Genomic DNA, 247,260 nt, shown 5'->3' on the forward strand with positions numbered 1-247,260 from the left:
TGGACCATATTCTGTACTTTCCAAACTGCTAATAATAATAATATTGGTATTTGTTAAGCGCTTACTATGTGCAGAGCACTGTTCTAAGCGCTGGGGAGATACTGGGTCATCAGGTTGTCCCACGTGAGGCTCACAGTTAATCCCCATTTTACAGTGCACCGCACCGAGTGGACGCTCAACAAAAGCTACTACTGTGTACTACTACTTTAATACTATTACGTGGGCCAAACCCGGAGAAAATATGAGCAACGGACTCTCGTGCTGCGGCCAGAGGTGGGCTGGAGGCATCCCGGCCAGGCCAGGGATGGGGATTGTCTCTCTTTATTGCTGAATTGTACTTTCCAAGCGTTTACTACAGTGCTCTGCACACAGTGAGCGCTCAATAAATACGATTGAATGAAGGAATGAAAAGGGTCCACCCTCTGGAACCATCCAGGGCCTCTCGTGATGTGAAATCTCATCGCTGTTCGCCCGCCCCGAGCCAAGTTTTCATTCCCGTCGGCACTAGAGACCAAAGCGCCGTAGTCCCTCTGCGTCATTCACGGGGCGGCGGGGCGGCTGGCTGGCTCGGGCCAGATTTAACCGGCTGCCGCGGAGCAGGATGAAAAGGCTCGTTTCTGACGGGGGGCTGGGATCCCCATGACCTCTTAAACAGAGCACGCTTGGAGGGTGGGAGCAAGTCACAGAGCTGCCTTCATTTTACTAGAGAGTGAAGCAGCACTTTGATGGGCTTTTATTAAAATGGAGCCAGAGATACCATTTCTCCCTTACGGAAATGTTCATCTCTAAATGCTCAGGCTCAAGCAATCCCTGCCGATCGAGCTTATCCCCCCTCAAACCCACCACCATTACGGGAAGATCTCGCTCCTCGAACCGTTCACGTTTTCAAGTAAAACACAGAAGAATCAAGTTCCATAGACAAGCCACCTGCCCTGGTCCCCAACTGCCTATTCTATCAATGGAACTGACTGAACGCTGACCATGTGCTGACTATCCACTTCCACGTTATTTATCATTGCTCCAAAGAAAAAGGAACGAGTTCCTTCTTCACCTGAGGTGGACCGTGAGTCCGCATCCCGAGAACTGAGAGGCCCTGCCTGGTACTAACCCTAGTGAGAACTGTCATACAGCATCATAGCCGCCCCAATCCACATCGGGCCGGCTCTAGGGACAAAGGAAAGGGGAGGCTGAGGAGGAAAAGGGGGGAAACCAAGTTAAAAGCGGAAGATGTGAGAAGAGGGAGGCTCGATGGGAAGAAACGGGGAGGACGAGAAAGGATCGGGCCTTCACTAAATCCGCTCCGGCTACGAATATGCAGCTCCGGCCGGTTGGTTCGGAAGGCAGAACGTGCACACCAAGTCGGGGGACAGAGAGAGTAGGCTTACAGTCGAGGACACGGGGAAACCTGGTCCGTTGGGAGATCGGCCTACGGCTCTGCAGAGCAGAGGGGCCGGAGGGGAAGTTTCGGTCGCCTGTCCCACAGAGAGGCCGGTTCTCTCCCTGCCCTTGGAAAAAGTTCCCTTAAAAAGAGTCGCTGTCCTGATTTGGACTGAAAATATCTCTAGAAAAAAAGGTCTGTCAGCATCTTAAAAAATATAGCCTCACTCCTAGGCGAGTGACTCTCCTAGGGAGTGAGGGGAGCGGACACCAACCCCCAGTAAGGTAGCTTTGATGTCAGGGCATGGGAGAGGACCGGCTGAGAAAGAGGGGGTATCTCTGGGAGAGAGGAGAGAATGATGTGGAGACGGAAAAAGAGAGCGTGGGAATGAAAGAGACTACGTCGCCACGCTCATCACAGCAATGGGGACACCGAGAGGTCCCCTTGAGGGCCAGTCCCAGTGTCAATTACAAAACTCCCGTCACCCTGGCCGCCAGAGACCCGGGAGGGTCATCGGAAGAAATGGACAGCGCGGGCCGACCCGCTCGAGGCTGCGGGGTGCGGAAACCCCAACTCGGGCTCCCGACCGGCGGCCGACCGACGAGGGGTCTCTCAAACCGGGCTCCGACCTGGAGTGGGCCCCGGCAGCGACCCCAGACCGACATCAGACCCGCTCCTCGATCTCGGGGAAGACTAGAGTCGCACGATCGATTCTGGGGAGCAAAGGGCTAAGTATCTACAAGCAGGAGTTTGGGGGTGGGCAGGGAAGGGAAGATCATGAGGGTTCGCTCTAGATACTAAGTTAAAACCGTTTCCCCCGAGTGGGAGAGGATTGGGGAGGGGAAGGAAGGCGGGAGGCGGTGATGGGAAGGGAGCGCGGCACCCGGAGGGAGGGAAGGAGGCAGGGCGGCGGGGGGGGGGGGAGGGGGCCGGGGCAGAGGTGGGTGCTCGGCAGTAGGGTGTTCCAGGAGAGAAGGGGCTGGGGGCAAACGGGGATTCTGCCTCTCCGGGCAGGAAACGGTGAGTGGTGGAATCCTGGCTCTTCCACGTCACCTGACGTGGCTCTTCCACGTCACCTGACGGTTCCGGAAACTCAAATGCAAAAATACCTGGCGGCCAAGATGGGGCTTGGCTCCACACCTGCGACGCAAGTGCGGGGAGGGCGGGACCGGGTGGAAGGGTCCAGATGAACACCGCGTCTGACAGACCCACAGACCCGGCCCCCTCCACCCCCCGGCCGACCCTGCCGTCGAGAGCAACTGAGACACCATTTGGGACGATAGTAGATTTTCGGCCTTGTACGGAGAAGCTGACCGGTTGCCGAAGACCGGGGAGAGGCCGGACGGAGCAGCTCTTCCTCCGTGGACCTCTTGACTCCTCAGGAGCGGACCGAGGAGGGAAGGGGAGCAGAGCCGGGGAGATGGCGGAGGGGGAGCCGGTCTATCCTCTGGCACCCGGAGAGGGAGGCGGCGGTTGCGATGGAGAGCGCTGGGGCGGCCTCGTGTGTCTTTTCAGTCGCCGATCCCGCTTGCCGAAACGGGTAGACATGGGTTTCGGGGTCTGCTGCTGCTCCTCGGTCCCTCGCGGGGCCGTCAGATATCCATCTCGAACTGGGCGTCATCCCCTGGGTGAAGGAAAAAAGCCAAACTCAGGTGAGGGCGGAGGGAGCCGGGAGGGAACGACAGAAGAACAAGGCCACAGCCCTGCCGGCCTTAGCCAGACGCTCTCTGGCAGCCGCTCCTGCCTCTGAGGGGCTCTCCCTTCGGGTGCCAGAAAAAATCGATCAGGTTCTCCTTCGGCCGCCGACTAATCTGAGGGATCTCTCCGCTCCAGAAGGAGTAAAAAACAATTCAGAACAAATAAAAATACCCACTTTGCCTGGCGAGGGCTGAACAGTATCTGGCAGCAGTAAGGAAAGGCAGCCAAGCCACCCCATTTTGGGGTGCACTTAGGAAAAATGAGAGGTCGGACAGTTTCCCGGCGGCCACGCGGACTCGCTCCGGGAGCGTTCTCAGTCACCTCGCCCGTCGGCACACTCTTCCGAAGGCGTTGAGCTTTGGCCCTGCTCTGGCCCAACGCCGGCCGTCGAAAAACCGGCTTGGCGTTTGAGGAAGCGGAGTGCGGCCGACGGCCATAGGTGTCACCCAGTTAGGGCCGTGACTTTTCACTCAGGACCGGAGCTCAGGGGGTGGGGGATGTGCCTAATACTACTAATAATAATCGCGGTATCTGTTAAGCGCTTACTACGTGCCAGGCACCGTACTCAATACTGGGATGGATACAAGCAAAGCGGGTTGGATGCAGTTCTTGTCCCACGTGGGCCCGCAGCCTTAATCCCCATTTTACAGATGAGGTAACTGAGGCGCAGAGGAGTTAAGTGATTCGCCCAGGGTCACAGAGCGGACGGGTGGCGGAGTCGGGATTAGGACCCCGGTCCTTCTGACCGGCAGGCCTGTGCTCTACCCACCAGGCCACGCTACTCCTCTACCAACTCCATTATACCGTACTCTCCCTAGTGCTCGGTGAGCGCACGATAAACACCGCAGGTCGGTCGACCGGCGGATTCACTGCCCCTCCGAAGGTACGCTTTTCGGGATTAAAAAGCCGCCTCTGACGTATTTCTGATCTCCAGCAGGCTACGAGGCTGTTCTGGGGTGTTGGTCAGTTGAGAAGCTCGTCTCCCCCCTCCCCCCCCTCCGTCATCTTTCAACCCGTGGGGGTTCCCTTCCTCTTACCCACTGCTGGCTTCCTGTCATGACTGTTCAAGTTGTTTACTTCCACTTTGGGGTCGTCAATCAGGGCGCCGGGACTGGTGACTCCTGGGATATTGGGGAGATGGCAGGGAGGGGTCTGAGCCATGGGAGAACTGCGGCGATCCAACAGGAATTTACGGTCATAGATGATTCTGGTTCCTAAAAAGCAGGATCAAAATGGAAGTGGAGAGACGGCGGGGGGTGGGGGAGCAACACACAAGAACCAACAGAAAACGGGGGCCGCCGCAGCATCGAGCACCGATCAGTGGTCCTTACTGAGCGCTTACCGTGTGCAGAGCACTGTACGAAGCGCTTGGGAGAGTACAATGCAACAGAGTTGGCGGACACCATCCCGGCCCTCGGGGGAGCTTATAATCTAGCAAGAGAGGGGAAGCATCCACGCTCGCTCGGAGCTGCACGAAGAGCTGGACGTGGCCCGGGACTCGAGGAATTTATACATTTAGGAGGGGAGGGGGTGCTACTTCGGTCAGTCAGTCTCGTACAGAGCACGCTTACTGTGTGCAGAGCAATGTACTTAGCGTTTGGGAGAGTTCGTTATAACAATAAAACAGACACATTCCCTGCCCATTACGAGCTCACGGTCTAGGCGGGGAGACGGACATTAATGCGAACACGCAAAAGGTGAAGACGGGCAAATTGGATTAGACACAGTCCCTGTCCCACACGGGGCTCACCGTCTCAACCCCCATTTCATTGATGAAGTAGCAGGCCCAGAGCAGCCAAGTGACTCGCCCAAGGTCACACAGCAGACCAACGGCTGGGATCAGAACCCGGGTCCGTCCGACTCCCGGGCCCGTGCTCTGTCCATCAGGCCACGCCGCTTTTCCTCTACCCAATTCACAGAACCCGGAGAGACTTTTCCGTGAGGGAGGGCACCGCGCTGTCGCTGCCCGGCCCAGCGGAACGCTGGCCCTGGCCCCCGGGTGCAAAGATGACGTGCGAGTTTATTTTTAATGATGCGGGTCACCTGACTAAAGGCAGAGAGCCAAGCTCACGTCCACCCACCGGGGTAAACGAGCTGCTGCACTGCCTCCTTGCCGAAGCCATTCTGACCCGTCCCCAAGTCGCCAGGACCAAAATCCTTCGGCGTCAGCTCCTCCCGGATGCCATGGCATAATGCGCCCGACAGTCGCCGCTGCCCCTCCTTCTAACGCTGCCGCCCAGGGCTCTGGGCGGGAAAAGGGGCACAGAAGGATTCCGAGACGCTCGGGGCAGTCCAATACCAGCCTTTTTTTCATCGTACCGGTTAGGCGCCGACTACGGGTCGAACGCCGGACTGAGTGCAAGCTAATTAGGTCGGACACGGTCCCTGCCCCGCGTGGGGCTTGCGGTCTAAGTAGGAGGAAGAATAGGTAATTACCCCATTTTACAGTTGAGGAACTGAGGCCCAGAGAAGTGACGTGACCTGCCCGAGGTCACGCAGCAAGCAAGTGGCAGAGCCGGGATTAGAACCCAGGCAGGTCCTCCGGTGGCCCTCCACTGCTACAAGTGGCGGGGGGGAGGGGTGTGTTGGGGGAAGATGGAGGGGAGAGCAACAATCTGGAAGCAATGGGAGATGCAGGACCCGGGGCCCAGGGCGGGCTAGAGCCATATATCCCTGGACTTTTTTGTACTGGCTACCAAAGACAGAAGCCAGGGGGCAAAGAAGGCATTTGTCCTTTGAACTGTTCAAAGGCCCCAGGCAAGGCAGTGTGGCCTAATGGAAGGAACCAGAGGACCTGGGTTCTAAATCTGGCTCTGCCAACTGCTCGCTGTGTGATTTGGGGCAAGTCACGCCACTTCTCTGGGCCTCACTTCCCTCAACCGTAAAATGTGGTTAAATATCTCTTCTCCCTATTTAGACCGTGAGCCCAGTGTGGGATGGGGACTGTGTCCGACCTAACCTTTACCTACCCCAGCGCTTAGAACAGTGCTTGATACATACTAAGTGTCTAACAGATACCATTTAAGAAAAAAAAAAAAGCTCTTTGCACCGGCTGTGGGGATACCTCACACGCCTCAGGCCTACGCCACAGTGAGACGGACAGAGTGACCCACTCCAAACGGGTCCCCGTTCCAACCGAATCCATCTGACACGCCCTTCCCAGCAGAAATTCTGCCATTTACCAGTAAAGGGTGGTAAAAGGCCAAACGAACAATATAGTTTGATTACTTTGCACTTCTGGCATGCCGGTGAACTGACCGATCCATCGGTCGACGGTATTTACTGGGGACGAGCAGTGTGGTAGTCCTGGGCCTGAGAAGCAGCACGGCCTAGTAGATAAAGCACAGACCTAGGACTCACAAGACGTGGGTTCTAATCCCAACTCCGCTTCCTTTTTTGGTTTAGTTTTTATGGTATTTCTTAAGCTCTTCCTATATACCAGGCACTAAACTAAGTGCTGGGGTAGGGAACAGCATATCGTGTTGGACGCAGTCTAAGTCTCCATTTTACAGATGAGGTGAATGAGGCACAGAGAGGTCAAGTGACTTGCCCAAGGTCATACAGTGGACAGGTGGCGGAGTCGGGATTAGAGACCGGGTCCTTCTGACTCCCAGGCCTGTGCTCTTATCCGTTAGGCCACGCTGCCTCACTTGACTGCTGTGACACCTGGGGCAAGTCACTTCACTTTCTCTGTGTCTCGGCTACGTCATCTGTAAAGCGTGGAATAAGACCATGAGCTCCTTGCGGAACAGGGACTGCGCTCGCCCTGATTACCTTGTATCCACCACGTGCCTGGCACATTGGAGAAGCAGCGTGGCTCAGTGGAACGAGCATGGGCTTTGGAGTCAGAGGTCATGGGTTCGAATCCCGCCTCTGCCACTTAGCTGTGTGACTGTGGGCAAGCCACTTCACTTCTCGGTGCCTCAGTTACCTCATCTGTCAAATGGGGATTAAGACTGTGAGCCCCACGTGGGACAACCTGATTCCCCTGTGTCTACCCCAGCGCTTAGAACAGTGCTCTGCACAAAGTAAGCGCTTAACAAATATCAACATTATTAAAATATATGGCTTAAAAAAAAAATCAGCCAAGTTTTTGCTTCCCCGCTCTCTTCCCACATGTTCTGAATTTAAGCCCAGGGGACCCGGGGAAGATGAAAACCCAGATAGGTTCAGAGATTTCCCAGGTAAAATTTGGGGAGGGGTTCTTCATGTCCCAGGTTATGAGATCAATCACATTGATTATTCACTTACTATGTGCAGAGCACTGTACTAGAGAAGGAGAAGCAGTGTGGTTGAGTGGAAAGAGCCCGGGCTTGGGAGTCAGAGGTCATGGGTTCGAATCCCGGCTCGGCCACTTGTCAGCTGTGTGACTGTGGGCAAGTCACTTCACTTCTCTGGGCCTCAGTGACCTCATCTGTAAAATGGGGATGAAGACTGTGAGCCCCACGTGGGACAATCTACGCCAGCGCTTAGAACAGTGCTCTGCACATCGTAAGCGCTTAACAAATACCAACATTATTATTATTACTAAGCACTTGGGAGAGTACACAGAAATGGGAGAGATGAAATGAAATGAAAACCCGAGAGATTTTGGTTTGGGTTCTGACTGTTCTGACCGACAGGGTGATGAGACACTGTCAGAAGCTATAAGGTGTGCCTTAATAGTTATAGGCCTGGGAGTGAGAGGACCTGGGTTCTAATCCTGGTTCTGCCTCTAGCCTATTTTGTGTGGCCTTGGGCAGATCACTTCACTTCTCTGTGTTCCTGGTAGATCATCAAACCTTGTTAAGACACTCTCCCCCGTTTAGACTGTGAGCCCGCCATTGGGCAGGGATTGTCTCTATCTCCTGCTGGATTGTCCATTCCAAGCGCTTAGTACAGTGCTCTGCACATAGTAAGCACTCAATAAATACTATTGAATGAATTCCCTCCTTCATCTTGTTGAATGGCTTAAGCTCCCTTTGGAAAAATATACGGACAAGCGGCTCCTGACGGAACACTACAAGAAAACCGAGGGGTGCTGGATCCCCAACCATAAAAACCTCCGGGTGTCCCTGTGCCTTGGCCAGACACAGAACGCCGGGCCAGATCGACTGGACGTCTGGCCAGGAAGCGGCGTTTTTTTCCCCTCGATACCGAGGGTTGGCATTGTGTGTTTTGACCGCTGCAGTGTTAGGGGATGTCAGTCCAACAGAATGAGTCTGCTTGGAAACAGCGCGATGCGGCGGGCGTGGCGGGTGGCACTGGGATGGTGTTGGGATGAGGGCATCACCGCCAGATTTTCCAAGGATGCCAACCCCCACATCGTAGGGGTTGGGAGAGAGAAGCAGTGTGGTTGAGTGGTAGGAGCGTGGGCCTGGGTTCTAATCCTGACTCCGCCCCTTGTCTGCTCTGAGACCCTTGGGCTAGTCGCTTCACTTCTCTGTGCCTCAGTTCCCTCATCTGTAAAACGGGGATTGAGACTGTGAGCCCTATTGGGGGACACAGACTGTGTCCAACCTGATTAGCCTGTATCTACCTCAGCGCCTAGAACAGTGCCTGGCATATAGTAAGCGCTTAACAAATACCACGTATATAGAGGACTGCAGAACTCACACCCATCCCGTGCGCTCTGTTTTTACAAATTCCCTGTCTGCAAGTTCTGCACTGCCCTAACAAACAGTTGCGCCGGCGAGTTCCGACAAGATTTCTCTCACTTCTTGGCAGTCTTGGCGGCGGGGAAGAAGCACCTAGGTATTTCTTTCGCGTGCCTCGCCGCTTTCTGCCGGCGGACCCGGGCTGCGGGTTCTGCTGGGGCCGTGAGAGGCAGGGTGTGAGGGAAGGTGTTTTTCTCAGAAGCCCCACTGGCTTTGAAGGGCTGATCAAATACATTTGGCTTCGACTGTAAATAAGCAGATGACTCAGAAGACGCGCTGGGAGCAGAAAGGACGCCCAGTTTCAGCCACTCTTCTAAAAACCCATCGAGTCCGCTTTCACGCTCCCATGCGCGGTCAGGGAAAGCCCACCTGCCTGCAGGCAAGAGGCAATTCGGTCACCCCACACCCGCTTCGGATTTCCCACCGGCCCGGCCGCCAACCGAAGCCATTCACCGCTCTAATGATGATAATAGTAGCCGCGTGGCCTAGTGGATACAGCCCAGGCCTGGGAGTCAGAGGGTCTGCTGTGTGCCCTTGAGCAAGTCACTTCTCTGGGCCTCAGTTACCTCATCTGCAAAACGGGCATTGAAACTGTGAGCCCCCTGTGGGACAGGGACCGTGTCCAACCTGATCACCTCGAATCTACCCCAGGGCCGAGTACAGTGTCTGGTACATCGGGAGCGGTTACCGAATACCACAGTTATTATTACTTGCTATTCCCTTACTATTTGCCAAGCATTATACTAAACGCTGGGGCAGATACAAGATCCTCAGGTCCGACAGTTCCCAAGCCAGTGGGGTGCCCCGTCTAAGGGGGAGGGAGAACGATTACTGAGTCCTTACTTTACATATGAGGAAACTGAGGCAATTAATGGAGCTCTTCGACACCTGACAGGGCCTGAGCCCTTTGCTGCAATCCCACGGGGCGCCTGATCATACAATCACTGGTATTTACTGAGCGCCGGACTAAAAGCTTGCGAGAAAACAATACGACAGAGGTAGTAGACACCCGCCCTGCCCACAGATAGCTTACAGTCTAGAGGGGAAGAGAGACATTAATATAAATAAATTATAGATTTATACCTAAGTGTTGTGGGGGCTGAAGGAGGACGGTGGTGAATATCGAGTGCTTAAGGGGTAAAAAAAAACCAGAACAGCAGGAATTAGACATCGGTTTTATGGGGAGCGGGGTGGGACAAGCCTGCGTTCCTCAGCTGGATGACCTTTCAACCATGAAATCATTTACGGGAGTCTCAGGGCTAGAACTAGCCACCTGAACTGGACGCATCCAGTGCGCTCTCACCTCCCTCCTGACCCCAGGAAGGAACTGCCTTCTAATTCTAATTTCCCCCAAAGAGTCTCAAGCCAACCAAATCTCTCAGCCAGCATCGAAAGCCTTCGTTGAACGCGGATCGACGCTCTTGCCTGCTCTTTCCACGGGACCCAAATCGGTCTCCGAGATGCGGGGGCAATTGCCGGATGAGGACGGCTTGACGGTAACTCCGCAAGAACTTGCCAGCTCCCGAATTACCAGAGAGGATCATAAAAATATAGTTCTTGGAGCAGGAGCAAAGCGAGAAAAAGGGGATCCCCTTCCTATGTAATTTATTTTATTGTGTGTTTCCCCTGTCGACTGTAAGTTAGAGAAGCAGTGTGGCCCCGTGGATGGATCAGAGGAGCTGGGTTCTAATTCCGGCTCCACCACCTGTCTATTGGGTGAATTTGGGCAAGTCAGTCAATCAACTGTACTGACTGAACGCTTAGTGTGCGTAGAGCACTGTACAGTGGGAGAGTAATAATAATAATAATAATGATGGCATTTCTTAAGAACTTACTATGTGCAGAGCACTGTTCTAAGCGCTGGGGGAGATACAGGGTCATCAGGTTGTCCCCCGTGACGCTCCCAGTTAATCCCCATTTTACAGATGAGGGAACTGAGGCACGGAGAAGTGAAGTGACTTGTCCACAGTCACACAGCTGACAAGTGACAGAGCCGGAATTCGAACCCATGATCTCTGACTCCCAAGCCCGGGCTCTTTCCACTGAGCCACGCTGCTTCTCCAACACAAGACACAACCCAAAAGTACAACACAAGACACGGTCCCTGTCCACAACATGCTTACAGCTTAGACGGGGAGACAGACATAAATAAATTATGGATTTGTACATAAGTACTGTGGGGCTGGGGTGCGGGAGGTGGATAAAGGGAGCAAGTCAGGGTGATGCAGGAGAGGGAGAAAAGGAAATGAGGGTTCAGTCAGGGAAGGCCTCCTGGAGGAGATGTGCCATCAATAAGGTTTTAACGGTGGGAAGAGCAACTGTCCGGCGGATATGAAGGAGGGTTTACCAGACCAGAGGCACGCTGTGAGCTAGAGGTTGGCGGCGAAAGAGACGAGATCTAGGTACAGTGAATAGGTTGGCATTAAAGGAGCGAAGTGAAGCAAGCCACTTAACTTCTCTGTGCCTCAGTTCCCTTGTTTGCAAAATGGGGATTCAATATCTCTTCTCCTTCCTACTTGGACTCTGAGCCCTACTGGGACCTGACTACTATGTAGAGAAGCAGCGTGGCTCAGTGGAAAGAGCACGGGCTTGGGAATCGAGGTCATGAGTTCGAATCCCGGCTCTGCCACTTGGCAGCTGTGTGACTGTGGGCAAGTCACTTCACTTCTCTGCGCCTCAGTTCCCTCATCTGTAAATTGGGATTAACTGTGAGCCTCACGTGGGTCAACCTGATTACCCTGTATCTACCCCAGCGCTTAGAACAGTGCTCTGCACATAGTAAGCGCTTAACAAATACCAACATTATTATTTACCTTAGCACTCAGTTCAGTGTTTGCCACATAGTAAGCACTCTTTAAGCATACAGTAAGCATAGTAACAAATACCGTAATTACTATTATTGTTTTCATGTTCCTTGAGGCTAGAGATCACATCTACCAACTCTGTTGTATTACACATTTAATTTCCCAAGTGCTCAGTACAGTGTTCTGCCCATAGTAAGCGCTCAATAAATGCCATTTATTCATTGACTGACTATATCTAGGTCCCACTCAAAGAAGGAGCGACGAATAGGACACCCAATTAATGACTGGGGACAAGGGAGTTTCTGGAGGGTGCAACTCACGGCTTCAAGGCTACTCAGCGCTTTCCAACTCAGGAAAGAGGGGCGTGCAGGGAGGGAGACGAGGAGAGAGGAGGGAAAGGGACAGTGGCTCTTTCCGGGGAGAGAAGGGAAAGGGATAGTAGCTCTTTCTAGAGAAAAGGGAATGGGATAGTTGGCTTTTTCCAAATAGGTATAGAGGGAGAATCCCTTTTTACTCTAGAACCTTTTCAACGGTCTCAGTGTGGCCTAGTCTAAAGAGCACGGGCCGGAGAGTCAGACAACCTGGGTTCTACTCCCAGCTCTGCCACTTGTCTGCTGTCTGACCTCGGGCAAGTCACTTCTCTGGGCCTCAGGTACCTCATCTGTAAAATGGGGATTACCACTGGGAGCCCCATGTGGGACAGGGACCGCCTCCCCCCCTCCCGATTAGCTTGTATCAGTGTATAGAACAGTGCTTGACGCATAGGAAGCACTTAACAAATACTACTATTATTATTTACTTCTCTGTGCCTCAGTTACCTCAAAAGCAAAGTGAGGATTAGGACTGTGAGCCCCACAGGGGACATGGATTACGCCTGCCTGATTAGGCTTGCATCTTCGGCAGAGCCTGAAACCTAGTAAGCGCTTAGCAAATACCTTTCAAGAAAAGAAAGGAGAAAAGAGGAGAAAAGAAAAGAGGAAAAAAAAAAAAGAAGGGGTCTCCCGCATGAAAGGTTGGTGAACTCGGAACTAGAAATACACTTAGACGCTAAAGGAAGTGCCGAGGCAGAGGTTACGTAACTGGCCAAATCATGGTCAATCCCTGGAAACACAGAGAACTGGCCCTGGGCCAGGGGTGGGCGGAGGCGAGAACTTCTCTTATCAGGCGGCCGCTCCTTGGCAGGGATCTTAAAACAACAAACTGGAGCTTGAATCCCGTACCACTCCATGTCATAAAACATGGGTGTGTTTGTTATGCAGTCCTGCCTGCTGACTTGAGAACTTGGCCAACACCCGTGACAGGTGACAAGGTACAGCCAGTCCTCGCAAAATCCAAAGCAACAGCGCAAGCGGAACATCCACGTTGTGTTTGTTTGGCAGATCAGGTGGCGGCTCTCTGGAACTTGAGGGGCCCACGGGAGTCTCCAAAGGGCTGCTCATGATGATGAAAATAATTGTGGTATTTGTTACGCCCTTACAAGGTGTCTGGCACTGTATTAAGCGCCGGGGTAGATACAAGGTAATCAGGTTGGAAACCGGCCGGGTGCCCCATAGGGCTCTCGGTCTTCATGCCCACTTTAAAGAGGAGAGAACCGAGGCTTAAAGAAGTGAAGTGACTTGCCCAAGGTCACCCAGCACACAAATGGCCGGGCAGGATTAGAACTCAGGTCCTCCCGACTGCCAGACCCGTGCTCCACCCGCTAGGCCACACCGCCTCTCACTAGGCCACGTCTGTCCTCCAGCTCTGCTGTCAGTCTGCCCCCAACCCTCCAGCCTGAGGAAAGAGATCTCATTATTCTTAATCTTGACCTTCCTTTTCATTCATTCAATTGTATTTACTGAGCGCTTTCTGTGGGCAGAGCTCTGTACTAAGCACTTGGAAAAATACAGTAACAAGAAGACACATTCCTTATTCTATTTTGATGGTCTTGATGCCTGACTACTTGTTTGGTTTTATTGCCTGTCTCCCCCCTTCTAGATTGTGAGCCTGTTGTTGGGTAGGGATTGTCTCTGCCGCTGAATTGTCCTTTACAAGCGCTCAGTCCAGTGCTCTGCACACAATAAGCGCTCAATAAATACGACTGAATGAATGAATGACCTTGTATCTACCCCAGTGCTTAGTACAGTGCCTGGCAGCTGCATGGCTCAGTGGAAAGAGCAGGGGCTTGGGAGTCAGAGGTCATGGGTTCAAATCCTGGCTCAGTTGTTTGCCAGCTGTGTGACTTTGGGCAAGTCGCTTACCTTCTCTGTGCCTCAGTTCCCTCACCTGTAAAATGGGGATGAAGACTGTGAGCCCCACGGGGGACAACCTGATCACCTTGTATCCTCTCCAGCGCATAGAACAGTGCTTTGCATATAGTAAGCGCTTAACAAATGCCATCATTATTATTACATAGAAAGCATTTCACAAATACCATTTTAAAAAAATTTAAAAAAATCCCTGCCCATAGGGAGCTTACAGTCTTTAGGGACGATGCCCATTTTGGAGACAGGGAAGGTGAAGCATCAACTCCATGAAAGCCACTTTGTGCCCGGCGCTGGCTGGAAGCTTCCAATCCAGCTCCACCCCTGACCTGCTGAACGACCTAATTTAGCCAGGAAACTTCCCCTGTGGGTGCCTCAGGTTACCCATTTTTAAACTGGGGAGAAAATATGCTTTTTTAAATAATGTTTGCTAAGCACTTACTATGCGCCAGGCACTATTCTAAACACCGGATAGATACAACGCGATCAGGTCCTAGGCGGCCGTAATCCCCATATGACAGATGAGGTACCTGAGGTACCTTGCCCAAGGTCACAGGACGCTAAGTGGCGGAGCCGGGACTAGAACCCAGGTCCTTCCGACTCTATCCACTAGGTCCACTGATCTTCCTTACGCGGGAGGATGAAAGAAACAACAGAATGATTGAATGGCACGGCGCGCCAGAAAACACGGAACTAAGAACGGTTATCTTTAAAGAGTCTCCCAAAAATCTTGAGCAGGAGTAGTCGGAGGAGGCCTAGCCTTGACTGGGAGGGAGTTTCATGCCTAGGAATCACACGTGGAAGGGAGGGAGGGAAGGAGGGAGGGGGGGAGAGAGAGAGAAGATAATGGACACTTCCCTGGAAAGCAGCCTCAGGAATCCATTAGCCTCTGTGGCTAATGCTCCCAATAGTACTGATGGATTAGTGCAAGTAAAAGCTCAGCTGCAAGAGAGAAGAAAGAATACTCCTTCCGGGCAGAGAGGAGGGCAAAACAGCCTCTCTGGAGGTGCAATCAGCATCTGGGTCCCGAGGAAGGGCCCTGGGCACGAGGGAAGAGGAGAGGGAGGGAGGATTTTAGTGAGGAGCGCTTGGGAGCACTATTCCTAGAAGATGAGATGAACGGAATTCCATCCATTTGTTCTCGTACTATAGGCTTTGATCAAAATCACAGAACTGCAGGGTCTGACCCACGGGAGGGCGGGATGTAGAAAGAAAAACAGGGAGACAGCTTGTCCCTAAAGGAAGCCCTTCATAAAACACACTCACACACACTCACAACCCATCCTCCCCCCTTTTCCACCATCACCATACCATACCACACGCTGCAAAATTCTCAAAGAGAAACTCGGGGAACTTCACAGATCCCTAGAGTCAAGCTGCTACAAAATACTTTATTTATATCACCAGTAAAAAATACTAGAGCCAAAACATGCCCCCCACTAAAATCCTAACCACGCCAGAATAGGCCCTACTTTCATACCCACGGGGGCCACGATCAAAGTCCAGATACACTTTTTCTTCTTAATGGTATCTGTTAAGCACTTGCCGTGTGTCGAGCCCTGTTCTAAGCACTGAGGTGGATACAAGTTTATCAGGTTGGACACAGTCCCTGTCCCACACGGGCTCACACTCCGAGTTGGAGGGACGAGGATTTTAATCCCCGTTAAATGTGGCAACTGAAGCAAGGAGAAGTCAAGCGACTAGCCCAAGGTCACCCGGCAAGCAAGCGGCCGGCAGAACGGAGACTAGAACCCAGGTCCTCTGGCTCCCGGGCCCTGCTCTTCCCACTAGACCACACTGCTTCTCTACTTCCCCAACAAATGACTCACTGTGCCCCCTTCTTCTCTCCAGCTGTGCTCACACCCTGCCTTCTGCCTAAAACACTCTCTCACTTCATCTTCTCCGACAGGACTTCCCCAGTTAATTTTAAATCTCCCTAGGTCATAGCTCCTTCCTCCCCTGCTCCAACCGTCTCCAATGGCCAATTCAGCATTTCTGTCCATCCGCTTCTGTGGCTTCAATTCCAGTCTGAGGAGAGGCCCCCTAGACTTCTCTCCAGCCCTGACCTCTCAACTACCCTACGATCCCCGCCCCTCCTCTCGCCTCCACAACACTTCCACTCCAATGCCTTCCATCCCGGGCACCTCCATCTTCGCATGTCTCCAACCGGATCCCTCATCTTCCCTCCTGATTTTCCCACTTCAGGCAATAAATGCACCGCCCTTCCTGCCCCAGAAGCCGACTCCTCGCAGCTTTTCAGTCCTCACACTCCATCCCGAACGGGCCCGTTCTTCCTACAGAACCCCTCCCGGTTCTGCTTCTCCTACCCCGTCCCAAACAGCTACCAGTTCTGCATGAGCTCTGATCACATGGCACCCAGACAACCGTGTCAGCCTCCTCTCTGGCCTCTCTGTCTCCGGTCTCCCCCTTCTCCAGTCTGCCCCAGATCCCGCTGCACGGATCGTCTCCCTGAGGTGTCGCTCGGCTCTCTCTCTGCTCCTGAAAACCCTCGCCTGCCTTTCTGTCTCCCTCCACACCAAACCAAAACACCTCACGATTCGCTTCCACCCAATTCAGCCTACCCGGCCTATCTGACCTCTTCACCCGCTCTCCCACATCCCGCTCTCTTGCTTCCTCCCAAGGAAATTTTTTTTTAAATGGCATTTGTTAAGCACTCATTCCTCTCCCCACATTCAAAGCCTTACTGAAGGTCCATCTCCTCCAAGAGGCCTTCCCTGACTAAGCCCTCCTTTCCTCTTCTCCCACTCCCTTCTGCAATACCCTGACTTCTCCCTTTATTCATCTCTCCACCGCCCCCCCCCCCACCCCGACAAGGTCCCAGTCCCACAGCACTTATGTACATATCTGTAATTTTATTTACTTATATTAATGTCTGTCTCCCCCCCTCTAAACTGTAAGCTCATTGTGGGCAGGGAATGTGTCTGTAACACTGTATTCTCCCTCCAGCGCTTGGTAGAGTGCTCTGCACACAGTAAGCAGTCAATAAATCCCACTGACTGACTCCCACTGTAGCACTTAAGAACTGGCGTGCTACGTAGATGTTTCACATACCCTATTATTATTTAAACACCAAAACATTTCCCCTTTCCTTCCTTCCTCCTGTCTGTAAATGATTTCAGTGTCTGTCTCCCTGGCTAGGTGGTAAGCTTCTTGAGGGCAAGGATCATGTTTACTTACTCCGGCGACACGCCCAAGACCTCAGTATTTAGGAGGTGCCCAATAAAGCGGTTTGTCTGGCGGAATAAATTCCAGAATTTGTTCGAAGCCAGGTCTCCCAAATCCCTCCACAAAAGTTCTAGCCAACAGACTGGAAGCTCCTTGAAGGCAGGGACTGCATCTCTTACAACCCAACGGGCACTCAATAAATGCCGCGGCTGCTGGTGAGGCTGAAACAGAGGAAACCCTCACCTAGTTGAGAAGCGGCGTTGCCTAGGGGTTAGACCATGGACCTGGGAGTCAGAAGGACCTGCATTCTAATCCCAGCTCTGCCCCTTATCTACTGTAGGAACTTGGGCAAATCACTTGATCTCGCTGTGCCTCAGTCACCTCCCCGTAAAATGGGGATTAAGACTGAGAGTCTCGTGTGGGACACGGACTGTGTCCAAACTGATTTACCCCAGCACTTAGTACAGTGCCTGGAACACAATAAGTGCTAAATATCATTTAAAAAATGCCCCAGTTAACGCTTTTTTAGGAAGTCACTGGTCTATAAAGGAATCCCCTCGTTTAGTCTCGCAACAGGCCACTCAAAAATTATTTGGACTCAGAATGGAATTCGAACTTCCTCTTCATTGTGATCATCGCTTGTGTTTCCACTGCAGGTTTCTAATACACTGCAATCGTCTCATACCTGGCATCATGAGGCCAAAAGGTATGATAAAAGGTTCAGCAAATGATAAGAGCAGACTGAGAACAAAAAAACCCAGGAAGCCAACAGTCTGAGTCCCGCATTAGGGATTTTCCAACCTCTTTTTATTGTGGTATTTGTTAAGCGCTTATTGGGTCCCAGACACTGAACTAAGCTCATCAGGTTGGACACTATCGAAGTCCCACCTGGGCCTCATAGTCTTACTCCCTGTTTTATAGATGAGGTAGCTGAGGCCCAGAGAAGTGAAGTCGCTTGCCCAGGGTCACACAGCAGACAAGTGGCGGAGCCGGGATTAAAACGCAGGTTCTTCTGATTCCCGGGCCCGTGTCCTATCCACTGGGTCATGCTGCTTCTCTGTGACCCTCTGACACCTCCAGCTCAACCCACCTGCACAGATCACTGGGGTGTTAAATTATGTTTATAATGAGTATAAGCTTCCACTGCTGAGACATTTGTGCACAGGGATCTATTCGAGCAATCGATGCTATTTATTGAGTGTTTACTGTGTGCAGATCACTGGACTGAGCACTTGGGAGAACACGAGAGATCTGGTAGACAGGATCCCGGCCCACAGGAACTTACGGCATACAGAGGGAGACGACAAGAAAGTAAATCTCAGATGCTTACACTGATTCTTTTGGGGAGGATTTGCTTGCCATCACTTTGCTCAAGGGTGCCAATTTCAAGACCGGAATTACAGTCAATCAATCAATCAATGGTATTTACTGAGCACTTACTGTGTGCAGAGCGTAGTACTGAGCTCTTGGGAGGGTAAAATATAAGAGATTTGGTAGACACGTTCCCTCCCTTCAAAGAGCTTCCAGTCTTGATGGCGGGGCCGACATTAAAATAAATCCCGGACGTGTAAGCGCTGAGGGCCTGAGGGTGGTGTGAGTAAAGCATACAAATCCCAGTACGGAGCACTGTACTAAGTGCTTGGGGGAGTACAGTGTTGGTAGGCACATTCGCTGCCCACAACGAAGCTTACGGTTTAAGTTAGAGAGAGGACTAACCACCCCATTAAGTTTAATGTCAAGAAATCTGGCTTCGGATATACTGAGAAGCGGCCATCACTTCTAGCTGCTCTCCTCCAAACACACGGCGGAAATTCAGAGCAAGCCGTAACGACCGCCTTCACCGTTAGCTTGAGCGGCTTCTGCCCACAGGGTCCCAGGCCAAAGGCAGGCCTGATCTCCCCTTACTCTTCTGCAATAGGAACTCTCCAGAGACATGCAGCCCACCAGGTCACGGGCCATCAGCCCCCCATCTGGAGGATCCAACAGCCCTCTGAGGGACAACTGGCCTAGTGAACAGAGCCTGGGCGTCAGAAGGACCGGGATTCTAATCCTGGCTCCGCCACCTGTCTGCTGTGTGACCTCGGACAGGTCTCTCAACTTCTCTGGGCCTCAGGGGCCTCATCTGAAAAATGGGGATTAAGCCTGGGAGCCCCATGTGGGACGGGAACCGGGTACGACCTAATCGTCCTGCATCTACCCCAGCACTTAGAACGGTGCCTGGCACATGGTAAAGCCCCTAATAGATGCTATAAAAAAATTTTGCTTCATCTGAGAAGCAACTGGAAACTCACTCTTGGGCACGAAATGTCTGGGTCTGATTACTACCATTAGTAGTAATAATAATTATAGTGATATTTGTTATGCACTTATTACGTGCCAAGCACTGTACTAACAGCTGGGGTAAATTCAAGATATTCAGCTTGGACACAATCCTGGTCCACAGGGGACCCGGAGTCTAGATAGGAGGGAGTGGGATTGAATCCCCATTTTACAGAAGAGGAAACCGAGGCACAGAGAAGCCGGGCCGGACCTGTCAGGTGGCCGCCGGCGTCCAGAACCGCTCCGCTCGGCGGCATTTTCCAGATGCTACGGTAAGGATGCTGTCGGTGGTATCAATAATTAACGGCAATAATTGGGTTGGGTGGGAGAAGGAAATGGGCTGATAAAGTGTGCCCCTGTTCCATCCGAGTCCCAGAGCAGCAGCAGATTCAGACCTCACTTCTGTGTGGACATAGGAACGGGCAACAACCGCGCGTGGTCTAGTGGACGGAGCACGGGCCTGGCGGTCAGAGGATCTGGGTTCTAATCCCGGCTCTGCCGACCGTATGCTGTGTGACCTTGGGTGAGGGCTTCCATTTTCCTGCGCCTCCATTCTCCTGTTCTCCCTCCTGCGAGCCCCGTGCGGGACTGTGTCCAACCCAATTAGCTCGGACCTACCTCAGCGCTTAAAACAGTGTCTGACGCAGAGTCAGTGCCTAACAGATGCCATTATTTGTTTTTAAAGTGGGGGTATGGCAATGTCACAGCAAGCCGTGGCCCCTACCCGCCACTGATCGTGCTCCAGCCCGAGCCCAGGAGAGGCACTTCACCAACTGCCTCCTCCTCAGGCATCCGATCACGGCCAGGATCCTCCCGATCGGGCTTCCTAATCGATCCGGCTAGCCTCCTTGCCACTCCCCACCCAAGAGTGCAACTTTTTCCAGTCTCCAAAACAACGCACAGGGGATTCCCTCCTCCACGCTACCACCTTCCGTTGTCCCTCCCCAACCGGAGAGGCCTGTACGTGGGGAAAAGATGGGGCCGGATGCCCTGACTTTTGGGTTGGACAGGTGGGAGGGGACACCTTCTCACAACGGCTCCGGAAAACCGCACCCGAGGGCCAAGGGGTGTAAGTCCGTACCGACTTTCTCCTAGGGACGGGATGAACGGGTCACGGAACTGGGGTCGGATACCCGTCTTCGTCCGCGTGACCCCAGAACTGCATTCTTAATTTTAAATGAGTACTCCATCTACATTATGTATTTATAGGGAGTCGGCCAGCCCGTAAGCTCTTCGAGGGCAGGCAGCGTCTCCCGACCCTGCTGCCTCGTACCCTCCCAAGAGTTCGGCACGGAGTTCGATTAGACCGTGAGCCCGTCTTCGGGCAGGGATCGTCTCTATCTGTTGCCGAATTGTCCATTCCGAGCGCTTAGAACAGTGCTCTGCACATAGTAAGCGCTTAACAAATACCAACAAATACCAGGGGTGATCAGGTTGTCCCACGTGAGGCTCACAGTCTTCATCCCCATTTTACAGATGAGGGAACGGAGGCCCGGAGAAGTGAAGTGACTTGCCCAGAGTCGGCTGACAAGTGGCAGAGCCGGGATTCGAACCCATGACCCCTGACTCCCAGGCCCGTGCTCTTTCCACTGAGCCACGCTGCTTCCCTTCTCTGCACATAGTAGGCGCTCAATAAATACTACTGACTGCACGAATACCCCCCACCGTTGACTTTAGAGCAGTCCGCCGGCTCACCGCCCCGCCTAACTTACCTCTCTGAATTTCCTACTACACCCAAACTGTACACTTCACTCTTCTAGTACCGACTCGCTCACCGTGCCTCGATCTCGTCTATCTCGCCACCAACCCCTTTCCGACACCCTCCCTCTGGCCCGGGACTCCCTCCCCTTCCACGAGTGCCAGCCGGCCGGCCGCTCTCCCCACTTTCAAGCCTCACTGAGGTCACACCTCCTCCAAGAGGCCTTCCCGGATTAAGCCCTCTTTTCCCCGCCTCCCTCTCCCTTACCCTCGCACTTGAATCTCTCCCCTTAAAGCATTTTCATTCGACTGAGCGCTTACTATGTGCAGAGCACTTAATAATGTAATAATGTTGGTATTTGTTAAGCGCTTACTATGTGCCGAGCACTGTTCTAAGCGCTGGGGTAGACACAGGGGAATCAGGTTGTCCCACGTGGGGCTCACAGTCTTCATCCCCATTTTACAGATGAGGGAACTGAGGCACAGAGAAGTGAAGTGACTTGCCCACAGTCACACAGCTGCCAAGGGGCAGAGCCGGGGTTCGAACCCATGACCTCTGACACCAAAGCCCGTGCTCTTTCCAGTGAGCCACGCTATTCACTCCACCCTCACCGCCACAGCGTTTCCTGACACATCTATATATTACTCGTTTATATTAAAGCCTGTCACCTCCTCTAGACTGTAAGCTCCTTGTGGGCAGGAAACCCCGTCTACCGACTCTGCCGTATCCTGACTCCGTTGCCTTGTAAGCAGCGCGGCTCAGTGGAAAGAGCACGGGCTTTGGAGTCAGAGATCCTGGGTTCGAATGCCGGCTCGGCCACTTGTCAGCTGGGTGACTTTGGGCGAGTCACTTCACTTCTCGGTGCCTCAGTGACCTCATCTGTAAAATGGGGATGGAGACTGGGAGCCCCACGTGGGACAACCTGATTCCCCGGTGTCTCCCCCAGCGCTTAGAACGGTGCTCGGCGCATAGTAAGCGCTTCACAAATACCAACATTATTATTACTCTCCCAAACGCTTAGTACAGTGCTCTCCACATAGCAAGTGCTCAATAAATACCATTTGGAGCGAATGCTGGGACAGTGCTCTGCATACCGGTTCTGCCACTTGCCAGCTGTGTGACTCTGGGCAAATCACTTCACTTCCCTCTGCCTCAGTTACCTCATCCATAAAAGGGGGATAAAGCCTGTGAACCCCACGTGGGACAACCTGATCACCTTGTATCCCTCCCAGGGCTTAGAACGGTGCTTGGCGCATAGTAAGCGCTTAACAAATGCCATCATCATTATTATACAGTCAGCACTCAGTAAATGCCACTGACTGGGTAGTCCAACTTTTTTTTTTTTTAATTTTCAATGGTATTCGAGTGCTTACTGTCAAACACCGTTCTAAGCGCTGGGGTAGATAACGAGTAAATTAGGTTGGATATAGTCCCTGTCCCACTTGGGGCTTGCGGTCTAAGGAGGAGGGAGAACAGGAAAACTTACGACTTGCCCAAGGTCTCACAGCAAGCACCTGGCAGAGCAGGGACGAGAACCCGGATCCTCCGACTCCCAGGCCCGTGCTCTTTCCACGAGGCCACGCTGCGTCTCGCTCCCGGTATCTCCGCCTCCTTCGGTCCACCCGTCGAGCCCACTCCTGCCTCCCATCCCGGCTTTGAAAACTGTTTCCCCGCCCCCCGCCCTTCCCCAGCGGCTGCAGGCTCCCCCTCCATCAGCCCCCAAGCTTGATACCATAAAGGAGGCCGGTCTTGTAAAACTGCAAGAGGGGGTAAATTTAGAAGCGTTTTACGTGCGTTCATCTAAACCCGAAAAGCCTGAAGTCGGAAGACTGCCTATAAAACCTACCCTAAGTAAGCAACACCAGAAGCTACGACGATCCTTTGTCAGCTGACCTCATACCGCCCTGAGAACCTCACTTTTTCATTCATTCCCTCAACAGCATTTACTGAGCGCTTTACTATGTGCAGAGCACTGGACTGAGCGCTTGGAATGGACAATTCGGCAACAGATAGAGACCATCCCGGCCCCCAGTGACGGGCTCACACTCTAATCGGGGGAGACAGAGGGACAGAAACCTGGCAACATAATCACGATTAATAGAATCAAGGGGATGGACACCTCATTGACAAAATAAATAGGGTAATAAAAGATATATACAAATGAGCACAGGGCTGAGGGGAGCGGGGAGGAGCGGAGGGGAAGGGGGCTCGGCTGAGGGGAGGTGAAGGGGGGGGGGGGGCGGGGGGAGCAGAGAGGGGAGCAGAGGGAAAAGGGGTAGTTCAGTCTGGGAAGGCCTCTTGGAGGAGGTGAGCTCTCGGTAGGGCTTTAAAGAGGGGAAGAGAGTCATTCAATAGTATTTATCGAGCGCTTACTCCGTGCAGAGCGCTGTACGAAGCGCTTGGAACGGACAAATCGGCGACAGAGTTAGGAGCCGGACACCTTCCCAAGTCACTGACGAAACAGACGCTCGGCCGCGGCCGGTCTGCACCAGAGCCAAGCCAGTAGCCCGAGCTATTTTGCCTAGTTTAGATTCGGCGTGCTTCGGCGTGGCCCACCTGGGATCCAAGTTTACCCGTCCTATTCGTCTGCCTCGAGAAGCTTCCCATTTGGCTGGGGGGGAGGGAGCCGGACGCTAAAATGAATCACAGACAGAAAAGCCGGGCCGGGAGTATAAGGAACGAGAAAACGTACAATACAGAAGTGCCGCGGGGGCTGGGCCGGGGTGAATGACGGAAGGGTTCGACGAGATGTGATTTCAGTCCTCCCCTCGGGCCCCGGACTGAGACGGCCCGGAGCAGCAGCGAGCAATTTCAGAAGACCAGAATTAGTTCCTCTTGCTGTAGAGACACTGCCCGCGGCCACCGGTGCCCAGTGACAGAATGGAGAGGAGGGGATGCAAAAGGCTGGAAGGGAGGAAGCGGCTCTGTCTTCGGTCCTCGCCCCCTGCCAAACAGTTACCATCTACATAACAGAGGAAGACCCATCAGCGGGTCTCACCTCCTCCTCCGCTCCCCATCCTTTCTTCAGTCCTGCCTCCATTTCCCTTCTGGCGGTGAAGCCAAAAGAGGCCCTGGGCTCCTCCTCAGGGCAAGACCCCCCCCAGACGGGGTGTCCGGCAAGATCTCCGACTCTGCTCTGAACGCCATTCTGTAGCGGGGATGGAAATCCTCTGCTCCTCAGCCCCCAGACGGACAGTCTGGCGAATTCCGCTTCCAACTACCCGCGTCGACCGAAGCACCGATCCTTGGCGGAGCCCAGCCGACGGAGGCGAAACGAGCCCGTTCCGCCTCGTCCGCTCTGCTGCGAACGGGCCTGCCCCGGTGGATTATTTAGGGTTCGCTTCAGCGATCCGCGTCCACCCCCCGGAATTTTCGGACCCATGGAGGGCTTCCAGAAGTTCCTGCAGAGGGAAGTCCCTTCCCCGCTCGCTAACTGCTCATTTCCCCTGGAAGGTGGCTCTAGGGGGAAGAGAGATCGAGCCGGGCAATCGGAGGAGGAGGCCAGGAAACCAATCTGTCAGGGGCGGGGTGACCGTAAGCTCCTTTTGAGCAGGCAGTCGGTCAAGTCCTATTTACTGAGTGCTCACTGTGAGCAGAGCACTGAACCAAGCACTTGGGAGAGTATGACACCAAACGGACACGCTCCCTGCCCACAACGAGCTTGAAGTCTAGAGAGACACGGGCGTTATTATGAATGAACTACAGATAGGCACATCGAGAGCTGTGGGGCTGGGAGGGGGGATTGAAGAGAGCAAGTCCGGGCCGCACAGCAGGGCGTGGGAGGAGAGGCAGACAGTCAGGGAAGGCCTCTGGGAGGAGATGTGCCTTCGATAACTCTGTCCAGTGCTCTGCACATAGTAAGCGCCCAGTAAGTACGACTGAATGAATGAATGAGGCTCTGAAGTGGGGGGAAGAGTCATCGTCGGATACGTGCAGGGAGGGAGGTCAGAGGCAGGACACGGGCGAGAGCGCGGCTACCGACTCTGTTGTACTGTACCCTCTCGAGCGCTTAGTCCGGTGCTCCCGTGCACGGTAAGCGCTCGGTAAATACCACTGATTGATTGGGGGGGAGTTTATCAGGGAGGGAAGCAGCGTGGCTCAGTGGAAAGAGCCCGGGCTCGGGAGCCAGGGGTCCTGGGTTCGAATCCTGGCCCCGCCACTCGTCAGCTGTGTGACCGTGGGCAAGTCACTCGTCTTCTCTGTGCCTCGGTTACCTCCTCTGTAAAATGGGGATTAACCGTGAGCCTCAAGTGGGACAACCTGATGACCCTGGCTCTCCCCCAGCGCTTAGAACAGTGCTCTGCACATAGTAAGCGCTTAACAAATACCGACGTTGTTATTTATACTTCAGAAGATGCCCTAGCTGTCTTAAATCAATACGAGACAAAGAATGACCATCTCCTCTTGGAATTTAATAATAATGTCGGTATTTGTTAAGCGCTTACTATGTGCCGAGCACCGTCCTAAGCGCTGGGGTAGACACAGGGGAATCAGGTCGTCCCATGTGGGGCTCACAGTCTTCATCCCCATTTTACAGAGGAGGTCACGGAGGCACCGAGAAGCGAAGTGACTTGCCCAGAGTCACACAGAATTTCTAAAAGTGACGAAGAAGTCTTTACTGGGGATTCAGACCCTGGGCTCCGATGAAACCCAGCAGGAGCCAGAATCTCAGACGAGAGAGAAGAGTGAAGTTTTGGGTTTTTTTTTTTTTTAAATGGTATTTGTTAAGCGCTTATTACGTGCCAGGCTCTGTTCTATGGCCAAGGTAACCAGGTTGGACCCGATCCATATCCCACACAATAATAATAATAATACTGTTGGTATTTGTTAAGCGCTTACTAGGTGCAGAGCACTGTTCTAAGCGCTGGGGGAGACACAGGGGAATCAGGTTGTCCCACGGGGGGCTCCCGGTCTTCATCCCCATTTTACAGAGGAGGGAACCGAGGCCCAGAGAAGTGAAGTGACCCGCCCACAGTCACACAGCTGACAAGTGGCCGAGCTGGGAGTCGAACTCATGACCTCCGATTCCAAAGCCCGGGCTCTTTCCACTGAGCCACGCTGCTTCGTGGCGCTCACAGGGGTAATTCCCATTTAGACGAGGTAACCGAGGCCCAGAGGAGCGAAGCAACTTGCCCGAAGTCAAGAAACAGACAAGTGGGGGAGCCGGAACTAGAACCCAGGACCTTCGCGACGCCCGTGCTCCATCCACTAGGCCGCCCTGCTCTTCCAGGTGTAATGGAAATGCTGCTAGCGGACACACTGCCCTGTCAGAGGTCACGGGTTCGAAACCCGGCTCTGCCACTTGCCAGCTGTGTGACTGTGGGCAAGTCACTTCACTTCTCTGCGCCTCAGTTCCCTCATCTGTAAATTGGGATTAACTGTGAGCCTCACGTGGGACGACCCGACTACCCTGTATCTACCCCGGCGCTCAGAACAGTGCTCGGCACATAGTAAGCGCTTAACAAATACCAACATTATTATTATTATTATTATTATCTGGCCTGGCCCAAGGGACCCCTCGGTCGGGGGGCTCGGGGGCGGTCCCCGCTAACTCAAGTCCCGACCCAACCCTAACCGGGACTAAGAGCAAGTGCGGGGCAAATGACTCCCGGCCTTACGAATCTCCAACAGGCCTCCGGGACCGCGTGGCTCAGTGGAAAGAGCCCGGGCTTGGGCGTCGGAGGACGTGGGTTCTAATCCCGCCTCCGCCACCTGTCTGCCGTGTGACCTCGGGGCAAGTCACGTCACTTCTCCGGGCCTCAGTTACCTCATCTGGGGATTGGAAGCGGGAGCCCCGCGCGGGACCACCTGATTACTCGGCCTCCACCCCAGCGCTTAGAACAGTGCCTGGCACACAGTAAGCGCTTAAGAAATACCACAATTATTATTACAACGGTAAGTGGAGGCAAACAGGTCGGCGGGGCCAACCGCTAGCAAAGCCGGGGTCTCCGCTTGGGAAACTCAGGCCTGGGGGCGGCTAATAAGTCAGTGGTGGCATTTAAGCGCTTACTACGCGCAGAGCACTGTTCGAAGCGCCGGGGGGATACAAGGTGATCGGGTTGTCCCACACGAGGCTCACAGTTTTCCTCCCCATTTTACAGATGAGGTCACCGAGGCCCAGAGAAGCGAAGTGACTCGCCCACAGTCACACAGCTGGCAAGCGGCGGAGCCGGGATTCGAACCCATGACCTCTGACTCCCAAGCCCGGGAGCAACATCATCATCATTATTATTCTCCAGTGGTCGGGGTGAAAGAGATCTGAGGCGCACGCCTAAGTGGGGTGGAAGGAATCACGAAAGCCCCTTGCTTCCGGCTAAACGACAGACGAGTCAAGAAACAAACAGGGATCCAAGCCCGGAGACGACCGAAGAGACGGTGCGATCTGTCAAGCGCTTACTATTCATTCCACAGTATTTATTGAGCGCTTACTATGTGCAGAGCACTGCCCCGAGCGCTTGGAATGCACAAATCGGCAACAGATAGCGACAATCCCTGCCCACTGAGGGGCTCACGGTCTAATCGGGTGCAAAGCACTGTTCTAAGCGCTGGGCGGGGGGATACAAGGTGATCGGGTCGTCCCCCGCGGGGCTCCCCGTCTTCATCCCCCTTTTACAGACGAGGGGGGCACAGAGAAGCGATGCGACTCGCCCAACGTCGCAGAGCTGGCAAGCGGCGGGGCCGGGATTAATAACGTTGGTATCTGTTAAGCGCTCACTAGGTGCCGAGCACCGTTCTAAGCGCTGGGGGAGATACAGGGGAATCAGGTCGTCCCACGTGGGGCTCGCGCGCTTAATCCCCATTTGACAGATGAGGGAACTGAGGCCCAGAGAAGCGAAGTGACTCGCCCGCGGCCACCCAGCTGACGAGCGGCAGAGCCGGCATTCGAACTCATGACCTCTGACTCCGAAGCCCGGGCTCTCTCCGCTGAGCCACGCTGCTTCTCTACGACCTCCGACTCCCAAGCCCGGGCTCTTCCCGCTGAGCCACGCAAAAGCCAGACGCGGGAACGCGTCCTACGAGAGAGCAGGGGAAAAGTTGGATCCGAGCAAAGAGCGCAGTCCGCCTCGCGGCCGGCCGGCCGACCGACCGACCGGTCCCGTTTACCGAGCGCGGGGCACTGTACCGGCCGCTCGGGAGGGCCCCCCGCCCACGACGAGCTCCATTCCCGGGCGAATCTTTCCGGGCAGTCCGGGGACCGTCTTCCAAGACGGTCCTCTCTTAAAAACGAAAACGGCGGGGTTGTTTGAAACCCCTCGCCCACGCCGCGTCTCCCCGCTCCGCACACGGTAAGCGCGGAACAGATACGTTATTCTTCACTGCACGGTATTTATCGAGCGCTTACTTTTCTTGGCGGCCTCCCTGCGGACATTCGGCCCGCCGCCCGCGTCCGGACGGCTCCTCCGCAGTCGTCCGGATGCGCGTTAGCGCTAGGGCGACCGTACGACGGCTTCCGGAAGGGGAAGGGGGCCGCCGATCCCTTCCTCGCGCTCGGGACGTCCGGGTCGGGGCCGGCGACCGCCTGGGCGAGCCCTCTGGGCGGAGAAACCCCCCCCCCCCCCCGCAGCCCCCCGAAGTCACGTCGGCTAGGACCGCAAGCCGGCCGCCGCTCGGGCCCCGGCGCGGAGGGAGCGGGGGAAACGACGGCCGCGCCAAGGGAGCGCTTCCTCGGACCCGCGTCCGGGGGGCCGGCCCCTCGGCCTCGACCCCTTCCCCCTCCCCGCCGGGGCCACGCTCGGTCCTCTCGGGCCCCTGGCCCGGCCCCGTCGTGCCCGTCGGCCCCTCCCGCCCCCGGCTGCGCTTCCCCTTTTCCCTCCGCTCCCCCTTCCCCTCAGCGGAGCCCCCCTCTCCTCGGCCCGGGGCTCGTTTGTCCGTATTTCGGTGAAGGGGGTGTCCCTGATTCTACCTGGCGCGATTAAGTCGTCCCGTTTTCCCAAACCACGCCTGTCGGCCCGTCGGCGGGCGGCGATCGTCCCTAGCCGTTGCCCGGCTGTCCGTTCTGAGCGCTTAGTAGAGTGCTCCGCACATAGTAAGCGCTCAGTAGATACTGTTGAATGGATCTCCTCCGTCCCCCCCGACTTCTCTCCCTCCCCTCGCCGTGAGGCCGGGAAAACCGCACGGAAACGAGGCCGGTTTTCCCGTCCCACCCCTCCGGACCGCCCGGGGGGGGGGGGGGGCGGGGGGGTCCAGACCACCCACGGACCCCAGGGCGGCACCCAAACCCCGCCACCCCCCTCCCCGGGAAACCTCTCAGGCCCAGAGGGGAGGTGGGCAAGGAACAGGTAATGATGATAACGTCGGTATCCGTTAAGCGCTTACTCTGGAGCGAGCAGCGTTCTAAGCGCTGGGGGAGATCCAGGGGCATCGGGTCGCCCCGCGTGAGGCTCGCGGTTTATCCCCATTTTACAGACGAGGGAACCGAGGCCCAGAGAAGTGAAGCGCCTCGCCCACAGTCACGCCGCTGACAAGGGGCAGAGCCGGGATTCGAACCCACGGCCTCTGACTCCAAAAGCCCGGGCTCTTGCCACTGAGCCGCGCCGCTTCTCTCGAGTGGAGCGCTCAGTAAGTACGACGACGAACAGCGGAGGCCCAACGGGCCTCCTCCGGTCCGGCTCGACCCCTCTACGTTGTAAACTGTGCGCGGGGAACGCGGCTTCTCCGTTAGACTCTGATAATGTTGGTATTCGTTCAGCGCTCACTACGCGCTCACTACGCGCACGGCACTGTTCCAAGCGCTGGGGGACACGAGGCGATCAGCTTGTCGCCCGTGGGGCTCACCATCAATCCCCATTTGCCAGATGAGGTCGACGAGGCCCAGAGAAGGGAAGTGACTCGCCCGCCGTCACCCGGCCGACGGGCGGCGGCGCCGGGATCGGAACCCACGACCTCTGACTCCCCAGCCGGGGCTGCCACTGGCCCCAGCGCTTGGTACGGCGCTCTCCTCGCAGTAAGCGCCCAATCAACGCCACCGGTTTGCTGGGCGCGGTCCATCCATTCGGTGGTCTCTACTGAGCGCTCACTAGGTGCAGAGCACCGTACTAGGCGCTTGGAAAGTACCATTCGGCGACAGAGACGCCGCCTTCGCAACAACGGGCTCCGGGCCTGGCGGGACAACACAACACGACAAGACGACGGGCCTCAGTGGCCCACACCCCCCTACCCCTCAACGAGGGGTGTCTATCGAGCGCCGGCCGCGCGCGGGGCACCGTGCCGAGCGCCTGGGAGAGTACAACGGAGCGGAGGCGACGGACGCCGGCCCCGCCCCGGACCTCGGAGTCCAGCGGGTCTGTCTGCTACAGCCCTACACCTCTCTCGGGACCGTCCACGGCGCTCCTCGTCACGGTCTCTCCGGTTCGGGCCGGACGCTGTAGTGAGCGCCGGGGCGGATCCAGGCGAATCGGGTCCCTCCATCCTTTCCGCGGTACTCATCGAGCGCTCGCCGGGCGCGGAGACGATCCCTACCCGACTCCGGGCCCGCCGTCCGGAAGGGGTTGGGCGCGGTCCCCGGCCCGCCGGGGGCGGGTTCGAATCCCGGGCTCTCGGGCGAGTCCCTTCGCTCCTCCGGGCCTCGGTCCCCTCCTCCGCGAAACGGGGCTGAAGACGGCGAACCCCACCCGGGGCGACCCGAAGACCTTCGATCTCCCCCGGCGCTCGGCACACAGCGAGCGCTTCACAGATCCCCGCGCTATCCTTAGTAGAGAGGCAGCGTGGCTCAGTGGAAAGAGCCCGGGCTGGGGCTGGGGGGGTCAGAGGTCGTGGGTTCGAACCCCCGCCCCGGCCGCGGGTCGGCTGTGTGACCTCGGGCGAGTCACCTCCCCGGGCCTCGCTTCCCTCCTCCGGAAAACGGGGCTGAGGATCGCCAGCCCCACGGCGGACGCCCCGATGACCCTCCGTCTCCCCCAGCGCTCAGAACGGTGCCGGGCACACAGTGAGCGCTTCGCAAATGCCGCCGTCATCATCATCATCATCATCATCATTGTTATGATTAATAATAATAATAATAATAAAATGGGGCCGAAGCCCGTGAGCTCCCCGGGGGCCCACCCGCTGACCTTCTATCTCCCCCAACGCTTAGAACGAACGGTCCCGGACACACAGTAAGCGCTTGACGCACAGCAGCCTTACGATCACGATCATCGTGGTACGGTTGACGGAGAGCGTCCCGCCGGCCGTCCCGGGACGTCCGAGGTGTCTCGGGGTATGTCGGGGGGTGTCGGAGGGTACGTCGGGGGGGGGGGGGGGCGTCGAGGTTACGTCGGGGGTATCGGGGGCACGTGGCGGTTGAGGCGGGGGTATCGGGGAGTATCGGGGTACGTCAAGGATGAGTCGGGGCCGTCGGGGGGGTATCGAGGGTGTCGGGGCGGAGTCGGGGGGATCTAGGGGTGTCGGGGGGTGCGTCGGGGTTGAGGCGGGGGTATCGGGGAGTATCGGGGTACGTCAAGGATGAGTCGGGGCCGTCGGGGGGTATCGAGGGTGTCGGGGCGGAGTCGGGGGGATCTAGGGGTGTCGGGGGGTGCGTCCAGGATAGGTCGGGGGTATCGGGGGGTGAGTCGGGGGGTGAGTCGGGGGGTGAGTCGGGGCCATCGAGGGGTATGTCGGGGGGGCGTCGAGGGGGAGGTCGACGAGGGGTATCGGAGGGTAGGTCGGGGTTAAGTCGGGGGTATCTGGGAGCACGGAGGTATGTCGAGGATGAGTCGGGGGTAGCGCGGGGTACGTTGAGGGGGCGTCGAGGGGGTTAGGGGTAAGTCGGGGGTATCTGGGGGTGCGTCGGGGGGGGGGGGGCGGGGGCTGTCGAGGGTAAGTAGAGAAGCAGCGTGGCGCAGTGGAAAGAGCCCGGGCTTTGGAGTCAGGGCTCCTGAGTTCGAATCCCAGCCCCGCCCCTTGTCGGCTGGGTGACCGTGGGCGAGTCACTTCGCTTCTCTGGGCCTCAGTTCCCTCCTCTGTCAAATGGGGATGAAGACCGGGAGCCCCGCGGGGGCCCACCTGATTCCCCTGGGTCTCCCCCAGCGCTCAGAACGGTGCTCGGCACGTAGGGAGCGCTTAACAGGTACCAACGTTATTAGTGTTATTAAGTCGGGGGTATCGGGGAGGTCGGTCGGGGTACGGAGGGGTAGGTCGGGGGGGGGGCAAGTCGGGGAGAGCAGGGGGGTGTCGAGGGGTGGGTCGGGGATCTCGGGGGGCCCGGGGGGGAGGGGGTGCGCGCGTCTCACCTCCGGGCGTGGTGGAGAAGAGGGTGCCCCCGGGCGTGGTGCAGTAGTGGTGAGGTAGCTGTGCGGCGGCGTGGCCCGGGGCCCCGGCCCGCGGGGGGATGGCCCGGCTCCGGCTGGACGCGCCGCCCAGCCCGGGGCCCGGGGGGGAGGCGGGGGCCGGGGTCGCCGGGGGGGACGGGGACGGAGACGGGGACGGCGGGGGAGAGGACGGGGAGCGCGGGGGCGACGACATGGCGGGGAGGGGAGGGAGGGAAGGAAGGAAGGAAGGACGGACGGGGGGGGGGGTCTTTGTCCCGGAGGAGGGAGGGAGCGGGAGGAGGAGGAGGAGGAGGCCGAGGCCGGGCCCGCTGCGCTCGCTCTTCGCCCTCCGCCCTCCGCCCGTCCTCCGGCCCCCGCCCCCGCCGCCTCCCCGACCGCCCCGACCGCCCCGCGCCCGCGGGGACCGGACGTGACGTCGAGGGGCGGGGGGAGGGGGGCGGGGCCCGGTTCGGGGGCGGGGCCTCCGCCTGCCGGAGGGACCCATGGGAAGAGGCGGGGCCGCCGGCGGGAGGGGGGCGCGGGGCCGGGGTTGAGGGGCGGGGCCTCCACGTGTGGGCGGGGCCTCCATCGGCGGCATTGGCCAATAGGGAGGCGGGGGGCCCGAGCGGTGGGCGGGGCCTGGAGGGAGGGGCGGGGCGTCGTCTGGGGGGCGGGACCAATGAGGAGGGGGCGCGAGCGAAGGGCGAGGTGGAGAGGGGCGGGGCCTCCGCGTGTGGGCGGGGCCTCCGTCTGCGGCATTGACCAAGAGGGAGGCGGGGGGCCCGAGCGGTGGGCGGGGCCCGGAGGGAGGGGCGGGGCCCCGTCTGGTGGGATTGACCAATGGGGGGGCGGGCACCCGAGTGGTGGGCGGGGCCTCCACGTGTGGGCGGGGCCTCCATCTGCGGCATTGACCAAGAGGGAGGCGGGGGGCCCGAGCGGTGGGCGGGGCCCGGAGGGAGGGGCGGGGCCCCGTCTGGTGGGATTGACCAATGGGGGGCGGGCACCCGAGTGGTGGGCGGGGCCTCCACGTGTGGGCGGGGCCTCCGTCTGCGGCATTGACCAAGAGGGAGGCGGGGGGCCCGAGCGGTGGGCGGGGCCTGGAGGGAGGGGCGGGGCCCCGTCTGGTGGGATTGACCAATGGGGGGGCGGGCACCCGAGTGGTGGGCGGGGCCTCCACGTGTGGGCGGGGCCTCCGTCTGCGGCATTGACCAAGAGGGAGGCGGGGGGGGGCGCGCGGTGGGCGGGGCCTGGAGGGAGGGGCGGGGCCCCGTCTGGTGGGATTGACCAATGGGGGGCGGGCACCCGAGTGGTGGGCGGGGCCTCCACGTGTGGGCGGGGCCTCCATCTGCGGCATTGACCAAGAGGGAGGCGGGGGGCCGAGCGGTGGGCGGGGCCTGGAGGGAGGGGGCGGGGCCCCGTCTGGAGGGAGGGACCAATGGGGGGGCGGGCACCCGAGTGGTGGGCGGGGGCCTCGACCTATGGGGGCGGTCACGAGGGGCGGGGCCTCGAGGTGTGGGCGGGGCCTTCGCTTCAGGGATTGACCAATGGGGAGGCGGGACCTCGAGCGGTGGGCGGGGCCTGGGGAGGAGGCGGGGCCTCAAGCGAACAACGTGGCCTCGAGGGAGGAGGAATAATAATAATCATTATAATCATAATCATTGCATTTGTTAAGCGCTTACTCTGTGCAGAGCGCTGTTCTAAGCGCTGGGGGGAGGGATACAAGGTGATGAGGCGGGTCCCACGTGGGGCTCACAGTCTTCATCCCCATTTTACAGATGAGGTCACTGAGGCACAGAGAAGAAGAAGAAGAAGAAGAAGAAGAAGAAGAAGAAGAATGGTATTTGTTAAGCGCTATGTGCACAGCACTGTTCTAAGCGCTGGGGAGGATACAAGGTGATCAGGTTGCCCCACGTGGGGCTCACAGTCTTCAGCCCCATTTTACAAATGAGGGAACTGAGGCACAGAGAATAATAATAATAATAAAATAATAATAATAATAATAATGATGGTATTTGTTAAGCGCTATGTGCACAGCACTGTTCTAAGCGCTGGGGAGGATACAAGATCATCAGGTGGGCCCATATTGGGCTCACAGTCTTCATCCCCATTTGACAGATGAGGACACTGAGGTACAGAGAATAATAATAATAAAGTTGGTATTTGTTAAGCGCTCACTATGGGCAGAGCACTGATCTAAGCGCTGGGGGAGGGGGGTACAAGGTGATGAGGGGGGCCCACGTGGGGCTCACAGTCTTCATCCCCGTTTGACAGATGAGGACACTGAGGTACAGAGAATAATAATAATAATAATAAAGTTGGTATTTGTTAAGCGCTTATTATGGGCAGAGCACTGATCTAAGCGCTGGGGGGGGGGGTACAAGGTGATGAGGGGGGCCCACGTGGGGCTCACAGTCTTCATCCCCATTTTCCAGATGAGGACACTGAGGTACGGAGAACTGCCCGTCACGGGGCGGGGATGGTCTCTATCTGCTGCCCAACCGTCCATTCCAAGCGCTCAGTCCAGTGCTCCGCAGAGTAAGCGCTCAATAAATGCGACCGAGTGAATGAATGAAGGGACTTGCCCACAGTCCCACAGGTGACAAGTGGTGGAGGTGGGATTTGAACCCACGACCTCTGACTCCCCGGCCCGGGCTCCTTCCACTGAGCCGGGCCGCTTCTCTCAGTCCCCAGTCCCCTGTGCCCCTCCTAACCTACCTCACCACCCTCCTGCAAGAGAAGCAGCGTGGCTCAGTGGGAAGAGCCCGGGCTGGGGAGTCAGAGGTGGTGGGTTCGAATTCGGCCTCGTGCATTCATTCGACCGTATTTATTGAGCGCTTACTGTGTGCAGAGCACTGGACTAAGCGCTTGGAGCGGACAACTCCGCAGCAGACAGAGACAATCCCTGCCCAGTGACGGACTCACGGTCTGTGCGACGGCGGGCAGGTCGCTTATCTTCTCTGGGCCTCAGTTCCCTCCTCTGTAAAATGGGGTTGAAGACTGGGAGCCTCACGTGGGACGACCTCCTCACCTTGCATCGTCCCCGGCGCTTAGAACAGTGCTCGGCACCTAGCGAGCGCTTAACAAATACCCACTTTCCCATCATTACTTCTCCGAGGTGGCACCTGGCCACCGGGTTGGAGGGAGAAGCAGCGCGGCTCAGTGGAAAGAGCCCGGGCTGGGGAGTCAGAGGTCTTGGGTTCTAATCCCGGCTCCGCCACTTGTCTGCCGTGGGACCTGGGGCAAGTCGCTTCGCTTCTCTGGACCTCGGCGACCTCATCCGTAAATGGGGTTGAAGACCACGAGCCTCAAGTGGGACAACCTCGTATCCTCCCCAGCGCTTAGCACGGTGCTGTGCACAGAGCGCTCGACAAATACCGTTACCGTTATGCTTCTTCTTCTTCTTCTCCGTGCCTCAGTTTCCCTCATCTGTCAAATGGGGATGAAGACCGTGAGCCCCACGTGGGCCAACCTGATCACCTTGTATCCTCCCCAGCGCGTAGAACGGTGCTTGGCACGTGGTAAGCGCTTAACAGATGCCATCGTTATTATTACGCTGTATCTCCCCCAGTGCTTAGAACAGCGCTTGACACAAAGTGAGTGCTTAACAAATACCAACATTCTTCTTCTTCTCCTCTGTGCCTCAGTTACCTCAATCTGTAAAATGGGGATTCAGACCGGGAGCCCCTTGCAGGACAACCTGATCACCTTGTATTCACCCCAGCGCTTCAAATCAGCGCTTGGCATATAGTAAGCACTTCACAAATACCGACATCATCATTATTAATGTTATCAGGAATAACCGCCAGCATGGAGCCCGGCTCTTGGTCGTTTCGAGAAGCAGCGTGGCTCGGCGGAAAGGGCCCGGGCTTGGGGGTCAGAGGTCATGGGTTCGAATCCCGGCTCGGCCACTCGTCAGCTGGGCGACTGGGGGCAGAGTCACTTCACTCCTCGGCGCCTCAGCGACCTCATCTGTCGAAGGGGGACGGAGACCGTGAGCCCCGCGTGGGCCGACCTGATTCCCCGGTGCCTACCCCAGCGCTCAGGACGGTGCTCGGCACCTAGTGAGCGCTTAACCGATACCAACATTATTCTCGTTTCCCTAAACTTTGCGACGGGAGGCCTCCCCTGCCTCTTCCTCTCCGCTCGTGGCATTTGTTCGGCTCTTCTAATGGCGGCGACGGTACTCGTGGTGGTTGTCAAGCGCTCCCCACGGGTCGAGCGCTGTACTAAACGCTGGAGAAGACGCCGGCGAATCAGAGTGGACACGGTCCCCGTCCCACATGGGGCTCACAGTCTTCACGGATACAAGATTTTCAGGTAGGAGGGAGGACGGGTATTGAATGTGGCAGGGGAGGGGACCGAGAGAAGCGAGGTGACCCGTCCAAGGTCACACAGCAGGCCGGCGGCGGAGCCGGGATTAGAACCCAGGTCCTGGCCCAGGCTCCCGCTCTCTCCACCAGGCGACGCGGCGTCACTCACCCCGTATCGGGCACTGCGCTGAGCGCCGGGGTAGACACAGGACGATCCGGTCGGACGCAGTCCCCGTCGCGCCCGGGGCTCGCCGATCTACAGGGAAGAGTCGACGGGTATTTCCCGGAGAAGCGGCGTGGCTCGGTGGAAAGAGCCCGGGCTTGGGAGGCAGAGGTCAGGGGTTCGAATCCCGGCCCTGCCCCTCGGCAGCCGGGCGACGGCGGGCAAGTCACTTCGCTTGGCCGGGCCTCAGTGCCCTCCTCTGGAAAATGGGGATGAAGACTGGGAGCCCCACGGGGGCCAACCTGATGACCCCCGTATCTCCCCCGGCGCTGGGAACTGCACAGAGTAAGCGCTTAACAAATACCGACCTGGTCATTGTCAGCTGTGTGACTGTGGGCGAGTCACTTCGCTTCTCTGGGCCTCAGTGGCCTCATCTGTCAAATGGGGACGAAGACTGGGAGCCTCACGGGGGACAACCATCGATGACCCCCGTATCTCCCCCGGCGCCGAGAACAGTGCTCGGCACATAGTGAGCGCTTAACAAATACCAACGTTAGTCTTGGCAGATGAGGAAACTGCGCGGCTCAGTGGAAAGAACACGGGCTTCGGAGTCAGAGGTCATGAGTTCGAATCCCGGCTCGGCCACTTGTCAGCTGGGTGACTTGGGGCGAGTCACTTCACTTCTCGGTGCCTCAGTGACCTCATCTGTAAAATGAGGATGAAGACCGCGAGCCCCACGTGGGACGACCCGATTCCCCCGTGTCTCCCCCAGCGCTTAGAACGGCGCTCGGCACATAGTGAGCGCTTAACAGATACCAACGTTATTATTATTATTATTGGGAAACTGAGGTTCGGAGACGTTAACTGACTCGGTCACGGCTACAAGCAGATCTGAGCTCTTTCCACGGGCCAATCCATCAATCCATTCATTGATCGGTGGCATTTTTTATGATGAATAATAATAATGATAATAATAATAATAATAAATTGTGGTACTTGTCAAGCGCTTACTGTGTGTGCTTGACAAGCACCACAATTATTATTATTATTATTATTATTATTATAATTCTAAGCGCTGGAGTAGATACAAGAGGAGCAGCGTGGCTCAGTGGAAAGAGCCCGGGCTTGGGAGTCAGAGGTCATGAGTTCGAATCCCACCTCCGCCACCACTTGTCAGCTGGGTGACCGTGGGCAAGTCGCTTCACTTCTCTGGGCCTCAGTGACCTCATCTGGAGAATGGGGATGAAGGCTGTGAGCCTCACGCGGGACGACCCCGTGCCCCTGGATCTCCCCCAGCGCTTAGAACGGCGCTCGGCACGTAGGAAGCGCCTAACGAATACCAACGTGATTATTATTGTTACCAGCTAATCAGGTTGGATACAGTTCCTGTCCCTCCTGGGCTCACCACGCCTTTAACCCTTATTTTGCAGATGAGGAAACCGAGGCACAGAGAAGCTGAGTTCATTCATTCGTTCATAGTCATGCGTCCGTTCATCCGGTCGTGTTCACTGAGCACTTACTGCGGGCGGAGCGCTGTACTAAGCGCTGGGAAAGTACAGATCGGCGACAGAGACGATCCCTACCCGACGGCGGGCTGACGCTGAGCGCTCGCTGCGTGCAGAGCGCTGTGCTAAGCGCTCGGGAGAGTCCGCTCCACCAGGGTTGGTAGACGCGTCCACTGCTTCTCGCTGGCTCTCCCCCAGAGGCCTGTGAGGCAGGGCCAGAGGCTTAGGATAGCGCTTCGCACACAGTACGTGCGCCTTGCTTCTATTTCTCGTGATAACGTTGCCTTAGAGAAGCAGCGGGGCTCAGTGGAAAGAGCCCGGGCTTGGGAGTCGGAGGTCATGGGTTCGAATCCCCCCCCCCCCCGCCCCCGCTCCGCCACTACTCGTCAGCTGGGTGACTGTGGGCAGTCACTTCGCTTCTCTGGGCCTCAGTTCCCTCATCTGGAAAGAAAATGGGGATGAAGACCGGGAGCCCCACGAGGGCCAACCTGATGACCCTGTCTCTCCCCCAGCGCTTAGCACAGTGCTCTGCACGTAGCAGGCGCTTAACAAACACCCACAGCATTATTATTATCATTGTTTTTGTTTTCTTCTGCGTCGCTCCGCCGTCCGTCTCCCCCGATTAGACTGGGAGCCCGTCGTTGGGCAGGGATGCGTGGCTCAGCGGGCTTGGGAGTCAGAGGTCATGGGTTCTGATCCCGGCTCTGCCACTTATCAGCTGTGTGACTGTGGGCAAGTCACTTCTCTGGGCCTCAGTTCCCTCATCTGTAAGAGGGGGATTGACTGGGAGCCCCCCGTGGGCCAACCTGATTGCCTTGTATCTCCCCCAGCGCTTAGCACGGTGCCGGGCACGTTAGTAAGGGCTTAACAAATACCGAAATTATTTTTTACCGTTATTATCATCTGTTGCCGACTTGTCCATTCCAAGCCCTCAGTACAGGGCTCTGCACGCAGTGAGCGCTCAATAAATACTACCGGGGGAATGAAGTAAGTGCTCGACAAATAGGATCGAATGGAACTGGGCGGGGTGGGGCCGGGCAGGGGGAAAGAGTTATGAAATTAGGGTGTCGTGGCCCTGGGCCCACATGACCCCACTGCCTCTAGGCGTGTGTCTCACCGATCCCATACATGTTGTTTTCTTTTATTTCCTTCTCTCATTCTTCCTTCCTTAATCGTCCTCCCGCTGCCCCCATTTTCTCCCTCTCCCCCACCCCATTGTCTCCCTCCCCACCCCAGGGATCCCTTCGTGCCTAAATGACGACTCCTCTCCGGTCGTAAAATCGAGAAGCAGCGTGGCTCCGTGGCAGGAGCCCGGGCTGGGGAGTCGGAGGTCATGGGTTCAAATCCCCGCCCAGCCGCTTGTCGGCTGGGTGACTTCGGGCGAGTCACGTTGCTTCTCTGGGCCTCAGTGACCCCATCTGTCAGATGGGGATGAAGACCGTGAGCCCCAGGTGGGACAACCTGATCGCCTTGTATCCTCCCCGGCGCTCAGAACAGTGCTCGGCCCACAGCGGACGCTTAACAAACGCCATCCCCATCATCATTCTGCTAAACCATCGCCCTGCGGTCGTCTCCAACCCTCGGGGACTTGGGTAGAGTGTCCGGAGCCTTCGACACGAGCTCGGGGGGGGGGGGGGGCTCCTCTGCTTCTGGAGAAGCAGCGCGGCTCCGTGGAAAGAGCCCGGGCTTGGGAGTCGGAGGCGGTGGGTTCGAATCCCGGCTCCGCCGCTTGGCGGCTGGGTGACTCCGGGCGAGTCGCTTCACTCCTCTGGGCCTCGGTTCCCTCCTCTGCGAAATGGGGATGAAGACGGCGAGCCCCACGGGGGACGACCTGATTTACCTTGTGTCTACAACAGGGCTTGGCATATAGTAAGCGCTTCGCAGATGCCATGATAATCATCAGTGTTATCATTCTCCGACCCATCCGAAAACCCCCCTCGTTTGATGGGACCGCGTCACGCCAAATTCAGAGCCTCCCGGTAGCTATTTTTAACGCTGACGAATATTAACGAACGTTCAGAGGAGGGCAAAATCCGGAGACCAAGGCGCTGCAGAGGCCAATTAAGGAGGGGATGAGCAGAGGACGGCTTCTCATCTCCTGACAGAGTGATGATTAAGCGGGGACGATCATCTCGGGTGATTTAGGAATCTTTATGAGCACAGAGGAGAGGGGGAATCGTTTGGGAGGATGAAAGGGACGGCAGCTAAGGGAAACTTAGTGAGATAAAATGAAAGCTGCCAAAGTCTAGAGCAGGCCTGGGGGTTCGCCTGCATCCACTGGATAGTTCGGGCCCAGAAAATACACCTCCGGGCTGCCGTCCCTGGCTATCTCAGGTAGATTCGTTAAAATTGGGGGGGGGGGGGGAGGATAACTGGATCCTTCCAGCTCAAAGGTATTAATGAAGAGCCAGTTTTCTCCCTCCGGAATTTGGCTCTGGTTCATCCGTTCGATCGTATTTACTGAGCGTTCACGACGTGCAGAGCACTGGACTAAGCGCTTGGAATGTATAAATCGGCTCCCGACTGAAACGGCCGTCGGGGAGGGACGGGATCGTCCCGATCCAAGTTTTGGGATCTGCTGAGAGCTCCCTAAATCCCTGCGCCCAGAGCGCTGCCGTCGCAAACAACCGGTGGCGTTTGTTGAGCGGGTATCGAGGAAATACTGAATACCTGCTGAGAAGCAGCGGGGTTTAGTGGCTAGAGGGCGGGAGTCCGAAGGACCCGAGTTCCAATCCCGGCTCTGCCCCAGGTCTGCTGTGTGAAAAGTCGCTTCCCTTCTCCGTGCCTTTAGTTACCTCATCTGTAAAAAATGAGGATTAAGAGTGTGAGCCCCATGTGGAACGGGGGCTGTGTCCAATCTGATTAACTTGTGTCTTCCCCAGCGCTCAGTCCAGTGCCTGGCACATAGCGAGCACTTAACAGACTCCATCATTGTTATTCCGGTCCACATTATTGGTCACTCATTCAAGCGTACGTATTGAGCGCTTACTATGCGCAGAACACCGTACGAAGCGCTTGGAGTGGACAATTCGGCGACGGTTAGAGACCGTCCCGGCCCAGTGAGGGGCTCACGGTCTAAACGGGGGAGACAGACCGCTGAGCAGATGTTGTTATTGTGATAATAATAATGTCGGTATTTGCTAAGCGCTTACCCTGTGCCGAGCACCGTTCTAAGCGCTGGGGGGGAGACAGGGTCATCGGGTCGTCCCACGTGGGGCTCACAGTCGTCATCCCCATTTTACAGATGAGGGAACCGAGGCCCAGAGAAGTAAAAAGTGACTTGCCCACGGTCACACGGCTGACAAGTGGCAGACCCGGGATACACACACATATATATATATATATATATATATATATATACACATATAGAATTACATATCTAATTACAGTTACAATTCTTTTTATTTTTATTGACGACATGTATATATCTATAATTATTTTTATCCCGACGCTATACCGATGCCTGTTTACTTGTTCTGCTGTCTCCCCCCTTGTAGACTGTGAGCCCGTCGTGGGCAGGGATTATCTCTGTTGGTTGCTGAACTGCACTTCCCAAGTGCTGAGTCCGGTGCTCCGCACACAGTCAGCGCACAATAAATACGAATGAGAGAAGGAACGGGGAGGAGGACAAGGCCAAGTGCGGGGAAAGGGGCCAGGTTTGACCTCGGCCGTCTTCCTGGATTTGCCCTGGCCTAGAAACATCCCCTCCCTGGCTTTGGGTTCAGTTCCCCGACCTAAAAAGCGTTTTGTGCCGGGACAGTCTGAGGACAGAGGGGATCCTCTGGACTGGAAGCTCGTCGTGGGCAGGGAACGTGTCTGTCGACCCCGTTGTTAGTTCACGGATTAGTTTAAGCGCTTAGTACGGTGCCCTGCACCCAGTAAGCGCTCCACAGATACAAGCGAACGAATGAATGGACCCTGTTAGAGAAGCGGCGCGGCTCGGTGGCAGGAGCCCGGGCTTGGGAGTCAGAGGTCACGGGCTCGAATCCCGGCTCCGCCACTCGGCAGCTGGGTGACGGTGGGCGAGTCACTTCGCTTCTCTGGGCCTCGGTTCCCTCATCTGGAAAATGGGGATGAAGACCGGGAGCCCCCCGTGGGACAACCTGATTCCCCTGGGTCTCCCCCGGCGCTTAGAACAGCGCTCTGCACAGAGTAAGCGCTTAACAGATAACGACATCATTATTATAATATATATATATATAATTATTTTATATAATTATATTATCGTTAGCTAGCAGCCTGGCTCAGTGGAAAGAGCACGGGCTTTGGAGTCGGAGGTCATGGGTTCAAATCCCGGCTCGGCCCTTTGTCAGCTGTGTGACCCTGGGCGAGTCACTTCGCTTCTCGGTGCCTCGGTTCCCTCATCTGTCAAATGGGGGTGAAGACTGTGAGCCCCACGTGGGACGACCTGATTCCCCTGTGTCTACCCCGGCGCTTAGAACAGTGCTGGGCACGTAGTAAGCGCTTAACGAATACCAACATTAGCATTATTACTTCTCAGCTGGGTGACCTTGGGCGAGTGAGTTAGTTACCTTCACTCAGTTACCTCACCTGTGAAATGGGAGATTGAGACTAGGAGCCCTGTGTGGGACAGGGACGGGCGTCCAACCGGATTTAACTTGTATCTACCCCAGTGCTTAGAACGGTGCTTGGCACGTACTAAGCACTTAACAAGTACCATCATTATTATTTATCATTACAGATAATTACTCTCCTCTGCCCCAAAGCCTTATCGGAGGCCCATCTCCTCCAAGAAGCCTTCCCAGACTAAACCCACCCTTTCCTCATCTCTTCCGTTACATCCCTTCTCCCTTCGCCCTTCCCCCGCCACGCCTAATCCGCACAGTACTTACGGACGTATCTGTAACTGTACCTTCCACGCGCTTAGTACAGTGCTCTGCACATAGTAAGCGCTCAATAAACACCCTTGAATGACTAATGTATCGATTTGTATGCATGTCTCCCTCCCCCCTTCATATGGGAGAAGCAGCGTGGCTCAGCGGCAAGAGCCCGGGCTTTGGAGTCCGAGGGCACGGGTTCGAATCCCGGCCCTGCCGCTTGTCAGCTGTGTGACTGTGGCCAAGTCACTGCACTTCTCTGGGCCTCAGTGACCTCATCTGGAAAATGGGGATGGAGACTGTGAGCCCCACGTGGGACAACCAGATTCCCTTGTGTCTACCCCAGCGCTTAGAACAGTGCTCTGCACGTAGTAAGCGCTTAACAAATACCAACGTTATTATTGTAAGCCCGTTGTGGGCAGGGAATGTGTCTCTCCCAAGCGCTTAGTACAGTGCTCTGTGCACAGTGAACGCTCAATAAATACGATTGAAGGGATGAATGAACGAATGAAAAGGGGGATTAAGACCTTGAGCCCTGTGTAGGACAGGGACTGAGTCCAATCTGATTAACTTGCATCTATCTTAGTACAGGACCTGGCACGTAGTAAGCGCTTAAGAAATATCATTTTTTTAAAAAATTGCCCTGGGAGGAAGCAAGAGAGCTGTTATCCACACTTCCCCAGGGTCCTCGTGGAATTTAATAAACCGGTCTATTAAATAAGAGAAAGGCATCGATTTGCTTTATTTATGCATTCATTAATAATAATAGTCACGGGGAAAATCAGGGGGATCCATAAATACTTTCTCTCAGCAGGTCTTTCTAGCAAAGACCGCCAGGGTCACGGTTATTTCCATCCCTACCCTATGAATGTCTCTGTTTGTTAATGATAATAATGATAATGTTGGTATTTGTTAAGCGCTTACTAGGTGCAGAGCACTGTTCTAAGTGCTGGGGTGGCTACAGGGTGATCAGGTCGTCCCACGTGAGGCTCGCAGTTAATCCCCATTTTACAGATGAGGTAACTGAGGCACAGAGAAGTTAGGTGATTACTATTATTATTCATTCATTCAATAGTATTTATTGAGCACTTACTATGTGCAGAGCACTGTACTAAGCGCTTGCATGGACAATTGGGCCACAGAGAGAGACACTTCCTGCCCACCGAGGGGCTCACAGTCTGATGCTCTTGATGCCTGACTACTTGCTTTGTTTCGTTGCCCGTCTCCCCCTCTTCTAGACTGTGAGGCCGTTGTCGGGTAGGGATCGTCTCTATTTATTGTCGAATTGTACTTCCCAAGCGCTTAGTACAGTGTTCTGCACACAGTAAGCGTTCAAGAAATACGACTGAATGAATGAGGGGTTATAGTATGCTTTCCAAGCGTTGCTGTATTGTACTTTCCAAGCGCTTAGTACGGTGCTTTGCACACGGCAAGCTCTCGATACTAATGACAATTGTGTTATTTGTTAAGCGCTATGTGCCAGGCACCGTACTAAGCGCTGGGGCGGATACAAGCAAATGGGGTTGGATGCAGTCCCTGTCCCACGTGGGGCTCACGGTCTTAATCCCCATTTTGCAATCATTTATTCATTCAATTGTATTTATTGAGGGCTTGCTGTGTGCAGAGCACTGGACTAAGCGCTTGGAAAGTACAATGCAGCAATAAAGAGACACAATCCCTGCCTAACAACGGGCTCAGTCATTCAATCGTATTGAGCGCTTACTGTGTGCGGAGCACTGGACTAAGCGCTTGGATTATACAATTTAGCAACAGAGAGAGAGAGAGACGATCCCTGCCCAACAACGGGCTCAGTCATCCATTCAGTCGTATTTATTGAGCGCTCACTGTGTGCAGAGCACCGTACTAAGCGCTTGGAATGTACAACTCGGCAAACAGGCAATCCCTACCTAATAATGGGCTCATTCACTCATTCAATCGTATTTACTGAGCGCTCACTAGGTGCAGAGCACTGGATTAAGCGCTTGGAACCAGATGGAGACCATCCCTGCCCAATAAAGGGCTCACAGTCTAGAAGGGGGGGGGGGAGGAATAAATGAATTCAATTGGGTTTACTGAGCACTTACTGGGTGCAGAGCACTGTACTAAGCGCTCAATTCGGCAATAATAACAATAATGAGGGTATGTGTTAAGCGCTTACTATGTGCAGAGCACTGGACTGAGCACTTGGAAAGTACAATTCGGCAAGAGATAGAGACAATCCCTATCCAACAACGGGCTCATTCATTCAACCGTGTTTATTGGGCGCTTACTGTGCGCAGAGCACTGTACCAAGTGCTTAGAAAGTACAATTCGGCAACAGAAACCATTCATTCAATTGTATTTTTTTATTGAGTGCTTACTATGTGCAGAGCACTGGACTAAGCGCTTGCGAGAGTCCATTTGGGCAACAGAGAGAGACCATCCCTGCCCCACAATGGGCTCATTCATTCGATCGTATTTATTGAGCGCTTACTGTGTGCGAAGCACTGGACTAAACACTTTGAATGTACAATTCGGCAGAGACAATCCCTACCCAATAATGGGCTCATTCATTCAATTGTACTTATCGAGCGCTTCCTGTGTGCAGGGCACTGTCCTAAGCGCTTGGAAAGTACAATTCGACAGAGACAATCCCTACTCATTCAATAGTATTTACTGAGCGCTGACCTTCCATTCATTCATTCAATAGTATTTATTGAGCACTGACCTTCCATTCATTCATTCAACAGCATTTATTGAGCGTTGACTATTCATTCATTCATTCAATAGTATTTATTGAGCGCTGACCATTCATTCATTCACTCAATAGTATTTATTGAGCGCTGACCATTCGCTCAATAGTATTTATTGAGCGTTGACTATTCATTCAATGGTACTTATTGAGCACTGACCTTTCATTCATTCATTCAATAGTATTTATTGAGCGCTGACCTTTCATTCATTCATTCAATAATATTTATTGAGCGCTCACCATTCATTCACTCGTATTTATTGAGCTCTCACCATTCATTCACTCGATAGTATTTATTGAGCACTGACAATTCATTCATTCAATAGTATTTATTGAGCATTGACTATTCATTCATTTACTCGCATTTATTGAGCGCTGCCCATTCATTCAACAGTATTTATTGAGCGCTGACTATTCGTTCATTCAATAGTATTTATTGAGCGCTGACCATTCGTTCAATAGTATTTATTGAGCACTGACTATTCATTCACTCATTCAATAGTATTTGTTGAGTGCTATGTGCAGAGCACTGTACTAAGCGCTTGGAGTGTCCAATTGGGCGCCAGATAGAGCCCATCCCTGCCCCTCCACGGGCTCGCAGTCTAAACGGTTCTGCCTATGGCCTGATAACAGTTAATAACTGGGGCCCTTGCGAAGTACTTCTTCGTGCGCTGATTGTGCGCAGAGCACTGGGCGAAGCGCTCGGGAAAGTCCAATCGGGCAAGAGAGAGACGACGGGGTCACGGTGCAGAAGGGGGGAGACCAACAACAAAACCCCGTGATTGTCTCTTATCTGTCGCCGAATTGTCCATTCCAAGCGCTTAGCACAGTGCTCTGCACAGAGTCAGCGCTCCATAACTACTATTGAATGAATGAATGAAAACAAAGCGCTGGCCGGTCCTTCCATCGATCATTCATTCAGCCGTTATTTCCTGAGCGCTGACTGTGTGCAGAGCACTGAGCGAAGCGCTCGGGAAAGTCCAATCGGGCAACAGAGAGAGGCGACGGGCTCGCGGTGGAGCAGGGGGGAGACAAAACAACAAAACCCATCAGTGGGCAGGGTTGGTCTCTATCTCTTGCCGAATTCTCCATTCCAAGCGCTTAGTACAGTGCTCTGCACAGTCAGCGCTCCATAACTACTATTCATTCATTCAATAGTATTTATTGAGCGCTTACTATGTGCAGAGCACTGTACTAAGCGCTTGGGATGAACAAGTCGGCAACAGATAGAGAAGGTCCCTGCCGTTTGACGGGCTTACGGTCTAATCGGGGGAGACGGACAGACGAGAACGATGGCGATAAACAGCGTCAAGGGGAAGAACATCTCGTAAAAACCGATGGCAACTAAATAGAATCGAGGCGATGTACAATTCATTAACAAAATAAATAGGGTAACGAAAATATAGACAGTCGAGTGGACGAGTACAGTGCTGTGGGGATGGGAAGGGAGAGGTGGAGGAGCAGAGGGAAAAGGGGAAAGTGAGGCTTTAGCTGCGGAGAGGTAAAGGGGGGATGGCAGAGGGAGTAGAGGGGGAAGAGGAGCTCAGTCTGGGAAGGCCTCTTGGAGGAGGTGATTTTTAAGTAGGGTTTTGAAGAGGGAAAGAGAATCAGTTCGGCGGAGGTGAGGAGGGAGGGCGTTCCGGGACCGCGGGAGGACGTGGTCCGGGGGTCGACGGCGGGACGGGCGAGACCGAGGGACGGCGAGGAGGTGGGCGGCGGAGGAGCGGAGCGTGCGGGGTGGGCGGTAGAAAGAGAGAAGGGAGGAGAGGTAGGAAGGGGCAAGGTGATGGAGAGCCTCGAAGCCCAGAGTGAGGAGTTTTTGTTTGGAGCGGAGGTCGACGGGCAACCACTGGAGTTGTTTAAGAAGGGGAGTGACATGCCCAGATCGTTTCTGCGGGAAGATGAGCCGGGCAGCGGAGTGAAGAATAGACCGGAGCGGGGCGAGAGAGGAGGAAGGGAGGTCGGAGAGAAGGCCGACACGGTAGTCTAGCCGGGATATAACGAGAGCCCGTAACAGTAAGGTAGCCGTCTGGGTGGAGAGGAGAGGGCGGATCTCGGCGATATCGTAGAGGTGAAACCGGCAGGTCTCGGTGACGGATAGGACGTGTGGGGTGAACGAGAGGGACGAGTCGAGGACGACACCGAGATCGCGGGCCCGAGAGACGGGAAGGACGGTCGTGCCGTCCACGGCGATAGAGAAGTCTGGGAGAGGACCGGGTTCGGGAGGGAAGATGAGGAGCTCGGTCTCGCTCACGTCGAGTTTTAGGCGGCGGGCCGACATCCGGGCGGAGACGTCCCGGAGGCGGGAGGAGATGCGAGCCCGAAGGGAGGGGGAGAGGACGGGGGCGGAGATGTAGATCCGCGTGTCATCTGCGTAGAGATGGTAGTCGAAGCCGTGAGAGCGGATGAGTTCACCGAGGGAGTGAGTGTAAATGGAGAACAGAAGAGGGCCGAGAACTGACCCTCGAGGAACTCCGACAGTTGAAGGATGGGAGGGGGAGGAGGCTCCAGCGAAGGAGACCGAGAATGATCGGGCCAGAGAGGTAAGAGGAGAACCGGGAGAGGACGGAGTCCGTGAAGCCGAGGTGAGATAAGGTATGGAGGAGGAGGGGATGGTCGACAGTGTCAAAGGCGGCAGAGAGGTCAAGGAGGATCAGAATGGAGTAGGAGCCATCGGATTTGGCGAGAAGGAGGTCACGGGTGACCTTAGAGAGAGCAGTCTCGGTAGAGCGGAGGGGACGGAAGCCAGATCGGAGGGGGTCCGGGAGAGAATGGGAGTTAAGGAATTCTAAGCAGCGATTGTAGACGACTCGTTCTAGGATTTTGGAAAGGAAGGGTAGCAGGGAGATAGGACGATAACTGGAGGGGGAAGTGGGGTCAAGAGCGGGTTTTTTTAGGATGGGGGAGACGTGGGCATGTTTGAAGGCAGAGGGGAAGGAGCCCTTGGGGAATGACTACTATAACTACTACTACTATTAACTACTATTGAATGAATGAATGAATGTTCTGCACAGTCAGCGCTCCATAAATACTATTGAATGAATGAATGAATGTTCTGCACAGAGTCAGCGCTCCATAATTGCTATTGAATGAAGGAATGAATGTTCTGCACATAGTGCTCCAAAAATACTACTGAATGAATGAATGTTCTGCCCAGAGTCAGCGCTCCATAAGTACTGTTGAATGAATGAATGTTCTGCAGAGTCAGCGCTCAATAAATACTATCGAATGAATGAATGAATGTTCTGCAGAGTCGGCGCTCCATAAATACTATTGAATGAATGAATGTTCTGCACAGAGTCGGCGCTCCGTAACTCCTATTGAATGAATTAACGAATGAATGTTCTGCCCAGAGTCAGCACTCCATAACTATTGAATGAATGAATGTTCTGCAGAGTCGGTGCTCCATAACTCCTACTGAATGAATGAATAAAGGTTCTGCACAGAGTCGGCCTTCCATAACTATTGAATGAATGAATGTTCTGCAGAGTCAGTGCTTCATAACTACTATTGAATGAATGAATGAATGTTCTGCACAGAGTCGGCCTTCCATAACTATTGAATGAATGAATGAATGTTCTGCAGAGTCAGTGCTTCATAACTACTATTGAATGAATGAATGAATGTTCTGCACAGAGTCGGCCTTCCGTAACTACTATTGAATGAATGAATAAAGGTTCTGCACAGAGTCGGCCTTCCATAACTCCTATAGAATGAATGAATGAATGTTTTGCAGAGTCAGTGCTCCATAACTCCTATCGAATGAATGAATGTCCTGCCCAGAGTCGGCGCTCCATAACTCCTCCTGAATGAATGAATGAAAACAAAGCGCCGTCCGGTCCGTCCTTCCTTCCTTCCTTCGTTCCTTCATTGACGCGTTATCTCCTGGGCGAAGCGCTCGGGAAAGTCCAACTGGGCACCAGAGGGAGACCAGCCCCGCCCCCCCCCGGGACAGAAGGGGGGGGGAAGCGGGGGAGGGGCGGTCGGAGGGCCTCAGCGGCGCGGCCCCGCCCAACCCGCTCGGGAACGCGCGCGCGCGCGAGCCCGCGGGCCTGTTCTCTCCCGGGTCCGCACCCGCTTCGCCATTGGCTCCGAGGGGCGGCGCGCGCAGCGAAGACCTGGAGCGCGCGCGCGCCCCCCCCCCACCTGCCCCCCTCCCTCCCTCTCTCCCTCTCTCCCTCCGTCCTTTCGTCCCCGTCCTCGGCGCCGGCAGAGCTGACGGGGGAGAAGCGCCTACCTGCCCGCCCTCCCTCCTTCCCTCCCGCTCCGTAAGTGCAGGCGGGCACGAGCACCGGGGGAGGCGGGGAGACATGCGTGCGCGCGCCCCGCCCCCCCCCCGCCGCGCGCGACCCCTCCCAACCTTCCCCCCCCCCCCCCGGCCCCGCGCGTGCGCCCCAGCCTCCGGCTCCCTCCCTCCGGTCCCCCGTGCGCATGCGCCCCAGCTCTTTTCCCTCCGCGCGTGCGCCCCAGCCCCTGGCTCCCTCCCTCCGGCCCCCGACCCGCGCGCGTTCGCCCGGACCCCCGGCTCCCTTCCTCCGGCCCCCCCGCCGCGCATGCGCCCCAGCCCCTGGCTCCCTCCCTCCGGCCCCCTCCCACCGCGCGTGCGCCCCAGCTCCCTCCCTCCGCCTCGCCGCGCGTGCGCCCTAGCCCCCGGTTCCCTCCCTCCGGCCCCGCCCCGCCCCCCGCGCCTGCGCCCCAGCCCCCGGCTTCCTCCCTCCGGCCCCCCACCCCGCGCTTGCGCCCCAGCTCCCTCCCTCCTTCCCTCCGCGCGTGCGCCGCAGCCCCCGGCTCCCTCCCTCCGGCCCCGCCCCTCCCTCCGCGCGTGCGCCCCAGCCCCCCTCCGGCCCCGCCCCCCGTCCCGCGCGTGCGCCCCACGTCCCGGCTTCTCCCCTGCGACCCCGCCCCCAACCACGCGCGTGCGCAGCCGAAGTTGGGTGCGGGCCGGGCCGCAGCGCCCCCTCCCGGAGAGGGCGGGCAAGTGGAGGGAGCCGCCTGAGCCCGACCCCCTCCCATTGTTATTATTATTATTATTATTATTGGGAAAACGTCGTGGTTTGCAGCGTAATAATACTAATCATGATGGTATTTGTTAAGCGCTTATTATGTGCCAGGCACTGTACTAAGCGCTCGGGTGGATCCAAGAAAATGGGGCTGACAGTCTCAACCTCCATTTGACAGTTGAGGGAAGTGAGGCCCAGTGAAGCGACTTGCCCAAGGTCACACAGCAGACCAGGGGCGGAGCGGGGATTAGAACCCATGACCTTCTGACTCCCAGGCTCTATCCACTAGGCCCTGGATTGAATCCCCATTTTAGATGAGGAAACTGAGGCCCAGTGAAGCGACTTGCCCAAGGTCACACAGCAGACCAGGGGCGGAGCGGGGATTAGAACCCATGACCTTCTGACTCCCAGGCTCTATCCACTAGGCCCTGGATTGAATCCCCATTTTAGATGAGGAAACTGAGGCCCAGTGAAGCGACTTGCCCAAGGTCACACAGCAGACCAGGGGCGGAGCGGGGATTAGAACCCATGACCTTCTGACTCCCAGGCTCTATCCACTAGGCCCTGGATTGAATCCCCATTTTAGATGAGGAAACTGAGGCCCAGTGAAGCGACTTGCCCAGGGTCACACAGCAGACCAGGGGCGGAGCGGGGATTAGAACCCATGTCCTTCTGACTCCCAGGCCTGTGCTCCATCCACTAGGCCTGGAATGAATCCCCATTTTAGATGAGGAAACTGAGACCCAGTGAAATGACTTGCCCAAGGTCACACAGCAGACAAGGGGCGGAGCCGGGATTAGAACCCATGACCTTCTGACTCCCAGGCTCTATCCACTAGGCCCTGGATTGTATCCCCATTTTAGATGAGGAAACCGAGGTCCGGTGAAGCGAATTGCCTGAGGTCACACAGCAGACCAGGGGGCAGAGCCAGAATTAGAACCCATGACCTTCTGACTCCCAGGCTCTATCCACTAGGCCCTGGATTGAATTCCCATTTTTGATGGGGAAACTCAGGCCCAGAGAAGCGAATTGCCCGAGGTCACACAGCAGACAAGGGGGCAGAGCTGGGCTTAGAACCCGTGACCTTCTGACTCCCAGGCTCTATCCACTAGGCCTGGAATGAATCCCCATTTTAGATGAGGAAACTGAGGCCCAGAGAAGCGAATTGCCCAAGGTCACAGAGCAGACCGGGGCGGAGTCGGGATTAGAACCCGTGACCTTCTGACTCCCAGGCCCCGGCTCTATCCACCAGGCCCTGGATTGAATTCCCATTTTTGATGAGGAAACTGAGGCCCAGTGAAGCGACTTGCCCGAGGTCACACAGCAGACAAGGGGCGGAGTCGGGATTAGAACCCATGACCTTCTGACTCCCAGGCCCGGGCTCCATCCACTAGGCCCTGGAATGAATCCCCATTTTTACAGATGAGGAAACTGAGGCCCAGTGAAGCAGATAACTCAAGGTCACACAGCGGACCAGGGGCGGAGGCAGGATTAGAACCCGTGACCTTCAGGATCCCAGGCCCGGGCTCCATCCACCAGGCCATGCCGCTGCTCGTGGCGATCCCCGGCCGTCGGCCCTGCCAGCAGCCTTTCCCGCTGACCCCAAACCATCTGATCCCAAATGGGGAGTCAGCTCCCTTGAGGGTGCACATGCACTGGTGGCGAGGCTCTGGACCGTGAGCTCGTCGTGCGTTCAGTCGTGTTTATTAAACGCTTACTGTGCGCAGTACTTAGTAATAATAAAGTTGGTATTTGTTAAGCACTTACTATGCGCAGAGCACCGTTCTAAGCGCTGGGGGAGATCCCGGGTCATCGGGTTGTCCCACGTCTTCACCCCCATTTTCCAGATGAGGGGACTGAGGCCCAGAGAAGTGAAGCGACTCGCCCACAGTCACCCAGCTGACGAGTGGCAGAGCCGGGATTCGAACCCATGACCTCGGACTCCCGAGCCCGGGCTCTTTCCACCGGGCCAGGCTGCTTCTCTACTCCTCACTGCGCTAAGCACTTGGGAAAGTGCAATGCAACGATAAACAGTGACATGCCCACAGTCAGCTCGCGGTCTAGAGGCGGGGAGAGAGAAATCAAGGGTAGATAATACACTACCGTATATGTCTGTAATTATATTTATTTGTATTGATACCCCCCATAACAGTAATAATAATTATCATACTAAAGTGCTGACTATGGGCAAAGCACTGTTCTAAGCGCTGGGGTAGACATAGGTCAATCACGTCGTCGTGGACAGGGAATGTTGCCCTTTTATTGGACTCTCCCGAGTGCTTAGTACAGTGCTCTGCGCGCAGCGAACGCTTAATAAATATAAGTGAGTGAAGGAATGTGTCTCTCTGTGATTTTCTTGTCCTCTCCCAAACGCTTAGTGCAGTGCTCTGCACGCGATAAACGCTTAATAAATATAATTGAATGAAGGAGTGTGTCTCTCTGTGATTTTATTGTACTCTCCCAAACGCTTAGTACGGTGCTCAGCACACAGTAAGCGCTCAATAAGTACGATTGAACGAACGGATGAATGAATGTCTCGGCTCTGCCTCGGGGTGCCAGCGTCCTCGGGTTCACCCGTTCGGGTGTCCCGAGCCCCGAAGCGGGTGGAGGGTGAGGGGAGGATGACGAAGAAGCAGCGCGGCTCAGTGGAAAGAGCCCGGGCTCGGACGTCAGAGATCGTGGGTTCGAATCCCGGCCCCGCCGCTTGTCAGCCGTGTCACTGTGGGCAAGTCACTTCGCTTCTCTGTGCCTCAGTGACCTCATCTGAAAACGGGGATGAAGACTGCGAGCCTCACGGGGGACAACCCGATGACCCCGGATCTCCCCCAGCGCTTAGTACAGTGCTCCGCACGTCGTGAGCGCTAAACAAATACCGATGTTATCATTATGAAACGCGGCCGGCTTGGGTTTCAGGTGCCACTGGCGTCAGGTTTCCGCTTGGCTACCTCGGGGGCTAAATATAGGGGAAGCGGGGGCCGGGTGGCAGCTGGGACTTGGCCTTGAGGCTCGCTTCGAAGGAGGAGGGCAGAACAGGTCCCTCGGGGCACGATTTGGGACGGAGAAGCATCTGAGAAGCGGCCTGCCCTCCTCAAAGAGCGCCCGCCCGGGAGTCAGGGAACCTGGGCTCTAGTTTTGAGAAGCAGCGTGGCTCAGTGGAAAGAGCCCGGGCTTCGGAGTCGGAGGTCGTGGGTTCGAAGCCCGGCTCCGCCACTCGGCAGCTGGGTGACCGTGGGCGAGTGGCTTCACTTCTCTGGGCCTCAGTTCCCTCATCTGGAAAGTGGGGATTAAGTGTGAGCCTCACGTGGGACAGCCCGATGACCCTGTCTCTCCCCCAGCGCTTAGAACAGTGCTCTGCACATAGTAAGCGCTTACCAAATACCAACATCATTATTATCATTAGTCCCGGCGGGGCCGCTCTCCTGCCGTGTGACCTCGGGCCAGTCCCCCGACTTCCTCGTACCTCAGTTCTCTCATCGGTAAAAAATGTTTAAAAAATGTTCTCCCTCACCCTTAGACTTCCTCCAAGAGGCCTTCCCTGACTAAGCCCTATTTCCCTCTCCCCTCTGCGTCCCCCTTACCCTTGGATTCGTACCTTTTATTCGCCTCGTTCGTTCATTCACTTAATCGTATTTACTGAGCGCTTACCGGGTGCATCTGCTGAGCGCTTGGAAAGCACAATTCGGCAATCCTTAGCCCTCCAGGACTTATGTCTTTGTCTGAAATTTACTTTACTAGCTGTCTCCCCTCTAAGTCCGTGAGCTCCTTGTGGGCAGGGACCGTGTCTACCGACTCGATGGTGTCGTACTCTCTCAAGCGCTTAATACAGTGCTCTCCGTAGAATAGGTGCTCAATAAAAGTGAAGCAGCGCGGCTCGGTGGAAAGAGCCCGGGCTTGGGAGTCAGAGGTCGTGGGTTCTAATCCCGGCTCTGCCACTTGTCAGCTGCGTGACCTTGGGCGAGTCACTTCCCTTCTCTGGGCCTCAGTTCCCTCATCTGGAAAATGGGGATGAAGTCTGTGAGCCCCGCGTGGGACAACCTGATTGCCTTGTATCTACCCCGGCGCTTAGAACAGTGCTCGGCACATAGTAAGCGCTTAACAAACGCCAACATTATCATTAAATACACTCGATTGATTGTGAGCACCGTGTAGGATAGGGACTTGTCCGATATGATTATCCCGTATCTACCCCAGTGCGGAGCGTAGTGCTCGGCACATTCGTTTCTTCATGCTTATTGAGCGCTTACTGTGTGCGGAGCACCGTACTAAGCGCTGGGGAGAGTACAATACGACAGTAAACAGACACGTTCCCTGCCCACAGCGGGCTTACAGTCGAGAGGGGGGAGCGACAGACATCGATACAAATAAATACATTGCAGGTATGTGCCTAAGGGCTGTGGGTCTAGTAAGTGCTTAACAAATAAACCCAGGGTTACTATTATTGTTATTATTGATATTATTCTTATTACATTAATTATGCTCTAATTATTATTAGAGAAGCAGCGTGGCTCAGTGGGAAGAGCCCGGGCTCGGGAGCCAGAGGTCATGGGTTCGAATCCCCCCCCGGCTCTACCACTTAGCTGCGTGACTGTGGGCAAGTCACTTCACTTCTCTGGGCCTCACTGCCCTCATCTGTAAAATGGGGATTAGCTGTGAGCCTCACGTGGGACGACCTGATGACCCTGGATCTCTCCCAGCGCTTAGAACGGTGCTGTGCGTATGGTAAGCGCTTAACAGGCACCAACGTCATTATTATCACAGGACTACGTTTAGGACTTGCAGATCTGCTGCAGGTCGAAGTGGTCAGCCGTGACATATCACCCGACCAGGGCCCCGCGCCCTTGAAGCTGCAGGCCGGGCTCGCTGCACTTTCCCACCCCTTCTCATCATCACCCTGGCATTTCTTCTGCACCCATCCTGCCTCCTCCGGGCCCCCTCGCCCCTGAATAATAATAATAATTACGGTATTTAAGTGTCTGCTATGCGCCAGGTACCGTGCTAAGAGCGGGAACAACTGCGGGTAGCTCCGAGCCAGCTCGGCGGGCCTGGCTCCTGCTGGTCTTGGGGTCCCCTTGTCCGGGTCAGTGGGTGAGAAGAGGAGTGACGGGGCTCGTGCTCCGATTTCAGATTCCGTAGCCCAGACCCAGTGGGAAAGGGAAGGGAGTCCAGGAGGCTGGGGGTCTGGAAGCGTCCTGAGCGATCCCGGCTGTCCCCCTGGATTCAGGATCGTGAACCCCTGCAGGGCGGCTACTGGCTCCCCTTAACTTGGTCCGCTCAGCTCCCGGCCCGGCAGCATGTCCTTATAATAACGTTGGTGTCTGTAAAGCGCTTACTATGTGCAGAGCACCGTTCTAAGCGCTGGGGGAGATACGGGGTCATCCGGTCGTCCCCCGGGAGGCTCACGGTCTTCATCCCCATTTTACAGATGAGGGAACCGAGGTACAGAGAAGTGAAGTGACTCGCCCACTGTCACGCAGCTGCCAAGTACCAAAGCCGGGATTCGAACCCATGATCGCTGACTCTCAAGCCCGGGCTCTCTCCGCCGAGTCACGCTGCTTCCCTTATAATAATAATAATGTTGGTGTTCGTTAAGCGCTTACTATGTGCAGAGCACCGTTGTAAGCGCTGGGGGAGATACGGGGTCATCAGGTCGTCCCACGTGGGGCTCACGGTCTTAATCCCCATTTTACAGATGAGGGAACCGAGGCCCAGAGAAGTGAAGTGACTCGCCCACAGTCACACAGCTGACAGGTGGCAGAGCCGGGAGTCGAACCCATGACCTCTGGCTCCCAAGCCCGGGCTCTCTCCACCGAGTCAGGCTGCTTCCCTTATGAGAAACAGCGGGGAGTCGTGGATGGAGCGCAGGCCTGGGAATCAGAAGATCGCGGATCCTAATCCCAGCTCCGTCGCTCGTCTGCCGTGTGTGTGGCCTTGGGCAAGTCCCAGTTACCCCATCTGTAAAATGGGGATGGAGACCGGGAGCCCCACGCGGGACAGGGACCGCGTCCAACCCGATGTGCTCGTATCCATCCCGGTGCTCGGTAGTGTGATTGGCATCCGGTAAGTGCCTAACAAATACCACAATTATTATTATCGTCCCTCAAGAGGCCCATTATGAGTCACTGGGGGCAGGGAGAGATTCTGGACCAGCTTGAGGGCGTAGGGAGCCCTTAGTCCTCGCTGTCTCAAGCATCTGCTTGGCGAGTTGACTGCCCAGCAGTGGATTTTCGTTTTCCTTCTGGGATGCCGGTCTAGTGCCCACCCCAGCCCTCTCTGCCAAGCCGTAAGTAGTTCCTTCCGCTCCACCCTGGCAGCTCGACCTGCCCGGTCCACTCAGTACAGTGCTTTGCCCCCCCGTAAGTGCTCAATAAGCACGATCGATCGAGTCCCCTGCCCTCGGTTGTAATTGGGCTTTCGGGAGTCCCCCGAGGGCGGAGCCGCCCAGCGGTCCCCGTTTCCTAGAGGGCTCGCCCCAACACCGGGCGTCCGTCGGCTCCCCGCCCCTACCCCAATGCGGTCCGTCCCCCGTTCACGCCCATCCCGCCGTCGACCCCCGGGCCACGTCCTCCCGCTGTCCGGGAACGCCCTCGCTCCTCTCGTCCGCCAAACTGACTCTCTTCCCCTCTTCAAAGCCCTACTGAGAGCTCACCTCCTCCGAGAGGCCTTCCCACGCTGAGCTTCCCCTTTTCCCTCTGCTCCCTCCCCTCAGCTAAGCCCCCTGTCCCTCTGCTCCTCCCCCTCTCCCTTCCCCTCCCCTCAGCACTGTGCTCGTCGTCGTCGGTCTATATTTTTATTACCCTATTCCTTTTGTTAAGGAGGTGTACGTCCCCTTGATTCTATTTATTGCGATCAAGTTTTGTCCGTCTGTCTCCCCCAGTTAGCCCGTAAGCCCGTCAGTGGGCAGGGATCGTCTCTATCTGTTGCCGACTTGTTCATTCCAGACGCTTAGTACAGTGCTTAGTACTTAGTACAGTGGGAAGCAGCGTGGCTCAGTGGAAAGAGCCCGGGCTTCGGAGTCAGAGGTCATGAGTTCGACTCCCTGCTCCGCCACTCGTCAGCTGGGTGACTGTGGGCGAGTCACTTCACTTCTCGGGGCCTCAGTTCCCTCATCTGTAAAATGGGGATTAACCGTGAGCCTCACGTGGGACGACCCGATGACCCTGGATCTCCCCCAGCGCTTAGAACAGTGCTCTGCACATAGTAAGCGCTTAACAAATACCAACATTATTATTATTATTAGTGCTCTGCACAAAGTAAGCGCTCAGTAAATACTATCGAATGAATGAATGAATGAATGGGAGAGCCCAGTGCTGCCACGGCGCCCGGTGCCCCTGGGCCGAGCGTCGGATGGGTGAGTGGGCCACCCTGCCGGGGGCCCGCCCTGATTCGTGACCTAGTGGAGCACGGGCCTGGGAGTCAGAAAGGATTGCCTCTATTTGTACCGAATTGTTCCCGGCGTTTAGTACGGTGCCGCACCCGGGAAGCGTTCACTAAATACGACTGAAGGAATGGGTTCTGATCCCGGCTCCTCCACTTGTCTGCTGCGTGACCTCGGGCGAGTCACTTCACTTCTCTGGGCCCCGGTTTCGTCATCTGTCAAATGGAGATTACGACTGGGAGCCCCACGTGGGACCGGGACCGTGTCCAACCTGATTATATCCGCTCCGGCGCTTAGAAGGGTGCCCGGCGCACAGTAAGTGCTTAACAGACGCCATCGTTATTATTACTCGGGCCGGCCTTCCCCCCGGGGGAAAGGCCCACGCCCCGTCGCCGGTCAGCCGGGCAGGCCTGACCTCACCCCGACTCCATTCTCCGACGCGCCCTCCCACCCGCACGTGCCCGGTGGCTCACCTCCGGCTCGGCCGGCTAATTGAGGGCACGGGCGGCCCTCCCCGGAGCAGACCCGCCCGACCCGGCCCGCCTCCTCCCTTTACACGCTCCCAGAGGTCGCCTCGCAGACGCCAGCTGGCCGGCCCACGCCGCCCGGGTGGTCGGAGCGAACCGTTCCCGCTCGCCGGCCCAGACGTGAGGGGGAATTGGCTGGCGGGGCCCACGGACGGAGGAATCTAGCCGGTCCCGGAGACGGGAGGGTCCCCAGCTCTATCTCTCTCGCTCTGCCCCCCACCCAGGCTCCCGGCTTTGCCCGCCCCTGGGACGTCGGCCCTGCCCCCGCTCCGCGTCGGCCGGCCCGCCCCGCATGCTGAAGAAGATGGGAGAGGCGGTAGCGAGAGTGGCGAGGAAGGTGAACGAGACGGCGGAGAGCGGGTCGGACACGCTGGGTGAGTCCGTCCCCCCGGCGGGGCTCGCGCAGAAGGGCTCCTGCCCGGTGAGGGCCGTGGGCTCCGTCCCCGGGGCCGTCCCTGCTGGCGGCCGTGCCTTTGGGTTTATGTACGGGTGAGCGCGACTCCGTGTTCGTGAATGTGCGCTTCTGTGCGCACCCGTGTCTTTAGATATACGTGTACGTGTGCACGCGCGTGTTGGTCAATGCCTTCGTGTGCGTTGGCATTCACGGATCTGTGCGTTTGAGCAACGGCGTGGCCCAGTGGGTAGAGCGCGGGCTCGGGAGACTGAAGGACCTGGATTCTAATCCCCGCTCCGCCTCTTGTCTGCTGCGTGTCCTTGGGCAAGTCGCTTCACTCCTCTGTGCCTCCGTTGCCTCATCCGTGAAATGGGGATTAAGACCGAGAGCCCAGTGTTGGACGGGGACTGTGTCTAATCTGATTTACTGGCATCTACCCCGGCGCTTAGAACAGAGCTTGGCACAGAGGAAGCGCTTAACAAGAACCATAATAATTGTATAAGTATTTTCACACAGGTTTCTGGGAACGTATCTGTGCACGCACATGTATTTTTGGGACTTTGCGTGTGGATGTCTGTGTGCGCACGCGTGTGCTTTTGTGAATGTTTTTATATGTAGATTTACCTTTCTGTGTATTTATGTATAGGCATATGTGGTGTCTGTTTGTGCAGGTGTAATAATAATAATGATGGCATTTGTTAAGCGCTTACTATGGATGAAGCACCGTTCTAAGCGCTGGGGGGGGGGGGGATACAAGGTGATCAGGTTGTCCCAGGTGGGGCTCCCGGTCTTAATCCCCGTTTTACAGATGAGGTAACTGAGGCACAGAGAAGTGACCCGGCTCGCCCACGGTCACACAGCTCGGCGGGGATTAGAACCCATGACCTCTGACTCCCAAGCCCGGGCTCTTCCCACGGAGCCACGCTGCTTCTCAGCGTGAAAGCGTGTGTGCACCCGTATACTGGTGGTAGGAGGGATTCTCATATCTACAAGCTCTCCTCTCCCGTCCTTCTCCCTTTCCCTCTCCTCTCCTTAACCCGACGTCCCAGACGGGACCCAAGTGTCTCCTCGGCCCCCCTCGGGGGGAAAGCCACGTTTTGACTTGGTCATTTTCATCCAACCTGAGGCCTCCACGTAGGAGGAACGAACGTCTGAGCGGCTGCCAGCCCTCCCGAGTTGAGCGTCTGGTGCTGGCCCGCCTTCCGTCCGCTTCCCTTCTGCGGGGACGTCTCGGGTGGTGCGGCTCAGGGTTGCGAGTCAGCGACCGACTGATTCCCGGTTTACCCTCTCGCAAGAATACGGTTAGAGTCTCCCTGCCGCCGGGGTTTGGGTCTCCTGGGGCCTGTCTTTCTTTCCGGGGCTCCGGACCGGGGCTCTGGATAGAGACGGGTTCGCTGGAGGAGGGTAGATGGATGGAAATCTGTGGTCGAGGTGGCGAAGGGGAGGGATGGGAGGGTAGGGGTGCAGGAGCCAGCGGCAGCAGCCACTTAACCTTTTCTCTGACAGAAAGTTGGATCCGTTAATGTTCACGGCTGGGGTTCTGTGGCAAGGTGCCGGAATGAATCTCTTGGGAAAGGCCTGGCGTTTGGGATCGATGAAACAGTGGTATCTGTTAAGGGTTTACTCCGTGGAGAGCACTGTGCCGAGCGCTTGGGAGAGTACAACAGAAGGGAATTCCTTGCCCGTAACGAACGGACGATCTAGAGGGGGAGACGGACATTAAGGTGGAACGAGGACTTCGGGACCTGGGAGCTCGGTGACTGACTGGGGAGACGGAAGTTGCAGGTGGGAGAATCTGTTTGCCTTCTGTTTCTAAGACTGTTTGCCATTTCCCCAGACAGATTCCACCTTTTCGGCACCCTTCTCTAGTCCTTCCGACCCCTAACCCTGCTCCGAACCCATCTCGGCCGGATTCCTTGGTTTGGGTGGGTGAGTCAGAGACGGCTGGGGGATGAGTTTCGTTCAGAGTCTATGCTGATGTGTCTAATGAGAGATGTGAGATCAGAGAGAGATGCTGAGCGGCTGAGGGACGGAACCGAGAGACCGAGAGAAAAATAATGACGACGATGGTACTTATTAAGCGCTTACTATGGGTCGAGCACTAATCGAAGCGCCGGGGTAGATACAAGCTAAGCAGGTTGGACACAGTCCCTGTCATTCGTTCATTCATTCATTCAGTCATATTTATTGAGCGCTTACTGTGTGCCGAGCACTGTACCGAGTGCTTGGAATGTACAGTTTGGCTGCAGGTAGAGACAATCCCTGCCCCACAGCGGGCTCACAGTCTCAAAGGGGGAGACAGACGACAAAACAGAACCAGTAGTCGGGCGTCGATACCATCAAGATAAATCGATTCGTAGATATCTACACATCATTAATAAATAGAGTAAAAAATAATACCTACAAATATGCACAAGTGCTGTGGGGATGGGAGGGGGCTAGAGGGAGGAAGGGGAATGGGGAGGGGAGGAGGGACGGAGGGGAAGGGACGGCTCAGTCTGGGAAGGCCTCCTGGAGGAGGTGAGCTCTCGGTAGGGCTCTGAAGAGGGGAAGAGAGTTAGTTTGGCGGACGTGAGGAGGGAGGGCGTTCCAAGACAGCGGGAGGACGTGGGCCAGGGGTCGACGGCGGGACGGGCGAGAACGAGGCACCGTGAGGAGGTTCGTTCATTCATTCATTCATTCAATAGTATTTACTGAGCGCTTACTATGTGCAGAGCACTGTACTAAGCGCTTGGAATGAACAAGTCGGCAACAGATAGAGACGGTCCCTGCCGTTTGACGGGCTCACGGTCTAATCGGGGGAGACGGACAGACGAGAACGATGGCGGTAAATAGAGTCGAGGGGAAGAGAGGAGCGGGGCGGGCTGAGCTGGAGAAGAAGGAGAGAAGGGAGGTGAGGCAGGAGGGAGCCAGGTGATGGAGAGCTCTGAAGCCAAGAGTGAGAAGTTTTTGCTTCATGCAAAGGTTGATAGGCAAGCCCTGGAGGCGTTTAAGGAGGGGAGTGACGTGCCCGGCACCTTCCTGAAGAAAGATAATCCGGGCAACCGAGTGCAGTATAGACTGAAGCGGGGAGAGACAGGAGGATGGGAGATCAGAGAGGAGGCTGATGCAATAATCCAGTGGGGATATTGTGAGAGATTGTACCGGCAAGGTAGCAGTGTGGATGGAGAGGAAAGGGCGGATCTTGGCGACCCACTTGGAGCTCACAATCTTAATCCCCATTTTACAGATGAGGTCACTGAGTCACAGAGAAGTGAAGTGACTTGCCCAAGGTCACTGCACTGAGACTGGTGGAGAGAGAAAGAGACGGAAACCAAGAGAAGCAACGGACAACAGAGAGACTGAAGGACACCCAAAGAAGCAGAGAAACCAAGTTAGGCAGAAATACGCGGCGAGACCGAGACCTCAGAAACAGAGACGGAGAGATCCAGAGATGGAGACATAAGCACAAGGCGAAACTGGGAGGGTCTGAGCAGACAGACATTCAGAGAGACCCAAAAGATGAAGCAGAGAAACAGAAACACACGCACACACACTCGTACACACACCAGAGGCGGCCCCTCACTCCATCCGGCCCGGTTGCAAACTCCACGAAGGAAGGTCCTTAACGACTCTATTCCCGTTTACCTTTTCCCCGTCCGTCCATCGCCCAAATTCGAAAGTGCCCAGGACTGTGGGAAGGATTCATTCATTCGATAGTATTTACTGAGCGCTCGCTATGTGCAGAGCACTGTACTAAGCGCTTGGAATGCACAATTCGGCAACAGATGGAGACCGTCCCCGCCCATCGACGGGCTCACGGTCTAATCGGGGGAGACGGACGGACAGAAACAAGACAACTTAATCGGGATAGATAGAATCAAGGGGATGGACACCTCATTAACAAAATAAATAGGGTAATAAAAATATAGACAAATGAGCACAGTGCTGAGGGGAGGGGAAGGGAGAGGAGGAGGAGCAGAGGGAAAGGGGGGAAGGGGGCTTAGCTGAGGGGAGGTGAAGGGGGGCAGAGAGGGAAGGATGTAGGGTGGGGGAAAAATCTGGGGGGAAATCCATAAACACTTTCTCTCCGCAGGCCTTTCTTGCAAAGTCTTTCAGGGTCGTGGTCATGTTGATCTCCTCTCTATGAATATCTCTGTTTATTGTTATATTGTGCTTTCCCGAAGCAAGCACTCAACAATAATAACAACTGTGGTATTTGTTAAGCGCTTACTATGTCCCAGGCACTGTACTGAGCCCTGGGGTGGGTACAAGCAAATCGGGTTGGAAACGGTCCCTGTCCCATGTGGGGCTCACAGTCTTCATCCCCATTGTGCAGAGGAGGGAACTGAGGCACAGAGAAATGAAGTGACTTGCCCAAGGCCACACAGCAGACAAGTGGGGGAGCTGGGATTTAAATACAGTTGAATGAATTCCCACCTCGTGACTTTTAGGCAGAAGGTCTGGCTGACTTCAGCTGCCTCGAGAGATGGTTTCCTTGGTCTTTCCATAAAGCTTTTTTTAATGGTATTTGTTAAGCATTTACTGTGCCAGGCACTGTACTAGGCACTAGGTTAGATACAAACTAGTCCATGTCCCACTTGGGGCTCTCAGTCTTAATCCCCGTTTTAGAGATCAGGTTACTGAGGCACAGAGAAGGTAAGTGATTTGCCCAAGGTCACACAGCGGACAGGTAGCAGAGCCGGGACCAGACCCAGGTCCTTCTGACTCCTAGGCTCGTACTCTATCCATTAGGCCACTTGCCTGCCGTGTGGCTTTGACCAAGTCGCTTAACTTCTCTGTGCCTCAGTTGTCTCAACTGTCAAATGGGGATACAATTTCTGTCTCCCTCCCATTCAGACCGTGAGCCCCCCAGGATATGTTCCGAACGGCCTGATGTAGCTAGTCCAGCGCCTCGTACAGCGCCTGGCCCATAGTAAGTGCTTAATCAACACCACAGTTAGACCACAGTTATTAGGGTGGACTGGTGGCAGAATTGTTTTCATTAAGAGGGGTCCCGTCCACATCTGTCACAGGAGAGTGGCGATCTCTGGTTTAGGAGAATATGGCTCGTTGAATTAATCTAGGTGCCCGACAAATCTCCGAAGTAAAACAGCAGCAGTTACCTGACGGGGATGAAAAGGCGTCCTGCTGCTTTGCCCCAGCGTAATCAGAATTTGCTGGTTAAATTGAAGAAACAAAGACAAAAACCTGCCAGACTGCTGGGACCAGGTAGAGACAGATGGCAGGAGATTTCTCAGGCATCATCTTGGTTTAAATTGTAATAATAATGGAAAGCCACACCACCGGTAAAGAGAGGAGGCTCCCGTGGTTCGAAAGAATCACTCTACCTAATCTCACAGAGCGGAGAAAAAGACTGACAGTAAATTCTTCTCGAGAGGTGGGGGGCTGGATTTGATACCCGGCCATCATCCGTGTTCCCCCTCATCCGTAAAGGGAATCATCTCTAGAGGGAAAAATTGCCAAAGCCTGGGGAAGGAGGGGCGGGGGGCTTCTGTCACATCAACACTATTGCCTACCCTGTGTTTGTCGTCTTGGACATCCGCAGTCATTTTCTACACTACGGTCGATGAAATTTCCCCGACCCCCTCGGCGGGGAGGCAAAAAAGAATCGATAGCTTATATCTGGGCGTCATTAGAAAGACCGACAGCGTGTGTGGGAATCTACGGTGTTTGCCGAGGCTCCGAGAAAAGAGTGCTGCCAGAGAGGATTGCCGACTTTTTGCAGAAATATTGCCGCGTGAATTATCTAGTTGTTGCTTTGAGGCAGTTTTCCTTCTGTTCTCCCGCATGGAGTCGAGCTGTCAATCCCAGCTCCATGCCAGTCTCCTCGGGGGGCAGGAGGGGGGTAGGGGTGAGGGGGTTCCTGAAAGGGTTTGGTGGACTGGGCTCTGAAATTATCAAGGGCCTGGGAGGCAAAGGGCTTGGGTTCTAATCCCGGCTCTGCCTCTTGTCTGTTGTGTCACCTTGGATGAGCCACTGAGCTCTCTCTCTGCCTTATTCATTCATTCATTCATTCATTCATTCATTCATTCATTCATTCAATAGTATTTATCGAGCACTTAGTATGTGCAGAGCACTGTACTAAGCACTTGGAATGTACAGTTCGGCAACAGATAGAGACAATCCCTGCCCAGTGACGGGCTCACAGTCTAATCGGGGAGACGGTCGGACAAAAACAATCGCAATGAATAGGATCAAGGGGATGTACATCTCATTAACAAAATAAATAGGGTAATAAAAAAGCCTTAGTTACCTCAGCAGTAAAGTAGGGATTAAGACAGATAATAGCAGTAATAATAATACTGGTATTTGTTAAGTGCTTACTATGTGTCAAGCTGGGCGTTCTGGGACAGATGTATCCCTGACGTCGCCACAGGTCGGAGATGACTCAAAGGCATAAGACAAGACAATGTGGCATTCGTTCGTTCATTCGGTCGCATTTATTGAGCGCTTACTGTGTGCAGAGCACTGTACTAAGTGCTTGGGAAAGTACAATACAGTAATAAAGAGAGAGAGTCCCCGCCCATAACGCGCTCAGAGTCTAGCAGTGCTCTAAGCGCTCAGATAGATACAAACTAATCAGGTTGGACATAATCCCCTGTCCCACATGGGGCTCACAGTCTTGATCACCAACCAGTGAACCCTACGTGGGGCAGAGATTGTTTCCTATCTGATTATCTTGTACCTACCCCGGTGCTTAGTACCTATTAATATCTGTCTCCCCGTCTAGACTGTAAACTCGTGTCAACCGATTCTGTTATATTGTGCTCTACCAAGTGCTTAGTAGAGTGCTCTGCCCATTGTAAGCACTCAGTAAATACGGGCGATTCAGTGCCTGACACGCAGTAAGCGCTTAACAAATGCTATCGAAAAAAGAATCCCTTTGGAAAACCACCAGGCAAAGGAGAGAAGCAATCTTTTTTTTTTTTTTTTTCCCAGTGCGATTTGTTAAGTGCTTATTCTGTGCCAGGCACTGTTCTAAGGATTGGGGTAGATCCAAGGTAATCAGGTTGGACACAGTCCGTGCCCCTCGTGGGGCTCACGGTATTAATCCCCATTTTACAGATGAGGGAACTGAAGCGCAGAGAAGTTACGTGACTTGCCCAGAGTCATACAGCAGGTGAGTGGCAGGGGCAGGATTAGAACTCATGTCCCCGGCTCCCGACCCCGTGCTCTTTCCACTAGGCCGTGCTGCTTCTCAATCGATCATTATTGATCAATTATATATTATATAGTGTGTAATTATATGTCTATTAGTATTAATAATCATAACAACAATAGTAATAATACTAAAAACCAAGGAACGAGCAGGCTTTTCCCCCACCTTCATAACGTAGCTAAAACCCGCCCTTTCCTCTCCATTGAAACTGCTATCGCATTAATACAGTTACTCATTCTCTCCCTCCTGGATGACTGCATCAGCCTCCTTGCTGACCTTCCAGCCTCCTGTCTCTCCCCACTCCAGTCCTTACTTCTCTCTGCTGCCCCGATCATTTGTCCGCCAAAAAGTTCAGGACATATCACCCCGCTCCTCAAGAAAGTCCAGTGGCTGCCCATCCACCTCCGCATCAAACAGAGACTCCTCACCACTGTTTGCATTCTTGTCCGACTCCCCCCCGGCTCTAGACTGTAAGCTCTTCGTGGGCAGGGAATGTGTCTGTTTATTGTTGTGTTGTACTCTTCCAAGGGTGAGCACTTACTGGGTGCGAAGCACTGCACTAAGCACTTGGGAGAGTACAATATAACGACAAACAGATATATTCCCTGCCCACAGTGAGCACACGGTCTTCTATCTTACCACGCCGGCTCCTGATCCGGGGGGCCGTGGAGGCAGCAGCGGGTTAGCGGTGGGGAGGTGGGAGACTCCCGCGTGCCCTCCCCATCTGGAGGCATAAAGGCAAAAACGTGACCCCTGCTTCTCATCTCTGGGCATTCCTTTCAAAGAACTGGTTGGATTTTTCTCAGAGATTTGCTGCACAAATGCACGGTGACTCCATTGCGTACCCTCCCCATCCCGGGGCACAAAGGCAAAAACGTGACCCCTGCTTCTCAAGTCCGGGCATTCCTTCCAAAGAACTGATTGGATTTTTCTCAGAGATTTGCTGCACAAATGCACGGTGATTCCACTGCGTATCCTGCCCATCTCGGGGCATAAAGGCAAAACCGTGACCCCTGCTTCTCATCTCTGGGCATTCCTTTCAAAGAACTGATTGGATTTTTCTCAGAGATTTGCTGCACAAATGCACAATGATTCCACTGCATATCCTCCCCATCTCGGGGCATAAAGGCAAAACTTGACCCCTGCTTCTCATCTCTGAGCGTTCCTTTCAAGGAACTGGTTGGATTTTTCTCAGAGATTTGCTGCACAAATGCCCAGCGACTCCATTGCTTGTAGGCATAAAAGGTGGCTTGCCATCTATGACGATTCACAGTGGCTCTGCACACAGTAAGCGCTCAGTAAATACGATCGAATGAATTGAATCTATGCCATGCTGCTTCTCAATTGATCGTATTAATCAATAATGTATTATACGGTACATAATTATATAACGATGATAATAAAAACAAGGAGGGAGCAGGCTTTTCCTTGGGTAGTTATAAAGCCTTACTGAAGGCACATTTCCTCCTGGAAGCCTTCCCTGACTGAGTCCTCCTGTCCTCTTTTCCCACTCCCTTCTGCGCCGCCCTTATACTTGCTCCTTTATCCTCTCTCCCTTCCCCACGACACCTATGTATATATCTGTATATATCTAGAATTCATTTAACTGTTTATTTATCCCTTTATCTATATTAATGCCTTTCTCCCCCTCTAGACTGTGAGCTCGTTGTGGGCAGGGAATGTGTTTGATGTTATAATGTACTCTCCCAGTACATTGATTTGTACAGTGATTTGCACGCAATAAGTGCTCAATAAGCATGATTTTTATTATTAATAATAATAAAAATAGTGCAGATAAGGGCTTCTCTGAGAGGTTTGGGTCATCATCCAGCAGATGGTGTCCTTTCTCTGCTGCCTGCTTGGTGAAGGGGAAACCTGCCTTTTCGTCTGTGCAGAGGATGGGGAACCTGGTTGCTGTGGGTAAAACGGTAGTGCTGTCTCCCCGTGGGATCTGATTCTCCCCCATCTCTTTTTTAAATTAATTTTTCTGGTATTTGTTAAGCACTTACCAAGGCCAGGCCTTGGAATGAGCACTGGGGTAGATACAAGGCAATAATAATAATAATAATAATAATAATCATGGTGTTTGTTAAGCACTTACTGTGTGCCAGGCACTGGAATGAGCACTGGAGTAGATACAAGACAATAATAATAATGGTATTAATTAGGTACTTACTATGTGCCAGCCACTGGATTGAACACTGGGGTAGATACAAGGTAATAATAGTAATAATAATAATAATGGTATTTGTTAGGCACTCACTATGTGCTAGGCACTGGATTGAGCACTGGGGTAGATACAAGGTAATAATAATAATAATATTATAATGCTATTAGTTAAGCACTTACTATGTGCCAAGCACTGGATTGAGCACTGGGGTAGATATGAAGTAATGATAATAATTATAATAATATTAAGCACTTACTATGTGCCAGGCACGGCACTAAGTGCCGCGGTGGAGACGAGCAAATTCGGTTGGATGCAGTCCCTGTCCCACGTGGGGCTCACAGTCTCAATCCCCATTTTACAGACAAGGTGACTGAGGCACAGAGAAGGGATGAGACCTGCCCAAGGACTCAAAGCAGACCAGTGGCGGAGCTGGAATCGGAACCCATGACCTTCTGACCCTCGGGCCCGTAATCAAGTTGGACACAGCCCCTGACCCGCATAGGGGGCACAGTCTAAACAACCCCTCTTAGAAAGGGGTCGTTACAAAGGTTTTCCCAGGGGAACGGACCCCATCGATAGGTTCCGACAGAGAAGGAAAAGAAATCTTAAGGTTGTAATGTAGGTTTGCAGACCGACTCAAGACGCTTAGCAGCCTGCAAAGCGGTCTCCAGCCCCCCGTGAAGACCACCGGGGTCCCGACGGCAACGGCGCTGAGGGCGCGGAGACACCCCTGCCCCGACGGGGTGCCGAGTGGATTCAAGATTTATCTTCAAATCTCTGCTTTTTTTAATTGGTTTTTGCTAAGCGCCGTATTAAGCGCCGGGGTGGATCCGAGGATGGACACCGTCCACGTCCCTTTGGGGCTCGCAGTCTTAATCCCCATTTTACTGATGAGGGTCCGGAGAATTGAAGTCACCGGCCGAAGTCACACAGCAGACAAGCGGCGGAGCTGGGATTGGAACCCAGGTCCTTCTGACTCCCAGGTCCGTGCTCCATCCACAAGGGCACAGAGCTTCTCTGTTCTGCCCCGAGTTTGAGTCCTTCGGACTGCGAGCTTAATATTAATCAGATGGACCGGTGGACGAAACCTGGGTCCCGGAAAGAGGAGAACCATCAGGGTGGCCGCTCCGTGACTCTGCCTTGGCACCTCATCTGTAAAATGGGGATTAAGACTGTGAGCCTCACGTGGGACAACCTGATGACCCTGTATCCACCCCGGCGCTTAGAACGGTGCTCGGCACATAGTAAGCGCTTAACAAATACCAACATTAGCCAACCATCGCTTCCGCAGGGCGGGCTGCTTTGGGTCTGAGCGTGGCCTTGTTAGCTTGGGGGTGAGGACTGCAGGGGGGGGGGCCCGAGGGGGTGACGGAATGCCCTGAGATCTTGGCCGTGTGGGAGTGAGGGGATGCGTGATGGAAGTGGGGGAGCCAGGCGGAGGCACGAGGCTGGTCCGCCGGAAGAGGAGAATTCATTCAATCGTATTTATTGAGCGCTTACTAGGTGCAGAGCACTGTACTAAGCGCTTGGAATATACAATACGGCAACAGATAGAGACCATCCCTGCCCGTCGACGGGCTCACGGTCTAATCGGAGAATGGGGATGGGGGGACCAGAGGGTGGTTCTGTGGCTGCTTCCGCGTCTTTCTCCGTAACCGCCACCGTGTCCGACCCCAGGGCTGTTTCTGTGGCCGCCTCGGGTGTTGTTCTGAGACCACTCCCGGGACTGCTTGTCTGACCGCCCTCGGGGTTGGTCCGTGGCCTCTGCGGGGCTTTTTCCGTGATGACTCTCGGGGTTGTTCCGAGTCCGCTTCCGGGACCGTTTCTGTGACCGCTCCCGGGATCAATCCGTGGTCTCCCCGGGGCCGGTTCTGTGACGGCTCCTGGGGCTGTTGTGGATCTGCTCCGGGGGCTGTTTCTGTGATCTTCCAGGACTGTTTCTGTGGTGATTCCCGAGGATGTTTTTGTGGCCGCTCCTGGGCTTGCTCTCTGGCCACCCTTGGCTCTGTTTCTTCGGTCACCCGTGGGGAATCTGTGGCTGCCCCGGGGCTGTTTCCGTCGTGGCCCCCAGGCTGTTCTGACTCTGCTCCTGGGGCTGTTTCTGTGGAAGTTCCCGGAGTTGTTCTGTGGCCTCCCCCAGGGCTGTTTCTTTGGCCACCCCTTGGGCTGTTTCTGTGGCGGCTCCTGGGAGACCCCCCAGGGCCGTTTCTGTGACCCTCTGCGCACCTGGAGCTGTATCTGTGGCCACTCCTGGGGCTGTTCCGAGGCCACCCCGGGACTGTTTCTTTTACCCTCCGTGTGATGATAATTATGGTATCTGTTAAGCGCCTACTATGTGCCGAGCACTGTCCTGAGCGCCGGGGTAGATACGGGATAATCAGATTGTCCCACGTGGGGCTCACAGTTTTTAATCCCCATTTTTGCAGATGAGGTAACTGAAGCACAGAGAATAATAATGTTGGTATTTGTTAAGCGCTTACGATGTGCGGAGCACCGTTCTAAGCGCCGGGGGAGATACAGGGTAATCGAGTCGTACCGCATGACGCGCACAGTCTTAATCCCCATTTTCCAGATGAGGGAACTGAGGCCCAGAGAAGTGAAGTGACTTGCCCACGGTCACCCAGCTGACGAGCGGCGGGGCCGGGATTAGAACCCACAACCTCTGATCGCCGAGCCCGGGCTCTTTCCACCAAGCCACGCCGCTTGCCGTTTCTGTGACCGATTCCGGGGCTTCTTCTGCGGCCGCCCCCGGGGCCGGTCCGAGGCCTCCCTCGGGGCCGCTTCCGGAGCCGCCTCCGAGGTTGTTTCTGTGGCCTCCTCCGATGTCTGCCGCTTGTCAGCTGTGTGACTTCGGGCAAGTCACTGAACTTCTCTGTGCCTCAGTTACCTCCTCTGTAAAATGGGGATGAAGACTGGGAGCCCCACATGGGACAACTTGATTACCCTGCATCTACCCCAGCGCTGAGAACAGTGCTTGGCACATAGTAAGCGCTTAACAAACACCACAGTTAGGATTACTATTTCTGTAGCTGCTCCCGGACCTGTTGTGAGGCCACCCGGAGCTGTTTCCGTGATCCTCTGCGCGCTGTTTCAGTTGCCACTCCTTGACTGGCTCCGAGGCCACCTCCGGGGATGTTTCTGTGCGCCCCCGCCACCCAGGACTGTTTCTGTGGCCCCCCTCTCCAGCTCCTTCTATGGCTACTCCTGAGGCAGCTGCAAAAATCTGTATGGCCTGCTCAGGGGCAAAGGGACCGGGGGATGCCCTCATTTCGGGTAGGGTCTGTTATGCTGTTAACAATAATAATAATAATTACGTTGCCATTTGTTAAGCGCTTACGAGGTGCCGAGCACTGCTCTGAGCACTTGGGGGGGGATATAAGGCAATCGGGTTGTCCCACGTGGGGGGTCACGGTCTTCATCCCCGTTTTCCAGATGAGGGTAACTGAGGCCCAGAGAAGTGAAGTGACTTGCCCAAAGTCGCACAGCTGACAAGCGGCGGAGCGGAGATTAGAACCCAGGACCTCCGACTCCCAAGCCCGTGATCTTTCCACTAAGCCACGCTGCTTCTCCGTTGTTATGTAGTACACTCCCAAATGATTAACACGTGAAGCCGCATGGCCTAGTGGCTAGAGCACGGGCCTGGGAGTCAGAGGTTCATGGTTTCTAAGCCCGGCTCTGCCACTTGTCTGCTGTGTGACCTTGGGCAAGTCACTTCACTTCTCTGGCCCTCAGTTACCTCATCCGGAAAATCGGGGATCGAGATCGTGAGCCCCACGTGGGACAGGGACTGGGTCCAACCCAAGTTGCTTGTATCACCCCAACGCTTAGTTGGGGCACATAGTAGGTGTTTAACAAATATCGTAATTATTACAGTGCTCTGCGCACGGTAAGTGCTCAATAAATACTACTGGCTGACGCCGTCGGGGCCAGGGGGCGGGGAGGGGTGGTGGGCCCGCTCCCATTCCCTCTATTTTTCGCTGCCCCCCGGCTAGGGAAGGGCTCTAGACTTTCTGGCAGAAAGGATGGCGTGGCCTCCCTCCGCTGGCCCCCGACTCATCGCTGCTCGGGTCTGCTGCCGCCTTCCACCTTCCTCCTGCGGCGAGCCCGAGAGCACAGCGTTTCTCGCCGGTCCCCAGCCGAGTCCCAGGGTCAGAGCAGCGTGGTTTAGTGGAAAGAGCCCGGGCTTGGGCGTCGGAGGTCATGGGTTCGAATCCCGGCTCCGCCGCTTGTCAGCTGTGTGACTGTGGGCGAGTCACTTCGCTTCTCTGTGTCTCCGTGACCTCATCTGTAAAATGGGGATTAAAAGTGTGAGCCCCACGTGAGACAACCTGATCGCCTTGTATCCCCCCAGCGCCTAGAACGGTGCTTTGCACATAGCGCTGAACAAATGCCATTATTATTATTATTTATTCATTCATTCCTTTAGTTGTATTTATTGAGCGCTTACCGTGTGCAGAGCACTGTACTAAGCCCTTGGGAAAAACCCAATACACAATAAACAGCGACGTTCCCCGCCCACGGTGAGCACACAGTCTAGAGCGGTGGAGCCAGCTCCAGGGCCTGGTGTAATGGATAGAGCACGGGCCTGGGAGTCAGAAGGTCATGGGTTCTAATCCCGGCTTCGCCACTGGTCTGCTGTGTGACCTTGGGCAGATCACATCTCTGGGTCTCAGTTACCTCATCTGTAAAATGGGGATTGAGCCTGTGAGCCCCACGTGGGACAGGGACTGTGTCCAACCCCATTTGCTTGTTCCGATCCCAACACTTAATACAGTGCCTGGCACGTAGTAAGCGCTTAACAAAAACCACAGTCGTTATCATTACTTTGACCGTGAGCCCATGTCACCCGTCACCGGGGACGGGTTCGTTGGGAATCGGCGCGGCGAGAGAGAGAAAGATGGAGCGAGACCGGGGATGGAAGGCCTGAGTGTATATAAAATTTATTCTGTGGAGCGGATTGAATTGTCTGATTATTTACAAGGAACGAATCGAACTCCCTTTTGGGAGGAATACAGTTATTGGTGGAGTTACAACTTCCCTAATGGGAGGAATATACTCGCATGTTACTCACGTGTGGCAGAGCACCCGGGCCCACCCAGGTGGGATCGACTAACGGTTTGCTTGCACGGGGTGAGGCGGCTACCGCTCGCCCACGTGCCCTCCCCCCACGGGAGAAATCCACTTAGGCGTCAAATCCACCTATGTGCTACTCGCACTTGGTGAGGCGGCTACCTCCCACCCTGTTCACGCCCCCCTCGGGAGGAATCCAATTAAACGTTACGTACCCTTGGCAAAGCGTCGGGCTTCCGGCCCCACGAGCGTTCAGCAGGACGGGACACTCCCCCGTCCCAAGGCTCCTCGCTCGGTGCGGGCAGAGCGGCCTTCTCACGGTCCGGACAGAGGCGACCTGCAGCCGGCCGCTGCAAGTCTCATTCTGTTGCCCAGAAGGTTGTGCTCTTAGGTCACTCCAACCTCCGGCCTCAGTTTCTCCCATCTCCGCCCTCCCCCCTCCTCCATCCCTAATTTGATCGACACGGGGGCGAGGGGCACCTTCCGTTTTCCCGGCTTGGGCTGTCAATCTGGCAGTTTGGGTGGTGTGGGGACGGTCTCCCGCCCTCACTTCCCAGTTCCGCCCGCTGGCTCGGGAGGTCACGAGATAGCATTTGACCTCGAGACGGTCGGTACCCCGGAGTCGCCTCGGGCCGGCCCATTATGGGACGGGGACTGTTCCCGATGCGATTATTTCGTACCTACCCCAGCACTTGGCAGATAGGGCGAATAACAAGTACCGTTAAAAAAACCAAAACCCTTCTGAGGAACCGTCGCGTCCCGGAGACATTCCCTGGCTAATCCCCCTTCCGTCAGTCGATCAACCAATCAGTCGGTCGGCGGTATTTATCGAGCACTTCCTGTGTGCGGAGCACTGTAGTAAGCATTTGGAAGAGGACAATAGTCCCTGCCCACCAGAAGCTTCCAGTCTAGAAACGTGTCCTCTGTTCTGCCGCTTCCTCAGCCACCTCGGGCTTCGTGATTCACCGTGGGCCCCCGTTCTTATTTATCTCTGCAGAGTTTGCCGTTTCCAACCTATTCTTAGATTCTCTTAATTACCGAGTGTCTGTCATCTCCATCTGCTTCTTCATCCCAGCTCCAGAGGGAGGGAAGCGGCGGATGGAGGTCAGAGATTCCGTCTTCGGCTTCTTCGGTCCCTAAAGCAGCTAGTAGAGCACCCAGGCTTGGTTCCGGTGACGTGGTTCCGAATACCGTCGCCGCTGAACAGAGGGTGGCTCGGGGAGAAAGGCTTCCAATTGATCAATCAGTCGGCGGTACTTATCGAGCACTGACTTCAGTTGCCATTGTTTTTACGAGACGTTCTTCCCCTCGACTCTATCTATCGCCGTCGTTCTCGTCCGCCCGTCTCCCCCGATTAGACCGTGAGCCCGTCAGACGGCGGGGACCGTCTCTATCTGTTGCCGACTTGTTCGTTCCAAGCGCTTAGTAGAGTGCTCTGCGCATAGGAAGCGCTCAATAAATACTATTGAATGAATAGGTGCAGAGCACTCTACTCAGCGCTTGGGAGAGTGCAATTCAATAGCAGGCTGACACGTTCTCTGCCCATAATGAACTTGCAGTCTAGAGGACTCCAGTCGGGTGACACGAGAAGCAGCGTGGCCTAGAGGAGCCTGGAAGTCGGAGGACCTGGGTCCGCCGTGTGACCTTGGGCAAATGGATTCTCTGGGCCTCAGTTTCTTCAGCTGCAAAATGAGGACCCAATACCTATTCTCCCTCCCGCTTGAACCGTGAGCCCCATATGGGAAAGGGACTGTGTCCAACGTAGCTTCGAACGGCGCCCAGCGCTTAGAACAACGTTTGGCACGTAGTAGGCGCTTAACGACATCATTAAAAAAAAAGGGGGCAGATGTCGGTTTAGAACGTAGGTCCTCTGACTCCCAGGCCCATGCCCTTTCCGCTTGGCTACACCGCTGCCTGCCAAGGTCTCTTCCCGTGACCTTCGTGGCTCGACAGTCGGCTCCTGCCGTCGGCTGAAGCTTCCCCGGCTGAACAACCGAAGGAATCATTTTATCCAATTTGAGTGCCTGGCACCCACACGTAATTTTGAAATTTAAGTATCGGGAGCAGCGGCAAAAATGCCTGGGAGAATCAAATAGATTATTTTCTAGGCTCTCCGAGGAGATAATTTAGGCTTTAAGAAGAGCTTGTTAAAAGAAAGTGCTGGGTGGATAGGATCTGAAAGCAAAACGGATTCATGATGAACCACAGCCCAATGTTTGATTGTAGCTCAAAACCCCCGTGGGCCACAGATCTGAGGCCCGGGCTCTAAGAGCCGCGAAACTAGCTCACAGCTGCCAAACTAGCTCTCTTCCCTCCTTCAAAGACCTACTGAGTGCTCACCTCCTCCAGGAGGCCTTCCCAGACTGAGCCCCCCTTTCCCTCTGCTCCTCCTCCCCTCCCATCGCCCCGACTCCCTCCCTCTGCTCTACCCCCCTTCCCGTCCCACAACGCTTGTGTATATGTGTACGTAGTTATTATTCTATTCATTTATAAATGATGTGTATATATCTATAATTCTATTTATATTGATATTACTGATGCCGGTCTACTCATTTTTTTGGTCTGTGTCCCCCCTTCTAGACTCTGAGCCCGTTGTTGGGATTATAATAATGTTGGTATTTGTTAAGCGCTTACTATGTGCCGAGCACTGTTCTGAGCGCTGGGGTAGACACAGGGGAATCAGGATGTCCCACGTGGGGCTCACAGTCTTGATCCCCATTTTACAGATGAGGTCACTGAGGCACAGAGAAGTGAAGTGACTCGCCCACGGTCACCCAGCTGACAAGCGGCAGAGCCGGGATTCAAACTCATGACCTCTGTCCGACTCCCAGGCCCGTGCTCTTTCCACTGAGCCACGCTGCTTCTCTCCATTTGTTGCCAAATTGTACTTTCCAAGCGCTTAGTACGGTGCTCTGCACACAGTAGGCGCTCGCTAAATGCGATCGAATGAATGAACGAATGAAGGAAACGATCCAGTTTCCTTGAGAAATGTCGGAATTCACGTCTGTTTCCAAAGCCGGGCTCTGCGATGGAGAGAGAATCATTAGGAGCTAGGGAAAGGAGTGGGGCGAGGTTTTCTAACCAGTCAATTTGAATGGCGGGTTTCGGGTTCAAGGTTCGGGGGGAGGGGGGTCAATAAGGGGCAGAGTCTCCTCAGTGAACGATCCGGTGGGAGTGTGGGGTGGGATGAGGCAGTGATGGGGGGGTCCCTGAGTTGGGAATTGACCTCTTTGAAGCCCTCCTCCCTTCCCATCTGGCCCCGCCCTGGTTTTGATTCAGTCAGCCACTCAGTCATTTGTATCTACTGAGCGCTTACCGAGGGCAGGGCACTGTGCTAAGAACTTGAGAGAGTCCAGTACTCTGCAGCACGGCCCACTGGAAAGAGTCTGGGAGTCCCCTCTAGACTGTGAGCTCACCGTGGCCAGGAATGTGTCCATTTCACAGTCTCATTCGTTCATAATAATAACAATGTTGGTATTTGTTAAGCGCTTACTATGTGCCGAGCACCGTCCTAAGCGCTGGGGTGGACACCGGGGAATCAGGATGTCCCGCGTGGGGCTCACAGTCTTGATCCCCATTTTACAGATGAGGTCACCGAGGCACAGAGAAGCGGAGTGACTCGCCCACAGTCACACAGCTGACAGGCGGCAGAGCCGGGCTTCGAACTCATGACCTCTGACTCCAAAGCCCGGGCTCTTTCCACTGAGCCACGCTGCTTCTCGTTCATTCATTCAATAGTATTTATTAAGCGCTCACTGTGTGCAGAGCACCGTACTAAGCGCTTGGAACGTACAACCGAGCAACAGACGGAGACAATCCCTGCCCAGCGACGGGCTCGCAGTCTAATCGGGGGAGACGGACGGACAAAAACAAGACAACTTAATCGCGATAGATAGAATCAAGGGGATGGACACCTGATCAACAAAATAAATAGGGTAATAAAAATATACCAAGTGCTTAGTACAGTGCTTTGCCCACAGTAAGCACTCGGTAAATACAGATGAATGAATGAATGAGAAGAGAGCTGGGTTCTCATCCCAGACCGTCTGCATTGCCCGGGGCCCGGGGGTGGGGCGGGGAGGGGTTTTGCCCGTTTTCGGAGAGAGTGAGGGGCTGCGTCGCTAAGGATGGAGGTTCACATTTAGCTTTTGGGCGCCTGACGTGTGGGGTGAGGCAGACTCCCCGCTCCTTGCCCCCTGCCTGGAGGTGGGGAGGATTTGGGTGACCTTGGCCCCTCGGGACCTCTACCTTTGAGCCTCAGCAGGTGGAAGGTTCGGGGAAATAGGGTCCAGAGACTCTGGGGCAGCAACCCCTTTAGATGTCCATCTCCCTTCTAGGCCACACAGGGAGAGAAAGCTCGGTGGCCGAGAGGCCTGTGAAGACCGCCTGCTCGCTGTTTAAATTACAGCCGCGCCCTGGCTCCCTCTGTGCCGGGGCAGGGAAGGCTCTTTGGAACTCAGAACCGTGCGATGGAATCGATCGACCGATCAATCAGAGAAGCAGCGTGGCTCAGTGGAAAGAGCCCGGGCTTGGGAGTCAGAGGTCATGAGTACGAAGCCCGGCTCGGCCACTCGTCAGCTGTGTGACTGTGGGCGAGTCACTTCGCTTCTCGGTGCCTCGGTTACCTCATCTGGAAAATGGGGATGAAGAGTGTGAGCCCCACGTGGGACAACCTGATTCCCTTGTGTCTACCCCAGCGCTTAGAACAGTGCTCGGCACATAGTAAGCGCTTAACAAATACCAACGTTATTATTCATTGAGCACTTACTGGGTGCCGAGCACCTCTAGATTGTAAGCTCCTTGTGGGAAGGGAATGTGTCCGTTAATTGTTCTATTGTCCTCTCCCAAGCGCTTAGTACGGCGCTCTGCAGCAGTAAGCGCTCAGTAAATACGACTGAAGGTCGTGGGTTCTAATCCCGGCTCCACCACTTGTCTGCTGTGTGACCTAGGGCAAATCACTTGGCTTCTGAGCCTCAGTTACCCCAGCTGCAAAAAGGGGATCGAGACTGTGAGCGCCGTGTGATGCGGGGATTGTGTCCAACACAGTTTGCTTGTATCCACCCCAGTGCTTGGTACAGTGCCTGGCACGTAGTAAGCGCTTAACCAATACAGAATTCTTCTTATGATCACCAAGGGAGCGGACAGTGCCCCTCTAGTCTATAAGCTCATTATGGGTAGGGAATGTGTCTTTTATCATATTGTCCCCTCCCAAGCATTTAGTACACTGATGCGTGCTCAGTAAATACGACTGAGTGACTTACTACGGGACAACAGAGTTGGCAGATAGGTTCCCTGCCCGTAGCGAGTTTTCGGCCTAGAGGGGTAAATGATCACCTTAAAGTCTGGGGTGTGATGATTCTCATATGGATCGGGACCAGCCCAGAGGGGTCACTCAGTGACTGATACAGTGATCGTCCGATTCTTCGCACCCACCAGATAGATATTTCGGGCCCTTCTAACGCGGGAGCCAATTATTTTCTTGTTTGCCAACCGTGAACCGACTGGGACTCCGTACGTCGCTCCGCCGGCCCTCGATGCATCGCTCGTGGCCAAAAATGGGAGCCGTGGAAGTGGAACAGATAAATAAATCGGGGGCTTGGTTTCAGCGTCAGCCCCAGAGTGCGCTATCTGTACAAAGACCTGGAGTTATTTCTCGGGCTCTTCTCCGCTCAAGACACCGTCACTGACCTCTTGTAATTTCTCTTCTCCAGGCTCTCTCTTACCCGGTGTTTTTTCCCTCTGCTGCTAAGATCAATAGATGCTTCTAGTCTTTCATCGCTCTGAGAATTACTATATTTGTCTTGAAGGATGGATTTCTTTTTTCCGTACACGTGCACACACCCTCCCGCTGCCGTGTCGTCCGTGGCGCCAAGAGCCGGCGGCAGGATTTTCTGGTGGCGAAAGCTACGGAAAGATTTTCTTCCCCGGCGTGTGGCCGTCAGTGTCCAGACGGGCCCTAAATTTGCAGGCTGTCTGTCCAGAGGGGAGTGTTTCTAACTACCCGAGGTGGCAGTTCTTTCCTAAGGGAAGAAATCCAGAGAGGTTAAGCGAGTCCTGTTCACCTGCTCTCCAACAAGCAGGGTAATAATAATAGTGAGAATTGTGGTATTTATTAAGCGCTTACTATGTGCCAGGCGCAGTACTATGCACTGGGGCGGGTACAAGCAAATCGGGTTGGACGCGGACCCTGTGTCCCATGTGGGGCTCCCAATTTCATCCCCATTTTCCAGGTGAGGGAACTGAGGCCCAGAGAAGTGAAGTCACTGTCGACCATCCCCTCCTCCCCCATACCTTATCTCACCTCGGCTTCACGGACTCCGTCCTCTCCCGGTTCTCCTCTCACCTCTCCGGCCGGTCATTCTCGGTCCCCTTCGCCGGCGCCTCCTCCCCCTCCCATCCTTCAACTGTCGGAGTTCCTCGAGGGTCAGTTCTCGGCCCTCTTCCGTTCTCCATCTACACTCGCTCCCTCGCTGAACTCATCCGCTCTCACGGCTTCGACTACCATCTCTACGCAGATGACACGCGGATCTACATCTCCGCCCCCGTCCTCTCCCCCTCCCTTCGGGCTCGCATCTCCTCCCGCCTCCGGGACGTCTCCGCCCGGATGTCGGCCCGCCGCCTAAAACTCGACGTGAGCGAGACCGAGCTCCTCATCTTCCCTCCCGAACCCGGTCCTCTCCCAGACTTCCCTATCGCCGTGGACGGCACGACCGTCCTTCCCGTCTCTCGGGCCCGCGATCTCGGTGTCGTCCTCGACTCGTCTCTCTCGTTCACCCCGCGCGTCCTATCCGTCACCGGGACCTGCCGGTTTCACCTCTACGATATCGCCGAGATCCGCCCTCTCCTCTCCACCCAGACGGCTACCTTACTGCTACGGGCTCTCGTTATATCCCGGCTAGACTACCGTGTCGGCCTTCTCTCTGACCTCCCTTCCCCCTCTCTCGCCCCGCTCCGGTCTATTCTTCACTCCGCCGCCCGGCTCATCTTCCCGCAGAAACGATCCGGGCATGTCACTCCCCTTCTTAAACAACTCCAGTGGTTGCCCGTCGACCTCCGCTCCAAACAAAAACTCCTCACTCTGGGCTTCGAGGCTCTCCGTCACCTCGCCCCTCCCTACCTCTCCTCCCTTCTCTCTTTCCACCGCCCACCCCGCACGCTCCGCTCCTCCGCCGCCCACCTCCTCGCCGTCCCCCGGTCTCGCCCGTCCCGCCGTCGACCCCCGGGCCGCGTCCTCCCGCGTTCCCGGAACGCCCTCCCTCCTCACCTCCGCCAGACTGATTCTCTTCCCCTCTTCGAAACCCTACTTAAAACTCACCTCCTCCGAGAGGCCTTCCCAGACTGAGCTCCCCTTCTCCCTCTACTCCCTCTACCTCCCCCCCTTCACCTCTCCGCAGCTTAACCCTCTTCTCCCCCCATCTCCCTCTGCTCCTCCCCCTCTCCCTTCCCATCCCCTCGGCACCGTACTCGTCCGCTCGACTGTCTATATTTTCATCGCCCTATTTATTCTGTCAACGAGATGTACGTCGCCTCGATTCTATTCAGTCGCCATCGGTTTTTACGAGACGTTCTTCCCCTCGACTCTATCTATCGCCGTCGTTCTCGTCCGTCCGGCTCCCCCTATTAGACCGTGAGCCCGTCAGACGGCGGGGACCGTCTCTATCTGTTGCCGACTTGTTCGTTCCAAGCGCTTAGTACCGTGCTCTGCACATAGTAAGCGCTCAATAAATACTATTGAATGAATGAATGAAGGTCCCACAGCAGACCAGTGGAGAAGCCAAGATTAGAACCCAGGTCTTTCTGACTCTCCGGCCTGTGCTGCGTCCACTAGGCCACGATGAGAGAGGGCTAAATTCTGGTTTTCTGGGGGCTTTGATCTTTCGGCTGTGCATCGGCATCCGGGGAATAGCGAGTTGGGTCTAAGCTGCGTCTCCTTGAAAGAGAAGCGATCCTCGGACAACGGACAACGGGGGGGTGGGGGGCTCAGGCTCCCCGAATTCTCAACCATTAATCAATCCATTGTATTTACTGAGCACTTACGCTGTCCAAAGCAGCGTGGCTCAGCGGAAAGAGCCCGGGCTTTGGACTCAGAGGTCATGGGTCCGAATCCCGGCCCTGCCACTTGTCAGCTGGGTGACCGTGGGCGAGTCGCTTCACTTCTCTGGGCCTCAGTGACCTCATCTGTAAAATGGGGATGAAGACTGTGAGTCCCACGTGGGACAACCCGATTCCCCTCCGCTTAGAACAGTGCTCTGCACATAGTAAGCGCTTAACAAATACCAACATTATTAAAGAACCGTACTGAACACTTGGCAGAGTACAGCGTAGCGGAGTTAGTAGACACGTGTCCAGAGTCGATCGGTCATATTTATTGAGTGCTCACCGGTTACAGAGCACCGTACTAAACGCTGGGGAGAGGACACTTTAAAAGAGTTGATAGGCACGTTCTCTGCCCACAGTCAATCGATCAGTCAGTGGTATTTATTGAGTGCTTACTGTGTGCAGAGCACTGAAGTAAGCGGTTGGGCGAGTGCACTGGAACAGAGTTGGTAGCCGCGGTCTCTGCCCACAGTCGATCGATCACGCATCGGTAGTTATTGAGTGCCTACTGTGTGCAGAGCACTGTAGTAAGCGGTTGGGAGAGTACACTGTGACAGAGTGACAGACAGGGAGTCTGTCCCCTAATGATGATTATAATAACGATGGCATTTATTAAGCGCTTGCTATGTGCAAAGCACCGTTCTACGCGCTGGGGGGGATTCAAGGTGGTGCGGTGGTCCCGCGTGGGGGGTCACAGTCTTCATCCCCGTTTTACAGATGAGGTCACTGAGGCACAGAGAAGTTAAGTTGAGAAGCAGCGTGGCTCAGTGGAAAGAGCCCGGGCTGGGGAGTCAGAGGTCACGGGTTCGAATCCCGGCTCGGCCACTCGTCAGCCGTGTGACTGTGGGCGAGTCACTTCGCTTCTCTGTGCCTCAGTGACCTCATCTGTAAAATGGGGATTAACCGTGAGCCTCACGTGGGACAACCCGATGACCCCGTGTCTACCCCGGCGCTTAGAACAGCGCTCGGCACCTGGTAAGCGCTTAACGAATACCAACATTATTATTAAGTGACTTGCCCAAAGTCACACGGCTGACAGGCGGCTGAGCGGGGATTTGAACCCGTGACCTCTGACTCCCAAGCCCGGTCTCTTTCCGCTGCGCCACGCTGGCGTCACGGGGACTGTGCCTATAGGGTGCATTTAACCTCGTTCCTTACCTCCTCCAGCACTCGCTCCACTAAATCGCTCGGGCGAGTTAATAGTCGAATGGTAAGATCTGGTTATTTAAAGGTTCATCCTGAGCGTAACGCTTTGAGCGTGGTTCTTGCCGGCCGCTTCGACGTTTCAAATGTAAGCGCTGGTGCTTTGTTGAAAGGAAAGGCTCTTGCGTGAGTAAATTTTGAGAACTGCCCGTCTCTGTATTTATAACATTCTCAACAGTATTTAAGCACCTTCCTTGGACAGAGCGATGTGCTGTGGGAACTTGGGGAATTCACAAAAGGAGCAAAATATGTAATCCCTGCCCTCGGGGAGCCAAGAAGAAAGGAGGACCGAGCCATATCTTGGCTGGCTGAAGTCCAAACCTGCGCTTGGCTGGACGGACCGGGAAGGATTAGGTTGCCGTTTGCCGCGTACAACGACGGACACGGTTTTAATTGCTTTCTCTTCATTTTACAATTTCCCAAAGACTCTTCCAGAGGAGCGCTCCACTCTGAGACGCGTTCATCCGCTGTAGTTATCTCTCGGTGCTTTCGAGCTCCGCCGTCTCATCGGCGGTCGGGTTTTGCTAGACCCTGAAAACATTTCCTCTGGCCTCCTGACCACAGGACGACTTCAGCTCACCAAATAAGCAACTGCGTTTGGGTAGCCCGCTGTCATCCGATATCCTCATATGTCCCGCTGTGGCTCACAACACAGTAAATACTTGGAGAGAGGCAGAGAGGCCTAGTGTCATGAGCCCGGACCTGAGAACCAGGGGTCAGGGGTTCGAATCCCGGCGCTGCCACCTGTCAGCTGTGTGACTGTGGGCGAGTCACTTCACTTCTCTGGGCCTCAGTGACCTCATCTGAAAGATGGGGGTGAAGACTGTGAGCCTCACGTGGGCCGACCTGATGACCCCGTATCTACCCCGGCGCTTAGAACAGTGCTCTGCATATAGTAAACGCTTAACAGATACCAACATTATCGTTATTATTATTATCCTTGCTCCGCTACTCATCTGCTCTGTGACCTCGAGCAAGTCACTTCGCTTCTCTGTGCCTCAATTACTTCATCTGTCGAATGGGGATTAAGACTGTGAGCCCTAGGTGGGACATGAACTATGTCCAACCTGATTACCTTCTATCTAGAGAAGCAGCGTGGCTCAGTGGAAAGAGCCCGGGCTTGGGAGTCAGAGGTCATGGGTTCGAATCCCAGCTCGGCCGCTTGTCAGCTGGGTGACTGTGGGCGAGTCACTTCACTTCTCTGTGCCTCAGTGACCTCATCTGTAAAATGGGGATTAACCCTGTGCCTCACGTGGGACGACCCGATGACCCCGTATCTACCCTAGCGCTTAGAGCAGTGCTCTGCACATAGTAAGCGCTTAATAAATACCAGCGTTATTACCCCAGGGCTTAGTACAGTGTTAAAATGATTATGAATCAAATTAATAATGATATGAATGGTCCTATTGTCGAGTTCCTATTAATTAAATGAATAATAACAATGACAACGGTCTGTCAGATATGAAGAGGGAGGGCGTTCTGGGCCAGGGGCAGGGCCCGGGTGAGAGGTCGGCGGCGAGATGGGCGAGATTGAGGCACAGGGAGAAGGTTAATAATAATAATAATGATAACGTTGGTATCTGTTAAGCGCTCACTATGTGCCGAGCACTGTTCTAAGCGCTGGGGTAGACACAGGGGAGTCAGGTCGTCCCACGTGGGGCTCACAGTCTTCACCCCCATTTTACAGATGAGGTCACTGAGGCACAAAGAAGTTAAGCGACTGGCCCAGAGTCACACAGCTGACAAGTGGCCGAGCCGGGATTCGAACCCACGACCTCTGACTCCAAAGCCCGTGCTCTTTCCACTGAGCCACGCTGCTTCTCTTAGAGGAGCGAAGTGTGCGGGCTGGGTCGTAGAAGGAGAGTAGAGAGACAGTGCTTGCTCGGCACATAGTAAGCGCTTAACAAATACCAACGTTATTATTATTATTATTAGAGAGGCGAGGTAGGAGGGGAGGAGGGGATTGACTGCGGAGAAGCAGCGTGGCTCAGTGGAAAGAGCACGGGCTTTGGAGTCAGGGCTCATGAGTTCAAATCCCAGCTCTGCCACTTGTCAGCTGTGTGACTGTGGGCAAGTCACTTAACTTCTCTGTGCCTCAGTTCCCTCATCTGTAAAATGGGGATTAAGACTGTGAGCCCCACGTGGGACAACCTGATTCCCCTTTGTCTACCCCAGCGCTTAGAACAGTGCTCGGCACATAGTAAGCGCTTAACAAATACCAACATTATTATTATTATTATTAAAGCCGATGGTGAGGAGTTTCTGTTTGATGCGGAGGTGGATGGGCAACCGCTGGAGGCTCTGGAGGAATGGGGAAACATAGACCGAATGTTTTTATGAAAACTGATCCGGGCAGCAGAGTGATATATGGATCGGAGTGGGGAGAGACGGGAGGAAGGGAGGTCGCCATGCTGCTTGGTCAGAAGTCCCATTTGAAGGATGAGGTTTTGTCCCTCCAGCTGTCCTAACCTGGTCTGGCAGCCCCCGCCACCCCCCAGATCCATCTCCTCCCTTCGGCGGGCCGGCCTCGCCTTGGTTTGGCTCCTGATGCGGTCCCCGCCTCCCGGTGCCGCCGTAACCCCGACCTTCTCACCTCCGACAGAAAATCACTCTCCCCCCGCCCCATCTTCAAAGCCTTACTGAAGGCCCATCTCCTCCGAGAGGCCTTCCCTGAATGAGCCCTCCTTTCCTCTTCTCGCACTCCTTTCTGCCTCACCCTGACTTGCTCCCTTTAATAGTAATAATAATGATGTTGGTATTTGTTAAGCGCTTACTCCGTGCCGAGCACTGTCCTAAGCGCTGGGGTAGATACAGGGGAATCGGGTTGTCCCGCGTGAGGCTCACGGTTAATCCCCATTTTACAGATGAGGTAACTGAGGCACAGAGAAGCGAAGTGACTCGCCCACAGTCACCCGGCTGACGAGCGGCAGAGCAGGGATTCGAACCCATGACCCCTGACTCCCCAGCCCGGCCTCTTTCCACTGAGCCACGCTGCTTTCTTCATTCCCCCCCTCCCGACCCCACAGAATTTATGTACAAATCTGTAATTTTATTTTATTTCTTTTAACGTCTGTCTCCCCCACTAGACTGTAAGTTCACTGTGGGCAGAGAATGTGTCTGTTACATTGCTAGATCTTTATGAGCGCGTGGTACAGAGCTCTGCACACAGTAAGTGCTCAATAAATAATAATAATAATAATAACTGCGGCGTCCGTCAAGCGCTTACTACGTGCCAGTTGACTGCGCGGAAGGCGGCGGTGATAAACCGCTTCTGCATTTCTACCGAGACAACTGTACGGATCCACTACCGGAACGACTGCAGATGGAGAGCGGGGCGTTCTGGAAGAAATGTGTCCGTGGTGTCGCTGTGGGTCGGAAACGACTCGACAGCGTTAGACGAGACAAAACTATGCCGGGCACTGTACTGAGATCTGTCCCACTTAGGGCTCACAGTCTCCATTTCGCAGACGAGGTGACCGAGGTACAGAGAAGTTAAGTGACTTGCCCAAGGGCACACAGCGGGGATCAGAACCCAGGTCCGCGCTCTATCCATCAGGCCGTGCTGCTCCGTCGACTGACCGATCGACCGTCCTAACCCGGTCCGGACGCCCCTGCCTGACGCGCTCGGGGCCAGACCAAACCCGAGTCGGTTCAGCGCCAGAAACATCCGATGGGTCGGCTGGCACCCGCTCCCGGCTCCGGGAGGGCGTCGAACGACGTTCCGCCAACGGGTTCCTTTTAACTGAGTTTTTTAAGATTAGCGAGAGAGTGTTTGGAAGGAGCCCCGAGCTTCTCGGATAAACGGTGCTTTATTCGTTTGAAACGGGACCGTAATTACCGGTCTAGCCTGCGCTTTTCGGCTTTTCCTTGTGATAATCAAAATCGTTAAATCTCTCTTTATGGGATGTGTTAAGTGCTTACAATGTGTCAAATACCGTTCTAAGCACTAGGGTGAGTACAAGTAGGTAGAACCCAGTCTTTGTCCCACATGGGGCTCACAGGCTAGGTAGGAGGGAGAACGCCTATCCCCATTTTGAGGGAACCGAGGCACAGAGAACTGAAGCCACTCACCCAAGGTCACGCAGCGAGCAGCGGGCCGAGCCGAGATTAGGACCCAGGTCCTTCTCAGTCCCAGGCTCGCGCTCTGTCCGCTAGGCCATGCCGTATGTTGACGGAGGGCCTGCTTCCGAGGTGTTGAAAGTGTCAGGGGCCCAGGGGCTCGTTAATGTCAGGGGCAGGGGCAAACTTCTCACTCTAGGCTTCGAGGCTCTCCGTCCCCTCGCCCCCTCCTACCTCTCCTCCCTCCTCTCTTTCCACCGCCCACCCCGCACGCTCCGCTCCTCCGCCGCCCGCCTCCTCGCCGTCCCCCGGTCTCGCCCGTCCCGCCGTCGACCCCCGGGCCGCGTCCTCCCGCGGTCCCGGAACGCCCTCCCTCCTCACCTCCGCCAGACTGATTCTCTTCCCCTCTTCACAGCCCTACTAGAGCTCGCCTCCTCCGAGAGGCCTTCCCACACTGAGCTCCCCCCTTTGTTCCCTCTGCTCCCTCTACCCCCCCTTCACCTCTCCTCAGCTAAGCCCTCTTTTCCCCCCTTTCCCTCTGCTCCTCCCCCTCTCCCTTCCCCTCCCCTCGGCACCGTACTCGTCCGCTCGACCGTATATATTTTCATCATCCTATTTATTTTGTTAATGAGACGTACGTCACCCTGATTCTATTTATTTGCTCTTGTTTTAATGAGACGTTCGTCCCCTCGATTCTATCTATCGCCATCGTTCTCGTCCGTCCGTCTCCCCCGATTAGACCGTGAGCCCGTCAGAGGGCAGGGACCGTCTCTATCTGTTACCGATTTGTCCATTCCAAGCGCTTAGTACAGTGCTCTGCACATAGTAAGCGCTCAATAAATACTATTGAATGAATGAACGAACCTCATTAATCAATCAATCAATCAATCAATGCTTACCATGTGCAGAGCACTTTTCTAAGCACTTGGGAGAGTCCAATACAACAGAGTTAGCCGACGGGCTCCCCGTCCATAAGGAGCTCACTGCCTAGAGGGGGAGACGGGGTCGCTCGGTTTTTGGGGGCTCAATAATAATAATACTTGCGGTTACTGTTAAGCGCTTACCGTGTGCCAGGCACTGTACAGAGCGCCGAAGTGGGGACAAGTAAATTCACTCGGTCGTATTTATTGAGCGCTTACCGCGTGCAGAGCATTGTACTAAGTGCTTGGAAAGTACAATTCGGCAATAAAGAGACAATCCCTGCCCACACCGTAAATCGGTTTGGACACAGTCCCTGTCCCGCGTGGGGCTCACAGTCTTAATCCCCATTTTGCAGAGTTATAATAATAATAATGTTGATAATAATGTTGGTATTTGTTAAGCGCTTACTATGTGCAGAGCACTGTTCTAAGCGCTGGGGGAGATCCAGGGTGATCAGGTTGCCCCACGTGGGGCTCACAGCCTTCATCCCCATTTTACAGAGGAGGGCGCTGAGGCCCAGAGGAGTGAAGTGACTTGCCCACGGTCACACAGCCGCCAAGGGGCAGAGCCGGGGTTCAAACCCACGACCTCTGACTCCCAAGCCCGGGCTCTTTCCACCGAGCCCCGCTGCCACGAGGCTCACAGTCTCAATCCCCACTTTGCAGGTGAAGGAACTGAGGTGCAGAGAAGCGAAGTTGAATGACCCAGCGGAAAGCAGCCTGGCTTAGTGGAAAGAGCACGGGCTGGGGAGGCAGAGGACGTGGGTTCTAATCCCTGCTCTGCCACTTGTCTGCTGGGAGACCTCGGGCAAGCCTCTTAACTTCTCTGGGCCTCAGTTACCTCGTCTGTAAAATGGGGATTGAGACTGGGAGAAGTGGTGAAGGAACAACCTGATTACCTTGTAGCTACCCCATAAGCACTTAACCGTACCGTGTTTATTATTATTATTATTATGACCTTCTGGCTCCCGGACCCACGCTCTGCCCACTAGGCCATGCTGCTTCTCCTACCTCCTCTTCCCCCCCTCTCATCCCCTTCTCCCCGCTTTCTCCTCTCCCTCACCTCCCCAGCGGGCCCCTAGCCTCCATCCAAGGCCCCTCCCTCAACCCGCGGTCTGGTCCGGACTCGGGCAGCCGCGTACGGCGTTTACCTTCCTCTACCGCGGACGACCCGGCAGACAAAAGGAAGACAATTTAAGCTGTGGGTTTCTGCCTAAGCTGATAAGGCTGGAACATGACATCATTTATTTATGCTTTCCTTTCTGTCTAGCTTGTTAGGTCTTTCCTTATTTGCATTCCTCAGAATCGCCTGCCAAATTCATTAAAATGGCAGGGCCTTTTGGAGGCGTGCATGATAATGATTTAATCCTTTAGAAAATTGCATGGTGTTGGGCAAAACTTTCGCCGTCCTCCCTCCCCCCGACCCCACATTGTTTTTCCAGGTTTCAGTGAGTCGCCGATGGTGGGCTTGGCGGGCATTTCTTGGTCGCTTAAGGTACCGAGTTAACGCACTGTAGGTTCTCTGGCTGGCCTCGATGGCCTCATCGCGGTTGGGGGAGTAAATAGATTTCCCAACAGCCCAATCAGCCTGAGACTCGGTGAATCATTTGCCTGTGCGTGTATAAGAAGTTTGGGGCGGGTGGCAAATCTTCAGGAAAAAAAAGAATAATCCATCTGAATCCGTCACTCAAAGCCACGGTACATATGACGGGGACTGTGTCCGACCCAATTTGTTTCTATCGACCCCAGCGCTTAGTACAGTGCCTGGCGTATAGTAAGGGCTTTATAACTACCGCAGTTATTAATTATTATTATTAGGATGGGGAGGCGGGGAAGGGTGGAGGCCCATCCTCCCCTCCTCTGCCCAGGCCTAGTCTCTGAGGGTTGCCATACTCATTTCCTCCTCCTCCTCCTCCTCTTCTTCCTCCTCCTGCCCTCCATCCTGACTCCCGGAGGGAGCTCCTGAGTCCGAAGGTCATGGGTTCCGATCCCGGTTCCGCCACCTGCCTGCTGTTCGCTGTGTGCTGTGTGACCTTAGGCAAGTCATTTCACTCCTCTGCGCCTCAGTGACCTCAACTGTAAAATGGGGACTGAGACCATTAGCCCCACATTGGGAAGGGACTGTGTCCCACCCCATTTTCTCGTATCCACCCCAGCGCTCGGTACGGTGCCCGGCACGTGGTAAGCGCTTGACGGATACCGTGGTCATCGTGATCGGTCTTCAGTCGATCCGTGTCCTTTACCGAGCGGGTGGGTGACGTCCCGTCTCTGTCCTTGCCCGCAGACTTGGCGGACTGCAATCTGGTGTCCTTCCCCATCGGCCTCTACAAGGTCCTGCGTAACGTCAGCCAGGGCATCCGCCTCGTCACGCTGGCGAACAACGAGCTCAAGTCCCTCACCAGCAAGTTCATCACCACCTTCAGCCAGCTCAGAGGTGGGTTGGGGGGGTGAGACTGGGGCCCTGGGGGGAGGCCTAGCCCGGGGGCGGGGGGCTGGGGGCCTAACCCAGAGGCCAGGGGCTGGACAGGGGGCTGGTAACCTGGTCCAGGGGCTGGGGCCTGACCTAGAAGGGGAGGGGGCCCAGCCTGGGGTCCGGAGACTGGCATGGGAGAATTCATCGGTTCGATCTAGTCCTATTTATTCCTCGCTGACTGAATGTAGACCGCTGTACTAAGAGCCTGGGAGAATACAATATAACAATAGACAGATACGTTCCCTACGCACAAGAAGAAGAAACCCACCTCGCCTGCGGATCTGAGTGCAAGACCAAGGGAAAGAGAGGAGCCGGGTGTGGGAAGGAAGCCGAGGAATAATCGTGGTGGAATTTAAGCGCTTGCTATATAATAATAATAGTAATAATGATGATGATGGTATTTGTTAAACACTTACTAGGTGGCAAGCTTTGTGCTAAGCGCTGGGGTAGATACAGGGTAAGCAAGTCGTCCACGTGGGGCTTACAGTCTTCACCCCCATTTTACAGATGAGGTAACTGAGGCACAGAGAAGTGAAGTGGCTTGCCCGAGGTCACACAGGAGACAAGTGGTGGAACCAGGATTACAAGCCACGGTCTCTGATTCCCAAGCCCGGGGCTCTTTCCACTAAGCCACGCTGCTTCTCTGACACGTGCCAAACACCGTACTAAGCGCCGGAGTAGGCACAAGATGATCAGGTCGGATATGATCCCCGTCCCACATAGAGCCGCCAGACGGAGGGGGAGGGAGAGCAGATATCGAAACCCATTTTACAGATGAGGAAACCGAGACAGAGAGAAGTTATGAGAGAGCAAAAGAGATGGCGGGCTCTGCCGGGACAGTTCTAGAAACCGGCCCATAAATGGCCAAAACGATAAAACGTCCCCGACCATTCCTCTCTCTGCCCTGTCGTGCTGTCGGTCAATCAGTGGTACTTATTGAGAGCTTCGTGTATGCGGAGCACTGTGCTAAGCGCTTGGGCTTGAGCTCAGGAGGTACCCAGTCGACGTTGGCGATACCGATGCGGATCCACAGCTGCTTTTCAGTTTTTGCTATCTAAGGGACTCTCTCCCAAGACGGCTTTTAGAGACCCTACATCCACCCCCAGCCATTTGCGTCCCTTCGCTTGTCTGAATCCCCACAGGAAGCATTTTGTTAATGGACACTCCGGCCCTTTGGAAAGTCACCCTTCACCTCGATCTTTGGAAGATTCTCTGGGGTGATGCTGAGCAAGCTGATTGCTTTCTTTTCTTCCCTCTCACCCTAACGAAATGGTTCCCGAGGCCTTAGCAGGAATGCCTTTCTGATTCCTTGGAGCTCTTCCCCTCTTCCCTTCGCTCTCTACTCCCGTTGATTCCTGGGGCCATTCGTGTTTCATAAAAGACTCCATGGAATCATTTTCTATTCCGGGCGGAGGTTAGAGGTATCGGGTCTTGGCTCTGTACCTCGACCTCATCGGTCCCGCCGCCGACCCCCTGCCCCCGTCCTCCGTCGGCCCTGGAACTCCCTCTTATATCCCCCTTTATATCCGACAGTTCACCCTTCTCCCCGCCTTCAAAGGGCTTCAAAAATCCCATCTCCTCCAACAGGCCTATCCTGACTAAGCCCACATTTCCTCTACCAACCCTCACCTCTGCATCTCCTATGCACTTGACCGTGTAATAGTAATAATATTAATGATTATGGTATTTGTTAAGCACTTACTATGTGCCAAGCGCTATTCTAAGCCCTGAGATAGATGATCTCAGACTGTGAGCTCACTGTGGCCAGGGAAGTGTCTACCAACTCTGTTATATTGCACTCGCCCAAGCAGTCTGCACACAGTAAGCGCTCAATAAATACCGTTGATTAATCGATTGACGTGTGGGAGACGTGCCGGGAGAGAGGCCTCGAAAAGGTCCTTTTTTTTTTTCAAAAACGCCCACTGAGCCCCAGGGTCAGTGGCATCCCATGATCCACAGTGGCAACTCGGTTCCTGTCCTCGAGGTGATCAGGTTGTCCCGCGCAGGGCTCACGGTCTTAATGCCCATTTTATAGATGAGGTAACTGAGGCACACAGACGTGACTTGCCCAAGGTCACGGCAGAAGAGTGGTGGAGCCGGGATGAGAACCCACGTCCTCTGACTCCCACGCCCGTGCTCTTGCTCCTACGCCGTAAGCACTTTGAAACTCACCCCAGCCCCACACCCCTTATGTACATACCCTTATATTCTACTATTTCCCCTATCCATAATTCACTCTAGTGTCTGTCTCCCTCTGTAGACCCTAAGCGCCTTGTCGAAGGGAATCAAGTCTACCGATTCTGCCGGATTGTACTCTCCCGAGCACTTAGTACAGCGTTCTGCACACAGCGAATGCTCAAACGATACCATTGACTGGTGGATTGGTTGAGATATTGGGTTTGCCCCAGTGTTGCAGACAGTTTTCTCCAGTACCTTATTAACGTGATCACTATTCATATTAATGTCTGTCTCCTCCTCTAGACTGTAAGCTCGCTATGGGCGGGGACTGCGTCGTCCAATTCTGTCATTTGGTAAGCCTTAATAAATATGAAAAAAAATAAACATGGACCCATCCGATTGGGATGTGTCTCCTCTAGACCGTGAGCTCACTGTGGCCAGGGAAGTGTCTACCGACTCTGTTATACTGCACTCTCCCAAGCACTCTGCACACAGTAAGCGCTCAGTAAATACCATTGATTAATCGATTGACGTGCGGGAGACGTGCCGGGAGAGAGGCCTCGAAAAAGTCCATTTTTTTTCCAAAATGTCCACCGAGCCCCAGGGTCAGCGGCATCTCATGATCCACAGTGGCAACTCGGTTCCCGTCCTCGAGTAGCCCCAAGGTGCCTGCGGACCTCAATCAATCAATCGATCCATCGTATTTATCGCGCATTTACCGTCTGCGGAACACTGTACTGTTCGCTTGGGAGAGTACACTGTTAACAGACGCATCCCCTACCCGCAACCGAGCTTACGCTTCCTTGAAAGGCCTCCACTTGGCGGGAGTCTTGGTAACTTTTTGGAATCCAGCTGCTCTCTTTGGAAAAATAATTCCTCCCTGTAGTTTTTCTAGAGCTGCCACTGTTTGGGGGAACAGACTTGTCTGGGGAAAAGAAAAGAAGAGAGTAGAGTGGAGAGAAAAGTTGAGATTGTTGCTTTGTTTTCCCGGAGGCCATTTCAGAGCCCCGAACAAACAGGGAGAAACCAAAGCACATGAAAAGCTTGTGCTAGTGGAAAACATGGCCTGGTGGATAAAACAGGGGCCTGGGAGTCAGTAGATCTGGGTTTTGTCCTCATTTGTGCCCCTTGCCCGCTGGGTGACCTTGGGCTGGTCACTTAACTCGTCGGTGCCTCAGCGTCCCCATCTGTAAAATGAGGATTCAATACCCATCTCCCTCCCCCTCAGACCGTTAGCCCCACGTGGGACACGGGCCTTGTCTGATCTGTGTGAGAAGCAGCGTGGCTCAGTGGAAAGAGCACGGGTTGAGGAGGTGGAAGTCATGAGTTCTAATCCCGGCTCTGCGATCTATCAGCTGCGTGGCTTTGGGCAAGTCACTTCACTTCTCGGCGCCTCAGTTCCCTCCTCTGTAAAATGGGGATGAAGACTGTGAGCCTCACGTGAGACAACCTGATTACCCTGCATCTACCCCAGCGTTTAGAACAGTGCTCGGCACATAGTAAGCGCTTAACAAATACCAACGTTATTATTCTAATCTGACAGTATGGATCTTCCCCAGCACATAGCACAGTGCTGGCACATAGTAAGCACTGAGTAAATACCTCTATTATCATCACACTGCTAAATCTGTTGGGAGGCCACGTGTTCTAATCCCTCCTCTGATCCCTTGTTTTCTGGTGATTGTGAGCAACCTCAGAGAGGTCGAAAATGACCACCCCAGGGAACCCAAGCCCTGGGACAGTTTCCGGGTGAATCCTGAGTGGGACCGATTCGAAGCTGGTTCCTGGGGTCAGAGAGGGGAAAGGGGGCCGCTGAAAGAAACCGTGTCTTACCATTTCAAAGAAAACTCTGAGATAGTTGTAGTGTTGTCAATCAACCAACCGATCAACGGTGTTTATTGCGTGCTTACTACGTCCAGAGCACTGTACTAAGCGCTTGGGAGAATACAGTACGACGGAATAAGACACGTCCCCTCATAGTGGTTAAGCGCTTCCTGTGTGCCGAGCGCTGTGTTGAGCCCTGGGGTAGTTACGGGACAATCAGGTCGACACAGTCCTGGTCCTACACGGAGCTTACAGTGTACGGGGCAGGGGAGACCGGCTATTTAATCCCCATTTTTAAATGGTGAGGAAAAAGAGGCTCAGAGAAGTCAGCTGACTTCTCCGAGGTCGCACAGCAGGCGAGTAGTGGCCGTTGTGTTCAGGAAGGCCCTTTAAACCATGAGAAGAGAACGGCAAACTGGCCTTAGCTTCCTAGGAACCAGCAGTCAGGGGATCCCCCCAAACCCTGCCCTGACCTTTCGGGGGAAACGCTGTGGAGGCCGAGGGTGTTCAATCCCCCGGATCGCAATGTGGGTTACAGTTTCCCCATCTGGACTGTGCCTGGGGGGGTCTCTGGAGAGCAAACAGTGCCCGGATAGCAATTTTGAAGCCTGATTATAACGCGTAGGCTGGCACAACGGTGCGCAGTAATCGACTCCCATACTGGCATGATTTTGTGGGAAATTGTGAGGTTGGTCTGTGGGGAAGAAGACAGCAGAGTCAACGGGAGAATCCCAGATCTGCGCCTTTCTTTACGGGAAGGACCTTCACTCCGTGTCCAAGGGACCAAAGAGCAAGGAGGTGAATCGTTCCCAGTCGTTGTCGGTCACCAACACGGCTCCTAAAGCCCGGGGTCACACGGCAGGCAAGTGGCAGAGCCGGGATTAGAACCCAGGTCCAGACACCAACCCCAGGCAGCACAGCACAGGGTCTCGATCGGGTCTCGAACCCGATCGCCCCGCCTCTTTGGCTCAGGGCTACGGCTGGCCGTCCTGGTTTGTTTTTTTTAAAATCTGGTATTTATTAAGCAGTTACTATATATCAGCCGCTGTGCTAAGCGCTGGGGGTAGATACAAGCTAGTAAGGTTAGACGCATTCCGTGTCAGTCAGTCAGTTGTATCTCTTCGGTGCTTACGGTGTGCAGAGCACCGAACTGAGGGCTAGGGAGAGTACAACAATATAACAGACACATTCTCTGCCCCAAATGAGCCAACAGTCTAGAGGGGTGACAGGCATTAATATAAATAAACAAATTACAGATCTGTACGTAAGTGCCGTGGGGCCGGGTGGGGGGGATGAATAAAGGGAGCGAGTCAGGGCGATCCAGAAGGGAGTGGGAGAAGAGAAAAAGAGGACTTAGGAAAGGTCTTTTGGAGGAGATGTGTCTTCAGTAAAACTTTGAAGGCAGGGAAAGACATTGTCCCGCATAGGGTTTACGGTCTTAATCCCCATTTTCCAGCTGAGGTAACTGAGGCCCAGTCAAGGGAAGTGACTTGCCCAAGGCCCCCCAGCGGACAGGTGGCGGAACTGGGATTAGAACCCAGGTCCCTCCGACTCTCAGGCCTGTGCCCGCCACGTCGCTTTAGTCGCCAAGCTTCTGAAAACAGGCTGCTGTGGAGCCGCTACCAGGAGCCTGGCTCGGTGAAAAATGGCAGCCTGGGTCCAGGTGGAGTTTGGCTGAATTCATGGATGTCGGGGTTCGGGATCAGCTCTCTCTCCCAGCCCTTCGAACGGTGCTTGGCACATAGTAAGCGCTTAACAAATACCATCACCGTCACCATCATCTCTCTCTCAATCACTTCTCTTCCCCACAACCTTGTCTCGCTTCCTCTCCCACTACGCCCCAGCCCACACCATTCATTCCTCTCACGCCAATCTGCTCCTTGCGCCTTGATCTCTCCCCGTGGGCCCTTTGCTCACCCCCCTTCTCCTGCCCGGCACTCCCTCTTCCAGTCACACAGTCAGTCGTATTTTTTCATTCAAAAGTATTTATCGAGCGCTTACTATGTGCAGAGCACTGTACTAAGCGCTTGGAACGAACGAGTCGGCAACAGATAGAGACGGTCCCTGCCGTCTGACGGGCTTACGGTCTATTTTCTGAGTGCTTACCATGTGCAGAGCACTGCTTGGGAGAGTACGATATAGCAGACACGTTCCCTGTCCACAGCGAGCTTACAATCTGGAGGGGGAGACAGACATTAATATAAATCAATGAGAGCTAGGGACGAATGAGAGCTAGGGATGAATGATAATGATAATAATGTTGGTATCTGTTAAGCGCTTACTAGGTGCAGAGCACTGTTCTAAGCGCTGGGGGAGACACGGGGTCATCAGGTTGCCCCACGTGAGGCTCACGGTTCATCCCCATTTTACAGATGAGGTAACTGAACCACAGAGAAGTGAAGTGACTCGCCCACAGTCACACAGCTGACAAGTGGCGGAGCCGGGAGTCGAACCCGTGACCCCTGACTCCGAAGCCCGGGCTCTTTCAGAAGAGAGTGGGAGAAGAGGAAAGGAGGGCTTAGTCAGGGAAGGGCTGACATATCTGTCAGTTCGCCACGGTCCCCTCCTTCAAAGCCCTACAGATAATAATAATAAAAATGCTGGTATTTGGTAAGCACTTTCTATATGCCAGGCACTCTACTAAGCGCTGGGGTGGATACAAGCAAATTGTGTTGGACACAATCCCTGTAATAATAATGTTGGTATCTGTTAAGCGCTTACTATGTGCAGAGCACTGTTCTAAGCGCTGCGGGGAGACGCCGGGTAGTCAGGTTGTCCCACGTGAGGCTCCCGGTCTTCATCCCCATTTTCCAGATGAGGTAACTGAGGCACCGAGAAGTGAAGTGACTCGCCCACAGTCACACAGCTGCCGAGTGGCAGAGCCGGGATTCGAACCCATGACCTCTGACTCCCAAGCCCGGGCTCTTTCCACTTAGCCACGCTGTACCACATAGGGCTCACGGTCTCGGCCCCCCTTTTACAGATGAGGTAACTGAGGCACGGAGAAGTGATGTGACTTGCCCGAGGTCACGCAGCAGACCAGGGACGGAGCCGGGATTAGAACCCATGACCTTCGGACTCCCAGGGCCGTGCTCTAGCCACTACGTCATGCTGCTTCTATCATCACATCTCTCCAGGAAGCCTTCCCTGAATAACTTCCCAGCTCCCTGCCCGTTTGCCCTCCCCTCTGCATTGCTTAGGCACTTGAGTCTGTAATATCAAGATGGCTTGAGGGATGCTATTAATGGATAATGGATATTAATATTAATGGATAATGGATGGCTTGAGGGATAATAAGAATAATGTTGGTATTTGCGAAGCAGCGTGGCTCAGTGGAAAGAGTCAGAGGTCATGGGTTCGAATCCCGGCTCTGCCACTCGGCAGCTGCGTGACTGTGGACGAGTCACATCACTTCTCTGGGCCTCATTTACCTCATCTGTAAAATGGGGATGAAGACTGGGAGCTTCAAATGGGACAACCTGATTACCCAGTGTCTACCCTAGCACTTGGAGCAGTGCTCTGCACATAGTAAGCGCTGAACAACATTATTATCATTATTATTATTATTATCCCTCAAGCACTTTGATAGTCCACCCCTGGCCCCACAGCACTTCCATCCCTATCCTTTTACTATGCTCCTGCCCGTACCTGTAATTTATTTTTATGTCTGTCTCCCGCTCTCGGTCCTAAATTCTTTGAGGTCGGGGGTTGTGTGCACTGACTCTGTTGTATTCTCAGAAGCGCTTAGTACGGTCCCAGCCCCACAGCACTTTTGCTCCTATCCTTATACTATGCTCCTGCCTATTAGAGAAGCAGCGTGGCGTAGCGGAAAGAGCATGGGCTTTGGAGTCAGAGATCATGGGTTCGAATCCCAGCTCCGCCACTAGTCGGCTGTGTGACTGCGGGCAAGTCGCTTAACTTCTCTGTGCCTCAGTTACATCATCTGTAAAATGGGGGTTAAGACTGTGAGCCCCACGTGGGACAGCCTGATTCCCTTGTGTCTACCCCAGCCCTCAGAACGGTGCTCTGCACATAGTAAGCGCTTAACAAATACCAACATTATTATTATTAATACCTGTAATTTATTTTCATGTCTGTCTCCCACTCTCGGTCATGAATTCTTTGAGGTCAGGGGTTGCGTGTACTAACTCTGTTGTATTCTCATAGTGCTTAGTACAGTCCCAGGCCCGCTCCCTTCTGCGTAGTCCTGATTTTCTTCCTTTATTCATCACCGCCCCCCAGCCCCACAGCACTTATGTACATATCTATAATTTATTTCTATTAATGTCTGTCTCCCCCTCTAGACTGTAAGTTCATTGTGGGCAGGGAATGTGTCTATCGTTCATTCATTCATTCATTCAGTAGTATTTATTGAGCGCTTACTATTGCAGAGCACTGTACTGAGCGCTTGGAATGGACAAATCGGTAACTCTCCCAAGCGCTTAGTACAGTGCTCTGCACACAGTAGGCACTCAAAAAATACCACTGAGCCGGATGAATGGACACATGATTCGGCTTGCCCACGGTCTTATATTATTCTAAAACAGAACTCCTTATCTTTCCACCCAAAGCCTGTCTTCCCCTAGACCCTACTATCACTGTAATAATAATAATAACGTTGGTATTTGTTAAGCGCTTACTACGTGCCAACCACTGTTCTAAGGTAGATAGAGGGTAATCAGGTCGTCCCACGCAGGGCTCGCAGTCTTCATCCCCGTTTTACAGATGAGGTACCTGAGGTGACTCCCAAGCCCGGGCTCTTTTCACTGAGCCACGCTGCACCGTAGACAACACCGCCATTCTCCCCGTCTCGCAATCACGTAACCGTGGCCTCATCCTCGACTAAACTCTCTCATTCAACCCGTGGAGTCAGTCAGTCACTAAATCCTGTCGGTTCTACCTTCAGAACCTCTCTAGAATCCACCCTTCCCTCTCCACTCCACGCCGATCCAAGCGCTCCTCATTTCCCGTCTTGCTTGACTACAGCGTCGGCCTCCTGCCTCGCTGACCTCTCCGCCTCCTGTCTCTCCCCTCTCCGTTCCGTCCTCCGCTCTGCCGCTCGGATCACTGTTCTAAAAAACCGCTCTATCCGCATCTTCCCACTTCTCAAAACCCTCCGGTGGTCGCCCATCCATCTCCACATCAAACAAAACTCCCGACCATTGATTTTAAAGCATTCGATCGGCTTGCTCCCTCCTACTTGATTTTAGCGATCTCCCACTGTAATCCAACCCACACAGTCTGCTCCTGTAATGACAGCCTAACTCACCGTGCCTCAGGCTCGTCTTCTTTGCCTCCGACCCCTTGCCCGCATCCTCCTTCTGGCTCAGAACTCCCTTTCCCTCCATGTATGACAGTCCACCCCTCCCCAACCTTCAAAACCCTCCTAAAATCACATCTCCTCCAAGAGCCTTCCCAGAATGAGCCCTCATTTCCCTGTTTAAGTCTTCCCTTCTGCATCACCTTGGGGCTGTTCCTCTTAAGCCTCCAGCCCCCAGCATTTGCGTATATATCTATTTATAATTTATATTATAATGTTTTTCTCCCCAGTTGTTGCAGCATGGCTCAGTGGAAAGAGCGTGGGCTTGGGAGGCAGAGGTCATGGGTTCGACTCCCGGCTCCTCCACTTGTCAGCTGTGTGACCGTGGGCGAGTCACTTCGCTTCTCTGGGCCTCAGTTACCTCATCTGTAAAATGGGGATTAACTGTGAGCCTCACGTGGGACGACCTGATGACCCTGTATCTACCCCAGCGCTTAGAACGGCGCTCCGCACACAGTAAGCGCTTAACAAATACCGACATTATTAGTTTCTCATGGGCCGAAATTGTCCGCATCTATTATATTGGACTCGCCCAAGCACTTAATCCAGTGCTCTGCACACAGTAAGCACTCAATAACCACTAGCAGTCGATCGATCGATTATTGGCACCCGAAACACTGCCGGAGAACCTCTCATTCGCTGCGGTGATGGAATTTAGCAGTCATTCCTTTCCTTTCAGCCGGCAGCCAGGCGCGGCTTATGTTTCTGTGTCAGTTGCTGGGGATCGGCACTTGCACTGCTAGTCTGTGAACGACGGCTTTGCGATCAACTGTCTGTGTTCGGACTTGGGCCGGGGAGCGTTTTAGGATGTTTTTGATGAAAATGAAGGCGGTGAAACTCCGGCTCGTCCCGCTTGAAATCCAGTTACAAGCCACCCCGTCTTCCTTGGGGCTCTTTGTAGATTGGCCCTAGTGTTTTGCTGAGCCCTTCCTTCCTTTCCCTCTTCCCTTTCCTTCCTTTCTTCCCTTTCCTTCCTTCCCTTTCCTTCCTTCCTTCCCTTTCCTTCCTTCCTTTCCTTTCTTCCTTCCCTTTCCTTCCTTCCTTCCCTCCCTTCCCTTCCTTTTCCTTTTCCGGCCCCAATATTAAGTGCCTCCTGAGTGAAGTGCACTGGACTGAGTGCTTGGGAAAGTACAACAGAGCAGAGTCCCAGCAGGAGAGAGAGAAAGCACCAACTTCATCCAGACCTAGTGACTTTTCTTCTGTGAACCGGCCCGCGGCCGAGACTGGTTTTCTGTACTTTTTGGCTCCAGCGTCGCTGGCCTAGTGGTTTCTCGGGTGCTTTGTTGTTGTCTTATGCTGTCGAGTCGCATCCGACTCGTAGCGACGCCATGGACGCATCTCTCCCAGAACGCCCCACTTCCATCTGCCATCGTTCTGGGCAGTGGATCCATAGAGTTTTCTTGGTAAAAATCCGGAAGCGGATTACTTCCTCCACGCAGTAAATCTGAGTCTTCGCCCTCTCTCCCGTGCCGCTGCTGCCCAGCACTGGTGAGTCTTGACCTGTAGCAGATTGCCTGCCGCTCTCTAGCCACTGGCCAAGCTAGGAATGGAATGGATAGGCCTCTGCCTGACTCTCCTTCCCATAGTCGAGACCGGTGGAGTACTGGAAACTCTCCGGGTGCGACCCTGAGAGGGGTCTGGAGCTTTAGAAGAAGGAATAAACCTGCTTTCCTTCTCCTCGGAGCCCCGGGAGTTGAGGCCCAACTCCATGGCTCAGAGGGAGCTGCTTGTTCTCACTTTATTCACTCGTTAGAGAAGCAGCGTGGCTCAGTGGAAAGAGCATGGGCTTGGGAGTCGGAGGTCATGAGTTCGAATCCCGGCTCCGCCACTTGTCAGCTGTGTGACTGTGGGCGAGTCGCTTCACTTCTCTGGGCCTCAGTTCCCTCATCTGGAAAATGGGGATTAACCGTGAGCCTCACGTGGGACAACCTGATGACCCTGTATCTCCCCCAGCGCTTAGAACAGTGCTCTGCACGTAGTAAGCGCTTAACAAATACCAACATTATTATTCATTCATTCGATCGTTTTTATTGAGCGCTTACCGTGTGCAAAGCAAAGCACACACTTAGGAGAGTACAATGTAACAATAAACGGACCCATTCCTGCCCACGGTGAGTTCACAGTTTAGAGGGGGAGATAGACCTTAATATAAATAAACAAACGAATAAATGAATGAATGAATAAATAAATAAGTAAATAAATGAATAAATAAGTAACAGATATATACATGTGCTGTGGGGATGGGAGGGAGGATGAGTGAAGGAGCAAATAAGATCAATGCAGAAGGGAATGGGAGAAGAGGAGAGGAGGGCTTCTTGGAGGGGATGTGTCTTCGATAAGGCTTTGAAGTGGGGGAGGGAAATGATCTGATATGAGGAGGGAGGTTTTATTCCCCCCCCCCCCCCCCCCCGCACCTAGTTTACATGCCCTGGGGATCCTGGGATCAATCCATGAATCAATGGCATTCACCGAGGCCTTACTCTGTGCAGAGCACTGTACCGAGCTCTAGGGAGAGTGCAGTAAAGGAAGTAGACGTCATCCCTGCCGCGGAGGAGTTAATAATGTAGCGGACAGTCCGTCTTACAAGCTAGGCATTAGGAAGCCGAATGCTGAGCTTCCAGTAGGAAGGACTGAAGGGTTAAGGTCACCCGTTTCTGATTCCTTCCCCCCACCCCTCCATACTAGAGGTTTTCTGCCTTATCCCCTCCCTTCCCCTCTGTCCTGAACTGGACAAGGGTCTGCCAAGGCTGCCCGCTCTCCACCCGCCCAAGTTTAAATCTAAGCTTCTTTAAATTTCTCCCAAGTTCGCTCCCAATCCCTGGCTCCGGCCCCTTCCAGCTGGCAAGCCGCGATGCCTAGAGGAGCTTGAAATTACCTCCGGCAGTCTGGGCCATCGTACCAGCCATCCCTACATGCCCCACATCCTTCTCCTCCCGCCCCCTGGCCTCTCTCCGTCCTTGGCACCGGAGGACGGGGGCTCAGAGATATTCCCCCCTTCAGCCTGGTGGGAGGTGCTGTCCTTGGCAAGGAGAGCAGGAGAAAGAGGAGCATGGATTGAGAAGCAGCAAGACCTAGTGGATAAAGCACGGGCCTAGGAGTCAGGAGGACCTGAGTTCTAATCCCTGCTCTGCCACCTGATTGCTGAAAGACCTTGGGCAACTCACTTCACTTCTCTGGGCCTCAGTTGCCTCATCTGGAAAATGGGGATTTAACACCTGTTCCCCCACCCCCGAAGACTCAGAGTCCTACGTGGGACAGGAACCGTGTCCAACCTGATTATCGTGTCTCTATCCTAGCACTGAGAGGGCCGGGCTTGGGAGACAGAGGTCGTGGGTTCCAATCCCGGCTCCGCCACCGGTCTGCTGTGTGACCTTGGGCAAGTCATTTAACTTCTCTGCGCCTCAGTTACCTGGTCTGTAAAAATGGGGATTGAAAAAAAATAAAATAAAATTTTAAAATGCGAGCCCCACCTGGGACGATCTGATTACCCTGTAGCTACCCCAGCGCTTAGAACAGTGCTCAGCACATAGTAAGCGCTTAACAAATACCATAATAATAATAATAGTAAGCACTTACCAAGAACCACAGTTATGAATATTATTAGAGATTGAATCCGTGCTTTAGAAGTTGCTCCAGGGACTCCTGGCCCTTTTCTGCAGAGGGGAAGGATGGGGAAACCCCCTCAGCTCAGAAGGACAAGGCCGCCAGTCCCCCCACTCCGGGGATTCTGGTAGATAGGAGAGAGAAGCCCCAGAGAGGCCCCAAAATAGCAATAACATTTGTGGTATTTGTTAAGCGCTTACTAGATGCCAAGCACCGCGCTAAGCACCGGGGTCGCGTTATGAGCAGAGCAAACACACTCCCTGTCCACTAAGTTACCACTCTCCCGGGACCGTGCTCTCCCTACTAGGCCACACTACTTCTCAAAGAGCCATTGCCTCGGGTCTCTAGACCGTTAACTCGTTGTGGGGCGGGGAATGTCACCGTTTATTGTTGTGTTGTACCTTCCCAGGTCCAGTGCTGTGCACACAGCAAGCGCTCAATAAATGCGATTGAGTAATAATAATAACGTTGGTATTTGTTAAGCGCTTACTGTGTGCAGAGCACTGTTCTGAGCGCTGGGGGAGAGACAGAGTAATCAGGTTGTCTCACGTGAGGCTCCCAGTCAATCCCCATTTTACAGATGAGGGAACTGAGGCCCAGAGAAGTGAAGTGACTTGCCCACGGTCGCACAGCTGCCAAGTGGCGGAGCCGGGATTCGAACCCATGACCTCTGGCTCCCAAACCCGGGCTCTTTCCACTGAGCCACGCTGCTTCTCTGCTTGAATGAATGACGGAGGACTCGGGCTGCTCACAGAGCAGACATGGGGCTCTGTGTAGGGCTGATCTGCCTACGGATGGAGGACTGTTACATCCGGACCCCATCCGAGGGCCTGACGGACGGAAGCAGTTAAGGCTTTTTGCTAAAGTGGCATTTCCCATATGAGCCTTGAGGCAGCGGTCAATCGGTCAGTCAGTCGGTCGATCGTATTTATTGAGCACTTACCGTGTGCCAAGCGACGTACTAAGCATTTGGGAGAGTACGATGTAATAATATAATAAGAGAGCTGCAGGATTTACTAAGGGGGAGAGAACTTTGGGGAGGGGAGAAGAGCGGGAGGTGCGTCTTCGCTTGAGAGCCCTGGGAGGGCAAGGAACACGTGGTAAGGAACACATTTTCTTGGGCTTAATGAGTCTTATTATTGTTATTATCATTAACAACAACAATAATAATAACAGTACTCGTTAAGTACTTACTGCTTTGCACACAGTAAAGCTCAGTAAATACAACTGAATGAGGCGAATGAATACGTGCCAAGCACCGTTCCAGGAGCTGGGGTAGATACAAGTCAATCGGTTTGGACGCGGTCCCCGTCCCCCACGAGGCTCGCAGTCTAAGCAGGAGGGAGTAGGGTTGACTTCCCATTTCACAGCTGATGTAACGGAGGCACAAAGAAGCGAAGCGGCTGGCCCGAGGTCCCACAGCGGACACGTGACGGAGCCGGGATTAGAACCCAGGTCCTCCGACTCCCAAGCCCGTGTTCTTGCCACTAGGCCACGCTGTGAAGAACGAGAGCGAGGCCGGCCCCTCTCAGGCCGCCCCTTCAGCCGATCTTCAAGATGGTGCCGAGAACATCGGGAGTGGGTGGAGACGTGCGTCGGGGTCCTTCGTGACGGGGAACGGTCTGCCTCTCCTCGCGCCGCGTCGTCGAGCCCTTCCCTAGCGGACACGCCTCTTCAGTGTTAGAAAATGAGAACTGGACACTCAGTGCTGAAGGTCGTTACAGTCTGTTGTTCCGAACATCTTAAACCGTACGATGGATGTGCGGGTTTCTGGTTGACTTTGAATTCTGACTTGGAATCGACAGTTGTTTCAAATTATGGAGAAAGCAGATGTATGTAGCTCATTAAATATAGCTGTACAGAGAAGAGCAGCTGAGGTTAAATAGGTGAACTTTAAGGAATCCCTTTTGTTATGGACACAACACTGTGCTAATGTTTCTTCCAACTCAAAAGTGGGAAAAGAAGGCCCAGGAGGATTTAGAAAACGGCTGTATAGTGAAACTTAAAGGGGAGCGCTAATTGGTCTTTTCCCCAGCCCTATTAAAATATTACTTCTCGCAACAATATAAGTTTACCGGCGCCCCATTTCAAAAGATGAACAGAACTTGAATGCTAATGTTTCTATATGCAACTTGAATGCTAATATTTCTATATGCTCCGTCTAAAGGAGCTTTTTGTGCTCCTCTTCTTCTGCAGCGTGAGGTGGGTTCTTGCAAAAGCCCACATGAAGGAAAATTTGAATTGTCTGACTCAGTGGGTGCTGAACTGTGCACCGGCAAAGGTGCCCGATCTTTTCTGTTAACACTCGTCTCAGTTTCCAGGCAGGTTGTTGGAAGAATGTTCTCTAATCGTGCTTGCTAGTCATACAGCGAAAGCACGTTATGGCAGAATAATAATAATTGTGATATCTGTTAACAGTGAGAAGCGGCGTGGCCTACTGGAAAGAGCGGGGCCTAGGAGTCAAGATCTGGGTTCTAATTTGTATCGTACTCTCCCAAGCTCTTAGTACGGTGCTCTGCACACAGAAAGCGCTCAATAAATAGAATAAATCCAATCGAATGAATCCAGCCACACAGGGGTCACCTTTAGGGGAAGATGGACCAGCTCAGCTGGAAGGGGGCCTTCAGGGCCAGTGAAACGCAGTCCAGAAAGAGCCACGCACCCGGATTTAGGGTTTCATAAACTAAACTAAACAGGCAGGCCAGGCCAGAGGGGAAAGAGTGGGGGAGTTGGGAGAGCCTCCAAAGGAATTGGCTTCTGTTTCCCTGATCCTTTCTGCTTTCAGCTTTGAAGTGGAAGAAGCTGAGCATGCCTGGGGGGTGTCAGTGTACCGAAAGGAAGTGGAACAGAAGCCTGATAGTCAGCAGGGGCATTGTTATCCAGCACCAAAATCTCCATCCCCCTGACTTGCTCCCTTTGTTCATCCCTCCTCCCAGCCCACGGCCCTTATAATAATAATGTTGGTATTTGTTAAGCGCTTACTATGCGCAGAGCACTGTTCTAAGCGCTGGGGGAGATACAGGGTAATCAGGTCGTCCCACGTGAGGCTCACAGTTAATCCCCATTTTTACAGATGAGGTGACCGAGGCACAGAGAAGTGAAGTGACTTGCCCACGGTCACACAGCTGACAAGGGGCAGCTGACAATTATTTATTCATATTGATGTCCGTCTCCTGCTCTAGACCGCAAGCTCCTTGTAGCCAGGGAATTGTGTCTGTTTATCGTTATGTTGTCCTCTCCCAAGCGCTTAGTACAGTGCCTGGCACATTTCTATCAATCAGTAAATACTCAAGTATTTATTGAGTGCTTACTGTGTGCGGAGCACTATTCGAAGCACTCGGGAGAGTACAACACGAGTCGGCAGACACATTCCCCGCCCACATCGAGCTTTCTGTCTACAGGGGAGGCAGACAGTACTATAAATAAATGAATCACAGTTACGTACCTAAGTGCTGTGGAGCTGGGGGAGGGGGCGGTGAATAAAGGGAGCAAGTCACAGGGATGCGGAAGGGAGTGGAAAAGAGGAATTGAGGGTTTAGTCAAGAAAGGCTTCCTAAAAGAGACGTGCCTTCAATAAGGCTTTGAAGGTAAAATTATCTGTCCCATACGAAGAGGGAGGGTGTTCCAGGCCAGAGGCAGAATGTGGGCAAGAGATTGGGGGCGAGATAGATGAGATCGAGGTACAGAGGAGATAGATGAGAGGAGCTAAGGGTGCGGGCTGGCTTGTAGTAGGAGAGCAGCAAGGCGAGGTAGGAGGGGGCAAGGTGATTGAGCGCTTTAAAGCCGGTGGTGGAGTTTCTGTTTGATGTGGAGATAAATGGGCTACCACTGGAGGTTTTTGAGGCGTGGGGAAACATGGTCTGAATGTTTTCAGAAAAACGATCCGAGCAGCAGAGTGAGGTGTGGTCCGCAAAGGAGAGAGCCAGGAGTCAGGGAGATCAGCGAGGAGGCTGATACGGTGATCAAGGTAGGATAGGATAAACGCTTGGCAGTTTGGATGGAGAGGAAAGGACAGATCTTCGTGATGTCGTGAAGGTTGACCCGACAGCATTGTGTGATAGATTTAATATTTGGGTTGAGAGAGACGAGTCGAGGAGAATCCCGGCTCTGCCACTTGTCAGCTGGGTGACCGTGGGCAAGTCACTTAACATCTCTGTGCCTCAGTCACCTCATCTGTAAAATGGGGATTAAGACTGTGAGCCCCACGTGGGACAACCTGATCGCCCTGTGTCTACCCCAGCGCTTAGAACGGTGCTCTGCACATAGTAAGCGCTTAACAAATACCAACATTATTTAATGCCAAGCGTGTAGGATGGTGTTACAAGAAGGATGATGGTGCCGTCTACAGTGATGGGAAAGTCAGGGGTAGGACCGAGTTTGGAGGGGAAGATAAGGAGCTCTGTTTTGGACAAATTAAGTTTGAGGTGACGGCAGGACATCCAAGTAGAGAAGGCTTGAAGGCGGGAGGAAATGTGAGACTTCAGAGAGGGAGAGGGAGCAGGGCTAGAGATATAGATTTGGGAATCGTCTACGACGAGGGGATAGTTGAAACCATGGGACTGAATGGCACATAATATGCGCTTAATAAATACCTTATTGCCATTGTTCTCGTCTGTCCGTCTCCCCCGATTAGACTGTAAGCCCGTCAAAGGGCAGGGATTGTCTCTATCTGTTGCGGACTTGTACAATTCCAAGCGCTTAGTACAGTGCTCTGCACATAGTAAGCGCTCAATAAATACTGTTGAATGAATGAATTAAAAAAAATCAGTTTGGACATCATCTATGTCCCACAGTTTTAATCCCTATTTTGCAGATGAGGTAACTGTGGCACAGAGAAGTTGAATGACCTGCCCCAAGGTCACACAGCAGACAAGTGACAGAACTGGGATTAGAACCCAGGTCCTTCTGACTTCCAGGCCCATACTGTATCCACTAAGCCATGCTGCTTTTTACCAACTCTGTATATTGTACTCTCCCAAGCGCTTAGTGCAGTATTTTGCACAGGGTTAGCACTCATTACACACAATCCATTGCTGCAGGGGGAGGTGAGTAGGGAGAGAGGAGTACCGAATTGCTTAAATGCTAGGAGAGAAAAGAAGGCGGGGAGAGGAAAGATTAAAACAGGGAAGGCTTCAAAGAAATGTGATTTTAGTAGGGTTATTATTATTATTATCATTATTATTACTGGAAAAATAGAAAGAGCAGTGGTCTGTTAGATGAGAAGGAGGAGAGAATTCCAGGCTGGGAGAAAGAGGTTGGGAAAGGGAGAGATGAGAAGGAAGCATAGAGATTAAGTTATCAGACTGTCAATGTAAATTGGGAAGGGCCTGGAGGGACGCCCACAGGAAATAAATGAAGAGTCTGAAAAAACGACCGAGAAAGGGTCGGCCAGAAAGGTAACAGAACCAGAGAAATAGCGTGGTCTAGCGGACAGAGCCCGGCTTTGGGAGTCACAAGGATCTGGGTTCTAATCCCGACTCTGCCACGCATCTGCCGTGTGACCTTGGACAAGTCACTTCACTTCTCTGTGGCTCAGTTAATAATAATGTTGGCATTTGTTAAGCGCTTACTATGTGCCGAGCACTGTTCTAAGCGCTGGGGGAGATACAGGGTCATCAGGTTGTCCCACGTGAGGCTCACAGCCTTCATCCCCATTTTACAGATGAGGGCACTGAGGCCCAGAGAAGTGAAGTGACTCGCCCACGGTCACACAGCTGCGAAGTGGCAGAGCCTGGATTCGAACCCATGACCCCTGACTCCCAAGCCCGGGCTCTTTCGGCCGAGCCACGCTTCTTCTCTATGCAGTTACTTCATCCACCGAGAAGTGAAGTGACTGTGAGCCCCATTTGGGACGGGGACTGTGTCCGTCCTGATAAACTCGTAGCTACCTCGGAGCTTAGTACAGTCCCTGACACATAGTAAGCGCTTAGGAAATACCATAAAAAAAAAAAAGAGAACCAGGAAAGAGCTGTACCGGCCAAACCGAGGTTAGTGTTTCGAGGAGAAGGGAGTGGCCCACAGTGTGGAAGGCGGCTAAGAGGTAAGGGGGATTAGGACAAGAGTAAAGTTGGTTTGATGAGGAAGCGGCGTGGCATCGTGGAAAGAGCCAGGGCCTGGCAGTCAGAGAACCTAGGTTCTAATTCCGTTTCCTTCGCTCATCTGCTGCGTGACCTTGGCAAGTCACTCAACCTATCTGTGCCTCAGTCATCTCATCTATAAAATGGAGATTTATCCTGACTGTGTCCACCCCGATTATCTTGTATCTACTCCGGTGCTTAGAACAGCGCCGGGCAAAGAGTAAGTCCTTAACAAATACCGTTGAAAAAGAAATGAAAAAGCAAGAGATCACTGGAGGCTCGGAGAGAGAGCAGCCTCAGAGGAGGAGTGAAGGGGCTGGAAACTGGATTGTAAAGGGCCAGGAAGTGAGTTGGAGGAAAGGAAGTGGAGGTGGCAGATTGATATAATCCATTTGAGGAGTTTGGTCAGGAGTGGGAGGACGGAGATGGGGTGCTGATGGGGTGAGGATGGCGAGCAGAGAAGAAAGAAGAGACACAAGTGGTTTTAGAAGGCGGGAAGGGATGGAGGGTAGATTTTGCTAGCAGGTAGGAAATGACCTCTTGAGAGATGGAGGAGAGTAGATGGCAGGGTGGGAGGGAACTGGGGAGATGAGAGAGAGTCTTGGGGGACCTCTCATCTGATCCCGGCTCCTCCAGTTATCACCTGTGTGACTTTGGACGAGTCACTTCACTTTTCTGTGCCCCCATCTGTAAAATGGGGATTAAGACCGTGAGCCCCACGGGGGACAACCTGATTACCTAGTATCTATTCCAACGCTTAGAACAGTGCTTGGCACATAGTAAGCGCTTAACAAATACCATCATTATTATTGTATTTATTGAGCTGTTACTGTTCGCACTGTACTAAGCACTTGAGAGAGGACAGCTTAATAAAACAGACACATTCCCTGCACAAGGAGCTTACAGTCTAGAGGGAGAGACGTTTTGACGTTGTCAAGGTCATCTGGGCGGGGGGCGGTGCAGTGGGTATTCTCTCCCCCTGTGCTGCTTCTCTCTATTGGTTGAGGGCTCAGGCCTGTCGGGACCTTCCTCCTTTAGCAACACGTTGCCTATTTGATTATTATCACTATTATTTATTATCATTATTATTTTCAAGCATCCGCTAAAGCTTTCCGCCCACTTCCGGGCCTCGCGAAGGGCGAGGTCACGGTAATTCTGGCACCACCCCTTGTCTCCTGTGTGACCTCTGCAATTCACTAACTTCTCTGGGCCTTGGCTTCCTCATCTGTAAAACGGGGATTAAATCCTACTCCCTTCCATTTAGACTTGAGCCCCACGTGGAACACGGACTGGGTCCATCCTGATTTCTTCTAACTACCCCAGCGTTTGGCACAGTGCTGGGCAGTTAGTAAGTGCCTAACAAGGATCGGAATAATAACAGTGTTATTAGTATTCTTGGTCCGACATCTTGGCGCAAACTAGTTGCCTCTGCAGAGGGGCGCTTCTGGAAGGGATGGTTTTCTGGAAGGGATGGAGGGTAGATTTTGAAACCGGGTAGGAAATGACCTCTGCGGCACCGTCCGTATCGCTGGGCCCGGCACGTGTCACTGCACCCGATCTAAACTCCCACACCCAGGCTGCCTGTGAGGACGGTCCCCCCGTGTGTTCCAAAGCGTATATTTTTCAGGTTGCTATCCTTTGATTCTGCAAAATTCCTGCAGCGGGCAGTCAATTACTGGGGTCCCCATCTCCAGCTGCGCAGATCTCTATCCTGAAAAACTGTGGGTGTTGCACAGGGAGATGAAGCGTTCCAAGGAAATCGATCCTCAGCCTGGCTGCATGGGGACGCTCTCTGGGGACAATAAGGGTCGGAAGCGGCGCTGAATGAACGAGCGATGTTTTGTTTTTACTTCCCAGAAATGACTCATTTCATCTCTGAGGCAAATGAAATGAGCCTGCTCCTCTCTGGGATTGAGGAGCAGGGGAGAGGAGGAGGGCCAAACCCTCTTGTTATCGCCCCAAAACAATTTTGAAACTGCTGTGCCTCTCAGCTCTGTCCACCTCAGCTTTTTCTTTTCCCCTTATTCATTCATTCAGTCATATTTATTGAGCACTTACTGTGTGCAGAGCACTTTACTAAGCGCTTGGGAGAGTACACTTCAACAATAAACAGACACATCTCTGCCCAGAACAAGCTTGCAGTCTAGAAGGGGGGAGTCGTTATCGTTATTATCATCGTTATCATTATCATCGTTAGCTGCTAACACTCTTATCATTATATATTGTTGGTATCTGTTAAGCGCTTACTATGTGCAGATCACTGTTCTAAGCGCTGGGGTAGATACAGGGTAATCGGGTCGTCCCACGTGAGGCTCACAGTTAATCCCCATTTTACAGATGAGGTAACCGAGGCACAGAGAAGTCAAGTGACTCGCCCACAGTCACACAGCTGACAAGCGGCAGAGCCGGGAGTCGAACCCACGACCTCTGACTCCGAAGCCCAGGGTCTTTCCACTGAGCCACGCTTAGCTCCACACGTGTAAATACTGTTAGTATTGTTTTTGTCCGTCCGTCTCCCCCGATTAGACCGTAAGCCCGTCAGTGGGCAGGGACTGCCTCTATCTGTTGCCGATTTGTACATTCCAAGCGCTCAGTACAGTGCTCTGCACATGGTAAGCGCTCAATAAATACTATTGAATGAATGAATGAATGAATGAATGAGGCAGACACTAATATAAATAGATTAATTACAGACACGTACATAAGTGCTGTGGGGCTGGGATGGGGGAGGAAGAAAGGGAGCAAGTCAGGGTGACTCAGAAAGGAGTGGGAGAAGAGGAAAGGGGGGCCTAGTCAGGGAAGGCTTCTTGGAGGAGATGTGCCTTCTGTAAGACTTTGGAGGGTGGGGAGAGTCACTGTCTGTGGGATTTGAGGAGGGAGGGCGTTCCAGGCCAGAGGCAGGACGTGGGCCAGGGGTCAGGGGTGAGATAGATGAGATGGAGGTACAGAGAGGAGCGAGTGTGCCCGCTGGGTTGTAGTCGGAGGGTAGCGAGGTGAGGTAGGAGGGGACAGGGGGATTGAGTGCTTTAAAGCCAATGGTGAGGGCCTCCCGTCTGAAGCCGAAGTGCCGCTCTAGGACCATTCATTACCCACAAAAGCCCTTTGCTTTCCCCAGCTGCCCCCTCCCCACTAGAAGGCTGCTGATATACAAACCGTGGCTGGAGAGAAGCGGCGAGGCATAGGGCGCAGAGCACGGGCCTGGGAGTCAGAAGAACCTGGGCTCTAATCCCGGCTCCGCCACTTGTCTGCTGTGTGACCTTGGGCGAGCCAAGTTCCCCGTGCCTCAGTTCCCTCATCTGTAAAACGGAGATTGAGACTGGGAGCTCTGTGTGGGATAGGGACTGTGTCCAACCTGATTACTCTGTATCTACCCCAGCACTTAGAACAGTGCTTGACATAGAGTAAGGGCTTAACAAATATCACCACTCTTCTTTTTTTTTTTATGGTATTTGTTAAGTGCTTACTGTGTGTCAAACACTGTTTTAAGGCACTGGGGTAGGTACAGGTTCATTAGGTTGAACGTAACCTCAGCGCGGGCCTGGGTTCTAATACCGTCTTCACCACTTTTCCACTGTGTGACCTTGGCCAAGTCACTTAACCTGGGGAGGCAGCGTGGCTCAGTGGAAAGAGCCTGGGCTTCGGAGTCAGAGGTCATGGGTTCGACTCCCAAATCTGCCACACGTCAGCTGTGTGACCGTGGGCGAGTCACTGCACTTCTCTGGGCCTCAGTTACCTCATCTGTAAAATGGGGATTAACTGTGAGCCTCACGTGGGACGACCTGATTACCCTGTATCTACCCCAGCGCTTAGAACAGTGCTCCGCACATAGTAAGCGCTTAACAGATGCCAACATTATTATTGTTATTATTGTTAACTTCTCTGTGCCTCACTTTCCTCATCTGTAAAATGGTGATTTAAGACCGTGAATCCTATGTGCTACATGAGCCGTGTCCAACCTGACTAGCTTATATCTACCCCAGCACTTAGTACAGTGCCTGGCACATAGTGATCCCGGCTCTGCCGCTTGTCTGTCGTGTGACCTTGGGTAAGTCACTTTACTTCTCTGTGCCTCAGTTATTTCATCTGTAAAATGGGGATTGAGACCGTGAGCACCATGTGGGACAGGGACCGCGTCCAACCCGATTTGCTTGTCCACCCCAGCTCTTAGTACAGTGCCTGGCACATAGTAAGCGCTTAACGAATCCTGTAATTATTACTGTAGTAAGCACTTAACAAAGACCATAAAAGCACAATTAAAAAAAAACGAAACACAGTCCCTGTCCCTCGTAGTCTAAGTAGGAAGGAGAACGGGAGAATTGAAGGACAGACAAGTGATTTGAATTGCCCAAGGTCATACGGCAAGCAGTTGGCAGAACTGGGATTAGAACCCAGGTCCTCTGACTCCCAGGCCCCTTCTCTTTCCACGAGACCACGCTGTTTCTTGGGGAGGTTCTAATTTCCATATCGTAGGGTCCCTAACCCTTGTCCTCTTTACAGCAGGCACCCTCCAGTTAGCCGACAAAGACATTAACGATCTCACACCTGTCTGGGTTCTCCCATTCTTAAGATAGTCAGTCAATGAATCGATCATGTTTTTTGAGCACTTACTTTGTGTGGGGCACTGTACTAAGCGCTTGGGAGAGTGCAGTATAACAATACAACAGATTTCTTGCCCACGATGGGCTTCCGGTCTAGAGGGGCATACAGACATTATGCAGTCAGACTAAAGCCCAGCCCTCCAGACTCTGCCCGGGCTGTTCTCCTCTTTTCCCCCCATCTCCCTCTGCTCCTCCCCCTCTCCCTTCCCCTCCCCTCAGCACTCGTCTGCTCAACTGTATATATTTACATCACCCTATTTATTCTGTTAATGAAATGTACATCGCCTCGATTCTATTCAGTCGCCACTGTTTTTACGAGACGTTCTTCCCCTCGACTCTATTTATCGCCATCGTTCTCGTCTGCCCGTCTCCCCCGATTAGACCGTGAGCCCGTCAGACGGCGGGGACCGTCTCTATCTGTTGCCGACTTGTTCATTCCAAGCGCTTAGTACAGTGCTCCGCACATAGGAAGCGCTCAATAAATACTATTGAATGAATGAATGAATGTTCTCAGTGAGCGTGCTTTGGCAGATGCAGTGTTCGGGGGAGAGGCGTCAAGGAGCTGCCCCTGTGCATTCAGCCTTCACCACTCTTGCTGACATTGCTGGTGAAATGTTGCCCCCCTCGCCTCTCCTATTCTGAGAAGCACCTTAAGAGCCCGGGCCTGGGAATCAGGAGATCGGAGTTATAATCCCCAATCTGGCACTTGTGTGCTCTGCGACCTTGGGCTAGGCACTTAGTGCCTCCGTGCTTCAGTTTCCTCATCTGTAAAATGGGCGTTCAATACTTGTTCTCCCTCCCCCTTGGATGACCGGGAGGGCCCACCGGCATTACAGTTCCTCCAAGCATCCCGTGCCCACCACCGTTGACCACACTGGGTTGGATGGATCGTTAATCTGACCCCACGGTGGCCTCGCCAACGGTCGCATCGAGGCCTAGTGGAAAGAGCACGGGACTGGAAGGAGTCCTGGGTTCGAATCCTGAAGCTGCCGTTTACCTGCTGTGTGACCTCGGGCAAGTCACTTGACTCCATTGTGCCTCTGCTTCCTCATCAGTAAAATGGACAGATCTGTAAAGATCTTTAAAAATACCTCTCAGACTCACTCTGTTAGACTGTGAGCCCCGTAGGGGAAAAGGGCTATGTCTAATCTAGTCATATTGTATCTACTCCCAGCTCCGCCACTTGTCTGCCGTGTGACCTTGGGCAAGTCACTTCACTTCTCCGTGCCTCAGTTACCTCATCTGTAAAAATGGGGATTCAAAAACTGTGAGCCCCACGTGGGGCAATCTGATTGGATCTACTCCATCGCTTAGAACAGTGCTCTGCACATAGTAAGCGCTCAACAAATACCAGAATTATTATTGCTCCAGCATTTAGCACAGTGCTTGGCCCATTTCATCTATCTCAGCTCCAACCCTTTTTCCACATCCTCTCTCTGGCCTAGAATTTCCTCTGCCTGTATGTTCTCCAAGACCACCACTCTCCCCACCTTCAGAGCCTAATTAAGGTTATATCTCCTAGAGGCCTTTCCCAATTAAAGCCCTCTTTCTCTCCCTCTCCTGTGTCACCTCTGCATTTGGATTTGTCCCCTTCAAGCACTTGATATTCACCCCACCCTCAGCCCCCCAGCCCTTAGGTACAGATCCATAGCATTCATTTATATTAATGTCCGTCTTCCCCTCCAGGCTCTAAATTTATCGTGGGAAGGGAACGCGTGTGGCAACTCCGTCGAATCGTCTTCTTGCAAGCTCTTAGTTCAGTGCTCTCCACACAGTCAGCGCTCAGTACTCTTGATTGATCGATTGACAGTAAGCATGGAACAAATTCAATTATTATTAGTAGGAGTAGTTTTATTTTCAGGAGAAAATTATTGTTGTCGCCTTATGCCGTCGAATCGTGTCCCACCCGTAGCGGCGCCACGGACGCATCTCTCCCAGAACGTCCCACCTCCATCTGCAATCGTTCTGGGAGTGGATCCACAGAGTTTTCTTGGTAAAAATCCGGAAGCGGTTGCCCCTTGCCTCCTTCCGCGCAGTAAAGCCCAGTCTCCCCCCTCGGCTCTCTCCCAGGCCGCTGCTGCCCAGCACGGGGGAGTTTCGACTGGTAGCGGATTGCCTGCCACTCGCTAGCCACTGCCCCAGCTGGGAATGGAATGGCCAGGCCTCTGCTTAACTCTCCCTCCCACAGTCGAGACTGGGAGACGACTGGAATCTCTCCAGGTGCGACCCTGAGAGGTGAGAAAATGATCAGGTCGAGCTTTTGACCTGGTTTCCGCAAGTCCTCTCCTCCAAAGATACAATTCCGTAGAGTTCCTTCATCTGTCATTTCAGATCCCAGCAGGCTGGGATGGGGTCCCAGCCCCCCTTTTTTTTGTTGTTTTAACCTATGAGAGTTGGAGGGTGAAGAGATTTCAGAGGGATCTCTGAGCTCTCCCGCTTCCCACAGCCCTTGGCAGTCTCAGGGGAAATTTATCCCCTCACACTGTGTTGGGGAAGTCTTGGCAGATCACAAAAAGCGGTTGAAAAACACCATCCACTTGTAAATCTGTGGTAAACAGGTGCAAATGAAGAACATGCGACAAGGTGTCCATCAGCACGTACTTCACCTCCCGGGGGTCCCCAGCTGGTATACCTATGCAAATACTTTCCATTGAGTACAGTTTGAATGCTGAGATGCGATTAGCATAATAAGCGGAAAGCTGCGGGGGAAGAGCAGGGAAGGCAGAGGAGGACTGGCTCCCCTCCCTCCCCCGTCCCCCCAACCTCCCCCCTACCCCCACTCTCAAGTTCTAGGCCTACCATCTGGGGATGGAGATGGGAGCCGGGCTCCCGGGCTCAGAATTGGAAAGAATCTTGCAAAGACAAGGCATAACGATGATAATAATTGTAGTATTTAAGCGTTAACTATGTGCCACCCACTGTACCCAGCGCTTAGAAAAGTGCTTGGCACATAGCGCTCAACAAATGCCGTCATCATCATTATTATTATTATTATCACAAGCGCCCTCCCCCCAGACTGTAAACTCGCTGTGGGCAGGCAATGTTTTCTCCTTACTGTTTATTGTTGAACTATACTCTCCAAAGAGCTTAGTACAGTGCTCTGCACACAGTAAGCGCTCAATAAAGAGAGAAGCAGCATGGCATAGTGGATAGAGCATGGGCCTGGGAGCTGTGAAGTCATGAGTTCTAATCCCAGATGTGCCATTTGTCTGCTGGGTGATCTTGGGCGAGTCACTTCACTTATTTGGGCTTCAGTTAAGTCATCTGTAAAATGGGATTGAGACTGCGAGCCCCACAAAGGACAGGGACGGGGATCGTGTCCCACCCAATTTGCTTGTAGCCACCCCAGCGCTTAATACAGTGCCTGGCACATAGTAAGCGCCTAACAAATACCGTAATTAGTATTATCATTATTAATAAATAGCATTAAATGAGCGAATGGGGTAGATACAAGATAATCAGGCCCCACATGGGGCTCATGGTCTAAATAGGAGGGAGAAGAGGTTCTGAATGCTCATTCTGCAGCTGAGGGAAACGAGAGAAGTTAAGTGACCTGCCTAAGGTAACACAGCAGACAGTGACGGAGCTGGGATTAGAATTCAGGTCCTCTGACTTCCAGGCCCATGCTCTTTCCACTAGGCCACGCTGCTTGTCAGCGAAGGGTGAGGCTAGAGACCTGGTTTCTCCAGATCCCCGGCACGGTACAATGGCAGGGGCCTGTCCCCCCCCAGACTCAGCAGCCGGAAGCACCCCCGGCTTCCTCGGAGGCTCTATCAATCAATCAGTCAATCAGTCAAATTTATTGAATGCTCACTGTGTACAGAGCACTGGACTAAGCACTTGGGAGAATACAACAGAGGTGGTAGACGTAATAATTGTAATAGACATAATAAGTGTATTATTTGCTCAAGCGCACATAATTGTATTTGTTAAGCGTTTACTATGTGCCAAGCACTGTGCTAAGCACTGGGGTGGATTCAAGCAAATCAGGTTGACCACAGTTCCTCTCCCACATGGTGCCCACGGTCTTAATCCCCATTTTAGAGATGAGGTAAATGAGGACCAGGGAAGCGACTTGCCCACCACACGGCAGACAAGTGGCAGAGCCGGGATTAGAACCCATGACCTCCTGGCTCCCGGATATGTCCCTTGCTCGCAACGAGCTTACGGTCTAGAGGGAGGCAGACATTAATATAAATAAATTACGGGGATGTACAGTGGGGCCGAGAGAGGGCTGAATAAAGGGTGCAAGGGCGAATCAAAAGAGAGTGGGAAAGGAGGAAATGCGGGCCTAGTTGGGGAAGGCCTCTTGAAGGAGATATGCCTTCGGTATGGCTTTGAAGAAGGGAGGAGAATGATTGTCTATCAGATATGCTCCAGTCCAGAGGCAGGATGTGGGCAAGAGGTCCGTGGCGAGATTGAGAAGATTGAGATACAGCGAGTAAGTTGCCATTTGAGGAGCAAAGTGTGTGTGTTGGAGTAGAAAAGCAGAGAGATGAGACAGGAGGGGGGCAAGATGATTGTGGGCCCTAAAGCCGGTGATTCTGAACCCCGGAGTCTGGTCCCCTTCGGCCCACAGGGACCTCTTCCCCTCTTGCTTCTCCCCTCCTCCCAAGCTCTTGGGGGGGGAATGTCAATCTGGAAGCCCATTCGGGCCCAGTAGCATCCTCTTTCATTAGAACCACTCAAGGAAGCTGGAAAAATATGATGCCTCTTACTTAAACCTTAGCGCAGGCAGCACCCAGACGTAATGGAAAAACCATTAGGTGACAGAAAAGGACACAGAGAGGCCCAGAGGCCCAGGAATTAAAAATAAATCAAATCACTTAAAAGGGGTTTCTCAGCTTTGGCGCGGAAGGAAAGGGACCGATCTTCCCTTGCCGAACGTTTAACCTCGTTTACCGCTCCTTGATGCTGCGGTGGGCGGCGGGCTCTGCTGTCGGACATGCCCGCCGGTTTGCGTGTATTTCTCCACGACGAGCCTCAGGCCCGGGAGACACTTCACTTGACGCACCCGGCGCCTCTCGCCTGTCCTTGTTGGAGCCCCGTCTCCGTAATCGTGTCGGCTCTAGCCCTCAGTTGCCGCCTGCAATTTTCCCCCGTTGTTGTTGTTCCCGTAGCTGCCGATTGCACTTAGTACATTACCGAAGCTCAGAAAATAAGAGATGTTCAGATTGAGCTTTTAACCCCATTTTCCCTAAGCCATATTTATATTCTCCTGGACTGTCCCCGGACCCCTTAATTGAATTTGTCTGAATCGGATAGCCTTGTGGCTTCCTACGTAGTCCGTTTGACTGGTTAAGAGCCAATTGGAAGAGTACGTGGATTTCTCTTGAGAGAAATTTTAGGGACGATTTTGGAAAAAGTGGTCCACGCGCAGATGTCTCCCACGATTCCACATCCGGTGGATATTAGCTGGTTTTTACTGTCACTTTCCAATCTAGAGAGAGACAACTGGCTTCGGATGACACTGTAAAGCTTCGAGTGCTGTTTCCAAAAGCCGGGATCAGCCCTCGGTTATTAAAAATCTCCTCGCTCAGATCACGGTTAAGGGTAGGGTTGAGTCTGAAGCTGAAATGAAGAGATTGGGTAGGGCTGGGTGCAGATCGCCGTATTAAGTACTTGGGAGAGTTCAATTCAACAAATTTGGTAGACACGTTCCCTGCACAAAGTCAGCTTATCAATCAGTGGTATTTATTGAGCACTTATTATGCGCAGAGCCCTGTACTAAGCACTTGGGAGAGTACAATACAACAGAGTTAGCAGACGCGTACCCTGCCCGAAATGACCTTAAAGTCTAGAGGGGGAGACAAACGTTAATATAAATGAATAAGTTCCGGATACGTACGTAGGTGCTGTGGGGTTGAGGGTGGGGTGTAGTCGGTGTTATCAGTGTGTGAACAGTGTTGTTTGACTGTGTGTCTATTGTATTTCTCCTACTAGATGGTAAACTCCTTGAGGAAAGGGAACCATTTCTATTCTTTAACAATTGTTAAATAAGTCGTTTAACATGTTGAGGAGCAGCGTGACCTAGTGGAAAGAGTCCAGGCCTGGGAGTCAGAAGGACCCGGGTTCTAATCGAAGTTCAGACACTCGTCTGCTCTGTAACCTTGGGCGGATCACTTAGTTTCTTCGGGCCTCAGTTATCTCATCTGTAAAATGGGGATTCAGACCGGGAGCCCCGCGTGGGACCCGGACTGTGTCCAACCCGGTTAGCTTGCACCTACCCCAGTGCTTAGTACAGTGCCTGGCGCATAGTAAGCACTTGACAAATACCATTAAAAAAAAAGTTGCGTCTGGCACAAGGGATGCACCCTGCAGGTGACCGAGGCCTGTCTGTTGTTGCAGGTGACGATTCTGGAAGGCGAGCATCGCCAGCTTTGGTCGGTCTGAGTCCAGCCAGGGTAGCGTAGGCGGCTGACTCTTTGTCGGGTGGCTAGAAAGGGGGATCGGGAGGAAGCCGATCCCGGTGACGTCTTGGAGCCCTGGTCAGCTTTGCCGCAGCAGGCAGTTCTACTGACGAGTTCATTCATTCGTGCATTCGATAGTATTTATTGAGCGCTTACTATGTGCAGAGCACTGTACTAAGCGCTTGGAATGTACAAGTCGGCAACAGATGGAGACGGTCCCTGCCCTTTGACGGGCTCACGGTCTAATCGGGGGAGACGGGCGGACGAGAACGATGGCGATGAATAGAGTCGAGGGGAAGAACGTCTCATGAAAACAACGGCAAGTAAAGAGAAGCAGGGTGATGCACATCTCATTTAACAAAATAAATAGGATGATGAAGATATATACGGTCGAGCGGAAGAGTACGGTGCCGAGGAGGTGGGACGGGAGAGGGGGAGGAGGAGAGGGAAAGGAGGGAGAAGAGGGTTTAGCTGCGGAGAGGTGAAGGGGGGGTAGAGGGAGCAGAGGGAAAAAAGGGGGGAGCTCAGTCTGGGAAGGCCTCTCGGAGGAGGTGAGCTTTAAGTAGGGATTTGAAGAGGGGAAGAGAATCATGATTGTCGGAGGTGAGGAGGGAGGGCGTTCCGGGACCGCGGGAGGACGCGGCCCGGGGGTCGACGGCGGGCTGGGCGAGACCGGGGGACGGTGAGGGGGTGGGCGGCGGAGGAGCGGAGCGTGCGGGGTGGGCGGTGGAAAGAGCAGTTCTACTGACAAGTTGCATTTGCAGGCATAATGATGCCCTGCTGGAAAACTTGTCTTTCGCCTCAAGCGGAAGTTCCTAGCAGCTCCCTTGGAGAGAGAAGCACCGAACCCGGGAGTGGGGGACAGGACGGGGGGGTGAAGGGGGCGGTAGCTATTTTAGGGAAGAAGGAAGGAGAAATGGGGAAAAGAGCAAGGGCCCGTGGGGGAGGACTACAGCGTCTCTCAGGAGAGTGGGCGGGAAACAGGTCTACCAACTCTGCTTTATCGTACTCTCCCAAGCCCTTAGTACAGTGCTCTGCACACAGTAAGTGCTCAATAAATCTGATCGATTGACTGATTGAGAAGCAGGAGATACCGGGGTGGGGGGGGGGGTGCTCTGTGATACTCATAGTAAATGTGGTATTTGTTAAGCGCTTACTATGTGCCAGGTGCTGTACTAAGCACTGGGGTGGATACCAGCAAATCGGGTCGGACCCAGTCCCTGTCCCACACAGGTCTTACAGTTTCAATGTCCACTTTACAGATGAGGTAACTGGGGTCCAGAGAAGTGAAGTGACTTGCCCAAGGCCTCACAGCAGACAGATGGCGGAGCCAGGATTAGAACCGGTGACCTTCTGACTTCCAGGCCCGTGCTCTATCCACTACGCTATGCTTCTTCCCCACGTAAATAATTGTGGTATTTATCGAACACTTACTATGTGCCGGGCACTGTAGTGAGGCAGATGCAAGTATATCAGGTTGGACTCAGTCCCCGTCCCACTTAGGGCTCACAGTCTCAATCCCCATTTTCCAGATGAGGTAACTGAGGCCCAGAGAGGTGAAGTGACTTCCCCAAAGTCACACAACAGACAAGGGTCAGGGCTAGATTAGAACCCATGACCTTCTGATTCCCAGGCCCGGGCTCTACCCACCACACCATGCTGCTTCATCAGTAATTACCTGATGACCCTGTATCTCCCCCAGCGCTTAGAACAGTGCTCTGCACATAGTAAGCGCTTAACAAATACCAACATTAATATAATTATTATTAATTACCACAATTATCGGTATTGTTATTTACCATTATTACGGAGAACAGGTCCTAATGCGGCACACTGAGCTGAGCCGGAGCTCGGGTCCTCCCGTCCCCTTCTGGGGAGACGAAGGAAGGGCAGGCCCCACAGCCAGTTCGGAACAATTGCCCCGGAGATTCCGGGGAGCCGAACCCAGGTGAGCACCCGTTCTCTCAGAACCGGTGCTCGGGCCTCAAGCGGAAGCAACGTGACAAACACTGTGACCTGATAGATAGAGTACAGGCCTGGGAATCAGAAGGACCTGGGTTCCATTTCCACCTCTGCCGTTGTCTGCCGTATGGTCTTGGGCAAATCGCTTCACTTCTCTGGGCCTCAGTTACCTCCTCTGGAAAATGGGGATGAAGAGTGTGAGCCCCACGTGGGACTGGGTCCAACCCGATTTGCTTGTATACACCCTAGAGCTTAGTACAGTGCCTGGCACATAGTAAATGCTTAACAAATGCCATTATTATTATTATTGTTGTTGTTGTTGTTACAATTAAGCATTTGGTGGGGCCATGTGCTACCCCCAGGCCGGTGAGGAAAGCGTCTGTCTGTTGTTATATTGTACCGTCCCAAGTGCTCAGTACGGTGCTTTGCAAACGGCAAGCACTCGGTAAATCCGATCGAATGAATGAAAGGACGGTGCCGCACCTGTGCCAACCGGGTAGCCGTTTTGGTCCCGGAACACCGCCGTCAGGCATCTAGCAGAATTGGCCGTGCCCAGAGCCGGGAAGGCTCACCCGGGCCTGCCGTTAGAAACCGATCCGAGATGAGCGACGGCCTTTTGGGACCCCCTGCCTGCCCCACACCCCTAGATCTGGGGCCGTGTAACGCTCGATGAAGTGGGGCCTCCGTGCCTCTTGTCCGGTCGAGGAGGGGATCGTCGTTCTCGCCCGGCTCCCGAGCCGCCGTCCCGATTAGCCGAGGGTCCTCGAGAGTGCGGCTCTCAAGGAGTCTCGTCTTCCCGACGGCCCGGCGTCCCCAGCGTCCGAACCCGGGTGGACCGCGGAGGGGTGGCCACGGGCTCCGGAGCGCCGGAAGAGGCTTTCGGGGGTGTGCTTCTCTGCAGAGAGGAGCCTCTCCTCCCGCCTTTCGCTCGGGAACACGTGGCCTCTGACACACCCTTCATAATGTGGCTCACTAAGAGTCTGTCTCCTACACACCCAGCTCTCGAGCCGCCCCGGCTCTCATTCGATCGTCTTTATCCGGTCGTATTTATTGAGCGCTTACTACGTACAGAGTGTACTGGGAGAGTAAAACGGAACAATAAACAGACATATACCCTGATCGCAATGAGCTTTTGATCTAGAGAGCAGGCGCTGGATGTGACCCGCAAGGGGAGGAGGGGGAGGGGAAGGAGAAGGGGGAGCAGGAGGAGGAGGAGGAGGATGACGATGATGATGTGCCCGGCCAGGGCTGGAAGGTCTCGCCACCACTTTTGTGAACATATAGGAGAGCACTGATGGGATTTCAGAGTCAGCGGTGCAGGGCGAGAGGAAGAAGCCACCCTGGGGGGAGAATCTCGCCGGGGGCTACCCCAAGGAGAGCCCCAGGGCTCTGAGACTCAGGCCCGACCCCAACATAGTCTAAAGGGACCCAAACTGTCCCCCGGAGAGTGGGACCATGGGTGCGTGATGGTCCTTCAGCCTCAGCGTGGAACCCCCGCCACCCATCGTTCGCTCTTTGGCTCAGTCCGCCCGGACTGAGGCTCGCGGGCTAGCTCAGAACGGGCAGGTCCTATCGCCTGGGAAAGGTTGAGGGGATGCCCACGGTGGTGGTGGTGGAGGCCGTTGCCCCGCCCGCCCATTTTTACCCTCACCGACTGCAGCTGCTGTCCCCAAGATGGGGGATGGGGCCGGGGTGGGGGCCGAAGGTGGGGCTGAGGCTGGGCTTCTCCGACACGTCGAGTGGAGCCCAACCGCGGTTGCTCTTTCATGCCGCCACGTCTCTGTCACTTCCCCCGCTGTCCTCAGTTTCCCCAAGAGCAAACGGGGACGACAGTACGTCATCCCGCATGCTGAACGGAGAGGCCGGGGGAGAGGGCAACAATTTCTCCCGGCCCTGGTTCCAGCTTAGCCAGCTGTTCTGTTCCAGGAGGGGAGAACGCCATGAGAGTGAAGAAGAGGTCCCCACAACAGGCGAGGTCATGGGTTCGAATCCCGGCTCTGCCACTTGTCAGCTGTGTGACGTCGGGCAAGTCTCTCCACTTCTCTGTGCCTCAGTTACCTCATCTGTAAAATGGGGATGAAGACTGTGAGCCTCACTTGGGGCAACCTGATGACCCTGTATCTACCCCAGTGCTTAGAACAGTGCTCTGCACATAGTAAGCGCTTAACAAATGCCAACATCATTAAGGTCACTCTAGCCAGAGTGTTGAGCACTTCTGGCAGTTTTCCTGGGAATTTCCACGTCCCACCATCTTCAGGGTCTTCCAAGCTGGACCCGGTCTGGCTACAGGCCGTCCCTTCACCGAGTATGATGGTGAAAGGTCTGAGGGCTCAACGGGATTCCTGCCCTGCCCCAAGACTCTTTGGTTCTCCTGTCTCCGATGCGGGAGATGAGATTCTCCGTGGAGCCCCGACAACCTCCTCCCCGCTCCAGGGCCATCTCTCTGTTTGGGGAGCCAGGTGGAGATGCGGGCTCTGGGCCTTCACCGTGCTGCCCCCAGAAACACAGTGGTGTCTGGAGATGGAGCGTCCTGGAATCACGTCTCCCCGGTCCTGAAAAACTTCCAGTGGTCGCCCATCCGTATCTTCATCAAACAGAAACTCCTCACCGTCATCTTTAAGGCACTGATTAGGTTCTCCCACTCCTATCTAATCTCGTTCCTCTCTCATTACAACCCAGCCCACACGCTTCGCTCCTCTTACACCAACCTACTTACCATACTTCTCTCTGTCAACCCTCCTTCTTGCCTGGAACTCCCTCCCACTTCGTATTGGACAACCCCTCCCCCCCCCCCCCCATCTTCAGAGCCCTACTGAAATCAGATCACAGGCCTGGGAGTCAGAAGGAACTGGGTTCTACTCCCGGATCTGCCATTTTTCCTCTGTGTGACCTTGGGCAAGTCACTTCACTTCCCTGTGCCTTAGTTACCTCATCTGTAAAATGGGGATTTAGACTGGGAGCCTTAGGTGGGACATGGACTCTGTCTATTCTGATTAGGTTATATCTACCCCAGCCTCAGTACAGGGCCCAGCATAGAGAAAGTGCTTAACAAATACCATAAAAAAATCTCCAGGAAGCCTTCCCTAACTAACCGCTCATTTCTTCACCCTATTTTCTCTTCCTTCTGCATTGCCTGTGCTCTCAGGTGTGTACACCTCAAACACTTTGAGACTCACCCCCTCCCCCATCAGCAAAATATCCACTTGCTAAAGCAGAGCTTGGGATGCAGGTGCCAGAAGTTGTGGTCTCTGTGGCTCCCAATACCACCCAGAGAGTAGTTAACCGGAAGGAAACCCAACAAACCCTGAGGGGTGTATGCAGAGACTCTGGGAATTGTGGAGTGAACCCGGGGCCTAGTATTTATTCATTCATCCAATCGTATTTATTGAGCGCTTACTGTGTGCAGAGCCCTCTACTAAGTGCTTGGAAAATACAGTTCGGCAACAGGTGGAGACAGTCCCTGACCAACAACAGGCTCACGGTCTAGAAGGGGGAGACAGACAACAAAACAAAACAAGTAGACGGGCAACTCTACCAGCAACATAGATAAATAGAACCATAGGTAAATGCACATCATTAATAAAATAAATAGAGCAATAAATATGTATAAATGTATACAAGTGCTGTGGGGAGGGGAAGGGGGTAGAGCAGAGGGAGGGAGTAGGGGCGGTGGGGAGGGAAGGAGGAGCAGAGGAATAGTGGTCACCCCCACCCCACGGCCTTTCCTGCTTTGGCATTTACCTCGTCGATGAGCGGGCTTGATGATTGGGACGGGGGTGTAGGAAGAAAATGAGGCCAGCCTCAAGCTTCGACGAATTCGAAAGAAAGCAAACCCTGGCGTTTCCTGTGCCTCTAAACAGTGAGGAGCCATGACTCTAGGGAGGAGAACACAAGCGTGAGCCTTGATTACTGAGACCCGACCGGACTTGCCCAGAAGGAGTCGGGCCCGAGCCCCACGTCTGGACTCAATTCCCTGAGATAGGTGTGGAAGGGGCTCCCACGGGTCCATCAGGGGCTCCATCCGGGGGACCCCAGTTCGCTCCCTTCACCACAGCGAGGGCTGGGGAGGGGGCAGCCCAGGGAAAGCGGAGGAGAAGGCGGCTGGCTGCCGTCGGCCTCAGGGAATAAATAATAGTCTTGTCACCTCCGTTGGCAGGTACATTCGTTCGTTGGCAATCCCGGCAGGAGGCGGGGAGTCTCCCTTCTCATTTGTAGTCCCAGGAAGCATCCCGCGCTTCAGCAGTTCTCCCCCTCCCTCAGTCCTCCCTTTCCCCTTCCCTGCTTCCTTGACTCTTTATTCCTCTCTTGACCCTGAATCCCAGAGCTCCGCTTGGAAGGGAACTACCTGCATCATCTGCCCGACGAGGTCAGGACCTTGCTGCACCTTCGGGCCATCGACCTGTCCAGGAACCAGTTCCGTGACTTCCCCGAGCAGCTCACGGCCCTGCAGGCTCTAGAAACGATCAACCTGGAGGAGAACGAGATCGTCGGTAAGTCTTTCGCTTCCATTCCGTGGTCCCCCGTGGCCTGATACACGGCTGCGGTTACACCGGGCTTTTAGCACTGTGCCCTGAACATTCAGTACGGTGCCTTGTAGACAGAAGATGTTTGGTTCAGCATCTTGCAGACATCAGATACTCAATATTTCGCCCTGCACACAGTAGGCTCGATACAGTGCCTTGTAAACCGGAGAAATCTGGCCCAGTGCCCTGCACGTGGTAAGCGTTCAGTTCGGTGCCCCGCACACGGTAGGCACTCAGTATACCGTCAGTTGATATTGCTACTCTTAGGACAAAGAGGTCCCTAGGTACCGAGGGGAGAGGGAAGGGTGTGAGAGAATGGTCGGCGCTCTTCCTCTCTCTGCTCCCCTCTCTCTCTGTCTCTCTTTCGCCTTCCCAGACTGCCAATGAACTGCCGCTCCCATTCTTGCGTCGTCCCTCCCGCCCCCCGCCCCCGGCTCCCACGGAAGCGTGAGAGCTTCCACTGGCAATCGGACAAGATTGTCTTTGGATTCTGCTCCTATCCTCCCCCCGCCACCCAAAGGGCCCGATCTCTCCTTCTCCATCTCCGCCTCCCTCACAGGAAAGGAGCCATCAGAGGCTTGAGAAGCAGCGTGGCTCAGTGGAAAGAGGCCGGGCTTTGGAGTCAGAGGTCAGGGGTTCGAATCCCGGCTCGGCCCCTTGTCAGCCGTGTGACTGTGGGCAAGTCACTTCGTTTTTCGGTGCCTCAGTTCCCTCATCTGTAAAATGGGGATGAAGACTGTGAGCCCCACGTGGGACGACCGGATTCTCCTGTGCCTACCCCAGCGCTTAGAACGGTGCTCGGCACATGGTAAGCGCTTAACAAATATCAACGTTATTATTATTGTTGGATCTCAGGGTGCCTGGCGGCCGCCTCTTTTTTTTCTGGCGTTTGTTAAGCGCTTACTATGTGCCGAGCACTGTCCTGATCCCTGGGGCGGATACAAGCTAATCAGATTGGATACAGTCCGTGTCCCACGTGGGGCTCACAGTCTTAATCCCCATTTTACAGATGAGGTAACGGAGGTACAGAGAAGTGAAGTGACTTGCACAGGGTCCTACAGCAGACAAGTGGCAGAGCCGGGATTAGAACCCAGGTCTTTCTGACTCCCAGGCCCGTGCTTTCTCCACTCTACCACACTGCTCTGTGCTCTGTCGCTTCAAGCGATCTCTCCGGGATAAGCGAGAATACCTGACTATTCCTTGAACCCTGGAAAGTACGCCGCGGGCTAGGGATGGACAGTGTCCTGGAGACACCTCTCCTCACTCTTTGAAAACCTCCAGTGGTTGCCCGTCCATCTCCACGTCGAACAGTAATTCCTTACTGTTTAAGGCATTCAGTCAGCTCTCCCCCTCCTACCTAATTTCACTCCTCTCCCATTACAACCCAGCCCTCACACTTGGCTCCTCTAACACCAACCCTCTTACTGTGTTTCTTGCCGTCAGCCCCTTGCTCACCTTCTTCCTCTTGCTTGGAACTCCCTCCCGCTTCGTATCCGACAGACCGCCACTCTCCCCATCTTCAAAGCCCGAATCTTCTCCAAGAAGCCTTCTCTAACTAACCTCTCATCCCCTCACCCTATTTTCGCTCCCTTCTGCGTTGCCTACGCTCTCGGATCTGTACCCGGATCTGGAGAAGCAGCGTGGCTCAGTGGAAAGAGCCCGGGCTTTGGAGTCAGAGGTCATGGGTTCGAATCCCAGCTCTGCCACTTGTCAGCCGGGTGACTGTGGGCAAGTCACTTAACTTCTCGGTGCCTCAGTTACCTCATCTGGAAAATGGGGATTGAGACTTGTGAGCCCCACGTGGGACAACCTGATTCCCCTGTGTCTACCCCAGCGTTTAGAACAGTGCTCTGCACATAGTAAGCGCTTAACAAATATCAACATTTTTATTATTATTATTATTACCCCTTTAGCACTTGGATGCTCACCCCACCACTGGTCGTTAATGAGATGTACATCCCCTTGATTCTATTTATCGTGATAATGTTGTGGTGTTTTTGTTTTGTTCTGATCTGCTTTGCTGTCTGTCTCCCCCAGTTAGATTGTGAGCCCATCACTGGGCAGGGATTGTCTCTATCTGTTGCCAAATTTTACATTCCAAGTGCTTAGTACAGTGCTCTGCACATCATAAGCGCTCAATAAATACTATTGAAGGAATGAATTGGTCCCCCAGGATGTCTGATCATATCTTTATACCCTGCCATCTCCCCTATTGGTAATTGATTATAGACTGTACGCTCCTTGTGGGCAGGGTTCGTATCTACCAACTTTATTGTATTGTACTCTCCCAAGCGCTTAGTAAGTGCTTGGCACCCAGTAAGCACTCAGTTGAGAAGCAGTGTGGCTCAGTGGAAAGAGCCCGGGCTTTGGAGTCAGAGGTCATGGGTTCGAATCCCAGCTCGGCCACTTGTCAGCTGTGTGACAGAGGGCAAGTCACTTAACTTCTCGGTGCCTCAGTGACCTCATCTGTAAGATGGGGATTGAGACTGTGAGCCCCACGTGGGTCAACCTGATTCCCCTGTGTCTACCCCAGCGCTTAGAACAGTGCTCGGCACATAGTAAGTGCTTAACAAATACCAACATTATTATTATTATTATTATTAATACTCTTGGTTAATAGAGTAGCAAGAAGAGGGCAGCTGAGACTCTCTCCATTTTACAGATGGAATGACCGCAGTTCAGAAAGGCGAGGGGCCATCTCCCGAGAGAAAGGATTTTTGTCTGATTTTCAGCTGGACCGGTCCCTGTCTGATATCATTATGGCACGGGCTGCCTTCATTCGTTCATTCATTCGGTCATATTTATCGAGCGCTTATTGTGTATAATATAACGATAAACAGACACTTTCCCTGCCCATAACAAGCTCATGGCCAGAATTTATGTCCAGTTAGCACTCAGCTTCCGTCTACCTCAGGAGTCCTCTGGCCCTGGGAGGGAAACACAGGGGCTCCGGAGCCCAGGGGAAGGTCAGGGGTCCCCAGGGACACAAGCTCTAGATTCTGCCGCTCCCATGTTAGTTGAAGACAAGGGAGCAAACGAGTTCTCCAAGGGAGTGGGTGCAGATGGCTAAACGAATCCTATGGCTGAGGTGGACTGTCCCTGCCCTGAAGTGATCTAGCCGAGACTTGGCCAGTACTCAAGATTGTGGAGATGGGCAGAGGGAAGTGCGAGACAGCTAGCTGCCAGTCAGTAAAAGCGACGGGGCACTCACTTCACAGCCAGAGCCTGGCACCTCGTGCCACCGGCAGTTCCCTCAAAGTGGCTGCCTCGAACAGCAACCCTTCCCGAGAAAGGGGCTGAAAATCATCAGGTTCTACACACCTCCAACCCCAAACCCAGAGGCAGTGTTCACCTCTCCCTCCTACTTCACTGGGATGCGACAGGGACTGTATCCATCCTGATTAACTTGTATCTCCCCCATTGCTTAGAACGGTGTTGGACGCATGGTGAGCACTTAACAAATACTCACAGCCCATGGGGCGATTGCTGCCCATCTAGCTCTTTGTGCTCAGTCACTTGGCCATCGACACCATCGGCAATCTCTTCCTTTCAAAGGCTGAGGATGAGCCGAACACCTGCTCTGTGTCCTCTCTGGGGACCCCAGATACTGTGGATTCTGTTCTTCCAAACTGGATCTGGGGATTCTGAAGGAATAACTCTGGGTCTGAGGCTCAGGGCTCAAATGGATGTACAGCACTTTGCAGCCCAAAAGCAACACGAGACAAGGAGAGGGCGGCCCCCTTGGCATTGGGGCGGGAGGTTCGATAAAGACGTTTGGAGCTCTTTTCCACTAAAGGCCCATGTCGCTCTTCTCCCTGAACTTCAATCCCATCCAGGTGGACCGCGGGGATAGGAGCCCCATATTCTCCCTTTCCCCCGGGTGGGTCCCCATCCATGTGAATTCTGGGGCAGGGAGCCCCGCGCTCTTTCTCTCCCCTCCCCCCAGGCTGGATTCCAAACACATGAGCCCCAAGATATTGGGAATAAAAGCAGCCGATGACCATCACAATTCAGTCAGCTGCAATGCGAATCATTCAGTCAGTCGATGGGATTACTCGAGCGCTTCCTATATGCAGAGCACTGTACAAAGCACTCGGGGGGAGTACGGTATAACGGTAAATACGTTCCCTGCCCGCAAGGAACTCACAGTCTAGAGGGTGCTTACAGCCAAAGACCCGTAACTTCCACCGTGCCTTTCCCAGGAGCCAAGCTGCTCCTCGTGGCTCCCCATTGATTCCCAGTGCTTTTCTGAGGAACGCAGTGAGCCAAGCTGTGGAGAAAGGAGGCCCGTCGGCAGACACCTGTTCCCTCTCAGCAAATCAAACAAACACAACCTGGGAAGGGAAGACCTGCTGTAAACCATCCGGAGCCCTCTGAAGCATCCCAATTATTTAGGCTGCTTTTCCTTCTGAAAGCCAATTAGAGAACTGGACTCCAATTTGAATAGCCGTGTAGGAGAGAAGTGTGTTATGCAAGGTGAGATGGCAGGAGGAGATGGTTGTAATTATTTAGAATAAAGGAGGGCAGGAATATAACAACCCCAATTATGGAAATAACTTCCCCGAGTGTGGTGGTGTTGCTAGCCTCGTACAGGATCGCTTAGGAATAATTACAATCAAGAATTTTCAACGCCTCCGGATTCTTTTCTAGTCCCACCACCAGACCAGAACATTAAAAAAAAAAAAAACCTCTTAAGCCACATAAGCAACCTTGCTGCCTCATGTTAACAATTTTTTTTAAGCTATTTGTTAATCACTGTTCCAGGCACTGTACTCAACTCTGGGGTAGATACAAGCTATATAGGCTGGACACGGTGTATATCCCCAATGGGACTCACAGACTTAATCCAGTGTGGCTCCGTGGAAAGAGCCCGGGCTCGGGAGTCAGAGGTCATGGGTTCGAATCCCGGCTCTGCCACTTGTCAGCTGTGTGACTGTGGGCAAGTCACTTAACTTCTCTGTGCCTCAGTTCCCTCATCTGTAAAATGGGGATGAAGACTGTGAGCCTCACGTGGGGCAACCTGATTACCCTGTATCTACCCCAGCGCTTAGAATGGTGCTGTGCACATAGTAAGCCCTTAAATACCAACATTATTATTTTACAGATGAGGTAACTGAGGCACAGAGAAGTGAGGTGATCTGCCCCAGATCACACGACAGACAAGTGGCAGAGCCAGGATTAGAACCTTGGTTCTGACTCCCAGGCTCCTGCTCTTTCCGCTAGCCCACCGTGCTTCCTCATGCAAAAACAGCAAATAAATAGTTCCGAAAGGTGCACACCCAAACGAATCTGAATTAATCGAGCTGCCTCTCCCCAAGCTTGTTCCGTAAGGTTGAGGGATTTGCCTGGATTTCCTTAGAATGCCCAGTTCAGTAGAACTCCCACTGCCCAGGGGCTTGTGTGGAACTCCAGGGACACCTCTAAGAACCACAGAATTCCCAGGCATCGAAGAGGCCACTTAGCCATCCTCCTGCCTCCAGCCAGGATCCCACTTAGCCTTTGAGTCTTCTACTTCAGGAGTTTTCATAGACCCATTTCTAACTAGCCCGTTTGGCAGGAAGTTCCTCCTTGCGTTTCGACCTCTAGACATCTCCACTGTCGGAACGAGCCCGGCTGTTGGAAGATGAACAGAACAGAGACCTCAGGTAGGGTGGCTCGTGGCTCTGACAGCTTGCAGATTGGACTTTGAAATTCTGAGACTGCTTACTCTCCACACACAGACACACTTACTTCTGCCATCTTTTTAAATGGTATTTATTAAGCGCTTAATATGTCCCAGGCACCGTACTAGGTGCTGGGGTAGATAAAAGCTCATCAGGTGGGACACAGTCCATGTCCCAAGTGGTGCTCACAGTCTTAATCTTCATTTTTACAGATGAGGTAATTGTGGCTCATAGAAGTTAGGTGTCTTGTCCAGGGTCACACGGCAGACAAGTGGCAGAGCTGGGTTTAGAAATCCCAGTCCATACTCTTCCCATTAGGTCATGCTGCTTCTCACGTCCTGTTGCATGTTTTCACTGCGAGTCATTAGGGAATTAGGGAGCTTCCATCTGACTGTGGAATTGAAAGGAACGATTTGTAGGGAACACATGAGTGCTACATTGTGAGTTCTGCAAGACCGGACCTCTGCGTTATAGGAGAATTGGGTGTAATATGGGAAAAAACCCTTGGATTTCTAGAACTCCTTTTTTCCCTAAGAACTCGAAGCCCTTTTGTAATAATAATAATAACCGTAGTACCTGTTAAACGTTTACTCTGGGCCAAGCTGTGCACTAGACGCTGAGGTAGGATACAAACTATCTGTCATCACGTTTTGACCCTGACCATTACTCCTGTGACAGACAGCTGGCTGGGCATTAGGAATCCCATTTTACAGATGGAGAAATGGAGCCCCAGGGAGAGGACATGACTTTTCCAAGATCACAGGTCTATTAGCTGGAACTCACGACTAGGACCCGGATCAGCTAACACCACATTTATGGTGTTGGTTTAAAATCACATCTCAATCAGTCGGTGGTATTTATTAAGTGCTTACTATGTGCAGAGGCACTATACTAAGTGCTTGGGAGAGTACAGTACAACAGAATTAAAAGAAAATTGCCCTGCCCATAACCATCTCCTCCAAGATCCCTTTCCCAACAGCCCTCATCTCCCCCTATTCTCTCCCCATTCTGTCAGCCTTGTGCTTGTTTTTATCCCCTCTAAGCACATGATATTCACCCACCCTCAGCCCCACGGCACTTATGAACATACCATAATTTATTTTAACTTTAGACTGCAAGCTCCTAGTTGGCAGGGAACGCGTCTACCCACTCGGTTGTGTGGTACTCTCCCAAGTACTTAGTACAGTGCTCTGCGTGCAGTAGGTGCTCAAGAATTACAACTGATTAATTGATTGCTAAGTGCTGACTGGGAGCTCATTGTGGGCAGCGACTGTCACACTTTATTGCTCTATCGTACTTTCCCAAGTGCTTAGTACAGTGCTCTGCACACAGTCAGCGCTGAGAAATACGACTGAACGAAGGAATTGAATGAATAAAAGATTCGAGCTCGGACCGGGTCCCTGTCCCTCACGGGACTCATTATCCCATCCCTGTCTTACAGAAGAGAAACCTGAGGCCCGGAGAGGTTAAGTGATTTGCCCGAGGTCACCCTGTAGGCCAGTGGTGGATCTTGGACCGGAATTTCAATCTCCTATCTCCCAGGTCCAAGTTCTTCCTCCTAGGCCACACTCCTAGGCCACCCAGTCCTCTTCCTACTAACTGGGACCAAGGAGATACAGGTGCCGATGTCCCAAACTGGCCCCATCCAGAACATAGGAAGGAAATGAAATCCTAACCTCACCAGGGCGATTGGTCCAGCTCCTCAGTGACCCGTTCCCCAATCGGCCGAGGTCCACCGCCTTCCTCCTCGTGGGAAGGATCGGTTTGAATCCCTCCATTCCTCTGCCTTGTGAATAATTTGGAGGAAAAGCCAGAGACTTTCGCCCCCTATTGCGCAACACCCCTTGACATTCTGTTGAGCATCGGCGGGCCTTCGGAGCTGGCGACTCATTATTCAGCCGCTTTCTTGGGAATTGGAGGTTAGATAGCAATTTAGAAGCCAAGGATCTCGGAGAGCACAGTCGAAATCTGTCAGGAGGGCAAAATGTCTGCTAAATAAATGACTTAAGTGAAACCTAATGTCTCCTCTCCCGCTGACCACCCACTCCAAATTGCAGCGTGAGCTGACATTTCAGCTCCTGCCCGTTAGGTTGCGGGGGGTGGGATGGGGGACCAGAGCAGAGAGAATTAAGTTTCGGAGGCGGCTCTGGAGAACAACAAGCGGTCAAGCTGTTGGCAGGAGCTCTCTTCCCTCTGAAGACAGGGAGAGAGATTAAAGTGACGGCGAGGAACTGAGTTCATGCCACTCGTGGCCCCTTCCTCCAGTCAAGCAGTGGGAGTTTGGTTTCAGCCTCCTAGACAGTCTGAATTTGATAGAGCCCCAACGTCGCCTTGGCCAAGCCTGGTGGCAGCCCAAGGGAGGAAAGAGGTAATGGGATCTTGAGAAGTGAGAAGAAGAAAATGAAGGTGAGAGGCACCGGTGTCGAGATCGTGGGATGAGTGGGACTAAATAAGGTTTGGTTTAGGTAACATCTCTATCTGTGGCTTTTCTCTATCTGTGGCTTCTCGCCTCAGTGTTCTAACAGGCTTTCGGCTGGGGAATGATGAGTTCGGTTCTCCACCTCCTCCTCTGGCCTCCTGCGGTCTGGCCTTGAAACAGGCCCTTGCCCGTTCTGAAGGGGGGAATTATTGTCCCTGGGTCCAAGTGGGCCCTGGATCATTCCCCACAGAGAGGTTGATCGAGGGGGGAGGAGGGTGAGGCCGGACGGGCATGATTGGGACTGGGGGTTCGAAGGCCGCCCCCAGCTGCCTCCGGAGCTGGACCCAGGGAATCCGTGCCTGTTTTTGCCCCTCCTGGCCTGGGCTAGAGAGAAGTTGAAGAGGCTGGAATCTTTCCAGCCCGAGGCAGGAAGGCACACCCATTGACAGGCAGAGTGCATGCTAGGATAGTGGGGCCAGACGTCTTGGTTTCTGACCCGGAAGATGATGATAATAATAATAATTGTGGTATTTGTTAAGCGCTTACTATGTGCCAGGCACCGTACCAAATGCTGGAGTGCATACAAGCAAATCGGATTGGACACAGTCTCTGTCCCACTTGGGACTCACAGGCTCAATCCCCATTTTGCAGATGAGGTAACTGAGGCCCAGAGAAGTGAAGTGACCTGCCCAAGTTCACAGAGCAGACAAGTGGTGGGGCCAGGATTAGAACCCATGACCTGCTGACTCCCAGGCCTGTGCTCTATCCACTGTACCACGCTGCTTCACTGGGCTCCAGTCCTGGAATTGTCCTGTGGCGGATTGTACTTAAGAGCAAGTAAGAACTCCCAGCAGCCTGCTGAGCTAATAATAATAATAATAATGATTCTGGCATTTATTAAGGCAAGCACTGTACTGAGTGCTGGGGTATGGATAGCAGCAAAACGGGTTGGACAAAGTCCCTATCCTACATGGGGCTCACTTTCTCCATCCCATTTTGAGGATGAGGTAACTGAGGCCCAGAGAAGAGAAGTGACCCGCCCAAGGTCACGTAGACAAGTGGCTGAGCCGGGATAAGAACCCCATGACGTTCTGACTCCCAGTCCCGTGCTCTATCCACTACACCACGCTGCTTAACTTCATTCGTTCGTTCAATAGTATTTACTGAGCGCTTACTAAGCACTGGACTAAGCGCTTGGAATGTAGAAATCGGTAACAGATAGAGACAGTCCCTGCCCTTTGACGGGCTTACAGTCTTGCTTGCTGTGTGACCTTGGGCAAGGCACTTCACTTATCTGTGCCTCAATTCTGTTCTCCCTCCTACTTAGACTGTGAGCCCCATGTGGAATAGGGACTGCGTCCAACCTAATTAACTTGAATTAGGTTAGCTTAGAGAGCTTAGGCCCTCTCGGTATGACGAATGGAGAGTTCCCAGTACTCTACCGGTCTCAACTAAGGGAGGGAGAGTCAAGCAGAGGCATGCCCATTCCATTCTCAGCTTGGCCAGTCGCTAGTGAGTGGAAAGCAATCCGCTAAAAGTCAAAATTCACCTGTGCTGGGCAGCATCGGCGTGGGAGAGAATCGAGGGCAGAAACTCAGATTTACTGCGCAGGAGGGAATGGTAAATCACTTCTGTATTTTTACCAAGAAAACTCTTCGGATCCGCTACCAGAACGATTGCAGATGGAGATGGAGGGTTCTGGGAGAGAGGTATCCACGAAGTCACTAGGGGTCGGAGACGACTCAACAGCGTAAGACAAGAAAAGACAGGGCGCTTAAAAAATACCATAGAAAAAAATGGCGGGTCCGTGACCCATGGTTCCAAGCCGGGGCATTTGGGCACCTCACGTGTAGCTTAGCGGTTTGCTCAGGTACGTTCTGTAAAGCACCTGCTTGTTTCGCCCCAACGGGACACCTCACAAGGGGAAAAGCACCTCTCCCCCAACTGCAGGAGCTTCTCTCCCCAAAAGCTCCCCCTTACTGGTCCCCGGAGGGAGACTGCTGATCCAGCGTGGCTTAGTGGAAAGAGCCCGGGCTCTTTCTAATCCCGGCTCCGCCACCGGTCTCTGTGACCTTGGGCAAGTCACTTCACTCCTCTGGGCCTCATTTACCTCACCTGTAAAAATGGGGGTTAAAAAATGTGCGCCCCACGTGGGACAATCTGATTACCCTGTATCTCCCCCAGCGCTTACAACTCTGCTCAGCACATAGTAAGCACTTAACAAATACCATAATTATTGTTATTATCCAGCAACTGAGACTCCCGTAAGCACGAGGAGAGGGACAGGGTGGCCTAAGAAGAGAGAAGGGAGAGAAGCGATATGGTTTTTAATAAGGGGCTGGGCTGAAAAGACCTCAGTGTGGGCCAGATCCAAGGGTCTAGTTGGAGGGTCCGTCTGACCCCAGGCTCGGATGTGGAAACCCTAAAACCAGCAGGCAGTGAGGTGGACCCTTTAAGGGATCCAGGAAAAGTTGACAGTTGGGTCTAGGACACCAGGAACTCTGCCCCTGACGTAGTGTGTGTTCTGAGACTAGTCAGTCAGTAGTATCTATTGAGCGCTTGCTTACCGTGTGCAGAGCAGTGTACTAAGCACTTGGGAGAGTATAATAGAGCAATAAACAGGCACATTCCCTGCCCACAATGAGCCCCTTAACCTCTGTGTGTCTGTTTCTCCACCCGCGGGTGGGGAGAATGAAGCCTGCCTCGTTTTACCTAATCACGAGGACTTTGTGATGAGCACGTGGGAGAAACTGTCGGTAAGCCCGTGGCAGGGAAGGCCATCTAGAAACCCCAGCTGTGATTAGTTCGTGGCTTCTAGGAAGGCATCTGAAAACCTCCACTAAGGAGAAAGGAATGAAATCGCCGTCCACTGGTTTGGACGGAAGTTTTAGTGGCTTGAACAATATGTGACGTGATTCAGAATTTGGGGGTGCTCTGCCCCTGGAGATGTAACCCCCGAGCTCAGGTGGTGCCTTAGGAAGAGGCGGGAAACAGGCCGGGCGTCCGCCTGTTGCTTTTGGACCCGAACACCTGGAGAAGGGAACCCCCTTTCCTCCTTTCACCAAAGCCTTCCCTGAATGGATTCACGGAGGGCTGTTAACATTTCAACAGCTCCTTGGCTGTCCTTCCCCTACCCTCCCAAGGTTGATGTGAAGAGCTTCTTCCGGGGAAGGGAAATGGAGTTTCTTAGCCCAAAGTTTCAAACAACCGACAAGTGGAAGCTTAAGCGATTTAGCGTACCGTGACCTCAAAACCATTCTGCCGCGGCCCTCTAGGTTTCGGCCTCGAGCTCGGAGGAAGCGGGAGCTGGGGAAGCTTGGAACCAGAAGAATAATTGGGCATTTGTTGTCATGCGGGAGAACCCGGTGGCTAGGAGTATTACTGTCTGAAAACCCGGCGGAATCAATTGTTAATCAAGCACCATTCTACCGAAATAGAGTTTCCTCCAACCCACTTAGCCCAGCTCCCAGCATGGGGGGGGTGAGCAGGAAACCGCAGAACCGGTCAACAAACGGATCAGTGGGTGAAAAGTCTCCGTACTTGTTTCGAGAGGGCCCGGCTTGTTTCTGGAGTAGTTCAATCATCCTTTGCTAGAATAATCTTCACTTCCTTTGGCAAATAGCCACTTTCATTCATTCAGTCGTATTTACTGAGCGCTTCCTGCATGCAGAGCACTCTTCTAAAGAGCACGGGTTTGGGAGTCAGAGATCGTGGGTTCGAATCCCAGCTCTGCCCCTTGTCAGCTGGGTGACTGTGGGCAACTCACTTAACTTCTCTGTGCCTCAGTGACCTCATCTGTAAAATGGGGATTAACTGTGAGCCTCACGTGGGACAACCTGATGACCCTGTAAGTGCCCCAGCGCTTAGAACGGTGCTCTGCACATACTAAGTGCTTAACAAATACCAACGTCATTATTATTATTATTGTTTTTATTCCAAACCCTTGGGAGAGTACACTACAACAATAAACAGACACATTCCCTGCCCACAAGGAGCTTACAGTGTGAGTGGGAGGTTGGGGAAGACATCTTTACAAATAAATAAATTACAGGTATGTACGTGAGTGCTGTGGGGACGGGAGGAGGGAAGAACAAAGGGAGCAAGTCAGAAGCAGCACGGCTCATTGGAAAGAGCCCGGGCTTGGGAGTCAGAGGTCATGGGTTTGAATCCCGGCTCTGCCACTTGTCAGCTCACTTGACTGTGAGCCCCACGTGGGACAACCTGATTCCCCATGTCTACCCCAGCGCTTAGAACAGTGCTCGGCACATAGTAAGCGCTTAACAAATACCAACATTATTATTATTCACTTCTCTATGCCTCAGTGACCTCATCCCTAAAATGGGGATTAACTGTGAGCCTCACGTGGGACAGCCTGATTCCCCTGTACCTACCCCAGTGCTTAGAACAGTGCTCTGCACATAGTAAACGCGTAACAAATACCATTATTATCGTTATTTTTATTATGGATGCAGAAGGGAATGGGAGAAGAGGTAAGAGGCTGGCGTTTAGCCTGGGAAGACCTCTTGGAGGAGATGTGCTTTCAATAAGGCTTTTAAGTGGGAGAAAGTAATTATGGGACTGGGGGGATGGGGGGCATTCCGGCCAGGGGCAGGATGTCGGCTAGGGGTTGACCGCGAGGTAATCAAGATCGAGGCACAGTGAAGAAGGTTGGCCACTTGCACTGGGTGAGCTGGCCTAGTGGAGAGTGCCCAGGCCTGGGAGTCAGAATCCCTGGGTTCTAGTCCCGGCTTGTGTGTGACCTTGGGCAAGTCACTTAACTTCTCTGGCTTAGTGGATAGAGCCCGGGCTTGGGAGTCAGAGGACTTGGGTTCTAATCCCAGCTCCACCACTTGTCTGCTCTGTGGCCTGGGCGAGTCACTTGGCTTCTCTGTGTCTCAGTTACCTCATCTGTAAAATGGGGATTAAAACTGTGAGCCCCACGTGGGACAAACTGATTACCCTGTATCTACCCCAGTGCTTAGAACAGCGCTTGGCACATAATAAGTGCTTCACAAATACCATTATTATTATTATTCTCTGTGCCTCAGTATCCCTATCTGCAAAATGGGGGTTCATTACCTGTTTTCCTTCTCACTTAGACTCTGAGCCCCACGTGGGACCTGATGATCTCATTCCTACCCCAGTGCTTAGTACAGTGCCTGGCACATAGTAAACACTAGCAAATAGCGCGATTATCATCATCATCATCATCATCATCATCATCATCTGGGAAGCAGGATGGCCTAATGGAAAGAGCACGGGACTGGTAATCGGGACACCTGAGTTCCAATCCCAGCTTTGCCACTTGCCTGCCATGTGATTTTAGACGTGTCCTTTAACTTCTCTGTGCCTCAGTTTCCTCATCTGTAAGCTCCATTTAGGACTAGGTCTGTCCAGTCTATAGAAACTGCATTTACCCCCGCGCTTAGTACAGCTCTTGGCACATAGCAAGCACTGAATAAATACCACAATCATTATTCTCCAAGAAGGCCGGTTATTCATTCATTCATTCAATAGTATTTATAGAACGCTATGTGCACAGCACTGCACTAAGCGCTTGGAATGTACAATTTGGCCACAGATAGAGACAGTTCCTGCCCAACGACGGGTTCACGGTGTAAATGGGTTATGTTCACTGCCTACCCATAACCCTTCCGTTGGGAGGTTGGACTGAAACAGGCATTGAAAGGCATAGGAGACCGGGTCAGCTACCTGCAGTTTGGACTCTGATGGACACCGGGAAATACAGGGAAGCGTCCTCTCCTCGGCAGGTGGATCCGCGGCACGAGGGAAACTCAATTTAGGAAAAGAGAAGGTCAGGCCTGAGTAGAGTACGCTTAGTGGAAAGAACACGGGCTTGGGAGTCAGAGGTCGTGGGTTCTAATCCCTGCTCCGCCACTTGTCTGCCGTGTGACCTTGGGCAAGCCGCTTAACCTCTCTGTGCCTCAGTTACGTCATCGGTAAAATGGGGATTAAGACTGTTAGCCTCTCTTGGGACAACCCGATTGCCTTGTATCTAACCCATCGCTTAGAACAGTGCTTGGCACATAGTAAGTGCTTAACAGATACCATTATTATCATCATTATTATCTGTATCCCCCGCAAGCAGGCTCATCGTGGACAAGGTGCGCTGAGCACTTGGATAAATACGCTCTAACAGAGTTGGTGCTTAAGCTCGTTGTGGGCAGGGAATGCGTCTACCAACTGTTATGTCGTACTCTCCCAAGTGCTTAGAGCAGTGTCCTGCCCAAGCAAGCACTCAGTAAATATGACTGATTGATTATCAGGCACCCCTTCGTCGACCTCTACGCCTCATTCATCCAGTCATCCGTCCGGTCGTATTCACTGAGTGCTTACTGTGCAGAGCACTGTACCGCATGCTTGGAAGAATACAATCTAACAATAAACGGACAAATTCCCTGCCCACAGTGAGCTGTGTCTAGATCCTCCCCACTGGTACGGTACTGGATGGAGGACAGATCAGCTGAAAGCTGGACCGTCCGAGTATAAAGCCAGATGAATGGTCAACCTAGGTTGGGACAGGCCCAAGGCCGGGATGCCTAAACGGGCAGAAAGTTTTGGGTAGTTGAGAAGCAGCAGGAGGAGTTCCCGACAGACTCTCTCGTCCTTGAGTCAATGGTATGGAAAAAAGCAGTAAACCGCCCAGGCTACTTACTGAACCGTCCCTCTCCCCCCGACTCTCTTAGCTCCTCGAAGCCCAGAAAGGTCGCCCCTTTCAGCTAGAACAGAATGGAGAAGGGAGAGACACCCGTCAGACATCTGGTGAGAGCTCACGGATGCCAAGGAGGGAAGAGATAAGTCCGAAGGTGAGGGGAATTGAGAAAGGGAAACCGGGCCGAAACCAGAAGGCTGAGAAGATTAACTGTCGAGAGAAAGGCGAAGAGTTTAGCTTGCTCATTTGGACAACTCCCAGGCAGCTGATAAGAAAATTATTTCCAAAGAGTATTGTTATGATCCAGATTTGATTAGCCCCGTCAGGGTGTCCGGCACTGGCAGGAGGGAGCCTGGGAGGATCAGCGAGGTAAAGTGGCATCTCGTCTCCCGTGTGTTTATCGAGTGAATACGTTTGGGGATGGGGGAGGGGGAACGGAATCGCAAAAGTTTGCTTTGGGAAACTTGGCCTCCACATCCTGCTTTGCTTGTCCACTGGGCCGGTCCCTTTTAGCCTTGATTTTATTTCAGACTAGAGTGGGGATGTCACGCGGTCCCGAAATCAGGTGTGTGTGCGTGGGGAAGCACCTGCCAAGCTACAGACTTGCCTCTCTTGGTCAGAGGAAGAGGCCACATTTCCTTCTCCACAGACAGATGTTTAAAAGGATGGATACTCCAAGAGGAGATGTATTTTCCCAGGAAGGACCCTGGGTAAGGGGGAAATGGTCCTCAACCAAGCAAGTGGAATTCTGGACCTAGATTCTGTTTACACCTTTGTTCTACCGTTGGTTGGAGTGCAGATGCATTCGTTTGCGGGCACATCCTCGGAGTCTGGTAGAGTTTTTGTTCTTCTCTCAACAGTTATGTTCTATTCCATCTAATCAGCCCTACGCTTGAATTTAGAGCGGGGCCTCTCGGCCCCCGGAGCCAATTAGCAGCGTGCAATTATGGAGCCACGGGGCCGGCGGCTACGAGGAAGTGCAATTATCTCGAAACGCCACCTCTCCGGCCCGCCTCCGATTCTCCATCGAGCCCGCGGAACATTGATGTCCATTAGCGTTCGGCTGAAGCCCGGTCAGATCTGTGGTGACCCAGCAGGCTGAAGCTTGATGGTCTGCGATGCTGTAATAGCACCTTAAAGGGATGTTCATAGCAGAGGCTCGGCCGGGGGCCTGGTGGATTTAGAAGCTTGGGCTGTAAGGGGAGGGAGAGTCAGGCACTTCTCTCCCCTTAAGCTCGTTGAAGGACGAGTCGTCCCGGGGAAACAGCTCATGACTGATTGTCCGTGGAGACGGGAGGAGCCAAGGCCACCGAAGCCCACCGAGAATCCAAAGACGCCTAATCTCCGCCTTGTGCTCTGGCCTCTTCCCTGGCAGTTGGCAAGGAATTCCAGGAGTGTTGCCCTTCCCCCTGTTGTGGGGAGAGCACATCGGGGGAGGAGACGCCAAAGACCCTGGAAATAATCAAGAGTAGATAATAATAATAATGGCATTTGTTATGCGCTTATGTGCCAAGCGCTATACTAAGCACTGGGGTGGATAAAAGCAAATCGGGTTGGACACAGTCCCTGTCCCACGTGGGGCTCACAGTCTCAATCCCCATTTTACAGATGAGGTAACTGAGGCACAGAGAAGTGAAATGATTTGCCCAAGGTCACGCAGCAGACATGTGGTGGAGCCGGGATTAGAACCCGTCACCTTCTGACTCCCAGGCCCATACTTTATCCATTGCACCGTGCTGCTTCCCACGATAATGATAATAGTGGTACTTGTGGAGTGCCTTCTATGAGCCGAGCGCTAAGTGCTGGAGTAGATATAAATTAATCAGGTTGGACATAATTCCTGGAACAGATGGGGCTCATTTTCTAAGTTGGAAGGAGTAGTATTTAAGCCCCATTTTACAAATGAGGGAACTGAGGCCCAGAGAAGTTTAGTGACTTGCCCAAGGTCACACAGCGGACGCATGGTAGAGCTGGGATTAGAACTCAGATCCTCTGACTCCCAGGCCTGAGCTTTTTCTACTTTTCTACTTTTTCTACTAATTCATGGTGCTTCTAGGAAGAGAACTGGACCTCCATAGCTCCCTCTCTGTGTACCACCTGGTCAGAGAGGTCAGTCAGGCGTGGAATCATAGATTTCACATGACCCGGAAGGGTCTTTTTTTTCCAGAGCCTACTTCAAGGGACGATCGATTATTCATTCGTTCATTCAATCATATTTATTGAGCCCTTACTGTGTGCAGAGCACTCTACTAAGCTCTTGGGAGAGTACGGCGTAACAATAAATAGATGCACTCCCCGCCCACTAGACCTTGGGAGGGCATTCTAGGTAAGATAAGAATATCTGCCCCACCATCCCTGAGAACCCAGAGGCAGCTCGGTCTCGGCCGAAGCTGCCGTCCCGCAGCCGGAACCCGAGGCAGGGCGTCACTCGGCCTGGATTCCCATCCCGGCTCCTCTGTTGGTGTCCTGTGTGATCTTGGGCGAGACACCGGCCCTCTCGGACCCTCAGTCTCTCCTCTAAGAAGTGGAGATGATAATCCATCATGGGATTCCGTGAGGAGAAATGGGGTCCACGAGCCTCGTCCGGCGCTGAAGCCGAGGGATCACGGCACCTGGCGGCGGGGCAGCTGCCTCAGCTGAGAGATCGAGCCGTTTGATTCGGTCGTGAAAAATTAATGACGACATTATCTCGTGCTTCCATAGCTCCTTCTGCCACAGAACCCGGAATACTTGAGTGGTTTGAATTTTTTTGAATAAATCTAATCCCGGCCACATATGGCGAGGCAGATAAGAGTCAGACGGCAGGAACACTGCCGGAGAATCCATCAACTTCCCGAAGTGTGCCGTAACCATCCCCGCTCACCCAGTGGTCCGCCGGTCGCTGTTTTTGCATATCGGTTGGTCGAGCGAAAATGAATGTACCGAGCTGCTTTTCCCTCTTCTGACCCCCTGCCTGTGCTTGTCTGCCTCCCGTGGGGCAGCTTCTCAGGACCGTGACCACAGAAAGCTTTCAGGAGTTCGGCACTGGTCAGTTCGCCGGTCGGTCGATCGCGTTTATTGAACGCTTACTGTGCCCAGCGCTTAGAACAGTGCTTGACACATAGTAAGCGCTTAACAAATACCGACATTATTATTATAGAGTACTGTACTAAGAGCTTGGGAGAGTACAGTATAACAACAAACAGACCCATTTCCTGCCCATAAAATGACATTACAGTTCAGAGGGGGAGACCGACATTAATATAAATAAATTACAGATATGGGCATAAATGCTACGGGGCTGGGGCAGGGTGATCAATAAAGCAGCGTGGCTCAGTGGAAAGAGCACGGGCTTTGGAGTCAGAGGTCATGAGTTCGAATCCCAGCTCTGCCACTTGTCAGCTGTGTGACCGTGGGCGAGTCACTTCTCTGCGCCTCAGTTACCTCATCTGTAAAATGGGGATTAAGACTGTGAGCCCCACGTGGGACATCCTGATTCCCCCGTGTCTACCCCAGAGCTTAGAACAGTGCTCGGCACATAGTAAGCTCTTAACAAATACCAACATTATTATTATTATTATTAAAGGGAGCAAGTCAGGGTGACCCAGAAGGAAGTGATAGAAGAGGAAAAAAGAGCTTAGTCGGGGAAGGCTTCTTGGAGGAGATGTGCCTTCAATAAGACTTTGAATGTGGGAGAGTCATTGTCAGATTTGAGGAGGGAGGGCGATCCAGTCCAGAGGGAAGATGTGGGCGAGAGGTCGATGACAAGATAGATGAGGTGAAGGTACGGTGAGAAGGTTAGCATTAGAGGAATGAAGCGTGCAGGCTGGGGCTTTTCTGTTGTTTAGATTTCTTTTTTTAATGAAGATCCTGACTTCTGGTTTCTTTCAGGAATCACCCAATTTCTGTAAGGGCACGTCCTGAGAGACCCATTCCAAACCGGGAAATGCAGCTCCAGAGAGGGGCTCCCCGAACGGGGTCCAAGCTGGGCAGAGAGCAGGCTTCCTCTGACCCAGGCCCGGCGTTCAATCCGCCAAAACACACTGCCTCCTTCTCCCCCAGGAACTAGACCTCCTCCAGGGTGAGGCTTTCTGGGAGGCCAGGTTTCCAGGATAGAGGTGGATAAAAGCGGCGGCGTCTAGTTGATAGAGCACGATCCTGGGAGTCAGAAGGACCTGGGTTCTAATCTCGGCTCCGCCACATATCTGCCGGGTGACCTTGGACAAGTCACTTAACTTCTCTGCATTTCAGTTACCTCCTGTGTAAAATGGGCATTGAGCCTGGGAGCCCCATGTGGGACGGGGAATGTGTCCAGCTTGACTAGCTTGTTTCTACCCCAGCGCTTAGTACAATGTCTGATGCGTAGTAAGCACTTAACAAATTCCATTAAAAAAAATAGGTCCCAGCCAGCGACCTATTCGGAGAACCACAAAAACACAACCGGAAATCCAGGGCTAGAGCCAGAGATGGCAGTCAGAGACCTAGAGAGCTGAGAGAACAAAGCACACTTGGAAGCGAGAGAAAGATAGACTCTCGGAAGAGTGGGAGAGTCTGACTCCTAGAGAAGAGGTGGAAGTTAAAAGGAAACTTCCTTCTTCCCTTCCTCCTTAAGGACAAGCTGATTGCGAGTCTAGCTCCGGCCGGGTCCTCCGGAGAGCCCAGAGACAGGCTGTGCCATCGCCAAGACAGCTAATTTGGGATAGGGCCTCTACAGTGGGGCCGAATCTGCCATCCAGGGTCACTCTGGAGAGTCCAACTAGCATCTCCGCTAGGTACGGGCCTCTGCGGGGCTATGGTTGGTTAGGTTAGAAGCGCTTGGGCCTCAATTTCCGCTGCCATTTTGACCTGCTCTGACGTCCTCCATCCATCCGTGAGAGAAGGGCTCGGGGATCCGGCCCGGAAGAGCAGGACTGGTAGAGTTCCTTTGCCAGTGAATGTCCATTAAGCCCTGGCGCTGCCAACATCCCTCCCAAATAGACCCTATAACCAGTCCCTTTCATCCAGGGAATAGCAGGCTTGTGATTTGCTTGAGGATCAGGGGGTCACATCTTCCCAAACAACACACCTGCATGGGGGCTTCCCTACCCAGATCCCACGGGCGCTCAGGTTCCATCCGACTGGCTCAGCCTGAAAACAGAGAAAGCTATCGGGAATAAAGGATTGAGACACTGAATTTGGTTTTCAGGGTTTCAAAAGAACGATAAAAGTGGGAAGGAATGTCAGTCTGGGGCTGAGACTAAAGCTACGCGGGAGGCTGAGACTAAAGCCACGCGGGGCCCGGTTCCAGGAGCTTGACGAGATTAGGAGTTCAAGTGCCCAGAGGTCTGCGATGTGGGCTCCTTGGGGCTGTGGGGTCCCCAGGACTGTGGATTCCTTGAGCCTCGGGTTCCCCAGGGCTATGGGTTCTTGTTGTGGGCAGGAAACGTGACCGTTATATTGTTATGTCGTATTCTCCCAAGTGCTTAGTACAGTGTTCTGGGCCTGGTTTCTCTGCCATCTCCCCTTGCTGGGCCTTGGACACAGAGTCCCCCAGACCCAGCTAAGCAGGTCCCCTGCCAAGCGCCCAGGAGGGGAGAGCGTGAGCCCGGGAGCCTGGCCCGGTTCGGCCCCGTCTTTCCACCCGGGCGAAGGACGGGGATGAGTCTCCGGGTCCTAACTGGCCGCCGATTCGAAGTGTGTGAGTGTAGATGAGGAGAGACGGGTGTGTGCGGCGTGTGGGTGTGTGAGATAGAGTATGAATGAACCCGGCTCCGAGGAGCTCTGCAGTTAACGGTGAGTCAGTGCCGCTCTCTTCGGTCTGGATTTTTCCTTGCCATTTCCTGGCACCATCTGCCCATTTTCACGCTTCTTTGGCTGCTTCCCTTAGGGCTCCGCTTCCCATTCTAGCCGGAATCTGGCTCACGGGCAGGGGGCCTTGCCTCCCGCCTCACTCTCCCTGGAGAGGAGACGGGGCACGTTGAGAGGAACCGTATCCCGGCTTTTCTCCTGGGATTCCCTCTTCTCGGTTGGGGGATGGACCTTCTGACAGACCTAACTGTCTCACTGTGGACTGCTTGCCTGTGAATTCATGTCTGTCTCCCCCAGTAGACTATTAGCTCCTGTGCTAATTCTGTCGTACTCTCTCAAGCGCCGAATACAGTGCTCCGCACGCAGTAAGTGCTGAATAAATACCACTGATGGATGGATTGATTGATAGAAGGCACACTCCCTCTCTTCTCCCCTCCGGCCCCCCACGTTTTTCCCACAGATCACTGAGCCAAGGGCTGGGGGGAGGGCCAAGGTTATAGGGGGTTCTGGGATCCTGTTGACCCCTAAGCTGAAATAAGCAGGACACGTCCCCCCCTGCTGCATGGAGGAGTCAGCAATCCCCCTCTTGCCCCCCACCCTGTCAGCCCGACCTGACGGTGGGCACGGTCTCTCTTGTCCGCCCTCCTCACTTGCCCTCTCTCCCCCGCAGACGTCCCCGTGGAGAAGCTGGCCACTATGGAGTCCCTGAAGAGCGTCAACCTCAAGTTCAACCCCTTGAATGCCGAGGTCCGCGTGATTGCCCGCCCGCTGATCAAGTTCGACCTCCTGATGTCTCCAGAGGGTGCCCAAGTGGCCCCCCGGCCCTGAGAAGCCTCAGGGCCAGCCCGCTTGCCGGCACCCCAGCTTCGGGAGGGGTGGGCTGGCCTCGACTGGGACCCGGGCCCCTGAAGGAGCCTCGCCTGTCCCCCGGCCGGCCCCCGAATGCCCCAGAGTTTTGTGTGCCTTGTGTGTGGGGGGAGGGTGCGAGGCAGGGTGGGAACCGAGAGGGGTGGGTATCGTCTTTATGGGATAGATGGCGCGGAGGGACCCCCCCCAGAACCGTCCCTGCGGACGGCAAAGGCAAGAGGCCGATGCGGTGGGGCCCGGAGGCTGAGGCCCCGCGGTCACCGGCTGGGCCGGCCCAAGGCCCTCACCGCCCCTCCCTCCGGCCCGACCCGGCAGAGGATGGGGGGGAAGACGATTTCCTTGGGTCCTCCCGGAGCGGGGCGGCTCTGCGAATGGTGTACGCATCGGCTCCGAACCCGCAGCGTCGTCGACTCCACGTGGGCCCCCGGAGGGAATTGGGCTCTCCGGCCTCGAACCCGGAGAGGTCGTCGTGGACGGGAGCGGGGAGCCGGGGAATAAAGAAACCCATCTCCCACTGGTGGCGTCTTGCGACCTTCATGCTTTGAGAAACAAGACCGGCGTGAACCGGGTTGTCCGCAGCCTACAGCCATCACGAAGCGGCCGAAGAGGCGGACTTTGGAGGTTTGCCCCAGGGCGGTGGCACAGCTGAGCCTGTTTAAATAGCCCAGCCTGGCCACCCCGCAGCCCATCTCTGCTGAGTTTGGCACTGCGGAGGGAGCTGGTCAGGGAGGGAGCAGGGAGCGTGGGAGGCGGAGGGAGTGGTGACAGTTGTAGAATCTGCTGGGAGAAGATCATTCATTCGATCGTATTTATTGAGCGCTTACTTGGTGCAAAGCACTGTACTAAGTGCTTGGGAGCGGACGATATAACAACGGACACATTGTTGCCCACGACGAGCTCACGGTCTAGAGGGGGAGACGGGCATTAATGGATATAGATAAATAAATCGCAGATATTTCCATATGTGCTGTGGGGGTGGGAGGAAGGATGAATGAAGGAGCAAGTGAGAGCGGCAGAGAAGGGAGTGGGAGAAGAGGAGAGGGAGGCTTAGTCAGGGAAGGCTTCTTGGAGATGTGCCTCTAAACTGTAAGCTCATTATGGGCAGGGAATGTGTCTGCTGATTCTCTTGAACTCTCCCAGCTGCTTAGAGCAGTGCCCTGCGCCTAGTAATCGCTCAATAAATACCAGTGATTGATTGATTGATCGATCGATCGATCGATTGAATGGGGGGAGCCCCACGGACCAGGAAAACCTGGATCTCATCCTCTGACATGCGTGGAGACGGGGGCCGGGGCGAGGGCGACCTGCGGCCCAGACGACAGCGGGGTCCACAGCCCTCTGCCCAGCGGTGATTTTCCTTCAGACCGAGGTTGGGCTCCTGGGTGACGGCCCGACTGCCTTCTGTGGGGAAAACCAATTCTTCAGCACCTCCCCTGCCCTGTGCTGAGACGGTCTAGCAGAGCGCTGACTGTGGTTTCGTGCTGAGGAAGTGCCAGGAAGGGCGTCGAGTGTTAGGGCTTTGGAAGTTGTACATCTCGACTTCGCCCCCGGCCCCCGTGGAAAGGAAATGCCGCGTGAGAGAGCGTGGGGTCCGCTCCATTTCCAAACCTCCATGGAACCCTGGCCCTCGGTTCCAACTGGCCCTCGGTCTGCCGCGTGTCACTGGCCCGAGTTGTTCAGTAGCCAGTGCTTCGAACAGTGCTTGGCAGAGTAAGCGCTTAACAAATACCATCTTTATTGTTGGGAGAAGGGCTGGGCGGCCAGCTGGCTTGGCTTCTGTTGTGAAAAAGCCCCAGTTTCGTGGTTCACGGCAAGGAAGAGTGGAACAGGGCAACCCATGGCCCCTGGGCCCGGAGGAGGCACCCGGCTAGCACTGAGGACCGTAGAGATCCCAGGAGCCGAGCGAGAAGTGGCATTCCTGATCCCACCTTGCGGGTTCTCCCTGGCCCATTCTCCGGCCTGTTCCGATCGACCGATCGATGGTATTTAGCGTGCACTTAGTGTGGACGGAGCTGAGCACTTGGAAAAGCGCAACACAACAGAGTTGGGAGTTTCCACAGCTAAGAGGCTCTTACTCCTTTTCCCCCTTCATCCTCCGCAAGTAGAGCGGAACCCCTGCCTCCCAGCCCTGGAGGGGCGTCATTCCTTCCCCTCTTTCCCAGCCAGCCCAGCTGGGTCCTGAGGCTCGGAGCGGTTCCCTGCCCCTCCCACCCTGCCTCTGAAGGCCCCCGTGGATCACGGAGGGCCCAGGTTCCCCAACTCCAGGTTATTTCCCCTGTCTTAAAAAGAAGAGGTCCATCCCTGGGATGGACTTGCAACTCCAGGGTCTGCCCCAAAACCCTCCCGTTGCAACCCAGCCCATTCTTCCTAGTGCCGACCTCAGGGCCAACAAGGGACTCCCTTCCGAAGAGGGACGTTTTCGTTCCGTCTGTCCTCTGGGGCTTCGTTTTCACTCTTCAAAACAGCGAGATCCATCAGCTCCCAGCCATCTGATCTCTCACGGACGATAGCTTTCGAGCGGCATCTTCTCTGCACCGAGCCCGCTCCCCCGGGGTATGGCGACAAGCCTTTTAAGCGCCGCATCCGCCTTCAGGAAGCTGGTCTCCTCTCCCCCGGCCTGGAGGAGCGAAGCCAGGACGAGACAGTGATGGCGTACGTGGTATTGTTTGGAAAGGCGGTATGGAAGAGTGACCCCGGCCAATCGTGTCGGCGTTCATAAATAAACTATTCACCCCGTCGGACTCCTCCGTCGTGAATCTGTGGTGGCTGAGCGCAGGGGGTGAGTCACCCCGCCAGAAGTCACTGTCTGAAAAGAAGGGCCCACCGCTCAGCCCTCTCCCCGGCCCACTGCTCTGGAGAGGAATTCCAAAAAAGCCATTGAAAGCTGTTTGCAAATAAAATGCCTCTCAAAGGCTGATGGGGATGTATTTAAATGGTCCGTGATAGGCCTTCTCTAGCTTCCTCCCTCCGGAGTTTCTCCCAAACAATAATAATAATTATTATTGTTATTACAGTATTTGTTAAGCACTTACTATGTGCCAAACACTGTTCCAAGTACCGGGGCAGCATCCAGCGCTCAGAACAGTGCTTGGTACGTACGAAGTGCTCAACAAATACATCATCGTCATCGTGGCCTAGTGGATAGCGTATGGACCCGGAAGTCAGAAGGACCTGGATTCTACTTCTGGTTCTGCCACTTGTCTGCTATGGGACCTTGGGTAAGTCACTTAACCTCTCTGTGCCTCAGTTACCTCATCTGTAAAAGGGGGATTGAGACTGGGAGTCCTATGTGGGATAGGGACCGTGTCCAACGTGATTATCTTCTATCTACCCCAGCACTCGGAACAGTGCCGGGCACATAGTAAGCGCTTGACAAACACCATTATTATTATTTTACCAATTAAGATGGACACAGTCCCTGTCCCACGTGGGGCTCACAGTCTCAATCCCCATTTTTCAGATGAGGTAACTGAGGCCCAGAGAAGTGAAGTGACTTGTCCGAGGTCACAGAGCGGACACGTGGCAGAGACAGAATTAGAACCCAGGTCCTTCTGACTCCCAGGCCCGTGCTCTATCCACTAAGCCACACAGCTCTCCTTCCTCTGAGCGGTGGATCTCAGTATACAGTCAGCTCTGGACCGGGCTGGGCAACTGGTGAGGCTACTGCCCTTGGGTGACTCCCCAGAAGGGGAGGTTCGCTTCAAAACACTCGAACGACTGTTATTAAAAGGTATTTATTAAGTGCTTACCTCGTGCCAGGCACCGTACGAAGAGCTGAGGTAGGCCCAAGCTAATTAGGTCGGACGGAGTCCCACATGGGGCTCTCAGTCTCAATCCCCCTTTTCCAGATGAGGTAACTGAGGCACGGAGACGTCAAGCGACTTGCCCGAGCGACAGCCAAGGCCAAGCAGATTAGCGGCGGAGTCGGGATTAGAACCCACGTCCTCTGACTCCCAGACCTGTGCTTTATCCACGAGGCCACGCTGCTTCACTACAACCTTTCCAGACCCAATCCTCTCAGGTCCCCCAAGCCCCCGCCTTTCTGCTGAGACCCCGGGGGGGAATTGCGTCGTGTCACGAGAGCCCGGGACGGAGGAGGAGGGGAGGAGGGTCCCAGGACGTGGGCTCCAAAGTGATCTGCCTCTGTGGGGCTGTCATGGGGAGCAGCTTGGACATTTTCGCTGCCCTCTCTCCTCCCCACCCTCTGGAGCTCCTCCGTGCAGCTTCTGGAAGACGTAAGCCTCGAACCGAATCTGTTCATGCTGTCACAGGCGTTGCTGAAGGGTCCTTGTTGCTCGTGACCAGGGGTGGCTTGGAACCAGACGCAGCTGCTCGAAGTCGCTCCCCTCCCTTCCCTCCTCCATCCTGCCCGCTTCTAAACGGATGCTCCTTCTGACCCGGACTGAGAATAATCATGTTGGTATTTGTTAAGCGCTTACTATGTGCCGAGCACTGTTCTAAGCGCTGGGGGAGATGCAGGGTCATCAGGTCGTCCCACGTGAGGCTCACGGTTAATCCCCATTTTTACAGATGAGGGAACTGAGGCCCAGAGAAGTGAAGTGACTCGCCCACAGTCACCCAGCTGACAGGTGGCAGAGCCGGGAGTCGAACCCGTGACCTCTGACTCCGAAGCCCAGGCTCTTTCCACTAAGCCACGAGAAAAGCCTGAACCTTTAGGGTCAGAACTGGGCTGAGCCATCATCGCTGCCCTCTAAATAGGTTGCCACGGCACCCCTCCCCGCCACCCATGAACAGGCTCCAGATAGAATAATAATAGTGAGAAGAGGCAGCGTTGCCTAGTGGATAGAGCACTAATAATGATGTTGGTATTTGTTAAGCGCTCACTACGTGCAGAGCACTGTTCTACACGCTGGGGGAGATACAGGGTAATCAGGTTGTCCCACGTGAGGCTCACAGTCGTCATCCCCATTTTACAGAGGAGGGAACTGAGGCACAGAGAAGTGAAGTGACTTGCCCGTAGTCACAAAGCTGGTAGGTTCGAACCCATGACCTCTGACTCCCAAGCCCGGGCTCTTTCCACTGAGCCACGCTAGGAACGGGACCTCAGTTCCCTCATCTGTAAAATGGGGATTAAGACTGTGAGCCCCATGGGGGACAGGGCAACCTGATTGCCCTGTGTCTACCCCAGTGTTTAGAACAGTTCTTGGGACATAGTGAGGGTTTATCAAATACCGCAATTATTATCATTAGGAGGACCTGGGTTCTAATCCCCGGCTCTGACATTTGTCTGCGGTATAACCTTGGGCAAGTCATTTAAATTCCGTGGGCCTCATTTACTGCATCTGTAAAACGGGGATTAAGATAATGCCCTACGTGAGACGGGGACTGTGTCCAACCTGCCTACCCTGTATCTACCCCAGCGCTTAGCGTGGTACCTGGCACATAGTATGCATTTAAAAAATACAATTAATGGTAATAATAATGATAACTGTGGTATTTGTTAAACGCTTCCCATGTGACAAGCCCCGGGGCTGGTACAATGTAGGCAGATTGGCTCAAGAGAAGCAGCGTGGCTCAGTGGAAAGAGCCTGGGCTTCGGAGTCAGAGGTCACGGGTTCGACTCCCGGCTCTGCCACTTGTCAGCTGTGTGACTGTGGGCGAGTCACTTCACTTCTCTGGGCCTCGGTTCCTTCATCTGTAAAATGGGGATTAAAACCGTGAGCCCCACGTGGGACGACCTGATTCCCCTGCGTCTCCCCCAGCGCTTACAACGGTGCTCTGCACATAGTAAGCGCTTAACAAATACCAACATTATTATTATTATTAGATTGGACAGAGTCCTTGTCCTTCATGGGGTTCACAACCTAAGCCCCATTTTACAGGTAAGGAAACTGAAGCTCAGAGAAGTGAAGTGATTTGCCCAAGGTCACACAGCCCGCAAATGGCAGAGCCGATGTCGGTACTCAGATTTCCTGTCTCCCGGACCGCTGCTCTTTTCACTAGGCCACAAGTGCTGGCAGGGAGGCGCATCCTGAGCTCTGGCGTGGAGAAGCAGCGTGGCTCAGTGGAAAGAGCGCAGGCTTGGGAGTCAGAGGTCATGGGTTCTAATCCCGGCTCCGCCACCTGTCACCTGCGTGACTTTGGGCAAGTCACTTAACGTCTCGGTGCCTCAGTTAGCTCATCTGTAAAATGGGGATTAAGACTGTGAGCCCCACGTGGGACCACCTCATTACCTTGTATCCCCCCCCCCCCCCAGTGCTTGGAATAGTCCTTGGCACTTAGTAAGTGCTTAACAAATGCCATCATCATCATAATTATTATTATTGAGAACGTCCTGAACTCTGGTGGGGGAGAGCATTCCAAGCTCCGGTCAGGGAGAAGAAAATCCCCGGTTCTGGTGGGTGAGGGAATCCCGAGCTCTGGCGGGGGGGGGGAACATCCCGAACTCTGGCAGGAGAGAGAATTCCAAGGTCCAGCAGGGGGAACATCCCGAACTCTGGAAGGAGACAGCATCCCGAACTCCAGCGAGGGAGAGAATCCCGAGCCCCGGTGGGGGGAGCATCCCAAACTCCGGTTGGGGAGAGCATCCGGGGCTCCGGAAGGGGAGAAAAGCGCAAGCTCTGGTGAGGGAGAAGCTTGCCAAGCTCTGGCGGGGAAGTTGGAGAATCGGGAGTGAGATCCGGAAGGAGGGAGGGAGGGATGGAGGCCCGCAGGCACTTGGCTCCCGGCCCCGGGCCTGTCCCCCACAGAGCCGGGTCATTAACTCTGCTTGTCACCAGGTTAGTCACGCAAGCTGTTCTCGGCACCCACATTACCCACGCAGCTTCCTCGCTCTCACAGGTGGCGGGGGAAGAAAGCCTCTGCCCACATCCCCCGGGAGGCCCCACCGGGTGTTTGCGGGGAGTGTGACTCCACCTTGTACGATTACGTTCGAAGTTTCGACCGACTCACCGTCTTATATATGAATATCTAAATATCAAATATAAATACGTTGGAGAAGCAGCGGCATGGCCCGGAGGGTAATGATAACGATGACGGTAATAACACTTACGGTGTTTGTTAAGCGCTTACTACGCGCCGGGCATTGTACTGAGCTCTGGGGTAGATAGGAGATAGTCAAGTCCCACATGGGGCTCACGGTCCGAGTAGAGGGAGGACAGATATTGAATCCCCAGATGAGGGAACTGAGGCGTGGAGAACTTCGGTGACTCTTCCAAGGTCATGCCGCGGGTGCGTGGAGGAGCCGGAATTAGAACTCCCAGCCCTGTGCTCTTCCCATTAGGCCGCGCTGATTCCCCCAAGAGCGCAGGGTGAGGACTCCGGGGTCCTGAGAAATCATCCCAGCTCCATTTGCCTGCTGGGTGACCTTGGGCACATCAGGCTTGACTTGTCTGTGCCTTAGTTTCCTCAACTGTAAAATGGGGATACCCGTTCTCCCTCCTACCTAGGCTGGGAGCCCCACATCTACGTCGGCGCTTAGCACGGTACTTGGTACGTATCAAGCCCCTGAACGTCACGATTATTTTCATTATTATCGTGTGTTGAGTCTATGATGGACTGTCTCGACACCCCTATGAGACTGTAAGTGAGGGCAGGTCCCCATCGTCCGGGGCTACGCGACCGAGGGTGCTCGGTAAACGGTTCAAGACGATGAAAGAGGCACGGCCCCGGCCCGCGTCAGTCAACTCTCCTCCCCAGCAGGCCGGAAAGAGGAAGGACAACTTTGCCAAGAGAGGGGAGGAGAGGCGGTGCAGAGTACCTGCCTTCAGCGGATTTCGATCACTGATCGGGATCCAAGCACCAAGCCTCCACTGCCTCCAGACTCCCCGGCTCGGCGCTCAGAGAACAGTTTTCAAATGGGAATTCGCGGATTGACCCCTCCGGGTCCCCGAGAGGAGTGACGGTTTCATTTCCCCTTCCCTCCTCAATCCCGCCTCGGTACCACCTCCCCCTACCCCGTCTCCCCTCATCCCCACCCTGCTTTCTGCTCCCCTAATTCCCCATTCTTTTCCTGATCAATTTGCGCCATTAGCCAATATATTTTAGACTCCCCCCTCCACAAGCGCGTTGTCAAGCCCTTTTCTCCTTACCCCCAACCCTGCCTGACCCATATTCCCAGAAGGGAAGCGACGTGGCCTGTTGAAAGAGCCCGAGCCCGGGAGCCAGAGGACCTGGCTTCTAATCCCAGATCTGCCACTTGCGTGCTGTGTGACCTTGGGTGAGTCACTTAACTTCTCCCTGACTAGGTTTCCTCATCCGTAAAATGGGGATTCGATATTTAGCCTTTAGACCCCGAGCCACATGTGGGACAGGTACTGTCCAACCCGATTATCTGGTATCAATCCATCGATCGACTGATTAATAGAGAAACAGCTGGGCACAGTGGATAGAGCGGAGTGGATAGGGCTCGCAGGCTTCATCCCCATTTTACAGATGAGGTCACTGAGGCCCAGAGAAGTGAAGTGACTCGCCCAGGGTCACAGGCAGAGGAGCTGGAATTGGAAGACCTGACCTCTGACTCCCAAGCCCGCGCTCTTTCCACCAAGCCGCAGTATAATAATATAACCCTGCTCATAACGAGCTTTCGGTGTAGAGGGGGAGAAGCTTAAGTTCGTAGGCAACACAGAAGGGAAGGTGAATAGGAGAAATGAGGGCTGAGTCAAGGAAGGCCTCTCGGAGGAGGTGTTAATAGGGCTTTGAAAGTGGGGAGAGTGAAGGTGATCAGTCAGATGTAAGGGGGAAGTAGACCTGGGGAGAGGACGTGGACAAGGAATTGGTGGCAAGACAGACCCAGTGCTTGGCACACAGTAAGTGCCTAACAAATACTATTACAGCTTCCAGGAGCTCTGGCATAGAGAGGTTAATAATAATAATAATAATGTTGGTATTTGTTAAGCGCTTACTATGTGCCGAGCACTGCTCTAAGCGCTGGGGTAGACAGGGGAATCAGGTTGTCCCTTGTGGGGCTCACAGTCTTAATCCCCATTTTACAGATGAGGGAACTGAGGCACAGAGAAGTGAAGTGACTTGCCCACAGACACCCAGCCGACAAGTGGCAGAGCTGGGATTCGAACTCATGAGCCCTGACTCCAAAGCCCGTGCTCTTTCCACTGAGCCACGCTGCTTCTCCGTTCTAGGAGAAGCAGATAGGTTCCGTTCTATCGCTCTGACTGCACCCTTTTTTCTAATACCAGAACTAGCCCCCCTTGCCAAGGATCTCAGCAGCGTGGCTCAGTGGAAAGAGCCCGGGCTTGGGAGTCAGAGGTCATGGGTTCGACTCCTGGCTTTGCCACTTGTCAGCTGTGTGACAATGGGCTAGTCACCTAACTTCTCTGTGCCTCAGTTACCTCATCTGTAAAATGGGGATTAACCGTGAGCCTCACGAGGGACAACCTCATTCCCCCGTATCTCCCCCAGCGCTGAGAACGGCGCTCTGCACATAGTAAGCGCTTAACAAATACCAACATTATTATTATCTCTGTGGCTTTTTTTTTTAACGGTATTTGTTAAACGCTTCCCATGTGCCGGGCATCGTACTCCGCGCTGCGATAGATACGAGCTCATCGGGTTGGACCCAGTCCATGTCCGACGTGAGGCTCACGATCTTAATCCCCATTCTACAGATGAGGTAACTAAGGCACAGAGAAGTCAAATAATAATAATGTTGGTATTTGCTAAGCGCTTACTATGTGCAGAGCACTATTCTAAGCACTGGGGTAGATACAGGGCAATCAGGTTGTCCCACGTGAGGCTCACAGTCTTAATCCCCATTTTCCAGATGAGGTCACTGAGGCACCGAGAAGCGAAGTGACTTGCCCACGGTCACACAGCTAAGTGGCAGAGCCGGCATTCGAACCCATGACCTTCGGACTCCCAGGCCCGTGCTCGCTCCACTAGGCCAGGCTGTAGGCCACTCTCCTGACTCCCCTGGGCTCAACCCCTGAGCTCTTCGTGGTCGCAGAACAGGTTTCTTTGTTATTCCGTTCTTTCAGCGTGGCTGGCACAGTGCAGCAGCGTGGCCTACTCACCGGCCTGGGAGGCCCAAGGCTAGGGGTCCCAATCCCGGCTCTGCCACTCGTCTGCTGTGTGACCTCAAGCAAGTCGCTAAACCTCTCTGTGCCTCAGTTCCCTCATCCGTAAAATGGGGATGAAGCCCGAGAGCCCTATGTGGGACAGGGACCGTGTCCAACCCGATTACCTTGTACCCACCCCAGCGCTCAGAACAGCGAAGCAGCGTGGTTTAGTGGAAAGAGCCCGGGCTTGGGAGTCAGAGGACATGGGTTCGAATTCCGGCTCCGCCACTTGTCTGCTGTGGGACCTTGGGTAAGTCACTGAACTTCTCTGTGCCTCAGTGACCTCTACTGCAAAATGGGGATTAAAAGTGTGAGCCCCATGTGGGACAACCTCATCACCTCGTATCCACCCCAGCGCTTAGAAGAGTGCTTGGCACAGAGTAAGCGCTTAACAAATCCATTCATTCATTCAATAGTATTCATTGAGCGCTTACTATGTGCAGAACACCGGACTAAGCGCTCGGAATGTCCAATTCGGCAACAGATAGAGACGATCCCTGCCCAGTGACGGGCTCACGGTCTAATCGGGGAGACGGACGGCAGAGCAAAACAGCAATAAAACCAAAACCAAGACAACATCAGCGAGATAAATAGAACGAAGGAGATGGACGCTTCCTTAACAAAATAAATAGGGTGATGAAGCAGTGTGGCTCAGTGGAAAGAGCTCGGGCTTGGGAGTCAGAGGTCATGGGTTCGAATCCCGGCTCTGCCCCTTGTCAGCTGCGTGACCTCGGGCAAGTCACTTCACTTCTCTGGGCCTCAGTTCCCTCATCTGTCAAATGGGGATAAACTGTGAGCCTCACGTGGGCCAACCCGATGACCCTGTCTCCCCCCCCCCAGCGCTTAGGACAGTGCTCTGCACATAGGAAGCGCTTAACAAATACCAACATTATTGATACAGACAGATGAGCACGGTGCTGAGGGGCAGGGGGAAGAGCAGAGGGTAGAGGGGGAGCAGAGGGGAAGGGGGGGGGGGGCTCAGTCTGGGAAGGCCTCCTGGAGGAGGTGAGCTGTCGGTAGGTAACAAATACCGTCATTATTATCATTATTATCATCATCATTATTATTACCCTGTTGGAGAGAGCGCTCAGTAAATAGAAATACCGCTCAACCCGGGCCGTTTCTTTGGAGGGAGCGGTGGTGCGACCCCTGGTGGCCAGAAGTTGCAAATCCCGTCGGTGTCCGCTTGCTCCCGCGTTTGGGGTCTGGGCTGCTCGCAGCCTCCCTCCTTCCCTCCCTCCTTCCTTCCCTCCCTCCCTCAGTAGTAATAATACTACTTGGTAATTAATACTTTACTAAATAATACTTACTAATTAGTACTCACTTAATAATTAACTACTTACTAATTAATAATAATAACAATGTTGGTGTTTTTTAAGCGCCCACTATGTGCCGAGCACCGTTCTAAGCGCTGGGGGAGATCCAGGGGCATCAGGTTGGCCCAAGTGAGGCTCACAGTCTTCATTCTTCATCCCCTACTTAAAGGTCACCTCCTCCAAGAGGCCTTCCCAGAATGAGCTCCCCTTTGCCCTCTGCTCCCTCTACCCCCCCTTCACCTCTCCGCAGCTAAACCCTCTTCTCCCCCCTTTCCCTCTGCTCCTCCCCCTCTCCCTTCCCCTCCCCTCGGCACTGTACTCCTCCGCTCAACTGTATATATCTTCATCCCCCTATTTATTTTGTTAATGAGATGTTCTTCCCTGATTCTATTTGCTATTGTTTTAACGAGATGTTCTTCCCCTCGACTCTATTTATCGCCATTGTTCTCGTCTGTCCGTCTCCCCCGATTAGACTGTAAGCCCGTCAGAGGGCAGGGATTGTCTCCATCTGTTACCGATTTGTACATTCCAAGTGCTTAGTACAGTGCTCTGCACATAGTAAGCGCTCAATAAATACTATTGAATGAATGAATGAATGAATGAATCCCCATTTTACAGATGAGGGACCTGGGGCCCAGAGAATAATAATAATAATGTTGGTATCTGTTAAGCGCTTACTAGGTGCCGAGCACTGTTCTAAACACTGGGGGAGATACAGGGTCATCAGGTTGTCCCACGTGAGGCTCACGGTCTTCATCCCCATTTTCCAGATGAGGGAACTGAAGCCCAGAGAAGTGAAGTGACTTGCCCACAGTCACACAGCTGACAAGTGGCCCAACCTGGGCTCTGAGCGCCTACTGTGTGCAGAGTACTGTCCTGAGTGCTTGGGAGAGGACAGTAGAACGATAAACTGGAGAAGCAGCGTGGCTCAGTGGAAGGAGCCTGGGCTTGGAAGTCAGAGGTCATGGTTTCTAATCCCAACTCCGCCACTTATCAGCTGTGTGACTCTGGACAAGTCACTTCACTGGGTCTCAGTTCCCTCATCTGTAAAATGGGGATTCATTCATTCAGTCATATCTATTGAGCGTTTACTATGTGCAGAGCACTGTACTAAGCACTTGGAATGTACAATTTGGCAACATTAAGACTGTGAGCCCCATGTGGGACAATCTGTATCCCTTTCTATCCACCCCCAGTGCTTAGAACAGTGCTTTGCACATAGTAAGCGCTTAACAAATACCATCATTATTATTATTAAACTAGACTTTAACCTCATTGTGGGCAGGGAATGTGTCTGTTTATTGTTGTATTGTAATAATTCTAATAATAATTCTGGTATTTGTTAAGCGCTTACTATGTACCAGCCACTGTTCTAAGCGCGGGGGTAGATACAAGAAGAATCGGGTTGGATACAGTCCCTGTCCCACAGAGGGCTGAGTTGCTTGTACCCACCCCAGTGCTTAGTACAGTGTCTGGCACGTAGTAAGCGCTTAATACCATAATAATAATAATAGGGCTCACAATCTAAATCCCCATTTTACAGACGAGGGAACTGAGGCCCAGAGAAGTGAAGCGACTTGCCCAAGCTCTCAGCACAGTGCTCTGCACACAGTAAGCGTTCAATAAATGCAATTGAATGACTGAATAAACGGACTCAGGAGGAGGCAAGGCCAGTTTATCCTTCCCATGCCTAGGAACGGTTTCTTAGCCCTTTGCTCGCGGTGTGTCCGTGTACTGTACTCTACCTTCCCCACCTTGGCTAGTTCTGCAGCCGTGCGATGGTTCGGACCCCGGGGCGGCTGGACGCATCCTTGCCGGATGCATTTTCAGTCGGCTGGTGTCAGCGTCATCTGCTCCAGACCGGAAACCCTGAGAGAGGAGCTCGGCTGTTTCCCTCGCTTCCAAAATCAAAGTCTAAGGTGTCACGGGCTCTGAATTCCTTCATGGAGATGAGGAGAGGGGGTGGGACGAACCCAATGAGCCCCATCAAAGATCTCTCAGTCTGGGGGGGGGGGGGTCTCCGTAAAGAGAGGAGGGGCTGCCCAACCGGTGGGATGGGGCGGCGGGGGGGAAGGACTCCAACGTGGGCCCTTGCGTTCCTCGACCGAGGGCCTCCAGCGGCCAGCGGGACCGGGGCCGGGGCCACCTCTGTCAACGCTGGGCCATCTGAAGGAGGTCTCTTGGCCAGGAAAGGGCCCAGCAGCTTGGACTCCTAAGCTTCCGAAGTCTTCTAAGCTAGCCCTCACTTGCCGTAATGGATAGGGCACGGGCCTGGGAGTCGGAAGGTCACAGGTTCTAATCCCGGCTCCGCCACTTGTCTGCTGTGTGGCCTTGGTCAAGTCACTTCACTTCTCCCGGCCTCAGTCACCTCATCCGTAAAATGGAGATCCAGACGGTGAGCCCCATGTGGGACCGGGACTGCATCCAACCCAATTTGCTTGTATCCACCCCTGCGCTGAGTACAGTTCCCGGCACGTGGCGAGCGCTTAACAAATACCATTATTATTGCTATTCAGGACCTCGGGCTGCGAGAATTCTCTCTGCCTGGCCGGAGGTCATGCTTACGGACCCCACCTTCTCCCCCTCGTCACTCTGCCTTCTCCTCCTGCTTCCCAGATCACTAGGCGCAAAGAATGCAAGCTTGGCTTCCTGCTGCTAGGACACTCGCACTCGGAATCCCAAGCCAAACTTGATTCTAGACTGTAAGCTCATTGTGGGCGGGGAATGTGACTGTTATTATACTCTCCCAAGTGCTTAGTACAATGCTCTGCACACGGTAAGCTCTTCATAAATACAATTGACTGCCTAATTGGAGAGAAGGTGCCTGAAGATACTGGATGACTATCGAGCTTGCTGCCTGCTTTACATTAGACCCACTGCCTGTATTTATTGAGCACTTACTGTGTGCAGAGCACTGTACTAAATGCTTAGGAGATGCAACAACGGACAGACACATTCCCTTCCCACTGCAAGCTTAGGGTCTCGAAATCCCTTTCTACGGTGTCGTCTCTGGGCCCAGCTACCATCAGGGGTGCATGAGTGGAGCTGAGAGGGTTCCTGCCAGGGTAGGAAAGAGGGGCAGACTGCGTAGGCCGAGGGGGCCGGCTAAAAAGAGCCGTGCTTGGAGAGGGAGGGTGAGTTAGGTAGGAGAACCGAGAAGCCCAGGGGCTGTTTAATCTTTGCCCGTCACACCCTGCCAAGAAGCGGACAAGGTGAACGGAACAGCAGCAGTCAAATAAGTAAGGAGGATCAACAGGGGCGGCAGAAGAGGATTCGAACCGGGAGGTTCGGCTCCCAGAGGGATCCCGTCAGCCTGCGGGGCTGAGGGGATCTAGACTGTAAGCTCCTTGTGGGGAAGGGATGTGTCTGTTTACTGTTCTATTGTAACTCCCCCAAGCGCTTAGTACAGTGCTCCGCACACAGTAAATGCAGTCGATTGAATGAAAGGGGAGCCGGATCCCCCCGACCCCTCCAACACGGACTCCCCGGCTGTGGGCTGGAAGTGCCAACAGGTACGCCGGTCACCATGGCGATGGGGCAGCTCTGCCCTCCCCCTCCCTCATTTCCCTCTCCCTAACTGAGAGGAGCAGAGTGCGGCATCTCCTCGGCTGCCGAGCGAGCAGCAGGCATCGGCGGGCTGCGTTTGAGACGAGCAGGGGCTCAGGAGAGCCGAACAGGGGAGGCGAGAGGATAAGGAGTTAGAGCCATCGCACTCCGTCCTCCGGCCGGGGATCCCGACGAGGAAGACGGACGGCAGGTGCGGGGAAGGGGAAAGCACGCGGAGTCCCACCGGTGGAAAGTTGGATCGACTGATGATCGATCGATCGATCGACTGAGAGCCGGGGCAGTCGGTGCAGCCTCCCTCCCCTTCGACGCCCGCCTCCCGCCCAACTGAGAGAGTTGGGGAGCACAGAAGGCCAACTCTCCAGCCGCCCGATTCCCGGGATCTGGTCCGCAGCCCCCAGAACTTCCTCACTTCAGTCTGTGCTTGGAACAGGGACGAGGAGCCCGCTCTCTGCTGTTGTCCGGCAAGCGAGGCAGGGAAGGCTCTGGCCCCGGTGATCCGGCCTGCCCTCGAGTCCTTGCGCCCCTCAGCAGTTGTCTCCGGGCCGTGACCACCCCCTGTCACATCTGTGAGCCTGAAGAGAGTCCGAGAGTGTGAAGTCTGCTTCCGCCTGAGCGAGCTAAGGTCATCATCCAGATCACTGCCGCCCGCCCCGCCACTTCGCCTCCCACCCACCCTGAAGCCGGGCTCGGAGCCGGAGGGACCTAGGGGTCCGGGTCTGGTTTCCGGCTCCCACAGATCATCCCAGGTGCCTCCTCTCCCGCCCCTCCTCCAGCTCGGGTAGGATGGAAGAAGGTGAGTAGCCCCTGCTCCCTGGCAGGAGGTGTGGGTGTCATTAGCCGAACCTCCCTTTCTCTTCCTCCTCTGGAATTTTTCCACTCTGCTGGTCCAGTTTCTGGGGACGATGGCTTAGCCGGGCGGTGGAGAAGACGGAGGGGGAGCGGAGGCAGCGTTGGTGCGGAGGGTGAGTGAAGAGGGGATGGTGGGGGCTTTCACCAGGGCTTCCTGTGCCTCCAGCTGCCCTGGGCTTTTTGGAAGCAGCTGGAAGTCGGGAAAAGAGGGCAGAGTGCTCTTAGGTTCCTCAGGCAAGACAGCGGTCGGTGGGTCAGGGGGAGGGCGAGAGGAATGATCTGAGCCGATTTCCCCGCGGGCCACGTCTTTCCCCCTACTGGGAGACCCAGGCTACCTGGCCCCGGCTGAACATTTTTCAGCCGGAACCCCAGAGCAGCATCACTTTTTGAGCCTCGGGTGCCGAACTTGACAAAACTGCGTGGTCCCAGCTAATCGTGCATTCGGCGGGCCGGGAGGAGACCGCCCGAGGCCACCTCCCATCACAGAGGGTCAAGTTTCCGTGCCGAGCCCTGACAGAACCGGGCTCCAAGGCTCCATCTCCTCAGCCAGCTCTCCGAGACTCTGAATTGAGAAAAAGGAAGCAGCCAATCAGTCGAACAAACAATCTGTGGAATTCATATCGGGGGCACAGCACTGTACTTAAGTGTTTGGGAGAGGACAGTGCAATAGAGCTGGTAGACATGATCCCTGCTTTAGAGGATCTCGATCTAGTGGTCGGTTCACCCTTTCCCACAGCATCCCCGGGGAGCACCTGAGAGCGGGTGGAACCAGCGCAGATTAACCCCAGCCAAGCTGGGCTGCAACTCTGCCCCTGGGAATTCTCATGCCCCTAGATCAGAGAGCAGGCACTCCAATCCCTCACGTCTCCCGCTTTTCCTTCCCCCTCACCTCCTGCTCTGGGGGAAAAACAGCCTCAGTAGTGTCATGGAAAAGGCAGGGGGAACCTCAGCGTAGGACACCCTCTATGTTGAAGGCAGCTATGTAAGCTCACTGTGGGCAGGGAATGTGTCTACCAACTCTGCTAGATCGTACTCTCCCGAGCATTCAGTACAGTGCTCGGCACACAGTAAGCGCTCAGTAGATAGGGTTGATTCATTGATCTGCCCACACTGCGTCCCCTGGTCCCTCGAGCCACCGGGAGCCACCGGGGGAGAGGCCTCATGGTCCTGGTGTCAGGGACTCAAGATTCGAGAGCTCTTCATTCACTCAATCATAGTTATTGAGTGATTCAAGGGCAAGATTCGAGAGCTCTTCATTCACTCAATCGTCTTTATTGAGCGATTACTGTGTGCAGAGCACTGTACTGAGCGCTTGGGAGAGGGCGATACAACAATAAACAGACACATTCCCTGCCCGCAATGAGCTTATAGTCTAGATGGGGGGAGAAAGACATCAATACAAATAAATAAATTACAAATCTGTACATAATTGGTGTGGGGCCGGGAGGGGGGAAGAACAAAGGGAGCAAGTCTGGGTGATGCAGAAGGGAGTGGAAGAAGAGTAAAGAGAGGGCTTGGTCTGGGATGGCCTCTAGACTGTAAACTCCTTGTGGGCAAGTAATAATAATGTTGGTATTTGTTAAGCGCTTACTATGTAGTGGGTCTGTTTATTGTTATATTGTACATTCCCAAGCACTTAATACAGTGCTCTGCAAACAGAAAGCGCTCCATAAATACGATTGCCTCGTCCTCACCTGTCCCGTCGTCGACCCTTGGCCCACGTCCTACCTCTGGCCTGGAATGCCCTCCCTCTTCACATTCCCCAGACCAGCTCTCTTCCCCACTTCAAAGCCCTACTGAGGGCTCACCTCCTCCAGGAGGCTTTCCCAGACGGAGGCCCCCTTTCCCTCTGCTCCTTCTCCCCTCCCCGTCGCCCCGACTCCCCCCCTCTGCTCTACCCACTTCCCCGCCCCACAGCACTTGTGTCTATTTGTTCATATTTATTACTCTATTTTATCAGTGATGTGTATATATCCTTAAATCTCTTCATCTATTTTGATGCTACTGATGTGTGGTTACTTGTTTTGTTGTCTGTCTAGACTGTGAGCCCTTCTAGACTGTGAGCCCATTGTTGGATAGGGATTGTCTCTGTTGCTCAGTAAATACGATTGAATGAATGAACGTTTGAATTAATTAATGAAGAGAGCTCTGGCTCGAGGGACCGGTAAAATGGGGATGAAGACTGTGAGCCCCACGTGGGACGACCTGATTCCCGTGTCTACCCCAGCGCTTAGAACAGTGCTCTGCACATCGTAAGCGCTTCTCAAATACCAACATTATTATTATCTGGAGGCCACTCCTTCTGCCATCACCACCCTTTCCTGCCACTGTTGCTCAGCTCTCCAGAGCTCTGAGGCACAGAGAAGTGACTTGCCCACAGCCGCACAGCTGACAAGTGGCAGAGCTGGGATTCGAACTCAGGACCTCCGACTCTCCAGATCTTGCCCCTGTTCAAGTCCTCTGCTGCTGCTGCTTCTGCCAGGCTAAGGGCCCCGGGCCGGGCAGCTCTGGTGGAAGTCCAGCCGGACGGCAGCGGCCGCTCACTGCCCCTTCCCGACCCTCTTCCTCACGTCCTCTTACTGCTCCTGCTTGCTGCTCTACGCGCACTGAGCTCTCTGGTGGGAGCTCCTGTGTGTGTCTGTGTGTGTGTGTGTGTGTGTGTGTGGGTGTGGCTATCTGTGAATCTTCAGACGAGTGGGTGTTGGTACGTGGGGCTGCCCGCGAGAGCGTCTGTGTGTATGTGCTGCCTATAAATTTGGGTGTATGTGGCGCTGAGCGGGTATCTGTCTGCAAGACTGGAGGGCGGGTGACAGTGTTCGTGTGTGTGTAAGTGTATCTAGGGATGGTGTATCTGTCTTTGTGAAGATATCTATGAATGTGTGAGTGTGTGAGAGTGGTTGCCCTGCTGTTGTCTCTCATATCCCCTGTTATCTCTCTTTTCTTCTCTCTGTCTTTCCCTCCATCTGTCTCTGCCCCCCTCCTTGTTTCTCTCCTCTGTCTCCTTTTCTTCCTATTTCTCTACCTTTTCTTCCGCCCCTCTCCTCCTCCACAAGCCTGGACCGTTTTCCCTGCCTCTAGAAACCAGAGAAGATTACAAGGAATAAAAGTCTCCGGATTGTAAACTCGTTATGGACAGGGAATGTATCTGCTAATTCTGTTGTATCCTACTCTCCCAAGCTCTTAGTACAGTGCTCTGCACATAGTATGCACTCAATAAATACCATTGATCGATTGATGATCGCTCCCAGGATGGGAAAAGCTGGATGTTTTAAGCACATCCTGTTTCCTAGGCTCCTGGGGCCTTCATCGAGTCCTGGAGATTCGGGGAGCACTGGAAGGAGGAGAAGGGCAACCGGGGCCAAGCCGGAAGAGAGTCCTCTCTGATCGTTCTCCGCAGCTTCCTCCTTCCACTCGATCCAAACTTTGCCCATGGGCCGAGAAATGGCAATGGTCCAGGAAAAAGTGGCCGGTGGAAGGCAATGTCTTGGATATAATGACAATAATTATGGCATTTGTTAAGCGCTTATTATATGCCAGACACTGGGTGGATACAAGCAAATCGGGTTGGACACGGTCCCTGTCCCACGTGGGGCTCACAATCTCAATCCCCATTTTACAGATGAGGGAACTAAGTGAAGCGACTTGCCCAAGGCCGCATCACGGCACACAAGTGGCGGAGCCGGGATTAGAGCTCATGACCTTCTGACTCCCTGGCCCGTGGTCTATCCACTACACCAAGCCACTTCTGCCGGCATCATCCACAGTGCCTCGGGAAGGACATAGGGAGGAGTCCTGGGATAAGCCCTTGGGGGGAGTCCTAGAAGAAGCCAGGGGTGGGTGGTGAGGATGGGGGTGGGGAGAAACTCTGGAGGGAGCCCCGGGAGGAGCCTTGGAGGGATCCTGGGAGAAAGCACATCTCCAGGAAGCCTTCCCTGACTAGCCCCGCTTTCCTCTTCTCCCACTCCCTTTGCGATGTCCCCTTTGTCCTTCCCCAGCCCCACGGCACTTAACTGTAATTTATTTATTTGTACTGATGTTTGCTCGCCTCTAGACTGTAAAATAAGTGTGGGCAGGGAATGTGCCTGTTTATGGTTGTATTGTACTCTCCCAAGAGCTTGGTACAGTGCTCTGCACACAGTAAGGGCTTAATAAATACGACTGAAGAGCTCTTGAGTCTAGATTCCCCGCCACCGTGGTCACTGGTGACTCGAGGGGCCGGAGGTCACAGTGTGGGCAGGTTATTATCTCAATCATATTTATCGAGAGCTTACTGTGCTTAGTACAGTGCTCTGCACACAGTAAGCACTCAATAAATTTGATGAAATGAATGAGTGTGGGGAGGCTGGTGACCATTTGGTGAGCTGGTTGACACTCGGAACTAACCTGCAACTCTCCATCCTCACCATTCCTCACCTTTGACTCTCTTGCCTCCAGGCCATTGTGTAACTTCCTGGGACACCCTCCCTCCTCATCTCCTCTAAACCATGTCCCTCTGTCCTATAAAGCCCGCTTAAACCACCTCCTCCAGGAGGAATTCCCTGATTAATCCTCCCAACCTCACAATCATGCCACCCCATCGGCCTTCTGAGTACCCATCTGTGTATCTGCTTATTGGTGATTCATTTATCTGCCTCCGTCCATTATCAATCAACGGTATTTACTGAGGGCTATTTACTGAGTACTGCGTTCAGAGCACTGTACACTGAGCACTTGGGAGAGTACAGTATAACAGAGTTGGTAGCCATATTCCCTGCCCACAATATTGATAACTCTTCCTTAATTGTCCCCTGTGATGGTCAATTGGTGTCTGCCTGCCCCATTAGATTACAAAATCCTTGAGAGATTACATTTTTATAATCAATCTATCAGTAGTATTTATAGGGTGTGCGGGGCACTGTAGTAAGCTCTTGGGAGAGTATAATACCACAGAGTCGGAAGTTGCAACCCCTGCCTTTTATACTTTTATTGTCCGTTTCCCAAGTATTAAGTACAGTGCTCTGTGCTCATTAAGAGAAGTAGCATGGTGTTGTGGATAGAGCACCGTCCTGGGAGTCTAATCCTGACTCTGCCGCTTGTCTGCGCTGTGACCTTGGGCAAGTCACTTCACTTCTCTGGGCCTCGGTTTACCTTATCTGTAAAATGGGGATCGAGACTGTGAGCCCCACGTGGGACAGGGACTGGGTCCATCCCAATTTGCTTATAGGCACATAGTAAGCACTTAACAATGCCATAATGATTATTATTACAGTGGCTGGAACACAGTGAGTGCTTTACAACCACGATAACAATTAAACACCTAGTACTGACTCTATACCCAGTAGTACAGGACTTTGCACCCACTGACAGTGTCTGGCACCTAGTAAGTGCTTAACAAAAAACATTATGATTATCACTACTGTCATTATTATTATTATTAGGGTGGGGGGACAGATGGGTTGGTCCTCGGCCGGGAGGTAAGGATCATCTTGGTCCAAAATGTAATTGTTGTCTATGCTCACCCTCCCTCCTCTCACCATCCCAAGGCTGCAGATGGACGCTAAGTATGGAAGCAGAAAACCTGAGGTATCTGTAGGGACTTGGAGGGGTCACCTCAGCAGAGAAGCAGCGTGGCTCAGTGGAAAGAGCACGGGCTTTGGAGTCAGAGATCATGGGTTTGAATCCCGGCTCGGCCACTTGTCAGCTGTGTGACTTTGGGCGAGTCACTTCACTTCTCGGTGCCTCAGTTCCCTCATCTGTAAAATGAGGATTAAGACTGTGAGCCCCACGTGGGACAACCTGATTCCCCTGTGTCTACCCCAGCGCTTAGAACAGTGGTCGGCACATAGTAAGCGCTTAACAAATACCAACATTATTATGATTATTATGTCATCTTCTGCTTCCAGAAGGTGAAATTCCCAGGCTCTTCCTAGAAATTTCCAGATAAGGAGTTTCTATCACTGGCCCTGAAACATACGCAGCACTCAATTGTAGAAAAGTCTTCCCAGTATCTAGCCCTAATAATAATAATAGTATTTGTTAAGCACTTACTATGTGTCAAGCACTGTTCTGAGCTCTGGGGTACATACAAGCTAATCAGTTTGGACACAATCCCTGTCCCGCATGAAGCTCAAAGACTGTAAACTCGTTGTGGGCATTCTGTTTATTGTTATATTCTTTCAAACAGTTAGTACATCCTTATACACCGTAAGTGCTCAATAAATATGATTAAATGAACAAATGAGTAATCTTAATCCCATTTTACAGATGAGGTAATTGAGGCCCAGAGAAGTGAAATGATTTGCCCAAGGTCACGCAGCAGACGTGTGCTATTGATGCCTGCCTATGTTATTGATGCCTGTCTACTTGTTATCTTTCGTTTTGTTGTCTGTCTCCCCCCTTCTAGACTGTGAGCCCGTTGTTGGGTAGGGATTGTCAGAGAAGCAGCGTGGCTTAGTGGAAAGAGCCTGGGCTTAGGAGTCAGAGGTTGTGGGTTCTAATCCCGGTTCCACCACTTGTCTGTTGCGTGACCACGGGCAAGTCACTTCACTTCTCTGGGCCTCAGTTACCTCATCTGTAAAAATGGGGATTAAAAAAATGTGAACCTCACGGGACAATCTGAATATCCTGCATCTACCCCAGCGCTTAGAACAGTGCTCAGCACATAGTAAGCACTTGACAAATGCCATCATTATTACTATTATTTGTTGCCAAATTGTACTTTCCAAGTACTTAGTACATTGCTCTGCACACAGTTAGCACTCAATAAATAGGATTGCTTTGGAGTCAGGGCTCATGAGTTCGAATCCCAGCTCTGCCACTTGTCGGCTGTGTGACGGTGGGCAAGTCACTTAACTTCTCTGGGCCTCAGTTCCCTCATCTGTAAAATGGGGATTAAGACTGTGAGCCCCAAGTGGGACAACCTGATTCCCCTATGTCTCCCCCAGCGCTTAGAACAGTGCTCGGCACATAGTAAGCGCTTAACAAATACCAACATTATTATTATTATTATTGAATGAATGAATGGTGACGGGATTAGAACCCAGGTCCTTCTAATCCTTCCATTGCAACAGAAGCACTCGCCCTCCTGGCCAGCCCCCCCGAACAGTGGCTCCCATTTGCAGATGAGGGAACTGGAGTCCTGTCATGTAGTGAGTCAGCTGGCATCTAAATCCAGCCTGTCTGTCCCTGGCCCGCAGCCAGAGTCCAGCTCCGCTCCATTTCAGCCTCCTCGGTCCCCGCTATTAGGTGACTACAAAAAACCCCAGGGAATGTGAACGGATTCATTCCACCTTCCCTGTTGCCTGGGCTGCATCTGTGTCACCAGGGGCACCCGGAGGTAGAGCCCCAACCTAGAGGAGGGTGGAGAAGACAGGGAGGAGAATTATTCATTCGTCGAATCGTATTTGTTGAGCGTTTATTGTGTGCAGAGCGCAGTGCTAAGTGCTTGGGAGAATTAAGGTTGAGAGGATCGGAGAGAGTGCTGAGGGTGCAGAATGCTGAGAAGACACCTCAGATTTTCCACCTTCTTGGAGCCCTGCTATCCCGTCTTCATTTTTATAGTGGTCGCCCCACGGATGCGTCATGAGAAGCGACATGGCGTAGCGGATAGATCCAGGGCCTGGGAGTCAGAAGGTCATCGGTTCTAATGCGAGCTCCCCCACTAATCTGCTGTGTGACCTTGGAAAAGTCACTTCACTTCCCTGGGCTTCAGTTTACCTCATCTGTAAAATGGGGATTGAGACTGTGAGCCCCCCATGGGACGGGACTGTGTCCAACCCGATTTGCTTGCATCCACCCCAGGGCTTAATACCGTGCTTGGCACATAGCAAATGCTTTAACAAATACCGTCGTTATTTCCGCCTCCTCTGGAGGGAGGATCCAGCGGGCAGTGGAGAGTCTGGGGGACCCCCTCTGATATGCCAATGGGAGTGTTACTTGAGCTGCACCTCAAGAGCCCGGACAGATTCCCCCGTGCTGGGGCAGCACGGCAACTGATTAATAATAATAACGTTGGTATTTGTTAAGCATTTACTCTGTGCAGAGCAGCTGCACAGAGTAAATGCAGCTCTGCAGAGCTGCAGAGCAGAATCTGCAGAGCAAATGCAGAGCAAATGCAAATGCAGCTCTGCAGAGCAGAATCCCAGCTCTGCCACTTGTCAGCTGTGTGACTGTGGGCGAGTCACTTAACTTCTCTGTGCCTCAGTTCCCTCATCTGTAAAATGGGGATTAAGACTGTGAGCCCCACGTGGGACAACCTGATTCCCCTGTGTCTACGCCAGCGCTTAGAACAGTGCTCTGCACGTAGTAAGCGCTTAACAAGTACCAACATTATTATCACTGTTCAAAGCGCTGGGGTACATACAGGGTAATCAGGTTGTCCCACATAAGGCGCACAATCTTAATCCCCATTTTACAGATGAAGTAACTGAGACACAGAAAAGTGGAGTGACTTGCCCACAGTAACACAGCTGACAAGTGGCAGGGCCGGAATTCGAACCTGTGTGACTTTGGGCAAGTCACTTCACTTCTCTCTGCCTCAGTTCCCTCATCTGTAAAATGGAGATTAAGACTGTGAGCCCCAAGTGGGACATGGGCTGTGTCCAAATTGATTGACCTCCTTCTACCCCAGCACTTAGTACAGTGCCTGGCACATAGTAAGTGCTTAACAAGTACCACAGTTATTATTATTATTTCCAGGGCTGTGCACTCAGTAAGCTCTCAATATGCGCTACTGATTGGATTTTGCAGATGAGGTAACTGAAGCACAGAGAAGTGACTTGCTCCAGGTCACAAGTGGTGGAGCCAGGATAGGAACCCAGGTCCTTCTGCCTCCTGAGGTCCGTGCTCTGTCCACTAGGCAACACTGGTTCTCATGGCAGAGGGCTTAGCTGAGGGGAGGTGAAGGGGGGTTTGAGGGGGAGCAGAGGGAGCAGAGGGAAAAGGGGGAGTCGAGGGGGGAGACTCAAGTTTACTGAGCAGAAGGAGACGATGGTAAACCACTTCGATATCTACCAAGAAAACTGTATGGATACACTACCAGAATGATTGCAGATGAAGGTGGGGTAGGCACAGGCTGAGGGAAATGACGACTTAATCAGGGAAGGCCTTTTGGAGGTGGTGTGATTTTAGTAGTAGCTCTCGTGGGGAGAGAGCTCTCACCCTCTATCCCCTGGGGCCCCATCTCTCAGAGTGCTTTCCCTTTAATATAAAGGAATTGGCCTCTGGGGTGGAAGGACCTGGGAAAGGAGAAGGGCAGGCACCAAATCTACAAATCTGCAAAGCCAGAGAGAAAGCAGAAACCATGGAGATGATAAAAATGAACTGATAGCCACCCATTTGCTTTGGGGTGTTAGCTATGGATTGCAACTGCCATCGAACTCACCACAGGTGAGTTTTGACTTGTAGCAGATTGCCTTCCACTCTCTAGCCACTACCCAAGCTAAGAGTGGAATGAGTATACCTCCGCTTGTCTCTCCCTCCCGAAGTCAAGGCTGGTGAAGTACTGGAAACTCCAGGGGTGCCCCTGAGAAGGGGAACTAAGCTCTTGGGAGAGTACAGTACAGTTATTTGTACACCCCAGCCAACAAGGAGCTTGCAGTCTAAAAGGGGTGGGTGCAGTCTAAAAGGGGTGTTTGGGGCTATTTTCAGCCCACCTCCTGCCTGAGAACTTGCATTAGTAACAATAATAATGATGGTATTTGTTAAGCGCTTACTATGTGCCAGTCACCGTATTAATCGCCGAATCACCGTATTAATCACCAAACTAACTCCCTTTCCCTCTTTGAGGCCCTACTGAGAGCTCATTTCCTCCAGGAGGCCTTCCCAGACTGAGCCCCCCTTTCTCTCTGCTCCTCCCCTCCCCATTCCCCCTCTCCCGCCCTCTGCTCTTCCCCCTTCCTCTCCCCTCAGCACTGTGCATATTTGTACATATTATTTATTACCTTATTTATTTTGTTAATGATGTCTATATCTCCATGATTCTATTTATCTTGATAATGTCTGCGCTAGACTGTTTTGTTTTGTTCTGTTTTGCTTTGCTGTCTCCCCCGTTTAGACCGTGAGCCCGTCATTAGGCAGGGATTGTCTCTATCTGTTGCCGAATTGTACACTCCAAGCACTATTAGTCCAGTGCTCTGCACATAGTAAACACTCAATAAATACTACCGAATGAATGAATGAAGTGCTGGGGACGATACAAGCAAATCAAGTTGGACAAGTCCTGTCCCATGTGGGGCTCACAGTCTCAGTCCCCATTTTACAGATGAGATGACTGAGCCGCAGAGAAGAGAAGCAACTTGCCTATGGTCACAAAGCAGACAAGTAGTGGAGTTGGGATTAGAATCCATGACCTTCTGACTCCCAGGCCCGGGCTCTATCCATTATGCTATGCTGCTTGCCAGAATCATGGCCAACCAAATCCAAAGGAAAGAGGCCCACCTGGGACTTGCTGGGGGCCAGGGAAGGGAGTTCTGCTCTGATCAGTTCTATTCTGTTATTCCATTCAGTTCTGTCCTGCTCTATTTTATTCTGTTCTCTTCTGTTCCATTCGATTCTTTCCTGTTCTATTTTGTTCCATTCTGTTCTATAAACAGCAGCCCCTTTCAAGTGTCTGAGGAGAATTCTGTGGAGTTTGGAAGGAGTGCCTCTACCCCCCGCCCCCGCCTCACAGAGAAAGGTCCTAGGAGATTTCCCTGAATCCAAGCCTCCTGAGGGATAGGGATACAATCATTCTGGTAGTGTATCCATACAGTTTTCTTGGTAGATATCGAAGTGGTTTACCAACGTCTCCTTCTGCTCAGTAAACTTGAGTCCCCCTCTCGACTCTCTCCCGTGCCGCCGCTGCACCTGTGTATTCTTTCCCAGTGTTTTGTAATTGTTCAATCAATCTTATTAATTGAGCGCTTACTGTGAGCAGAGCATTGTAAGAAGAGCTTGGGAGAGTACAATATAACAGAGTTGGTAGGCGCATTTCCTGCCCACAGTGAGCTCACAGTTTAGAAGGGGAGTCAGCAATTATTAATAATAATGATGGTGTATGCTAAGCACTTACTATGTTCCAAGCACTGTTTTAAGTGCTGGGGTAGATACAAGGTAATCAGGTTGTCCCACGTGGGGCTCACAGTCTTAATCCCCATTTTGCAGATGAAGGAAGTGAGGCCCAGAGAAGTTAAATGGCTTGCCCAAGGTCTCACAGCAGGTGAGTGACGGAGCTGGGATTAGAACCCACGTCCTCTGATTCCCAAGCCCACGCTCTTTCCACTGTGCCAGTGCTGTGGGGCTGAGAGAGGGATGAGTAGGAGATGCAAATCAGGAGGATGCAGAAGGGACTAGGAAAAGAGGAAAGGAGGGCTGGGTCAAGGAAGACCTCTTGGAGGAGATGTGCCTTCGATAAGCCTTCGAAGTGGGGAAGAGTAGTTGTCTGTGGGATTTGAGGAAGGAGGGCGTTCCAGGCCAGAGGCAGGACGTGGGCAAAAGGTTGACAGCAAGATAGAGGAGATCAAGGTACAGTGAGAAGGTTGGCATTAGAGGAGCGAAGTGTGCAGGCTGGGCACTTAACAAATACCATCATCATTATTGTTATTATTAGAAAGAGAGCAGTGAGGTGAGGTAGGAGGGTGGCAAGGTGCTTGAGGGTTTTAAGGGAGATGATAAGAAGTTTCTGCTTGATCTGGATGCGGAAGGGCAACCACTGGAAGTTCTTGAGGCGTCTTGCTAAGCCGTAGGCTCACTGTGAGCAGGGAATGTGTCTGTTTGTTATATTGTACTCTCTCAAGAGCTTGGTAAAGTGCTTTGGACACAGTAAGCATTCAATAAATTCGATTGAATGAATAAAGGAATGCTAATGATAATAATGATGGCATTTGTTAAGCGCTTACTATGTGGCAAGCACTGTTCTAAGTGCTGGGGGGGGTGGCGGGTACAAGGTAATCAGGTTGTCCCATGCGGGGCTCACAGTCTTAATCTCCATTTTATGGATGAGGTAACTGAGACACAGAGAGGTTAAGTGACTTGCCCACCAGTGGAGAGACATTGACTGAACATTTTTGTCCAGTGCTCTGCCCACAGTAAGCCCTTAATTATTACTATAGCTACTACCCTAGAGCCAGAAAATGGGAATCCGCCTTGAGTAATTCAGGGGACCTGCTAGATTTGGCTGCAAGGAGCTCCCCCATCTATGGCTCTCCAGCTAACAGCTGGCAGGCCAGTCATACATATTTATTAAGCGCTTACCTTGTACAGAGCACTGTACTAAGTGCTTGGGAGAAAGCAATATAACAATATAAGAGACTCATTCCCTGCCCAAAACGAGATTACAGTCTAGAGAGGGAGACAGCTCTACAGGTCAGGTTATCTATGGGAAAGATGGCTAGGAGCTGCTCTTTCAGGGAGCAGGGACCGGGAACAAGGATGAAAACTCTGCATTTCCTCAGCTCACTGTCCTTTCCGGAGGTTCCTCCAGCTTTCTTTTACCCTGGGGAGCTCTCTTCATATTCCGTATGGGGAAATTGAGGCACAGAAAGGTTTAGAGACCTGACTGAGCTGCCTCAGAGTTCTGGGTTTCAAACTGATGGCCCTTGAGCTACTTATGGGCAGGGAATGTGTCTATCAACTCTTCTTTTTTTAAATGGTATTTGTTTAGCATTTACTATATGTCAAGCTTTGTACTAAGCAAAAGGGCAAATCCAACCCAAATTGCTTGTATCCACCCAGAGCTCAGAACGGTTCCTGGAAAAGAGTAAGTGCTTAACAAATACGATTATTATCATTATATTATTATTTCAAGCTAATCAAGTTGGACACAGTCCATTTCCCACGCATGGGGCTCACAGAATAAATCCCCCATTTACAGATGAGGTAACTAAGGCACAGAGAAGTTAAATGACTTGCCCAAGGTCACACAACAGACAAGTGATGGAGCCGGGATTAGAACCCACATCCTTCTGACTCCCAGGCCCATGATCTATTCACTAGGCCATGCTGCTTCTCTAGTTGTATTGCTCTGTTGTACTCTCCCAAGTGCTCTGGTATCAGTAAATGGTAACAATAAATGATATCAATGAATACCATTTATTAATTCATTGGCCCCCTGACTCGTGTCTCCCCTCTTTCCCCTCAGCCAAGTACTCATACGTGGTGTGGAGGAGACTAGAGATTTGTGAAACAATTTGTGAGGCAAGAGGCAAGGGGCCCGTAAGCCAACACCACACTTGACTTAGAGAAGCAGCGTGGCTCAGTGGAAAGAGCACGGGCTTTGGAGTCAGAGGTCATGGGTTCGAATCCCGGCTCGGCCACTTGTCAGCTGTGTGACTTTGGGCAAGTCACTTAACTTCTCTGTGCCTCAGTTACCTCATCTGTAAAATGGGGATTAAGACTGTGAGCCCCACGTGGGACAACCTGATTCCCCTGTGTCTACCCCAGCGCTTAGAACAGTGCTCGGCACAAAGTAAGCGCTTAACAAATACCAACATTATTATTATTATTATTATTGACTTAGACCATCTGTGGGTCAGGCTCATTAAGGTAACAGTGACACAGAGTAGGGCGGTGTGAAAAAACAGGACAGTGGGAACCCGCAGCTGTTAATGGCATGTGTTTGGGAGACGTCCAACAGGAAGCACGATGAGACCGTTTGGGCTCGGATGAGTTCAGACTCTTGCAAACAGTCACAGTCAGGGACACGGTGCTTCGGAGGGGCAGTGTCAGTTGGGTTGTAACTTCTCGGCCGTCTGAGTGCCGAAAGTCCCAAGGCATTTATGTTCACATCCTTATACTCTCCATATCCTTATAGTCTCCCTATCCTTACATGCTTAATGTCTTTATATTCCCCACCACCTTATACTCCCCACCTCCTTATACGCTCCACATCCTTATACTTTCCACGTCCTTATACTCTCCACACATTTATACTCTCCATACACTTATACTCTCCACATCCTTATACTCTCCACAATCCTTATACTCTCCACATCCTTATATTCCCATACACTTATATTCTCCTTACACTTATACTCTCCATACCCTTATACTATCCATCTCCTTATACTTTCCATATCCTTAAACCGTCCACATATTTATACTCTCCATCTCCTTATACCCTTCATCTCCTTATATTCTCCACATCCTTACACTCTCCATATCCTTATAGTCTCCAGCTTCCCCAGTCTGTAATTCATTTTAATGTCTGTCTCCCCATTTAGATATGTAAGCTCGTTATGGGCAGGGATTGCACCTACCAACTCTATTAATCAAACTATCAATCAATCATATTTATTGAATACTTACTGTGTCCAGAACACTGTACTAAGCCCTTGGAAGAGTACAATATAATGAGCCAAGTGCTTAGTACAGTGCTCTGCACACAGTAAGTGCTCAATATATACCACTGTTCGATTAACTGACAGAGAAAATGACTCCTCGTTGGGTCCCGGTTTCACGGTGCCTCCTGGGAGCTTTGAAGGACCTGGGCAGGGGCAAAAGGCATGCTTTCTGAGAGAGAAAGAGAATCAATTAGTCAATCATATTTATTATTATTATTAAGCGTATTTATTGAGCATTTACTGTGTGCAGAGCACTATACTAAGTGTTTGGGAGAGTACATTATAACAGAGTTGGTAGACATGTTCCTTGCCCACAAGACGCTTAGAGTCTAGAGAGAGAGACAGACATTAATTTTAATAAATTTATTACAGATCTGTACGTAAGTGCTTTGGACTGACAGAGGGGTGGATAAGGGGGCAAATCCAAGTGTGAGGGTGGTACAAAAGGGAGTGGGAGAAAAGGAAATGAAGACTTAGTCAGGGAGGGCTAAGAGAAGAAAAAGCAAGCCCTTTCGACATCATGACATGGTGGAGGAGGTGGAGAAATCAGACCAATGTCCATTGTTACAGCTTCCAATGTCCACTGTTACAACTTCCCTTCATTGTGAGGCATCGAGAACTGAAGCGATTTGCCCAAGGTCAAGCAGCGGACAGGTGGCAGAGGCAAGGTTAGAATTCACATCCTCTGACTCCCAGGCCCGTGCTCTTTCCTTTAGACCATGTTGCTTCCCTAAAGCAGGGCTTGGGAATCTCTGGTTCTGCCTTAAACTCTCCTTTTCCCCCTTGCTGATTCTCCCCGTCGACATTCCCAGGCAGAGTATAAGACTGGGCTAAAAGTCTTCCTGGGCTGAGGGGGCCCAGGCTCCATCCTGACCGGGGAGTGTCAGAGGTTGCTTCTTTCTTTCCCTTTCTAATGATAATAATTCTGTATTTGTTAAGTGCCAGCTATGTTTTAGGTACTGAACTAAGTGCTGGAGTGATACGAGCAAATCAGATTGGACACAGTTCCTATCCCACATGGGGCTCACTGTTTCAATCCCCATTTTACAGATGAGGAACTGAGAATAATAAAATAATAATAATAATGATAATAATAATTATGGTATGTGTTAAGCACTTACTATATGTCAGAACTGTATTAGGAGCTGGGGTGGTTACAAGCAAATCAGGTCAGATGAAGTCCCTGTCCCATGTGGGGCTCACAGTCTTTTACAGAAGAGGTAATTGAGGCAAAGAGAAGTGAAGTGATGTACCCAAGGTCACACAGCAGACAAGTGGAGGAGTGGGGATTAAAACTCATGACCTTCTGACTGCCAGGCCCGTGCTCTATCCACTAGACCATGAAGTGGCTTGCCCAAGGTCACACAGCAGGCAAATGGCAGAGCCGGGAATAGAACCCAGGTTCTTCTGACTCCCCGGCCTGGGTCCTGGCCACTAGTCCATGCTGCTTTTAGCATAGCCCTGGGCCAGTCTTGGGACCAGCTCGGGACTGGGCTCTGAATCAAGCAGATAGGAGGGCTGGCTTCTGAGAGAACAAGAAACTGATCCTTATCTCGGCCTCCTCCATTTCTGGTGGACACCTGGGGTCCTTAGAGAGAACTTCACTCACTGCTTTTCAATCCCATCTGGCTTTCTAAACCAGCTACCCGACAACTCCAAGGCCAAAGACTTTGGCATCAGCCACAGACACAGCTAAGACGGTGTTGCCAAGAGGATGATGCACATGCCTGGAATGGAATCTGGGTTCTCTTTCCACGCTTCCTGGCTGTGGGGAGGAAATGCGGGAGTCGCCTTTCCCTTTCTGAGATTCCGTTTCCGCAAGCAGTTTAGTTAATGCAGGGAGGAGAGAGCCTCTCATTTGACCCTTAAAAATCACTTTCAAACACATCTTCCCCTGGAAATCTCTGGGGAAGTCCCAAGGAAGCTTCTTTCCTGTTGGATAATAATAATAATAACGTAATTATGATATCTGTTAAGCATTTACTATGAACCAGGCACTGTACTAAGCGCTGGGGTGAATACAAGCAAATGGGATTGGATACGTTCCCTGTCCCATGTGAGGATCACAGTCTCAAATCCCCATTTTACAGATGAGGTAACTGAAGCCCAGAGAAGTGAAGTGGGTGTGGATCTTAGTTACCTTCCTGGTGTCCCCTCCTCACTCCAAGCCCCCAGAGACCATCCCCCTGACTGGGCTCCACCAGGGTTCAATGGCCACATCTTGGGGGACTGCCCTGGCACCCAGGTGACTCTCCATATTAATTCCAGATGTTCACCAGGAACCACGGGGTCTTTTTCCCTGGTCGTCCTCTGGGCCACCATTGAACTGCCTTTTTTTGAAGTATTTGTTAAGTGCTTACTAGTCACCAGACACTGTGCTAAACTCTGGGGTAGACATAAATGAATCAGGTTGGACACAGTCCATGTCCTACACAGGGTTCATAGTCTTAATCTCCATTTTATAGATGAGGTAACAGAGGCACGGAGAAGTTAAGTGACTTGGCCGAGGTCACACCGCGGACAAGGGGCAGGACTGGGATTAGGCAATGGCGTGGAAGCATCATGGTCTAGTGGAAAGAGCGCAGGCCTGGGAGTCAGAGAATCTAGGTTCTAAATCCGGCTCTGCCAGTTGCTTGTTATGTGACCTAGGGCAAGTCACTTAACTTCTCTGAGCCTCAGTTTCCTCACCTGTAAAAATGGGATTAAATAGCTGTCCTCTCCCTTACCTACACTATGAGCCCCATGCGGATCATTCATTCAATCAGTAGTATTTATTGAGCACTTACTGTGAGCAGAGCACTGTACTAAGCACTTGGAATGTACAATTCAGCTACAGAGACAATCCCTGCCCACTAAAGTGTTCACAGTCTGAACGATCAGGAAATGTGCCCAACTAATTCACTTGTACTTGTAGCCAGTGCTTAGAACGGTGTTTGAAACATGGTAAGCGCTTAACAAATACCAATAAAATATCCAGGTTCTTCCGACTCCCAGCCCATACTCGATCCACTAGGCCACGCTATTTCCACAGCATTGCCTTAGTTCAGACCCCCAACTTCTAGTGAGATGAGACTCACCTGGAGGATATTTTAGGAGCCCTGATGACACTGGATGTGACGACCTCCTCATCTAATCTTCGCACTGCCCGCTCCAGAACCTTCCCTGGATAGAACAGGATAGAGGCTTCACTTCCAGAAGGAGCCCTGCCTAGCATCCCTGGAGATTCGTTGAGTTCTGTGGCTGCATGAACGGAATCTGGGTTTGATGGGACCCCTAGCTTTCCCCTCTACGAGGCACAGAGTTGATTTATTACTTTGGTGGAAGGGGGCCCAGCCCTGCCATTGACTCCAGAGGTGACAAACAACAGGCTAAGCTTCTTTGAGGGTTGTCTTGAAACAGATAGGTGCCTGGAATACTGGACTGGGTGATCACCTTCAGAAGAGTAGACCTGGTAGCCAAAAGAGAAAAGATGGACAGTGGAAGGAGAACCCTCGATACCTTGCTGGTACAAGCTCTCATAATATCCCGAATGGATTATTGTGTCAGCCTCCTCTCAGATCTCCCTTCCTCCTGTCTCTTTCCGCTCCAGGCTATTCTTCATTCCGCTGCCTGGATCATCTTCCGACAGAAACGCTCTGAGCATGTCACTCCCCTCCTCAAAAACCTCCGGTGGTTGCCTATCAACCGTTGCATGAAACAAAAACTCCTCACTTGTGGCTTCAAAGCTCTCCATCACCTTGCCCCCTCCTACCTCACCTCCCTTCTCTCTTTCTACTGCCCACTCAGTACACTCCACTCCTTTGCCACTCACCTCGTCACGGTCCCCCGTTGGCACCCGTCCCCCAGTTGTTCCCTAGCCCACGTCCTACCGCTGTCTTGGAATGTCCTCCCTCCTCACATCCGCCTCTCTTCCTCTCTCTTCCCCTCTTCAAAGCCCTACCGAGAGCTCACCTCCTCCAGGAGGCCTTCCCAGACTGAGCTCCCCCTTTCCCTCTGCTCCTCCTCCCCTCCCCATTCCCCCTTCTCCTGCCCTCTGCTCTTCCCCCTTCCCTTCCCCACAGCACAGTGCATATTCGTATATATTATTACTCTATTTATTTTGTTAACGATTTGTATATATCTATGATTCTATTTATCTTGATATTTATGCCAGACTACTTGTTTTGTTCCGTTCTGTTTTGCTCTGCCGTCTGTCTCCCCCGATTAGACCGTGAGCCCGTCATTGGGCGGGGATTGTCTCTATCTGTTGCCAAATTGTACATTCCAAGTGCTTAGTACAGTGCTCTGCACATAGTAAGCACTCAGTAAATACGATTGAATGAATTCTCGATAGGCAGCATGCCTAGCAAGATGCAGCCCGGCCCAGTGGACAGAGCACGGGCCTGGGAGTCAGAAGCACCTGGGTTCTGATCCAGGCTCTGCCACTTGTCTGCTGTGTAGCCTTAGGCAAGTCACTTAACTTCTGTGTGTGCCTCAGTTACCTCATCTGTAAAATGGGGATTAAGATTGTGAGCCCTATTGGGAACCGGGACTGTTTTCGATCCGATTAGCTTGTATCTACCCCAGCGCTTAGTACGGTGCTTGGCTCATAATAAAATACTTAATGAGTACCAGAAAAAAAAAATGGGTGCCAGCAGTACTCAGTGAGCCCTGGGGCCTGGAAGCAATTGTAGGAAGGGGGGCCAACCAAGGTAGAGGTGGAGACTGAGGCTAGGATTGGTTATATTCCCATCTGTGTTTTCTCCAATTATGGCCAGGGAGGGATACCCGCTAATTCATCAATCAGTCATATTGATTGAGCACTTACTGTGGGCAGAGTACTATACTAAGCACATTGAGAGTACAGTAAAACAGAGTTGGAAGACATGTTCCCTGCCCTCAACTAGCTTACAGTCTAGAGGGGAAGACAGACATGAATATAAATGAATGAATTCCGGATATGTACGAAAGTGTTGTGGGGCTGGGGGCGGGGTGAATAAAGGGTGGGAATCCAAGCGCAAGACAATGTAGCAGAAAGTGAAAGAAAAGTCAGTCATTCGATCGTATTTATTGAGCACTTACTGTATGCAGAGCACTGTACTAAGCGCTTGGGAGAGTACAATGTAACAATAAACGGGCACATTCCCTGACCACAGTGAGCTTACATTCTGGGCAGTGGGGGCTGGGGTGGGTACAGACATTAATATAAACAAATAAATTACAGATATGTACTTAAGGGATGCACATAGAGAAGCAGCGTGGAAAGAGCTAGGGCTTGGGAGTCAGAGGTCATGGGTCCGAATCTACTTGTCGGCTGTGTGAGTTTGGACAAGTCACTTCACTGCTCCTTGCCTCAGTTACCTCATCTGTAAAATGGGGATAAAAACTGTGAGCCCCATATGGGACAACCTGATTACCTTGTTTCCCCCCTAGTGCTTAGAACAGTGCTTGACACATTGTAAGCGCTTAACAAATGCTATCATTATTATTATTATTATAAGGGTCGTGGGGCTGGGATGGGGGATAAATAAAGGAGCATATCAGTGTGGAGGGGAGCGGGAGAAGAAGAAAAGAAGGCTTAGGGAAGACCTCTTGGAAGAGATGTGCCTTCAGTAGAACTTTGAAGAGTGGGGAGAGGAGATAAGGAGATGAGGGCTTAGTAGGAAAAGGCCTCTTGGAGGAGATGTGCTTTTAAATAATGCTTTGAATGTGGGGAGAGTGATCATCTGTCGGCTATGAAGGGGGGAGCCAATACCAGGCCAGAGGGAGGACGTGGGTGAGGGGTGATCGGAGAGACCCCCCCCCCCCACTATCCTCACTAATAGGCAAGGCCTATGCCCAAAGATGTCGGCAGCCCTAGTCACTGGAGAGGGGGAAGAGGGATAATTCTCCGCTCCCTTCATGAATCACCTTTGCAAATTGCTTCCCACTGCCTGCAGAGAAGACCTATTTGTTAAACGACTGCAAAATGCCTAGCTGTAGGCCTCGCAGAGAACTGCTGGATGCCTGAAATGCAAAATGTCATGTTAGTCTTAATACGAATCTAGGTTATTTTACTTGGGGCCTGGACAAACACAGAAAAGTCTAAACACTTACAGAATCCATTTTCCCTTAATGGGGAACGGAAAGTTGACGTAGACTCTGAGTGCATAGTACTTTCAGCTTCAATCACTAGGAATAACAGGAATGAGGTGGAACATTAGTCTGACAGCTCTTTGAGAGAAGAGACTGTCTTTAGTAATAATAATAATAATAATAATTGTGGTATTTGTTAAGTGCTTACTATGTGCCAGACACCATACTAAGCGCTGGGGCAGACATAAGCAAATCAGGAAGTATACAATCCCTTTCTCACGTGGGGCTCACAGTCTCCATCCCCATTTTCCAGATGGGGTAACTGCGGCCCAGGGAAGTGAAGTGATTTGCCCAAAGTCACACAGCAGACAAGTGGTAGAGCGGGGAATAGAACTCAGGTCCTGTAGCAGTAGTAGCGTTTATTGAGCTTCCATTTGGTAGGGTGCACTGTACTAAATGCCCACGAGCCTTGTACCCAGTAGGTGCTTAATCAGCGCTGTTGAAGATGCTGCCAGATAATAATAATAATGATAATGATAAAAAGGTTTATTATGGTATTTGCTAAGCACTTGCTATGTGCTAGGCACTGTACTAAGCGCTGAAGTAAGATACAAGCTAATCAAGTTGGACACTGTCCCACATGGGGCTCAAAGTCTTAATCCCCATTTTACAGATGAGGGAACTGAGGCACAGAGAAATGAAGTGACTTGCCCAAGGTTGCACAGAGATTAGAACCCAGGTCCTTCTGACACCCAGGCCTGCTCTCCATCCCTAGGCTACACTGTATCTTGTCATAATTGTTAAGAACTTACTATGTTCCAAGAACTGTGCTGAACACCAGGGTAGATAAGAGCATGGGCCTGGGAGTCGGAAGGACCTGGGTTCTAGTCTCAGCTCCTCCACCTGTCTGTTGTGTGACCTTGGGAAAATCATTTAACTACTCTGGGTCTCAGTTACCTCATCTGTAAAATGGGGATTACGACTGTGAGGCCAAAATGGGATATGGACTGATTTCCTTGTATCTACCCCAGCACTTAGTACAGTGGCTGTTACATAGTGAGCACTAAACAAATACTCCTAAAAAAAAAAATAAGCTGAACAAAGTCCCTCTCCCACATGGGGCTCACGTCTAAGGGATGGAGTCCTGGATCTCTTTGGCCTTCAGGAAGTGATGGCGTTTTTCCTCAATCCTAGGTACCGTCCCCCGCCCTGCCAACAGGAGCTCTCCAGACCCGAGGAACGGGACCGCCGCCCAGATCCCCCCAGGCGGAAACCTCACCTTCTCCTCTTACTACCAGCACTCCCCGCCCGTGGCCGCCATGTTCATCTTGGCCTACGTCCTCATCTTCCTCATGTGCATGGTGGGCAACACGCTTGTGTGCTTCATCGTGGTGAAGAACCGTCAGATGCGGACGGTCACCAACATGTTCATACTCAACCTGGCGGTCAGCGACCTCTTGGTGGGCATCTTCTGCATGCCCACCACCCTGGTGGATAACCTGATCACGGGTGAGTGAGCGAGGGGCATCCCCCAGAGTGGAAAACTACAGTGGGCAGGCGGGAGGGGAGAAAGGAGGAATGGGAAGAAGGCACGTCATTTATAATAATTACGGTATTTGTTAAGTCCTTGCTATGTGCCAGGCACTGTACTAAGCACTGGGGTAGATACAAGGTAATCAGGTTATATAATAATAATAATGTTGGTATTTGTTAAGCGCTTACTATGTGCAGAGCACTGTTCTAAGCGCTGGGGTAGACACAGGGGAATCAGGTTGTCCCACGTGGGGCTCACAGTCTTAATCCCCATTTTACAGATGAGGTAACTGGGGCACAGAAAAGTCAAGTGACTTGCCCCAAGTCACACAGCTGACAAGAGGCAGAGTCGGAATTAGAACCCATAACTCTGACTCCCAAGCCCAGGCTCTTTCCACTAAGTCCCACTGGCATTATTATTGATAGTAATAATATTAGTAATATATTAGAGAAGCAGCATGGCTTAGTGGATACAGCACGGTTCTGAATGTCAGAGGGACCTTTCATTCATTCATTCAGTAGTATTTATTGAGCGCTTACTATGTGCAGAGCACTGTACCAAGCGCTTGGAATGAACAAGTCGGCAACAGATAGAGACAGTCCCTGCCATTTGACGGGCTTACGGTCTGATCGGGGGAGACGGACCGACCATAATGATGGTACCTGTTAAGCGCTGACCTTAACAATTAGACCTGAGTTCTAATCCCAGCTCCACCACATGTGTGCTGTGTGATCTTGGGCAAGTCACTTCATTTCTCTAGCCCTCAGTTACCTCAACTGTAAAATGGGGATAAAGAGTATGAGCCCCATGTGGGACAGGGACTGCATCCATCCTGATTAACTCGTATCTGCCCCAGCTCTTTGAACAGTGCTCGGCCCATAATAAGTACTTAGCAAGCATTTGGTGTCTCTCGGCAAGGTGGGAAGTCAGGATCTGGTGCAAGTTTCCGTGCTACCAGATCTTCACAACTAGCCCTCAGCTCCTCAGTCCTTCCCCGCCACCCACGTCCCGCCCTCAGGACAGGTGTACATACCACCAACTCTGTCATTTCAGGGTGGCCCTTCGACAACGTCATGTGCAAGATGAGTGGCTTGGTGCAGGGCATGTCCGTATCGGCGTCGGTCTTTACCCTCGTGGCTATTGCAGTGGAAAGGTGAGTTGATAATGATTGTGGTATTTGTTAGGCACGTACTGTGTGCCGGGAAGTGTACTAATCGCTGGGGTGGCTACAAGCAAATCAGGTTGGACACAGTCCCTGTCCCAGATGGGGCTCACACTCTTAATTCCCATTTTACAGATGAGCCCCGGAGAAGTGAAGTGACTCGTCCAAGGTTACACAGCAGACAAGTGGCAGAGCTGGGATTAGAACCCATGACCTTCTGACTCCCAGGCCAGATCGGAGGGGGTCCAGGAGAGAATGGGAGTTAAGGAATTCTAAGCAGCGATTGTAGACGACTCGTTCTAGGATTTTGGAAAGGAAGGGTAGTAGGGAGATAGGGCGATAACTGGAAGGGGAAGTGGGGTCGAGAGCGGGATTTTTAGGATGGGGGAGACGTGGGCGTGTTTGAAGGCAGAGGGGAAGGAGCCATTGGACATCGAGTGGTTAAAAATAGAAGTTAAGGAAGGGAGGAGGGCAGGGGCGATGGTTTTTATAAGGTGAGCGGGAATGGGGTCCGAGGCGCAGGTGGAGGGGGTGGCACTTGCGAGGAGGGAGGAGATCTCCTCTGAGAATAGTTCAGGGAAAGGTGGGAAAGTAGGGGAGAGGGTTGGTGGGGGGGAGGGGAGAGAGGGAGGGTTGACTTTGGGGAGCTCAGATCTGAAAGGGGTCTCCTTAGGGGTGGAGGTTTTGGGGGGCAGGGGCCCCCCTGGACTTCAACAACTGCCTGTTCACTAGTAGTACTTTCCTCTCCAATCCTGGGTTCAGGAACATTGGAGTTGTAGTTCTTTGGTCTTGACTGGCACTGCCCACATGCTTACCACCTTTTCTTCAAACATTGCAATTATGTTCTATAATAATTATGGCATTTATTAAGCACTTATTATGTGCTAAATGCTGGGAGAGATTCAAGCTTATACTAACACCGGTAATTATGGTTTTTAAGTGCTTATCATGTGTCAAGCATAGGAGATTCACTACAATCAGATTGGACACAATCCCTGTTCCGCTCGAGGCTCACGGTCTAGGGGGGAGGGAGAAGGAGCGTGTAGTGCCTATTTTACAGGTGAGGAAACTGAGGCACAGGGAAGTGAAGTGACCCACCCAAGGTCACACAACAGGAGCCGGGTTTAGAACTCACGTCTCCTGACTCCCATTCCTGTAGTCTTTCCACTAAGCCACCCTACTTCTTCAAAGGCTTTCTTATTGGATACCATCCCTGCCTCACAGGGGGCTCACAGCTCGTTTTATCCCCATTTTTTAGACGATTAAACCAAGCCCCAGAGAGGTTAAGTGACTTGCCTAATGTCAGCCAGCAGGCCAATGCCAGAGCTGGAATGAGAACCCAGATCTCCTGACCCCCAGTCCTCTGCTCTTCCTACAGGACCACACCGTCTCCCCGCCTAGCCAGTCGGATGTAGATGAAGGTCTGTAACACCGGCCGAAACGGCAGGGTGGCCGTTTATTAATTGCAGGGCTACGGGACGGAGGGGTTTTTAACCCCACCCCACAAAAGGGCTCATTCGCTTGCCCGCGTCGGGGCCGAGACACCCGCGGCCGGCATCGTGGGCTTATCGATACCACCGGCTGACCGATGTTTCTTCCGTCCCCTTGCAGGTTCCGCTGTATCGTGCACCCCTTCCGGCAGAAACTGACCCCAAAGGAGGCCCTGGTGACCATCGTCGTCATCTGGGCCTTGGCCCTGGCCATCATGTGCCCGTCGGCCGTCACGCTGACCGTCACCTGGGACGAGCACCACTTCATGGTGGATGGCCAGAACCGCTCCTACCCGCTCTATTCCTGCTGGGAGGCCTGGCCCAGCAAGGGCATGCGCAAGATCTACACCACGGTGCTCTTCTCCCACATCTACCTGGCCCCGCTCACGCTCATCGTCGTCATGTACGCCCGCATCGCCCTCAAGCTCTTCAAGTCCTCCGCTCCGGCCCGGGGTTCCCAGCCGGACGGGGCGGCCGTGGAGCGGAGGCGGGTGTCCAAGCGCAAGGCCAAGGTGGTGAACATGCTGATCATCGTGGCCCTGTTCTTCACCCTCTCCTGGCTGCCCCTGTGGTCCCTCTTGCTCCTGACGGACTACGGCCACCTGAGCGAGCGGCAGATCCACGTGGTCACGGTTTACATCTTCCCCTTCGCCCACTGGCTGGCCTTCTTCAACAGCAGCGCCAACCCCATCATCTACGGCTACTTCAACGAGAACTTCCGCCGAGGCTTCCAGGAGGCTTTCCGGACCCGGTTCTGCTCGCTGGTGTGGGGGGAACACAGAGAGACCTACTCCGAGCGACCCGGGGGACTCTTGGGGGGAGGTGCCCGCAACCGGATCTTTGTGGAGGTGCGGGCCAGCGACTCCGCCCAGCCCAGCGAGGCTGGGCAGAGCAGCCTTCCGTCCAGGACGGGTCGGTTCTCCCTGCGCAACGGGCGGGTGGGACATCTCAGCCTGGCCCGAGAGGACTTGGATGGCGAGAACTGCTCCCACGTGCCCCTGGGCATCCCAGCTTGGGATATCTGAGGGGACCGGTCCATGGGGGAGCCCTTTGGCTGATGAACCTGATTTGGCAAAGCTCTGAATCCAGTAGCCGGGGGAGGGCGAGCTGGTGGGGGAGGAAAAAGAAAAGAGCCTGGGACTTGAGAAGGAGGGGACGAAACCCACCCGCATCTTTTTTCTAAAATATGGTATTCGTTAAGTGCTTATTATGTGTCAAACATTGTTCTAAACTCTGGAGTGGATACGAGTGACTTAAGTTGGACAAAGCTCCTGTCCCACCTGGGGTTCACAGTCTAAGTAGGAGGGAGCAGCGTGGCTCAGTGGAAAGAGCCTGGGCTTTGGAGTCAGAGGTCATGGGTTCGAATCCCGCCTCTACCACTTGTCAGCTGTGTGACTGTGGGCAAGTCACTTCACTTCTCTGGGCCTCAGTTACCTCATCTGTAAAATGGGGATGAAGACTGTGAGGCCCCACGTGGGACAACCTGATTCCCCCGTGTCTACCCCAGCGCTTAGAACAGTGCTCTGCACATAGTAAGCGCTTAACAAATACCAACATTATTAACATTATTAGGGAGAAGAGGCAACAGAGAAATGACTTGCCCAGGGCCATGTATCAGACAAGAGGAAGAGCTGGGACTAGAACCTTGGTCCTCTGACTCCCAGGCCTGTGCTCTTTCCACTAGGCCACACTACTTTCCAGGCCTTTCTTAGCCTGTCTTTGGGGCATTACATCTACAAAGCCAAAATGAGCCGTAGAGAGCCAGTGGCCAGGGAACAGTGGCCATCAGCTTGCAGGTCTTAACATGATGTCCACCTGACATTTGAGGATCATTTGTGATCAGGTTCGGACATTTCCTACTACAATTACCGGGAGAACTTTGTTTTCCAAAAGAGATACACTCAGTTCTGCCCTAATGAGTTTTTTTCTCTATGGGTCTTGGCTAAACCACCGTTAGGGAATAAGGAAATGTCTGCCTGACACTTGATTCCGTTTGGATGCCGCGTGCTGCGGTGTCAGAAGAAATGGTGTGTGGTGGTGTGCGTGATGTCAAAATGGATGGGTACTACAGTGAACGTTTTCCCTCTCGGGGAGTTTTGTAAGAACACGGCCTTCACATTATAGGAGAACAGGGAGTAACCTTTTTTTAAAAAAAAAATTGGTGAAGTAAATTTAATGTTCTGAGAAAAGGAAATTGAACCATCAGCCCCACACGCTTTCCAAAAGAAAACTTTCCTAGTCTCAGACTATCTGTGACCTGGCTATATTTCTGTCCTAGTGGCTCTATCTTCTGAATCATGAACTCTTGAAGCCCACAGGAGTCCTGGACTTTGTATTTTGCTAGGTTATTCAAGACCAATGAATAGAAGGGGTGAAACTGAGAGCTTCTGCTGGGGATCCAACTCAGATCCACCTGCTGCTTTGAGGGAATACTTTGATGATGTCTATTTATAGATTGGGCGAACAGGAGGTGATGACCTGTTTCCTCTCTTCCTGGTGAATGATCTTTTAAATCTACCTTTCCTTTATGGCAACCAGCAAAAATCATTCCTTGAAGATCCCATTCTCCAGCTGTCTTGACTGCGTTTCACCAGCCAGTGTGAACCGTCAGCTTCTTTTGAGCTACATTGATGATGATGACGATGTTGGTATTTGTTAAGCGCTTACTCTGTGCCGAGCACTGTTCTAAGCGCTGGGGTAGATACAGGGTAATCAGATTGTCCCACGTGAGGCTCACAGTTAATCCCCATTTTACAGATGAGGTAACTGAGGCCCAGAGAAGTGAAGTGACTTGCCCACAGTCACACAGCTGACAAGTGGCAGAGCCGGGATTCGAACCCATGACCTCTGACTCCCAAGCCCGGGCTCTTTCCACTGAGCCACGCTGCTTCTCATTCTTTTCAACCCCCTTGAATTCCCTGCGGAAATTATGAGAGAGTCCCCTCCCTGCATCAGAGCAGTTTCATAGGCACAGGTTAGTGGGAAAGATGTGCTCTTTAATCGGGCTGATCGTACGATTGAATTAATATCCATCAGTCCAGTTCTATCCTGGCTCCAACCTGGAATCCCTGGAATTCTTCGTGGCATTTACTCTGGGGTCTTCTCGTAGAGCAGGCTTTATTGATTCGATGTTCTCCTTCGCGAAGTTCCAGGAAGGGAGCCGTTATGTGAAAAGTCTGAAGATGATATTTCAATTTAGTGTTAAGGTAGATTACTGTACGTATGATTCACGGATCCAGTACCTTGTTCTGAGAAACACAGGATGACGGGAGACCGCTGTGACAAGGTATCTGATTGTATAGACTATTTGTGGGGCTGAGAGGCGGCAACCCTACACATCACAGGTGGCATTTAACAACCACGGGCCTCTTCTCTAGTGCCAAACAGAATGTCACATTCTAATGCACGGTGGTTGGGGTGTTTATTACCAGAAACTGTGGCCTGGAATTCTAAAAATAGTCCGAAGGAAAAGCTATAGAGGGCTTGTGCTCCCACTAGAGAAGTGGGACTGACCTTCTGACAACTGCTCTTTTTCAAGCCAGTCCCCCCCAACCTCACTCCCCGTTAACCATTCACTCATTCATTCAATCGTATTTACTGAGCGCTTATTGTGTGCAAAGCACGGTATTAAGCTCCTTCCTACTTATACCGACTCCCAAACTATCCATTCCCACTCTGCTCGATCCAACCTCACCTCTCTTCAACTCTGGCAGGGGAAAGCTGTATATTACTTCCTTCTGGGATGGGGCGAGTTTTCTGTAGCTCCGAATCAACCCAAATGCCAATTCTCCGGATCTGCCAGCCAAGAACAGTACGACTATTACTAAGGAACCATTAATGCTCCCTTTCATGCCCAGTGGTGTGATGTTTCAGCCCAACAGGTTTCATGAGTTTGACTGGCTCATTGTTGAAATCAGGGGAGGGAGCGGGGCCAGGAAATGGAGGATGAGGCCTTATTTTCAAAGTGGCTTTCCACTCAGTCGGAGAGCACCGTGGGAGGTAAGGGTCTCTCCTGGCCAATCCACACTAGACAGTCAGATGTCTAGGCGCGTGAATGATTCTTGGCATCCCTAGGAAGTCAAGAGCACCACAGGCCGGTGTGGGCTGGAAGCAGGCATGCAGATTCCCCCGGCTTCCCTGGGCCCCACTGACCACTCCAGACTCGGAATCAAAGCCCCTACTTCTGTTCAAACTGGGACAGAGGGTGGAACTGGCAAGGAAGAATCCCACGAGGACACAAACCCAGCCACCAAGTTACTGTGCATTCACATGACATCAAAGCGCGGGCCAAACTGAGCTTAAAAAGAACAGAGCGTCCGCTCTTAAGATCCACACCCTCCAACAACTTTTCCTGAAATCACCCCATCGAAGCCCTCGAAATTAAGATACATGGGGAACGAAAGGACCTCATTTAAAGAGAGCCGGGTGTTGAATAATTAAGGAAGGAGTCTTTGTTTAACAATCTCAGTACTGATCAACTGTACTTCTATTCCTGTGGAGCTTTTCCTCTTCACTAAGAGATTTTTAATCCCATCTAGGATGTTCTTGCTTGACTAGCAAATTGCATTTTATTAATTTATCGGATTTTAGGAGCACATTCCCTATCACTCTGGGCTTTTCACACTGCAAGTTAGATTAAGATGCTACTTCAAAACTGCTGACTAAATTCAAAATCACTCAAAAAACAGCGAGTCAGGGAAGGGATATCACTTCTGCTTTTTTTTTTTAAATGGTATCTGTTAAGCTGTGTGACTGTGGGCAAGTCACTTAACTTCTCTGTGCCTCAATTCCCCCATTTGTAAAATGGGGATTAAGACTGTCAGCCCCACGTGGGACAACCTGATTCCCCTGTGTTTACCCCAGTGCTTAGAACAGTGCTCTGCACATAATAAGCGCTTAACAAATACCAACATTATTATTATTATTATTACTCTGTGCCAGGCACTGTACTAAGCTCTGGGGCAGATACTCGATAATCAGGTTGGACACAATCCCTGTCCTACATGGGGATTACATTCTTAATGCTCATCTTACAGATGAGGTAACTGAGGCATTGAGAGCTTCTCTATGCCTCAGAGAAGTTAAGTGACTTGCCCAAAGTCACGCACCAGATAATTGGCAGAGCAGTGAATAGAACCTAAATCCTCTATCTCCCAGATCCTCGCTCTTTCCACTAGGCCAGGCAGCTTCTATCCTGTTGTACTGGATATATGGGGAAACTGAGACCAAGCAAAAAAAAGATTTGACAGAGGTTGCCCGCAGAACTGAATTTAGAATCCAGGAAACGCAGCTCCCTGATTGCTGGTCGAAACACTGGCCTGTGTTTCTATCGCATCTAGTTTCCAAAGATTCCTACACTTAGAATATTTCCAAGAAACCAAATGGATCGGTGAGAAGGTGCAATTTAAGTTGCAAAGAATCCATTTGTCAAATCACAGGTTCGCCAAAGTCAATTTCCATCCTGTAATTTCGTTGTAACTGTAAAAGTGAAAGCTGTCTAATTTGGTACGTAACTGTGAATAGCTTGTGTTCTACTGCTGATTGTACTGTCCAGTTTTTAGTATTAGATGAGAAATCTCAACTCCGAAAGAGGCCGTTGTCTAATCTCTGTGGTAAAATGATCGGCTGAAAAACACTGAGAAACAAGGTTAGCAATTTGGGTAAAAGTGCTGATCTGTGAAAGGGCTGTTATCTGTGTTGTTGAATTACCCTCTGGGAAAAGACTCTTTTTCCTTCCCTTTCATTTCTGAAAATGTGTTGAAACTAGAACTCAGCCACTGTGGAAATAAAGTCCTTGTCCTGCGTTTGTGAAATTTTGTTCTTTTAAAAAGGAAGAGTATTTCTCTGTACATTTGCCCTACTCTTTGGGAAAATTTTTAATACAGTACTTGGCTTGAGCAAAAACAATCGTTCCAAACGTTTTATTTACTAAGTCCTTATACTGTCTGAAATGTAAGCTCTTTGTGGACAGGGAACGTATCTATCAATTCTGTTTTATTGTGCTCTTCCAAGGGTTTAGGACAGTGCTCTGCACACAGTAAGCACTCAATAAAAACAATCGATTGATTTCCCCCATTCCCTCTTTTTTCTGTGTCACCCTCCACTTGGGTCTGTACCCTTTAAGTACTTAATATTCCCTCCATCCTCAGCCCCATGGCCCTGCCTGATGTACGTGGAAAGAGCACGGGAGTCGGAGGATGTGGGTTCTAATCCTGGCTTCGCCACTTGTCTGCTGTGTGACCTTGGGCAAGTCACTTCACTTCTCTCTGCCTCAGTCAATTCGTTTGTAAAATGGAGATGAAGACTGTGAGCCTCATGTGGGATAACCTGATTACCTTGTATCTACCCCAGTGCTTAGAACAGTGCTTGGCACATAGTAAGTGCTTAACAAATACCATTATTATTATTATTGTTAATAATTATTATATCTGTAATTTGTTTTAATGTCTGTCTCCCTCTCTAGACTGTAAGCTCCTCATGGACAAAGAACATGTCTCTCCATCAACCCTTGAATTGTACTCTCACAAGCACTTAGTATAGTACCCTGAAGTTAAGTGGCTTGCCCAAGGTCACACAGCAGACAAGTGGCGGAGCCAGGATTAGAACCCATGTCCTCTGACTCCCGAGCCCGGGCTCTTTCCACTGAGCCACGCTGCTTCTCACCAGGCTTCTAGATTGTCTAGACTGTGAGCCCAGTGTGGGCAGGGATTGTCTGTCTTTATTGCTGAACTGTGCTTTCCAAGCACTTAGTACAGTGTTCTGCACACAGTAAGCACTCAATAAATACAATTGAATGAATGAATGAATGCTCTGCACACAGTTAGTGTTCAATGCCATTGATTGATTGATTGATTGGCAGTATTTCCCAAAGCCCCTGTTTTTTGAAGGTGATCGTGATCATCTGCTATGGATTGTGATCAATAAATTTGTTAGATAAAACAACTCCTTGTCATCCTTTTTTTTTCTGGATTTATACCAGAAATTTATTTTATATAGTAGTCCATCACAAATGTGATATTTCTATGGAGAATGAGTGACCAAGAGCAAAGGAACAGAAAAGGTCCAGTGAATTTCATTTATTCATTCAATAGTATTTATTGAATGCTTACTGTGTGCAGAACACTGTACTAAGCACTTACAAAGTACAATTTGGCAACATTCATTCATTCAGTCGTATTCATTGAGCGCTTACTGTGTGCAGAGCACTGTACTAAGCGCTTGGAAAGTACAATTTGCCAACAGAGACAATTCCTTCCCAACAACGGGCTCACTCACAGTCTAGAAGCGGAGAGACAGACAACAAAGTGGACAGTCGTCAATAGCATCAATATAAATAAATAGAATTATAGATTAATACAAATCATTAATAAAATAAATAGAATAGTAAATACGTACATATATCCACAGATGCTGTGGGGTGGGGAGGGGAGGTAGAGCAGAGGGAGGGAGTCGGGGCGATGGGGAGGGAGGAGACGCAGAGGAGCAGAGCAGATTTCATGTCACAGAGCTTTGCACACAGCTAAGCGCTCAATAAATACAATCGAATGAATGATTGTCATCAGTTTGTATAACAATTTAGGCTAAACTCGGTCCAGCCCCTACAGAAATAAGGAATTAAATCGAAGAAGCGAGCTGTTCTTCTTCATTAGTGCTTTTCCTTTTTCCACTTATCCAGAGGAAAGTTATCAAAACATTCACCATCGTCCAGCCTGTCTAGGGGTGGGAAAGGGGAGAGTGTGTCATAAGCTCCACTGATTGGACACTCATAAACATGCAATAATCGTGTTGGCAGTTTGTCCATAGGTCACTGCCTGACACTCTTGTACTGAGCTGGAAAGAGGAAAAAAGGGAAAGTATCTATCCCAGTTGCTTAATTTGATCCATGGGTCAACTACAGCTCCCGGTCAAAGGGCAAAATTTTCAGAGGCATTTTTATCAGCTCCTATGGAGAATTCTTTCCCTAATCTAAGAAGCCACTGGGCGAAGGTGCTTTAACTCTTTGAAATCAGGAAAGTACCACTTTTATTTTTTTATGGTATTTGTTAAGGGCTTACTTTGTGCCAGGCGCTGTTCTATTCCCTAGGGTGGATGCAAGGCAATCAGGTCCCCACGTGGGGCTCACAGTCTTAATCCTCGTTTTAGGGATGAGGTAACAAGGCCCAGAGAAGTGAAGTGACTTGCCCAAGGTCCCACCCACAGCAGACGAGTGGCGGAACGGGGATTAGAACCCAGGTCTTTCTAATGCCCAGGCTCATGCTCCAGCCACTAGCAAATTGCTTCTTTGGGGTGAAATCAGTGATTCCTAACTGCAGAGCACAGCACACCTGGTGTGGCTTTGGAGACCTTTAAATCCTTTCAATTCACCCTAGCGGGTTGGGTTCCATTGTCTAGTGACCAGAACGTGGGTAGGAAATGAAGAAGCTAAATTCTAATCTTTCAGTCATATTTATTAAGCACTTACTGTGTGCACAGCACTGTACTAAGCACTTGGTAGGGCACAATACAATGGATTTGGCAGACATGTTCCCTGCCCACAATGAGTTTACAGTCTAGAGAGGAAGACAGGTGAGCTTACAGTCTAGAAAGAAAGACAGACAGTAATAGAGATAATTTAAAATACATAATTTAGGCCCTTGTCACTGGCCTTCTGTGTTTTTATCAGGCAAGGCTGGTCCTGTTTCCTCATCTGTAAAATGGGGTTAATACAGTACCCGCTTCTCCCTATCTCACATGGATGTCGTAAGGACAAAATGAAATAAGCAGTGTGAGAGTGCCTTAAAAAATAAGAGGACTTTACCAATTCCAGGCATTATTTATTAATTTGGCCATAAATATTAACATTGGGAACATGCCCATGTTCACATGCAGGCACTATATGCTAGGTTTAAAGGATTTCTTGTTCGTCAGACCCAAAGGGTAGAGGATCTAGAAAGGAAGGAAATGTGAGTCTGAGCTCCTTGAATTTCCATTGTGGGACACTTATCCAATAGCGTACACGGGACTCCATTTAATAGTCTGGAGGATGCAGAAATGTCCTCACTCCACCCCAGTATCCTGAAGAAGTTTCAGTTTAATTCCAAGAGTGAATTAATTTCCCATTCACGGGCGGGGATCCAGGCCACTGAATGGGATGCAGGGCCCTTGTGATGTTTGTTTCCATAGCATCTGGTGGAAACATTCAACAGCAAGAATAACAATAATAAAGTCAGTGTCTTGCTTGAAAAATCAGGGCGGGGTGGAGACAGTTATCATCCTCAAATCCTCAAGGGTTTCCGAGCACCAATTAATCAGTTAACAGAATTTATTGAGCACCAAATGAGACAGGGCAGTGTGCTAGGCGTTTGGGAGAAGACCACAGTGTTAGATCTGATTGTCCTCGGCAGTTCATCCCTGGCCTCTGGGGTCAGTTTGGCTCCACATTAAATGGAGACCCTGGAAAGGCAGGCACCTGAGAGAGGCCCCTTCCTGAGCCTACACGTCTCCCAAGTGAAGGAACCTCAAAAAAAAAATATATGGTATTTAAGCATTTACTGTATGCCAGATACTTGCCGAAGCACTGGGGCGGAGTCAAGCTAATCAGATTGCTCACAGGCCATGTCCACGTGGAGTTCACAGTCTAAATCCCCATTTTACAGATGAGGGAACTGAAGCACAGAGAAGTTAAGATCACACAGAGGACAAGTGGCAGAATCAGTATTAGAACCCAGGTCCTCTGACTCTAGGCGTGTGCTTTTTCCACTAGGCCATGCTGCTTTTCCAAACGGGGACAAATCTACTGGAAGTCCTGCCTGCCTGCATCTCCTTGCTCCAGTGGGTGGTTGGCGGACATGGCGGACAGTCAAGTGCGGCTTTTGCCTTTCCGGGAGGGGAGGAGAAGGGAGGAAGTTGGCGGAGGGGAGGGAGAGGAAGGGGGAAGAGGAGGTAAGGGAGGAGAGGAAGGAGGGAGGGGGAAAGGAAGGAAGGGGCGAGGAAGGAGGGGAGAAGAGGAGGGGAAGGAGAGGGAGCATAGGGTAGGGGGAAGGAAGGACATGGGGAGGGAGGAGAGGACAGGGAGGAGGGGGAGAGGAAGGGGGGAGAGGAGAGGAAGGAGGAGAAGGAGGAAGGAGGAGAGATGAAGGAGGGAGGGGGAGATGAAGGAGGGAGGGGGAGATGAAGGAGGGAGAGGAAGGGGGAGAGGAGAGGAAGGGGGAGAGGAGAGGAAGGAGAAGAGAGAGGAAGGAGGGAGGGGGAGATGGAGGAGGGAGAGGAAGGGGGAGAGGGGAGGAAGATGAAGGAAGGAGAGGGAGAGGAAGGAGGAGGAGTGCAGGGAGGGGGAAAGGAAGGAGGGGGAGAGGAAGGGGGAGAGGGGAGAGGAAGGAGGGGGAGAGGGGAGAGGAAGGAGGAGGAGAGGGGAGAGAGGAAGGAGGGGGGAAGTGAGAAGGGGGAAGAGGGGAGAGGAAGGAGGGGGATGGGGGGAAATGGGAGAGGGGGAAAAGGGGAGAGGAGGGAGGAGGGGAAGGGGGAGGGGGAAGGGATAGAGGAAGGGGGAGAGAGGAGGGAAAGGGGAGAGGAAGGAGGAGGGGAAGGGGGAGGGGGAGAGGAAGGAGGAGGGGAAGGGGGAGGGGGAGGGGGAAATGGGAGGGGGGAAAAGGGGAGAGGAAGGAGGGGGAGATGGGGAAAAAGGGAGAGGAAGGAGGAGGGAAGGGGGGAGAGGAGGAAAAGGGGAGAGGAAGAAGGAGGGGAAGGGGGGAAAAGGGGAGAGGAAGGGGGGAGGGGGGAGGAGGGGGAGGAGAGGGGGAGGGGGAGGAGGGGGGAGGAAGGAGGGGAAGGGGGAAAAGGGGAGGGGAAGGGGGGAGGAGGGGAGGAGAGGGGGGAGGAAGAAGGAGGGGAAGGGGGAAAAGGGGAGAGGAAGGGGGAAGGGGGAGGAGGGGGAGGAGGGGGGAGGGGAGGGGGAGGAGAGGGGGAGGAAGAAGGAGGGGAAGGGGGAAGGGGGGAGGAGGGGGAGGAGAGGGGGAGGAGGGAGTGGAGGAGGAGGGGGAGGCGGGGGTGGGGTGGGGGAGGAGGGGGAGGAGGAGGTGGGGGAGGAGGGGGAGGAGGAGAGAGGCTGGGGGTGGGGCCACGTGTCAGGGGCGGGGCGGGGCGGGGCGGGGCGGGCGGCCGCGTAATAGAGGGCGGGGTGGGGGGGGGGGTGAAAGGTTCCGTTGCAGTGCGCAGGCGCGGTCCGGCGGCTCTTGCGAGCGCGGAGCGCGTGGGGGCGGCGTTGTGGGGCGGGCGTTGGGGGTGACGTTGCCGGGCGGCGTTGCCAGCGTCCGGCGGGCGGCTTTGGCGTTGGGGGCCACGTTGTGCGGCGGCGTGGCCAGCGTTTGCGGTCGCCCGGGCGCCATGAGCCGCTACAGCGTGGAGGAGCGGGCGGCCCCGCACAGCTTCGACTACCGTCTCTTCCTCAGTGAGTGTCCGGAGCCGCTCCGTCCCACCCCCGCCATTCGTTCGCTCGTTGGTTCGGCCGTTCGCTCGGACGGGCCGGGACGGGCCGGGCCGGTCCTGGGGGGGGGGGGGGCAGGGGGCCCTCTGGAAAATGGGGATTCACTGGGAGCCTCACGTGGGACCGCCGGATGACCCTGCATCTCCCCCAGCGCTTAGAACAGTGCTCTGCACAGAGGAAGCGCTTAACAGATACCAACATTATTATTAGGTTGGACACACGTGGGGCCCACGGTCTCCATCCCCGTTTTACAGATGAGGGGACCGAGGCCCAGAGAGGTTGCGGCCTGCCCAAGCTCACACAGCAGACACGAGGATTAGAACCCACGACCTCAGACTCCCCAGCCCGGGCTCTTTCCACTAAGCCACGCTGCTTCTCATAATGAGGGTATTTGGTAAGCGCTGACTATGTGCCAAGCACTGTTTTAGGCGCTGGGGGTTGGCCCACATGGGGCCCACGGTCTCCATCCCCGTTTTACAGATGAGGGGACCGAGGCCCAGGGAGGTTGCGGCCTGCCCAAGATCACACAGCAGACACGAGGATTAGAACCCACGACCTCAGACTCCCCAGCCCGGGCTCTTTCCACTAAGCCACGCTGCTTCTCATAATGAGGGTATTTATTAAGCGCTTATTCCGTGCCAAGCACTGTTCTAAGCGCCGGGGTAGGTAGAATAATAATAATAATGTTGGTATTTGTTAAGCGCTTACTATGTGCCGAGCACTGTTCTAAGCGCTGGGGTAGACATAAGGGAAGCAGGTTGTCCCACGTGAGGCTCACAGTCTTAATCCCCATTTTACAGATGAGGGAACTGAGGCACAGAGAAGTTAAGTGACTTGCCCACAGTCACACAGCCGACAAGTGGCAGAGCTGGGATTCGAACTCATGAGCCCTGACTCCAAAGCCCGTGCTCTTTCCACTTTCGCTCACGCTCTTAATCCCCATTTTACAGATGAGGGGATTGAGGCCCAGAGAAATTGTGGCTTGCCCAAGGTCACACAGCAGACGAGCGGCGGAGCCGGGATTAGAACCCACGTCCTGTGACTCCCAAGCCCGGGCTCTTGCCAGTACGTCACACTGCTTCTCTGGCTTTAGACCCTGGCTCTGCTCACTGATTTCCCATTTTATCAATCCAGAGTTGGCCGCCCAATTCTCTTTCCCTCTTCTGCCTACTGCGGCCGGGGCCCTATCTGTTTTTGGTTTTTATGGTATCAGAGCCCTTTTTGGGTGTCTAACACTGTTCTAAGCGTTGGGGCTTTTTGTGTGTCTAACACTATTTTAAACCTTGAGGTAGATCCAAATTAATTAGATCCGACATGGTCCCTGTCCCACAAGGGGCTCACAGTCTAGCAGGGAAAACAGGTATTCCCCATTTTAAAGATGAGGGGAAAAAATGGTATTTGTTAAGCGCTTACTACATGCCAAGCATTCATTCAGTCGTATTTTTGAGGGCTTACTGTGTGCAGAGCACTGTACTAAGCGCTTGGAAAGTACAATACAGCAATAAAGGGAGACAATCCTTGCCCACAGTGGGCTCACAGTCTGGAGGAGCGGAGCACTGATCTTAAACAGTGCTTAAATAGAGAAGCAGCGTGGCTCAGTGGAAAGACCCCGGGCTTTGGAGTCAGAGGTCATGGGTTCGAATCCCGGCTCCACCATTTGTCAGCTGTGTGACTGTGGGCAAGTCACTTCACTTCTCTGGGCCTCAGTCCCCTCATCTGTCAAAGGGGGATGAAGATGGTGAGCCCCACGTGGGACAACCTGATTCCCTTGTGTCTACCCCAGCGCTTAGAACAGTGCTCTGCACATAGTAAGCGCTTCACAAATACCAACATTATAAACAAGATCAAGCACTGTTCCAAGTGCTGGGTTAAATACAAAGTAATCAGGTTGGGCCTCACAGCCTTCATCCCCATTTTACAGGTGAGGTAAGTGAGGGGCAGAGAATTAAGTGACTTGCCCAAGGTCACACAGCAGACAGGTGTCGGAGCTGCGATTGGAACCCACGTCCTCTGACTCCCAAGCCCGTGTTCTTGCCGCTAGGTCACCCAGCAAACAAGTGGAAGAGGAAAATACAGTCTTCAATAGATTGTAAACTCGTAGCGGGCAGAGAATGTGTCTATTGTTGTAGTGTCTGCTCCCATGCGCTTAGTACAGTATACAGTTTGTTTTTGGTTTTTATGGTATCAGAGCCCTTTTTGTGTGTCTAACACTGCTTTAAGCGTTGCGGTAGATCCAAGTTAATTAGGTCTGACACAGTATTTTGTGAGTGCACAGATGCGAATGAATGAATGAAGTGGCAGAGCTGGGATTAGAACCCAGGTCTTCTGGCCCCCAGGCCCGTGCTCTCTCTGTTAGGCCTTGCTGCTTTACCGGAGTTTGACCTGCCTCTGGTGCCAGGCTGCTTTGATTTGCCTCCTGGTACTTTCCTGTAGCTGCTGAAGCAGAGGGTGTGGGGTTTAAAGTCTAGAAACGAAACCATGAGTCACCCTAGGAAACCTCTCTTTAATGCGAAGAAGATCATCTCCAGCTTGGGACGCTTGGACCTCCAATTTGGGGCTCAGTCTGTGAGTTTGGTACCCAGAAGTTTGTTTCTGAGCTGCCCTTTGGGGCAAAATGATTTGTGAGAGTTGAGCCAAGGCCCAGCCTACTCCTCCCTTGTGCAAATCGTTCTGTGCAGTCCCTCAAAGGTGGAAATGAGCCTAAGCAAAAATGCCAAGTTTTCACCTTGTGCTGGAGTTATCTGGTCCGTGACATAGTTCAGCTGACTTTGCACACACACCCCCCCCCCCATTTTTTTTTTTTGCTAGAGGTTGGTTTGGAGACAGCTGCTTGCAGTCCTTGCTTTTAGTTGTCCTAATTTTTTGGTCCCTCTTAAATTGGGGCAAGCCTTTCTTTATTAGACTATAAAATCTTCGAAGTAAGCGCTTAATGTAGGACTCTGCACATCGTTAGTGCTCAATAAATACCATTGACTCATTGAAAGGAACTGTCTGATCTTTTTGAGTATTCCCAGGCAACCAGTGGTGCTTTGGGAACTCAAATGCTGGTGACCAGTGGAAAGAACAGAGGCTTAGGAGTCAGAGGTCATGGGTTCTAATCCCAGCTCTGCCACCTGTCAGCTGCGTGACTTTGGGCAAGTCACTTAACTTCTCTGGGCTTCAGTTACCTCATCTGTAGAATGGGGATTAAGACTGTGAGCCCCACATGGGACAACCTGATCACTTTGTATCTACCCAGTGCTTAGAACAGTGCTCGGCACAAGTAAGTGCTTAACAAATGCCATTATTATTTATTATTACCTCAGGCTTAAATCTAGACTGGTCCTAATGAACCCAGAAAAAGGTTTTTTGGAGGAGGAAAGAGGAAGGGCTGAGGGAGAGAGAGTGGGAGAATGGAAATGGGAAAACAAAACTAAAGATTCCGGGTAAGCAGTAACAATGAGTGAAAGGATGAGGAAAGGCCACTATAAATTTAAGAGACTGAACTGTAGAAAAGGCATCCATGAAATTTCAGGAAGGAAATGCCACCCCTCCTTATTCCAATCCCATTCTGGTGTAGCTTGATTGGTTAGGAAAGGAGGGATTTAGGGTTCCCTAAAGCTTAAATGGGTTGTGACTGATATAAATCTTTTCTGAGAGCAAGGTAACATAACAGTGTTTTGAAATTTAGGTCTTGAGTTTTAACAGCCAAGCTGAGTAAAATTTAATTCCAATTGATCATGTAAGACCATTCTTGTATTCCCAATTAAGAAAAATCACCACTGGTTGTATTTTCTCTGCCTTGTTGGCCAGTTTTGACAAAGGCTCTCTGGTTCCTGTGCCTGTGTTTGCTAATTACACATAGGATTACCTGCTCATCCCCTTTATGAGAAGCAGATGGGATGTGATGTATTAAACTCAGAATTATTTGTTTAAGCCAGAATTGATTTATTATTGGCTTCAAATATTTGTGGCAATCTATACTATTATCTGAATGTCATGGACTTTTAAAGTTTGGAATACTTTAGGAAACAATGTAGTTATTGGATGCTGTGTGCAGAGCACTGTATTCAGCACTTGAGAATGTAAAATACAACAGAGTTGGTGGATATATTCCCTGCCCCCAGGAGCTTACAGTGTAGTGGAGGAGACAGACATTAAAATAACCCATGAATATGTACATAAGTGCTTTGGGGCTGAAAGTGGGATGAATAGCAAGTGCTTGAAGGGTGCAGATAGAAGCACATAGGCGAGGCAGAATGGGGAGGGAGTAGAAGAAAAGAGAGTTTAATTGGGAAAGGCCTCTTGGAGGTGTGATTTACTTATTTATTTTTTTAAATAAGGCTTTGAAGATGGGAGTGGTGGTCTGTTGCTTATGAAGGGGGAGGGAGTTCCAGGCCAAAGGGCGGACATGGGCAAGGGGTCATCAGCAAGAGAGATGAGATTGGGGTACAGTGAATAGGATGGCTTTGGAATGAAGCATGCTGGTTGGGTTTCTGTAGGAAATGAGCCAGCTAAGATAGGAAGGAGAGAGGGCGACTGCATTAAAGTTGAAGCTAAGGAGTTTGTTTTATGCAGAAATGGATGGGCAGCCTTCCGAGTTCTGACGAGCAGAGAGATTTGAACTGAATCTTTAAGTAGTGCTCTGGGCAGCAGAGGGAGGTAAGGATGAGTGGGAACAGGCAGATCAGCAAGGAGGCTGCAGGGCTGCAGGGCTGCAGTAATAAAGTTGGGCAGGATAGGAAACGCACTTGGATCAGCAGAGCAGTTTGGATGGAGAGGAAAGGATAGATTCTAGGTAGAACCAATGAGATTTGGTGACAGATTGAATATGAGGTTTGAATGAGAGATGAGGCAGGTATAATGCCAAAGTTATGGGCTTGGGAGATGGAGGATAGTGTTGTCTGCAGTAATAGCAGATAAACAATCATTTATTGAGCGCTTACAATGCAGAACACTGTACTAAGTGCTTAGAGTACACTGTAACAGAGCAGAAAAGCAGGGGAGGACAGGATTTGGGTGGGAAGATGTGTTTTGGACATGTTAACTTTGACGTGTTGGTGGGGCATCCAAGTAGAGATGTCCTGAAGACAGGAGGAAATGCAAGACTGCAGAGGAGGAGAGAGGTTGGGCCTGGGGAGGTAGATTTGGGAATTATCTGCATAGAGGAAGTGAATGAGCTCTCCAAAGGAATGGATTAGATGGAGGAGATCAGGTCTAATCACTTGTAATTTAAAAAATGTACTAAAAAATTTTAATCAGTAGTTCAAGATTTGGGTTCAAAGGTTCCTCCATAGAAAGGTCATTGGATGACAGGGTAATAAAGAAACTTAAGAAAATATGGGAATCCCCAACATTTAGGAATACTGGGTTCCTCAATCTAGAAAGTGTAGAATTCTTATTTTAAAGAAGCCTTTACAGTGACAGATCAAGTATCTAGCCATAATGTCACCAACGGTGGTCCAGTGGAGTCAATCAGTGGTCTCTATTGAAAGATGATTGTTCTGGGAATCAGGAGACGTAGTCCTGGTTCTGCATGTAGCTGTCTAATTTGCACAAAGACTACACAGAGCAGTGTGTTGCACTTCTGCTCAGCTACTTGCTCATTGCGCATCATATCTCATGATTGGCAGGAATGAGAGAGAGAGCACGTAGAAGCTCCCTCCTTGACTACTGCACCTGCCTCCTCACTGCCTCCTCTCCCCTCTTCAGTCCATACCTAACTCTGCTGCCTGGATTATTTTTCTAAAAAAAATTATTTTTCTTACCCCACAAACACGTCAAAATTCACATGTCCAAAACTCATCTTCCCACCCAAATCCTGTCCTCCCCTGCCTTTCTACTCTGTTATAGTGTACTCTAAGCACTTAGTACAGTGCTCTGCCCACAGTAAGCGCTCAGTAAATGATTGTTTAACTTGCTATTTCTTGCTATTATTTTTCTCTCCACCTCCAGTGATTGCCCATCCATCTCCACTTCAAATAAACTCCTTACCATCAGCTTTAAAGCACTCAGTCAGCTTGCCCCCTGCTTCCTTACCTCCCTGATCTCCTACTACAGCCCAGCCTGCACACTTTGCCCCTCCAGTGCCAACTTGCTCACGTGCCCCAATCTCATCTGTCTTGCTACTGACCCTTTTCTCATGTCCTCCCTCTATTCTGGTACTCTCTCCTCCATATTTGTCAGTCCACCCACTCTCCCCACCTTCAAAGCCCGATTAAGGTCACATCTCCAAGAGACCTTCCCCAATTAAACCCAGCTTCCTCTCTCTCCTGCGTCATCTATACCCTGAGCACTTAATAAATACCATAATAATAATAGTAATTCGTACCCTTTGGGCATTTGATATTCACCACGCTCTTGGTCCCATAGCACTTATGTACGTAGCCATAAATCATTTATATTAATGTCTATCTCTCCCTCTATACTGTAAGCTCATTCTGGGCAAGGAAATATGTCTACCAACTTGTGTTCTCTCAAACAGTTCAGGGCTCTGCACACAATAGTCAATTCCACTGCTTGATTGAGAGCATTGGGTATTGCACAAGCCAGTAGCACTTTAATCAGTTCCTTTGGGCTGATTCAGGCCATGAACCGAGGCTCATCTGTTCTCGTCAGGATGTTTCGTGACTTCTTTTGTAATGGTGGTGTTTGTAGCATTCGGCGGATGGAATTGTTTATATATAAAGCTAGTTCTAAGAACACACCCCTCAACGGAGCTATGTAGAGTTATGGAAAGCAGAATTATTTGCTCCCAGGGCTTGAAGTAACTTTCTAGGTAGAAAGTGTTACGTTCTGAAAGGAACTAACTCGTGTTCGGGTTTCTACTACATGCATGGCTTCAAAATATTTACAGTGACGTTCCAGTCTGTTACCAATGGGAGTTTGGTGATGTAATTCCTAAAGGTACAGAAGTAGTCAAGCCTTCTCCAAAAATGGTTGTCTCATCAGACTTTCTCCCCCAGATGCTCTTGGTGTGTTCATGCTTTCTTTGTAGGACGACAGCCAATCGAAGGAGTCAGATGATCACGTACTCTGAAGGGGTTTGGGACTCCAGTCCAATCCAAGGAGTGTGGGGCTGGATCAGGACAATTCCATTGGACCTGTTCTGGCCCACACCAGCCCCATGCTCGTTCTGGAACCAACGCAAGAATTTGTTTTTAATTCCAAGATGGCCTAGGGGATCGAGTTAGATTTTTTAAAAAATGTCTTCGGGCCAGGATCGGGTCGGCTTCACTCTCCCAAGCACTTAGTTCAGGGGCCCACGATCACTAGGTTGGGCCCTGGTTTTTAGTCCATTCTGGGATTGATATGGACACTCCCTTTTTTTTCCCCTTCTCCACCCCTCCACATTCTCTGCTTGCTGTTGGTAGGAGCAGCCTCTACAGCCTGGCCAGTTCAAACTGGCTTATTTGGGTTTAGGGAACAGGCTTTGAGGAGGCTTACCTTTCACTTTGTTCACTCTGTGTTACATTTTCCTATTTTACCTTATCTTGAAGGAATTCTCTTCAGGCACACCTAGGGAATGTCAGTACAGTACAGCATAGCCAGTTGTTGGGTAGGGATTGTCTATTTGTTGCCGAATTGTACTTTCTAAGCGTGTAGTACAGTGCTCTGCACACAGCAAGCACTCAATAAATACGATTGAATGAAACAGATATGGTAAAGGGAACACTTAGCATTTCTTTTAAGGAAAGATAAGAAATCTGGCAGTTTTTGAAAAATGTGATTGAACTTAATGACACAGCAATTTGACTGTTCCTGAAAATAATATTTGTAGTGGTTTTATATCTCTGTAGCAATGATCCTTCCACTATCTTTGGGATTTTGAGTTCATTTTTTGAGTAAGAGAAGCCAGAAGGTAGCCATGGAAGTGTTGTTTTTTTTTTCCCTCCTCTTCCTGCAATACTTAATGTCAGTATGTGAATTTCGGAATTGTGCCAATTCCAGAATTCGAGGCTGGTCTGAACATCATTAAGTTTTAACAGTGTTTTGGGTATCTAAAAGAAGTTATGTGTTAAATGTAACTAGCTTCTAATGTTGATGTATGTTATTATTAAGCGTGGCTCAGTGGAAAAGCACAGGTTTGGGAGTCAGAGGTCATGGGTTCTAATCCCAGCTCCGCCACTTGTCAGTTTTGTGACTTTGGGCAAGTCACTTATCTTCTCTGGGCCTCAGTCACTTCATGTGGAAAATGGGGATGAAGACTGTGAGCCCCATGTGGAACAACCTGATTACCTTGTATCTACCCAGTGCTTAGAACAGTGCTTGGCACATAGTAAGCACTTAACAAATACTAAAATTATTATTAAGCGCCATCGAATATTTTGTACTTTTTTCACATTTTAGCTATGTAGATTTTTCAGTCTTCCAGAAATTAAGTTGAAACTGGTAGAAATTGTGATAGGCACATTTGCTTTTCGTTTTCCTAAACACAATTGAAACTTTTTGTGTAAGCTATATCACTTTTAATTTTCAGATGACTGACTTCAGAATGTTAACTACTTCACTCGTTTCTCTGGTTTGTTTTTCAGAAAATGAAAAAGGACAGTACATATCTCCATTTCATGACATTCCTATTTATGCAGAAAAGGTAATGTATACTTTCCTATTGACAGGTTTTAAGTTGCCAGCTCCTTATCTGGAATTTTAGAAGTTTCTAGCTAATGTGCTGGAAAGCTAGTAGAACGTTCCTGCAGTACAATAAATGTGGAAATGAACCTAACTACTGAAAAATTACATTACAGATCACGTGACTGAAACAACTACAAATTGGCTAAGCTAGCAGTGTATGGGAAAAATTCAGTGTCTTCAAGCAGCCTGTGTTTGTCGGGGTGAGGGGAACCCAATAAATGTGGATTTGTTTTTTGGGGAGCAAAAAATTATCAGTTTGAGGCCTAAATGAAATCTCTGAAAAATTTATTAGCATTTTCAAGAGTTCATTTTTAAAAGCCGGAGTATAGTGGGGGGGGCAGGGAGGAGACGTTTTGTGGAATATTGAAGTATGGATTTACAAATTTAGCAGTGCTATCTGTAAAAGTGAACAGAGGCAGTCCCACAGAATCCTAAAAGAAGGCTTGTATTGCAAAAAGACTTTTGTACATCTGCATACCCGTCCTTATTTCTGCATAGATTCTTAACTGCTTGTATATATTTTTCTGTATAAAGCTCCTTGTGGCCAGGCAATGTCATGACTCCCCCCCTCCCCCCCCCCAGTACTTTCTAAGTACAGTGCTCTGCAAATGAATGCTCAATAAGTGCTGCTATTACTTAAAAATTAGAGCTCTGTTCAAACCTCTGACTGAATTGTGAAAGGGCCTCTGCTTGGGCTGGAGGCTCTTGCTTCCTACTTCCAAATGAGACTGAAACCTAAACCAGAAGAAATGCAATCTCCAGGAAATTGGGAGGAATTCTAACTGTAGTGTTAATTCCCTTGTAATGTACTTTTCCAGGTGCTTAGTACGGTGCTGTGCACGGCAGTAAGCACCGTGTCCCCACCCAACTGCATATGTGTAGAAGTCCTGTTTCACCTGTTCACTTGTCACCCTCTCCCCCCCACCCCCCATTCAACTCCAGTTTCCTATAGTCAGCTCATGCATGGCTCAACTTGAGAGGGTCCTATTTGGGCATTGGTATAGTTTTGCCAGAAAATAAGTTGAGGGAAAACCCTTCAAGTAATGAAAATCCTAATTGCACAAGTTTTTAGTCAGCCTTCCACCATTGTAAGACGTTCTTGTGTAGTTCTGAAGCGAGGACAAAAATCATCAGTTTCTTTGCCTAGAGGCTGTTTAGTTTGGCAACTGGCTTTTAACCTTATTCAGAGGGTATGCAGATTGCATGGAACTATTCCATATTTTTGTATTTCACCTCCTATTCATATCTTTGTTAATAAATTTGGAGCTTTCAGCTGTTGGCACTTGCAAGCTAGCTTGTAAAATTGTATTATGTACTTCTCTGACAACTTGCCTGTGTGCCTGCTTTGTTTTAAAGAGTTGAATTTCTACCACCTTTTGTAAATGTTCTTTGCTTTAACTTAGTTGTGTGGCATTTCATGGTTCATTCTTTGGAATACACTGGGTCCTGAAATCTAATTTCTTTCAATTAAGGGAGTATTCGCGTAATCAATTAAAAGATTTGCATTCTCATTTTGACTTAGTCTTCATTGCAGGATTAAGTTGATTAAACAATGAATCTGGTTGATATCTGCGTAGCATTATAACTTCACTGAAGGACTTTAATTTCATTGAGACGTCATAAATCTAAACTATATTACTGTGAGTACAGTTGGATGATGTGTGTTCAATAGGCATCAAAACCAAATTTGGTTCACTAGGGTTACCCCTTACTTTTCTGCTTCAGAGCTAATAAATTTAGTTGTAAATTTCCCCAGTAGATTCCTAATACAGTTTCACATGCCTCCTAATGAGATGGCAAAAAAATTTTCTGCTTAATGGTGATGTACAGTCAAACAAATGTTCACTGAAGGACTTTAATTTCATTGAGACGTCATAAATCTAAACTATATTACTGTGAGTACAGTTGGATGATGTGTGTTCAATAGGCATCAAAACCAAATTTGGTTCACTAGGGTTACCCCTTACTTTTCTGCTTCAGAGCTAATAAATTTAGTTGTAAATTTCCCCAGTAGATTCCTAATACAATTTCACATGCCTCCTAATGAGATGGCAAAAAAATTTCCTGCTTAATGGTGATGTACAGTCAAACAAATGTGAATGTCTCCTCCATCCTCCCCCTATTTCACTCCTCATGACCTTAGGTTTTCTTGAATGTTAGGGACTTTCTGATCAATGCCCTATTTAAGAAACAAAGAATTTGAGGTTGGAAGATGCAAGAAAGTCTTGTTTGGAGGGACGGAGGCGTTCCCCTTTGAAGAAAAAAACCTTGAGGTGCCCCTGGTTTGTGCAGTACCAAGGCTCAGAATGGTGCTTGGCACACAGTACGGGCTTAACAAATATCATCATCGTTATTACCACTCACAATGCGCCCTAATCCGGGCTGGTCATGTTTCAGGTGGGGCAGTCAGCGCAATAAGCGAGTAAGTAGGCAGATGGATGTTGTCGTGTATCGTGAAGTGCTTGCAGTGCTATTACGTGTAAAATCCATTTAGAATCATTGTGAGCTCAGCCTACTGTCAGCGCTGCAATAGTACTTAAAGACTAGTAGCAGGTGGAAGCCACTAGTCTTCGGCCACCCACATTTGTCAGGATTCCTGCTGAACCTGTGCTTCACATGACCTAGCTGATTTTTATTAATTGATAGCACTTACTGAGCACTTAATGTGGGCAGAGCACTGTACTAAACACTTGGGAGAGTACAATAGAACATGGGATCTCTGCCCTCAAGGAGCTTACAATCCAGCAAGGAAGGCAGATGTTAAAATAAGTTGCAGTTAGGAGGAAACAATAGTTTAAAGAGTTGTACATGAGTGTCATTGGTAGGGATGGGTTGAATAATCAAGTGAAACAGAAGTATTGAAGAGAAGAGACAGGGAGAGAAATTTGAGGACAAACGGGCAGATGGTCAGAAATCTTCATTTGTAATTACATCAGCCCAAGCAGATGTTCCCTGACTTTTAGCTTTTACCCCACCCACCACCTCTGCCCCGGCAAGCCTTGTGATCCAATAGCATTATGTTCTTTAAATAAGTGGATGTATTGCGAGGGGCTGTGTCTTGAAACAGGTTTTTCCCACAGACTAACACGTCTTCATTAGAATCTGTTCCAGGACCTCTGGGAAAGTAATGTGACATTTATCAGCATTATATTGCTTGGTGATCTATGTCACTGTGGTTTAAGGGTATTCAAAGCCTAAAAGCACAGTGTTAAATAAATTGCCATATGATTGAGCCTCTGAAGGGGGCTACTGAAGATGAAACTTGTTCTTCGGACCCTGGTAGTGGTTTTTCAGCTATAGGGAATTGAACTTCAGTTGAAGTTAAATGGTATCCTTCCTCCTTTTCCTCTTAAAGTATATGGTTGCTGTTTCACTCCTTGTGAACGCTTCACAAACCCCCTGCTCTGCACTCTGGCAAACTGCTCAAAGCAACAGTTCTTAGCTACAATACTGCCACAGCAAGTTTCGTTCCCACAGTGTCAGGCAGGGAGACTGATCTGAGCAGTTGCATACAGCTCTGGGGACCCCAATGGGGTGTAGCCCTCTGGCTAACAGTCATTGGAATCACGAGGCAAAAGTGGAGTGAGGCATTGAAGGGTTAAAAAAGGAAGGGAGAGGATGGTAAAGAGGTGACTTCTATTTGTGTTCATCCAAATGCCTAGTACAGTGATCCGTTCAGTGAATTCTCTTCCCTGTCGATACATTGGGACCACTTTCATCCCCCTTTTATTATTACTAATGAATAAATTAATCCCCATTTTGCAGATGAGGAAATTGAGGGACCAAGAAGGTAGTGATTTTCCTTGGGCAGAGGCAGGATTGGAACTCACATCTCCTGACTCACAGCCCTGGGTTCTGTCCACTAGACCATACTACTTCCGCTCATCTGCTTAAATACCAGATATTTGGACTGGGGCTCCACCTGGAAAACAACCAATCACAGGGGAGGATTGGGAAAAGAGAAGGAGAGTTAATATCGGAGAGATGCCTTAGCATGCTTGCCTGTGGGCTCCCCCCGCCCCCAACCTTTTTTTTTTGGTTTGGACTGAATGATCCTTGTAAAAGGGCTCTCCAGGTTGGGATCTAGAGGAGCGAATATTCTGCCCCTAGAATGTGAAAGTGATCATGTCTATTGGCCACACTTTAATCCTGGCCTCCAAAGATGTTGAAGGAAGGAATCCACTTGGGGTGAATCTGAAATCTGAGATTTCCCCAAGAGAAGCTAAGGGGGTTGAACCAGATGAATATGTGTTTCAGGATACATGCAGAAAAGTAGATTCCTTGTGGGTAGGAAGTCCTCAGGGGTGAGTTTCTATCTGGTCTCTCAACTTCTGAGGCTTTTCTCCCACCTCCTACCTCACCTCTGTAGCTTTTGAGAGACCATCACGGTGCCATAATCTGGATGAAAGTGAGCAAGAAAATTTCAGTTTCCATTATATAGCTTGGCCAAGTAACTCTTTGGGATAAGTGTTTTGGATTGGATAAATAACTTTCTGCAACATCTCATCTTAGAATGCCAGGGAAAGAGAAATTATTGGATGTAATTTTGGGAGTCTGGTCCTGGTTGAGAAAAATGTAGTACACATTAGAATGTTACATTCTTATATTCCTACCCCAAGTGTTTATGACAACACTTCCCTTCCCTCCCTTTCTGCCATCTTCAACTGCTCACACTCCACTGGCTTCTTCCCCACTGCTTTCAAACATGCCCATGTTTCCCCATCCTAAAAAAAAAAAAGCACCTCTGATCCCATGGCTCTCTCCAGTTATCGCCCCGTCTCCCTCTCCGAATTCCTAGTGAGAGTTTTCTGCACCTGCTATTTCAATTTCCTCTTCTCCAATTCTCTCTTTGACCCTCTCCAATCTGGCTTCCATCCCCAGCAACCATCCCCTCAAAGGTCACAGGTGATCATCTCGCGAAATCCAGTGGCCTCTACTCCATCCTATTCCTCCTCCATCCTCTCAGTTGCCTTTGACCCTGATCACCCCCTTCTCCTGGAAACATCCACTCATTGTCATTCAGTTGTATTTATTGAGCGTTGACTGTGTGCAGAGCATTGTACTAAGCTCTTGTAATATACAATTCGGCAACAAATAGACAATCCCTGCCCAACAATGGGCTCACAGTCTAAACAGGGGAGACAAAACAAAACAAGTAGTCTGACATCAATATCATCAAGATAAATAGAATCATAGATATAGGCACATCATTAACAAAATAGAGTAAGAAGTAATAAATACAAATATCCATCCTTAGCTTCAGTGACACTGTCCTTTCCTCTTTCTCTTCCTATCTCTTTGGCCGTTTATTCTCAGTCTCTTTTCACTGGCTCCTCCTCTGCCTTCCATCCTGTAACTGGGGGAGTCCCTCAAGTCTCAGTTCTGGGTCTACTTCTATTTTCTATTTACACCCACTCCCTTGAACTCATTCACTTTCATGGCTTCAACCACCTCCTCTGTGTGTGATTCCCAAATCTCCATTTCCAGCCCTGATCTCTCTCCCTCTCTGCAGTCCTGCATTTTCTCCTGCCTTCAAGACACCTCTACTTGGATGTCCCGCTTACACTTCTAACTTAATATGTCCAAAACAGAATTCCATATCTTCTCACAGAAACTCTGTCTTCCCTGCTGATTTTTCCCATCACCACAGATCTCATTCATCCCACATATTCCTTCTGTAACCAAATCCTGAAGGTTCTACCTTCACAACACAGCTTAACTCCATCCTTTCCTTTTCTTTCCTGGAGAGTCAAAGTGATACCATTTTAATCCAAGCATTTATCCTCTTCTGCCTTGATTATTGTATCAGCCTTCTTCCTGACCTCCCTGACTCCTGTCTGTCCCCACTCCAGTCCATATTTCACTCTGCTGCCCAGATCATTTTTTTACAAAAATGTTCAGTCCATGTCTTCCCCACTCCTCAAGAATCTCCAGTGGTTGCCCACCTATCTTGGCATCAAACAGAAACTCCGTATTGGCTTTAAAGCACTCAATCACCTGGCCCATCATACTTCACCTCACTGTTCTGCTACTACAACCCAGCCTGCAGACTTTGCTTCTCTAATGCCGACCTACTCACTGTATCTCGATATCATCTATCTTGCTGCCAACCTCTTGCCCACATCCTCCCTCTGACCTGGAACATGCTCCCTCTTGGTATCCGACAGAGTTACTCTTCCCAACTTCAAAGCTTTATTGAAAACACGTCTCCTTCGAGAGGTCTACCCTAACTAAGCTCTCATTTCCTCTTTTCACACTCTCTTCTGCGTCACCCTGATTTGCTCCCTTTTTTCACCTCTCTCTCAGCCCCACATCAGGTAAGTACATATCCATAATTGTATTAATATCTGTCTCCCTTTCCAGGCTGAGTTCGTTGTGGGCATGGAATGTGTCTACCAAATCTGTTGTATCGTACTCTCCCAAAGCTCTCCACTCAGTAAGCACTCGATTAAATACAATTGATTGGAGGGAAGGCTAAGAAAAAAAAGCTTTAGTCTTAGAAAACTACAATAAAATAAACCCAAACCCCTTCGTTTAAAAATGGAAAGGAGTGGCTAAAGCCTGACGGTGGTATTAAAAGTTCAGGTAAAATCGGGACACAAACTGGAAAGAAGACTATCTAAAATAGAAACCTTACTGGCATGGTAAAAGGGGTCAATCATCACAGGATAAATGTTATCCTTTAATGGGCTTTCCTAGTCTCAAAAGGATGTGATTTATTTTTTAATTTTAAGAGTGGTAGTTTAGGCGGGAACAGCATTGAAGACAGATCAAAAAGGAATTAGAAGAGTATCATGCAAAGAAATAAGTTCTCACTTATACCAAGCAGCAAGGTGGTTAAGGATTCGGAATGGCCATTTGATGATTGTATATATTTCCATTACCCTATTTATTTTGTTAATGAATTGTACATCGCCTCGATTCTATTTAGTTGCCATTGTTTTTACGAGATGTTCTTCCCCTTGACTCTATTGCCATTGTTCTTGTCTGTCCGTCTCCCCCGATTAGACCGTAAGCCCGTCAAACGGCAGGGACCGTCTCTCTCTGTTGCCGACTTGTTCATTCCAAGCACTTAGTACAGTGCTCTGCACATAGTAAGCGCTCAATAAATACTATTGAATGAATGAATGATTGTGGTGTAAATGGTGCATTTAGGGTCAGAAGAAATAGTCAAGAGGTTCAGTAATGATAATAGTGGTATGTAAGTGCTTACTGGGAGCCAAGCACTGGGGCTGAACCAGTCCCTGTCACTTAGGGGGCTCAGTGAATTCCTTAGTTTGGTCTTTAATGAGAGAAGATTTAGAGAAGTTCCAGTAGAGGGTTTTGTTGTTGTTGTTGTTGTTTTTTTAAATAGCAGATCAGCAAAGCTGAATCAAGTTGTGAAGATGACCCAGGATGTCCTAGTTAGAATCCAGTAGACTTGAAGTGGACCGATTATCAGGACGGGGTGTTCTCTCCCCGAGAGGTCCTAGGTAAGGTCCAAGGCCTTCCCTAGGCAAGGGTCAGATTGAACAGTTGTCTGAGTCACGGGTATCCCACCAGTGGTCTTGCTGCCTCTAGCATGGGGTCTAGGTGTGGTTTGGGGCTGTCCAGAACCCCTCCTGAAGGGAGGCAGTAGTGGAGTTCAGTCCTAAGAGATTTATGGACTGTGCTTCAATTAGGTTTTAATTGTTATTCATTCAATCGTATTTACTGAGTGCTTACTGTGTGCAGAACACTGTATTAAGTGCTTGGAAAGTGCAATTCGGCAGCAGATAGAGACGATCCCTTCCCAACAATGGGCTCACAGTCTAGAAGGGAGACCTATTTGCCAGGTATTCTTCTAAGAAGATCAAAAGTAATTAGGTTGGACACAGTCTATGTCTCAAATGGGGCTTACAGACTTAATTCCCATTTTACAGACGAGGTAAGTTAGACAAGTCACTTCTCTGTGACTTCTCTGTGCCTTAGGTCACACAGTCGACAAGTGGTAGAGCTGGGTCTCTGACTCTGTCCTCCTGATTCCCGGGCCTGTGCTGTGTCCACTAGGCCATGCTGCTTATTGTTGAAAACAGTATTTCTCCCCTTTCCACTACCACCCAATCCTGCCAGACCCCCCCATTTAGGGATGTTTCTGCAACTGGCCTCTGTATTGGAGGCCTGGTAGATCACCAGTGCAGTACTTGATATGTGTGACGTGAGAAATTAAACTAGTCACATCTGGGAAGATGGCTAAGTCAGTAATGAGGTTTAGGATTAGTGAGCCACTTAAAAAAGCACAGCCTGTCCTGGAGAGAAAGAAAATATGGTTTCCTGTAGGGGAGAAACTATGCCTTCCTAATTTGCCTGCCTGAGTCTTCTGAAGGGGCAAATAGGTATATAGGGGAGAGCTGGAAAAGAATATTTTTCTAAAAGGCTGTGATGAAGTTTCTCAACTCAATTTTATTTTTTATATAACTTAAGATACGGTTTTGCTGTCACCAGTTTTAATGAACACCTCATTATTTTAAAACAATGTTGGCATTTAATATTTTCCATAAATAATGTAGCCCTGCTGAAATCCCACCTTCGGGAGGTTTCCTCAGTTTTTATTCTCTCCTTTTCCTTGTCACACTTTTACATTTTATATTCACTGCCTTTCATTACACTTTTTTTTATACTTATCAATCTAGTCTACTTGAGCACTTCATCTTTTTTCCCCCCCTTATCTCTATTAGATTGTATCTTTCAATTCAGTAGTATTAAGTGCTTGGCACAATACTGTGCACTCAGTAGGAGGTCAAAAATATCAATTGGTCTTTTTGGCAAAGGGAGTGTGCAATGAAATCTCCAAGTTTTTGGTTGACAGTTATTCTGGGCGAGGGATAAATAAACAGGAGTAAGAATGTCAGGTGAGCAAATGCAAGATAGGCACCTGGGAAAAATAATCGAAACCGTGTGCTAATAGGCTCTGAGTTATCAGTTGTGATGTGGGGGCAGTTTGGGAGCCATTCTGATTGTTCCTGCATCTAGCTCACTGCAGCAGCCAAAAAGGCCAGCAAAATTATGGCCATCTCTCAGAAGGCTGTAGAAATCAAGGAGCACAGTTTTACACTCCATATCTAAAACCACAGACCAACCAGTTTCCTAAAACACGGGTGGCTGGCTCATTCTCACAAAACTCCATGTTAAGGAAAACTCGCTTCGTGGTGTTCCATGTCTGATACCACAGCATTCTGGTTCCAAACAGGCTCAGATTTTCAAACAAATATTCCCCCAAATGTCTCCTGGCAGAGTTGGATTTACAGCTATAATAGCGTAAGCTATAAACTAAACATGGCAGAGCTGGAAAAGGTACCAAAGGAAGCAAAACGATCAAGGGATGAGACCAGTTCCGTATGGTGATAGACTGAAAAAGACTAGGGATTCCAGTTTGATGAGACTATGAGCAAGGGGGTGTGATTTAAAATCTACAAGAAGGGTGCAGTCAAGGAGGAGGTGAAGTAATTGTTCATCTGGTCTCCCCGCATCTTTTGAAGGTTGAAAGAGTTAGGTTTGTAAGCTTGTGCAGGCAGAAACTACCATTAGGTTCAAGATGGGTTAGGGATAAAGCATTCCAGATGAGAAAGTTAGGGTTGCTATCAGCTGGAGAAGGACTTAAATTGATCTGTGAGCAGTAATGGGATGGTGGAGGGAAAAAGAATCCAGGATTGGAGTTAGAAGCCAGGGAGAACAACCATCATCCTAATGCCCACCTTTCCTTTGCTCAAAGACAATACTAAGCTGGTTTGCATTTCCATGTCTTTGCATTTCCATGTATATGTCCTCTAGACTATAAGCTCATTATGGACAGGGAACGAATGTGCCTGCTAATTCTGTTGTACTCTCCCCAACGCTTAGTACAGTGCCCTGCACATAGTGTTTAATAAATACCATTGACTTTTGATGGACCCTGGAATGACTTTAAAATGGCAGCAATTTGCAGGAAAATGGATACAGTTACTGGGGAAGAAGGACCTCAGACTGGAAATCACTGACAATAGGTCCAGCTTGAATCGCCTCCTGCTGTGAGGATGGAGGACAAGCCAACATAGTCCCTGGTTAAGAATGAATGAGTTTATTAGATGTTTTTCTCTGTTGCAGGCACGTTCCATAAAGTTACACTGCCTATCCAGTGCAAGCTTTTTTAAAAACCTCAGCTTAGGGCAAAAGGTAAAGCCACTTGGTCTAGTCACTGGAGGTGTCTCACTTTTGGCATGTCTAAGATCCCAAGGGTGGTAATGTGCTTCTCTTGTAGAAGGTGGTGTGTCCTTAGTTTTTCTAGTCACCAAATTATATAGTAAGATAAGGAGGAAAATGTTAAATTTATCTAGTATTTGAGAAGTGCTGAAGTACCATCATATCTTTCAGTGTAATGTGATTTGAAAACCTACAAGGAAAGACCAGGCAAATGTCACTTTACATTGCAGGCCAACACTTGTAGTATCAGACACACAAGGCACCTTTCCTTTTCTCTTCCAAAAAACTCAAACACACCCCCACCCCCCCCAAAAAAAATCACTTGTAAATTTCAAAAAGCATGCAAGCAAAACTGTGCTTGCTTTCCTTTAGCTCCTCAAATGTGCTATTTTTCTGAAACATTTGGAGAAAGTACCTTCCAGTAACTTGTACAGATTAGTAATACAGTTCTTCACTTAAACTGGATATTCTGTTTAGACCCAGTAATACATCAATAAACCAAAAACATGCCACAGAAGGGCAAATCTAAAACCACGTAACAGTTATGAACTGATTTCTAAGGTGACTTGGTGGTCTCTTATGTAAATGTTGTATTCAGACGAGAAGACTACCCTCCATTACAGATCGAGGAGCGAGGCGTTTGGAACACCTGCTTTTCTTCCATCAGCAAGACAATAATACAAAGCTAAATCTGTGACTTGTAGTCTCAACAAAACCAGAGTTCCAAATCCAATGTGTGTCTTGAAAGTAATGAGTCATGGTTCTTTCGGCTTATTCTCTAGTGTACGTGTACTTGTGAAAAATTCAATCCAACTTCAGTCCTTGCTCTTTACCATGTGGTGCTAGAAGGAGCAAGAGGGCATCGAGTCCTACCTCTGGAGACTTGGAGCTGACGTTTGAACAGACTTGCCCTTTAGCTCCCTTGAGCTATACAAACCACATGGGAAGGAAGAGGGCAAACAATGTCAGTGATATTTTCCTGTTTCGTTTCCTCTCTGAATAAAGGGCTCCGTGTGCTGTGGCTGATTGGAAGAACTAAATTTGCCTCAAATAGAGCCACATTTTAAAACCCTGGCGCATGCCCCCGTTTTTTCGTAATCAGTGGAGAACTTATGTGGCTTGGATTCTTGTCCTTAAGAAGGAAGCTTTTGATGTTCTTTAGTGGAAGGGTCTGGTCTTGCTATCAGAGTTGGAAGGTGAGAAATTGAGACCTTTTCCCTTTCTGTACTGATGAAGGAAGATGGGTGAAAATACTGGCCCGTATTTCTGCTTTTTTAAAGTAATCTCAGACCTGAAGTGAACTAGCGGAGGATATGGATCCAGATGGCCCTTACTGATATTTACGGGGAATCTGCTAGACCAAAGGAGGGCAGGGTGTTTTGGTTCCTCAACAGGTGCTGCTTGTTCTGCTCTGATCTGTCTGGGGCCAGCTGGGACTTCTTGGACCTCTCTTAATGGACTAAATGACCACAGTTTAGTGCCCAGTAGGCCTGAAAATCCATCTTAAGTATTCTTAGTCTTTGTCCTTATCAGTCACAGATAGGAGTATTTGGTCAGCTGGTCAGCTGCCTCCTTGTTTAGTTAAGATTGAGATGGCATAGCAGGGGTGTGGGAGTTTCCAAAACCTGGCCCAGGATCAGCTACCTCATTGAAAACATACCTAAATTTGGAGGTGTGCTTGAAAAATCGTCTTTCTCCACTTGATGCCTTAGATCAGTCAAGTGTAGGCTGATGCTACGTAGTGGTCAGCAGTCTTATTTTGAACGTCATCAGGCTCTTGTAATATTGAGTTAAAAATTAATTTTTTAAAAAGACCGCCTCTAGCTACATTGGTAGGTATTTGCAGTGTAAACCCAAGGCAAAAGTGTGTCCTTTAGTTGGTTGTGCCCCTTATCTGTAAAATATTTTTTCCCCCTAATTTCTTTCTCTTTGCATTAAAGGGTTACCTGATCAAGAGCTAGAGGAGGATAAAATGAGAGGATCTCTATTTGCTTAAAAAACCAACAACGCTCACGTGGTTTACTGAGCTGGTCATTTGCAGAAAACAAATAGGGATCAACACGGTTGCTTCATCTTATTTTAATTGCAGTGTGCTAAGTAAATTTAGTAGAAAACTATTTCTTTCTGAGTGAAAAAAGGGTTCAATTTTACAGAGTCAGGAACCCTACCTTTCCAGCGAGCAGAATCTTCCTGCTTTATGATGGGCTCTTTTAAGACCTTGATACAATTCTGAAGGCCCGAGCCACAGGGAGCCAGGGCTCGCAAGCTTTCAGTTAGTTCTAATGGTCTTAGAGTCGCCATGAGTTCTGTAACTCTAGGTGACCTCCCAAGGAAACGTTTCATTCACGTTTATCCCAGTTTTCAGGGGAGGCATTCTGTCCTTGGCTGGCTAACATGGGTAAAGGCCTTGGGTGCCCTTTGCAACATGGTACCCCCCACTGCCTGCCGACTTGCTCAGTGCACTTTAGGCCCCAGTGGCACCTGGACTTACGGGAATGAGAGGGCTCGTGGTGCAGTGCAAGCCACCGTCGTGCACACCCACTAACAGTCTTTCTTGCATCGGTTCTGAAGTCTCAGGACCAAGGCTCATCCTTTGGTTTTGACCGGAAGCTCTGTCATCGTCATCATCACTGTGAATCTAGCGAGAATCTGGGGCTGACCGACCTGTCTTTGCAGCAAGCTTTCTTGCAAGCATACACCAATGGCACACAAGAAAGGATCCACTATTGGTTCAGTGTTGGCCCCCAAAATGGGTGATCAATCTTATCTGTAGGGTTCCCCCCACACACACCCCCCACCCCGCAGATATCAACAACTCCCAGGTCCATCTCAGTTATGATTCTCTAACTTCATGATTGACTGACTGAAATCCTCACATCCAAAGAGTTACATGCCCGTACCTTTCCCCAGAAGCGAGGTACCCCTCATGAACTTCGTTTATCTCCAACCTTCTGAAATGTTGGAGTGGTACTACTTAAACTTCTTAAATACTAGATTTTTGTTCCCTTTTTGTTCATTTCATTTGTTTAGGGAAACTGGTCACTTTTTAGATATGGTAGCCATGGGGCATGAATAGCTATCTGGTGCTAAATTGAGTGGTATTGTGTAAAACAAATGTTATCACCTCCAAAGACTTCCAATTTTTCTCAGTGGTAAGTCTTCACCTATTTATTTGCTTTTATTACAACTTGTTCTACACAAATTACCTTTATTCTAGTGTAAGGTTTGTAGCCTTGATCAGTATGCAGCATCTAACTTCATTTGCTTTAATCTGGCAAGGAAGCACTAAAAAACTAGCACTTGCAAGCTTTACTGTATTTAAAACTGCAGGTCTCTTTGCCTTCCAAGCTAATTAAGAGTAGAGAAATTACAGTGTCAGAGCAGGTCTGCCGTAAACAAAAGATTGACTCCCTGATGATCTGCCTACTGTTCCTGCTTGATGCAAGGAAATAATGCTACGGGTGACTGCCTTGTCAATGGCGATTGCACCATAATTTTGGTTTGGCAGAAATTAGATGAAGCCTAATTCCCTTTTATTCAGATCTATCCAGTCAGCTTATTATTTTATTGCTTAAATGGTGCTTTTTCTTACCCACTTTGAAGAATTCAAAAAACAGAAAGCTTGAGAAGGTAACTTTTAATCCCTTCTTTTTTCATGGTATTCTGACCCTACCAAAGGTAATGTGTGCGCATCTTGCAGAAATGAGTAGGGGAAGCTAGTGTCAAAGTAGGAATGCCAAGGCCTTCCTATACTACAGGGATTGAGTTCTCACCAAACCCCACATTAAGGCCAACTTGTGCTGTAATGCTCCCCTGTCCATTTCCACGTGCATGCTCACATGAGAACAAGCTGTTTCTTACAGTCTTACGTTGTCTGATGCGTGTTCCCTAAACACTTCTAACCGAAAGGCCTAATGAAAATACCCATTAGAATAGAACTGAATAGGCTTGACTTGAATGGCCTGTATTAAGTTGAATGCCTGAAAGTGCTTTTCAAAATCTAATTATTTTTAGGGGACCAGAACAAGAATGAAAATGAAAGACATAAAGCAATCTTACAATTTGCTCAAGAGAACAGAGTGAGGAAGTGACTGTTTTAATCCCAGTAGCTTCTGTTCACCTATCTTTTTTCAATCCCGGTAGCTTCTGTTCACCGTTTTTTTTTTCTTTTTTTTTTCCTTGGCTTTTTCAGAATGTGTTCCACATGGTTGTGGAAGTACCTCGCTGGACAAATGCAAAGATGGAGGTAATAATGTTTCTTTTCTCTGGTCGACTCAGATCTGAATGGTTTTGTTTAATCTTGAAAGGGGCAGTATCAGGCAAGGCAGTTGTTGTGACCTCGTTGTCGCCCCTCTCATAATTTTGAGAGGATAGATTCAGACGGATTCTGTGTTCTGATCAGTCATTGTTCCTTCATACTTGGAGGGAACTCCCCTTCGAAATTTCTGGGGATTGAGACTTAGTTAAACTAGACTGGTCAACATTAGTTTGATTCACGATAAAGTACAGAAGCAGCATGGCTTAGTGGAAGGAGCCCGGGCTTGGGAGTCAGAGGATGCGGGTTCTAATCCTGGCTCCGCCACTTGCTTGCTGTGGGCAAGGCATTTAACTTCTCTGTGCCTCAGTTCCCTCATCTGTAAAATGGGGAGTAAGACTGTGAGCCCCACGTGGGACAACCTGATTACCTTGTATTTATCCCAACGCTTAGAACTTTGCTTGGCACATAGCAGGCGCTTAACAAATACCATGATTATTATATTTATTATTATTATTATCAGTTTCAGAGATGGAATCAAGGGAACTAAAACACTCGAATAGGGTTTCAAAATGAAGTGGATAACCACAACTTGAACAAATTTTATCTTTCAGATTGCAACAAAGGACCCTTTAAACCCAATTAAGCAAGATGTCAAGAAAGGGAAACTCCGTTATGTTGCAAATGTGTTTCCTCATAAGGGTTATATCTGGAACTATGGTGCCATCCCCCAGGTATGTTCCCATACTAGTTGGTTTTAAAAAATGCTGAAAATTGTAAACACTTTCAAAATCTCTTGGACTTTATTTTAAACAAAACCCAAGCCAGGATAGGTATTCACTAGGGGGTTTGCTGTGGAACAGCACATCTCAAGAGAAAGTGAAAGGTAGGCGTGCAGTTAGTGTTAAGAACATCTAACACATTTTCTAATTGTTCTCTAGGGATACTTACTTTTAAAAAGAAAGATTGCAACATAAAAGCTCCTCTGCCATCCTAGGTTCCATCATCATATTGGTTGTGTCACAGATTTGCTGAGTGGGAGCTCTGGATCATTTTCTTTCATTAGGCTGGGTGTAACCGTTTCTTGATTGTAAGCTCTTTGAGAGCACAGACTGTGTTTACCAACTCTGCACATAGTAACTGCTCAGTAAGTACCCCTGATGGGACTTGATACAGAATTATAGGCTTGTTGCAGGGACCTTTTCCAACATAGCTTTGAAGAAGCCTTAAGAATTTATAAGGGGAGGAAAAATGTCAATCGTTAAGTCCAATCCCTACCTTTTAATCCTGTATTGACTGGCTTAGTTCATGCAGCTCAACTTTTCTGGAAAGAATAGGATGTCTTTGTTCTAAGCATTAGTCAGTGGTTCAAGAAATTCATGGCCGTGCAATGAATTTCAATCAGTTGAAATAGCATTTCAAACAGTGGTATTTACTGAGTGCATACTATATGCAGACCACTGCCCTAAGCACTTGGGAGAGTACAATACACACAAGAAATTAATAATAATAATAATAATAATAATGTTGGTATTTGTTAAGCGCTTACTATGTGCCGAGCACTGTTCTAAGCGCTGGGGTAGACATAGGGGAATCAGGTTGTCCCACGTGGGGCTCACAGTTTTCATCCCCATTTTACAGATGAGGGAACTGAGGCGCAGAGAAGTTAAGTGACTTGCCCACAGTCACACAGCCGACAAGTGGCAGAGCTGGGATTCGAACTCATGAGCCCTGACTCCAAAGCCCGTGCTCTTTCCACTGAGCCACGCTGGCACATTCCCTGCTCACAATGAGCGCTTACAGTCTAGTTGGAGTTAGGACTCTTGGAGATCTCTCTCAAGAACTAGATCCTCAACCCTGTGCTTTAGTGGTGTTCTCTTAGGGGCATTCCTTTCCTTGGGATGCAAGCTACTTCAGGGGACTCACAAGTCTGGCAGCCCTTGCTCCTGGAATACAGTAACTTCAGCTTCTGCCCGCAGCCTGAGCAAGGGCAAGTCATTTAACGTTTCTTTGCCTGTTGCCTCAACTACAAAATGGGAATTCAGTCCATGTTCTAGAACCCTCCTACTTAAATCAATCAGTTGTATTAAAACAATTATTGTGTGCAGAGAACTGTACTAAACCCTTGGGAGAATATAACGGTTGGTAGACACGTTCCCTGCCCACAGTGAGCTTACAGTCTAGAGGAGAAGTCAGTGAGTCAGGGACTGGGTCCAACCTGATGAACTTGTCTGCCCCAGCACTTGGAAGGTTGCTGGAGACAAAGATAATGCTTAATAGATACCTAAAGGGGAGGGACTGCAAAATGATTGAGCTGTGCTGACCACTACTCCTGTCTCTCAACCCAGATTCTCCTCTATCCCCATGAAGTTTCCAGCTGGAGTCCCCTTTCCCAACCATAGTCTGTTTCATCGCCCCAGAAGGGCAGGATTTCATCCTAATGACTTGATTCTCAGACCCTATCCTCTTCATTTAGTTAAGACTTTTTTCTGCTTTCTCCCTTCCTCTCCCAGCCCAGGAGTAATAGTATTAAGCCCCTACTATGTGCAAAGTACTATAATAGATGCTGGGAGAGAGTACATATGTGGGGATTTGACATGGTCCATGTCCCTTACGGGCCTTACAATCTAAGAGGGTTCCCATCATTCAAGTAGTGCTTTGGTACATCAGAAGCTCAACGAATATTTGGGATCGCTGACAGAGCTGTAACTTAGTCATCCAGCTGCCTCCCACACTCCAAATTAAAGTGGAAGATGACTCAACCTCCCATATTGGTGATATAACTAAACTCACTAGAAGCTAATAGTTTCTAGTTTGAGGTTTTCTACCCTTTCATCAGGGTTGATGTTTTCCCTTTGACTTTAAAAGAGAACTGTAGTGTTGTACACTGTGTACTCGAATTATGGAATCTCAAAGTACTTGTGCAAAACCACGGTAGGTAACATATGCTAACCAATAGCCATATTGACTATTAAGCGTTTTGTAAAATGAAAAACGTGCACTACATTTGAGTATTTTCTTCTGCTTACGCTAAAATGACCAAGCACTTAACTGCTTAGGGAACTTCTCGGGGTAGTATTATTTATTGAGCACTTACTGTGTGCCAAACACTGACCTAAGTACTCTCGAGTGATTATAGACTAGAAGGCTATGGTTTCTGTCCTCGGGTTTACAGTCTTTGGGAACAGAAGTGGTCAATAAGTAGGACGGGGACTAAAAACATAGATTGAAATGGTAATATCCAGATTTGGGGGAAATGTATAAGTGGAATATATCTTTCATTTTTTTAAAAAAGTATATAAACTATGTATGCTAGGGGAAGCTGTTGGGAAGATCTGATGTGGGATGTAGGAAATCGATTTGTCTCCTGGGGAGGGGATTCCTAGAGGGCTTGGTCCAACAGATTTGAGTGGGAATTATTAAGGTCCCTGGTAGTGGACGAAGAAACTTTTGAATGTGGTTAAGCCATCCTGGCTGGAAAATTCAGTTCTCTTATTCTAGGCAAAGTGGAGTGTTTGTATTTGCAAAGTTAAAAACCTGTGTGTGGGACTAATGTTTTGTTTTATGTTAGACTTGGGAAGATCCAGGACATAAAGACAAAGATACTGGCTGCTGTGGCGATAACGATCCCATTGACGTATGTGAAATTGGAAACAAGGTAACTGCATTTCTAAATAATTTTTAGAAATCTGTTGGTCTCGCGGGCAATTTCTTGATCCACTTTGGTGTTTGAAATGCCTCTCTCTGAGGAGCTGGCTTTGAGAGTTGAAATGGAAGCTTTGTAATTTCAGCCAGTAACTCTAATAATGATGGTACCATTTGTAGCCAGACTTCCTCAGGCTGGAGAGAACAATAGTTAAATGTAACCTAAAGGAATTGACTGTTGACATTTTTTTGCCCATCCCCACAATAGGACTTGCTAAAGCCTAGCCACATTACTGGCTGTTGAATACAAAATTGGCTTTCACAATCTCACTTCTTTTTATGTACTTAAACCCATTACCGATTTTCACGTTGGCACGACTAATGAACGTTTTAAAGCCCAAATTCAGCTCTCCTGGCATGCCGCTTTGGTGACTTTTGTTCTTTCAAAGACATCATGGAGAGCTTATTTGGGGCCCCATATTTTGGAGGTTATAACTAAGCACTCACTCATTCAGAGGTCCTGAATTTGCCAAAGGGAACTTCCTGTGAAGCGAAAACTGTATTTTTGAAGGTCTAATTTTGTCTTGGCTTAGGGTTATATTCTGTTTTGCAGGTGTGTGCAAGAGGAGAAGTCATCAAAGTGAAAATTCTGGGTACATTAGCTTTGATTGATGAGGGTGAAACTGATTGGAAAATCATTGCAATCAATGTTGAAGATCCCGAAGCAGCCAATTATAATGGTAAATAAAGAAAAAAGTATTTGGAAGAGCCCTGAAACCTGAAACTACATTAGATGACTTAAAGGCAACCCATTTCATTTCCAGAACCTCTGTTTAAAAGTAGGACGTAACCATCTTTGTCCTGTGTCTGCTCTGGCATTAAACTGGAAACGGGCCCTGCCAGGTAGTTGTGTGCTGTGTTCGGGAGCTGCTGGGAGCCAAAGAGAAGCAGCATAGCGTAGCGGAAAGAGTAATAATAATAATAATGTAATGTTGGTATTTGTTAAGCGCTTACTATGTACAGAGCACTGTTCTAAGCGCTGGGGTATACAGGGTAATCAGGTTGTCCCACATGAGGCTCACAGTCTTAATCCCCATTTTACAGATGAGGTAACTGAGGCACAGAGAAGTTAAGTGACTTGCCCACGGTCACACAGCTGCCAAGTGGAAGAGCCGGGATTCAGGCCCGGGAGTCAGAGGACCTAGGTTGTATTCCCGCCATTGCCACCTGTTTGCTGTGTGACCTTGAGCAAGTTACTTCACTTCTCTGGGCTTCAGTTACCTCATCTGTAAAATGGAGATTAAAACTTTGAACCCCATGTAGGAGATGGATGGCATCCATCCTTGTTTCTACTCTGTCAGAACAGTGCCTGGCACGTTGTAAGTGCTTAACAAATGGGAAAAAAAAAAAAAAGGCCCACCAGGCCAGGAATCACTTGGTCATATTGAGTGCTTACTGTCTGCAGAGCATTTTGCTTCCCACACATGCTTGGCATCAGTTTTACCCCTGCCCCACTATCTTTCCCTCTTCTGGTTCACAACAGAAGGCTGTGAGGAAAGTGGAGGAACTGTCAGAATTTGGCCCGAGGAAGCCTCTTTTGGACATCCTTTCAACTCCAGTGCCTTCAGTAGTTTGTAGGGGATGAGAGGAGAGAAACTGAAAACTTCTCAGAGCAAGGCATATTACCTGACATAATGAGCAAGCTGTGCAGGTGAGATGAACTTCCTGGAACTAGTGAGTCAAAGGAAAATTGGGGAGTTCCATGAGGGACAGGATAGAACCGTCTGGCAGAATAACAGCCTGATAATAGAGTTTTTCTCTTCCTTTAAAGTTGGGCTCTCTTCTGCAAACAGATTTCGATAGCACACTTATAGCAAATTCTGTAATTTGCCCTCTAATTCTGCTTGGGAAGCCCTATAAAGAATAAGGTTCATTGAGTCATTAGTCTTAACTTGACAAATGTATGCCAAGCTCTCAAATAGAAAAACGTGCCCCCTAGCAGCGCTGTAAATTGATGAACTCTGAAAGCTTACTGGTAATACTTTAAAATGAAAGCTCTTTCGACTTTCCATAAGACAGTCAAAGGTGATTAAACCCAAATCCCAATCACCTAGTTCAAGATCCTGTGCACAATAAACCTGGAATCCTGTTTAGACTGATCTGTTAATTTTTTTTTCACCCCAGCCTTTTGCCGTAACTTTTAAATGTAAAACCCTGAACAAGCGACCCGCTTAACAATATTGTCGCACATCTGATGAACAGTGTAACCTTTAAGTGCCATTTAAATTCTTCCCAAGCTTCTTTTGACACTCAAGTTGGTAGTTAGTTTCATATTGTACTTTTCAGCTGACTGAGCACCACTTGGCTGTCCAGTAGAGAGATCATCTGATTTGTACTTTTCTGGGCATGAATTTATTCTTGAGGAGATCTCAAATCAGGAGTAGCCCAGGAATGATTCATTGAGTAAAGGAGAGACGTATGCCCCATCCCCGTTGGCACAGCTCCTTTGCCTACCCGCTCATTCAGGCAGTCTTATTTATTGAGCGCTTACTGTGTGCAGAGCATAGTATTAAGTGCTTGGAAGAGTACAGTATAACAATGCTAACAGATTTATTGCTGTATTCTACTTTCCCAAGTGCTTAGTACAGTGCTCTGCACACAGAACTCAATAAATATAATTGAATGAGTTCCCTGCCTACAACGAGCTTACACTGTAGAGGATCCTGTGACCAGAGAAAGTGATGGGAAACAAATTTTTTTTAACTAGACCACGCATTTCTCTAGAGCATGACCCCTTTGCCATGCATCTTCCAGTGTTTTGAGTTTTTCTTTGTTTTTATACCATATTAGCGATTGAAAGTCACTGATGTAATCGTCTCTTTCCTTAATGTGGTGATTCTCAAGTGCAGCCATCGGGCTATCTAGCCTTGCCCAAGACAGGACTGTTTACTTATGTGACTCTTATGATGGCTCAGAGGTTGGTAGAGGTCCCGGAAGCAAATGTTCTGCAGAGAGGGTTGGGGAAAGCACCAACAGTTACTGGGTGGGACAGACTCAGGTTAACGTGAAGTCAAAGCCTGTGATTACCACCATATTACTGTGAAAGTACCTAGGGTCTCAGCAAAACTAGACAATATTTGGGCTCTAGTATGTGGTTTGCATGTAACACAGCATATTGGGAGATCCATAAGCATATCTTTGTCTTTTTTTTCCCCCCTTTCAGATATCAATGATGTCAGAGAGCTGAAACCTGGATATCTAGAAGCAACCGTGGACTGGTTTAGAAGGTATAAGGTGCCTGATGGAAAACCAGAGAACCAGTTTGCATTTAATGCAGAATTCAAAAATAAGGTAACATGTTAACATGTATTATAAGTGGTTTTTAGGGACAACCTCATCAGTATTTGAGCTCCCGTTTTGTGCAAAGCTTTGTACAAGGTGCCAAGGGGAATTTCAAAGGACAAACAAAACAGGGCTATTTGCCTTCAATTTTATAATCTAATGAAGCTAGCGGTCCTCTAGACTGTAAGCTCGGAATGTCTCCCAATTCTGTTGTACTCTCCCAAGCACTTAATACAGTGATCTGCATGCAACAAGTGCTCACTGAAGATAATTGATTTGGTAATTGGTAGACAGGCAAACTCAGAAAAATAAGCATTCAGTTAAACTAGCACATTGATAAGATGTACAGAGGTGTATGGCAGTAGCTGGAGTGGACAGCACCAGCAGGATAGTGAAAGGGGTCACTTGGGAAGACTTCCGGGCTGCAGTATGTAGTGTATATATAAACCTTATATTGTACCCTCCCAAGTACTTAGTACATAATGCTCTGTGCATAATAAGCACAGCAAATATGTTTGGTTTGGGTTTCCACTTGTCATCTCCACTCCCTCACCCCTCTGAAGGTGTTAAACCTCTTAAAGGCAGAGACTGTCTCTGCTTTGCACACAGGGGCTCAAGTCAGTGCCATTGATGTGGGTAAGGGCCACAGTCTGGCAAAATAGAAAGGGAATAGCTTTTCAGGATCGGGAATGGTGTATGCCATGACTCAGATGGGAAAATCACATGTGAGAGAGAGGGAGCAAGTTCACTCAAGGAGTAGAAAACAGTGTTTGAAGAAACCAGTTGGGAATGCTATGAAATTCACAGCAAAGTATTTTAATTGGTTATGTATGACTTGTCCTCTTTAAAGAGGGTACACTTGAGAGTGGGGGACATTATTCCTACATCAGGATACACAGTTAAGTGTATGGGAGAGTTGGAAAATTGGCAGATTTGGCCTCATGGGCTATGGAGGGGTGAATAAGAAGATCAAAGGTAACTCTTAAGGCATGATTGTAGAGGATAGAGAGAAATAATCTTGAATAATAATAATCGTATTTGTTAAGCACTTACTTTGTGCCAAGCACTGTTCTAAGTGCTTGAATGATGAATGAAACACATTTAAGATTTAGTTCATCCTTAGGAGTAGGGCATAGGTTGTCTAGTCAATTTGCTACTTTACTTACTCCTTGAGTGACTTTGAAATTAGACGTTAGGCTTTGGACAAAGTGATTCTCCAGGGTTGATAAACTAGCAGGAAAATTATTCGTGACCTAAATATTACTTCCTAACTTACAGAACTTTGCAATTGATGTCATAAAAAACACTCATGATCACTGGAAAACTTTGGTAACCAAGAAGACAGATGGAGGAGAAATCAACTGGTAGGTTTTAACCTTACCTTTTGAACTGTAAGCATGTTGACGTTAAATTGCTCCTGTCTATTTTAGTCAGTCTTCATTCTATTCATTTTAGAATGAAAGTCACTGGTTCACAAGTTATCATCAATTAATTCAGTATCCAGTATTGGGCACCACAGGAATTTGGAAAAGGCATAGTTCTTACCCTTAAAGGCATCCATCTATGCTGACACTCTTCAGTTTATAACATAATTTTGGAGCTCTGCTTTTAGACTGATCTTCCAGCCTTTCATAGACCCATTGAAAACATTTTAAATGTGGCATTTGGTAGAGGAAAACTCCTATGAAAAACTCTAAACTTTAGTGTATTCTTTTTGAAGTCTGGTTCTCACTTCAGTCACTTTTAAGTCCTGACAATTTTAAGCTGACTTAATGAAAGAAACAGTTAGGACTGTAAGCTTTAGACTATAAACTCGTTGTGGGTAGTGAAAGTGTCTGTTGTTTTGTACACTCCCAACTGCTTAGAGTAGTGCGCTGCCCACAGTAAGCATTTAATAAATACAAGTGAATGAATGATATAACTTTCCAGTAGCAAGCAAACCAAAATTTTATGTAGAGCTCAAACTCCATCATTGTATGTTCTCTTGAGCTTATCTATTTCATCTTAACACATGCTGTAGAAAATTACCTGTTTTATTTTTTTTTAATTTTTAAAGCACAAATACAACTGTAGCTGACAGCCCTTATAAATGCAGTCCAGAATCTGCTAAAGCCATTGTGGATGCAGTAAGTAGAACTCTCCTGTTTTTATAATGAGTGGAAGAAGAAATGAATGGTGGGAGGTTAAGGGCTCAGACGACTTTGAGGGTAAGTTGGGAGATGATTGGCATAATCATAGGAAGAAGGGTAAAGAAAGGGGATTTTTTGGTTTCATAAAGTCCTAGTAGGTAAGTGAATGCAAGTTTGGAGAGCAGAATAAACCATTTAAAACCCAACCTTGGACATGATGTAGGAACGGATTATACAAAGAGCTCTGGAGGGGGCAGGGCTCAAGAAATAGGTTCCTGTCTCTGCCCCTCTCTGTTCTCATCATCATCCCCATCAACAATGGTCAGTTCTGTTTTAAAATTGGCTGCCACTTTTCCAGTTCAGGTGACCTCTTGATTCTTTTCAGCTCTAGGATTTTTTGAAGAGGGTGAAATAATTGAGGTTTGACTCTTCTGTGTGATAGGGGACCCAAGAGCTTCAAGAAGGGACAGTGCAGATAGGGAAAAGACCAGAGTTGATCAGGTTTCTTGTCTTTCCCCCACATGGGTCTCATTCTGTTCTGGAGTTCCAGTATTTACCTGGACCCAGAGGGTCAGGGTTGAAATGGGGGTGAATGCTTTGAAAGGAAAAGCCAGGCTTAAAAGAAGTAGCTTAGTGAAAAGTATTCAGCATGCCCCTGTCTTGTAAACTGTCTCTCTAGCAATCAGCGATACCTTTTAGGTGCTTATGTGCAGAGCACTGTACTGAGTGAGTGCTTGGGAAGCCATAAAGTGGAGGGATCCTGTAGTTGTTAGTAGAGTCCTTGATTTCCAAGCACTTAAATTTGAACTAACACCTTTAATGTAACTTTTGTTGCAGTTACCACCACCCTGTGAATCTGCCTGTGTACCAACAGCAGATGGTAAGACTCCCTTCCTAGTCTCAAAGTTGAAGACTTCTTTTTATATTGTTGTGGGAAATTTGATGTGAAGAAAAGCCATTCACTACAAATTATCATGGTTAGAAATGCCAGGGTTTCCATCCTCAATCTGTCGGAATCTGTCCAGGAATATCCGGTTGTACATTTTCGGAAAACTGAGTACTCCTGCAACCTGGTTCATGATTTATGGCAGAGCTATTCTGTAATTATCTGCATTTGTTTGAAAGACTGTTGTTACACCTAGTGCTGCAGAAGCTTCACCCTTAATTTGACTTTTTAACCAGCCTGCTCTCCCCACGAGCGGTCTACATGTTGGAAGTTAACCGTTCTTTCATTGCCCTGACATTAAATGGTTTCCATTAGCAAATGGCTAGTTGCGAGGCTGCTTGCTCATCTTAGACTTCTAGGAATGGTGTCATACGCGATATGGGAAACAAGTCTCCAGAGAGGTGCCCTCCAGTATTTAAGCATTGAAATTGATTAATTTGATCAAGATGCAGATTAACTCAAACAGTATTGAGTTTTTCAAAACACTGCAGACCTGTGAAATTTCCCTTTGCCGTACTGACCAGTGTCAAGGAAGTGATGCATCGAAGTATAAGAAACTTGGTTAGCTGGAGGAAATGTAGTGTATATGCTGGAGGTCACTTTCTTTCTTGCATTTCTTATTCATGACATCTTAAGCCATGGACACTGGTTAAAGTCAACTCTCTCCCTCTCTTCAGGGCATCTCTGTTTGTGCCTTTCACACCTCATTCCTGCCAGGACTATTTAATCAGGGATGGGCAGAGAAGGGAAGGAATTATCCATTAGGATACTCATTTGGGTGAAGAAGCTGCGTCTCCTAAGTTTTTAACCGAAAAACAATCCTGATTTTTTTTTTGTTCTTTGCCATCTGATTTATATAGAGAGATAGAGCCCAGCAGAGTTCTGGTGAACTTTTCTCAGAAAAGGTTCTAACCCTTTCTCTCTTCCTGTCTCTTTTTTTTCCCTCAATATAGTGGAGAAGTGGTTCTATTACCAGAAGAACTAAAGAACTGCTCCAGAGTACAAGTTGAAATTGCTATGTGGCTTTCATCAAGAACACTAGCTGTAACTGTAGTAGCTTTATGAACTTAAAGCTTTGAAGTGGTAACGTAATTAAAGCAGATTCCATGTTGACCAATTGCTCAGAATTTGATGCCAGTATAAAAACATTTTTCCTACATCAGATTAGCATCTTGCATCCTCAAATATCCCAATAGTTGTTATAATTTGAAAGTAAGTTTTATGTATAGTTGTGCTAAAATGGGTACATAATGGATGTATATGTTTACTGTGGGTTAGGAAATAAAATTATTTTGTTGACACTTCGTTTGAGGATAATTATGTAATTCTGCAGATTAAAATGATGGATGTTTTTCGGTTGCTCCTAGTGATTTTTGAAAGATCATGTTTTAAGTTGTGCCATAATCCATAGTTTTAATTAAGGGGGCTTCATTCTTTAAAAATACAAAAACTCCATAAGGGTTGAATATATTTTTGTGAGTATCCCAACACAGCTTGTCGGTCCGTGGCAAAATCTCTTCATTCTTGATGAATGCTGCAGCACCCAAAACTTAATGAAGTGGGCAGAAATTGATAATTAAACTCCTTGGTATGGCAAATTATATGGGAACTGGTATGAATGGGGGAGGAGACACCACTTATTGTGAATCTGTAGTGTCTAAAGGAGTTAGTGATCCTTGGGTTCCTTAAGTGGATTTAAAAGATTTGGTGTGTCAACCACTACGGTAGGCCTTTTATCCCTTACCTCTCTTGCTAACAGAGTTGTGGTATTCTTGTTCCCTTAGTTTACTAAGTAGACTCCATTTTTCTCCTGCTCAGCTGATTTCAAGGAATCAGTTACTGAGTCATACTGTTGAACATACAACAGAGCCGGCATGGAGGAGAAAGGCATGCAGAGGGCTTTAAAGTTGATGATAAGGAGCTTCTGTTTGATGCAGAGGTGGGTGGGCAACTATTGGAGGTTCTTCAGGAGTGCGGAAACATGAACTCCCCCTCCCCCCACCCTTTTTTTCTTTTAAAAAGAAAAAGCGATCCAGGCAGCAGAGGAAGTAAGGACGGGAGTGGAATGAGACAGGAGGCAGGGAGGCTAGCAAGGAGGCTGATGCAGTAGTCAGTCGATTGTATTTGAGTGCTTACTGTGCGCAGGGCAGTATACTAAGCATTTGGAGGAGCATTTATTCAATAGTATTTATTGAGCGTTTATTATGTGCAGAGCACTGTACTAAGTGCTTGGAATGTACAAATCGGCAACAGATACAGTCCCTGCCCATTGATGGGCTCACAGTCTAATCGGGGGAGACAGACAGAAACAATAGCAATAAATAGAATCAAGGTGATGTACATCTCATTAACAAAATAAATAGGGTAATGAAAATATATACAGTTGAGTGAACGAGCACAGTGCTGAGGGGAGGGGAAGGGAGAGAGGGAGGAGCAGAGGGAAAGGGGGGAGAAAAGGGCTTAGCTGAGGGGAGGTAAAGCAGGGATAGAGGGGCAGCAGAGGGACACATTCCCTGCCCGGGGCAGGGGTGGGTGATGATGAATCAAGGGAGCAAGTCAGAATGATGCAGACTGGAGTGGGATGAAAGGAGGGCGTAGGCAGGGAAGGCCTCTTGGACGAGATTAAGGTGGGATATAAGCGCTTGGATCAGCATAGTAGCAATGTAGATGGAAAGGAAAGGGCAGATATTAATGTGAAAATTGATTCCAAGGGATTTTGTGACATTGAGTGTACGAGTTGGAGAGAGAGAAGTTGGGGATAATGCCAAGATTAGGGGTACGGAAGACAAGGAGGACAGTGGTGTCTTCTACAGTGATGGGAACATGAGGAGCTCTGTTTTGGACACATTAAGTTTGAGAGGTCAGCGGGGACATCCAAGTAGAGATGTCCTGAAGCTAGGAGGACATGTAAGACTGCAGAGGAGAGAGATCAGGGTTGCCTGTGGGAATCTCTCAAGGCTCAGTTCTGGATCCCTTTCTCCATCTGCACCCATTCCTTTGGAGAACTCATTTGTTCCCATGGCTTCACCTCAAATCTATATCTCCAGGCCTGATCTTTCTTCTTCTCTGTAGTCTAGTGTTTACTCCTGCCTTCAGGACATGTCTTAAGTGGATGTCTCACTGACACCTCAAGCTAAACATGTCCACAACAGAACTCATCTTCCCACCCAAACCCCGTCCTCCTCCAGACTTTCGCATCTCTGTAGAAGCGCCACCATCCTGTCTCCCAGGCCCGTAACCATAGCATTATCCTCAACTCATCTCTCATTCAACCCACATATTCAATCTGTCATCAAATCCTGTTGGTTCAGGCTTCACGACCCTTTAAAATCCTCCCTTTCCTCTCCATCCCAGCTGCTGCCTTGCTGATCCAAGCAGTTTTCCTATAATACCTTGACTACTGCACCAATCAGCCTCCTTCCTGACCTCTCTGCCTCCCGATCTACCCTCCCCACTCCATTCTAATAATAATAATGTTGGTATTTGTTAAGTGCTTACTACTGGCACACAGCTGACAAGTGGCAGAGCAGGGATTCGAACCCACGACATCTGACTCCCAAGCCCCGGCTCTTTCCACTGAGCCATGCTGCTTCTCATATACTTCACCCTACTGCCTGGATCACTTTTCTAAAAAAAAAAAAAAAAAAAAGTTCTCAAAAAACCTCCTGCAGTTGCTTATCCACCTCCACGTAAAACAGAAACTCCATTACCATTGCTGCAAAGCACTCGTTGGCCTTGCCACCTCCTACCTTCTCTGTTTCCCACTACAACCTGGTCCACACACTCCACTATTCTAGCGTGGCTCAGTGGAAAGAGCCCGGGCTTGGGAGTCGGAGGCCATGGGCTCGAATCCCGGCTCTCCCACTTGTCAGCTGTGAGACTGTGGGCAAGTCACTTAACTTCTCTGTGCCTCAGTTCTCATCTGTAAAATGGGGATTAACTGTAAGCCTCACGTGGGACAACCTGATTACCCTGTATCTAACCCAGTGCTTAGAACAGTGCTCTGCACATAGCGCTTAACAAATACCAACATTATCATTATTATTAATAGCACCCAGCACTCTGTACCTCGATCCTATTTGTGTATAGTGTACCTATTTCACTGCCAATGCCGCGCCCACATCCTGCCTCTGGCCTGGAACGCCCTCCCTCTTCGTATCCGACAGACATTTAATCTCCCCACCTTCAAAGCCTTATTAAAGTCAGTCTCTAAGAGGCTCTTCCCGACTAACCTATCCTTTCCCCCGGTCCCACTCCCTTCGGCATCACCCTTGCACTTGAATTTATTCCCTTTTCACCCCCACCCTCAGCCTCACAACACTTATGTATCTATAACATTAATGTCTGTTTCCCCCTCTCCTTATGGGCAGAGAACATGTCTACCAACTCTTTATATTGTACTCTCCCAAGAGTTTAGTGCAGTGCTTGGCACACAGTAAGTGTTCAATTCAGTTGATTGATTGATTTGGGAATCATCCACGTAGAGACGGCAGCTGAAGATGTGGGAGTGAATTAATTCTCCAAGGCAGTGGGTGTAGATGGAGAATAGAAGGGGACCCAAAATTGAACCTTGAGGGTCTGTGTATTTTCAAGATGACACCCCAGGGAGATGGGCTTATTTTCACCTGGAATGAGAGCAGAGCTGTCACTTCTTGTCCGCCAAGTATGGGAACCTGTCACCTGGGTAGTTATGCATTTTTTTTTTCCAGAGAAGGAACAGTGAAAGCCCGAGGTTTTAACAGTAGACCATAAGTTCAGACTTCAGAACCCACTTCTGACTTTGTCCCAGAGCAAGCAGTGTGAAACATACAGTAGGCAAATTACACTCATCTCCCTTCACTAATGGGCCTAGATCTTGCTAAAGCTAGAATAAGAACTATTTTCCACTCGAGGAGCCGATTCCGTAATGACCTAAGTAACTCTTCCATCATGGATTTTCTCCCGAGCTGGAATAAACTGAATTGATAAAGTGCTTGGAGCCCCAGGGCAGGAACTAATTTGCACTTACATGTACTCTTCTATTTGCATCAAGGTAGGATTCATTTTGTCAAATATAGAATCTGAGTTTTCTTTTTTTGCCTTTTTCCCTTTAAAATCCCACTTGATAGCTTTTTATTCAACCTTCCCTCCCATTTGGATTTTCTTACTTCCTACTATATCTTTTATAATAATTATGGTATTTGTTAAGCGCTTCTTAGGTGCCAATCCCTCTTCTAAGCGCTGGGGTAGATACAAGATAATCAGGTGGTCCCACGTGGGGCTCATAGTCTTAATCCCCCATTTTATAGAAGAGGGCATTGAGGCCCGGAGAAGTGAAGCGGCTTGCCCAAGGCCACACAAGCGGATGAGTGGCGGAGCGGGATTAGAACCCACGTCCTCCGACTCGTAAGCGCGGGTTCTTGCCATGAAGCCGTGTTGCTTCTAATGCCTCCTTTCTTCTGAATAGGCCACACTGCTGGTACATTTAAAGGGGACGGGAGGGCTTTCTGACCTGAATTTGGTTTGAAATAAGGTGCCGGCCCTCGATTACTGTAATTTCAGCACGGTTCAAACAGTATTTTCGTAAATCATCGGAGAGCGGGTGAAGTGGGGAAGAAAGAGAAATAAGATTGGCAGGCAGGAGCCAGTGTATGGGGTAGCAATTTACTAAATAGATCTTTGTCACTTTAAACCCTTTGAAAATATCTTGTCATTTTTGAGTCGGTCCTCTAATCGCAGCTGCTTGCAATCAGGCACTCCAAAATGTACTGCTGATATTCTGTGCCCCATTAGAAAAAAAAATGGAATTGAGCAAAGGAGACAGCAATTATGCCTGCCTCTGAAGCATGGGATGTCTGGTTGGGATGGGTATGGGGTCTGGAGAGGATTTTTCAGAAGAAAACAATAACTTACCCTCCAATCTACACAGGGGAAGCTTCGGTTTAAGTGCCTACAGACACAAGGAGCAGCAAGCCTTTACAACGGGACCCTTTGAGCTCAAGGCAGTTCCCACTCCTGGAGTTCGGCAGACCGCTGTTTTGCTGTGGTTTATTTGCCTCCCAGCGAGCTGCAGAAAGGGAGCCCCCTCCCAACTTCAGTAGTATTCACTGATCAACTATTGTGCTAAGCACTAGGAAGAGTGCAAAAGGGGAAGTGATTTCTACCCCTATAAATTGACAATCTAATTTTACAAACTCACCCTTGGTCTTTGCAGGACTTACTCTTGTGTCCAGTCAGTGCAGATGGTCCTTAGGGGAGGGATGATTCCCCCTCCTCCCCCCACCACAACAAATATTTTAAAAACAATCAAGGGGCTTTGAACCAAGGGCCTTTAATGGGCCAGGTAGGAATTCATCAAAGTTCATTTCATCTTTTTTAGACAGAGTTGCTTTCCCCCTCATAAAAGGGCTACCCTTGAACTTAGCAGTATATATAGTAATACATATAATAATGATGGTATTTGTTGAGCGCTTACTATGTGCCAAGCACTGGGGGAGATACAAGGTAATCAGGTTGTCCCTCGTAGGGCAACCTTAGTCTGAGCAACACATGCAGGATATATGTTAGTTACGTGCCAAATGATAGTTAAGTGCCAGGTCAATACAACCTGATAGTTTGTATCTATCCTAGTGCTTAGTACAGGGCCTGGCACATAGTAAGCACCTAATAAATATAAAAAAAAAAAAGCAGTGGTATTGATCATTTACTGTGGGTAGTGATTGTACTAAGGGCTGGGAGCATACAAGAGGGAATAAATGAGCCTGGCCCATAAGGAGCCTAGAAATGACACGGCACAGACGACACTAGGGGGAACAGACATTAAAATAAATTTTACAGATGGCTATGTACATAAATGCTCGGGGAGTGGGGTGAAAATCAATGCGTAAGGGAAAAAGACCCAGCAGGGAGGGCTTAGCTGGGGAAAGGGGTCTTGATGTCACTCTTTTTGGGGGCGGAGGGGAATGAGTCTTTGAAGACTGGGAGAGAGATGATGGATGTGAAGGGGGAGGGAGTTCCAGGCCAGAAGGATGTGGGCAAGGGGTGGGGGTTGAGAAAGGTGAGATTGAGATCTAGAATAGGTTGATATGGAGCAAAGTCTATGGGTTGGGTTGAAATAAGAAATCAGTGAGGTAAAGTAAGCGGGAGAGAGCCAATTGAGTGCTCAGTCTCATTCCAGGTGAAAATAAAGCCAAGAGTAAGGAGTTTGCTGAGGTGGATGAGTAACCATTGGAGGTTTTTGAGGAGAGGGGAGATTTAGACTGAGTGTTTTTGTTTTTTGTTTTTTTAGAAAAGTGATCCGTGCAGCAAAGTAGTGTATGGACAGGAGTGGGCGACCACTGGCCAGTGCCTTAACTTCTCTGTGCCTCGTTTTCCTCCTCTGGAAAATGGGGATTAAATACCTGCTCTCCCTGCCCCTTAGACTGTGAGCCCTGTGTCAGACAGGTACCATATTTGACCTGGCCTAGTGGAAAGGGTACCGGCCTGCTAGTCAGAGAACCCAGATTCTAATTCTGCCACTTACCTGCCGTGAGCCCTTGGGTAAATCACTTCACTTCCTTTCTACCTCAGTTACTTTAACTGCAAAATGGGGATTCAATACCTGTTCTCCCTCCTCCTTAGACTGTGCACTCATATGGAACCTGCCTATTTTGTGTGTGCTCCAGCATTTAGTACAGCGTTTGGCAATAGTAAGAACTTATATGCCCCAATGACTATGTATTGGGAGTGCCTAGCAGGTTTTCAAAAGCTAGTAGATCAGAAAAGCCCCATTTTATGTCTTTTCACTTTGAAATTTTTTACCGGGAGTGAAAGCAAAAATTGACTCTTACTGGACCTCTTCACCAACACCTTTCCTTACACGCCTGCCCTCTTCACCTTCTACTCCCCAAATCTCTCTCCATTCCGCCCAAGCAACCTTCTGATTACCTGGCTTCACAGTCTCAGCTCTGCCCCCTCTCAATCTTCCTAATTGGAACTCCCAGGTCCTTCTGAGTCCCGGCCCCATGCTGTCTACTAGGCCACCCTGCTTCACCACTTGGTAGGTGTGTGGCGTTTGATGCCATTGCTGTCCTATGGAATATCGGGTTGGGGAGTGTCTTTTTAGTCCAGACTCCGGCACGCCTGAAGCCAGCCCTCACACCCACCCCCCACCACCTCCTGCCCAAGTCATTCCTGTTGGAAACAGACAAGGGACCAGCACTGGCCACCTGCAGATAAATTACGAGGGCTCAGCTGGAACACATGAGGCTGACTCCTTAGAGACAAGGCCGCCTCCCTGTTGCCCCACTGGCTGGGTGGTGATGCCATAACCCCTCTGCAGACAGGGTGTGATCAAAACAACGGGGCCCTGGATTTTGAAGAAGGGTTTAAAGTGTGGCACCAGAACTAAACAGATCGAATAACCAAAGGACTGAAGAAGCAACGACCCCACCCCAGCTGAGGCTCCCAATTCATCCTGGGTGAAGTGGACATACCCATGATCTAGCTGACCAGCCAGCGCCTCGCTTGTGGTTTTGAGACTCTCCTTTCTCCCGCCTTTCTGTCTCCAAAGGAAACCAAAATAGTCACTCGGGCTAGGGTACAACGTTTTGACTGGAGACGTGAATTCCGGTCTCGGCCTCACCACCGACGTAGTCCGTGACCTCTCAACCTCTCTTTGTCTGTTTTCCTCTCCATATAATGGGGTAAAGAATCTCTGCCCCGCCTTACTTCATAAAGATATGAGCCCAGTGTGGGACAGGGACTGTATCCAACCTGATGAACTAGTATCTACTTCAGCATGTAGAACGTTGCTGGGCACATAATAATGCCTTAAAAAATGCAGCAGTAAATTTTGCCCCCAAAGGGTGATGATAAAAATGGGTGTGCACCACATCTTCCCCCCCCATCCCTCACTAGCCCTGCAAATCACACTCCCTCCTGCCCCCTTCTTCCCATTTGGAATTCTGGCAGGGAAGGTCCTTGTCCTGGGAGGACCGCGGGTCCAGCCCGGCCCACCCAGCCCCGTTTTCGAACCAGGGACAGCACGTTCAAGTTGACTTCAACAGAATTAGGTCAAGGGGGTCATCCCCCCGGGATTCTTCAGTCCCAGCTTGCTGAGCTCAGGTTCATAACGGGCCCAGCGGTCTCCTCCTCAGTGCTCCGACGTGGGATGGGTATGCTGTTAAGTGACCTGTAACTGGGGGAAAAATGGCCAGGGATGGAATGTCGGAATTTTATTAGTTAAGCCACATGTTCCCAGCAGGATCAGAGACAATGCTTGTGGGGGGGGCCGGCGGCGGGATTGGGAGAAAAAGAGAAAACTGTCATGAAGCACTTTTTTATGGTATTTAAGTGCTGACTATATGCCACACTGGGTTAAATACAAGCTAATCAATTTGGGCACAGTGTATGTCCCACAGTGGGGCTCACGGTCTAAATCACCGTTTTACAGATGAGGTAACCGAGGCACAGGGAAGTGAAATTACTTGCCCAAGGTCACACAGCAGACAAGGGGTGGAGCCAAGATTCAAATCTGGGTCTTAATAATAATAAAGTTGGTATTTGTTAAGCGCTTACTGTGTGCCGAGCACTGTTCTAAGCGCTGGGGTAGACACAGGGGAATCCGGTTGTCCCACGTGGGGCTCACAGTCTTAATCCCCATTTTCCAGATGAGGTAACTGAGGCACCGAGAAGTTAAGTGACTTGCCCAAAGTCACACAGCTGAGCCGGGATTCGAACCCATGACCTCTGACTCCAAAGCCCGTGCTCTTTCCACTGAGCCACGCTGCTTCTCTTCTGACTCCCAGACCTGGGCTCTACCCAGTAGGCCATGCTGCTTCCACTTCGAAGAAGGATGATCTGCAAATCTTGGGGAAGCAGCCTAGCCTAGTGGATAGAACACGGCCCCGAGAGGCCGAGGGCTTAGGTTCTAATCCTGACACTGCCTCTCGTCGGCTGTGTGACCGTAGGTAAGTCACTTAACTTCTCTGTGCCTCAGTTTCCTCAGCTGGAAAGTGGGGATTAAATCCCTCCTCCCTTTGATTTAGACTGTGAATCCCAAGTGAGACAGGGACTGCGTCCAAGTGAGATTAACATGTATCTAGTGGGTATTTAGAACACAGCTTAACACATAGTAAATGCTCAACAAATGCCATTAAAAAAAATCTACAATGTTGCGATTCCTTTGGCATAGAAGGTGTCCAAGAGTCCCTGCGAATCGGTCATCTCTATCATCATCATCATCATCAAATGCCGTCGTCATTTCCGATCTGTAGCAACTCTGGATGTATTTTCTTCCAAACATCCTATCTTTGGTCATATCTGTAGTCATTCTAGTATGTATATCCATAAAACTTTCTTACTAAAAAAAAATAACAGAAGTGGTTTACCGATGCCTTCTTCCGTGCAGTAAAAACTCAAGTCTCTGCCTTTGTCTTTGAGTAACATCTTGATCACTTGATCATCCACCTATGACCCCTTCCCATGCCGCTGCTGCCCAGCACAGGTGAGTCAACTTTGACGCTTTGTCTTAGACCTTTCCATTAGGGAAACAACGTGGCTCAGTGGAAAGAGCCTGGGCTTGGGAGTCAGAGGTCATGGGTTCTAATCCTGACTCCTCCACTTAGGTGGGAGACTTTGGGCAAGTCACTTGACTTCTCTGTGCCCCAGTTACCTCATCTGTAAAATGGGGATTAAGACTGAGAGCCCCACGTGGGACAACCTGATTACCTTGTATCTACCCCAGCGCTTAAAACAATGCTTGGCACATAGTAAGTGCTTAACAAATACCATCATCATCATCATTATGATTAACCCCGATGAGAGAATGTCTCTCAATGGCATAGCTTTATTAGCGTAGGCAAACTCCTGCCATGATAAGGTGTTGATTCATGTTTTTATAGGAAATCTTCTGCCTAAAAATCCAATTAATTTTTAATCCGCAGGTGGAGGGGGCCCTCTGCTGTTCAAGGGAACACACTGAACTTGATGGGCAAGATTAGGGGGGAGGTTAATAATAATAATAATAATAATATTTGTATTTGGTAAGCGCTTACTATGTGCAGAGCACTGTTCTAAGCACTGGGGGAGATACAAGGTAATCAGGTTGTCCCACCTGAGGCTCACAGTCATCATCCCCATTTTCCAGCCGAGGTAACTGAGGCACAGAGAAGTGAAGTGACCTGCCCACAGTCACCCAGCTGCCAAGTGGCAGAGCCGGGATTCGAACCCATGACCTCAGACTCCCAAGCCCGGGCTCTTTCCACTGAGCCACGCTGCTTCTCTCATTAGTGAGGGAAGTAGGTTAGTGAGGGAGGCCCACTCTGCGACACGTTGGGACTCCGATCTCTCCGTCTCTCCATCTCTTCCAACCCCTGTCCTTTCTTCTCCCTGCCCTCCCCACCCATTCCCTTCAGAGAATACCAATCAAGGAACCGATTGCTTTCCATCCATCATCAGTAAATACCACGGATTGAGAAGCAGCGTAGGCTGGAGGATAGAACGGGGGCCTGGGAGACAGAAGGAGCTGGGTTCTAATCCCGGATCTCTCACTCGTCTGCTGAGTGACCTTGGGCAGGCCACTTCACTTCTCTGTGCCACAGTTACCTCATCTGTAAAAGGGGGATTAAGTCTGGGAGCTCCAAGCGTGACATGGATTGTGTCCTGGCCTGTGCTTTCATAATAATAATAATGGTATTTGTTAAGTGTTTACTAAGTGCCAAGCACTCTTCTAATAATAATAATAATGTTGGTATTTGTTTAGCGCTTACTATGTGCCAAGCACTATTCTAAGCGCTGGGGTAGACACAGGGGGATCAGGTTGTCCCACGTGGGGCTCAGAGTCTTAATCCCCATTTTACAGAGGAGGTAACTGAGGCGCCGAGAAGTTAAGTGACTTGCCCAAAGTCACACAGCTGACAAGTGGTCGAGCCGGGATTCGAACCCACGACCTCTGACTCCCAAGCCCGTGCTCTTTCCACTGAGCCACGCTGCTTCTAAATCCTGGGGTAGATACAAAATGGGTTGTCCCACGAGGGGGCTCGCAGTCTTAATCCCCATTTTCCAGATGAGGTAACGGAGGCCCAGAATAGTGAAGTGGCTCACCCAAGATCGTACAGCAGATAAGTGGTGGAACCGAGATTGGAACCCACATCCTCTGACTCCCAAGCCCATTAGGCCACACTGCTTCTCCGTGTTAGGACCGCTGGCGACCAGGCCGGAGCCTCGAGGCCTCCTTTGAGGATAGGAGTTGGGAAAGAGGATGGGTGGGATCCTTGTTCTTATGAGACTTTTCTAGGAATCCAGATCTCTATCTGAGTAAGAGGTCATTTGGGCCAAAATCTGGTCAAGAAGAGTCAGTGACTTCTCTGAATTGAATGAGTTGTAAAATGGCCTCAAGGAGAGCCAGGAGTATCCCGATGAATTGACTGATAGCCTGACTGCAAGCTGGAAACTCCATCTGGGGGAAAGTGACCTAATAAGAATAATAATAATCACTGTGACATTTAGTTTTATTTTTTAATGACGTTTTTAAGCGCTTTCTATGTATCAAGCACCGTTCTGAGCGCTGGAGTAGATACAAGCTAATCAGGTTGGACGCAGTCCTGGCCCCAGGTGGGGCTCCCAGTCTTAATATCCGTTTTACAGATGGGATAACGGAGGCCCAGAGAAGTTAAATGGCTTAATAATGCCGGTATTTGTTAAGCGCTTACTATGTGCCGAGCACTGTTCTAAGCGCTGGGGTAGACACAGGGGAATCAGGTTGTCCCACGTGGGGCTCACGGTTTTAATCCCCCATTTTACAGATGAGGTAACTGAGACACCGAGAAGTTAAGTGACTTGCCCAAAGTCACACAGCTGACAAGTGGCCGAGCCGGGTTTCGAACCCATGACCTCCGACTCCAAAGCCCATGCTCTTTCCACTGAGCCACGCTGCTTTTCATAATAATGTTGGTATTTGTTAAGCGCTTACTATGTGCCGAGCACTGTTCTAAGCGCTGGGGTAGATACAGGGTAATCAGGTTGTCCCACGTGAGGCTCACAGCTAATCCCCATTTTACAGATGAGGGAACTGAGGCACCGAGAAGTAAAGTGACTTGCCCACAGTCACACAGTTGACAAGTGGCAGAGCCAGGATTCGAACCCATGACCTCTGACTCCTAAGCCTGGCCTCTTTCCACTTAGCCACGCTGCTGAGGGTGAAGTGCTGGAGAGGGCTCAGGGAGAGATAGAAGGCAAGCAACAAGGCCTCGTGGATAGAGCACTAGGAGAAAGGAGGAGCTGGATTCTAATCCTCACTCCCCCACTTGTCTGCTCTGGGACCTTGGGCAAGCCAAGGAGAAGCAGCATGGCTCAGTGGAAAGAGCACGGGCTTCAGAGTCAGAGGGCATGGGTTCGAATCCCGACTCTGCCACTTGTCAGCTGTGTGACTGTGGGCGAGTCACTTTACTTCTCGGTGCCTCCGTTCCCTCATCTGTAAAATGGGGATGAAGACTGGGAGCTTCACGTGGGCCAACCTGATGACCCTGTATCTCCCCCAGCGCTTAGAACAGTGCTCTGCACAGAGTAAGCGCTTCATAAATACCAACGTTATTATTAAGGAATGACAGGGAGGGCTCAGTCTGGGAAGGCCCCCTGGAGGAGGTGAGCTCTCAGGAGGGCAGAAGGGTTGCACTACAGCGTGGCTCAGTGGAAAGAGCGTGGGCTTGGGAGTCAGAGGTCATGGGTTCGAATCCCAGTTCTGCCCCTTGTCAGCTGTGTGACCATGGGGAAGTCACTTTACTTCTCTGTGCCTCAGTTATCTAGTCTGTAAAATGGGGATGAAGACTGTGAGCCTCACGTGGGACAACCTGATGACCCTGTATCTCCCCCAGCGCTTAGAACAGTGCTCTGCACGTAGTAAGCGCTTAACAAATACCAGCATCATTATTATTATTACAAAGCCCCTCATCATCCCTTGGGTGGGTGGCTCCCTGGGGCAGGGACTGTCTCTGTTGCCGATTTGTCCATTCCAAGCGCTTAGTACAGCCCTTTGCACAGAGTAAAATACCAACATTATTATTATTATTATTAAATGAAGCAGCGTGGCTCAGTGGAGAGAGCACGGGCTTTGGAGTCAGAGATCATGGGTTCGAATCCCGGCTCTGCCACTTAGCTGTGTGACTTTGGGCAAGTCATTTCACTTCTCTGTGCCTCAGTTCCCTCATCTGTAAAATGGGGATGAAGACTGTGAGCCCCACGTGGGATAACCTGATTCCCTTGTGTCTACCCCAGCGCTTAGAACAGTGCTCTGCACATAGTAAGCACTTAACAAATACCCTAATTATTATTATTGAATAAATG

At 51.3% G+C, this 247,260-nt stretch overlaps 4 protein-coding genes, 1 long non-coding RNA gene and 1 other non-coding gene across 8 annotated transcripts; 3 read left to right on the forward strand and 3 right to left on the reverse strand.

The window, feature by feature from the left end:
- Positions 1–718: 718 nt before the first annotated feature.
- On the reverse strand, positions 719–32,312 carry EIF4EBP2 (eukaryotic translation initiation factor 4E binding protein 2; the record flags this gene model as incomplete). The annotated part of the gene is made up of 3 exons (XM_029059872.2): positions 719–3,002; positions 4,114–4,290; positions 32,171–32,312. Coding segments are annotated over 3 exons (351 nt in total), but the record flags the coding sequence as incomplete, so codon positions are not given.
- A 17,590-nt stretch (positions 32,313–49,902) lies between these two features.
- LRRC20 (leucine rich repeat containing 20) lies at positions 49,903–148,584 on the forward strand. Of its 2 annotated transcripts, XM_029061730.2 has the most exons (5): positions 49,903–50,003; positions 58,862–59,011; positions 89,997–90,146; positions 126,480–126,647; positions 147,872–148,584. In XM_029061730.2, the coding sequence occupies exons 2-5, from the start codon at positions 58,930–58,932 to the stop codon at positions 148,027–148,029; spliced, it is 558 nt and encodes a 185-aa protein (XP_028917563.1). In that variant the 5' UTR covers positions 49,903–50,003; positions 58,862–58,929; the 3' UTR covers positions 148,030–148,584. The 2 variants fall into 2 exon arrangements, with proteins under 2 accessions (XP_028917563.1, XP_028917564.1); XM_029061731.2 differs by lacking the exon at positions 89,997–90,146.
- On the reverse strand, positions 101,006–101,143 carry LOC114810410. Its single transcript, XR_003758110.1, has one exon. It is a non-coding gene; the product is annotated as a small nucleolar RNA SNORA7 (small nucleolar RNA).
- Positions 125,604–126,581, reverse strand: LOC114810342. Its single transcript, XR_003758044.1, has 3 exons — positions 126,503–126,581; positions 125,899–126,032; positions 125,604–125,640 (listed from the first exon to the last, which is right to left on the reverse strand). It is a non-coding gene; the product is annotated as an uncharacterized LOC114810342 (long non-coding RNA).
- Positions 148,235–189,503, forward strand: NPFFR1 (neuropeptide FF receptor 1). Its single transcript, XM_039911325.1, has 7 exons — positions 148,235–148,310; positions 148,648–148,689; positions 150,534–150,745; positions 173,167–173,200; positions 185,380–185,694; positions 186,773–186,872; positions 188,493–189,503. The coding sequence occupies exons 1-7, from the start codon at positions 148,235–148,237 to the stop codon at positions 189,394–189,396; spliced, it is 1,683 nt and encodes a 560-aa protein (XP_039767259.1). The 3' UTR covers positions 189,397–189,503.
- A 10,120-nt stretch (positions 189,504–199,623) lies between these two features.
- Positions 199,624–234,318, forward strand: PPA1 (inorganic pyrophosphatase 1). 2 transcript variants are annotated; one of them, XM_029061080.2, is made up of 12 exons: positions 199,624–199,796; positions 208,346–208,404; positions 218,547–218,615; positions 222,835–222,888; positions 223,512–223,631; positions 226,469–226,555; positions 227,156–227,282; positions 229,766–229,893; positions 231,163–231,248; positions 231,941–232,010; positions 232,851–232,893; positions 233,913–234,318. In XM_029061080.2, the coding sequence occupies exons 1-12, from the start codon at positions 199,733–199,735 to the stop codon at positions 233,942–233,944; spliced, it is 939 nt and encodes a 312-aa protein (XP_028916913.1). In that variant the 5' UTR covers positions 199,624–199,732; the 3' UTR covers positions 233,945–234,318. The 2 variants fall into 2 exon arrangements, with proteins under 2 accessions (XP_028916913.1, XP_028916914.1); XM_029061081.2 differs by lacking the exon at positions 218,547–218,615 and having other exon boundaries at positions 199,627–199,796.
- The last annotated feature ends 12,942 nt before the right edge of the window (positions 234,319–247,260 follow it).

This window comes from Ornithorhynchus anatinus, chromosome 3 (genome assembly GCF_004115215.2).
Source record: "Ornithorhynchus anatinus isolate Pmale09 chromosome 3, mOrnAna1.pri.v4, whole genome shotgun sequence".
Classification (NCBI taxonomy): Eukaryota; Metazoa; Chordata; class Mammalia; order Monotremata; family Ornithorhynchidae; genus Ornithorhynchus; species Ornithorhynchus anatinus.

Coding starts and splice junctions, on each gene's coding strand:
- NPFFR1 (XM_039911325.1), top strand. CDS start 148,235: ATGGCGCGGAGGGACCCCCCCCAGAACCGTCCCTGCGGACGGCAAAGG. Junction 148,690..150,533: donor CGAAGAGGCGGACTTTGGAG/GTTTGCCCCAGG, acceptor TCTTCAAAACAG/CGAGATCCATCAGCTCCCAG. Junction 150,746..173,166: donor TGGTATTGTTTGGAAAGGCG/GTATGGAAGAGT, acceptor TTGGGGTGTTAG/CTATGGATTGCAACTGCCAT.
- LRRC20 (XM_029061730.2), top strand. CDS start 58,930: ATGCTGAAGAAGATGGGAGAGGCGGTAGCGAGAGTGGCGAGGAAGGTG. Junction 90,147..126,479: donor CACCTTCAGCCAGCTCAGAG/GTGGGTTGGGGG, acceptor CCTGAATCCCAG/AGCTCCGCTTGGAAGGGAAC. Junction 126,648..147,871: donor GGAGGAGAACGAGATCGTCG/GTAAGTCTTTCG, acceptor TCTCCCCCGCAG/ACGTCCCCGTGGAGAAGCTG.
- PPA1 (XM_029061080.2), top strand. CDS start 199,733: ATGAGCCGCTACAGCGTGGAGGAGCGGGCGGCCCCGCACAGCTTCGAC. Junction 222,889..223,511: donor GGACAAATGCAAAGATGGAG/GTAATAATGTTT, acceptor TTTATCTTTCAG/ATTGCAACAAAGGACCCTTT. Junction 223,632..226,468: donor ACTATGGTGCCATCCCCCAG/GTATGTTCCCAT, acceptor GTTTTATGTTAG/ACTTGGGAAGATCCAGGACA.